Source organism: Brachycentrus maculatus, unplaced genomic scaffold (assembly GCF_059751285.1).
Source record: "Brachycentrus maculatus isolate JH-2025_06_01 unplaced genomic scaffold, ASM5975128v1 h1tg000234l, whole genome shotgun sequence".
NCBI classification, from domain to species: domain Eukaryota; kingdom Metazoa; phylum Arthropoda; class Insecta; order Trichoptera; family Brachycentridae; genus Brachycentrus; species Brachycentrus maculatus.
The window spans coordinates 106,232-350,024 of NW_028280985.1; the positions used below are offsets into that span (position 1 = coordinate 106,232).

Sequence of the window (243,793 nt, forward strand, 5' to 3'; positions counted from 1 at the left end):
TAAATGTATGTTCGTACTTAATTTTTCCAGTAATTTAATGTTTAATGTAAATTTCCACTACGCCGATCCCCCGACTTACGAATCCTTCAATATTCTCAATCGAATCGTATGACGAAAACTGTAAAAAAAAGTAATACTATCGAAATAAGCCTTATAAACGTGACGAGTGCTTGAAATTTCAATCTCGATTCTCGTCCAATTATCTTTGCCAAAGAGTTTCACTTCAATAATATTGTTAAATAACTATCTATACATTATATCTCCCATGTAAATCGCAAAATTGTATTATGTTTAAAGGTTTAAAAATGTATGATGAGATGCCTGAATGTGTGAAGAATGAAAAGGAGAGAATTTAAAAAATATATTTTGTATACTGTAAGAAGATGTAAATAATAGTTTGTATGAAATGTAATACAAGCTAACTAAAAAAATAAATAAAAAATAAAAATTAATAAAAGAGTTCCATGTTTTTTAAGTAACGAAATCGATGTATGTCTTCCTTATAAGTTTAAATTGAAATAAATATTATGGATTATTTTAGAGTCAAATACTCGAGAGCGGTTAGGTTAGGAGTCGGAATAATCGGCAAGTGTGAATGAAGAGATAGATGCATGAATGTGGAAGAGGCATTATTTACAAAAACAGGCAAATCTGACGTTCTATTCTCTCTGTCCATCCTTGCAGAGAAGCAGCAGAGAAGTCAGTATGTTACAATTTATTGATTCGCTGATCATTTTGTGGTGATATCTATCTATTTATAATTTACTGAAATTTTACCTGGTTAATACCAGTTTCATAAAACTTATCGTTACACGATTTTACCTATTTTCTTATCCATATTTTCTTCATCTGTGTTGAAATAAGAAAAATGTTATAATAGTTAGAATAAGGCTTTAATCGTAGGTTACCTAATTGTTTCATCTAATTTTTTTACACAATTTACATTACTTTTTATGCATGTACTCATTCTCTTTCGTAAGTCGGGGTGACGTCGCGCCGAGGTCGCTTCATCTCGAGAACGCACCGCTCAATATTTCGTATTTAGACCGAAACGTGACGCCCCGGAGGGGACACGTGCTTCGCTCTTTTTTTAAACAGTGTTCGTAACACGTTTTATTTGAATTTATTATTATTTTCTCCCGAGAGTAGGAACATTCGATACAATAACAATATTACATGAAATATGAAAGATACAAAAAAAATATATCTTCGTAGGTGGTCTATTAATAATATCGATAGTAATGGCTCAAGAGAACCGATTGGAAGTTCACTTTAAAATTTAAGGTTATTTTTTCAAAGCATTTGCGAAGGCGCCGTTTTCAAAATCTGCCCTTGTTGATAATGTTTATAAATCTATATAATATAAATATATTTATAAAATACATACCTATGTATATATATTATATAAATATATTTATCGATATATAAGCATTTTCGATAAAATTAAGGAAGGTGTGTTGAGATGGTTTGGACATGTGGAACGTATGAGTGAGGAAAGAACGGTTAAACAAATTTATGAGGCGAATGTATTTGGAAAAAGAAGCAGAGGAAGATCGAGGAAAACTTGGCACAATAAATATTTGGCAAAGCCTCTATGTCAAATACTTGAAAGCGGCCGGGTCAGGAGTCGTAATAATCGTCGGGTATGTATGAGGAGATGCATGAATGTAGAAGAGGCGAAGAATGTTTGCAAAGACAGAGTGGTGTGGCGTTCGATTCTCTCTGCCTACCCCTGCGGGGAAGCGGCGTGATGGTTAGTTAGTTATTTAGTTAGATTTATATCACTCGATTTAATTAGTATTTTTTCATATTTATTATTTCAATACCTTCTTATTCTTCTTTCTGGCTCCATCCCAAGTTATCGTCTTTGTAGACTAGAAACTGCTGAAGTGCTTAGATGGTCTACTGGAGTGTCCCTTAGAGACAAAATAAAGAGTTCACACATTCCTGGAAGCCTGGGTTTAATATACATCAATAGTAAGGTAGAGGAAAGGCAATTGAGATGGTATGGGCACATGGGACGAAGAGAACCTGATCATATTGTGAACCAGGCAATCGCCATGGATCTTCCTCGAAATATAGCTAGAGGAAGACCAAAGAATTCATGGATGCTACAGGAAGATAGCACAATTCGAAAGCATGGCCTAGGTGACGTTGTATATGATAGAAGGACCTACAGCCTGAGGACGAGGAGAGCTGACCCCAACAGTCTACAAAGATGATAGGTTAGGAGGGAAGCCAGGAAGAAGAAGTATGTTCATACAAAGGAATCAAATGTTGTATAAGAAAAACACAAGAAAAAACAATTACTTATACGCTATAAAGTTTTATTTTATTGTAGATATTATGGTTCGTTTTTTTTTCATTTATATAGTTTTTGGCAACTCCTTTGAAGGTTGCGCCTCCCGGTTTGGAAGCCGTGGCCAGAAATGATATATATATATATATATTTCTTACTATTTTATCGCTTTAACATAGGGGTAAGCAGAGAGAATAGAACGCCATACCAATTAGTTTTTGCAAAAAATCTTTGCCTCTTCCACGTTTATGCATTTCCTCATACATTCCCTACCTGCGAACCAAACTATCGTGGATGAATACCAAGTTGTTGGAGAATCTAATCCCATGTCGAGTAAGTAACTCAGAATTTGTGAACAAAGAGTTAGACGCACTCGAAATATTGTGTAGCTATATATTAGCTTATAAGCTATATCGCATTGATTAAGGCTCTCGGAAGACATACGGAATACATGGCTTAGCCAACTGAATCTCCTCTTCTTGACGACAGTTGTGACCAAGATTTGCTGCGTCTACGCCTTATTCAATTCAATTCAATTAAATTTCAATTCAATTTATTCAATCAATAATATATACATTACAAACTAACATTTAAGGCGCATACATTAAAAAAATAAATTAAAAAGTAAGTAAGAAGACTCTTGTTAGAGGTGTAGAAGAATCCCGCTTCGGAAAACTCCTTCGGACATATGGAACAGATCAATATCCAATGTGATATTGTTCAACATAGCGATAGCTCTTCCTACAGGCATAACCATCAGCAGGTTGATCCTGTGTATAGGAATGTGAAACAATCTATGCCGACGCTGTCTTAGGTAACTTATCTCTTCATTCCTCACAAAGTCAAACCACCGCATCGATTCTCTCTTCCTACCCCTGCGGAGAAGCGGCGTGATGGTTAGTTAGTTTAGTTAGCTATATCGCATGGCGGGTACCAGGGTAACATGAAACGAAGGCTTCTGCTCGTGAATGGCCCCCGGTGGGGCTAATTGAGCGGCGGGACCGTTCCCAAATGCGCGCAGAGCCATCGGCCGAACGTGACGCGTAGCATCGTCTGACGGCCACCGAAAAATGCCGAAAATCCCCCCCCCTCCGACTCTCGACACACCCGGAGCTAATTTTAATCCACGCTAATGGCAGACTACCATACGGCGATTCGGTCATGATGAGAAAATGGATCGAATGCAGATCTATGAAGTTCGTGCGAAATGTTTCTCATCTCTTTCACAATACTCTTTTTTTCAATGTTTTTTTTTTCGCCAACTTGGCATGACCAAGAATTAGAAATTTTTATGTACTAAGGTGGTGGAAGGTAATAGTAACACTCGCCAGTAATAACTCGCTAGTACTAATATGTATTACTGGGTAGCTATAAGTGAGTAAGTGGTTTTGACTTGGCATGATCACGTAGAAAGAGTTTCTGCTCAATAAAAAGCTTCTTACATTCCACCAAAAGATGTCTCCAGTAAAATTCTAGTGATTCAAACACTGTTTCGAAATTGCATTATTTATAGAAGTTCCAAGACTTTGAGTAGTGTGGTTGTCAATCATGGGTAGAATTGGTGATTGTTACACGTGTGTAAAGTGATCACTAAAACCAGCCTACTACGGTCGTAGGCCCTGTGGATGCCTAGGCTTCCATATTCTTTGCCATCTATGTTGAGATGTCATATAATAATCTCCTCCTCCCCTGACCCCTCCTCTCTTTCTTAAACTTGCCACCGAATTCTACCTTTTTATCATTAGAATCCTAGAATACTTTTTTGTCTAATTGTTAATTAATTGTTTTTTAGTTTTTTGATAAAATCTATTACATCAGACAATAATATGTATTAACTTTTAAAAACGTCTGAGACATTACTATCTGTCATTAGAATCCTAACTGTCGATCAAACCTCCTCCCTCTACCTCCTTCCCTAATCTCCCTTCTTCCTTTGCTCTCCTTATTATCGTCTTTTGTTAATTTATGTTTCTTTTTAAATGTCAATTTGTAATTTATGTTTTTTTTAATTGTTCAAGTACTATCTGCCCACTGATTGCAAACGGCTATATATGGTATCAAACGTTTTGATCAATATCACTAGTCCGTCTTTGGTCGGTTGGAAGATATTGCTTTTTAGCAATAAGCCCGCCAATGTACTTTTTATTTTCTGTACATGAAGTTTAAATAAATAAATAAATAATAATACTAAAGGGGTAATTTGAGAACTATGTTTATCAATCGTGGGTATAGAATGGTGAATGTTACACGTGTATAAAATGATCATTGAAATTAGCCTGCGACAGGTCTCAAGCGCTGTAAATAAATATTTCCATTCCTTTTCATCTATGTTGAGATGTAACAATGTAAGAATATAATTTTCGATACCAGGAGCACATATTGTCGAGGAGTGTTCGAAAATGTTACAGGCCACGATCGACAATTAGTATTGACGGGCATACCATACAACGTGATGCGAAATGGAATTTTACCAAACACACATCGGCGAGCGCCATAGGCTAAACGTGATACGATTTGGCAACCGAAATATGTCGGGAATTCTCCCACCGCTCCTTGGAAATTATAGAAAGGGCAATTGACTGCTGTTTTAATGGCAGACGTTGTTCCCATAACTCCTCATGTTCTCCTGGCACTTATCCGCACTCAATGGTGCAAAGGGCATTGCTAGAAATCGACGCAATGATCGTTTATAAAATGAGAAAAATATTTTTCCTTGAATATCTTACATATCGATGAAAATAGTCAAATATATTTTATTTATTTTTATTTTAACCTCATTTACGGAAAAAATTTGTGCACTGGTGGGCTTATTACTAAGAAGCAATATCTTTCAACCAACTAGACAAGTAATTTTCTTCAAAAAGTTTCATACCTTTTTTTAAAGATAAATATTTGTGTTTTTATTATTTACACAAATATTTCATTTTCATACTATTTCTATGAGCCTAAGCGGCTCATTATTAGAAATAGGTATCACATTGTGGTAGAGTGGGTTCGAACCGAGAAACTCTGACTTAAAAGTCCGCGAAACTAACCACAGGACCACAACCCGACTTATATAGCTGTTTGCAATCAGAGGGTAGATAGTGCTTGAACATGAAGTATTGAAATCATACAATACAATTTACTGGTGTATTAATGAACGAACTACTTTTTATTAAATATTTATGAAAATAACGAGTTGATGGTGATAAGGAAGTCAAAGGAAGAAGGGAGTTTGGGGAAGGAGGTAGAGGGAAAAACTAAGGGAGGAGGTTTGATGGACAGTTAGGATTCTAATGATAGAATGTAAAATCTATTTATTCTTATCAGTATTTTCAATTAATTATTATTTATTTCATCATACATAAAATTACAAATCACTGTGTTTTCCTGTACCGAGGGCACATTTTACAATGATAGTTTATTTATAATATATATTTGAAGCACTAACTTTGTGATTTTCCATTTTATAATTAAAATGTAACTTTGTTTTAAAATCACCATAAATATTTTATTATAACTTAATTATAATGTCTACCGGTTTCGAAGCTAACCGCTTCTTTATCAAGACTGATTAATACTAATCAGTCTTGATTAATACTAATCAGTTGATAAAGAAACGGTTAGCTCCGAATCCAGTTGACATTATAATTAAGTTATAATAAAATATTTATAATGATTTTAAAACAAAGTTACATTTTAATTATATATATTATATGTAAGTATTTGTAAATTTTGTTTTTGTCCGCCTCTGTAGTGTAATGGTCAGCATGCTCGGCTACCATTCTGTAGGTCCCGGGTTCGATTCCCAGGGGAGGGTCAAATAAATAAAAGTGATTTTTTCACTCTAATATTTATTCAATATTACCCTGGACTGGTACCTGAAGCGGAGGGCCGATCACCTTTCCATCATGTGTTAACGATCAAGAGAACACTGCGTTTATATGATGCAGTGCCCTATGCACCATTGGGGTGCGAATAAGGGTTTGAATGAAAATGAATGAAAATTTTTGTTGACATCTCAGGATAGATGAAGAAGAATATGGATATCTTTGCTTTACAGGGCTTTATACCTGTCATAGGCTGATTAAAGTGATCATTTTAACCCCCCTATGAAAGGTAGGCCCTGTGTATGCCAAGACTTCAATATTCTCCGTCATAAATGTTGAAATATTAATAAAAAGCTTGAAATTATATTATACTTTACGTAAATTTTATTTCATTATTATAAAAAGTATTTTAATGTTTTGTCGCCCAATTCATCACACGATCCCTGATTGGCCGAGGCACGCGAGATGAAATAGAGATTCCTCAAATGCCACCGTCAGGGGTGGTCAACTTTTATTATTATTTTCTTCAGAATCTCATTTAATATCATCATCAGCATCATCAAACCCTTACCTGCACCTCAATGGTGCATAGGGCACTGCATTATATAAACGCAGTGTTACCTTGATCGTTGACACACGAAGGAAAGGTGATCAGCCCTCCGCTTCAGGTACCAGTCCAGGGTAATATTGAATAAAAATTAGAGTGAATAAATCACATATATTTATTTGACCCCCCTTGGGAATCGAACCCGGGACCTCCAGAACACTACGGAGGCGGACAAAATTCATTACATATATACGTACCTACATATACATACACTTAATATACACATATTTAAACAAATGAAAAATTCCACCTGCAGCACCGTACACGTGATAGAAGTGAAATTTCTTAAAAAAATAAAAGCTAAGAAATATTTTTCATGAGAGAAAGAGGAGAGAGCATCTCAAAAGAAATGTAATAATCCAAAATATGCAAAAAATCCCTTACTTCAATATTTACACTGTCATTGATTGGTGCTTCAATTGGGAATTCTGATATTAATGATTTGTGATAACAATATCGTAGTCATTCAGGAGAAAGTGACCAAGTGCATTTTTTTACAAAAACGTGATTATTGACTATTTGATATCCTACTACCTTAATATTGCCCTGAAAATTGCATATAAATGAAACTAATAAAATATTGATACACTTATGTTTACATTTAACCTCTTAAAAACAGTGATTAAAAATAATCTTATGAAATAAAATGGTTATCAACCCCTGTATTAAATCGGTCCTATTTTATATTTTGGTTATACCTGTATACCTATATTTAGGAGAAAATTGAGCAGTCAAAAGCAAAAGTGGGATAAGTCTGAAGCAGTAGTCAACCTTCGTCACTCTAAGTATCAAAAAATTACCTATGTCATTAATATTCCCGCGATCTACGTTCAAATCTATCGATATGTAATCCGATGGTCAACTGGTCCGTGTTACGGTGTGTTAGACTTTTTTTTTTCTAACCCTTATCAAAGGGCACTTCATCGTATTGACGCAGTGTTATCTCGATCGTTTACACATGAAGGAAAGGTGATTAACCTTCCGCTCCAGGTACCAGTCCAGGGTAGTATTAAATAAACACTTGAGTGTAAATCACGAATATTTTTTTTCACCTCCCCATCTCAGGGAAATGGACCCGAGACCTCCAGCATAGTAGCTCAATACGCTAACCACTACACTGCGGAGACAGACAATTTTTTTATGGGAGTGCCACACTAAAAGAACTCCGCCGACAAGACACACTAGGTGGCTTGGTGGGTCTCAGCAAAAAAAATAATTAGTTAATATATTTTTCTAATAAATGTATTGAGTTTATGTAAAAAAATAAAACAGTAAAATTAAAAAATTTACTCCTATACAGGTATATCTGAATAGTGTGTAAAGTGACAACTTAAACCAGCCTATGACGGTCGTAAGCCCTGTAAATGCCCAGACTTCCATATTCTTCATCGTCTATGTTGAGATGTCAAAAAATAATATCTGAATAGGTTTTTATGACATAGCCCGCTGTTGATCGGGACAGTCCAATTACCCATACTGAAGGCAAAATTACTTGAAATGTGTCTCGAACCAAACAAAGCAATCATCGAGTCCAGACTGAGTCGAGCCAGTCCGCAGTTGACAAGTAACGAGAGGAAATTCTTGACTTGCGTGACCGGAATTGGGCGCAGAATCTGTCGTGGCGCCTAATGGGACGCGTGTTTCTATCAACCTGTGAAAATTTCTCGAGAGAAACCCCTCTTCAACTCTTTTGTTCATGGTCTAGTTGAAAATGGGTTTTTACATTTTTTCTTGACATCTCAACACAGATAAAATTTGAATAACGATAACATTTTGAGTGTGTCCAAACACTTGTTAACAAAATCTGGATTATCTCCAATTACAGGAGTTATTTTCATATTATTTTTTGACATACTAATAAAAGGGTTTCTGCTCAATAAAAAAGCTTCTTTTCATCTCACCAATAGATGTCTCTAATGGAGTTCTAGTGATTCAAGAACAATGTTTCAAAATTGGTTCATGTATATAGAACTTCCAAGAATTTGAGTAGTGTGGTTGTCAATAATGGGTAGAATCGGTGAACGTTACACGTGTGTAAAGTGAGCACTTAAACCAGCCTATGACGGTCGTCAGCCCCGTAAATGCCCAGACTTCCATATCCTTCTTCATCTTTGATGAGATGTCAAAAAATAATATAAATAATAGACTTTGTACAATTAAACAACTTTGTTTTCACCACTTTTTATTATAAGTACACTTTAACCTACCGGTTTCGACAAAAACCTTTTCATCATCTGGGTTTATTAAATTCTAAAACATTAAAATATTCACAATTAATTACTTTCTTTGTGGAAGTTTTTGGTAAGGGAATGTAATTAATTATGAGTTTTTTCATGTTTTTAATATTTTAGAATTTAATAAACCCTGATGATGACAAGGTTCTTGTCGAAACCGGCAGGTTAAAGTGTACCAATAATAAAAAGTGCTCAAAACAAAGTTGTTTAATTTTATAAAGTTTATAAAATGTGCCACAAAGTATCTGCGAAAAATATTGAAGAAATAAATAATAAATTTTAAAAATATCTAAATTGACGTTGACAAGTGCTTTAAACACTTAAATTAAGGCTTTACTCGCAAACACAGATTTCATTAAGCGTCCGGGTGCTCTTAGAGCCGCATATCATTTCACGCCGATATTTATTTAGAATACCGATAAGGTAATACATTTGGTTTTGTTTTATTTTGTTTTTTAGAGTACACATTGAAAATATTTTTTTATATTTTCGTTTCAAAACCATATACCTATTTATTTCGAATAAAAACTTATTTTTTCAATACGAAAACAATGTTTTAATGAAAATTTTAATTACCTTAAATATTACATGGGTCTAAAGAAAATAATGTTGCTATTAAACGTATGTAGTCTGTATAGTATAGTCTGTATACTAGGTGTTCGTTTTTTTTAAAATTTATTATAACGTCATAAAAATACATTTAAAAAATGCATTTGGAAAAGTAAGAGACATGTAAATGATTGATACGTGATATTATCTTCTTCTTTTAACTCTTGTCCATCCAGGTATTAGTTCAGGTTGATATAAAATACATATGGTATATTTTTATGATTTACTTGGTAAATACCAATATTTTTTAAAATCTACTGTTACACGTGTTTCGATGCATTCAAAATAACAATCCACCAAGAAATGTCACAACAAAACGTTGATCTTATTAAATTCATTTTTCAATTGGCTAGAATCGAACCCGCGACGCCAGTTTCGCAATCCAGTATCCACACAACTGCGCCACGGCGCCTATATTAATAATAAATGTGTTTAAATGCGAGATATCTTTATTAGGAGCGCATAAATAATGCACGTCTACATGTGTCACGTTTTGCATAATCATTTATTCCAACTACTTGTGTACATATTATAACAAATTAACATGCTCCACCTTTGTATGGTACAAGGCACATACAGTGAGTACAAACCGTAGTGAGGACAGGGTGATCGGAAAGATTAATGACCTATACGACTTCGTGGTTCGTATATATATATATTTATTTATTTATATATATATATATATATATATATATATATATATATATATATATATATATATATATATATATATATATATATATATATATATATATATATATATATATATATATATATATATATATATATCGGTCAGCACGCTCGGCTACCGTTCCGGAGGTCCCGGGTTCGATTCTCAAGAAGGTCAAAATAAATATTAGTGAATTTTCAGTCTAATATTTATTTAATATGACCCTGGACTGGTACCTGAAGCGGAAGGCTGATCACCTCTCGTATTTAACGATCAAGATAACACTGCTTCTATACGATGCAGTGCCCTATGCGCCATTGGGGTGCGGATAAGGGTTAGAAGAAAGAAGAATAGATATACATAGATATTGATATATAGATATACAGAGATATTGGAAAATATATGATATATTTCGTAAATTTGCTGAAACAAATTCCCAATTGACCCATGATTACCATGAAAACCACAATATTCATGTTTCGGTAGTTTATGATAGATATCGATGGGTTGGTTTCAAACGGTATAGGTAGGTACGCGGCTCGAATTTCCTTTCCCATTCTGATTCGATTTTGCGTAGTTTTGATGGATATTGGTAGATATCGGGCTAGTTTCAGAAGGTATAGGTAAGGAGCTCGAATTCACCTCCGAATCCCGATTAAATTTTTAGTAGATATTCGTTAATATCGAGCTGGTTTCAGACGGTTTAGGTACGTTGCTCGAATTACCTTCCCCATTCCGATTAGACTTTGCGTAATTTTGATAGATATTGTTAGATATCAGGATGGTTTCAGGAGGTATAGATACGTGGCTTGAATTAACTTCGTAGTTTTGGAAGATATTAGAAAATATCGGGTTGGTTTCAGACGGTACAGGTACTACCTACATGCCCAATTTTCTTCCTTATTCCAAATAGATAGATACGTCTTTGCTTAATTTTGATAGATATTGGTAGTATCGAACTGGTTTCTGACTGTATAGGTACGTGGCTAAAATTTCCTAACCCATTTCACCTAGATCTTGCCAAGTTTTGGCAAATATCGAGCTGGTTTCAGCTGGTATATGTAGGTACATGCCTCGAATTTTCTTCCGTATTCCAAATAGATGGATACGCCTTTGCTTAATTTTGATAGATATTGGTAGATATCGAGCTGGTTTCTGACTGTATAGGTACGTGGCTAAAATTTCCTAACCCATTTCGCCTAGATCTTGCCAAGTTTTGGCAGAAATCAAGCTGGTTTCAGCTGGTATTTGTAGGTACATGCCTCGAATTTTCTTCCGTATTCCTAATAGATAGATACGCTTTTTCGTAGTTTTGATAGATATTGGTAGATATCAGATTAATTTCTGAATATATAGATACGTGGCTCGAATTTTCTTCCCCATTCCGATTAGACCTTGCGTAGTTTTGGTAGATATTGATAGATATCGGTATGGTTTCGGTCGGGCTGGATAGGGCCACGAATTTTCCTCCCAATTCGGTCTCCAGTGGAAGTGGCCTGCCCAACTCTCCGTTGTTTATGGTCTCTCGTGGCCCGTGGCAACAGCTGCAGCATCAGATCTGAGGACCGCATTCTTCGCATTGCTAAGGCCACTACACACGCAGAGCTCTAACACAAAACATTTACAATAATTGATAGTAATTGACAATGATTTATTGTATCCAGCCAACATATTTTCAACATTTTGAGTGTATCCAAATACATAGTTGTTAACAATTCTGGGTTCTTTCCGCTTAGGACTAATTTTTACATTTTTTTACCCAGATACCCATATTATTCTTCAATCTATGTTTATAGTATGTTCACAGTAGATTTTCATTTAGCATATAGTTTTTTTTTACTATTTTATTTGTGTATTTTTAATACTAATAGGAGGATACGAATCTAGATAAAAAGTTAAACTCAGGAATGTTAAAACAATCGACAAAAAACGTAATATGTTTTTTTTACTTACTTTCTCGAATGATCCATTTTATTTCCAAACATATTACATACATAAGTCATATTTATAATAATCCGAATGAGTAATTTCTATTTCTCATTTTGGGACATGGAATTAAGGTTAAAAATGACTTATTATAAAACGTGATTATTGACTATTTGATATCTCACTAGCTTAATATTGCCCTGTAAAAATCCCAAAGCGATTTTAAACATGGAAGTATAATACATTGACTTGTTAAAAATGACTAACTGCATTGATGTTTATTTTCTTGCCAAGCAAAAGTGACTTAAATGGCCCTCCTGAACATTTTACGTTTTGTTAGTTGGTCCCTTTTCCTGTACGACTACGATATATATCTTTCCATAAAGTATCTTTTCAGATCATTCATTTTGGATCCCCGAACGTATATATTTTTTCAAATGTATTATTTACATTTATACTTTTTTCACTATTTTTTTTTTGCTTTGTTTCCTGGAATGGATTTGGTTCATACGAATGAGTGGCTGTTCATCAAAATCACGATTCAACTCAATTAAGCTCGGCTTGTGTAGAGGCCCAATATTCGATGTTCCGCAGCTCTCTATAACGACCACAGTACCTACGTATAATAATTATGATTTTGAACAAAGCAGGGATATTCAATATCTTAAAAGAATGTTAATTTAAAAAAATATATTAACTTGACTTTTTGAAAAGATTAAAAATTAAAAATACTCTCTCTCACACTCACACACACACAAACACACACACACACACACACAGATTTCATCTGCCTCTGGGATGTAATGGTCAGCGTGTTTAGCTACCGTGTTGGAGGTCCCGGGTTCGATTCGTAGGATAAAAAAAAGAGTGATTTACACTCTTATATTTATTTAATATAACTCTGGACTGGTCCCTAAAGCGCAGGAGAGATCACCATGCCTTCATGTAAGTAACGATCAAGATAACACTACGTCAATATGATGCAATGCCCAATGCACCGTTGGGTGCGGATAAGGTTTTGAAGAAGATATATATTTCATCATACACATAATTATAGTGATCACTCCTGCGCTTCAGAGACTAGTCTAGAGTAATGTCCAGTGAAATCATAAATATGTATTTTCACCTCCCTTCGGTAATCGTACCCGGGACCTCCAGTACGGTAGCTAAACGCGCAATAAAGAATTTTCTATCCATTGTTAATTAAAGATTTACTTAGTAAATACCACCATTTCTTCAAATCAACCGTAACACGTGTTTCGATGCATTCCGCATCATTTTCAAACGGTGTTTGATGGATTTTGTGGTAGTAGATTTTAAGAGATAGTGGTATTTACTAGGCAAAACTTAAATAAAAATGGATAGGTTTTACCGTAAAGTGACTTCCGAAGCAATTGATGAAGAATTTTCGATGTTGAGATGTTAAAATTCAAAAATGTATATATTTTTTTGATTCCTTGAGAATGCCTGCAAATTGGTCAACCAACAATGCTACGCTCTGCCTTATTCTAAATCGACATTAACCGACTGTACATAATATATCTACATTTTATACAAGACACCGGCTTCACGTTTCAAGTTGGCAGGCAAGTTTGAGACTCCTGCACCAAAAAACCCACAGTCACTGTTCAAAAGCAAAGAAAGAAGAATAGCTTAGTTTAACCCTTTATGCGAGGTGCCTCTCGCGTTTTTTCGAAGCTCGGCATTTGAAGATTGATCTCAAGATTAATGTTTTATTGGTATATAACTATACATAGATGTAATAGTGGACTATCGACAATATCGCGTGCCTCTCTAAGCCCAGTTAACTTCTGGTACATAGCCATATTAACACTCTCCTTATCATGCATCGTTCACTTTGTGTAACACCACTTTAAAAAACACTACTTCCGTGATTACCGGTTTTGACATTACACAAAGTGAACGCTGAATTATAAGGAGAGTGTTACATTACCATACCACAAAGTTAACAATGCTTTTTATATACGTTATACAAAGCGATATTTATCATTTTTGGTTTTCCCTTAGAAATAATCTTTGAATGCAGAAAAAGGTAGCACGCACTAAACAGTTTGATTTTTGTGGTACAAATCAATCCGACCAATCATAACGCTCGCGTGTGACTCATACGCTTTGAAGCGTTAAAGGCGTTTCAAATTCAACCGAGTTATAAAAATAAACGATCTCATTAAATTATAACTTTTAGTGTTTTACCAATAAATATGGTACATATATATCTATTATGTACGTATTTTATCGTGTGTCTAGATCAGAAATGTAATAAATTAACAAGAAAACTTGAAAAAATAACTCAATAAAACATTATACCTGGGATGTAAAGTTTTGATTTCTAACTGATTTTAGTTAATATTTCAATCAAAACGATAATTCTATCCTTACAGGGACATCTTTGGTCAAGTGTCGTCAGAAAATTTGTTAAAAAATATAAGAAAAATGCATTACAAAAAGTTTTCTTTACTGATATGTAGATATCACACTTAACATCTTTATATTATGAACCACCACGGACGGAGGCGTGGTTTATACCGCGACTGATGTGCGAATGTAAAATTTTCCTAGTCGCCAAGATTTGGCGGCCAGTATGCCGATGGGTTAAAGCGAGTTGATTGTGATTTGCGTTGTGGGTACGTTTATGAACTATTTCAGTTATTTTAAGTTTTACAAGTTCACTGGGTTTATCATCTCGCGTGCCGTCGACAAAATACCGACATCGGACAAGTCGGAGGAAAAAAGTGGTGGAACGATAAAAAAGGCAAAAACACGAACAAAACAAATCGGGTCCGAACGCCGTCATTACCCGTCTATCTTGTATCATTAATCCACGGAGCAGCGGCTGTGCAACAGCTCGGCTCTTCGCATCTCTTCTGCGCGAGCCGGTATCACACGCGCGAACGACAGTAACAGCATTTATATTTCTCGATAAACCTAGGATAACAAAAAGCAACAAATATTTTTTAAACAGTATTTTTACAACATTTTGAGTGTGTCCAAATACATGTTCACAAATCTGTATTATCTCTAATAAGGAGATATTTTTCACATTATTTTTTGACATCTCAACATAGATGAAGAAGAATGCGGAAATCTGGGGATGATTCTGTTACATAAAAAGCTTCCTTCATCTCACCATAGATGTTTCTAGTGAACTTGTAACATAATTCCATAATTTAAAAATGTGGAAATCTCCAATTAAAACAGTACCTACAAATACTTGATTTTTAATACTCGTATATGTGTATCTTCTTCTTCTTTCTTAATTTTCCATGTGCGCTCCCTAGGAGGAGCATATATGTATAACTTGATGTAATCGTTCTGTTGAAATCCCAAATACGATAAAATAAAAATAAATAAATAACCAATTCTGTTGCAGTATTTTTTTGTTATTCTTGAGCGGAAATCCTAGGCAAAAACACTTAATAAACGAAAAAAAAAGAAATTTGTATGAAATCTAATGGGATAAAGAATTTTGAATTTTAAAGCTTATTCCTACCTGTTAACTGTTGAATTTACTTTTTTTTTCTTTATCAACATAAATTGTATACATTGTATATAAATCACAATCAATTTTTTTTTTAATTGCATTTTTTTTTTTAAAACATTTTTATTTGTTTTTAACCATTTTGACCTTAGTCAATATATACACAAAAAACACAGAAAAAGCAAGAATTTTAACATTTAACAATTTTCATAAAATTGAATTGAAATATATTTGAACATTCTAGGCAAAAACTTTAAAAACAATAAAACATTAAGAAATTTTGATGTGATACGGAATTTTTAAATATAAAGCCTATTCTTATATATGAATGGATTTACTCTTTGAATTTAAAGTTACAATACTTTCATGTCATTCAAGAGTGAAAATTCTAGGCAAAAACACTCTCAAAACTAAAAAAAATATTTAGAAATAAACATTCAATCTGGTGTAATACTGAATTTAAAATTTTAAAACCTTTTGCCTTTTTTACTTCTGAGTAGATTTACTGTTTATGTTTAAGTTACAAAAGTTTCATGTAACACTTGAGTGAAATTCTGGACAAAAAAATTTTTTTAGATGGGAATTGCATTTATTACTAACCTTTATTATCATGTATACTGTTTAGAAAGTGTTATGCTATCGTCCGTTTTCGTAGTGTAATGGTCACCACGCTCAGCCACCGTGCTAGAGATCCCGGGTTCGATTCCCAGGGGGGATCAAATAAATATCAGTGATTTTTCACTCTAATAGTTACTTAATATTACCCTGGACTGGTACAAAAAGCACAGGGGTGATCACCTTGCCTTCATGGCTTAGCGATCAAGATAACACTGCGTCACTACGATGCAGTGCCGTATGCAGCATCGGGTGCGGATAATGGTTGAAAGAAAAAATAAAGCATTTACATTTATTATTTACCTTGCTTAATACGTACGAAGTTCGAAGAGTATTTACCATACCATAAAGTCAACAATGCTTTCAAAATACATTTTTTTAATTACCTAACGTCCAAGTGACTTTGAAATCTAGGTACGGCTTATGCAACACCGCTTATCATATCCCTACTCAGGCTTCAACTTTATAAATTTCATAGCCTATGCCTACTCGTGAGTGTAGTTTTTTTACTCTTTATGTTTAAAGTTACTATAATTTCATGTAATTCATGAGTGAAAATTCTAGGCAAAAACACTCACCTTTTTCAGTTCACCTGCAAGCTCGTGTGATACGGTCTCCCCCCTCTCCCGGCGGCTCCGCCCCTCCGTCCCGCGGCCAATGGGCGGCCGGCCCGGCCCCCGCCCGGCCCCCACCCCGCTCAGGACCCGCGCGGGATTCGAACCCTCGACTCCCTTAACGCGGAGCGATAGAAATCGATATCGGAGCATGTACTGTCACTTGTATGGGACCGTCTGGTTATTGAGGTATGATGGAGGACGATTTTTTGTATGAATTTGTCATTTTTTCGGAGATTTCTCAGTTACCGTGCGCGTTTGCGACTTATGCAACACTTTTTATGCGTTCATAGCTCGTAAATAGTAAAGAATATAGTTTTTGACTGTTTATAAATAGCCGTTTTCTTGAGAAATTATCTCAAGGGTAGGTACTTTTTTGACATTTCGTTTAAAACGATGTACAAAATATAACATGTCGAAAATGACCAACTGTCACGCTGCTCCTCCTCAGGGGTAGGCAGAGAGAATAGAACGCCACACCGATCTGTCTACGCAAACAATATTCGTTATTCCACATTCATGCATTTCTTCATACACACCCGCTGATTATCGACATATCGCTCACTCCTTTCAACAACGTTATATTTCAAAAAACTTGATTTTTCAGGAGATCGTTTTTAAAGTTTAAAAATATAATAAATGTATTAAAATAAATGTCAAGCCACTTATTGAACTTTTTACTGTGCAGCGGATCTTTGTAAAACCTGAATGTTTATTCTCCATTTGAAAAATGTTTAGTATATTTAAAAAAAAAACAATACCTTTTCTTCAAAATGCAAAAACAACACTTTCTGCCCTGTAGCGGGTAAATATTAAGTTCAAAATATTCCGCTTTTACTGGGATATAGTACATTTTCTGGGCATTCCGAAAACATGCACAACTGAAAATTGACGATCATTGATATATGACGTTGTTGAAAGGAGTAAGCGATACATCCTGATCACTCTTAAATATTTCCAACCATATTCGTCTTATTTTTTTACTATTCTTTCTTTACTCATTTAATTTACATGCCTAAACCATTTAAAAACACTTTTCATAATTTTATCGATAATGCTTATGTCAGCCTTGCATTCTTTCCTAATTTCGCCATTCGAATATCTATCATACATCGTTTTGCCGCACACTCGTCTGAGAGATCGCAATTCGACTGCATTCAGTCTTCTTTCATACTTCCTTTGCCACCTCCATGCTTCTCTTCCAAGCATTATGGATGAAATCAGGACTCCGTTGTGTACTGCCAATTTGGCTTTCGCTGTTAGGCTTTTATTTGCTATAACTGATTTCATTGCACCATTCACTCTGTTCCCAGCATTCATTATCTTTCCTATAAAAATATCAATCTTCGTCTTCTAAACCTTAACCGCACCCAATGGTGCATAGGGCACTGTATCATATAGACGCACTGTTATCTTGATCATTGACACACGAAGGAAAGGTGATCATCCCTCCGCTTCAGGTACCTACCTACCTACCAGTCCAGGGTAATATTGAATAAATATTAGAGTGAAAAAAACACTTACGTTTATTTGACCGCCCCTGAGAATCGAACCCGGGACCTCCATTACGGTAGCCCAGCGTGCTGACTATTACATCAGGTGGACAATCATACCTATATCAATCTTACCAGCCCTAGAAAACATACTTCCTAAAAATACGAAATCATCTAACTGTTTCGAAATTTCCACATTTACGTACGACTTTTTTACAATCAGATCTTCATTCATCTCTTTCAAAATCTATGACTTTGGATTTATTTTTTGTAAATTCCTGTATGCACTTTTAGTTCTACCATGCGTGAGAAACACGGCACCTTACAAGGGCCCAGAGCAGCCGTATACTGAGCTTTGTAAATAGGTGTCTGCGGAGAATTTTAGGCGTGCGGTGGTTTGTCTTTGTGAGGAATGAAGAGACAAGGCGTAGGACGCAGCAAATTTTGGTCACCACTGTTGTCAAGAAGAGGCGATTCAGTTGGCTTGGCCATGTACTCCGCATGCCTCCTGAGAGCCTTAATCAAGCTTGCCTCTTTTACAAGGCATCAGGTTCCCGCCCACTGCTGACAATTCGTCGGCAGTTCTCGGGACGCGGATCTGACTTAAGAGAGTGCAATGGAGCTGGCGGCCGACAGAAAAGCCTGGAGACAGTTTGTGGGTTCCATATGCTCCACATAGGTAGCAGATATGGTTTAATTCATATACTTGAGTAGAAGCTACAGGTTTGCTTGAATCCTTATACACAGTCATCAACAGTACGCAAACCTGTCTACATGACATTGCAGGGTTAGTCAACCAATGCGCTGAAATCGATGTGTAAAAAGTACATATTTTAACCATGCATTCATTTTTTAAATCATGGTTTCAGGCGTCTCCTAGTGTGTAAAATAATCCATTTAGGATCTCGCATACATCTTAATAAAAGGGTCTCTAAATAAATCGTTGACAAATTAAACAGAGGTGACTCGAAAGTACAAAATAAATATTGAGTAATCGTTAAAATATAAATAAAAGAATAGTAAAACAAATCTGTCATGTGAATATTGTTGGTAATAGAAACAGAGTGAAACCAAGGAAAACTTGGCATGATCAAGTGTTTACAATACTTTACTCACATTTTCGCGCATTGTTTGACAATCGCTTGCAACATCACTATATACGTAGAAAGAATCCGAATTGTAAAGGAGAAAACAATAGTTTTTTTTTTAATAACGTACATTTGTATTTGTATTTATGTGAAAAAAAGGAATCAAGGTTTTTTTTATAATTTACTCTATTATTTTTTCAAAAATAAAAAACTTACAGATTTTTTCACCTACAGGTGAAAATTGAAACTAATGAACAAAAAAATTAAGAGGTATATATAGAGATTGATAGAGTAATAAACGTAGGGGAGGGGGGGTTTACGGAATGGGATATTTTGTAAAAGGAAACATAGATAACAATGGTGACGTATTTTGAAACAGTATATTATAAATTAACGTTTTATCTGATTTAAAATTTTTATGTATTTCTAAAGTTTCTAAATTATTCATGACTTGACCTTTATTTGCAACAGAGTGTAATAATTTAAATGAACGTGACAATTTTATTTGTAATTTTATTTTTATTATAAACTAGTCGTGTATAGTAAAAATAAAACTCATTAAGTGGTTTAATTTAAAAAAAAAACAAGTCATTCCACAAAGTTAATGCCGATTCAATAAATAATATAATATACTTTTATGCATAATTCACACATCGTTGTTATTAAATTATATATTAATTAAATGAATGTTTAAATTCCTCCTAACTGGAGAACCCCAGATTTGTAAGAAAGAATTGGTTGACATACCCAAAATGTTCTAAACAAATTGTTTTATTTGTGAACCATGCTTAGTTTAATAAAGGTTTTATATTTCTGCCGCATTGAAACGCTTCGGGCAAAAATTTTATAGCGTCTTGACAATTTCAATAATTGTTATGTTGCCCAAAACTGGTTCGGTTCAATAACTACAATGTATTGTTTATTTTATTAATTTTTAATTTAAGTTTTATTTGGTAAAATATAACATTTCTTAGAATCTTTATAAAATAAAACAAGTTTGTTTTAACCACTTTTTATTGGTACAATTTATCCAACCGGTTTCGACGAGAACCTTGTCATCATCAGAGTTTATGTACTAAATTCTAAAACATTGAAATACTCATGGTTAATTACCCTTCCCTTACCAAAAACTTCCACGCACTCCGTACACCATATGAGAATATGATTTAAAAAATATGATTTATAAAATAGGATTTAAAAATATCCTTAATGATGTTTTTATTGTGCATTGCGTAGCAAATAAAAAGTGGTTAAAACAAAGTTCTTTTATTTTATAAAGTTTGTAAAATGTGCCACGAAGTATCTGCGAAAAACATTCAAGAAATTTCTTAGAATTTGTTGCGACACGTGTTTCGATGCATTCGCATCATTTTCAAACACCGTATGTGAAGCTATGTCTAATTCTTTAGATAAAGATATTTTACGGGTGATGCTTAAACTGCTATTCACTAAGTAAAACATAAATTAAAAATTGATAGTCACTTTTTAATAATATTTTGAGGAATACCTATATTTACTATGTAAAACATAAATTAAAAATTAAAAAATCGGAAGAAAAATCACATCCTAGACATCAATAAATGAAATTGTAATATTATTTTTTTAAAGAGAAATATTTGTGTTTTTATTATTCACACAAATATTTGAATTTCATACTATTTCTGTGAGCCTAAGCGGCTCATTATTAGAAATAGGTATCAAATTAGAGTAGAGTGGGTTCGAACTGAGAAACTCTGACTCAAGAGTCTGCGACACTAACCACGGGACCACAACCCGGCTAGTTTGATTCTAGTGATCAAGAAGAAAATGCAATCACGTTCAAAACGTCAGAAGTAGAATTGTCATTCTAGACGTCAGTAGAAAAAAACACATCCTAGACATCAGATGAAAAAAAAATATTAATTGATTCTGCAGTCTCTTTGTAGTTAAAAAATAAAAATAAATATTAGTATAAACCAAGTAAAACTTTAGGTAAAAATTAATAAATCACATTTTAACTAAAAGAAAAATCATATTCCAGACATTGGACGAAGAAATAATAAATAAAATAAAACATTAATTGATTCAGCAGTCTCTTTGCGGTAACAATATTTTAAGAAATAGTGGTACATATTTATCATGTAAAACTTAAATTGAAAATTGATAAATCGTTCTAGACATCAGTAGAAGAAAACACATTCAAAACAAACCAAGAAGAAATAAAAAAAACATAAATTGATTCTGCAGTCACTTTGTGGTAATATAACATTTTAAGAAATATTAGTAAAACTAAATTAAAACTAAATTACCAAGTAAAACTAAATTTAAAATGTATAAATCACATTCTTAATACAGAAGAAGAAAACAGATTCTAAACAAAATTTTCATTGATTATTCATTGAGAATTGAGAATTGATTATTCATTGAGAATTGATTTTTGTCCGCCTCCGTAGTGTAATGGTCAGCACGCTCGGCTACCGTTCCGGAGGTCCCGGGTTCGATTCCCAAGGGGGGTAAAATAAATATTAGTGATTTTTCACTGTAATATTTATTCAAAATTACCATGGACTGGTACCTGAAGCGTAGGGCTGATCACCTTTCCTTCATGTATAACACTGCGTTTATATGACACAGTGCCCTATGCACCATTTGGGTGCGGATAAGGGTTTTTATATATATATATATTCATTGAGATCTTCAGAAATAGTGGTATTTATCAAGTAAAAAAATTAATATGAATAATTCACATAAAAAAAACATTTATTGTTTCGGCAGTCGCTTTGTGATGATTAGATGTTAAAAAATTGTGATGTTTATCGAGTAAAACTAAAATAAATAAATAAAATGCAGAAATCACATTCTAGACATGCGTGAACAAATAAATGCATTCAAAAACCGCTTTCATTTTGCGATCGCCTATGCATCGGCTCGTCGCATCGCAAATGGGGCGAAATTTCGACCGCGGCCGGCTGCCCCTTTCGGCACCGGCAGGCCCCCCTTTCCGGCGGGGTAGGTCCCCGTCGAGGCACAACAATACCGGCCTAACCCCCACTCCGGGCCCCCCACTCCTCGCGCGAAAGAGGGAGATGTACCGGGTTCAGTTTGATTAATCTTTGCCCAAGGCTAGTTGTCCTGCGTGGTCGCTCGGGTATCGCGCTCATGTCCCGGGGCATTCCGCTGTGACATCCTCAGAAACGATCAAAACTGACAAAAAATGTACGCAAATTCAGGAATTTACAACGCATCATTATGATGATCATTCCTTCACGCTCGTTTTGCCCGAATTCCGCGCGTTGATGTCTCTTCTCGGATGTTTCAATCCGCTCGCCATAAATTTCTGTACGTACGCCCGAGGTGACGTATTCAACTTGCGAATGACATAATAATGACAATCCCGGGATACGTTATTACGACTGCCCCGCTGCAGCGACGTAAATATTCATGATAACAATTGTACCGTAAGATAAGGAGTGATTTTCTCGAGACTAAGTTTAAAAATAAAGTGCCTTTTGTCTGTGATTTATAATACTTATCAGTGACAATCTAGTTTAATTGATTTTGATTTAAGTATTTGTGTGTAGTTACGCGACTGTTTGGCATTGGATTGGCAAATCGTTCGCTAATGGACTGTTGAATTAGGAAATTTGTGATGTCCCAATGTCTCGCCGATTGTGAATATGATTTAATTATTCTGTAATCATTCAAGTTCGTTCCGCGTCCGTCAATTGTCACCCCGGGGGCTTTGCCTAGCGTCGAAAGTTGACTTTTACGATATCGTAATCATTTTTTGTGATTTTATAAAATTTCTGTGATAAAAAAAACAACGCGAAAGACTGATTTTTTAGTGAAATTAATTCATCCCCGACGGCGGTCTGTGATTGTAGTGAGAAAAAATATATTTCTGAAGAAAGTTCCGAAAAGCTGCCAAAATTGCTCCTCACATAAATATGGTACGATAATTCATATTCCACTATTACCTAGATATTATTTTTATTAAAATTATTTTAAATTATTTCATGTTTTAAAATATTATTTCTATTTTTTATAATATTTCCGTCTAAAAATCATCTCTTTACATTACCAAAACTAAATATGCTGTATATTTTGCATAATAAAAAATAATTGACTTTGTGGTATGGTAATATAACTACCTCCATATAATTGTGGTTAGCACATCTGACTTTCATACTAGGGGTCCTGGGTTCATTTCGCAGAAAGGGTCATAATAACTTAAATAATAAAAAATTAAGAAAAAAACAAAAACAAAATACTTTATTTTTAGTTTTCCTCCTTTAAATTTTACTATAATAAACCTCGATTTTTGGGATTGAACTGAACTGAATAGAACTTTTGAATTTATTGTGCATTAAACATTAAATTGAATTAAAACGAATTGTGTCAAAAATTATTAATTATTATTTTTTAAATACCGCGCTTGCCTATTTCTAACGTCGGAAACGCTTATTAGATACCTACCCAAAAGAAATATTCTATGTTTTCGCTAAAATTTCGTAATACTTTATAGTTGAACGTTTAATTATGAATCTATACAAACTACCAAATAAAATTCGTTTATTTTCTACTAAAATAAGGTAAAATAGAAGATAAAACAAATAACCTGTTAAATAAACGATAAAATGTAAAAATATATGACATTCAGATTAAAACTTTCTGAAACAATTTCTTTTAGTTTTTTTTTTTACAAAAAAGGGTGTAACAAGAGATTATCTATTTTTCAATTTAAAGCAAAGTGTGGGAAAATAAATATTCCATTTTTTAATTTATAATAAAGTATTTAAAAATACGTGTATATTTCAATTTATAATATAGTGTGTAAAGTGCGCTTGCTTTTTTCAAATTTATTGTAAGGTGTGAAAAATACATATTATATTATTCAAGTTATATTAATGTGTGAAAAATACGTCTTCCGTTTTTTCAAATTAAATTAAAGTGTGAAAAAATACGTTATAGATTTTTCAATTTATAAGAAGGTTAAAAAAGTACATTTTACTTTTCCGATTTAAAATAAAGGGTACACAAATACGTATTTCTCTTTTCAATTTATAGTAAAAAGTGAAAAAATACATTTTCCAATATATAATATGAATAAAAATTCGATTTTCGAGTTCAAATAAGTACAAAACACAAAACAAATAATGTTTATTGTTTCCAAGTATTAAGAGAAACTTTCTAAAGCTTTTAATTTTTCATGGATTCACCAGGCAACTACATACTTCGTTGCAATTCATTCCATTAAACTTGTATTTAGTAAATACGACTATTTTATCGTCGCACATGTTTCGATGCGTACAACACAATTATCTCAAGATTGACTAGTTAGTTTTATGTGTATTTTTAATTCATAATCAACAATTTGATGATAACGAAAGATCTTCATCTATTTTTCATTTTACTTCTGAAGAATAATGAAAAAGATCACTTACCTTACCTTTCTGATCTTTCAACGGCCCAAGAGCAGAATTCTCAAAATTAAATTTCACATGCGATATTCGATAACGATGTTGAAAGCATCGAAACACGGGTTGCAATAGATTTTAACAAGTACTAACTAGTATTTATTGGATAAATATGAAATATGATTTTTTTTATTTCACGCTAAAATTATATGGTGTTATAATAAGCTCTATGGAGTAGCTACTTGTATATATTTATGATAATTCTGATTTCAAGTTAACATATAATAAACATATATTAAATCCGGTAATATTAAGAATAGATTTTTCTTGAGGTTTTCTTTTAGCCAAAAGATTCCTTACGAAGCGTTAAAAATCCACTAAATCCTAGAATTTCTTGCATTTCTTAACAATTTAATACCTAGATATTTTAAAACTGAATTTAGAAATTATATGTGTATATATATATATATATATATATATATATATATATATATATATATATATATATATATATATATATATATATATACACATACATTTGTAAAATATTTTTATTTTACATACCTAGAGACAGTCCGTTACCTAAATAATAAATATTTTGTTAAATCAAAGTTTTAAAAATAACACCAATAAATTAAACATTTTGTTAGAATTACAACGAAAAATAACTGAGAAAATTAAACATCAATTAATCATCCTATTCTGAAATGCCTGTTATCCTTTAAAATATTAGTGGTTTTTTCTTTGTTTTCATAACCAATAAAGTAAAATAACGTAATTTAAAATTCTCACAGTGAAAAACAACAATAACAAAAAATACACAATGAAAATATTCCATAGTTCCCACAAATATTACCGTAAAAAATGATCATTTTTAAGATACGGATTTAAATCTTATTGTACAATATACCTGTTAATTTTTAGGATGTTTACTCAGAATCTCAGTTTACACAGCTCATCAAGTATTTTTTGCAGAGCGAATAATAAAAATACTTTTATATTAAGTGGATCCTAAACAAATTAGATCAAAAAGATGTATTTTTACCTGATTTTCAAAGATATTATCAAAATAATTATGAATTTAGATCTTTTTTACATTTTATTGTACATTGGCCTCGTATTTTTAATCCAAATCCTTAATTAGATAGATGAGATTCTCTTCTTAGAACTTTCATATTATTGACACTTTTTTCATCTGTGAGTTGTCGGCAGCATCTATGGTTGATTTGAATAGGGTTGTTTTTACTTATCGAAAATGCGATCTCTTAATTTATTTTAAAACATATTACGTACATAGGTCACAATTCGCTCACTCCTTTCAAGAACGTCATAAATCAAAAATCGTCAATTTTTAGTTGTGCATGTTTTCGGAATGCTCAGAAAATGTACTATATCCTAGCAAAAGAGGCATATTTTTCACTTAATATTTACCCGCTACAGGGCAGAAAATAATGTTTTTGCATTTTGAAGAAAATGTATTGTTTTAATTATTTTTTTTAATAAACTTAATATTTCTCAAATGGAGAAAACCTTCAGGTTTTACCTGAAAAGATCTGTTAAATAGTAAAAAGTTCAATAAGTGGCTTGATATTTATTTTTAATACATTGTGTTATATTTTTAAACTTTAAAAACGTTCTCCTAAAAAATCAAGTTTTTTGATTTATGACGTTCTTGAAAGGAGTGAGTGAATTGTAATATTTCCGACGAGTAATTTCCATTACTCATTTTAAGATTGAGAATAACAAGACTGTAACACAAATAAGAAGGTGGAGCAAAGATAAACTAACACAGTGCAAAATGTAAAATATAAAACAATAAATGGGTACAGTAAATAGGCATATAATAAAAGAAAAAAAAAGGAAATATAAGAAGTATTTTCAAAGGAAACAAATGAGAGAATATAACTAATCGCCAACACAAATATCTTTCTAAAAAAAAAAAATTTCTGTTCAATTATTTTGGATCCCTGACTGGGTTCTATTTTAGACGTATATATATATCGCTCACTCCTTTCAACAACGTCATATATAAAAAAATCTTAAATTTTCAGTTATGCATGTTTTTGGAATGCCCAGAAAATGTACTATATCCCAGCAAAAGCGGCATATTTTTAACTTAATATTAACCCGCTACATGGCAGAAAGTGTTATTTTTGCATTTTGAAGAAAAGGTGTTGTTTAATTATTTTTTAAATATACTAAATATTTTTCAAATGTAGAAAAAACATTCAGGTTTTACCTAAAAAGATCTTTTGCACAGTAAAAAGTTCAATAAGTGGCTTGATATTTATTTTTAATATATTTTATTGAATTCTTCAAGTTTTTTTTTTATATATGACGTTGTTGAAAGGAGTGAGCGATATGTCAGGCAAATGTTGGTTAATTTGGTAAAAGCATTATATTCTAAGGACCTTACTCCAGACTTGGTTGTGTTTATCGGCTCCACAAGTGTTTTGTTATGTGCTCGTGTATTAAAATGATGAGATTCTTGGTGAAAAATATGTCTTAAAAATTGGTTGTTACTGTGAGTCGTTTTTAAACATTATTTGAGGCATTGTATTTGTAATCCAATAGTTGGTACACTGTCAAAAAGTATTATCTTGGTGCTCAAATAATTTATTTCGAACAAATGGACTTTTACATTTTTATTTACTCATATAGATTTAGTGCAATGTAATGGCTTACCAGCAAAACGTTTCTTTTCTCAGAATTTACTTATATTATGACCTTCCACATGCCATGGTATGACTGACGACCGATGAGTAATGGGCCAGCAAACATTTGTCAGCTTTCTCTTTTGCATATTTTAAATTCTACAAATGATCAAGTAAATAACACATTTCCACCTTATACGAGTACCCATCAGTGGCGTGCACAATTTTTTTTTATTCAGGGTTGACAGTAGGGTTGGGTAAGGAGAAGGCATAGTAGGTACTGATCGTGTGGATTTCAAAAAAAAATAAACCCTTGTAAAGTCAAAACAAATATAAGTGATTTTTTCACTCTAATATTTATTTTATGTGACATTTCCTTCGTGTATCTAACGATCAATAAAATACTTCTTTTATACGATTAAGTGCCCTATGCACCAATGGGTGCGGATGAGGGTTAGAAGACGAAGAATAAGGTAGGGTATTTATTGATTCGGCATTAACTTTGTGGAATGACATTTGTTTTTTTTTTAATTAAACACTTGTTATTATTATTATTATACACGACTAGTTTCGAAAACCAACAGATGTTTTCATCTACAGGTGAAAATTAAAAATAATGAGAAAAAATATTTAGGGGTATATATAGAGATTGATAGGGTAATAAATATAGGGGGGGGGCTAAGGAACGGAATTTTTTGTAAAAGGAAACATAGATAATAAAGGTGACGTATTTTGAAACAGTGTAGTTACAATTAATTTTTTTTTAAATAATGATCAACATGTCATTCCACAAAGTTAATGCCGAATAAGTTAATAAAGTTAGTAAATAATATTTCTATTTGGACGCGAGTAATCCAGGGTAGGCACTGCTTTTCTGCCTGTGTAGAAAGCACGCCTCTGGTACCTGTCAATGCTTCTTAGGGAGCTAGCACTTTTGACCACTACGCTAATGAGGGCACTACACTAATGTACGCACTACACTAATGCAGTGCGTAAAACTGACCCTTGAACTATTAATATATATGTTCACAGTTGTACATCATAATATGTAAATGCTTTGTCCTTAGGTAGACATTATATTCTACCTACAAAATTGCCTGTATTCTGATGTCTATTTTATTAAAGACTTAACTGTTTAAATACTAACTATTTAAGAGAGGATAGAACGCCACACAAATCTATCTTTGCAAACAATCTTCACTTTTTCGCATCTCCTCATACCCCGTCGATGATTCCGACTCCTGACCTGACCACTTTCCAGTATTTGAAATACTCGATCATGCTAAGTTTTCTTTGTTCTTCCCTGGCTCCTATCTTTAACTGCATTTGCCTCATAAATTTATTTTAAAGTTCTTTCTTACTTATTCGTTCCACATGTCCAAACCATCTCATAACTCCTATGTTTATCTCAGACTTGCATTATTTCCTTATTTTGCCATTTGAATCTATCGTACATCGTCTTGCCGCACATTCGTCTAAGGGATCGCCTTTCGACTCGATTCAGTCTACTTTCATCCTTATTTTGCCAACTCTATGCTTCACTTCCGCACACTAGGGTTGGTACCGGACTCCATACTGAAACAGAGCTTGAATTCTGGCATTTTTTATAAATATTTTCAAGAATTTTAAACGTAACAATTACCTAACAGGTTTTTAAATTAAGGATGTTAAAAATTTTCGACAACTCCTCGCTTTCCTCCGCCCTTAAATTATTAACACAAAAAGACCGGATGTTGTAGTATGAATTCAAAGAATAACGGGAGTCGCTTGCAAATTCCAACAGCATAATGACAATCCAGGCTTACTCAGCTTACTGTTTTCAGAAGGGGCTGAGAAAGTGAAGAAACTTGTCGTAAAGGGTTTATTATTGGTTATATCTACATTTTGAATGTGTCACAAATCTGGATTATCCCCAACTATCTATAGGAATTATTTTTCATATTATTTTTCGACATCTCAACACAGATGATAAAGAATATGGAAGTCTGGGCATTTAAGTGATCACATAAACCAGCCAAGAAAAACACAGCTATCAACTAAAAACATTTACTAGACCTTTTTTTAATTAATGTTTTACTTTAAATTTCTGAAATTTCGTGTGGAGATTGTGATAAAAAATATACTGGCCAAACTGCGAGAAATTTAAAGATTAGAATTAAAGAACATCATAGCGGTCTTGTTAGTAATTATTTTTCGGAATTTGCAAATCACATAATAGATACTAATCACTCATTTCACTCTCATAAATTAACATTATTACACCTTGTTCCATATAAAGGCCAAATCATGAATTATCTTGAAAATTTAGAAATCCAAAAAAACCTAAATTCTAATAATAATTTATTAAATAATATACTGTTTCAAAATTCTTCACCTTTGCTTTCCATTTTTCCTTTGTTTTCAAACTCCGCCCCTTGACTAACCCCTTCCCCTTACCTTCCCCTCTCCTTATTTATAGAACAATTTTATATTTTATATTTTAGTTACTATACAGACCTGAATGATGGAAGTTTAACTTCTGAAACATGTAGTCTTTAATAAAACTCAAGTGGTAAAAAACAAGTGTTTTCTTTAATCATTGTAACATGTCTTACCACAAAGTTTATGCCGAAACAATAAATGAAATGTTTTACTTAGTAAATACTACTATTTCTTAAAATCTACTGTAACACGTGTTTCGATGCATTGCGCATCATTTTCCTACTACAGCACTAAGTAAAACATTTATTAAAAATGGATAGATTTTACCACAAAGTGACTGCCGAATCAATTAATGAAATTTACTATATCATTATACATATTTTCACTCTAATCAATTGGAAGGGCGTGGTTTATATTTTAAACACATTCTCAACAAAATCGTGAGTACCTACCTAAACACACACTGCGTAATACATTTTCACATCACTCACAATAAAAAACACAAATATCAAGTAATAATTATGACGGTCGTAAGCCCCGTAAATGCCCAGACTTCCATATTCTTCTTCATCTATGTTTTTTTTTTTATTTCAAAAAGATAAATATTTGTGTTTTTATTATTTACACAAATATTTCAATTTCATGCTATTTCTGTGAGCCTAAGCGCCTCATTTTCAGAAATAGGTATCAAATTAGAGTAGAGTGGGTTCGAACCGAGAAACTCTGACTTCCGAGTCCGCGACACTAACCACGGAACCACAACCCGATACTAATGATGAGATGTAAAAAAAAAATAATATGGAAAATAACTCCAATAATTGGACATAATCGAGATTTGTGATCAAGTATCTGGTCAAATTGTAGGTATGCTAAAAAATAAAATAAAAGGATATTTTCTGGCGTATCCTCATGTATCTTATTATAATATTGGATTTGGACCTCACATACAAATAAAACAGTGTGTCCTCAATAAAAAAGCTTTTTCATCTCACCAATAGATGTCTCTAGTGAAAATTCTTATGATTCAAGTGCAATATTTCTAAATTGGATCATATAGAACTATCAAGAATTTGAGTAGTGTGACTGTCAATCATGGGTAGAATTGGTGAATGTTACAGTGTGTAAAGTGATCACTTAAACGAGCCTATGTTGGTCGCCAGCCCGGTAAATGCCCAGACTTCCATATTCTTCTACATCTTTGATTAGATGTCAAAAAATAATATAAAGGTACATTTTGTTTTATAACGTCAGTCTACGCATTGATTGAATAGCCAACATATCAAGAATTATGCCAGCTTAAAAATGTCTTCTTTTAAAAGAAGTCGGTTTTTATTTCGATCTCCCATGTCTAACCTCCCATGCTCTAACTGAGAATGACGTTCGCGTTATTGCTGTGGGATATACCATATATTCGCATTTGGGTAAAGGGTTAGGATTTATCTGCAGCAATAATCGTAAACCTTTTAACTGCACACGGTAGAGACAGGCCTGGATGTATTAGCCAATCAGAGTGGGATGATTTACGGCCAGTGTGACGTATTCATGGCCTTTCGTCAAATATTTCCAATTCAAACTCAAGTATGAGGGTGTTTATTTTGATGGATAGTACTCTTATGATCAGGGCTGCATTGAGACTCTAAACACCGACAGCTAAAGAGGTCAAAGCCGTAAAAAGATTCGTAAATTTTGACAAATTCTCTTTCTTTTCTTCTTCTTTTCACGTTCGCTCCCTAGGTGGAGCATATGGCCAACACGAGACGTCTCCGAGTCACTCTGTCACGCGCCATCTCCTTGGCTTCCTCCCAGGTCAGTCCGGCATCTCGAAGTTCCGCTGAGTATAGTCGGTGAATGGTCGTAAGGAATCCTCGGGGTTGGAAGAAGAGACATGAATGGTTGATGCTCTCAGGTGGCATTCTAAGGACATGTCCCAACCATGTCCACCTTCTCCTCTTCGGGGCTTCCAGTATGAGGGGCTGTTGAGTTCTTCTCATGAAGTCATACCACTTTATACCCAGTATTCGCCTCAGGCACCTATTTTCAAAACTTGCTAGTTTCTTGCTTTGAGCTTTGGTGAGGTGCCACGACTCACATCCGTTAGGATGCAGGCGTTAAAGAGACGACACTATGTATTTGTCGAGATAAGCAATTTCACAAATTATCATTGACGAATTTAGATAAATAGATTGAACGCAGTCGAGATGCGCTCTGTCAGTAAAACTTATAAACAAAAAGCTTTTTAACAAAATGTTTATCACATGCGATTTTGGTCGACCCCAGGACCAACTGCACTATATACTATTTTATACACTATTACTATATCGGTATGATCGATAATCCTGAAATTATCCGGAGCATTGGTCTGTATGTTCCCGATAGTTACCTAAGACAGCGTCGACATAGATTTTTTCACATTCCTATACGCAGGACCAACCTGCCGATGGTTATGCCTGTAGGAAGAGCTACCGCTATTTTGAACAATATCTCATTGGATATTGATCTGTTCCTTGTGTCTGAAGGAATTTTCCAAAGAGGGATTCTTCTACACCCTTAGCAATAGTTTTTGCATATATTTTATTATATGTATTTTTAATGTATACGATTTAAATTTTTTATAGTTTGTAATGAATATATTAATTAAAATAAATAAATTAAAATTACTATACTTATATACTACAACAGAGCTATGGCTGTGACGGGTATTGTTTGCATGGTGTTATAGTGATTATTCTGATGATAAAACGATGTATGATACCATAGATGTTTGAGTGGCGATATAAGGAAATGAAAATAATGAAATTAATTGTAAATGCAAAAACCCTAATGCATGGAAGTGAAGAATGGAGTTGGCAAAAGAGGGATGAAAGTAGACTTAATCTTGTTGACATGCGATCTCTCAGTGCAGCAAAACAATGTATGATAGATATACCAATGGTGAAATGTGGAAAGAATGCAAGGCTGATAATGCCTTGCATTATTTTTTTTAATATAAGCATTATGGATAAAATTAAGAAAGGTGTGTTATTTGGGCATAATAGTAAAAAAAATTGAGGCGAATGTGATTGGTAACAGAAGCGGAGGAAGACCTAGGAAAACTTGGCGTGACCAAGTATTTCAAAAACTCGAAGGTGTTCAGGTCAGGAGTCAGAATAATCGGCGGGAATATATGGGGAAATGCATAAATGCGAAAGAGGTGAAAATTGTTGGCAAATACAAATTGGTGTGGCGTTCTACTGTCTCTGAATACCCCAGCGGGGAAGCAGCGTGATTGTTAGTTGGTTTGTTTTGCTAATTCGAAATGCGTAAAAAGGATTTCTATGAATGAAGTGTTTAACACCCATTTACGTATTGTATTGTATGTTAATGACCCAAGGCGCCATGACGGCTCTAATAGGTCCCCTGCTGGGACTCGACCTTGCATCCCGCTGTTCGGCGTAGGTCCTCTTAACAGCTCAACCACTCAACCTAGTCATTTGATCAAGATCAATTTATCTATATATCTATCTATCTTTCAAATTTAAATAATTAATACATTTTATTATCGTTCATTCAGTCCTATTCCTGATTGGGAAAATGAAAAAACTGTATATATATATATATATATATATATATATATATATATATATATATATATATATATATATATATATATATATATAATAATAATAATAATAATAATAAAAACCCTTATCCGCACCCCAATGGTGCATAGGGCACTGTATCGTATTGACGCAGTGTTATCTTGATTGTTACTTACATGCAAGCTAGGCGATTACTTCTCCTCTTCAGGGACAAGTCCAGGATAATATTATATAAATGTGGGTGTAAAATCAAAAACAAAAAAAAATTAGCCCTTCCCCCCCTGGGAATCGAACCCCGGACCTCCAGAACGATAGCTAAACACTCTAACCATTATTACACCACGAAAGCGGATGATTTTTTTAAAAATTATTCTTTTGAAAAAATGACAAACAACATCCTTGTTATCATTTTCTTCAATAACCCTAAAGTATTTTTTTTAAAGAGAAATATTTGTGTTTTTATTATTTACTTTTATTATTTAAAATTACCTCAATTTCATACTATTTCTGTGAGCCTAAGCGGCTCATTATTAAAAAAGGTATCAAATTATGGTAGATGGGTTCGAACCGAAAAATCTGACTCAAGAGTCCGCGACGCTAACCACGGGACCACAGCCTGACACAATATAGATAATAACGGAGATGGTACTCTCAAGACGGAGATGGTACTCTCTCATCGGCCGCTACAGACCCCCCTCGAGGCAGCGATGAGGCCGAAGGCGGCGGGGTCCCACTGACCCCGCGATATATTAGATTATGTTGTTGACCCTTCCGCTACCCTGCGGATTGCATCGCACCAACCACCAAACGGTGGTGCGGGACCAAAACATCTACTGTAAACAACGCTTAAACAATATGCCTTGAGGCAAGTCATCTATCTTTTTTTTTACGAAAAAAGGTAGAAGTCTGAGCATCATAGAGCTTAAGACCTTGTCTTTTTTGACAATATTTTGAGTGTGTCCAAATACTTGTTCACAAATCTGTGTTTCTTCAGACGCACAAAATGTAGTGTGAATAAAATAAGTATTATTTTTGACATCTCATCAAAGATGAAGAAGAATAAGGAAGTCTGGGCATTTACGGGGCTGACGACCGTCATAGGCTGGTTTTAGTGATCTCTTAAAAATCAAAATAATCTAAGTGATCGAAATGATATGAAAATAACTCCTATGATTGGAGATAATCCAGCTTGTGAACGAATATTTGGACTCACTCAAAATGTTGTTAATAAAATAAGTAGTCAATCTAAATAAAAGCTGTAAAAAAGTTAACATCAGGTTTTCAAGAGTCTCCCAGCATGTAAAATAATCCTGGTTCTGATATTGCGTACAAATAAAACAGTCTCTGCTAAATAAAATCACGGAACGTCATGAGATTGTTCATGTATGTATGACTTACAATAATTTGAGTAGTGTGGTTGTCCACATTCATAGATCTCCTCATACATACACGCCGATTAATCCAAATTTTATCCCGACCACCTTCAATTATTTCAAATAAAAAAAAAACAATTATCGCTCACTCCTTTCAAGAACGTCATAAACCAAAAAACTTGATTTTTCAGGAGAACGTTTTTAAAGTTTAAAAATATAATACGATTCATTAAAAATAAATATCAAATTGATATCAAATTGAAAAATAACTAGTTTATTTAAAAAAAAAGAAACAACACCTTTTCTTCAAAATGCAAAAACAACACTTTCTGCCCTGTAGCGGGTAAATATCAAGTTAAAAATATGTCTCTTTTGCTGAGATATAGTACATTTTCTGGGCATTCCGAAAACATGCACAACTGAAAAAAAACACAAATTTGACGTTTTTGAAAGGAGTAAGCGATATGTATTCTGTAAAATATATACCTATACTGCAGAGGAAACATGCACATTGTTTGAGAACGCATCGAATAATTCGCTGTAATTAGTAATCTGTAATAAAGATATTAAAACCATTTGATTGTAACGAGTATTCGCAGCTTGGTACTGCTCATTGCGCGTCCCTTACATAATTCAACAGTCTGCCGCTACAATTATTCTCGCGAAATCCAATAATACAAATCCCCATCTCGGAATCCAGTCCTATGCGCCAATTACGGTGGTATAATCATCGTGCCTTATGGTTTCCTGGAAAGTGGTCATTAAAAATGAGATAATTTTATGAGCTGGCATAAAGATATTGGCTATTTATATTATTATCTTGAGATTTAAGGCCTCTTTTCACGATACGGCTGAAAAACGCAATTTTCTATGAATCTGCGACAAAATTTGACGCAAATTGTTGTATTTTCCCTTCATGAAGCGGGTAAGAAATGCAATATTCTTCGAATCTGCGACCAAAATTTGACGCAAATTTTTACATTCTCTTTTCACGGAGTGAGAAATAAATGCATTATTCTTCAATGCGACAAAACTTGAATTTGTATTTCGTTTTACTTCTCAAAAGACTTGATATTATAAAATCATCTGAAATGTTTTTCTTTTTCATTGTTTACTAGCTGTGATTGGCCACACGTTGCTTTGAGTTAGTCTGGTTAAATGGAAAGGAAAGAAAAGAGAGCACATATCGCTCACTCCTTTCAAGAACGTCATAAATCAAAAAACTTGATTTTTCAGGAGAACGTTTTTAAAGTTTAAAAATATAATGCAATGTATTAAAAATAAGTATGAAGCCACTTACTGAACTTTTTACTATGCAACATATCTTTTTAGGTAAAACCTGTACGTTTTATCTCCATTTGAAAAATATTTAGTATATTTAAAAAAAATTAAACAAAACCTTTTCTTCAAAATGCAAAAACAACACTTTCTGCCCTGTAGTGGGTAAATATTAAGTTCAAAATATGCCGCTTTTGCTGCGATATAGTAAATTTACTGGACATTCCGAAAACATGTTCAACTGAAAATTGACGATTTTTTATTTATGATGTTCTTGAAAGGAACGAGCGGTATTTCTTATATGTATGTTAAATTTCACAATTCTGGTGACTATTTTCATAAATTGATCCGACAGTCACTTTGTGGTAAAATCTATCCATTTTAAATTAAGGTTTTACTTAGTAAATACCTATATTTCTTAAAATCTACTAACACGTGTTTCGTTGCATTCCGCATCATTTTCAAACACCGTAATGCATCGAAACAATTGTCACAATATTCATTCTTATGTGTTTTTTTAAAATAAAATACAACTTAGTAGACTCAAAAAATCTGTACTTGATTTAAAAATTAATACATATCGCTCACTCCTTTCAAGAACATCATAAATCCAAACACTTGATTTTACAGGATAACGTTTTTAAAGTTTAATAATATAACACAATGTATTAAAAATAAATATAAAGCCACTTATTGAACTTTTTACTAACTAACTAACTAACTAACCATCACGCCGCTTCCCCGCAGGGGTAGGCAGAGAGAATAGAGCGCCACACCACTCTGTCCTTGCAAACATTCTTCGCCTCTTCCACGTTCATGCATCTCCTCATACATACCCGCCGATTGTTACGACTCCTAACCTGACCACTTTCAAGTATTTGGCATACCTGATCGTGCCATGTTTTTCTCGGTCTTCCTCTGCTTCTTTTCCCACTAACATTCGCCTCATAAATTTGTTTTACCGTTCTTTCCTCACTCATTCGTTCTACATGTCCAAACCATCTCAACACACCTTTCTTAATTTTATCGATAATGCTTATCTCAGCTTTGCATTCCTTCCTTATTTCACTATTCGCACATCTATCATACATCGTTTTGTTACACATTCTTCTGAGAGATCGCATTTCGACTGCATTCAGTCTACTTTCATCCTTCTTTTGCCAACTCCATGTTTCACTTCCATACATTAGAGTTGGGACCAGGACTCCGTTGTGCACTGCCAGTTTAGCTTCCGCTGATAGGTTTTTATTTGCTATAACTGATTTCAGTGCACCATTAACTTTGTTCCCAGCATTCACTCTCCTTTCTATATCTTTATCAATCTTTCCATCCCTAGAAAACATACTACCCAAATACACGAAATCATCTACCTGTTCCAGAATCTCTCCATTTACCAATATTTCACATTCAGATCTGCATTCTTCTCTTTCAAAAACCATAATCTTGGATTTGCTAACATTCATCAATAAGTCACTTTCCTTGCACACATTATACACTTTTGTCACCAACGCCTGCAGGTCTTCTCTGCTATCGGCAAGAAGAACAGCATCGTCAGCATACAAAAGGCAACAGACAGTCAAATTATTCATTCTGGCTCCAACATTTAAATCTTTCAGTTCTTTCATGCAATTATCCATGTATAGGTTAAACAGCCACGGTGACATTACACATCCCTGCTTAACACCTTTAGAGATGCTAAGCCAGGATGAAAATGAACCACTTACCCTTATGCATGCAGTGCTATCCTCGTACAAGGATGCTATGCCTTGGATAAGTTTACTGCTTACCCCATACTCAGATAACACCTTCCATAGCTTCGTTCTATCAACTCGGTCATACGCTTTCTGCAAATCCACAAAAGCACAGAAAAGCTTTTGGTTTTTGGCCAAAAACTTTTCAGTAATGTTGCGCAAGGCAAAAATTTGATCCGTACATCCTCTCCCATTCATAAATCCACTCTGGACATCCCACACTTTGTCCTTTGTAATGGTTCTCACTCTTTCAATAAGGATTCGACCATACATCTTGCCAACAGCACTCAATAGACTGATTGCTCTATAGTTCCCACATTCCACCCTAGAACCTTTACCCTTGTAGAGAGGCATTATAACTGCCCTTCTCCAATCCACCGGAGTATAACTCTCCTCCAGACAACGGTTAAAGAGCCTATGCAACCATGTGAGAACTATTTCGCCACCATTCTTGACGTATTCTGCGGCAAAATTGTCGAAACCTAGAGCCTTTCCATTTTTCAAGGACTTAGTGGCATTCTTAATTTCTTCCATACTTATCTCTCTTGAAACATCATTCACACATATTTGGGGAAATGTACTTACGTCACTAACGTTATTAATCGTATGCGTTTCATACACCTCCTCGAAATACTCTTTCCATCTCTCTTTTATATCTTTTTCATTCGTCACCATTTTTCCGTCTTTCGCTGCAATCGATTTCGTACATCCATTCAAGCTTAGACTTCGGGAGTTTTTGACTTCTTTCCAGAAAATTTTTATATTTTCTTGGAAATTTTTTGTCATTTTTACTCCTTCATCCTTCCTCAACAAACGTTTTCGTTCACTCACCCCTTGCTTAACTTTCATTTTACAATCCTTGTATACTTTTTTAACCGATTCATACTCAGCGGAGCTTTTATTCCTCACTGCCAAACACTTTAACCACGCATTCTTCTTCTCTTTCACTAAATCTTTAACATCATCATCCCACCACGCATCGCCTTTTTTCCTTCCTTGTACCGCTGTACCACACACTACCTTTGCGGATTCACACACACTACCTTTCAGATGTTCCCACATTTCATTTATACTAAGTTCATTTACATCTTCCGCAATCAACCTGTTGCATACGTCTGTTTCAAACTTAACTCTTATGTCATCATTCTGTAGCTTTTCTACTTTGACTCTAGAAGGAGCCGCCACCTTGTTCGTTTTGGCCCTCCACCCTTGGAACAGAATCACTCTTGAAACCACCAAAAAGTGATCTGTTTCCATTTCGGCCCCCCTGAACACTCTTGTGTCTACTGTGGCGGATCTCAATCTAGAGTCAATGACGACATAATCGATAATAGACCTTTCATCACATCTCTCCCAAGTATATTGATGGATTCCCTTGTGTGCAAAAAAAGTATTTGACACAAAGAGATTCCATTCCAGACACACCTCTAGCAATCTCTTCCCATTATCGTTCACTCTCGCATCTCCATACAAACCGAGCGCTGATTCAAAACCGTCTCTCCTTGTACCAACCCAGCCATTCAAATCACCGGCCAGAATTACCTTTTCATTATTCATTTTTCCATTCATCACACTCATTACATTCAACCAAAACTCATCCTTCTCAGACTCGCTGTCGGAGTTGACGGGGGCATATCCTATTAACCTTTCCGGTCCGGAGGAAAAAAAAAATAATCCGTAGGTTCCGAAGGGGGTACTGGCAATACCCCAAGTAAAATGCTATAAATACAGTGTTTTTACAAATTCTACTTATGCCAAAATGTTTATCATACTATTGTTATTCTATTTTATCCATAATAATTTGATTTTTCTGCAATAAACATAATAATTTTCGAAAAAACATAGTTGGGAAGAAGTTCTCTGCGGTAATTGCATCCAATTCCAACCGAAGTTCAATCATCACTGGAGAGCTTCGGCCGGATGTTGGCCGGAACGATGCGTGCGGGGGGGGGTGAGGAGAGAGAGTGAAGCATACTACACAGCGTGCTTATAATTTGTCGTTATATTATGGGAAGAAAACAAAGAATGTTTACAAAATTCAGACATTAAAAAACAATATAAAAAATCACATAACGTTGAATGAACAGTTTGGACAGTAAAACTTTTTTACCTCGTGTTTATGTATCAAACATATAAATTCGTCACAAACAACACACTTTATTTTGTTTTTTTTGTCAGATTTGCGGGGGCAGAAATTACAGCGACCTCGTTGTGTAGGTGGATTGAAAGCTGAAGTACATGGTTTATCTAAGGGGAATTCTTCCCCCATTTCATCTGCAAATAAGCTAAATGCCTTTTGATGGAGCTTATCATTTGATTTTAATCTGCTTCGTTTTCTTGCGTTATCTGTCACGAGCTCCATGGCCAATTGTTGAATAAATTTTCTTCTCTTACTTCTGTCATTTTGTTTCCATTCTGGATTTTTTTAAGCCAAAGAAAATAAGAATTCAATGCCGCCATATCAAGGATTTCAAAAAAAATTCTAAGTGGCCATCTCCTTGTAGACCGGGCGCATGAATATTCTCTCGTCATTTTATCTCCCAAATCAACTCCACCTTTAGTTTTGTTGTAATGCAAAATTATTTCCGATTTTTTCTTATATTCAACGTCGACGCTTTTGTTATAAAACTCTGTCGTTAGAAGATTTACAGCAGTTTTAATTTTAGGAACATACGATACCAGGGTCATATTATTCGAAAACCCAAACAGTGAGGAAAATAACTCTCGTGAAGGAGATTTCTGAAATGCTACAGGTATTTCTCTTTTGTTGCTTCTCATTGTCCCCGTGAGAGAAAGTCCTTCCGCCATCAATGATTGTGCTAAGGCCACAGATGTGAAAAAATTGTCGACTGTTATTCCTCGTCCACTGCCAAAATACGGTGTGGCCATCTCCATCACAACTCTATGACCTTGATTCACCTCCCGTACATTGTTAATTTTGCCCGTGTAAATCTGTGCATTACAAATATATCCACTATCGGCTTCTGCCGCCACCCATATTTTTATTCCATACCTCCCTGGCTTACTTTTTATATACACCTTAAATGGGCAATTTCCCCTAAAGACAGCTAGGCGCTCATCTATTGATAAGTGGGATCCAGGTGAATAATTTATCGTGCAATTTTCCACAAACTGTTCAAAAAATAATTTTATTGCCTCATGTTTATGGCCAGACAGAGCCATCCTTTCATTTCTCGTAGCTTTGTTATCAAACCGAATTTTGCTATAAATAAACTGGAACCGGTCACGAGGCATTGCCGCTGCATAAAAGAACTGTTTAAATACTCTGTTGGTTTTCCAAAGCTCACTAACGTGTTGTTTTCTACCTCTATTTTTGCCAGATGCTGATAAAAATCCCATAAAAGCTTGTATTTCGCTTTCTGTTATTGCGTTTCCCGTAATACCTCGTTCTTCACAATATTTGTTGGTACAACGTATTATCTCAGTCATCATGGTAGGAGTAATAAAAGAAAAAAACATTTCTTTCATACTCTTTGCAGCTGCTAGTGGTCCAGCTATACCAGATGTTGATCTTATTATGTTGTGGGAATGGGTTTTTGAAGAAGGTGGAGGAATATCTGTCCATCTGTAGCCTGATTTGGAAGTGAACAAATTTTCTTCGTCATTTCTACTGTTGTCTTCTATATCTACGGACTCCACGCTGAAAGTTCTTCGATTATATAGTTATCTGTGTCGGAAACATCATCTTTATTTTCTAACCCTAAATCGCTTTCATCATCACTTAAAGATACATCAGTGTCCGTATCGTTCAGAAGTTGCTCAATCATATCATCTGTCAATTGTTTTCCACTCATTGTTAGGGTAAAGTTTATAAATATCAAAATTATGACAATTTAATTACAGTGTAAAAAGGCAGATTTTTATAAAATAAATGTAAAAATGCGATGCACCAAGAAATGTTAGTAGATAATTTGAATAATTTATAATTTTTCTTAGCAACGAGAAAAAACACTCTGTATTTGCCAAATAACGTTTGGGTATTGGGAACACAACACACACACGTGCAAACTTGGCGATGTACCACCGATAATTAAACTGTGGAGCGCTAGTAAAGAAATTGATACCCCCTTCGGAACGGGACAGTTAAAACAAGTAGCTTTGTTAACCCGACTTTGAATCTGACAAACATGAGTCTTGCGTTGACGAACACATACTCTTTCATACATTCTACCATCCTGGGTGATAGAAACGCGGCGACGCCCCGACAAGCTCTATCTGACTCCGGGAGTCCAGACCAGAGAATCAAAGTGCCGTCACGTTCCATCGATCCACTACCTTTTTTCCAGCTTTCAGTCACACATAACAAATCCAAACACTTACTTTCCATTACATCACACAGTTCATTCATTTTTTTATCCATACGTCCTCTTACATTCCACGTCGCAATCCTGCATTCATGCGCTATCCTCTTCTTTGCGCCTCCACGGGAAAAGCGGCCAGCTGGGTGGCGAACCTCAACGTGGCCATTTATGGGCATTTTCCCGCATTCCACAACTTACTAACTATTATATACTACATACTAATTGAGTCACAGCACACACACAAACACCACTGGGTAATACCCTGTCACTAAAACCGAAAACGAAACACTTCCAGGAAACACAGAGCACTGTAATGACGGGTAAAACCCGTACTAATCGTAACGCGGGTGAAACCCGGAGCGTATCGGCACGCGACTGTTCCCTTCGGTGGTCAGTGAGCGACCACCGAAGAACTTTTTACTGTGCAACAGATCTTTTTAGGTAAAATCTGAAGGTTTTTTCTCCATATGAAAAATATTTAGGATATTAAAAAAAAAAAACATTACTTTTTCTTCAAAATACAACAACATTCTCTGCCCTGTAGCGGGTAAATATTAAGTTGAAAATATGTCTCTTGCTGGGATAAAGTACATTTTCTGGGCATTACGAAAACATGCACAACTGAAAATTGTCGATTTTTGATTTATGACGTTTTTGAAAGGAGTGTGCGATATATTAAAATGTTACCTGGATTTATAGAAAATTAAGTTGGGAATTAACGAATACTGGGCCGCAAAGTGAAGTATAACACTACAGATATGTTCCAAAAACCCATCGTGAAAAGGTCCCTTTCCTAAGGTCGGTTATGTATAACATAAATTGACTAAATCACGCTATTTTCCGTTTCAAATCGATAACGACCGTCAAAATTCATATTTTCCAATGTTATTGGTTACTACTATATGCAAACACTTTGCCAACACAATGGGGTCAATGGTGTCCGTATGGATCAAACCTTCGGGCTCATTGGACCCCCGCTGTTTGGGGTCTATTGTGCCCGCCGCCTTGTGTGAGACCTTGCCGATAGCTACGGAACGAATATCCGAATTATTGAAAAAATAACACGTGTTAAAAAAAGCTAATTAACCCTAAATAACAGTTAAAGTTAACAACAAAAAAACTACCCAAAACGCCGCTTCCCAGCAGGGGTAGGCAGAGAGAATAGAAAGGCACACCAATCTGTCTTGCACATAATCTTCGCATCTTCCGTATTCACGCATCTTCTGGTACATACACGCCAATTATTCTCTTGTATTAGACTCCTGACCTAACTGACCTCTTTCACTGAAGAAAGCATAGGTAAACAAATTTATGAGGCGAATGTGGTTGGTAATAGTAGCAGAGGAAATTCGAGGAAAGCTTGGCCTGATCAAGTGTTTAAAATATTTACTTGAAAGTGGGCAGGAATGAGTTGGAATAATCGGCGGGTATGTATGAGGAGATGCATGAATGTGGAAGAGTCCAATATCATTTGGAAAGACAGATTGGTGTACAGTTGTATTCTCTCTGCTTACTTCTGCGGTGAAGTGGCCTGATCGTTGATTAGTTAGTTACTCGTTTTATAAGTCTAATACTGGTCAAATAGTGGGTATGTCAAGATCGGAATAATCGGCGGCTATTTGTAAGGAGATGCATGAATGTGGAAAAGGCGAAGATTGTTTGCTAAGATAGATTGGCGTCGCATTCTATTCCTCTGCCTACCCCTGCGATGACGCAACCTGATCGCTATTTAGTTAGTCTTTTTAATATGTATGTATGTATATACATATATATATATATATATATATATATATATATATATATATATATATATATATATATATATATATATATATATATATATATATATATATATATTATATATATATATATATCTTAGTCATACAGGAGAAAGTGACCAAGTGCATTGTTTTACAAAAACGTGATCATTGACTATTTGATATCGTACTAGCTTAATGTTGCCCTGAAAAAATCCCAAAGGATTTTAAACTTGGAAGTGTAATATATTGACTTGTTAAAAATGACTAACGTCATTGGTGTTTATTTTCTTGCCAAGCAAGAGTGACTTAAATGGCCCTCCTGAACATTTTACGTTTTGGTAGTTGGTCACTTTCTCCTGTACGACTACGATATATATATATATATATATATATATATATATATATATATATATATATATATATATATATATATATATATATATATATATATATATATATATATATATGTATATATATATATATATATGTATATATATATATATATATATATATATATATATATATATATATATATATATATATATATATATATATATATACACACATTTATGTTATCGTTTTATAGTGATCTCATAATAAGTTGAAAAACTGATACTTTGTTTATTTATTTGTTTGATTCTGTTAAAAAACATATATAATTATAACCAACTTAAGGATATTTTCGCCATTTAATTGTGTGTCCCTCCGCAACCTTTTCGGTCCCGTACGGGGTATAATTGGCCCAGCACTAAATGCATTATCCGGACCCATAATGACGGGGTCTCTAGGACGTATAATTACACGGTTTATTGCGCATGATGGGCCTGCGGTCGCGGCGGGCCGGACACTTTTATCAGGTCGAATTAAATCTTCCTAGAATCTGTCGCCGGACGATGAAAACGTTTTGGTTTATTGATAATATTATCATTTATGGGGTTTTTATAGTTTCGATGGGAATGATGGCGTTCAAAGTAGTGGATTTTCATCTTGAAAGAGATGATTTCCATTCCTCGTCATATATGTATTATATTTGTTTTTTATTATTTTTATTTTATATTTTAACACTAATGACATAAAACTCATTAATTGGTTATACAAGTGATTAATTATATATTTAGGAAAATATATAATAATTAACATGTCCTTCCACAAAGTTAATACCGAATCAATAAATAATATATTATAACAATACTATATTGTGTCGGGTTGTGATCCCGTGGGTAGTGTCGCTGACTCTTGAGTCAGATTTTCTCGGTTCGAAACCACTCTATCACAATTTAATACCTATTTCTAATAATGAGCCGCTTAGGCTCACAAAAACAGTATGAAATTGAAGTATTTTTGTAAATAATAAAAACACAAATAAATATATTTTTTTAAATAAAAAAATATTATTTGTATATTATAATACTTTTCTTGACAATTTTTCGTACATAAATCTGGGTTTAGTTACTTTTTTTTTAATACTACCCTTCCCTTACGATACCGACGGTGTCGTAAGGGAAGGGTAATTAATTATAACCTAACTATGAGTATTTCAATGTTTTAGATTTAGTGCATAAACCCTGAGGATGACAAGGTTCTTGTCGAAACTGGTTGGAAAAAGGGTACCAATAAAAACTGCTTACAACAAAGTTGTTTTATTTTATAAAGAGACTATAATAGATCGCAAGCCTTGTAAATACCCAGACCTCCATCTTCTTCTTCGTCCGTGTTGAGACGTTAATAAAAAATAATAAAAGCCCGTCAGCGTTGGGTCATTTCCCCAATGAGTCCTTAAGCAATTATGTGTTTTTGTTGATATTCCTAAGACGCCTTACGAACACTTGATGATAATGATTAATAGTACGACCTGTTGCCTTTTAGGCGTTTGTTTTTTTGTGGTGTTATATAATTGAAGTTGTCCATAAAACACTGTCGGAACAAAGGCGTGGGTGCTGCCAAATATTGACCCCGGAGAGATCACCACGCGATCGACAACATTTAACCCTTAGCACTCCTTAACTTCTTACGTTATTATTTTTTAAAATTATTTTATCAAGAACAAGCGTTCGGATTCGGATTGATTGTCTAGTATACATACATAAAGAGATGCATGAATGTGTATTTTGACTACATGGGACAATTTTTATATGTTTTATCTAAAAATCTAGTTTTTTATAAATAAAAAACTAGATTTTTTAGGAGAACGTTTTTAATGTTGAAAAGTATAATGCAATTTATTAAAAATAAATATCAAGCCACTTATTGAACTTTTTACTGTGCAACAGATCTTTTTAGGTAAAACCTGAAGGTTTTTTTCTCCATTTGAAAAATATTTAGTTTATTTAAAAAATAATTAAACAAAACCTTTTCTTCAAAATGCAAAAACAACACTTTCTGCCCTGTAGCGGGAAAATATTAAGTTAAATATATGACTCTTTTGCTGAGATATAGTACATTTTCTGGGCATTCCGAAAACATGCACAACTGAAAATTGACGATTTTTCAAAGGAGTGAGCGATATATTAATAATTATGTGTATTCTTGAGGATAATTCTCAAGCCATAACGGATACCCGAAAAACGTCAGTTTTAAATTTATAAACCACAAAACAAAAATACGGCGGATACAGTTAGGAGGTTATTTGCATTTTCGTTTAAATCTCTCCCCATTCATTCATAATATGGCTGTAATTAATTTAAACTAATCGAAATACGTACCGATTTTTTTTACATAATATATTTCATTCACGGATGCGTTTCGAGAGCTCGAAACGAGAGCCGATAATATGGCCTCACAGCGGGAGTTCGCTGCCAAATTGTGTTTGGTTTGCCGCCTTTTTTCATATTTCGCCTCCATTTTTGTTTTTATTCTATTGTTGTTAGTATAAAAGGTTTGAACAAGATATTTAAAAGGTTTTAAAAGGGTATTTTAAACTCAGCTTTCGATAGTTTTAAAAAATCGCGATTATAATCCGGAATTCGGACCTCACATATCGTAGTCATACAAGAGAAAGTGACCAAGTGCATTGTTTTACAAAAACGTGGTCTCTAGGACGTATAATTACACGGTTTATTGCGCATGATGGGCCTGCGGTCGCGGCGGGCCGGACACTTTTATCAGGTCGAATTAAATCTTCCTAGAATCTGTCGCCGGACGATGAAAACGTTTTGGTTTATTGATAATATTATCATTTATGGGGTTTTTATAGTTTCGATGGGAATGATGGCGTTCAAAGTAGTGGATTTTCATCTTGAAAGAGATGATTTCCATTCCTCGTCATATATGTATTATATTTGTTTTTTATTATTTTTATTTTATATTTTAACACTAATGACATAAAACTCATTAATTGGTTATACAAGTGATTAATTATATATTTAGGAAAATATATAATAATTAACATGTCCTTCCACAAAGTTAATACCGAATCAATAAATAATATATTATAACAATACTATATTGTGTCGGGTTGTGATCCCGTGGGTAGTGTCGCTGACTCTTGAGTCAGATTTTCTCGGTTCGAAACCACTCTATCACAATTTAATACCTATTTCTAATAATGAGCCGCTTAGGCTCACAAAAACAGTATGAAATTGAAGTATTTTTGTAAATAATAAAAACACAAATAAATATATTTTTTTAAATAAAAAAATATTATTTGTATATTATAATACTTTTCTTGACAATTTTTCGTACATAAATCTGGGTTTAGTTACTTTTTTTTTAATACTACCCTTCCCTTACGATACCGACGGTGTCGTAAGGGAAGGGTAATTAATTATAACCTAACTATGAGTATTTCAATGTTTTAGATTTAGTGCATAAACCCTGAGGATGACAAGGTTCTTGTCGAAACTGGTTGGAAAAAGGGTACCAATAAAAACTGCTTACAACAAAGTTGTTTTATTTTATAAAGAGACTATAATAGATCGCAAGCCTTGTAAATACCCAGACCTCCATCTTCTTCTTCGTCCGTGTTGAGACGTTAATAAAAAATAATAAAAGCCCGTCAGCGTTGGGTCATTTCCCCAATGAGTCCTTAAGCAATTATGTGTTTTTGTTGATATTCCTAAGACGCCTTACGAACACTTGATGATAATGATTAATAGTACGACCTGTTGCCTTTTAGGCGTTTGTTTTTTTGTGGTGTTATATAATTGAAGTTGTCCATAAAACACTGTCGGAACAAAGGCGTGGGTGCTGCCAAATATTGACCCCGGAGAGATCACCACGCGATCGACAACATTTAACCCTTAGCACTCCTTAACTTCTTACGTTATTATTTTTTAAAATTATTTTATCAAGAACAAGCGTTCGGATTCGGATTGATTGTCTAGTATACATACATAAAGAGATGCATGAATGTGTATTTTGACTACATGGGACAATTTTTATATGTTTTATCTAAAAATCTAGTTTTTTATAAATAAAAAACTAGATTTTTTAGGAGAACGTTTTTAATGTTGAAAAGTATAATGCAATTTATTAAAAATAAATATCAAGCCACTTATTGAACTTTTTACTGTGCAACAGATCTTTTTAGGTAAAACCTGAAGGTTTTTTTCTCCATTTGAAAAATATTTAGTTTATTTAAAAAATAATTAAACAAAACCTTTTCTTCAAAATGCAAAAACAACACTTTCTGCCCTGTAGCGGGAAAATATTAAGTTAAATATATGACTCTTTTGCTGAGATATAGTACATTTTCTGGGCATTCCGAAAACATGCACAACTGAAAATTGACGATTTTTCAAAGGAGTGAGCGATATATTAATAATTATGTGTATTCTTGAGGATAATTCTCAAGCCATAACGGATACCCGAAAAACGTCAGTTTTAAATTTATAAACCACAAAACAAAAATACGGCGGATACAGTTAGGAGGTTATTTGCATTTTCGTTTAAATCTCTCCCCATTCATTCATAATATGGCTGTAATTAATTTAAACTAATCGAAATACGTACCGATTTTTTTTACATAATATATTTCATTCACGGATGCGTTTCGAGAGCTCGAAACGAGAGCCGATAATATGGCCTCACAGCGGGAGTTCGCTGCCAAATTGTGTTTGGTTTGCCGCCTTTTTTCATATTTCGCCTCCATTTTTGTTTTTATTCTATTGTTGTTAGTATAAAAGGTTTGAACAAGATATTTAAAAGGTTTTAAAAGGGTATTTTAAACTCAGCTTTCGATAGTTTTAAAAAATCGCGATTATAATCCGGAATTCGGACCTCACATATCGTAGTCATACAAGAGAAAGTGACCAAGTGCATTGTTTTACAAAAACGTGATCATTGACTTTTTGATATCTTACTAGACTAATATTGCCCTGAAAAAATCCCAAAGGATTTTAAACTTGGAAGTATAATATATTGATTAGTTAAAAATGACAAACTGCATTGGTGTTTATTTTCTTGCCAAGCAAAAGTGACTTAAATGGCCCTCCTGAGCATTTTACGTTTTAGTAGTTGGTCACTTTCTCCTGTACGACTACGATATAAGAGTTTCTGCTTAGTAAAAAGCTTCTTTACATCTCACCAATAGATGTACATATCTAGTGAAGTTCTAGTGATTCAAGAACAAGGTTTCTAAATTGGTTCATATATATATATAGAACTTCCAAGAATTTGAATAGTGTGTAATTTGAGATGTCAAAAAATAATATTCTTACGTCATTAAATGCTTTGTTCATGATTTTCAAAATCAATGTATTTTAAAATTAAGCCATACGTATTTTGGTTCCACTGCCTCGCGGGTCGCAACAGCTGTCACGGCGCCGAAACCGCCCACGCGTTGAATAATTCATAATCTCGGCCGACCAGGGGAGCAGGAATGCATGAAGGGCCCGTCGCGCGATTCCTCCTGCCCTTGATAACTGCAATTTCCTTCGGCCCGCCACTCCGAATGACAAGATAATGGTCGGCGACCTGCCCACCCGGTGTATATGCGATCGCTTCTAATCTCCTGGTATTTGGAAATATTAAACATAGTGCGTGGCTACCTTTTGCGAACAAATTCGGCGAAATTTCACTTTTCATCTTCTTATTCTTCGTCTTCTAGCCCTTATCCGCACCCAATGGTGCATAGGGCACTGCATCGTATAAAAGCAGTCTTATATTGATCGTTAAATACACGAAGGAAATGTGATCAGCCTTGCACTTCAGGTACCAGTCCAGAGGCATATAAAATAAATATTTCGCTGAAAAATCACTAATACTTGTTTTGACCTTCTTGATATTCGAATCCGGGGCCTCGAGCATGGTAGCCTAGCGCTCTAACCACTACACTATGGTGGCAGACATTGGTGTATATAATCTTCCAAGTATAATATAATGCTATCAACAGAGAATACATTTTGAGTTGTCCAAATACTTGTTTACAAATCTGGATTTTCTTTACTTAGGAGTAATTATTACATTTTGACACGTTAACACAGTTGAAAAAGAATATAAGTGATCACTTTACTCACTGAACTAGCTTGTGACATGTTATAAGCCCTGTAAATACACAGAATTCCGTATTCTTCGTCATCTATTCCGATGGTGTAACTGCTGGCAGTCCACGTCACAAGAGACCGATAACGAAACAGACAGATCCGAGATCTATAAGAATCTTCTTCTTTTTCTAGATCCTAAGTATCTGTTTGTGCCTCCGCTTGTAGCTCTTGGGATGTTGACTCCCAGCTGTCTTTCCACCTTTTTGGTTGTCTGCCTCCTTCAGGGATTCCTTGAACGGCGATATGTGGAAGTCTGTCATCTGACATTCTGTTAACATGATCATTCCAGTATCGTCTTCGTTGTCGTCTCCACCTCACGATATCCTCCGTCTTACACATGCTCCGGATGTAATGTATAAAAATGATATAGTCAAATGGTGAAGACAGCGATGACGATTCTGGAATGCCGATGTCAACAGAATGAATAGAACCAGTCTGACGGTGTCGGTTACGACGAAACCCGGTTGCTGGTCAAATTAAATTCTTCTTCTTCTTCTTCTTCTTATTCTTCTTATTATAGGCCTTGCGGCCTGTTTTTAAGAGGGATTAGCCTCCTGCAACGTCGATTGCCAGCTATCGGCCCATCTCTTTGGTGGTCTGCCCGGGAGTCGTCTACCACGGGGTTGGCCTACAATGCGATGTGGGGGAGTCTGGATGGTTCCATTCTCCTCACATGCGCATACCATTGTCTTCTTCGTTGCCTTCCCCACCTAACGACATCTTCGATCTCGCATATTTCCCTGATCTTGGCATTTCTCAATCTATCTCGAAGACTCTTGCCTGTTATGCTTCTCAGAGTCTTCATTTCCGACACTCTAAGCGCGTGTTTTGTGTTTTTTGAAAAAAAAATTTAAAAAAAATTAAATTCACGTGGAAAAAATTAAATAGTTGTTATTTTATTAAATATGTCAATAGATTGCAGCTAAATTGACTGGCCCGAAGTGCTCTTCATGAGAACCCAGACGGATGAAAACTATCAGAAGACCTCCAAAGATAGCTGGTAGTCCACATCACAAGAGAGGGATAACGTAACAGACGGATCCAAGGATCTATAAGAAGGAAAAAGAAGAAGAAGGATCTCACAAAGATCATTTGATCATTTTTTTATTACGAAACATGTACGACAAAAAGGTTTTCATATAATTTTATTATTACACAGTTGGACCATAATTGTGGGTGCTCGGATCGATGTATTGTTTTACGACCCGTAATTGAGCGGCTACTGTAGTTTCGATTCAATGATTGCAGCAAATATAAGGTCCTTGCAAAGATCCTTTTCTTCATCTGTTATAATATCATAATGATATGCAAATTAGACCTTTGGGACAAATAATGATATAATTTTTCCGTCTCAATTTTTACTTTCTTCCAAATTGTACATATTTCATTGGCCTTTGGTCAAATTATGGGATCTACAAAATTCAGTACAATATAAAATAATAACGTAGGTATACGGCTGGCCAAACTTTAAACATAGTAAGGGACAATTTTTGGTTGTGCGTTTTTTTGCATTTTTGGACTAAGTAGATTCTACTTAGTCCAAAAATGCAAAAAAAAGTACTACAAAAAAATGTCCCTTACTGTGTTTTAAGTTTGGACAGCCGTATATCTGACATAGTAACCATCACGCTGCTTTTTCACAGGGGTAGGTAAAGAGAATAGAACGCCGCAACACTCAAACATTCTTCTTTGCAAACATTCTACGATGCTTTCTTATCCATGCCCGCTGATTTTTCAGACTCGTGACCTGACCACGCCCTAGTTATCAAAATAAAAGATCATACCAATTTTTCCTCGGTCTTTCTCTGGTCCTAATTCCAAGTACATTCGCCTCACTATTTATTTTCATTATTTTTTCTTCACTTCTTTGTTTCACATATCGCTCACTCCTTTCAAGAACTTCATAAATCAAAATACTTGATTTTTCAGGAGAACGTTTTTAAAGTTTAAAAATATAATAAAATGTATTAAAAATAAATATCAAGCCATTTATTAAACTTTTTACTATGCAACAGGTATTTTGAGGTAAAACCTGAAGGTTTTTTCTCCATTTGAAAAATATTTAGTTTATTAAAAAAATTATTAAACAATACATTTTCTTCAAAATGCAAAAACAACACTTTCTGCCCTGTAGCGGGTAAATATTAGGTTAAAAATATGCCGCTTTTGCTAGGATATAGTATATTTTTTGGAAATTCCGAAAACCGAATGCCTTGCATTCTTTCCTTATTTCACCCTTCGAACATCTATCATATATCATTTTGCCGCACTGAGAGATCGCATTTTGACTGCATTCGATTAGTGAATATTACACGTGTATATAGTGATCACTGAAACCATTATATACCGGTCGTAAGCCCTGTAAATACCCAGACATCCATATTCTCCTTTATCTTTCCTGGGATGTTAATATAAATAACTCCTTATTATGGACTATATATCAAGACTTCTACATATATTGTTATTCATATACATATTGTAGAGGTGTCACAATATAAAAAAATAACGTGTGGAGAAACTCAGATTCGTGAACAAGGATTTGGACACACTCAAAATGTTACAAAATTGATTTATATTTTGAAAATAATGATTATATATAAACATTGCTTTGAGTAAACATTTAATATTTGGCAACTTTCACCTATTTTATTGTATTTTTTAAATAAATCGTAAAATAATCTTGTTACCGATAACAAAAGGGAAATAATGGTCAGTACCTACGCTAATCAATTTGATGTAACACACGGAGATCACGTGTTACACGCAACAGAGGCGGCATAGGACCCAAAAAATAAGTGATGCATTGGAATTTTGAATATGCACGCAAGGTCTTCGAATATTTTTAAAATTACCGAAAAATTACAATCACGTACAAAAAATTGGTACCAAAATGATTAGTAATGAAAAACAATTAATAAAACAAACTCACAATAATAAAATTTAAAAAATATATATAACCGTAAGATATCTAAGGATATCTTTTAATATATCATTAAATATTGGAGCTTGAATGATTAATTTGACTGTCTGTTGCCTTTTGTATGTTGACGACGCTGTTCTTCTTGCCGATAGCAGAGAAGACCTGCAGGCGTTGGTGGCAAAAGTGTATAATGTGTGCAAGGAAAGCGATTTGCTGATAAATGTTAGCAAATCCGAAATTATGGTTTTTGAAAGAGATTAATGTAGATCTGGGTGTGAAATTTCGGTGAATGGGGAAATAATGGAACAGGTTATTTTAAGAAATTTTTAAATTGTTTATATTCTTAAATTTATCTCTCTTTTTTGTGTGTATATTAGGTTAAAACGGATAAAAACAATAAAAATGTATGTAAAAAGAACTCCACCGACAAAACACATAAGGTGGCTTGGTGGATGCTGGGAGGTGAATGCTGGGAACAGAGTGAATGGTGCATTGGATTCAGTTATAGCTAGTAAAACCCTATTATCGAAAGCTAAACTGGCAGTACAGTATAGTCCTGGTTGCAACTAATGTATGGAAGTGAAGCATGGAGTTGGCAAAAGAAGGATGCATGTAGGAGGATGAAGAGGAGGAGAAGGATGATGCATGACTGAATCCAGTCGAAATGCGATCTCTCAGTGCGGCAAAACGATGTATGATAGATGTTCAAATGGTGATGTAAAGAAAGAATGCAAGGCTGAGATAAGCATTATTAACAAAATTTAAGAAAGGTGTGTTGAGATGGTTAGGACATGTGAATCGAATGAATAAAGAAAGAACAGCAAAACAAGTTATCACTCTCCTTATCATTCATCGTTCACTTTGTTTAATACCACTTTAATTATATCACACAAAGTGAGCGACGAATGATAAAGAGAGTGTTATATATATTACCATATAACAAAGTTAACCATGCTTTTAATATATTTTTTTAAACCCTTATCCGCACCCCAATGGTGCATAGGGCACTGCGTCATATAAACGCAGTGTTATCTTGATCGTTTACACATGAAGGAAAGGTGATCAGCCCTCCGCTTCAGGTACCAGTCCAGGGTAATATTGAATAAATATGACAGTGAATTTTTTTTTTTTTAATTTTTAATTTAAGCTGTTAATATACGAGTACAAAACAAATTATCAATGACGATATTCTTTAGTAAACATATAGCAAGGATACACATAAGAAAACACACAAAAAAATACAAAAAATCATATTTATTTACTACAAGTCCACTATCAACCGGTGTCCCGCATTCCATTGTTACTGGAAAGCAAGGGTCTAATTTCCAATTAATATTGTGTTTTGGATTCCGGACCCACGGAGAGACGTGTTGCGCCAAACCTGCAATTTGTGGAGCAGAATTTAGGTGCCCCGGACGGATAAAGAAATAATAAAAGTATACACAAATGAATCAAATTGGAGTGCCCGATCCCACCAAGTTACGTACAAATTACCCTAACTAATTCCCGCAATGATACTTCTCGTCCAAAACACCGTACACAGTATTTAAAAAAACATGTTATCTATCTTTTTTTAATTTTTTATCATAAACATAATTACAATGTACAACAATGTATCGTTACAGGGTTTTCCAGTGCTGAGGGTACATTTAACAATTCACAACATTTTGAGTGTGTCCAAATACTTGTTCACAAAATCTGCATTAAAATTAATTAATGGGTAGAATTGGTAAATGTTACACGTGTGTAAAGTGATCACTTAAACTAGCCTATATCGGTCATCAGCCCCGTAAATACCCAGACTTCCATAATCTTCTTCATCTTTGATGAGATGTCAAAAAATAATATATTTAACAATACTTAAAATACAATGTAAAACAAATTTCTATTTATATAAAACCATATAAATAGAAAATTGTCAATGCATTGATGCGTTTTAATACCAAGAATTATTAAAATTTATTTTGACATATGTTTCGATGCATTCCGCAACATTTTCACAACACCATACACAGAATCCATCGAAACACATCGCTCACTCGTTTCAACAACGTCATATATCAAAAAACTTGCTTTTTCAGAATTGTTATTGAAATAATAAAATGTATTAAAAATAAATATCAAACCACTTATTGAACTTTTACTGTACAACAGATCTTTTTAGGTAAAACCTGAAGGTATTTTCTCCGTTTGAAAAATATTTAGTATATTTAAAAAAATAATTAATCTACACCTTTTCTTCAAAATGCAAAAAAAAACACTTTGTGCCCTGTAGCGGATAAATATTGAGTTAAAAATATGCCGTTTTTTCTGGAATATAGTACATTTTTATTCATAAATGTATGTCCGCCTCCGTAGTGTAATGGTCAGCATGCTCGCCTACCGTTCTGGAGGTCCCGGGTTCGATTCCCAGGGGGGTTTAATAAATATAAGTGATTTTTTCACTGTAATATTTATTCAATATTACCCTGGACTGGTACCTGAAGTGGAGGGCTGATCACCTTTCCTTCATGTGTAATCGATCGAGATAACACTGCGTATGTATGAAGCAGTGCCCTATGCACCATTGGGGTGCGGTAAGGGTTTTAAATAAAAAAATGGTTTTAGAATCTATCAAACATGAAAATACGAAACGTCATGTATATTTTTCTCACATGGCAAGGCATTTTTTTCTGTGTACGATATTTTGAAAGAGCTGTTTCATTTCTCACAGCATGCATATTCAGCGCCCGTTTAAAATATACTACATCCTGCATATTAAATTATTAACACTTTTAAACACCGGTTAGCTACCAGTCGCCAATGGGTCAATTTTAATCCATGAGTATTTCGTCTTTAATTGTACCCTCTAACGACTGCCCGCCTTAACCCGCTCGCGGAGGCTGTAATTATACTAACTGTAAGGAGAAACAATTAAATAAAGCTTCTATACAAATATTCATTGATTGCCTTGTTAGATTACCCATTAAAATTCATATCATAGCCGGATTTACTAATTAGTGAAAAAAAAATTACCACCTTAGTGGTGTAATAAAAATACTTCATAATAAGAGATGGGAAAAGTTCCCAACATAAACAATTTTTCTTCAAATAGTTGGGCCATGTTATGCGAAAATCATCCAACACACAATTTACATTTAAAAAAATTTTTTTTTAAAATATTTATGTGTTCATAATTTCCATATATACTTCAATTTCATACTATTTCTGTGAGCCTAAGCGGCTCATTATTATAAATAGGTATCAAATTGGGGTAGAGTGGGTTCGAACCCAGAAACCTTACTCAAGAGTCCACGACACGAACCACGGGACCACAACCCGACACAATATAGATTGTGATTACGTAAGCAAAAACATTGTTTTGTCTAAATGATTATAAAATTTGAAAAAAAAATAACAGTGAAAAAACGTGATGGAACGCCGTTCCACCGCGTTATATGGATAAACTCCTAAAGATACAAAGCATAGAGTGTTTGATAATGTCCTAATAAGACGAAACGAGTCACGTACCTATTAAGATTCTTTTATAATTAACTTTTAAAAGAATGGTACTTTATCAATAATTATAATATAATTTGCTGAAAGACACCCAAATAAAAATATCAACACAACATATAGTGTCGGGTTGTGGTCCCGTGGTTAGTGTCGCGGACTCTTAAATCAGAGTTTCTCGGTTCGAACCAACTCTACCACATTTCTATACCTATTTCTAATAATGAGTCGCTTAGGCTCACAGAAATAGTATGAAATTGAAATATTTGTGTAAATAATAAATACACAAATATTTCTCTTTTTTTAAGAATTTTTTTTTTTAGATTTTCTAATCCACAACCGATAAATCTATGCATATGTTGGAAATATCCATGTGTGTTGAGAGCTTTTGGCATTTTTCACGTTAAAATTATTTACAGCTACATATTTATAGCTACATAAAAATATTTCAGGAAGAATCCATGGGATTTGGGATTCGCTTTAAACTAAAAAAAATCGCTGAAACCATTCTATCATCAATTCTGTCATTTAATTTTTTTTACATATATATATATATATATATATATATATATATATATATATATATATATATATATATATATATATATATATATATATATATATATATATATATATATATATATATATATATATATATATATATATATATATATAGGGTCCGCCATCTAAAGTTTTTTTTTCAACTAGTGCTTATTTCGTGAATGGTAACACTTAGCTCATGTCTGATTTGACAGATAATTAGTTTTATCTTTCCGCTGAGCGAATATGGTTGTGTATACGCTTGAACAACGCTGGGAAATATTGCGACATTCGACTTACAGAAGATGCCGATTTTGCCAAAAAAATCATCTTTTCGGATGAAGCTCATTTTGATCTTGGCGGGTATGTAAACAAGCAAAATTGTCGTATTTGGGGCACAAAAAACCCGCACGCATACATTGAAAAGCCGGTACACCCAAAACGAGTCACTGTTTGGTGCGGATTTTGGTCCAGAGGCATAATTGGGCCATTTTTCTTTGAAAATGAGCAAGGAGTGGCCGTTAGTCAATGGCGATCGTTATCGGGCCATGTTGAACGGATTTTTGTTCACAAAAATTGAAGAGGAGGATATTGGCAACATTTGGTTTCAACAGGACGGCGCTACGTGCCACACAGCCGAAGCTACACTCGATGTTTTGCGCCCCATTTTCAAAAAAAAAATGTTATTTGGCGGACCCTATATATATATATATATATATATATATATATATATATATATATATATATATATATATATATATATATATATATATATATATATATATATATATATATATATATATATATATATATATATATATATATATGTAAAAGCTCTAAACTTCCTCATTGTACTAGGATTTTGACTGAAAGCTTTTTGCTAGTAATGGAACCATATATCAAAATAGATAAATATAATCACTCGTTTTTTTAAGCTTTTGTTTTAAAGAGTAGTTTAGTATTTCCGGGCGAAGAGAAATAGACTGGGTCTCTCATTTCTCACTGGCAAACTCATTAAACATTTAAATCTCTTGTTTACAAACCATCCATCTTCGAGAATACGCATCATATTGATGAGTTCCGTAACATTTTTTTAAATAAATAAAAAATATCGTATACGAAGTGAACCTTCGTTTAAAATGCCTGACGTACGTGGTTAAATAATTTAAATTAAAAAACGTTCATTATTATATTTTCTTTTAGTGACTACTTATTGTATTTTTAGACTGTTGGGATCAGGTCTCCTCGTCCTCAGGTTGTAGGTTCTTCTGTCGTGGACAACGTCATCTAGGCCATGTCTTCGAATCTTGTTTTCTCTCTGCAGCATCCAGGAGTTCTTTGGTCTTTCTCTAGATGTAATTCGAGGAAGATCCACGGCGATTGCCTGGTTCATAATATGATCATGTAATAATATATTACGAAAATAAAAAATAAAATAAAAAGTTTTAATGTGTATTTTAGTGAAATGCATTAAATATGTCAAAGAACAATTAGAAATTTAAAAAATAAACATATATTTTGTTATTATTCAATTAAAAAAAAAAATAACTAACTAACCATCACGCCGCTTCCCCGCAGGGGTAGGCAGAGATAATCGAACGCCACACCACTCTGTCTTTGCAAACATTCTTTGCCTCTTCTACATTCATGCATCTCCTCATACATACCCGACGATTATTACGACACCTGACCCGGCCGCTTTCAAGTATTTGACATACCTGATTGTGCCAAGTTTTCCTCGGTCGTCCTCTGCTTCTTTTTCCAACTACATTCGCTCCATAAATTTGTTTAACCGTTCTTTCTTCACTCATACGCTCCACATGTCCAAACCATCTCAACACACCTTTCTTAATTTTATCGATAATGCTTATCTCAGCCTTACATTCAATTTAATATATTTAAAAAAACGTTATGAAGAGATGCATGAACGTGGAAGAGGGGAAGAATGTTTGCAGGAAGAATGTAGTTAGTTTTAAAATCAAATAAATTTTTCTCCGAAATAAATATGAGAACATTCATAGTTTTGAAAAGGCAAGAGTTGTTGAAAGGTATGAATTTAAATAAATGTTTTTTTTTAAATCATATAAAAATTTTGCGCGGTGACACATCTGACTTCTCGCGCAGCCTAACTGAAAGGTATGTTTGTGCACACCCCCTTAATGACACACAGAAATACACCAACAATATCGTCGATAGCAGTTTCGCCTGTAAGGCTATATACCTCGTGAACCGATGGCCCAATACTGTAATTACAACCTGCAAGGACATCAATTTTCACATTCCTCCGAGACCAAAATCGGAATAATTCAGACCCGAGACTCGAAGCAGAGATCCTCGCGTTGATTGCATGCTTCTCTTGGGTTGTTCACAGCTCAAATTGTACATTAGAGCGGGTCGTTGATTTATGAAAAAAAAAAAAAAAATTAATATCAAACATTAATGGGTCTATAAGTTGCATTTTGAATTGCACATAACGAGAAAAATATTTTATCAAAATTAAACACTTGAAAATACAACTTTAATGAGTTTTATTATGTATTTTACCCCACTACCTTCCCTATATTAATTAACCTATATATACACCTAAATATATTTTTTGTTCGTTAGTTTTAATTCGCCGCCTCCGTAGTGTAATGGTCAGCGCGCTCGGCTGCCGTTCTATCCCGGGTTCGATTCCCAGAGGGGGGTCTAATAAATGTAAATGATTTTTTCACAATAATATTTATTAAATATTACCCTGGACTGGTACCTGAAGCGGAGGGCTGATCACCTTTCCTTTCGTTGTTGAATTCGCAAAAAAACGTCATCGGCCCACCCTATTGTGCCTACGCGGGCTGTAAAGTTGGTAGCACCGACCTATCCTCTTCCCGCCAGGACAATTACGCCGCTATGCCCGGAATTGGGGCGTACACGAACGCAAGTTATAATTTATTAATTTAAAAATAAATGGGCTACCTCTTTTTTTATGACGACCGTTGGTATTTGTGGAATCTACAGAATGTAGACGCTGGCCCGAACGAGAGCATGCATAGATTAATTTTTAATGTAGACGGATACAAAATCCTTGCATTCCTTGATCTATTTTACCACATCGATTATCATAACTACGAGTATTACTTTTGTTAATACCTTCGATTACTTTGGTAAGGATTTTTGGACTAATTACCTTCTTTGAGTATCTTCTTCTAACCCTTATTCGCGCCCAGTGGTGCATAGGGCACTGCGTCGTATTGTCGCAGCGTTATCTCGATCGTTGCTTAGATTAATTAATGTAGACGGATACAAAATCCTCGCATTCCTTGATCTATTTTACCATATCCATTATTATAACTACGAGTATTACTTTTGTTAATACCTTCGATTAGTTTGCTAAGGATTTTTGGACTAAGTATCTTCTTCTAACCCTTATCCGCACCCAATGGTGCATAGGGCACTGCATCGTATTGTCGCAGCGTTATCTCGTTCGTTGCTTAGATTAATTAATGTAGACGGATACAAAATCCTCGTATTCCTTGCTCTATTTTACCGTATCGATTATCATAACTACGAGTATTACTTTTGTTAATACCTTCGATTACTTTGGTAAGGATTTTCGGACTAAGTACCTTCTTTGAGTATCTTCTTCTAACCCTTAACCGCACCCAGTGGTGCATAGGGCACTGCGTCGTATTGTCGCAGCGTTATCTCGATCGTTGCTTAGATTAATTAATGTAGACGGATACAAAATCCTCGCATTCCTTGATCTATTTTACCATATCGACTATCATAACTACGAGTATTACTTTTGTTAATACCTTCGATTACTTTGGTAAGGATTTTCGGACTAAGTACCTTCTTTGAGTATCTTCTTCTAACCCTTATCCGTACCCAGTGGTGCATAGGGCACTGCATCGTATTGTCGCAGCGTTATCTCGATCGTTGCTTAGATTAATTAATGTAGACGGATACGAAATCCTCGCATTCCTTGATCTATTTTACCATATCCATTATTATAACTACGAGTATTACTTTTGTGAACACCTTCGATTACTTTGGTAAGGATTTTTGGACTAAGTATCTTCTTCTAACCCTTATCCGCACCCAGTGGTGCATAGGGCACTGCGTCGTATTGTCGCAGTGTCATCTCGATCGTTGCTTACATCAAGTCAATGTGATCACTCCTGCGCCCCAGGGACCATAATATTATCATTAATTGATTAGGCAGTCACTTTGTGGTAAAATCTATCAATTTTTTATCAATCTAACTATTTCTGAAAATCTACTGTGACACGTGTTTCGATGCATTCCGCATCATTTTCAAACACGGTGTTTGATGCGGAATGTAGCGAAACACGTGTCACTGTAGATTTTAAATAAAGAGATGCATGAATTAAGAAGAGGCGAAGAATGTCTGCAAAGACAGAGTGGTGTGGAGTTCCATTTTTTCTGCCTACCCCTGCGGTGAAGCGGCGCGATGGTTTGTTCTGTTGAGTTTAAAATTAACCCTTGTCATCCCATATATGTTCCAACCGGAAATATTGCATTACTTGGAAATATTTTGATGTAACTGGATGAAAAATTATATTCAGAATATGCTATCAGCCGAATTTTGATAATAAAATAATAATTAACGACCCATTAGGCATTCGACGTAGGCAACTAATCGCCATTATCGAGAAATTTACACCATAGATCATCGAGATCCATAGATCAAGTACCCGGACGGGCACAGATTCTACCTGTCCGAATCCTCGATTATTTATGCTCCTATTCCAATTTTGAACTCCGAATTTTGGAACGCTTATTTCAAATGTCGAACGTTTTTTGAATTTTAATTAAAAATCATAATTCGTTATTGTCTATGGCCACACAATGAATTATTTTTAAGAGTTATTAAAATTTGTGTTTTTTTTTATCGACCGTTTCTGAAGCGAGTGCTTCGTATTAAAATTTCATTATCTCCACATGGATGAGGAAGTTTTTTGGTGTCTGGGTATTTTAAAAAGGCTTACAACCTATTGTTGGCTGGTTTAAGTATGTAAAATCATTCGGATGAATCTTGCGTATATAAATAAAAAGGATTTTTATTAATTGAATTATAACTCAATTCCTATTCTTTTTTGGCGTAAAAAAGCTTCTTCATCTTACCAATAGATGGCTCTAGTGAAAATTCAAGTGATTCAAGTACAATGTTTAAAAATTGGATCATGCGTATAGAACTTATAAGAATTTAAGAATTGTGGATGTCAATCATGGATAGAATTGGTGAATGTTACACGTATATGACATTCACTAATTGTTTTTAAGATAAGTATTGCAGATATTTTACCAGGAATTGAGTCAACATTTTGAGTGTGTCCAAATACTTGTCCACAAATCTGGATTATCTTCAATTATAGGATTTATTTTTCATTTAATTTTTTGACCTCTCAACATAGATGAAAAATAATTTGAAAGTCTGTGAAATTACGGGGCTTACAACCGTCATAGGCTGGTTTAAGTTATCACTTTACACGCGTGTAACATTCACCAATTCTACCCATTGTTGACAACCACACTACTCAAATTCTTGAAAGTTCTATATATGAACCAATTTTTGAAACATTGTTCTTGAATCACTAGAACTTCACTAGAGACATCTATTGGTGAGATGGAAAGAAGCTTTTTATTATGAAAAGCTATTTTAAGTTTTAAAATTAACGTTCAAGTTCCAATTTTCGAAATTCTCACGTGGTTGATTGCGTTCAGATTCGAGATTCGAGCAAAAAAGGATCGCCAATTATTGTCCGTCCGTATTTTTATCACACATCACCCATCTGTCAAACTAGACTGCCAATCATACCTATTTCGACGGGAATCTCCACTGCCAACTATACCGTGCACCCAAGCTTGGACGGAATCGGTTTTTGTGATAGCCGAGGTAAACCTATGTCCTATGAAAAATAACTCAATAAGGTATTATGTATAATATTTTAATGGTAAATTAATAACCGATTTTACGAAATTCGTTTATTTTCACAATAATCGTTGTTTATTTCTTTAATATTTTTTTAAATCCCAAGACAATGTATGTTTTATAATACGAGTGAAATAACAATTATAACGAGTGAAATAACTTGTATGAGGAGATGATGAATGTGGATGAGGCAAAGAATGTTTGCAAATAAGGATGGTATGGCGTTCTATTCTCTCTGCCTATCCCTTCGGAGAAGCGGTGTGATGGTTAGTTAGTTAGTTATATTATATAGATTTTTCCACACATAATTTATTTGACCAGTGGCCGGATTTCGTCGTTACCGGCATCATTTGACTGGTATTGTTGTTGTTTTATTATATTAAATGGAGTTCCACCATGAAATGTCTGTAAAAAACTTCAGTCTAATAAAAAATGCAAGTACAATCTATGTTACTTTTAAAATTCAGTCCGAATGTGAGACAATAAATTAACCACATGTTTTAATATACTTTTGACATTTCTAATAAAGCTATGTTAAGGATATAGTTTTACAATTTATAAAACAATTTAACAAAATACTTTAATGAATTTGCTTTTTTTTAAATCACGTTTTCAATATCACGATTTAATAGTAAATAAAATATTGTATATTTCATATTTTTCTTTTTTAAATTGTTTGTTGTTTTTATTGTTAATTGTTTTGCATTTTATTATATTACGTAACTAACCATCACGCCGCTTCTCCGTACGCACGGGTAGGCAGAGAGAATTAAACACCATTTTGTATTCACAAACACTCTTCGCCTCATGCACATTCGTACATCTCCTCATACATACCCGCAGTGGAATAATCGGCGGGTATGTATGAGAAACTCTTAACCCGACTTTTTTGAAGTATTGAAATACTTGATCTTGGTCTTCCTCTGCTTCTATTACCAACCGCATTCGCCTCATAAATTTGTTTTACTGTTCTTGTTTACTCCATTCAAAACATTGCCAAACTATCTGAACACACCTATATATTTTATTATATTAAAATAAAGTATAATATTTTGCTGGAGGCAGGGTATTTCATTTTACATTAACATTTCATTTATTAGAAACAAGTGTTTAATTATGCAATAAAGTGCTGTATTTCCGTAATGACTTCATTATTGTAAAATAACTTAAAAGGTTACTGAAATATCAATGTTATTTCAACAAATTGTACAAAAAACGCAGACATAAATCGACACAGAATGCATTATCGTAAGTCTGTAACGAATTATTCTCGTTTTGAGAGATTCCTTGGTACCTACTTTCTATTTTGATACTCCAATAATACAAATAAGAAAAAATATAGTACATATTTAAGTTAAGTTAGTTCAACAATCACGGCATTTCCGGGGCCTACCAGATCCGACAGCGCAGAACACGGATCTAGGAGGCACTGGCACCTGTCAAAACTTGATAAAACCCCAAAATGCAACCTGTCAAGAAATTAAACCACCCCAATTTATGACGGATCAAAGATATGTGTGCTATGAATTATGGGTTATGATTACCTTGTAATTTTTAAACCATTTTATTATTTGAAAGGGCCAAAAAGCGGGCAACCCTTGGCAATACTTATATTGAAATTAGGGTAATCATCTCGAGTATTTATCTCGTATTTATTAAGAAATTTTGAAACCATAAATCACTGTAAAAAAAAATATATAAACTTTTGTGCCAACGCATATTGAAGGGTTTTTTTAACGAGAAATATTTGTGTTCTTATTAAATAATAAAAGAAAAATTAATAGTTTATTTTTAATTTTTATCTATACATATATCACCATTTCCGTGAAATTCTGCCTTAAAAACGCTTCGCGGTGATATTATATTATGCATTGTTTATTGTAGGGACAAAACAAAAATAAACGTTAATTCGAAGATCTAATTTTCTTTGGGTACGCCAGATTGCCTAGTCAAATTTGACGCATCTGGCATATCTCAGGTCCATAAGGGTAGCACAGTCATCGAACGCACTTTTCATGTATTTTGATCAAAATTCGATATGAATAATAGATATTAAGAGAGAAATCCTCAGATATCATACATAGGTGAGAAAGTGTTTTTATCACTTAAAATTTAAATACTTATGTATTTACTTAATTATTTAAATTTCATATTATTTTAATAGGCCTAAGCGGCCTGTTATTAAAAATTGTAATAAAGTTGTATGAGAGAAACAATCAGCTTCCTTAACCATGGGACCACAATCTCATATAAAAACTTGTACGAGATTGTGGTCCTAAATGTTTTCAATACATGCGGTCCCGTGGTTAGTGTCGCAGGACACTTGAGTCAGAGTTTCTCGGTTCGAACCCACTCTTCCACTATTTTATACCTATTCCTAATAATGCGCCGCTTAGGCTCACAGGAATAGTATGAAATTTATGTATTTTTGCTAATAATAAAAACATAAATATTTCTCTTTAAAAAAATATAATAATAATTCCATTGTAATAATAAGTGGTCCTGTATGTATTTGGTGGTATGTGGTATGTTAATTCAGTTGGTACTTAGCATAAACGGTATTACATTACACCATTAACGCGGTGTGGCGGTGTTGGTAGGCCTGTTCGGGTCCGCGTTCTAAATTTGAAAATAAATTGAATTTCGAAAAGGAACGGAGAGTAAATTGGGCTGTCAGAAGGAACGAGACGCTTTTGTTTTGTGCCTTCACTTGTATTTAAATTATATTTAAAAAAATTAAAACAGGTACATATATATACATAAATTAAATTTATCAATATTAAAAGTTTTTTTTTTAAATGGATATTCTTGTATTTGTATTATTAATTAATATGATTCTACAAATATGAAATTTCTTGAATGTTTTACACAGATACTTTATGACACATTTTATAAACCCTATAAAATAAAACAACTTGGTTTTAACCACTTTTTATTGGTACACTTTTTCCAACCGGTTTCGACAAGAACCTTGCCATCATCAGGGTTTATGTACTAATTCTTAAGCATTGAAATACTTATACTTAAGTTATAGTTAATTACCTTTGGAAAAAAATCCCCGGTTGGAAAAAGTGTGCCAATAAAAAGTAGTTAAAACAAAGTTCTTTTATTTTACAAAATATGAAATCACTTAAATGACCAACCTGATGCTTACAGTAATGTATGGAAGTGAAGAATGGAGTTGGTAAAAAATGGTGTTTAACACTGAATGCAGACGAATTTCGATCTCTCAGACTAGTTAGTTTTTTAGCTTTTTAAAAAGTTATTTTATCAACCCTCTTCTTATATTATTTTTTACATCTCATCAAAGATGAAGAAGAATATGGAAGTCTGGGCATTTACGGGACTGACGACCGTCATTGGCTTGTTTCAGTTATCACTTTACACACGTGTAACATTCACCAATTGTACCCATTATTGACAACCCCACTTCTCAAATACTTGAAAGTTCTATATACAATATATGAACCCATTTTGAAACATTGTTCATGAATCACTAGAACTTCTTTAGAGACATCTATTATCATTCATGATTCACTTTATGTAATACACTTTTGTTTTCTTGATTAAACAACACCACAAACTTGAACACCACAAAAATTAAGTGGTATTACACAAAGTGAACGATGAATGATAAGGAAAATGTTATAATACCATACTACAAAGTTAACAATGCTTTCAATATACACAATTAACCTAATTTATTTCCCTAAAACCGTGTTTTAAAAGACAATTTTCCTAAAACATGGATTTTCGTATGCAAGAACCGTGAATTTTTAATGAAATAACTAATTTTGTTTTTTTTTTTATTATAATGTTTTAGAATAATGTTTCAAAATTGGTTCATATATATACAATAGAATATCCAAGAATTTGAGTAGTGTGGTTGTCAATAACGGGTAGAATTGGTGAATGTTACACGTGTGTAAAGTGACGTTAACGTTGCCTAGGTGACGTTGTCCATGACAGAATGACCAACAGCCTGAGGACGAGGAGAGCTGACCCCAGCAGTCTACAAAGACGATAAGCCAGGAAGAAGATAAGAATCTATAAGACATTGATACTATAAACTAAGCAAGGAGACTGGACCAGTCTGTTTTCTTGCTTTCTATTGACATGGATATTCCAATATTGTCTTCGCCAGAAATGAACTCGTCTCCTCATTTTCCATCGAAACAAGATCAAAATGCAGAAATTCCCGAATCAGACGAGAAACGAGAAACCAATTAGACCGTTCCGCATCGAAATCGGCCGCTAGATTAAAAAATAATGACGGGAAAACAATGAATTATCATTTTCAAATTAAAACCCCGACGTCACTGTACGGCCGGCGCGTACTGCTGACCGTTTCTAATTTAAATTGTGATTTATACCAGTCGTTCGTCGGTCTTCGGTCGCCGGTCGCTAGATGGCGGCTAATGAGATTTTTTAATAATCATCTCATGGCGGAGAGTGCACGCTTACACGGCCAGGTGTCTGACGTGCGGCGGTAGGTACCCGGCGGTAGGTACCTACCGGATATAGCTCTGCAAAGTCGACGCTGCCAGCGAGACAACACCGAAATATCATAATATTAGATCGCACGTCTTATTCCCCCTTTTTTCAATGTAAAACAAAAAAAAATCCATGCCATTTGTACATATCTCTCACTCCTTTCAATAACGTCATATATCAAAAATTGTAAATTTTCATTTGTGCATGTTTTAAGAATGCCCAAAATATGTACTATATACCAGCAAAATCGGCATATTTATCTTAATATTTACCCGCTAATTATGGCAGAAAGTGTTTTTCTTGCATTTTGAAGAAAAAGTTTTTTATTTAATTTTTAAATATCTATACTAAATATTTTCAAATGGAGAAAAAACATTCAGGTTTTACCTAAAAAGATCTGTTGCACTGTAAAAAGTTCAATAAGTGGCTTGATATTTATTTTTTTATACATTTTATATAATCATTCTTTCCAACAAAGCGAACTCCATCGCAGCCCTACTGCCCTTTTGAACTACATATATGTTTTACAGTTCTTTGTTTACTTTATTTTGAATATTTAAAGCATTAACTTTGTCGATCATTGTAATATATTTTGGAGAAATAAAGCACTTTGTTTTTTGATCCACTCACATTTTTATTAAAACCAAATAGTTCGGCAATAACCTGTTGCCATGTTCAGGGTTTGTTTTATGATTATTCATATATCGCTCACTCCTTTCAAGAACGTCATAAATCAAAAATCGTCAATTTTCAGCTGTGCATGTTTTCGGAATGCCCAGAAAATGTACTTTATCCCAGCAAAAGAGGCATATTTTTAACTTTATATTTACCCGCTACAGGGCAGAAAATGTTGTTTTTACATTTTGAGGATAAGGTATTGTGTAATAATTTTTTAAAATAAACTAAATATTTTTCAAATGGAGAAAAAACCTTCAGGTTTTACCTAAAAAGATCCGTTGCATAGTAAATAGTTCAATAAGTGGCTTGATATTTATTTTTAATACATTGTGTTATATTTTTAAACTTTAAAAACGTTCTCCTGAAAAATTAAGTTTTTTTATTTATGCCGTTCTTGAAAGGAGTTAGCGATATGTCTTCAGGGTTTATATTATAAGTTACAGTCATAAAACAAACTCTGAAGAGGGCAACAGGTTGTTGCCGAAACAAGTTGGTTTTAATGAAAATGTGAGTGGATTTATTTATGATTTATTTCTTCAAAATATACTTTCCTTACTCATTCGTTCCGCATGTCCAAACCATTTCACCGTACCTTTCTTAATTGTATCTTTTTTTAATCAACCAATTAAAAAAGCGAATACTTCAGAGACAATTCATGAAATATGACAAACGAAATATCTATTCTCTCTGCCTATCCCTGTGTTGATGCGGCGTGATGGTTAGTTAGTCATCTAGTAAGTTAGCTATATTTTGGTTACGGGCAAGCTTGGGCGTGCAGGACTATAGCCAGAGAAATGGCCGTAAAATGAAATGATATCAATCACGGTAGTTGGAGCTCCGTTGAGTGACTTGATATTAATTTAATGGTGCACGTTACGGCGTCACTAACGCAGGAACAATGTTGTGTAAATTACTGTCACGACGCACGTAACAATTGAGAATGATGCGAGACGAAATTACGCCTGCGTTCATTAAAACGTACCCCCGGGCCGGCCACTATTTACCTTTCTAAGTTCGTTTTGTGCACACAAAAAATGCTATGATTTATTTAAAAATATGTACAAATGAATACCGAGTTTTGTTTTTTTTTAGACGGGAGTTGCATTTATTATTTACCTTTGCTTATTGCGTACAAGGTTTATAGATCATTAAGTGAATTTTGGTTTCTTCTAGCTTAAAAGCATGTTTTATTTTAATCTGCGTTGGGAACAGGAGGGATAATCTAGTGTGGATCAATCAGGAACTTGTCAGAATTTCCTCATTGTTGGGAGGAAACCACGTTGCACTCCTCAGGAGAAGCCGGACTGCTGACTGTCGTCAACAGGCCTTCCGTTCCACTAGAAGAGGGTTCGGCAATTTGTGTCCTGGCTTGGTTTATGGTACCAATGTCCTTCAGTACTTTTATCATGTATGATATCTCGTGAGAGTTCCTTATGAACTCACACGCAGGCTACCCGATAGTCCACGTTTCGCTTCTATACAACAGTATGCTCCAGAATAGAGTTTTAATTATTGAATATGATTAACAAATAAAATAATAAAATAAAAAATGGTTACATTGATAGAATACATCCTAAAAATGCTAATACGTTTCTCGCATTTCTCTTATCTCGTCAGAAGTAGGAAGGTGTGTCAGGTTGATGGATGATCGGGTAGCCGAGAGGAAGAATGCGTATATTTGTACATGTTTTGACTCTTCGGATACTCGTATGTGTCCAGAAATTTGCCCAAGGCGTCCAGTGCGCGGTCCGACGCGTGCCTAGGTCCTGTTAGATCACCACACTGAGTGCCCGCTCGAGACGAAGTATAATTAATCAAATTAATCTGTTTTTTCAGCCGTTTGTAGGTCTGTTGGCATGCGATGTGATGCATAGTCGACTGATGACGATGTACGGTCTTTGATTGTACTTATTATATTATCCACATACGAAGCTCTCGATATACGAATGAGTTTCGTAAGTATGTACATAGAGTTAATTCACTGCGTATTTACGGTGCCATGCTTGAAACAATCGATACATTAAGGGCGTTTGTCCACTACACGGGATTTCACCGTCCGGCAGTCCGGTTTTGAAAAATGAAAACGAATACGACAGTTTAGCGTGATCGAATTTACGCGCAACGTGTTCACGCACTGATAAAGAGCTCCGATCCGAAGAAAGATGGACAAAAGCACAAGCCAATCCAAGCCAATTACACGGAATTCCGGGTAGTGGACAAGCGCTTTAAGGACGCTTGTGCACCACACGGAATTTTACTATCCGTAATAATTTCAATTTAATTTTTACTCGGTAAATATCGCGATTTCTTAAAATCTATTGTAACAAGTATTTTCGTGCATTCCGCATGAGTATAAAGTGATAATTTATATGTAACTTTTATTATTGTATCATTCTACAAATGATTGATAACCACACTTCTCAAATTTCGGAAGTCATACATGTAGGATCAATCTCATGACGTTCCATGATTGAGTTCACAACACCTATCTATGATTGGATTTATAAAGCTTTTTTAAAGTATTTGGAAAAATATTTTTTTTGACATCTCATCAAAGATAAAGAAGAATATGGAGTCTGGGCATTTACGGGGCTGACGACCGTCATAGGCTGGTTTAAGTGATATAAATATAATATGAGAAGAACTCCTGTAATTGGAGATAATCCTGATTTTGTGAACAAGTATTTGGACACACTCAAAATGTTGTATTTGGAAAAAGCTTCAAAAAGCTTTTAGACAGAAAGTACTGAGACACACTCAAAATGTGAAATTATTTTCAATTTCAATCTGTTCAGACGAGCCATCACCGCTTACACTATCATCATCATCATCATCAAAAGTCATTAAACCTACATCGGATCCGATTCATCCACGTGTGGAAAGTACAACTACAAAATAAAATGAAATAAATCGTTACAATTATCCGAAATCCTCGCTCGTAAATTGTTATGGTCCGAAGACGCTGCCGCTACCGAGTTCCGAAACGTGATCTCGAACCCGGGACCCTCCCATCGCTCGGCACGCGCTCCACCACGATACCATCACGACCTGCTACTGTTGAGATATTAAACGCTCACCGTACCGACATTATTACGCATTCCAGAAGATCAGGGCTGCAGAAACAAGGAAGTTGATTCGCTTGTAAAATCGGTTTGTAAAAAATCCCAATAGGGTTATATCCATTACACCAGTTTTTATCCATGTAGGCGCTTTAGCCTGCGCGGGACTGTGGCCGTACATGGTCGTCCAAACAAAGGTTTGAACGGCCGGGCTTATAACTAAAGCCCGGCGACGTTTATTTCTAAAATGGCACTTGTACTGCCATCTGTGATTGTATTTACGTAAACACTAAAGCCAAAACTCGGATTATTTTTATTTTTTACCCACATTCTACTATAAATAAAGTTTGTGTGACGTTTTCCTAATGACTGTCAAAGAAAAATCATGAATTAAAACATGGATAATTTTTATATAAAACATGTTTACTGATCTTTTTTATTAAAACTTTGATTTGGAGCATGTTGTTGTATGGAAGCGAAACGTTGACTATCGGGCAGGCAGAATGGGGACGTCTGGAGGCGTTTGAAATGTGGTGCTACAGGCGCATGTTGGGAATTCATCGGTCCGAACATGTAGGGAATATGGCGGTACTAAGCAGAGCTGGAGAGTCTAGATGCTTACTTAATAAAGTAGCACAGCAGCGATCCAAATGGGTAGGGCATAACAAAAGACACCCAGACCTTCTTCTTACGACTGCGGAAAGCAATGCGAAGGCACAAACTACAGAGGATGACCCGCTTAACCTACGTGGACCAAATCATCTCCGACATGCGCTGTAGCAGGTTCGCCGAGTTGAAGAGACAAGCGGAGGATGGAACTGACCACGAAAGAAGCAAATCAGACAGATTGTGACCCGCGAAGAAGGAAAGACCTGTAGCCAGATAAGGGTCCAATAAGATAAGATAAAATGCACACCAATTCTTACCAAAATTCATTTTTAAATCGAGCCTGCGATATGTGCAATGTAATGCTTAATGAAATAGACATCAATAATGTTTCTTTTAATACGTTTAAGAGAAATATTGTTGATGTCTGTTTGACTAGTTGATAAAGAAAATTTCTTTTATTTGATTAAAACATGTAATGTTAGTTTATTATACAGTTATACTTTTATGTAGGTACATGACAGTTTGAATGGAATGCAATATCGGAATATTTTTTTTTAATTTCATTATATTATGTTATTTTTGTTAAATATTTTGTTGGTTTTCCAATTAAAATAATAATAAGAGGTCCTATAAGTACATCAATCATTGAAGCCTTGCAACTGGACAATCAACATTTTTTAAGGTGCTTGCTCTTGTTTTGAGCACATCCAAAATGCTTTGTAAAATCAATTATTCCATTACTTGATTCGGCAGTCACTTTGTGGCAAAATCTATCCATTTTTATCTATCATACGGTGTTTGAAAATATTGTGGAATGCATCGAAACACGTGTCTCAATAGATTTTAACAAATAGTGGTATTTAGATAGATTTTACCACAAATCAATTAAATTAATGTCAAATCAATTAAAGAAATAATGAATTTTTCACAAGATTCTGGGTGTGTTTTATTTAACCTTTCCGGGAGTACAAAAATTGAAGTCCGACTTTCTCTGGGGAGTGGGTTCTTTTTACATGAAAAAATTTTTTTTTCATTAAATCGGTATATTATGAAGATAAATAATAATAATTTTAAAAAAATCATATTCGAAATATTTTTCAATGATGACAGAATCACACACAAATATCCACAGATGTCATTGCTATACAAGTTACATCATACCAACTGACTTCGACGTTAATTAACGTCGATACTCCTTTAAGGAAAATTCGCACTGACGTTCATTTACGTCCAAATCCCGGACAGGTTAATCCATTCACAAATCTGGGAGTTATTTTTTTGCATTTTTACATCTCAACATAGATGGAAGAAGGCTTGGTATTTACAGGGCTTACGAACTGTGATATTTAAAAAAAAACTTAAAGTTCGATGCAGGTGGGTACTTTTGTAGATAGTTGGCAACCCTGTTTAAGCGCGTGGAAGGGAACATCGCAGCGAAGCCTCTACACGAGCTTAATTACAAATCCAAATTGGTTCCCTGCCCACTAATACGAGATAAGCCGTATATTTATACTAACTCGGACGCCGTAGTACGTCATTATGTGTATATTATACGAGATGTACAGGTACAGGCCGCTCCACCGGCGTTGGTACACTTCGGCTCTATATTTCCACCTCAATTTCAGTAAATGTCCATTTCATTTCTACAATTATCGATTTCATTACATTGAATTTCATCATTATTCACGGTGGATCATCATACGAATTGTATCGCCTGCTTTCAAAATCCGCCAGATCCATGTAAGTCGATTTTACAAAAAATGCAAGTTCTCCAGGTAACATTTATGTTTCAAAGATTTGTCTATCATTAGATAAAATATTATGAAATAGAGAATTTTCCAATTTTGTTGAATATTTTTTCAGTATTTAAAAAAAAAACACGAGACACAAACCGATAATGACGTCATCTTAATTTTTGACTTATCCCCGCTCTCTGATTGGCCGATGTGAGTCAGAGGGCAAGTTTCATTAATATAGCGGAGTTTTTAAGTATTTTTAGCAGGTTTTTCAAGTATTTAAATATTTTAAACACAATTGGCACAATTGGCATTCCAATGGAGTATTTATTTTAAAATAATATAAAATTGGATCTGGCGGATTTTGAAAGTAGATGACACAATTGTACTACTACTACTGCTACTACTACTACTACTACTACCATTACGCCGTTTCTCCGCGGGGGTAGGCAGGGAGTATGGAACGCCACACTCTTCTGTCCTGACATACACTTCTCGCCTTCTTCATATCCATACGTGCCCTCCGATTATGTAGACTTTTGACACCACCGGATTTTAGGTTCTGATTGATCTGATCGTGCCAAGTCTTTTTCGGCCGTCCTCATTCTGCTCACCTTCGCCATATGTATTTTCTTAGTCGTTCTCTCATCCATTCGCTCACATGCCCATACCACCGCGGTTGGGAACCGCTGATCTATTAAACTAATAGGACTTTTTTATTTAGTAGACTGAATGCAGTCGAAATGCAATCTCTCAGAAGAATGTACGACAAAACGATGTATGATAGATGTTCGAGTAGTGAAATAAGGAAAGAATGCAAAGCTGAGACAAGCATTATCGATAAAATTAAGAAGGGTGTGTTGAGATAGTTTGGACATGTGGAACGAATGAGTGAGGAAAACACGGTGAAATAAATTTATGAGGCGAATGTAATTGAAAAAAGGAGCAGAGTATGACCGAGAAAAACTTGGCACGATTAAGTATGCCAAATACTTGAAAGTGGTCAGGTTAGGAGTCGAAACAATCGGCGGGTATGTATGAGGAGATGCATGAACGTGGAAGAGGCGAAGGATGTTTGCAAGGACAGAGTGGTGTGGCGTTCTATTCTCTTTGCCTACCCCTGCGGGGAAGCGGCGTGATGGTTAGTTAGTTACTTAGTTACGTTTTTTTTTTACCGGATTTTTGTTCCCTCATATCCGAAGTTCGTCAAATAGCGGTCCGTTATATAGAGGTTTTACTGTATTTACAATATTTATTCATTCGAAATACGATTATTGTAAATTACGATGAAGGCACCAATAAACGGCAGTCAGTGGCCCAATAACTGTCAGCGCATTAAATTGTAATGGCCCAAAAAGCATCCAAGTATCTACCAGTAAAAAAAATACTATATATTTTTTAAAATTTTATTTACACTCGTGAAAGATGATTTGACCAGAACTACTCCCATAAATCGCATTTATTAGTATTTATTTTGAAACGAATATGTAAATATTGACGCCTTGATTCGTTAAGTGACTTGGTAAACTCCATCTGGGTTTACTGGGGAGGAAGACAAATAGAATTACAAGGCAGTCATTGAGGCCCAGTATTCTTTAAGTCATCATCACTATCCTACCTGCAAACAACAAGCCTCTAAAAGAAGAAGCTTTGCGGGTTATTCCTTTAGAATAATTCCAAAATGTTAATTATTTACTAAAAGTTAAATACACTATTTTTAAGTAGTATTTTTTTCATATTTAAAAATCTAAAATTAAATATCAATTTTGAAGAAATGTTCACTTTTTAACTAGTATTCGCTTATTTTATTGGTATTTAAAAATCCAATACAACGTACTGTTTTTGATAAAATTTTCACTTTTTTTAATCAATTTTATTTTATTTTATGCGCTGTGGTTACAGTCAAATGTTGGTACAATTGTATATAAACAATATTTCTCTAAACATAGGACCTGGTACAATGTAACCAGACCCCTTTGGTTCAAAGTTACCCGATCAATCAGTACCTCGTCTATTTTATTATTATTTTTTGTTAATGTATGTTGTGTTTATTATTTTATTATAATGTATATGTCACTCGATCACTAACTAGGTGTTTCGTTTTGCTCTAGGTAAGTTGTGACCAGGAATAGAGCTTTCAACACTATTAACCCCAGGATACTAGAAACCTAGAAACTCAACACCACTAGCGCCATCTCTACACAAGATGACGTTTCGTTGTGTTCCCGCCTTCCAGCCCATTTCAAACGACTGCAGCGCTCCATGGGTAAGTCAGATGAACTAAATTTATGAAGGTTTGCGTCTCGGCTCATCAGGGAAAGAAGATTTCGGTAGTGATAGTTATGTAATTCATATTTTCGACAAAAGATGGCAAGCACGTTAGGATTATTTGATATGTTTTTTTTCGTAGTGTTTTAAAATATAAATTAAACCTTTTATATTTGTAATAATTTTGAAATGATGTTTCGTAAATAATGTAAAGAAAAAATAAATAAATAAAATATATTCGCGGTCAATATATTTGAAATTCAGGCGTTGAAAATACTGATATCATAATTTATTTTTTTAAATAAAATTTGAAAAAATCTTCATATTATTATATTTTACATCAGTAACATAAATTTTTTCGTTATTTTTGTAGGTATTACAAAATCATGATCAAACTGATAATTTAGTTACTCAATTTTCGTGTATTATAAATATAAAACCAAAATATCTAATCAATCGTTTTTTCTCTTATCTTATATTATTATTGTACTTCATTATTTTTACTATACGAGTAGGTACTTATTTATATTTGAACATAAAACAACTAAAAAAATACAAATACTCTGTTGCAATTATTCGATTAGCCAATCAGCATGTTTTACGATTATTGTATAAATTGAATTATGAGATTGAAAATAACATAATATATGAAACAATGACATCCAAGAATTTATAGTTTTGCGCAAAAATTGAATTATTAGATTAAAAATGACGTCCATATTAAAATGATATTCACAATTTGCGAGCCGGACGTCTGTCATTTTTTGGATTTTCTTCCATCTGAATAAATCTCCGGTCGCGCTCGTGTCGGCGCCGGAGCCGGCCGAAGCGTGGCGGAGTCGGCCGAGGATTGCCGAAGCGCCTTCGTGAAAACCAGTTACATTCTAACGCGCCGGCGCGTCAGGCGCGCTGGAATGTGATTGGCGCAAATGTGGCGGCAAAGTGTTTGAATTAAGATCGGCAAAAAAGGAAGTCGTTATAGACCGAGAATGATTTTAATGGAGAAGTGATGCATTTTAAAAAAATATATATTTCTTTAGTTAGCTTATATTGCATTTAATACAATTTTTTTACACTAAATTTACGTAATTTATTAACATATCGCTCACTCCTTTCAACAACGTCATTTCATTGATTTTCATTGATTTTTCAGGAGATCGGTTTTAAAGATTAAAAATATAATGACATGTATTAAAAATAAATATCAAGCCATTTTGAATTTTTTACTGTGCAACAGATCTTTTTAGGTAAAATTTGAATGCTTTTTCTCAATTTGAAAAATATTTAGTATATTTAAAAAAATAATTAAACAATACCTTTTCTTCACAATGCAAAAACAACACTTTCTGCCCTGTAGCGGGTAAATATTGTTAAAAATATGCCGCTTTTGCTGGAATGTAATACATTTTCTGGGCATTCTGAAAACATGCTTAACTGAAAATTGACGATTTTTGATATATGACGTTGTTGAAAGGAGTGAGCGACATGTATTTACATCTTCTTACAGTAAAACATTAATTTTTAAATTCTTTCACACTCCTTTCATCCTCCGTACATTCAGGAAATGAAAACCAGATGACTCTTTATTATAATTTGATCTTTTCCGACCTCTATCGGCACATTCAAGGGTGTTAAAAGACACCGCATAGGATTGCCGCCGTGTTAGCTTGATTGCTTACTTTTATTAGATTAGGTTAGGTTAGATTGGGTTAGGTTGGTTGGACATGATACAAAATAAGGAGCTATAGGCGAACGACATATCTAAAACTAACTAGCGAACTTACAATCACGTCGCTGCCCGACAGGGGTAGGCAGAGAGAATAGAATGCATCGCACACCACTCTGTCTTTGAAAACATTCTTCGCCTCTTCCACATTCATGCATCTCTTCTTACATACCCGCCTATTATTCTTTCTTTTTACCGCTTTCAAGTATTTGATACACCTGATCATGCCAAGTTTTTCTCGGTCTTCTAAGTAATATTTGGGATAGTGCAATATGAGGATGAGGGAGGGAAAGTGGGTGGGAGCGGACAAAAGCACGCATAGCCAAGACACTCGGAGTTGCATACCTGTACTCGCACAAGCTTTTAACAATACAAGTAAAAATACCGCCCGCCCTTAAACCAGGAAACATCAGTATAACAGCTAAACGAATTACAAAAAAGTGCTGCAGCAAAAAAATACATATCAATATATCTCGCACGTTTCTTAATTAAAATAACCTATCACTCATCCGAGTCAAACGGTAGCTCTATTTTGATAATCAATTCAAAAATAGAATAGAAAACTCTCGCGTATTCAAATAAGTAGCCGCCATTGGCTCGAAACATTGTTACGTGTTCGGAATCTGAATTTAAAATGCCTTCCATTGGTCACTTTAGACAGTTGTAACGTGCCAGAACCAATCAAAATGCAAAACAAGTGAACGTGTTCGGAATTCGAATGCTTTTTTTTCCTTGTTTGAAAATAATAATTATTTCAATCTGGCAACAATAAAACGTTCTAAAAATATAGGTCATTTTTTACTACAGCATTAATTAATCGATGGCAGTATTAATGTCCACCTCCGTAGTGTAGTGGTCAGCGCGTTTTCTACTATGCTACAGGTCCCGGGTTCATTTCCCAGCGAGGTCAAAATAAATATGGGTTATTTTCACCCCCATAAAAATATTAAATAAATATTTAATATCACCTTTGACTTGTTAAAGAAGCGCAAAGCGATCACCTTCCCTTCATGAAATTAACGATCAAGATAACACTGCGTAGCTACGATGCAGTGCCTTATACACCATCGGATGTGGATAAGGGTGTAAATGAAGAATGTCTACATATAATATATTTTTTTATAAAATCGAATGTAAATAGTTTTGAAATATAAAAACCAAGACCACTTTTGAGTATTATATATATATATATATATATATATATATATATATATATATATATATATATATATATATATATATATATATATATATATATATATATACATATATATTTATATATATATATATATATATATATATATATATATATATATATATACATATACATATATATATATATATATATATATATATATATATATATATATATATATATATATATATATATATATATATATATATCTATATATATATATATATATATATATATATATATATATATATATATATATATATATATATTTCGAGCACACTTAAGGTCGTCTATTACTAACAGCTGCTGTAAAAACACTGTGTGACATAGTCCCCGTAATTAAGGAAGAGGCCACCAACAACCTTAACACAAATTTTATACCCATTCCTTTTAATCAGTTCAAACCAAATTTAAATGAACCGATCGAAAATGTAAAAACTGTAGATGGAACCCGAAACCTCATGATTTGAAGTCTCGAGCCCTACCACAAAGCGCCCAAGCTGCGACCCGTACGTTGTTTGATAATGAGATTTGAGATTTTTTTGTTATCCAGATTTTATTGGGCATTTATAACAATATAATCGGTATGTGTAGATACAATACCAAACACGGCCGGGTATTCCGTCTATAATGGTAGACGAATAATGGCCGTAAACGAAATAGAATATATAAAAAAGTAATTTTATCATTGCCCTGTAATCAGAGAGAAATATTCCTAATAGTAAACCAAATTACTCTCCCGTAACCCTCGCCCCTTGACTATGCGATTCGGAAACAGGGCTGCCAACAAAATGATATTAAATTGAATGCTATACACGATATATAAAGTGTGCCCAAATTTTTGTTCATACATTTCGGATTTTTTTCCATTTGACAGTTATTATTTTTTTTAAATATTGGTATCACAACATCCGCCTCCATGGTGTAATGGTCAGCGTGTTTAGCTACCGCGCTGGAGGTCCTAGGTTCGATTCCCAGGGGGGGTGAGAATAAATATTAGCGAATTTACTCTCTAATATTTATTTGATATTACTCTGGACTGGTCCCTGAAGCGCAGGAGTGATCACCTTGCCTTCATATAATTAACAATCAAGATAATATTGCGTCAATATGATGCAGTGCCCTATGCAACATTGGGCGCGGATAAGGGTTGGAAAGATATCTCAACATACACGAATGTCTGGACATTTACATCTTTATAATTAACTACTATTACTACTACTACCATCACGCCGTTTCCCCGAAGGGGTAGGCAGAGAGGATGGAAAGCCACACTCATCTGTCCTGACATACACTCCTCGCCTCCTTCACATCCATACATCTAGTCATACATGCCCTCCGATTACGCAGACTTTTGACACCGCCAGATTTTAGGTTCTGATTGATCTGATCGTGCCAAGTCTTTTTCGGTCGTCCACGTTCTGTTTTCCCTCTCACATTCGCCACATATATTTTCTTAGTCATTCTCTCGCTATCCATTCGCTCCACATGTCCATACCACCGCATTAAGGCCTACTAAAATAGAAATATGCATTAATTTGTTTGTATGATTTCAAAATTTAAGTAAATTCGTTTTTGTTACATATTTAAAAATATCAAAATAAAATATTTGTATTTGTATTATATTATATTATATGAGTTTTTTTAAATCACATAATAATCGTCAATATCGTGGCTTATGTATCACAACTAAATATTGGTAAAATAATTAAAAAATCGCTCTCTAAATCTATATATCACTGGGATTGATATGATAATTGCCTAATAATTATGAAAATTCATTCGCCCCGTATTTTTTTTACTGTTTTTTCTTCACTTATTCGATTCACATGGCCATCAAATCATCTCAACATACCATTCTGAATTTCATCGATGCTTTATCTCAGCCTTGCATTATTTATTTATACCACCTTCTGAATATTTACAATACAGCGTTTTCCCGCACTGAGAGATCTCATTCAGTCTACTTTCAATATTCTTTTGCCAATTCCATGCCTATTCCATACATTAGCCAGTTAAGCTTTCAATGTATTTATTTATTTATTTTATTTATTCAGAAATATAACAGAACATTGACATAAATACATTTACAATAATGAATAACAAATAAAACAGGTAATTGTAATATTCCAATTTAAAAAATTCACAGTTATTAAAAAAAAATATGTCAAATAAGTTAAAAGTAAACAGTAATAATAAAATACAGCAAAGGTTAAGAAGATTAATAGGCAGACTTAATTAAGAGCTAAAGTAAAAATAATAACAAAAGAAAACATAAACAGTTGACATAATAATTGACAATACACTTAATTTTGACAGCCCTGGCCAGTTTCCGTGATATGGTCATAATATTGTATACAGTTACCAGTCGGCGAAGGTATTATTCGATTCCAAATCGATTTGGAATCCTCTTTAGATCAATCAGAATCCAAGCGCCTGGGAGACGAACCGTACCCAATATTATTTATTTATTTTTTTAAATATACAAAAAATAGACGCAAATGTGTGATTACGTCAAACGGTTGTCTAAAAATTATCGTACAAGTCTGTGAGAATAACGAGATATATTTTTTTTAATGATATCGAAGATATATCTTTTTTTCGGTGGAAAATATTGATGCATTTGCTGATCTGAGAATATTGACCGCTGCAAAAATAACACTTTGAACCTCGATTCTTCTTCTGTGTACGTTGTATCAGATTCCCATGACGTCGACTTGAGAGTAATTGTCCTTATCTTAGGCAGCTCTAAACAGCCCCTCGACGGTCCTGATCCCCATCCAATCTCGTATATTCTGGAGCCAGGAGATCTGTCTTCTGCCCACACACACTTAAAAAATAATAAAATAATTGAGTGTTTGATAATGTCTTAATAAGACGAAACGGGTCACATATTATTATATATATGTAAACAAAGGTAGAATTCAATCCAATAACGGTGTTTAATTTTAGATACATTACCCAACAATTCAAAATGGAATTCCACCAACTTAAATAAAATAATCAAGATTTACATCTGTGTTAATGCCATTAAAAGGTGTGTTGAGATGGTTTGGACATGTAGAACGAATGAGTGAGGAAAGAACGCTAAAACAAATTTATGAGGCGAATGTAATTGGAAAGAGGAGCAGAGGAAGACCGAGAAAAAATTGGCACGATCAGGTATGCCAAATACTTGAAAGCGGTCAGGTTAGGAGCCGAAACAATCGGCGGGTATGTATGAGGAGATGCATGAACGTGGAAGAGGCGAAGAACGTTTGCAAGGACAGAGTGGTGTGGCGTTCTATTCTCTCTGCCTACCCCTGCGGGAAAGCGGCGTGATGGTTAGTTAGTTAATTACGATCGATAATCCTGAAATTATCCGGAGCATTGGTCTGTATGTTCCCGATAGTTACCTAAGACAGCGTCGGCATAGATTGTTTCACATTCCTATACACAGGACCAACCTGCCGATGGTTATGCCTGTAGGAAGAGCTACCGCTATGTTGAACAATATCACATTGAATATTGATCTGTTCCATGTATCCGAAGGAGTTTTCCGAAGCGGGATTCTTCTACACCTTTAAGTCTTCTTGCTTACTTTTACATTTAATATATACGCCTTGAATATTGTTTGTTATGTATATATTATTTTTTGTTGAATAAATTGAAATTGAAAATTGAAAAATTAGTTTTTTATTGCCATTACTGGCAAATTCAATTTGTGACACAGAGTTGATTTTCTGAATCGACGCTCTTTATTGCCGACAATTTATAAACAACGATTTGGACACACTCAAAATAATGTGAATAAATATTATTGCTCTACATCCAAACGGGAAATTACAAGATGGAATTAAAAATAAAATAAAATAATTAAGATTTACATCTGTGTTATTGCCATTACTGCCGAATTCAATTTGCGACATGGAGTCGCTCTTCAGCGACGGCGCCGTTTATCGATCGTAAAAATAATCATTTTTATCAGTGATGACAATAATTATTTCTATCAAACTGGTATGATGCTGAATGCTGGATGCGCGAGCGTAGTGCGTTTTTTACGTCGCCTCTCGATCAAGAAATAAGACCCGAATGTTCTACATCCGGTCGTTAATTGGTCTGGTACCAAGTTCCGCATTGATCCAAATACCTCTCGGCTGGCGGAAATCTTTCTCTTTAAATATATGATAACTTTTAAGAAACGTCTGAGACATTACTATAAACATCATTAGAATCCTAACTGTCCATCTAACCTCAATCCTTAGATTTTTTTCTACCTTCTTCCCTAAACTCCCTTCTTTCTATGCCATCAGTTTGATTAACTAGAAAAGTCTACCAAATAATTGTCAGACCCGCACTCCTTTAAGGCTCCAAATGCTGGACGATGTAAAACACCTACTCTAGGCAACTAGAAACTTCTGAAATGCAAATGCTTAGATGGTCAGCTGGAGTGTCCCTTAGAGACAAATAAAGAGTTCACGTATTCGTGGAAGCCTGGGCGTAACAGGCATCAATAGTACTTAAGGTAGAGGAAAGGCAATTGAGATATTATGAGCATATAGGACGCAGAGAACCTCATCATATTGTGAACAAGGCAATCACCATGAGTCTTCTTCGGAAGACATCTAGAGGAAGACCAAAGAATTCATGGATGCTTTAGAAAGATAACATGATTCAATGGCATGACCTAGGTGACGTTGTCCATGATAGAAGGACCTACAGCTTGAGGACGAGGAGAGCTGACCCCGACAGTCTACAAAGACAAGTTGGGATGGAGTCAGGAAGAAGAGGATTCAATTACATCATTCAGAATTCCCAGATCACAATATTATCGAGGATCGAAATCTGAAACAATTGGTGTTAAGTTTTCGGAACTGTAAATTTCGACAATCGAACAATAAATAATTTATTAGCGTGCCATAACAATAAATCGAGTTTCTAATCTTGAATACATGGCAACACTTTGCAGTAGGTACCTACCGCACGAAACAGCGGGACATGTAGATACGGAGCTTAAGATATTAATAGAAAGTATTGCTTCAAAATTATTAAGGTCGGTCCGCATCTCGATGCATGAATCACATTTTACTATCCAAAATTAAATTTATATCACTTATAAATAATTTGACTTTTACTTGGTAAATACCACTCTTTCTTAGTTTTTGAAAATGATGCGAAATGCATGGAAACACGTGTCACAATGGATTTTAAGTAATAGTGGTATTTAAAACTTCAATTAAAAATGGATAGGTATTACCATAAACCGGCTGCTGAATCAATTAATGTAATTAATATCATCAATATTGTTTAAAAGCATTTTAAAAATCATGCAGGTATTGACATACTTAATCGTAGGTCCTTCTATCATGAACACCAACCTATAACCTGAGGACGAGGAGGGCTGACCCTAACATTCACAAAGACACAGTTGGGATGGAACCAGAAGGAAGAGACTTGCCAAATCGTAAAAAAGATTTTATCCGTCTCCACAGTCTTATAGTTAAAGCATTTGGCTACCGTGCTAGAGGTCCCGGGTTCGATTCAAAGTTCAAAAGAGTCTACTTAGTAATTCAATAAATCATTAGTTAAGATTTGAGTCTACTATGTCTAACGCAGCCATCAAGTTGGCCCAGGACCGGGAAGAATGGAGAGGACTTGTGCACCAAGTGCCTGACATTCCAGAAGACCACGACGCTCAGCATTGAGCAAGAAGATGAAGAAGAAGATGTCTAGTGAGTAAGTGTTTTAATATGAAAATCAAAACACTTATTTGAGACTACTTGTAGTGTACAGTAGTTGATAACGCCGTAACAAGATGAAACAACTGTCACAATTTTTAAAAATGTTTTTAAAAATGAAATATGCAACTTAGTGGACTCATCAAATCAGAAATCAGTGATTTGATTTTCATATTTAAAATATAATATGGAGTTCTAAAAATTCAATACCAAATCAGTAAATGCATTAAATGTTCTTCAAACCCTTATCCGCATCCCAATGGTGCATAGGGCACTGCATGATATAAACGCAGTGTTATCTTGATCGTTAAAACATGAATAAAGGTGATCAGCCCTTCGCTTCAGGGACCAGTCCATGGTAATATTATTAGAGTGAAAAAAAATCACTTACATTTATTTGACCCCCTTCTGGGAATCAAACTCGGGGCCTACAGAATGGTAGCTTGCTGACGTTTACACTATGGAGGCGAACGTTAAATGTTACCTGATTAAAAAAAAAGTTTTTATTTATGGTATATTGGGCCTTAACTGAAATATCTCAAAAAGACCTGTTGTGACCCGGTCTTTAGTTCCTCACCGCGATGTATATACCATGCCGAATTTCATTGTTTTAGCATATCTTCGAAATTAATTCAACTATATCTTCAATCTGTCTGATTGATTACTTTACGATCGCCGCTGTAGTGTTGAAATCCGGTGTATAGGAGCGGGACCAACGCACGGCAGAATACCGACTATTTCTAGTGTTGTAATTCATCACCGACTAACGATGGGACGAGGTACTTGTGGCCAGCTCTACATAACCGTGTTTTCAATTCCCATTCCTTCAATCGGTCGCTAAATCATCGAGACTTTTTACCACCGGACACGCCTACACGCAAATAATCAAATGTTTTATTTTGCCAATAAATCTAACACGGTTTTCTATCGAAAAGTTTTTTTTTTAATCCTTTAAATCTGCGTTCAAAGAGCAGAGAAATGAGCCGGATGAGTCATTACGCTTTCTTACCGCTAGGTGAATAATTTTAGTTGCATTTCGACATCTCAATATAGATGAAGAAGAATATGGAACTTTGAATACTTTATTTATTTATTTTATGTATGTAGTTACAAGATTTTAAAAAAATATTTAAGTCTTTTGCTAGATATTTCTACTTTTGACATTCTTAAAATTAGTTTAGCTATTTTCGCCTATAAAGAGTCTAAGCTCTTGTGCTTAGAGATAGAATTACACTCATTGTTTATTTTTTATGCTTGTGAGTGACATGATTTATTTTTTTGTTATTTTTTAAAGTATTATTTGTGTTTATTTTTTTCGATTAACATGTGTAAAAGGTATTTAATTTATTTTTAGAATTTTAATATCGTTTTTCATTATATTTTGCAACTATTTTGAGATTTCAATATATAATAATAATAAAAAAATTGAATTTAATTCATAGATAATCTGATTTGAATTTTACACAAGGAAACCTATATCCTTTTAACGATTTTTTTTCTGATATGATATACTTTTTTGCATTTTTTTTACAAAGTATCTGAAATGTATCTACCGTGTACATAGGAAATTCAGTGTATAACATTAAACCAGAACGCTTCAAATTTTCAGTACTCTGTATCAAAGATTCACGCCCGTATGAGAAAAACATCAACGCCCGGTAAAGCAGCAAACCTTTAGTGCAAAATTTATCCCATATTATTTATGGAATTGCTCTTTACTTTATAAAATTCCATATCCTTTTATGATTGATATATTTCGTAACACGATTTATAATTATACCGATTTTTTTCAATCACAGCGTCTCGCAAAAGCGAAATAGCTATCGTAAAAAATACTAGTAATATAAAAATATGTACGGGTAACATAGAGTTTTGTCTAGCCTTCCACCAGTTTGATAATGTCGGTAACGATAAAATCCGGTCACTGGTAATATAAAATATACGTAGAAAAAACTATAAAGTTGTTATTTCAATTATGTAAAATGCATTTCCTCCTAGTAATGCCAGTACAAAATTATATTACAACTGATAATAAAATGTAATAATATATTGTTTTGCCACATATTCGTTCGAGAGATGGCGTTTGGACTGCATTCTGTCTACTTTCATGCTTTTTTTTGTCAAATCTATGCTTAGCTTCCCTACATTAGGGTTGCAACCAGGACTCCATTGTGCACTGCCAGTTAAGCTTTATCTGAAAGATTTTTATTTACTTTAACTGATTTCACTGCATTTTTCACTCTGTTCCCAGCATTTACTATCCTTTTTACATATGTTTATCATTATTAACCATTCCATCCCTAGAAAAAAATATTATTCCTAAATATACGAAATAATTTACATACCCGTTTCATAATATCCCCATTTATTGTACATCTAGTTTTACAGATCTATTTTCATCTCTTTTAAAAACCACGACTTTGTACAAGCCAACATTCATAAGCGAATCACTTTCTTTGCACACATTATACACCTTTGTCACCAACGTCTGCAGGTCTTCTCTACTATCGGCAAGAAGCACAGCGTCGTCAGCATAAAAAAAATATTTATAAATGCCATTAATAATATGTCCGCCTCCGTGGTGTAATGGTCAGCACGCTCGGTTACCCTTCTGGAGGTCCCGGGTTCGATTCTCAGGGGGGTCAAATAAATACAAGTGATTTTTTCACTCTAATATTTATTCCATATTACCCTGGACTAGTACCTGAAGCGGAGGGCTAATCACCTTTCCTTCATGTGTTATCGATCAAGATAACACTACGTTTGTATGATGCCGTGTCATATGCACCATTGGGATGCGGATAGGGTTTTGAATAAAAATAAAATGAAATTAATCATAATATTATAGTAGTTATAACATATATGGACATATTATATTTATAGCAATTCAGAATAACTGTTAACAGCCCATCGAGGCACCAACACAAACGAAAATGTATACATTCACCAACACACCTATAAAGATATTCAACACGTGTGTGACCAGAGAACTGGTTATTAAAAGGTTTGACCAAGACCATTTTCTACTCCAGCACGAAGCAACCTCGTCGAAAAGTGAAAAGGAAATCAATAGAGGCAATCGAGAAACTTAGGACGAATCATTCCCTTTTGTACAGTCGCCGGGTCGCCAATGCCGAGAGGGGAAGAGAATCGGAGATGAAATTTATTTGGCACCATTTCTTCGTCATAATTTAAATTGCGATTTTTTGTGCAATTTAATTATTCAAGTATTCCATTTTGTAAATCTCCTCGAGTATGGTAGGTTTATGTTTGAAAAGATGTATTGTATCTCTGGCTAAATTATTTTACTGTCAAATCATTCAATCGAATATTGGTTTTTTTAAGCAAATGTGTGTGCTAAATTCTTCAAATCATTCATTAAAAATAAATCTGTATTAAAGATATATATGTGTACATATCGCTCACTCCTTTCAACAACGTCATATTGCGCACTCCTTTCAAGAACGTCATAAATCAAAAAACAAGATTTTTCAGGAGAACTTTTTGAAAGTTTTAAAATATAATACAATGTATAAAAAATAAATATCAAGCCACTTATTGAACTTTACTGTACAACAGATCTTTTTAGGTAAAACCTGAAGGTTTTTTCTCCATTTGAAAAATATTTAGTTTATTTTAAAAAAATCATTAAACAATACCTTTTCTTAAAAGTGCAGGAACAAAACTTTCTGCCCTGTAGCGGGTAAATATCAAGTTTAAAATATGCTTCTTTTGCTGGGTTATAGTACATTTTCTGGACATTCCAAAAACACGCGCAACTAATAATTGTCGATTTTTGATTTCTGACGTTCTTAAAGGAGTGAGCGATATATCAAAAATTGACAATTTTCAGTTGTGCATATTTTTGGAAAGCCCAAAAAATGTACTATATCCCAGCAAAAGCATATTTTTAACTTAATATTTAACCGCTTCTTTATCAAGTTTGATGAATACTTCATTGTGTCCCTAAGGGACACTCCAGTTGACTATCTAAACATTTGCATTCCAGCAGTTTCTGTTGCCTAGAGTAGTAATACATGTCATTCTGAGCCATAAACGAAATGCGGGTCTGGCAATTGTTTTAAAACTTTTTCTCTGTATCTTGGCTGGCATTATGCTATTAGGAATTAATGTTTAATATAAAATGTAAAATAACTTACGATGACTGCTAATTCTGCATTTATTTTTAATTAATTATACATTTGTATCTGCAGTCCAGTTCAGACATGAACTAAACTGTATTACCGCATACAAATTTGTGTAAAGGTTCTTCATACATATTTCTTTCTTTAGATATACAAATAGTTACTTCCTTTCTTATTTTGGTTAGTTCCAATTACACCTCACAGTTTTGAGTGTTGTTTCGCAGAATGTTATTCAAATCCAACAAATGAATAATGGATTTGGAGATTACGATAATGTATTGTTTGAGTTCTCGTGCAAGAACAGGTACTAACTTCTCAGTGAGTAGCGAGTTGGTAGGTGTATCAGAGATAGTAAACCAGTGGTAGAGAAATACAACACAAAAATAAAGAAGAATTAAGAAATAATAGGATTTATGTTTTAAATGTCAAATCAAACACTGATTTTTTGAGTCCACTAAGTTATATTTTATTTAATAATTTATATTTGAAGCAATAACTTTGTGATTTTCGATTTTATAATTAAAATGTAACTTTGTTTTAAAATCACTATAATTTAACTAAAAGTTAACTATAATTTATGGTGATTTTAAAACAAACTTACATTTTAAATATAATATTGTATATTATCGTTTAAAAAAACACATGAAAATCTATTTTCTGAAAATTGTTTCGTCTACATAGTTATGGTATTTTCAAATAAATGTCTTTCCTTGCATAATCACTCAATTTTGTAAATGGAACTTGTTTTTTATTACTCATTATTTTAAATGTATTTATGTAACTGTTCTGTAAAATTTCTAAATAAATAAAATAGAATATATTCTAGTTGTCAGTGTATGTGTACCCCTGAAAACACAGCAAGGTGTACGCACCTGAGATCGAGACGAGCGGTGTATGTGTGTATACCTCTCGAGTCTGCAAATGTCAAACAATATGAAGAACAGCATCCGCGTTTGTTAGTGGTACAAAAATATCAATGCTCCATCTGTGTTAAGGACACGTACCTACCTATCCGTTATTTATTTTGTTTATCAAGTATGCAGTGCCGAATCGTCAAACAGGCCCATGGTCATAGTGATAGATAATTCTCTCCTTGTCGTCCATTGTTTACTTTGTGTAACACTTATTCGTGACTACCGGTTTCGAAAATTCATTCCATCGTCAGGTCATTCATTCGTCTTCTTTCTCTCTTTAAAAATTTTAATTTTACACTAATGCCAAATTCATAATAATTTTATTTTAATGAAGTAAGTATTCTCAATTTTTTTGGTAGTATTTTCAGTTTGCAAATCCATTTTAATTTTATGTTTATTTATATACCTGAACATTTTATTTTGTCTACTTTTGTTGATTATCGAAACTACAAAGCTCAAAAAACAACTTCCGTATGGAATTGATGCCCTGGAGCCTCTAAATTACTAAATCCGACACTGTGTGCGTATGAATAATTCAATAATTCATCTCTATTATTTATAAAGGGTCCGCCAAATAACTTTTTTTTTTTAAAACAGGGCGCAAAACATCGAGTGTAACTTCGGCTGTGTGGCACGTAGCGCCGTCCTGTTGAAACCAAATGTTGCCAATATCCTCCTCTTCAATTTTTGTGAACAAAAATCCGTTCAACATGGCCCGATAACGATCGCCATTGACTGTAACGGCCACTCCTTGCTCATTTTCAAAGAAAAATGGCCCAATTATGCCTCTGGACCAAAATCCGCACCAAACAGTGACTCGTTTTGGGTGTACCGGCTTTTCAATGTATGCGTGCGGGTTTTCTGTGCCCCAAATACGACAATTTTGCTTGTTTACATACCCGCCAAGATCAAAATGAGCTTCATCCGAAAAGATGATTTTTTTGGCAAAATCGGCATCTTCTGTAAGTCGATCGCAGGCCCACTCAGCGAAGCGAAAACGCATTGGATGGTCAGTTGGCTTCAACTCCTGAACCAATTGGACTTTGTATGGCGTCATACCAAGGTCTTTATGCAAAATTCGTCTCAATGATGTCTCCGAAATGTTCAATTGTTGAGAACGACGGTGAATTGATGTTGATGGCGCTTCACGCACACTTTCTGCCACAACATCGATATTCTCGGGTGTACGCACTGTTTTTGGCTTTTCACGCTTTGGTTTATCGATGAGGATGCCAGTTTCTTTCACTTTTTTCACAAGATAACGAACATACGAAGCTGACGGTGCTTCTCTTCTTCCAAAAACCGTACGCAATTTTCGCACACATTCTGCAACATTACCATGATTTTCAAAGTAATGTCGCAATATTTCCCAGCGTTGTTCAAGCGTATACACAACCATATTCGCTTAGCGGAAGGATAAAACTAATTATCTGTCAAATCAGACATGAGCTAAGTGTTACCATTCACGAAATAAGCACTAGTTGAAAAAAAAAACTTTAGATGGCGGACCCTGTATTTACGTCATCGTTCATCTCTATACTAATTGTATTGTAAGTCAGTAAGTCGTTTTGGAAAAATACAATGGACACAATGCTATTTTTATTTCCTTGTATAACCTATTTTTGTTGACTTTCCCGTTAAACTATTTTTTTATGATTTTCCTGATGTTTCTACCTGCTTCGATATTTCTGATTTTTTTTTCTTTTTTTTAAATCATACCTTATATTTAACCCTTAAATGCATACCTTTCATCTTAAGGACACAAATAAAATAAAAATTAAACAAACTGTATTTTAATGAATTACGTTGTTTTTTCCTGAAAGTGTTAGAAATATTAATTATATCGCTCAAAGTAATAGTTTTAAGTTTCATCTGTAGATAAAGACATCTATTAGTTTTCGAAACTAGTCGTGTGTAATGAAATAAAACTCATGGTAGTGAGTGGTAAAACAAATAAGTGAACAAACAAATACAAGTATTTAGTTTTTTTTTAATATCTTTAATTACATAATTACATAAAACAACGAGGTGAGAGAATGATTTGGATATGTTTGGTTAAGTAATTTTGACCCCTCTGGTAATTGAAACCGGAACCTCATTGATAGTGTCCAAGCGTACTAATTGCTACAATACAGAAGTGGAAAATCGCTAGGTACGGTATTAATTCAGCATATTATTTTTTGCTGCTTGGATTAAGTCTCCTAGAAATTCATCATAGCAGCTGACGATACAGCAAGGCATAATTCAACACTTGGTATATCTCTCCATGGTCTCTATCCCGTCGAGATGCTGTGATTTGACCGCATGTTGGCCCCTTTGCGCGGCTAAGAGAGAGGGAAGCCTCGGTCCAGACGCCTCATCTCTCTCTAGCGGCCGCGGGCCTCGACAGACAACAGCCCAAGGCGACAGTTAGTAGGAGTCGAACCGCCAACACAACGGCTACACACCGCTAAACATGTGATAGCCGCGAGACACTCTAAAATAATAATAATAATTAAAAAAAAACAACTAAAACAACAAAATCGTGTCCAAAAGCGCCGCCATCTTCGATTGCCGAGAATCTATGACTTTTTGAATTCGCGCGTGTTCGGAAATTTCGCGCGTTCTCTTTACGAATTTGAAAGACGTCGTGTCGCCTACGTATGCAGTTACCCGAGTGTAATGATAAAAGTTTACTTGACGTTGGCAACATTGCCTGTCATTTGACAGGTGAAAAAGCGGGAAAATGAAGGTTTTTCTCAAACGTCAAAAACATAATTAATTACCTAAAAATAAGTGTGTGTGTGTGTGTGTGTGTGTAAATGTTTCGTACAATCATCTAGTCAAAATGAATGCCTTAAGTCGCAAACATTCTTATGATAACTTATTTAATTTAATTACAAAGTATTTTGTTAAATAAATAATAAATTGTCGCTTAGTATATGAACATTTTTACGCGAAAAGTTTCAGGTTGTGTAATCGAAACGTAATAATCTAAAGTTTTAATCAATTTCATGAGATGATCATTAAAACTCTATTACTATCATTAACTTTATGACGTAACCGTAAAAACTTGCAATAAAAATCTTTGCGCTCACTATAAATAATGTAAAGAAAGTAATTTATATATAAATAAAGATAAAAATTTAAAATTATGTGATTTGTTTTCTAAAATGTTTTTTTTATACCTTTTTCGTGTCAATAGTTGTTTTGTTCGGGCTTAATGTGAGATATTAAAAAAGTTTTGTGGATTTATTGACCCATGTTTCAAACCAATTATGAACTGTTACAAATCAAAATGCAGGAATTAAAAAAGTAATTTACAGCAAGATGATTCGTCGAAATGTGGTTTTAGATTATGACCTATTTATTGTCCAAAGATAATTACCATCGTTATCACGAGCCAAGTGATTGATCATAAAATGTAAATGGTAGCAATCAACATTACCATAATCAAGATGAATGAGTTACCGAGTTCACCAGACTCGCTGGCCTCTGACCACCTGGTCGTGGCTGATATGCTAAACCACAATTCCTCTACTCCACTGGCTAAAAGAAGAAAGTTGCTCCATCAGAACGGACTGGACATACATGCCGACCTACTCAAAACGACTCAAGCGCATCTAGACATTCTCAAAACCCAAGCGCAGATAGAACTCTTGAAGAGCGAACAGAATGAAATGAACCTCGATGACTCTTTAGACTTGAGACAGACCTTGATGCAAAAGAACCTCGAGTTGTTGAAGACACAACAAGTCCTCGGGAACTTGGATACCCTCGATTTGAGGCAAAGCAGTTTCAATCTCTTGAGAAGCAACTTGGAAATGCTCAAAAACAGCCAACGAAATTCGCTAGATCTACGTCAAAACTCCGAAAACAACCTAGACATAAGATCGCACGTTATTTCAAATACCAACCGTCACTCGAAAGAAGACCCAGACGAAATGGAACTAAGAGCTGATCTAAGAGATGAAATCAATATCAACCACGACGATATTGAAATGAGAGAAGGTGACATGGAAATTCGGCAAGATATGGAGTTACGACGGGACGAAATGGAAGACTTACACGAAGATACAAATATGACGGACTATGGAACCAAACATTCGGATATCGACAACTCAACAACTGATCTTGATATGTCGCAAACATCAGAGGCTGCCGATAAAGATATCATCACAAATGGATCCCAGGACGGTTCTCAAGATGATGGAGTGGAATTCGTCATCTTAGAAGACAGGTCGCAGACTACTGAGGACGATGATGAAGTAAGTCACATAGAACATTTTTATTTTGTGGTGAACTGGGAATCAACTGAGAATGATTAAAGTTGTGATGTACATATGCAAAACGTTTTTGTGGAAGTTTGTATTATACATGTCAATTGTATTTCATACCTGTGCAATAGTTATTGCTTGACAATAATCGTCCATAGTAAAACACCTTTATAGACATTTTTAATTAAAGTTTTACTTGATACATAATTTATTTTTTTTGTGACAAGTGTTTCGATGCATTCCGCATCATTTATAAACAATAGATCCAAAGAAATAATGGAATGTACCAAGTAAAATAAGATTGTTAATTGATAGATATTACCATAATGTGGCTGCTGAACCCATTGATGGAACCTTTTAATCGTTTATTTTCGAAAATTTTGCACAGTGTCTAGCTAGATTGGGTTGGGATACCTACTATCGGTCAGTGCAAAACATAAAAAGGAAATTTTGACATCTCAACATAGATGAAGAAGAATGTGGAAGTCTGGGTACATATTTACAGGGCGTATGACCTATCACAAGCTGGTCAAATGAATACTTTACACGCGTTCAACATTCGCCAATTGTACCCATGATTGACAACCAAACTACTCTTTTTTTTTAGAACTTCTATATTTGTCAATCTCGTGACACAGTACATATCAGTTCACAACAGCCATCCATGTTGGATTGAGGAAAGCTTTTTCTTAAGCGGCGACTCTTTTATTTGCATGCAATGTCGTATCCTGGATGAAGATAATGAACAAGTATTCGGACACACTCAAAATGCTGTGAATCAAAAAGAAATTTCCATACTAACCGACGATAGTGGATGATGTATGATTCGATCATTAGATCACCAGCGATTGTCCGATACCACCCATACGGGTCACCGAGATGCGAACGCACGACATCACACACACACACGGCGCGTCGCATTACAATACACACGCAACGGCGCAGGTTGCATTCCTGCCCAACGATAATTTGGTGAGCGTAGCGGTTCTTTTAGGCGGAAGTTTTCAAGAGTTGCAGCGAGTCCAAACGAGATTAACTGTCGCTAGTTTTTGCCCGATTCCTTTTCGGGGAGACCTGTTCCGTCTCCGGCAGGGTTGCCAATCTGTGGGGGATTCCCCAAACTGCGGGGAATCTCAACTCGATTGGGGAATTTGTAAGGATTGGTACTATGTGGGGAAAATATGGGGATTTTAACATAAACTAACTACCTAACTAACCATCACGCCGCTTCCCCGCAGGCAGAGAGAATCGAACGCCACACCACTCTGTCTTTGCAAACATTCTTCGCCTCTTCTACATTCATGCATCTCCTCCTGACGATCATTACGACTCCTGACCCGGCCGCTTTCAAGTATTTGACATACCCGATTGTGCCAAGTTTTCCTCGGTCTCCCTCTGCTTCTTTTTCCAAGTACATTCGCTTCATATTTTTTTTAACCGTGCTTTCCTCACTAATACGTTCCACATGTCCAAACCATCTCAACACACCTTTCTTAATTTTATCGATAATGCTTATCTCAGCCTTGCATTCTTTTCTTATTTCATCATTTGAATATATATCATTTACACATTTTAACATTTTACCATATATTAATATAGTAATGTTTTAACAGTATATTTTTTGTGTGTTCTCGTTTTAGTATTATTTATTATGTGCTTTTTTGAACTTTGTTTATGATACAAAATAATAAGTGAAATTTTGTCATTAATTATTATTTTTGTGTACCATGTAACAAAATATAAGCAGATTTTTATGCTGAACTTTCTTTTTTATTGCATTACGCCTTAAATTTATTTTTAATAACTATGCATTTTATGTAAAATAAGGGCATTAATATATTTTTTTTAAATTAAAAAGTAGTCAATTTTTTTAGAGAACATGTTTTTTTCCTTGGGATAATTGTGGGGGAATTAGTGGGGAATTGGGACTTTGTTTTTCCCCAATTTGGGGAATAGGACATAGATTTTTGGGGAATGGATCATTTGCAGACGGGAGGAATATATAATTTAACATACTCAACCTATAAAGGATTGTATTAGACTCGTTTTGTGTTTATAACAGCCGATATAATCAATATTTACATTCATCATTTTTTTTGGAAAATTTGTCTTTGTAAAAACGTTGTTTTCGGAAGTTGGTAAAGAATGACGTCACAGAAACGATGGACTTATTTTAATATTGGTGACATTGCTAAATTATTGGCGGTTCTATTTGTTGATTATATATGGTCCACCCTCCCACTCCCCCGTTCATATTATAAAACAAATAGTAGTGTAGTGGTAAAGAAACAATCTACACTACTACTATTATAGCTATATAAAGCAAAGACATTTTGGGATACGCCGCATAACACACCCGATGACGTAAAATTTGATGACGTATAGCGGTGTCCGTAATTCGTTTTATTCAAATATCTAAAGTTTAAACCTTAATATCTCCCTTAGTTCTCTATAGATTTCAATAAGAATGTTACCGATAGTCTTGTGATTTTACATTTTAATTTATTAGCCTATAATGACACATCATGTGAACGATCCATTATGTGGAACTCCAAAATGAAATACTAAACAATTTCAACAAAACTTTAATATTAAGGAATTAAATACATACTTCAATAAACTCTCTACAGAATTTTTTTTAAATTTGAAGATATCAAAATTCTGAAATTCTGAGAAAAAAAATTTTTTTGACACATCAAAGATAAAGAAGAATATCTGAGAAAGAAAATAATGTCTGGGCATTTACGGGGCTGACGTCCGTCATAGAGTTGTTTAAGTGATCACTTTACATACGTGTAACATTCACCAATTCTACCCATTACTGACAACCGCACTACTCAAATTCTTGGAAGTTCTGTATATATAAACCAATTTAGAAACCTTGTTCTTGAATCACTAGAACTTCTCTAGAAACATCTATTGGTGAGAATGTATTCTGACGAAAAATAACTCCTATAATTGGAGATAATCCAGATTTGTGAACAAGTATTTGGACACAATCAAAATATTATAAAAAAATAATGCCCATTACATTAATCTTTAAAAAAATATATATAACGAAAATAATTGATTTTCATGTAAATTTATAAGCCAATAATAACGCGTCATGAAATTGATCGATTCTGAAAATTGCCATTGGCAACGCTGGTCTCTGCCCTGAAAGAATGGACGAATACCGAGACCTGGCCGTCCGCAATTCAGCGCAAGAGAGAACTGTAATGGTGAAATACGCTCCCCATTTCTGTATTTTTTTTGCGCCACCGCATTGTTTAAGGTTAAAGGCATCCACCGTGAATTGTGCGAATGACTCCGAAAATCGTTCCCGGAATCAGAATTCAAGAAATTAAATAATAAAGTAATTTACGAGTTTATTGACTTCTCGATAACAATATACGAAGAAAAACATTTTTTTACAACATTTTAAGTGTGTTCAAATACTTGTTCACAAAATCTGGATTATCTCCAAACACAAGAGTTATTTTCATATTATTTTTTGATATCTCATGTCTTTAAATGTCTCTAGTGAAGTTCTAGTGATTCATGAATAATGTTTCAAAATTGGTTTAAAGAATTTGAGTATTGTGGTTGTCAATAATGGGTAGAATAAGTGAATGTTACACGTGTGTAAAGTGATCACTCAAACCAGCCTATGACGGTCGTCAGCCCCGTAAATACCCAGACTTCCATATTCTTCTTCATCTTTGATGAGATGTCAAAAAAAATATGAAAATAACTCCTGTAATTGGAGATAATTCAGATTTTGTGAACAAGTATTTGGACACACTCAATATGTTGTAAAGAATCTTGAATGTTACACGTGTGTAAAGTGGTTAAGTTACCAGCCTATGACAGTTCGTAAACCCTGTGAATACCCAGGCATCCATTGCCTTCTTCATCTATGTTGAGATGTCAAAAACGCTACAGGTAACCTACTCACACATGTATAACAGGATCGTGACTCATGAGTCCTAATAACTGTGTCCCGAATTCCCGTCTGCCGGCGGACAGGTGCATAAATACGCGTTATCCTTAAATCAGAAATCACTGCACAGATTTATTGAAACTGAGTGATGATCGATAATTGCACGAGAATCGAGATTGAAATTTCACGGACGCATCACGATTATGAGGCACATTTGTTACATGACGGAGAAGAAAGACATAACGTAAAGATTTACATTCTGACGTCACGGTAGTGTAGTAAAAGAATGCGACGAATACGCAATGATAAAAAGCGATAGATGTCACGAAAATATCGAATCACGGACATATACATAGACATATATCACTCCTTTTAAGAACGTCATAAATAAAAAAACTTGATTTTTCAGGAGAACGTTTTTAAAGTTTAAAAATATAATACACTGTATTAAAAATAAATATCAAGCCACTTATTTACCTTTTTACTGTGCAATAGATCTTTTTAGGTAAAACCTGAAGTTTTTTTCTCCATTTAAAAAAATTTAGTAAAATTAAAAAAAATATTAAACAATACTTTTTCTTCAAAATGAAAAAAACAACACTTTCTGCCCTGTAGCGGGTAAATATTAAGTTAAAAATATGCCTGTTTTGCTGGGATATAGTACATTTTTTGTGCACTCCAAAAACATGCACAACTGAAAATTGACGATTTTTGATATATGACGTTGTTGAAAGGAGTGAGCGATATGTCATATTTTAGTTATCACAAACCATAAGTGTCAGTATTACCAATTGAAGCACTAATCAATGACAAATAAAATGCAAATATTTTAAAAACAATATTATTTACGCAATTTCCGAATTTTTGTATTTGTTTTCTCAATCAATTAAAGAACGCCGCTTCTCCGCAGGGGTAGGCAGAAATAATACAACGCCACACCAATCTGTATTTTTCAAACAATCTTCGCCTCTTTCACATTGACGCATCTCCTCGTACATACCCCCCGATTATTCCGACTCCTGACCTGACCACGTCCAAGAATTTTAAATACCTGAACGTGCCAAGTTTTCCTCGGTCTTCTTTTGCATTTATTATTATTCTTCCGTTATTCAGACATTCATAATTACGGCAAATTCAAATTCTATCAAATAGATTTATTTACATGTTATGTATAATGTTATTATAATGACGTATGAGGCGTTGCACAATTAAGCGATTTTGACCATTACCGAAAGGCCAATAGGTTCGGATATTTCGTATCAAATATTAATTACTTGTTTGGGATTTGAATAATTTGTATGAAAATGCGTGGGCGATGGTTTAATCATGTTTTCATACAACAAAGAGTACAAGAGTTTTACTAAAGTGCTCATTAATCTTGCTTTTTATACAAATTCGTATTAATACCAAGTATAGTCCGTCCACGCTATTGGGGTGTATACAACAATAAATAAATATCTTCAAATGTAAAACTATAATAACATATGTCACTCACTCCTTTCAAGAACGTAATAAATAAAAAAATCGTCAATTTTCAGTTGTGCATGTTTTCGGAATGCCCAGAAAATGTACTGTATCCCAGCAAAAGAGGCATATTTTTAACTTAATTTTTTCCCGCCACAGTGCAGAAAGTGTTGCTTTTGCATTTTGAAGAAAAGGTATTGTTAAATTACTTTCTTAAAAATACTAAATATTTTCATATGGAGAAAAAACATTCAGGTTTTACCTAAACAGATCTGTTGAACTGTAAAAAGTTCAATAAGTGGCTTGATATTTATTTTTAATACATTGTTTTATATTTTTAAACCTGACAAATCAAGTTTTTCGATTTATGAGGTTCTTGAAGGAGTCAGCGATATATTAGAGAACAGTGAATTCAAGTAAACGCAGTGTTATCTTGATCGAACACATGAAGGAAATGTGTTCCCTCCAGCCCTCCGCTTCAGGTTCACCACCAGTCTAGTGTGATATTGAATATATATTAGAATGAGAAATCACTTATATTTATTTGAATCCCCCTGGGAATCTAGCCCGGTACCTCCAGTACTGTAACCGAGCGTGCTGACAACTACACTACGGAAGCGAACAATTTGTTTTTACCCTACATCACCATAATACGATAATATAATATTAAATGTAATTAAAACTTCATTAATTGATTCGGCAGTCTCTTTGTGGTAAAAATCTATACATTTTTAATTTAAGTTTTGCTAAGTAAATACCATAATTCGTTAAAATATACTGTTACACGTGTTTCGATGCATTCCGCATCATTTGCAAACACCTTAATACGGTATTTGAAAAAGATGAGGAATGCATTGAAACACGTGTCACAGTAGATTTTAAGAAATAGTAACTATCATTTTCATGGCTTATTCGTTCTGTCCGATGTAATAGAAAATGTCTTTTGTAATTCATGTTTTTTTTTTAAATGTCAATTCGTAATTTATGTTTTTTTTTAATGTTCAAATACTATCTACCCTCTGATTGCAAACACCTATATATGGTATCAAACGTTTTGATCAATATCACTATTCTGTATTTGGTTGGTGGGAAGATATTTCTTTTTAGCAATAAGCTAGCCAATGTACTTTTTTTCTGTACATGATGTTTAAATAAATAAATACGATTCAATGGTTCACGATTTTTTATTGTTTTACCTCCAACAGGTTCACAATATTGTAGTCAGACTGTACTTGTCGGTACTTTCCTACAAATGTAGGTACATTTGCTCAGTTGGGCAACAACAAAAATGTAATATGATTAATGGTGTTTTTTTGTTCACGGATGACCATTAGTGTAAAAAGTACCTACATTGTAGTACAAGCATTAAGACAATCGAAACATATGCAGATATGGCAGAAACATCTCTCAAATACGAGTGAACGTGCAGTTAAAAAAAGGTTTTTATGATAAAAAAAGTTGGTACTTAATTCGGTTTTTTATACGATCATTTAGAGCTAATAACGGTTATCCGTGCATTAATATGGTTGCGTATGTGAGCTTGTGCACTACACGGAAATTTACCGTCCGGCAGTCCGGTTTTGCAAAATAAAAGCGACTACGACAGTTTAGCGTGATCGAATTTACGCGCAACGTGTTCACGCACCGTTCAAGCACACCGATCCGAAAAAAAAAGACAAAAGCACAAGCCAATCCGAGCTAATCCGTTTTACATGCTGGATGGAACTTCCAAATCGGTAGTTAAACGTGCTTACCACTGCGCTGCGGAGATGGAGAAAATATTTATACAATTTTATACAAATGGTGCGTTGGGATGGTAATAAAAGTAGAGAAAGACCGATGAATAGTTGGGATAATCAAATATTTCAATCAGTTTCTACTTTGAATCATGAGTACACTTTTGAATATAAAACTTTTGAATAAAATTACAATAGAACGCCTGATTTGTTTTATATCCAATTTGAGTTATTAAACGTCCAATTTGATTCTATAAACGGCGAATTTTATTTAAAAGGCATCCAATTTGATTTGTGAGAAATCCAATTTGTAAGGCGACAAATTTGTTTTGTAAAACGTTCAATCTGATTTGCTTAACGTCCAATTTTATTTGCATTACGTCCAATTTGATTAATGATTCGTCCAGTTAATTTGTAAGACGTCCAATTTGATCTATAAAGAGTCACATTAGATTTTTACGATGTCCAATTTGATTTATGAAAGGTTCAATATGATTCAATCAACAGCCAATTATTTTTTGCTTCCAATTTGGTTTGTGAAGCATCCAATTTGATTTGTTCGACGTCCAATTTGATTTGATAAACGTCCAATTTGATTAAGTAAACGTCCAATTTGATTAAGTAAACGTTCAATTTTTTGAAACGTTTTTGAATTTGTTGATAATTTATACGATCGATTTGGGTTGAGAAACGTCCAATTTTTATCTTTAAACGTCCAATTTGGATTGAATAATATGAATATCAAAATTAAAGAAAACTAAAGTTGCGTCAGTGTGACGCAGTGAGCGCGAGTGACGCGCACCCGGCCGCTTACCGGATTAACCCGGAGGGCGCATGTCACGCCGCCAAGTCGAGCCCCACCGCTTTATTAGCGCACACGTCTGCGCGGACGGGATATTTATTGTGCTCCTAAACCAATAGCATATATCACCGAAACTGGCATATACCACCGGGAAACGTTTCAGATATATGGTCAATCATGAGCTGCAAAGGTGATGACGTCACTGTGACGTAACAAGGAGTGATTTCAGAACAAGAAGTATAAAAAAATAGTATCTTGGAAGGTGTGAAACAGGGATGTGTAATGTCACTGTTACTGTTATATCTGAACAATGGCACATGGACTGACCACCAGGAGACGTTCAGAATGGGTTCATTTTCCTCTTGCTTTAGCATCTCTAAAGGTTTTTGTTAAACAGGGATGTGCTATGTCACCGTTTAATCTATACGAAACGTTTCAAATATATGATCAATCATGAGCTGCAAAGGTGATAACGTCACTGTGATATGGCAATTAAAAATTCTATTGTCCTTAAATAGGTTTGCTAATTAGTTATACTGCTTGGTTTAGGATCTCTAAAGGTGTTAAACAGGATTGTGTGATGTCACCGTTTGGTGTTTAAACTAATACAATAACATATCGCTCACTCCTTTCAAGAACGTCATAAATCAAAAATTGGCAATTTTCAGTTCTGCATGTTTTTGGAATGCCCAAAAAATGTACTCGCTATAGGGCAGAAAGTGATGTTTTTGCATTATGAAGAAAAGGTAATCATTGATTATTTTTTCAAGCATACTATATATTTTTCAAATGGAGAAAAAACCTTCAGGTTTTACCTTAAATGATCTGTTGCGCAGTAAAAAGTTCAATAAGTGGCTTGATATTTATTTTTAACACATTGTATTATATTTTTAAACTTTAAAAACGTTCTCCTGAAAAATCAAGTTTTTTAATATTTAATATCTAATATTTACTCCCAAAAAATGAAGAATGGAAATTACTCATCGGGAATAATATATATATGGGACTTTTGTATGAGATATGTTAATATAAATAAGTAAATACAGCTGAAACTTGACGATCAGTACAGATAGGCTTCCCACGAGAAAGAGGAAGAAAACGACATAAATATCAATTCTACAATAGATATATTATCGTATATATGTCGTAATGTAAATAATATAGGTGCTTATTTCTCGTCTTTGACATCACTGTATTTTTAGAGCTTAAATCAGATACGATTGATTCTGTCTAAAACCCGTTTTAAAACTAGTTTTAGGCGTTTTCTTTCCGATTCATAAATAGGTATCAGTGAGAATTACAGAACAATTTTGGGATATTATAATAAATAAATTAATAGATTTAAAAAATATTTTAAATATACAGGAGAAAGTGACCAACTAACAGAAAGTAAAATTTTCAGGAGTGCCATTTAAGTCACTTTTGCTTGGCAACAAAATAAACATCAATGCAGTTAGTCATTTTTAACAAGTCAATATATTATACTTCCAAGTTTAAAATCCTTTGGGATTTTTTAAGGGCAATATTAAGCTAGTAAGATATCAAATAGTCAATGATCACGCTTTTGTAACAAATACACTTGGTCCCTTTCTCCTGTATGACTACGATATATCCGAATTTTTCATAGCAAAAACTGGATTTGACGCCAAAAGTAACATTATGAAGGTATTATACAAAAGTGAGTTCTTGACTGATCATCACGCCGCTTTTCCGCATGGGGTAGGCAAAGAGAATAGAACGCAACACCAATATGTCTTTACCTACGATCTTCGCTTCTTCCACATTCAAGCATCTCCTCATACATACTCGATGATTATTCCGACTCCTGACCTGACCACATTTAATTTAAAATACTTAATATTGCCAAGTTTAACTGTAGTAATGACCTCATCGTCCGCCTCCGTGGTGTAATGGTTAGCGTGTTCAGCTACCATGCTGGAGGTCCCGAGTTCGTTTCCCAGGGGGTAATAAATATATATAAGTGTTTTTACACTCTAATATTTATTTAATATTACCCTGGACTGGTCCCTGAAGCGCATGATTGATTACCTTGCCTTCATGTAAGTTACGATCAAGATAACACTGCGTCAATACGATGCAGTGCCCTATGCACCATTACGTGCGGATAAGGGTAAAAAAAATTACCCCTCGATATAATTAAAATTCACTAGAATATCCCTAGAAGTAAGCGACAAGTGCGACCGCACATGGCTTCGCGCCAGTACAAACTATCTTAAAAATTAAAACACCATAAAATTATGGTACATGTTTTTCATGACGTCAGTGCCATCTAACTGCTTTTTTTTGGCCTCGCAAAAGCTCTTCCACCTGGCCTCGCTTTGCCTTGGGGCGGCGCGCTGCTAGTGCGTCATACTTCGGCTAATGGACCACAAAACATCTGAATATTTTCATCGCCTTTGTCTTATACTGTCTATAATTAAAAAAATGTTTCATTTGAGTAAGAACAACGGAGCTTTCGCATAATTTTATCAAAAGCGTTTTAGTATTAAGGAAGGCGGAATATTTGATAGCCCGCGACAGTTTTCTTTACACCCAGGTAACGTTTAACGTAACTAATTTTTTGCTCTAAACGCCGTTTTATATAGATAAAGTGTTTCTTCGAAATTAATGTATGGTTTTGAAAACAAAAGGATTATTGAAAGGTAAAAGAATCCAATTATATAACCTTTAAAAAAATGTGAGCGGACACTCTCGTCTGGCTCCTCGCGCAGCCGGTCGCGTACTGAATTGTATATTTGCGAGTACACCACTAAAGTTCTCGGAAAGAAATAAATAATAACAGTGCGCTAGGGGGCAGGCGTGTCTTCACGCACTTTTTTTTTTAATCTTTGGAATTAAATTCCCTTCGAAAGTGCTTTCGTCAAAAATTTGATATAGAAAAGCATTGATGGTTCAATCGAATCTACGTTGTTCACGTCATTAAAGTAACAGTTAGCTGTCAAAATGTTGGGTCAAGTCAACTCATAATGCCAACCTCAACTCAAGTCAACTCATAATGCCAACCTGCCAATCCATCGGCTTGTACTCTCATTTTTTTACTCTACAATAATTACATACACACATTTCAATATTGCTAGAATTATGAAAGACTGTTGCGTGGTGTTCGATGATCAACCAGAATTTAAAATATTATAGGTGTCTCAAATTGATATAAAACATCTTTCGTTATTTTTATATATGCATAAAGGGTGATGTAGAACGAATGAGTGAGGAAAGAACGGTTAAACAAACTTATGAGGCGAATGTAATTGGGAAAAGGAGCAGAGGAAGACCGAGAAAAACATGGCACGATCAGGTATGCCAAATACTTGAAAGTGGTCAGGTTAGGAGTCGTAACAATCGGCGGGTATGTATGAGGAGATGCTTGAACGTGGAAGAGGCGAAGAATGTTTGCAAGGACAGAGTGGTGTGGCGTTCTATTCTCTCTGCCTACCCCTGCGGGAAAGCGGCGTGATGGTTAGTTAGTTAATTACGATCGATAATCCTGAAATTACCCGGAGCATTGGTCACTGGGAATCGCACCCGGCACCTCCAGAACGCTAGCTAAACACGCTGACCATTACACCATTACTGATTAGTTCAACATATAGACATGTAGCTCTATGTTAAATATACCTAAAATATTTTTTGGAGCGTCAAAATCCCATTCAATCGTCACAAAGCATTCCCCATAAAAAATACATCCGATAATCATTGGTTAAACCGTGTAATATGACGTCAAGGGTGTTTGTCCTCCCCTATTCATGTGATTTGCTAATTTACACTTGGTTTTTACATTACCAGGGGTGTTGGATTATATGGAACTGTGGGGTGTCAAATTGTAAAGACCAGCCCAATTAAAATCACATTACAGTTTAGTGTAAGGACTGTTTTTTACACTTCTAGGGGTTTCAATGCCGAATGTAGAATGCATTATAATTATTACGATTTAAAAAAGATATTAATATGTTTTTGAAATAATATATGTAATTTAAGTTAAAAAATATTTGATACAAAAAATTAATAAGGACAGATTTTTTTGTTATTTTGATATATTTAATTGAAGTGTGTTCAAGAAAAGAAAATTCATTGAAGACAACGACAAATAACCTTTTAAAATTAAAATGTTTGTTTTAAAATCACGATAAATATTTTATTTTAACTTAAACATAATGTCTACCGGTTTCGAAACTAACCGCTTCTTTATCAAGTCTGTATTTAATAGATAGTTTTTTTTGTATATTTTTGCTTTATTAGACAGAAATATAGACTCTTATCAGTCTTGATAAAGAAGCGGTTAGCTTCAAAACAGGTAGACATTATAATTAAGTTATATAATATATATATATATATATATATATATATATATATATATATATATATATATATATATATATATATATATATATATATATATATATATATATATATATATATATATATATATATATATATATATATATATATATATATATATATATATATATATATATATATATATATATATATAGTGATTTTAAAAAAAAATTTAATTATAAAAAGGAAAATCACAATGTTGTTGCTTCAAATATACATTAAAAAATGTCTTCTTTCGTTTATAAACGATAGATGTTTCATCTCAACTGAAGACACCTGTAATACCATAAATTGTATTTTTATATACTCAACGGAAAAATCATTTTATATATATTTCAATATTGAGTAAAGTTTCAAAGTAAAATACGAAATTTTCAAATGTTTGTATTTTACACAAATTTTTAGAAATATTTCAACAAATTTCAAATCAATATATATGTACCAAGAAAATACACAATCCTCAAAGATAGAACAACACATGTACAAAGTACTTTAATTTATTTACAACATTTTGAGTGTGTCCAAATACTTGTTCACAAAATCTGGATTATCTCCTAATATCTGCCTAATATAAGAGTTTCTGCTTATTAAAAAAGCTTCTTTACATCTCACTAATAGATGTCTCTAGTGAAGTTCTAGTGATTCAAGAACAAGGTTTCTAAATTGGTTCATATATATAGAACTTCCAAGAATTTGAGTAGTGTGGTTGTCAATAATGGGTAGAATTGGTGAATGTTACACGTGTGTAAAGTGATCACTTAAACCAGCCTATGACGGTCGTCAGCCCCGTAAACGCCCAGACTTCCATATTCTTCTTCATCTTTGATGAGATGTCAAAAAATAATACTTTAATTTAAATTTTAAAATAGTTTAATATAATGGAAAAACTATTATTATGAAATAAAATAATAACGCGTTTCAATAAATTTAAGCCAAAAATATATTTTTTTTAAACTAATCATTTAAATATATTATGATGGTGATAAGTAGTGTTTCTTCCTTACCATTTTTATATTGAATTTATCCCAAATACTTGAATATGGTCAGATCAAAAGTCGGAATATAAGGAGATTAATGAATAATTAAGATATGAAAATTGTTTGCAAATACAGAGTAGTGTGGTGTTCTGTTCTCTCTGCCTACTACTGCGTGGAAGCGGCGTAGCGTTGAGTTAGTTTAAAAGTATTAAAAAATTCAAATTATCCAAGAAAACTTTCTATGTATGTATGACTTGCGACAATATACTAGTACTACACCAGAGATTGTTTGCAAATATAGAGTGGTATGGCGTTCTGTTCTCCCTCTCAATCCCTATGGGGATGCGGCGTGATAGTGAGTTACTAAGAGTGTTAAATCTTTTTTTAAATTTCACAGAAAAAATTACTATCCATGACTTGTGACTTTATTCACCAGAGACAGAAATCTATGGATTTGTAATTCATAATTTCCGTTTGACTCGGCATCTCAGCTTGATATTTTTAGTTACATGGGGGTAGGTTTGTACCCATGCACCCCTATGGGGTCAAAATTGCCCCAGGCCAGACGCACGTCCTGAAAACCGCCCCCAGCTGCCTTGAACCAATAGGAAATCTTGATTTTTCAAATTAATCAAATTGACTTACGGACGCAACTTGATTTGCCGGCTGAAAATCAGGGTTAATTTTTTGAATGAGTGAAACGAAGGGTTAAAAATTAAATGTAATTTTATATTCATATTTTTTTTATATTCAAAAATTTTAAATCATGTTTTCAGACGGAGCTCAAGTATGTCGATTTAATCTAAGATTCATACCTCACATATAAATGGAAAGATTCTCTGCTTGATAAAAGCTTTCCTCATCTCACCATAGATGGCTGTTGTGAACTCAAATATTCATGTCACGAGTTTGATCAATATATCTAAGTTTCAAAAATTGAGTAATGTGAATGTTAATCATGGATAGAATTGGTGAATGTTACACGTGTGTAAAGTGATTACTTAAACCAGCCTATGACGGGCGTTAACCCTATAAAAGTCCAGACTTCCATATTCTTAATGTAATATTTATGATATTTAAATAATACATTTGTTTAAACGAAGAATCAATAAAAATAAACGGTTTAAATTAATAGAAAAACACTAAAACTATTAATTTTACGCAATCTAACGACAACTAATTTACACACATATCTGTACGTACGAGGTAAACAATCGTAAGTCCAAAACATAAAATGTTCAAGAAAAACAAAAAAAACCTAGAATATTTCTCTGTTGGTTTTTAGGAAGCACTCGTAATAATATTTAGTATTTACAATATTTTTAAACTTAAACGAAACTTTAGTAAAAACTTTTATTTTAAACAATGAAATACTTTTTTTTTTAAATTCTCTCCTGTACATTTATTAATTTGGACTGAAACCATCCATAACGTACAACATTCGCTTGTTTATTTGGCAGTATTTTTTTTTACAAAATTCTATCGCAAAAAAAACTTAAATAAAACATTAGGAATTACTTTAATTGTATACAGCGAAGTATTCGGAAAAATCCTGTTTTTTTCTTTGCGCATCTAATGATTTGGACTCACGATTGTTTACCTCGTACCTTTCAATATTTTTATCATGTAATATGTTTTTTAATTACCCGCTTACTTCCTAATATCGTGAGAATTAAAAATATATAAACCCATTTCAACATTTGATCGGCTAATTTATGCAAAATATGCGAGAAATTATCGTGAATATGTTTTTATTTTAACAGTTTTTATCATGTCATAAAAGATTCATTATGTTGATGTGAGAGGAAAAAAACCATTAAATTTATGTGAAAATAACAACAACAAAAATAATACTTATAAGAATCTGGTTGATTTCGGTGAATAAATAACATTTTTAATTCGAGTTTTACTCAGTAAATACCACTTTTTCTTTTAAAAAAATTGTGACACGTGTTTGATACATTCCGCATGGTGTTTACAGGGCATTTGTCATCGGCTGGAACTTAATCTAGAATTGTAGTCTTCATTTCTAAAATGATAATGCTAAAAGCAATTTTTTGTTAATAATTATTATTATTATGTTTGTAAATTTTATCCGCCTCCGTAGTGTAATGGTCAGCACGCTCGGCTACCGTTCTGGAGGACCCGGGTTCGATTCCCAGGGGGGGTAAGAATAAATACGAGTGATTTTTTCACTTTAATATTTATTCAATACTACCCTGGACTGGTACTCGAAGCGGAGGGCTGATCACCTTTCCTTCATGTGTAAACGATCAAGATAACACTGCGCTTATATGACGCAGTGCCCTATGCACCATTGGGGTGAGAATAAGGGTTTTATTATTATTATTATTTCTTGGTAAATACCACTTTTTCTTTAAAAAAAATTGTGACACGTGTTTGATACATTCCGCATGGTGTTTACAGGGCATTTGTCATCGGCTGGAACTTAATCTAGAATTGTAGTCTTCATTTCTAAAATGATAATGTTAAAAGCAATTTTTTTGTTAATAACTATTATTATTATGTTTGTAAATTTTGTCCGCCTCCGTAGTGTAATGGTCAGCACGCTCGGCTACCGTTCTGGAGGACCCGGGTTCGATTCCCAGGGGGGGTAAGAATAAATATGAATGATTTTTTCACTGTAATATTTATTCAATTTCCCTGGACTGGTACTCGAAGCGGAGGGCTGATCACCTTTCCTTCATGTGTAAACGATCAAGATAACACTGCGTTTATATGACGCAGTACCCTATGCACCATTGGGGTGCGGATAAGGGTTTTATTATAATTATTATTTACTTGGTAAATACCACTTTTTCTTTTTAAAAAATTGTGACACGTGTTTTGATTCATTCCGCGTGGTGTTCACAGGGCTTTTGTCATCGGCTGGAACCTTATCTAGAATTGTGGTCTTTATTTCTAAAATGATAATGCTAAACGCGATTTTTTTGTTAATAATTATTATTATTATGTTTGTTAATAAAAATAAGACTTGACGCTGGCAGAAACATCTTTTTATTGGGTGACTGCCAAATATATATTGTATTTACCAAGAAAACTTAACTTAATTTTAGTTTCGGCATTCTCTTTGTGGTAAGACATTATTAAATTATAAAATAAAACAATTGTATTTAAATATTAAATGTTAAAATCAATCACTGATTTTAGAGTCTACTAAATTGTATTTTATTGTTAAAAACACACAAAAGTAAAGTTTGTGAGTATTGGTTTGCCTTGTTATGGCACGCCTCCGTGGTGTAATGGTCAGCGTGTTTAGCTACCGTGCTGGAGGTCCCGGGTTCAATTCCCAGGGGGGTGAAAATAAACATTAGTGATTTTACACTGTAATATTTATTTAATATTACCCTGGATGGTTCCTGAAGCGCGAGAGTGATCACCTTGCCTTCATGTAAGTAATGATCAATAAAACACTGCGTCAATTCGATGCAGTGCCCTATGCACCATTGGGTTCGGAAAAGGGTTATAATAATAATGTTATGGCATTTGCAAACAAAAAATAATTACAATAATAAACATATCTTTGAAAATGCCATAACAAGTGCGAAACCACTGTCACAATTTTTATTTGTATATGTTTTTAACAATAAAATACAATTTATGTAGTTGACTCTTAAAATCAGTGTTTGATTTTAACATTCAATATGTAAATTAAAACGGAGTTCTACAAATTAAACTCTTAATCTATTAATAACATTTATTTTATTCTCATATGGTAAAAACAAGAACCTTGTCATCCTCAGGGTTTATGTACTAATTCTGAAACATTTAAATACTCATAGTTAGGCTATAGTTCATTATCCGTCCCTTACGATACCAAAACTTCTACGCCCTCTATATACCATATGAAAATGTGATTTTAAAAAAAACGGGAAAAAACTTCTAAATGTTACTTTGAATTAGAAAAGTTGGAAAAAGTGTACCAATAAAATGTGGTTAGCACTAAGTAGTTTTATTTTATAAAGTTTATTAAAAAAAATATATTTTCACGGAAAATGAACTACTGTAGGTAGGTACTCGGCAGAGATTACAGTCGTTAAAAGTGCAGCGAAAATATTGATTTATATTTCCGTGCGTTTCGAACATTTAAGTTTCGATTTTAGAAATCACTTGCCACATTAAGGGCCCCGTCTCATTGTGTCGGCGCTCGTAACTGCCATCTCTTCCTCCCCTTTACGAGCTACACATCCTGATTTCGTGAAAGGGATGGAGATTGGAACCACCCCTATGAACTGTGAATATGGATACGTACGTCATCCCTCGATAACGGTGCGACACAGTATAATATAACTCGAGAATTCGCGTCGTAACAATTTCGTACGAAGGAAGTTGATGCACTTTTTGTTACGAATTCCCTTTTTTACTTGATCTATCTTATTCTATCAATTTGGTTATTTTTTCCACAGTAAAAATTTAGTATGATCAAGTATTTCAAATACTCAAAGTATTCATGTCAAAAATGCAAAGCTGAAAAAAGCATTACCGATAAAATAAGAAATTGGTTCCAACTCTAATGTACGGAAGTGAAACATGGAGTTGGCAAAAGAAGGATGAAAGTAGACTGAATGCAGTCGAAATGCGATCTCTCAGAAGAATGTGCGACAAAACCATGTATGATAGATGTTCGAATAGTGAAATAAGGAAGGAATGCAAAACTGAGATAAGCACTATCGATAAAATTAAGAAAGGTGTGTTGAGATAATTTGGACGTGTGGAACGAATGAGTGGGAAAAAGAACGGTAAAACAAATTTATGAAGGGAATGTAGCTGAAAAAAGCAGCTGAGAAAAACCAAGAAAAACTTGACATGTTCATGTATGACAAATACTCGAAAGTGGTCAGGTCAGGAGTCGGAATAAGCGGCGTGTATGTATGAAAAAATGTATGAATGTGGAAGAGACGAAGATTGTGTGCATAGACAGATTTGTTTGACGTTCTATTCTCTATGTATGTATTTATTCTCTAGACCATTAATATCACTATTATCGATTGAAGCATGAATGACAGTGTAAATATTGAATCAACAAAATATTTTGTTTTTGCGAATTATATATACTGTCTCTCATTTTTTCCTGAACTTAATGTTTTGATATGTGTTTTATTGTCATTCATCGTTCTTTTTTATAATACCACTTAAAAACACAACTTTAGGCAGTCTATATTTGACCTGATGATTGAATAGTTAAACCAGAACCGGTAGTCATGAAGTAGTGTTTTTAAGTGGTATTACACAAAGCGAATGATGAATGATAAGGAGAGTGTTATATTACCATACGACAATGTTAACAATGCTTTTAAAATAAAAAATATATACAACATTTTTAATGTGTCCAATTACTTGTTCACAAATCTGGATTATCTGCAATTATAGGAGTTATTTATCATATTATTTTACCCACATACAAATGAAAGAGTTTCTGCTCAGTAAAAAGCTTCTATTCATCTCACCGATAGACGTCTCTAGTGAAATTTTAGTGATTCAACCACAATATTTTGAAATTGAATCATATATATAAAGAACTACCAATAATTCGAGTAGTGTGGTTATCAATCATGGGTAGAATTGGTGAATGTTACACGTACATAAAAAGTGACCACTCAGATCAGCCTATGATGATCGTAAGTCCCATAAAGGCCCAGACGTCCATATTCTTCTTCATCTTTGTTGAGATTACTAAAAAATGTATTTATTTACAATAATTAAAAATATTACGGTTATTTTCCTATGTTAATGTTCGCTGAATATACAAGTATTGTCAATTATACGGTAGGCACTTGGTACTTGCCATTCGATATGTTGTAATGTGACCATAGTTTGTAGACATATATTCCCAATACATGGTGCACACCCAGTGATACATGCACCGATCTGACAGGAATTTCGAAATTATTTGAAACAGTTCAACGAAAATATCGTTCATATATGTCGATTGTCTAATGTACACGGTGATTAAAAAAGAACTCTCTGATATTTGTATATTTAAATAATAAAAGGAATAGGATATTTTCTGGTGTTTCTCACGTATGTGATTATAATCCAGGATTCAGAGCTCACATACTAATATAAGTGTTTCTGCTCAATAAAAAAGCTTCTTCATCTCACCAATAGATGTCTTTTGTGAAAATTCTAATGATTCTTGTACGATGTTTCGAAATTGGATTATATATATATATATATATATATATATATATATATATATATATATATATATATATATATATATATATATATATATATATATATATATATATATATATATATATATAGTGTAATGGTCCGCCTCCGTAGTGTAATGGTCAGCACGCTCTGCTACAGTTCTGTAGGTCCCGGGTTCGATTCCCAAGGGGGGTAAAGTAATATAAGTGATTTTTTCACTGTTATATTTATTCAATATTACTCTGGACTGGTACCTGAAGCGGAGGGCTGATCACCTTTCCTTCATGCGTAAACAATCAATATTACACTGCGTTTATATGACGCAGTGCCCTATGCACCATTGGGGTGCGGAAAAGGGTTTTATTATATTATTATTTATTACATATTTATATAGAACTTCCAAGAATTTAAGTAGTGTGTTTGTCAATCATGGGTAGAATTGGTGAATGTTACACGTGTGTTAAGTGATCCTTTTAAACCAGCCTATGACGATCGTAAGCCCTATAAATGCCCAGATTTCTATATTCTTGTTCATTAATGTTAAGATGTAAAAAAAATGAAAAGGGGACTTGCCTCTGTTACTGATTATGCTTAATTTTGTTCGTTAAAGGAACAACTTTTCACATTTTTTTGGCTGTTTACGCGAATTACTCGTTATGAGAGGTTCCACTGTATTTGTCTTTGCGCACTTAAAACGGGAGTTTCCAACCACCATACACCGCGCATTGAAGTTACAGTCAGCAGTACATATAACAGGTCGTACGAGTATCCCATTTATCTCTAACGTTGAAGCACAGTGTGTTATTTGAACGCTCCTGGCTGCAACATATTCACCATATGTGGATTGTATTTATTCGATTTTGATATTTAACTCAGATAAACTTGTGAGTAGCGGACTGGGAATCGATACGTGAAATCAGGATTTCGCCTTTGCGTACTGAAGCATCTTCCGCATTAGACAGCGATTTAAGATATTTTACATTTTGGCTTACGACCTGTCATAAGGTAGTTTGAGTGATCACCATTCTACCCGTGAATGATAACCACATTAGTCAAATTACGAAAGTTATATTTATGCTTCAATTGAACCATTTACATTTTTTTGACATCTCAACATATACGAAGAAGAATATGAATATCAGGGTATTTACAGGGCTTATGACCTGTTATAAGATAGTTCAGTGATCACTTTATACATATGTAATTTTCGCTGTTCTACCCATGATTAACAAACACTAAACTAAAATTTTTAGAACTCATATATATACATTTCTTTTTATAAGAAGAAAAAAAATGCAAAAGAAGGATGAAAGTAGACTGAACAGTCGAAATGCGATCCCTCAGACGAACGTGCGGCAAAACGCTGTATGATAGATGTTCGAATGATGAAATATGGAAAGAATTATCGATAAAATTAAGAAAATTGTTTTGAGATCCTTCGAACATGTGTAATGATCGACTGTACACAGGAATAAATATTAAAACTTTTTTTTTCAATACAAAAAAGGTGTTTTAAGCAACAACAAAAAAAACCATTACGTTAATATACCTGGGTTTGAATAAAATCATGTCGCGAGCTATCGAATATCCCGCCTTAATGACTAATAAACTCGGTTAATTTATTATAATGCCACAACATGGTATACACGAAAATAAAATGGGCGCGCATCTCGAGTCTCACGTAACGATTTTCCAAACATGTCGTGACGTGTGCGGACACCGTTAGACATTCTGCCAACCCGAGGGGAGTGGTCACTTCCCGATTCGCTTCTGTGCCGAGCCTGTCTGCGACACAGTATCCACTGCACATGGCCGTTACTGTAGACCAGCGGTGAGGAACCTTTTCACTGCCCATTAAATCGATAAAAATAAATATTAACGGAACGGTATGAGTAATGCGAGTGAATAAAATCTACTTACAACATTTTGAATGTGTCTAAATACTTGTTCACAAATCTGGATTATCTCCAATTATAGCAGTCGTATTTCATTATATTTTTTGACATCTCATCAAAGATGAAGAAGAATGTGGAAGTCTGGGCATTCACGGGGCTTACAAACGTCGTAGGCTGGTTTAAGTGATCACTTTACACACACACATATATATATATATATATATATATATATATATATATATATATATATATATATATATATATATATATATATATATTGTATTGGTGAATGTTACATGTGTGTAAAATGATCACTTAAACTAGCCTTTGACGGTCGTCAGCCCTGTAATTACCGAGACTCTCATATTCTTCTTCATCTATGATGAGATGTCAAAAATTAATATGATAATTAACTCCTATAATTGGAGACAATCCAGATTTGTGAACAAGTATTTGGACACACTCAAAATGTTGTAATTTAAAAATGCGCTGCAAGAGGCCGCAAGTTGCCGACCTCTGCTGTAGATTTTACATATTTGTTCACATTTCACTCCATAGACGATGCCTGCGATGCAGGTGTTAGCCAGATTGACTGCGCGAATAAACGTATATCTACATACGCAGGTACTATACCTACCTTTAACACCCTAAGGACTTTATCTTAAATAAAGGAATACTATGTTTACCTTAATTCGTATTAAAATAAATATTGTTGTCATTAATTAAATAAAAAAAATTGTTTACCGACCAAAATAATATAATAATACAAATAAAAGGCAAAAAGGCAGAAGGCAGATCTCCTGGCTCCGGAATATACTACATTGGACGGGGATCGGGACCGTCGAGGCGCTGTTTAGAGTTGCCCAAGACAAGGACCATTGCTCTTAAGTGATAGTTGACATCAGAGGACTTTACATGATGTACAGAAGTAGAAGAATAATAACAAGAAACGTCTCAATTTTTTTATGATAAGTTATTTTTATTGATCAAAACTTAGTATGACCTTCGAATAATTTCAAACAGGTATGATGAATGATAAGGAAGGAGAGTGTTAATAATGAAATACAATTGTTTAGGTCCTCACCGAAAAGTTACATTTCCAATATTGCACAAAAAATCATTTAAATGCAAATCTGTTCTATTTACTGTATTCTATCGAAATCTTAATTAAAATTGCAAAAAAAACGACCAATCCTGTGTTAAACCAATATGAAATGATTAAATCGCACCAAAACGTAACAATTTTACAAGCTAGAATTCCTGATTACTTTAAAATCATTTGTATAATGGAAATGTAACGTTTTGATGCCACTCTTTGCGTTTATTTATGTCAACACGACTAGTTTTGAGAACTACAGATGTTTTCATCAACAGACGGAAATACAAACTGTTTTTTTTTTTCAATATATTCAAATGATAATATTATAAAGTATAAGTTATATAAAAATACACCCGTATTTAAATGCGACGTCGTGTTACGACATCTTATCAAAGATGAAGAAGAATATGGAAGTCTGGGCATTTGCGAGGCTGACGACCGTCATAGGCTAGTTTAAGTGGTCACTTTACACACGTGTAACATTCATCCATTATTGACAATCACACTACTCAAATTCTTGTAAGTTCTATATAAGTATATGAACCAATTTTGAAAAATTATTTTTGAATGACTAAAACTTCACTAGAGACATCTATTGGTGAGATGAAAACGCCCAGACTTCCATATTCTTCTTCACCTTTGACGAGATGTCAAAAAATCATATGAAAAATACTCCTTTATAATCCAGATAATCCAGATAATCCAGATAATCTAGATAATCCAGATTTGAGAAGAAGTATTTGGACACACTCAAAATGTTGTACATAGAGATTAGTGAAAAACTTGGCAGATTTGAGATTTCAAACAAACTAACGTTTATAATGGAAATGTAACGTTTTGGTGAAGACCTCCACAATTATTGTATGCAAACTGTGATGAATATTAATTTGAAATTTTCTCACCTGAAAGGGTTGACTGGATGGTAGCATGAGTGTCCATGTGTTGGGTGATAAAGTCGGTAATGGGTGCACTCGGTGACATGTGAGACCAATCCACCACTCACAGCCGGGCAGGGCCCATGGCTACAACATGCAACTTTCACCACTAAACAATAATGAAATACAATTATTGTATGCAAACCGTGATACATATTAATTTATCGTTAGCCCGATGTATCGTATTTATTATAAATTAATCGATGTAATAATTTCTAGTGTTGATTCCGGAATATCGCATACAATGTACGCTATTACTAGTAGATCACTCGAAGGTTTTGAAAAAACATGTATTTTTTGTACCCGCTGTGCGTTGCAGTGATCCAGTCTGGTTAAATAGAAAAGAATAAAGGAGAAATCACACATTTTGACAGCGCCCTCGAGGTAGCATTTTACGAAAATGGCGTTGAATAAATCATTTTAATTTCACAATATGAAATTTCGCGTGTGCAGCAATAAAAATATCAAAAATCTACGAAACAAAAATTTCAATAAAAAATATTGAATAGTCACAGTTTGAAGTGTCAAGAAGTATGCTGTCCGCCATGAAAAATGTTTCAGTATTGCGTGTGTTGAAATAACAAAATATCGGTTATAATATTTGGCGGATAACCAATGTATTATTGGAATGTATGACGAAAGATCATTAAAACATAATAGAGAATATTTTTCAAATTCGGACCCATATGTACAATATAATTCGACAGTGATTATGAAGCAATAGAAATATTAAAAATCATTGAAACAGTCATGCAATCAAAAGTATCGGAAAAGCCAAGCGTCAAGAAGCACGCTGTCCGCCGTGAGCCAACATATGTCGGAAAACCGAATTCGAAATTGGAGTTTTCCACCGCCATCCGGTCCAGAGTGGCGCGGGGTGATACGCTATCAGGCGGGTCATTGGTCCGCGGCGCCACGTGGGGGGAGGGGCGAGCTGCCGCCTCGCTGCCGCGCGCGCTTATTGTACTCGGTACTCAGTCTCGCTTCTGTCACCGCCGCCGCAGCACTCGCCCAGACGTCACTCAAACGTCAGACGGGCGGAAAGAGCGCCAAAAGAGCGCCAAAAGTTGTGATCGCGCCGAACGGTGATCGCGACGCGGATTCGAACGCGCTCCGGTCGACAAAATCAACTCAATGCTTGTAATATAAATAAATATATATTATAAATATAACATTTGTTTTTTACCAATTTAGTATTATATTTTAAGACTAGTTTCTGAAGCTATAGATGCTTCCATCTAAGGGTTTGAATATAAACTATAAAAATATTTTTTAAAATTATTCAAATCCGTAGATGGAAGCATCTGTAGCTTCCGAAACTTGTAACAATATAATACTCAAGTGGTAAAAACAACTGCTTTATTTTTAATTTAACCACGTCTTACTACAAAGTGAATGCCAAAACAAAAAATAACATAAATAAATATAAATTATTTAAACGCGTTGCTTAAAACAGTGACTAATATATAAGATATATTCCATTAAAAATACTTTCAATCTTCTAGTATATTGATTTTGAAAATCAATACAATCCAGATATAAATGAATGTGGGATATAAAAAATTATTGATGTATTATTAAAACGCGTTGCATAAAAAAAGTGATAAAATTAAAATACTATTTTTTTACTGTAGGTACTTATTTAAAAAAATCAAGAAATAAAGGAATGTGAGAAATTTATAGTAGGTAATATAAAAATTAAATAAAGATCACACCGTTTGTTGATTATTGATATTTTTCCATACAGATTTGTGTTAATATCAAAGTATTTTTTGCATAAATTAAATATATTGCCAACGAATTATGAAAGTGTTACAGATATTCCATGTAAAATATAAATTTAATGATTTACGTAGGCACCTATTTTAATGTTATTATGATTGAGTTATAATTGGAATACATATTGCCTTTTTTCCTTTTTTTCGATGCTTGATTGCAAGTTATAGGGGGTAGTTTTTGGCGATAAAAAAATCCGCCAAAGGGTGGAAATCATAATTGATCATTTCACGCGTATTTTTGTTAAATCTTTCTTCCCTTATCTTATGTTATTTATCCTTACCGAATGGTCCATGGGGTAGTTCATGCGATACAACATCTTAATATTAACGTAAGATTATATTATTTTAACTAAAATCCCGCAAAAACCTTGCGAAAATTGAGGGAACATTATTTATTGATTGAACAATATAAAAATACTCATGAATTAAATATCATTCCAATTTTATAGTAAATAATAAATATTTGAATTCTAAAAAAAATATGAGTGTGTTAATACTACTTATCAAGTACATTAGTGGTTTCAATTCGTTGATATTTTTTTCTACTTTTATTAATTTTCACAGTATGCTGACGATATTTGCGTATGTACTAAGAATACAAATATTTATTTTTAAAATTGAAATGCAATTAAATTTTACAAATGTTTTTTTTAAACAACGTGTAATAAATGAAGAATATTATAGTTTTTTTCTTCACTTTTATTTTATTTAACCAGTGACCAGGTTTCGTCGTAACCGACATCATCAGACTGATTAGACTCATCAGTCTTGCACTTTTTTTAAGTTTTTAAGTCCTGTATTGACATTTATCAATGGAGTTGTATTTTATAAAATAAAACAACAAATGCACTGTTTTTCCTCACTTTTATAAAACCGAAATATTTGAGAGAATAGAACGCCACACTAATCTGTGGAATGTCAGTGCCACTTATTCGTCACAATGAAAATAATAACACTCTCCTTATCATTCATCATTCACTTTGTGTAGTATCACTTTAAAAAAAAAAAACACTACTTCATGACTACCGGTTTTGGAATAACCACTCTACCATCAGGTCAACTGTAGACTTGATAGTCTTTAAAGTAAAATTTAAGACATGTATTGTACCATTTATCGAGCGTTATTTCATTTCACACGACTAGTTTCTAACTAAAATTACAGATGTTTTCATCGACAGCTGATTACAATTTTTTTTTTAAAAGGAATAACCCGCAAAGTCTCTATTAGAATATTTTTTGCAGGTAGGATAGTAAGGATAGGGAAGGCAAATGTGAAAAATATATCACAAATACCCAGACCAATTGAAAATAAATCTTTCTTGAATTCGTTTCCCGGTCAAGCGTCTACCAAACTACGCCACGGCGCCTGTTAAAATAGTCTTTGTATTATTTTTTGACATCTCATCAAAGATGAACAAGAATATGGAAGTCTGGGCATTTACGGGGCTTATGACCGTCATAGGCTGGTTTAAGTGATCACTTTACACACGTGTAACATTCACCAATTCTACCCATTATTGACAACCACACTACTCAAATTCTTGGAAGTTCTATATATATGAACCAATTTAGAAACCTTGTTCATGAATCACTAGAACTTCACTAGAGACATCTATTGGTGAGATGCAAAGAAAAAGCCCCGTAAATGCCCAGACTTCCATATTCTTCTTCATCTTTGATGAGATGTCAAAAAATAATATGAAAATAACCCCTGTAATTGGAGATAATCCAGATTTTGTGAACAAGTATTTGGACACACTCAAAATGTTGTAAATAGTCTTTGTAATCACAAGTCGATGAAAACATTTGTAGTTTTCAAAACTAGTCATGTGAAATTAAATAAAACTCACAAGTATTTAATTTTTAAAATAACGACTCTAAACGTATTGAGAAATATCAATAAATACTATTCACGTGTCCCGCCTTTTAAAGACACGACCGTTATAAATTGAACAACGGCAATTAAAAATAATTTCTTCGAATGATCGTTTCGTAATAGCGATAGCGCAGAATGACAATAAGCAATTTAGAGGGCCATTATTATTTCATCTCTCGCGGGGGCGGAGTCAAGCCGGCCGTAGTAAAACTATTATATTTTTTATCTATGGCTTTCCTAGAAGCTGACCATAGACTCCAGAGCTCTGCGGTTAACCGCACGAGAGAAGAAAAAACAAATAGCCTCAAACCGAATGGCACACCTGTAATTTTGACCCCAATTTATTTTCCTGGTAATTTTGTATCGTCCAGCGTCTAATTGTTTCAAATTTTCAAAACGTTTTACAGCCTAATTTGAAAATAATAAACTTGATACTATTTTTTGAAATGGCGTATTTATGTAATAAAATGTTAAATTATTTAGTTATTAGTGCGTCGGGTCATGAATTGAAGTTTGTAAAGTTGAGTTTTAATTTTTACGTAATGGATCATTATCAGACGGGAGGAATATGTAAATAATATGGTCACTCCATAAAGGATTGAATTAGACTCGTTTTGTGTTTATAACAGCCGATATAATCAATATTTTCATTCATCATTTTCATGTGTAAAATTAGCCTTTTTAAATACGTTGTTTTCGTAAGTTGGTAATGGATGACGTCACAGAAACGATGGACTTATTTTAATATTGGTAACATTGCTAAATTATTGACGGCTCTATTTGTTGATGTCTATGATCTACCCTTCCACCCGTAGGGGGTTGGGAGGGTAAGGGAGGGGGGGCTTTTCATCATATTTGTATAACACAAATTATAGTGTAGTGGTAAACAAACAATCAACACTTCTACTATTACAGCTCTATTAACCATAGACAATAAACACGTTTATTTTTTTTAATCTTATATTATTATTTTTTTATATTTTTTATTTGACCAGTGACCGGATTTTGTTATAACCATTTAAAACTGGTCTTTTTTACATTTGTTTTGTTACATTTAATAACTTAATTCCATTCTCACGTATTCATACATGTAAATACGATATTCAATCGAGATAACGTATTTCTTCCTGCGTACCCATGAAAATAATTGTACCCGTATGCTGCTACTGGTAATGATTGTATGATACAATTTAAATAAATAAATCATTTGTCCGGCTATGTATTTTTAAAAACATTACAAATGTACGTATTATACAGTCGTGAAATCCATACAATTATGCGCTGGGACCTGATCTCTTAAAACCACTATTCACAATCATTATTATGGTAAATATTCAGATTTCATCCGGCCATTTCCGCACAGGGTTAGGCAGAGACGATGGGATGCCACACACGTATATTATTTATTTAATTAAAAATAACAAATTGCAAAAATGTGCCACAAGTGAGCTTTCACGTACCGAAGGCACGTTTTACAAAATTTATTAGATCTAATTTATTGATTTGGCGTTTAATTTGTAGAACTCCATTTTAATTTATGTATTAATTTTAAATCAAACACAGATTTTTTGAGTCTACTAAGTTGTATTTTATTAACAAAAACACACAAAAATTGTATTGTGACAATTTTTTCGCCTTGTTAGGGCATTATCATACGAATGTTATCAAACAAACATTCGTTTGATAATGCCCTAACAAGGCGAAACAATTGTCACAGTATAATTTTATGTGTTTTTGTTAATAAAATATAACTTAGTAGACTCAAAAAATCTGTGTTTGATTTAAAATTGATACATAAATCTAATTTTTTACTGACATTTCTTTGTGGAACTGCATTTCGTAGAATAAAATAATAACCATGTAATTTTTCCACGTGAATTTTATTTGACCAGCAACCTGGTTTTGTCGTAACCGACATCATCAGACTGGTCTGTTGTATCTCGATTTTACTGTGAATTTCCATGAGCTTCAAAAGCTTTCAATATCCCTGTCACCGTGGCATTGTATTCTCTCTGCCTACCCCTGCGGACAAACAGCGTGGTGGTTTTTTACGCATTTTTATCGATTGTCGCGCGGTATGATCGATAATCCTGAAATTATCCGGAGCATTGGTCTGTATGTTACTGATAGTTACCTAAGACAACGTCGGCATAGATTGTTTCACATTCCTATACACAGGACCAACCTGCCGATGGTTATGCCTGTAGGAAGAGCTACCGCTGTTGTGAAAAATATGACGGCGGATATTGATCTGTTCCATGTGTCTGATGGGGTATTCCGAAGCGGGATTCTTCTACATCTTTAGCAAGAGTGTTCTTGTTTATTTTTTAATTAATGTTTTTAATGCATGCGTCTTAAATATTAGTTAGTTATTTATAAATAATGTATTATTATTAAATAAATTGAATTAAAATGGTTAGTTAGTTAATAAGTTATTAAATTATAAAATCTAAGGCCGCCACTGGATAAAATTCAATGTAATCTTCCCATTGAACTGGGTAAGCTAGGTAGCTCGTTATTATAAGCGATGTATGTAAAACTTCCCCGTACATATCGCGACGAAATTGCCCGTCTGAGGGCAAGACCCCGAACGCAAACCCGTTACTGTAATAACATAACTGGGAAGCGATCAAGTCCTGATGAGTCGCCACTTGTTAAATTGATTGCCCTGGCTACTGTGTCCACTCGGCTCCGAACATCCTCACACTATTTTATTTTTATTTATTTATTTATTTCATAGATACATACATACTTTTTTTTACTATATGTATTACGGCTCTTTGGGCATGGCCTGTGTTGAGCTGAAATACTTACATGTTAATACATTTTATTATTATTATTATTCGCTTTTTTATTATTAGATTATATACATTACATACAATAGATACAATAACAATTTACAGTATAAAGGTTTTACAATAATATAATTACACCTGGACTTTAATTAATTCACTTTCTACCTTGTCCCTTCCAACGAGAAGCAACCATCGACGGACACTGTTCTTAAAGGCATGATCACTACATACTTAAAAAGAAAGAGCGATGTTTATTCATCGTTCGAAAAACCCTATCCGGAAATTAAGGGCAAACAAATAGCTTTATTTAGTTTTTTTAAACATATTACATACATACATAACATTCCCGATGAGTGATTTCCATTTCTCATTTTGGGACGTGGGATTAAATTTAACAATAATAAAACTCAAATAAGAAACAACATTTTGAGTGTGTCCAAATACTTGTTCACAAATCTGGATTATTTCCCATTACAGGAATTATTTTCATATTACTTAAAATATTATTCATACCATGAAAATAACTCCTGTAATTGGAGATAATCCAGATTTTGTGAACAACTATTTGACACACTCAAAATGTTGTAAATAAATTATCTGATCAAATTATAAGCTTACATAATAAATATTAAAATGATATTTTCTGGCGTTTCTCATGCATGTGATTATAATCCAAGATTCGGACCTCACAAACTAATATAAAAGTTTTTGCTCAGTAAAAAGCTTAATTTCATCTCACCAATAGATGTCTCTAGTGCAGTTCTAGTGATCCAAGAACAAGGTTTCTTAATTTATTCATATATATATGTATATAGAAGTTCCAAGAATTTCAGTGGTGTGGTTGTCAATAATGGGTAGAATTGGTGAATGATACACGTATGTAAAGTGATCACTTAAACTAGCCTATGACGGTCGTCAGCCCCGTAAATGCCCAGACTTTCATATTCTTCTTCATCTTTGATGAGATGTCAAAAAATAATATTAAAATGAATCCTTAAGCAATGTAATTTCGTGTTACATATGGCAAAATTTAACCGATTTTTATTTTACAACTTATAATTTTAATAAACGTATTTTATATATGATTTAATCCTTGTCGTAATTTTCAATATGTTCGCATAGATACGTTATTTAAATCCGATACCGTGGGATATGAATATAATGGTAATTGCACGATTAAGTAGTATTTAGTAATTACGTTTCCAGCGAACTGAGCTTAGTATAAAATATCTGACATTTAAAATCAGGTTAGATAAAACCTCTCTACTCAATAGTCTATATGCAGCAGGTGTATGCATTTCATATTACGAGTATATTTGTTGCACCTATGCATTATATTAAACATATCACAACCTATATATGCCTAAAATTATGAAAGAACACACTTGTTTTTTTACCACTTGATTTTATTTAAGACAACTAGTTTCGGAAGCTAAGCTTCCATCTTCAGGTCTAAATGTAAACTAAAAATTAATAAATAATTGTTCTGTAAATAGGGAGTGGGGTTGGATATCTAAATTTTCTAAATAATTCATAATTTGGTATTTGTGTGGTACTAGGTGTAAAAATTTTATTTTTTCAATTATTGATTCGGCAGTCACTTTGTGGTAAAAATCTATCCATTTTTAATTAAAGTTTTACTTAATAAATACCACTATTTCTTAAAATCTTATAGTCACAGTAGATTTTAAGAAATAGTGGTATTTACTAAGTAATAATTTCAGTTTATGAGAGTGAAAAAAACTTAATGTTTATTTTTAAATTCTTTCAGACTCTTTTTATTCTTCACACATTCAGGCATCTCATCATACCCTTATACATTAAACAATTTTGCGACTCGGTTTTTTTTTTTCAAAAATGTCTTATTTTATCCTTATTTCTAGTACTATGTTCACGTAAATTTTTGTTTAAAACTATTTTATCCTTAAAATATTTGGGTAATTTATTGTTTAAAAAAAATATATATACATATATATTACTGAAAGACAGCGTTACCTAATTCGTTGATACGTCGTTTAGTTTTTTTTTGTTGAAATAATCATAATTGTTTCTAATTTAAACAAACAAAGTAACTTTCCATCAGAGGTAGGCGAAAAGGATAGGACGCAACAACCACTCTGTCTCTGCAAACATTATTTGCCTCTTCCATATTAATAATCCATTTTTTTCCTTTTTTTTTAAATGCCCCGTATATGCCCAGACTTCCATATTCTTCTTCATCTTTGATGAGATGTCAAAAAATAATACGAAAATAACTCGTGTTATTGGAGATAATCCAGATTTTGTGAACAAGTATTTGGACACACTCAAAATGTTGTAAAAAAGACAATAACTCTCAAGTGATAGTCGACGTCAGGGGGACATTCGTCTTTTCTCACCCGTTCGTTCCGCACGTCTAAACCTTACTTTTTTCTAAATTCAGAATGTTTTAAAAGATAATGAAAGACATCACTGCATGGAAAAAAGAAAATGGTCCCATGAAAAAAATAATCCCATTTACAAAATTTACATTTTTTTATGTTTTTCACTCTTTTTCGAAGTTTTAATGTAAGCTCGGTGTGTCTCAAATTGCCGGATCTTGAACAAATACATGTATAAAAGTAATTGCATATAATGCAGCTCGGTAATTACTGCACGTGTAGTGGTGCCAATTAATCAAATTGTCTACTATCAAAAGGGGCACATATGAAAACATGTCATTACGTGCATTCAGCTATTATATAACGTCATGCAGTGCATATATGTGAATATTAAACGCTCATTACATTTGCCCTATTTAAAAGTTAAGTAAATTGTGCAGAATAATTTTCTGCGCTGGAAATATTATTGGTTGCCATGTGATAAATTGAGTACCTTATTATTTGGTATTTTTCGGTAGTAAAAAAAATGGAAATATTGATGTTACATTATTTTTGACATCTCAATATAGACTAAGAAGAATATGGAAGTCTAGAAATTTGCATGGCTTACGACCGTCATGGCTGGTTTGTGTGATCAACATTCACCCCATAAAAAATCCCGACGAATTTATTCGAATTATGATTTCAGATTCCAGTTGTAATTTTTTTAAACTAACTTACCATCACGCTACTTATCCGCAAAGGCAGGCAGAGAAAAAAACAACGCCACACCAATCTGACTTCTGTCAAATGATCAATGATCAAACAATCTACGCCTCGTCCAAATTCATACATCTTATACATACCCACCGATCATTCCGACTTTTGACCTGACCACGTATTTGAAATACTTGACCATGCCAAGTTTCCCTCGGTATTTTTCTGCCTCCACTACCAACCGCATTCGCCTCGTAAATTTGTTTAACTGTTCTTTCCTCACTCGTTCGGTTAAAATTTTATTTATTATGAAATTCCTTTAGCTTCCTCTTTTGAATTTATATTTAAATTAAATGCACCACTCTCTCACATTAATTAGCGTGAACATTAAAAAATTAACCCGTGCTTAAATTATTCGAGGAAACGCAAACAAATTCTCGTAAAGTGCACATAAAAGTCGTTTTATTGGCCGCAAATTATATGTAAATTGATAATAACTGTCAGCCGAAGAGGACCCGTTAGATGCCGATAATTTTTAATGAATCTTCAGCTAAAAATATAAAATATCATTGAGCTTAAAAAGTGGTATAATATTACCAAAAATGCGTGGGTGTGGTATGTTGAATTGACACGGAAATGAAGATATTCTATTTTTCATTTGAGTTTTACCTAGTAAATACCACTATTTCTTAAAATCTACTGTGACACATGTTTTGATGCATTCCGCATCGTTTTCAAACACCGTATGTGAAGCTAATTCCGAATTTTAGAGTTGTGTCCTTGGGACGTTGAAGGTTGGAGAGGTGGTAGGTGCTGTTTCATATTTTTATTTCTTCAATTGATTTTTATTTTTATTTCTTATCAGTGGGAACGTAGACAAAAGGGGGGAGGCTTTAGTCATTGTCTTATTGTTAAGTATAGGTTTATTATTATTTATATTTTTATGATATAATTTCCCTTGTTTCAAAATGTTGCAGTTTATGGCTTTTTGTATTCATTAGTTAGTTAGTATTTCATTTAAGTTAAACTTAAATAAAAATGGTTAGATTTTACCACAAAGTGACTGCCGAATTGATTTATGAAAAGATATTCTACTTTTTTTTCTAGATTCTAGATTTTTGTCTGCCTCCGTAGTGTAATGGTCAGCACGCTCGGCTACCGTTCTGGAGGTCCCGGGTTCGATTCCCAAGGGGGGTAAAAATAAATATAAGTGTTTTTTTCACTGTAATATTTATTCAATATTATTACCCTGGACTGGTACCTGAAGTGGAGGGCTGATCACCTTTCCTTCATGTGTAAACGATCAAGATAACACTGTGTTTATATGACGCAGTGCCCTATGCATCATTGGGGTGCGGATAAGGGTTTTTTATTATTATATTATATTCTACTCTATTTTGAGCGTGGTATGTTGAACTGATACCGTAATGAAGAATTCTACCCTATTTTGAGCGTGGTATGTTGAACTGATACCGTAATGAATAATTCTACCCTATTTTAAGCGTGGTATGTTGAACTGATACGGAAATGAAGATATAATATTATTTTTTAAGCATGGTACATTGTACTGACACCGTAATGAATATATTATATTCTATTTTGAGTGCGTCCAAGTATTCATTCACATTTTCCGGAGAAAACCCAAATTTGGACACACTCAAAATGTTGCACCTTTTGCATTGTAGTTCTTCGACACCATCAATGTTTAGACTTCTTATTATCCGGGAAGTGAACGGGTTAAAACATCTTAATACAGCTGGAATTCGCCGTTTCCTGTGTTTTAAAATGTGAGATTCTCAAATTAAAAAACAAAGTAAAACACATAACTTACTTATATGTGACAAATGGTACATACGGCAAAGCTTCTTTGAAGTGTTATCCTTATCTCAAACTACTCTAAAATTGGATGACATGACCAAACCTTCTAGTTATGGACTGGGGCAATTCTAGCCGCAGGTTAATTTACCTGCTACTTAGAAAAAAAATATACCAGACGTATAAATATTTTTCTAAATAATATATCCACAGTTTAAGTTTTTTTTAAAAAACTTTAATTTTTGCTAGTAAAATCCAATGTTTCAAAATAATTACTTAAAACATAAGAATTCATGTCACTATTTTTGTAATGCGTTAATAGTGCGTTCTATGGCTATACAGCCCTAACGGACCTAAGCTACTTGTACAATATAAGTGCCAGATGCGCTAAATTTGATCAGGCAATCTGACGCTCTGTGCAAATGAATGTCAACTTTCGACTTAACTTATATTGTTATATTTTCCAATAATAAACAATTTATCATTGAATATCACAGCACAGATAGTAATTTACGAAATTGAGTTTTATAAGTTACTTTTATTATCTTTGAAGTTATTATCACGATAAATTATTGTCAAGCATTGAACCCGAGATCGAATTGCGCTTTTGAAAAAAAGTAATCACATAACTATTGCAATCAAGTATCGAAAAATTACTAAATTTCGAAAATTAACTGTAATTAGAATGAGTGTGTCTGTTTATAAATTGAATTTTATGTACTTTCATTAATATAGCTTGAAATCATTCGTTAAAATGTAAACAAACGACCTCTTCACGACATTTTTCGGTGTGTCAACAAAAATAAAACACTTTTATCAGATCATTTTTGAGTTTATGAATGTGAACACGGCTAGTTTGGAGAACTGCAGATGTTCTAATTAACCAATGTGAAAATACAACCAAAGTTTGTCGTTTGTATTTTCATCCGCTGTTGAGAACGTCTGTAGTTCTCGAAGCTAGCTGTTTACATTAATAATCTCAAAACTGGTCATATACGAGTGATGTATATTTATTTTCAAACAATCAAATATTCACATCAATAAGTAAATATCGCTCACTCCCTTCAACAACGTCACATATTTAAAAAAACTTGATTTTTAGGAGACCTTTTCTAAAGTTTAAAAATATAATAAAATTATGTGTAAAGTGATCACTTAAACCAGCCTATGACGGTCGTAAGCCCCGTAAATGCCCAGACTTCCATATTCTTCTTCATCTTTGGTGAGATGTCAAAAAATAATATAGGTATAATAAAATTATTAGAAATAACTATCAAGCCACTTATTGAACTTTTTACTGTGCAACAGATCTTTTTAGGTAAAACCTGAATGTTTTTTCTCAGTTTGAAAAATAATTAGTATATTTAAAAAAATAATTAAACAATACCTTTTCTTAAAAATGCAAAAACAACACTTTCTGCCGTGAAGCGGGTAAATATTATGTTAAAAATATGCCGCTTTTGCTGGCATATAGTATATTTTCTAGGCATTCCGAAAACATGCACAACTGAAAATTTTTGATAAATGACGTTCTTGGGAGGAGTGAGCGATATGACATATTGTAAATTTTATTAATTTTCTTCAAGGTACCAGTGTCCTCAGATATTGGTAATATAAATTATCTTAAATGCTATCGCGTTTTAACAGTGTGGTGAAATATTTTAGAACTATCAATATTCAATCTCAAATGCTGCCATTTTCGATATTCAGACAACAGATTCGAATAAACATAAATCAAGTGACAGTGTAAAGCAAACCATCCAGAAATCTATGAAATCTACATCTGCAAAAACCATAAATCACGCCAGATACCATCGAAACACCCGTGATAACATCTAGATAGTAAATATTAAAGTAAAGTATTAAATATATAATCCGGGACGTGTTGTGTCACTTTCGCTGCTGCCGGCGGCCCGTGTGACAGTTCTGTGCGTGTGACAACGGGAAATTCGACGCCATTTTGTGATTATTACGTCACAGAACACAAAGAACGGGAAAGTTCAAACGTGGCGCTGGCTTACGTGGATCTTTCCAGTGTGATTGAAGTTCAGGTGAATATATACTCAAGTACTTTTTTAATAAAATATAACGTATGGAAGTGAAGCACGGAGTTGGCTAAAAACGGATGAATGTGGACTGAATGCAGTCGAAATGCGATTTCTCAGTGCGGCAAAACCTTGTATAATAGATGTACCACTGGTGATATAAACAAAGAATGCAAGGCTGAGATAAGCATTATCGATAAAATTAAGAAAGGTGTGTTGAGATGGTTTGGGCATGTGAATCGAATGAGTGAAGAAAGGATAACTAAATAAATTTATGAGGTTAATGTGGTTGGTAATAGAAGCAGAGGAAGACAGAGAAAATCTTGAAGTAATCACGAGTACTTTGAATATATTTTTATAAATTCTGTCTTTTTTATAAAATACAACATGACGTCTTATTATGTACAATGTAATTTGTAAGACGTCCAAAATGTGTTGACAAACGTCCAATTTCGTTTGTAAAACGTCCAATTTGAGTTGATAAACCTGTATAAATAAATATCTATTTAGCCTAGTCTTGTATAAGCGCTAAGCTTATATTTATTTCAATATGTTCCGAGCAGTTCATCACTAAACTAGTTCATGAAACCAGTTTTTTTTAGCCAAGTCCGGAAGCTAGTTTTGTTAGAGATGGTAAAATGTATCGATTAGAACCCACCATTTATAAATAAATATACTGCAGCCTAGTGTACCCTAAATACCACAATTTATTTTATGTACAAGATATAATCTTTTCAAATCACAATCGCCATATGCATTTTAAAACACTTTTAAAGTTGCTGTAAAATAACAGCATATTTCTGACTTGTGACATTTTTTCTCTTGTATATGACCATTTTTTGCGTTTATTAAGACGTGATAATTGATAGCCCTCAACTTAATTTTCTTTAAACTCGGGTAACATTTAACATAATTATTATTTTCTTTGTTTAAATCACCATTTTTGTATGGAAAATATAAGCTTTTCTTCGAAATAAATTTGGTTTTTGAATTCGAAAAGAAAAGAATTATCGAAGGTTAAGGAGTTAACAAAAAAATTCAATATAATTTTTTTTTTAATCTCCGAGAAATACACGTGTGACTTCTGGCATGGCCGGTCGCGTACATAATTGTATATTCGAGAGTTCACCCTTAATGTAAACACGACTAGTTTTGAGAACCTAGGATGTTGACAATTGTATACTGTTGTGTTGCGAAAATGCCAAATAACAGTTTGTATTTTCACATGTGGATGAGAACATTTGTGTTTCTCGAAAAGTCGTGTTTATATTAATAAGCTCAAAAAACGGTATTTATAAGTCTTTTATTTTTTTCCTGAAACATGATCGTAAAGTTAACTTTACTTAAATCATATTATTTATTGATAAATGTATGAAATAGCATTTTATATATTTCGTCTAAATAAAAATACGATAATGTGTGAAAATACGCTGCAAAATTTTGCACAGCGAGTGTACTCGTATAGTTTACTCTCGTATAATTTGCCAACACTTGGCTTCATCAATATTTAGTCATATACTATACATATATTTTGAAACTTACATATTCCACAGCTTGATGTAAGATACATCATTTTTCCTAGAGGAAGTCAATAACGCAACATCGTACGCGTTTCATTACAAAGTAAATAGATTGATCTGATATGTTTCTATTTAATATATATAGAACATAGGTCGGTAAAGTATGGCTCGGGAGCCGCTTGCTTTGACCTTTCAAGTGCGACTCCGGCACAAATATCCGCGGGAAGGCTCTTCGACTCTACGTGTTCATGCAAAAAAAAAATTAAAGCATTAACATTATTAAAAGCAAGCTGAAAAATCGTCTCATTGGTGAGAACCTGGAAACGTGCAAAAAATTACGACATACAAACCTGACTTGATCAAACTTTCAAAGGAGATGCAACGATATTGTTTGCAATAAGTAGTTTCCTCATGGATACCTTAATTTCAAAATATATTTTATCAATGAATAAAATCCTTATTCAGAGTAAAATCAAGTTTTATCGAACGTATCAGTAATTTAATAAAGGTCCAGTTGTTATATGCGTACATTTTTTTAGAATATATATGACTTAAATTTTTTTTAGAATAGATATTGGGAAAAGGTTTTTTTAACCATTTTTCAAACTCCGTACCTTTCAATAACTCTTTTCTTGTCAAAACCATATATTTATTTCGAAGATAAACCTTTTTTGTCAATACAAAAACGGCGTTTTACGCAAGAAATTCAATCAAGTTTCTCTCTATTTTGTGTGTATATTAGGGTAAAATCGTTAAAAACAATAAAAAATTTATTGAAAAAGGACTCCACCGACAAGACACACAAGGTGGCTTGGGTCTCTGCAAAAAAGTGTTCTTAACATGTAAAAATTGTGATTTAAATAAATGTATACAAATAATAAAAATTATAATAAAACGTTATAATAATAATAATAATAATGTTACCTGGGTTTAAAGAAAATTTAGCTGCAGGCCATCGATCATCCCGCCTTAAATTATAACTAAGCTTTACTGGAATTGCACACAGAATAGGCTCTCAAGAAAATTTTAATTGTTGCAATGTGCAAATTTGACTCTTCGGCCAATAAGTTTGGCGACCACTGATCTAGTATATTGATCCACTTATCTGGTATCTTGATAACATATTATGCACGGTACTCGTTTAAACAGCTTCTCCATCTTCGAGATCATCTGGCTCGATCGTTATCAACTGACATTTTTGCTTATCTCGCTCTTCTTTGTACCTACATCGAATAAGACCACTTTCTTGTTCCGCTATATTGCTGAACCAATGTTATATTTATATATGTTTTGATATCTCAACATAGACGAAGAAGAATATGGAAGTCTGGGTAATTACAGCGCTTATAACCGTCATAAGCTGTTGATCATTTTAAACATAAAGAGTAAATCCACTCACAAGTAGGCATAGGCTATGAAATTTATAAAGTTGAAGCCTGAGTAGGGACATGATAAACGGTGTTGCATAAGCCGTAGCTAGATTTCAGAGTCACTTAGACGTTAGGTAATGTAAAAAAAGATCATTTTATAAACATTATAAAATTAAATAACAAGAACCTTGTCGTTTAAATAAATAGGTAAGGTTAAACTAACCTTACCTTTTTAATTAAATATTAAAAACATTAAAAGGTTAAAATTAACCTTACCTTTTTAATGTTTTTGAATTAAAATAAACCCTGATGATGACAAGGCTCTTGTTGAAACCGGTAGGTTAAATTGTATGAATAAAAAAGTGGGTAAATTTAGGTTATTTAATTTTATAATGTTTATAAAATGTGCCACAAAGTATCTGCGGAAAACATTCAAGAAATGTAGATCATCTATTTGACCCCCCTGGGAATCGAACTCGGGTTCTCTATAACGGAAGCCGAGTGTGTTGACCATTAGAATACGGAAGCGAACTTAATGCTTCGAATATAAGTAAAATAATGTGATTCACTGCGTTTTTCCGTACCAAACATTTGGGTAGTGTTGTTGTCAAGCATGCGTAGAATGGTGAATGCTGCACGTGTGTAAAGCGCTTTAATCACTTTACCACCCTATGACAGGTCATAAACCAGCCAAATACCCAGACTTCCGTATTCTTCTTCATCTATGTTGAGATATCATTTAGCAAATCGTTTCTGGAGAACTACGGTATGGCTCCAAACTAATGCGTTCAAATCAGCGACTGTTCGCAATGACCGACCCGAGATGCGACGAAAAAATCATCACACTACAACGCAAACGACAGAGCCATTAAAACTATCTGAAAATGTGTTCTTTAAATCACGACGCAGGAAAAAAACACCGGTGTAATAAGGTTTTTTGCCCACAGAAGAAATTGCGGTTTAGAAAAAAAACGTGTTTCGGCGGTAGGGGCCGTTTGGCGTACTGTCGGCATGGGTACATGCAGCCTCGTATCGCTCACTCCTTTCAACAACGTCATATATATAAAAAATATATAAAAAATAAAAATTTAGGAGATCGTTTTTAAAGTTTAAACATAAAATGAAATGTATTAAATATAAATATCAAGCCACTTATTTATTGAACTTTTTACTGTGCAACAGATCTTTTTAGGTAAAACCTGAATGTATTTTCTCCATTTGAAAAATATTTAGTATATTTAAAAAAAATAATTAAACAATACATTTTCTTCAAAATGCAAAAACAACACTTTCTGCCCTGTAGCGGGTAAATATTAAGTTAAAAATATGCCGCTTTTGCTGGGAAACTGGGCATTCCGAAAACATGCACAACTGAAAATCGACGATTTTTTTTATATGACGTTGTTGAAAAGAGTGAGCGGTATATCTATCGATTATTTTAAAATATTTGTATACAGTTGGATACAAATATTTTATATAATCATGTCTAAAATAGCATTTTAGCTTAATTATAATGATGTCTAAAACATCCAAATTAAAATACTGTTTAAAACATCATGTTCGCCAAATTATAATTATTTCTAGAAGCGCATTTTAAAGAAAAATAGTACAATGTAAAACAGCGTTTTAGATCAAGTATATTAATTTTAAATCAAACACAGATTTTCTGAGTCTACTTTGTATTTTATTAACAAAAACACATAAAAAATTATATTGTAACAATTGTTTCGCCTGGTTATGGCATTTTCAAACAAATGAAAAAGCTGTGTTTGATTTAAAATTAATACATAAATTAAAATGGAGTCCACAAATTAAACGCCAAATCAATAAATTAATTATAATAATATTGAAAACAGCAGTTTATCGAAAAATACCACAATACGATAATGTCTACGACAGCATTTTAGCTTATTTATAAAAATGTTTTGTTTTTCGAAAAACACCACAATATAATAATGTCTAAAACAGCACACTTTCGGAAGAAAGAAAAAATAATATTACTTTTTGTCTATTTCTCACTTTTTGTTTCTCCTGAAAATTTTTCATTTTGGATATACGATTTGTTTACCTTGCACCCATAAAAAAGATTCCTGAAAAAATAAAATATTATTTTGAACATACGAGGTCTTCAAAATGAACATACGAGGTTGCGTATGTGCAACGATGTTACTGTATTATTTTCTTGGTGTACGTATTTATATGTATCCATAGGTAGGTACCAGTTTAATTGTAAAGGAACAATGAGCGAGATTGAAAAGACCGTGTGTGTATGGGCCGCTTTGTTACGATGTGTTGCCATTAAAAAAAATGCGATAACGATATTACAGTTATTAATCTCTGGGTTGGTACCTCCGGTACACTGCCACCAATATTTTTTGATCGTGTCATCCCGTTTTCTCTCGATGTCACGTTGTGCATCCGAACGAGATGGGAATATGTTTCTGAATCAATTTGACAATAGGAAATAACTCATGCGCCTCGCTGGTTGGATGGCTTCTTATATATATTTTTTATATTTTTAATATTTATTTTTAACGCACATTCGGAAGAATTGTGTAAAAAAATAACTGTTTTATGCAATGCAATACCAAACGATTCCAACAGAACTTTAAATTTTTAAGAATCAAGTACTTCAATAACCTTCCTACAGATATAAAGAAAAGAAGGAATTCATACATTTGAATGCTAAAAAATAAATAATATCAATTATACACGTCAATGTAAGAAAAACACAAAAAAATAGAATAAAAAAATTATATTACATATTTTTGCTTAACCTTTATGAATGATAAGGAGATTGTTCAAAATAAATTATATTACCTAAACAAACATAAACAATAAATAAAAAGTGTAAGACCCTCTCCAAGCACAAGAGCTTAGTCTCTTTATTGGAGGGAACTGCGTTATTAATTTTTGTAAAAGTAGAAATAAACTTTTGTAACCATATTCAATTATTATAAAAAGAGAGACCTTTTTTATAAGAAAAAAATCTAAGCCCCCTTACCTCTCTTATATTTAGGTTTAACTATGGTTAAAATCACTATTACTCCTAAAAAATATATAAATTTTTCAAGTTTTTATAGAAAAAATAACTTGAGATAGGTGTCGGGTTGTGAGCCCGTGGTTAGTGTCGCGGTCTCTCAAGTCAGAGTTTCTCGTTTCGAACCCACTCAACCTACCACAATTTGATACCTATTTCTAATAATGAGCCGCTTAGGCTCACAGAAATAGCATTAAATTGAAATATTTGTGTAAATAATAAAATAGAAACACAAATACTTCTCTTTAAAAATAAAAATAAAAAGATGACTCTGTCCTTAAAATACTTATTTTTGTCATTAGTTTCTTAAACTCTACATAATTACGTAGTCGAAGTCTGTGAATCGAATCAAGATTTATTAATATATTCACATACGAGATTGCCGTATAATAATATCCTGTTGTTGAATATTATATCTCGAATATACTTGTATAATATTTAGCTCACTTACACGGCTTAGAATTACAAATATGTCATCCATTCAAACTAGTTTACAACTTCGACAAACATCCTAAGCGAAACGTATTCAATTGTTTGTATTCATGTCCACTTTTTTTCACTTTTTGGGTGTTTGTACTATGTTTTATGATTAATTAGAAACATAAAAAAAATTTAGATTATATATATATATATATATATATTATATTATTATTTGTAATTATAATCTGCATCAAAGTAAATTTTCTTCTTATAATTAAACAACTTTGTTTTAACCACTTTTTTTAAATTAAAATACTGATAATTAATTACGTTCCCTTACCAAAGTATCTGCGAAAAACATTTAAGAAATAAATTTTCTTCATTTGAAGTTTAGTTTGTAGAACTCATTTTAATTTATGAATGTTTTGTCCGCCTCCGTAGTGCTCAGCATGCTCAGCATGCTCTGTCAGCATGCTCGGCTACCGTTCTAGAGATCCCGGGTTTGATCCCCAGGGGGGGTCAAATAAATAAAAGTAATTTTTTCACTCTAATATTTAATCAATACTACCCTGGACTGGTACCCGAAGCGGAGGGCTGACCACCTTTCCTTCATGTATTAACGATCGAGATAACACTGCGTTTACATGATGCAGTGCCCTATGCACCATTGGGGTCCGGATAAGGGTTTGAAGAAGTTGATGGTAAAAATATTTTTTTAGTCCACCAATGTGTGTCACAAATGTGTTTTTAACAATAAAATATATTTTAGTAGATTTTAAAAAAAATCAGTGTCTTATTTTAACATTTAATATATAAAGCATTATGTTTTCATTCATCAAAATATTTCATTAATCGGATTGAAACCAGAATGGAAGAGAATTTTACAATACTTTCCCACTAATCTCAATTGATTAAACACTATAAGGATTAAGTCAAAACAATTAAGATTGCCCTTAGACAGTGTTGCCATGAAATTAAAATTATTATCAATAAATAAAATGGCGGCCGGTGTCAATAATGCCAACCGCTCGCATTCTTATTCGGAATTATAATCTGCGGGTTATTTAAACCTTGCAATCTTGCAACATGTTATTAATAATGCATTTAAAATTGAATGGCCAATCAAAAAATGTATTTATAAAGCTATTGGCTTCTTGTATTATGAGCAAGATCATTAAAAGCTACATATTAAAATGATAGATACCGTTATAAAATTTACAATAACATCATTTGAAGTTGTTTTTTTTTAAAAGACATTGTTATAATTCATCTAGCTATATATTTTATATCTCTTTGACTATCCTAAATTTATATATAAACGCAATATAATGCCTTTTTTTTTAACAAACAAATATTAGGATAAAAATATAAATTTAACTGTTTTTTGGTTAGTGACCAAATAAATTAAACTACCTATCTCATTTCCTTATAAAGCTATAATTGTATTTGTTCGCAAAAATAATAAATACTGTTAATATCAAATTACTAGCAATATTTCTCACTTTATAACTGTCTAGAATGTTTTATGTGTAATAAAATATTTTACCACCATATTTAAGAAGGCAATAATTCATAGGAAACTAATCCAAAATTAAAATAAATCCGAGAGGAAAATATTGAATAATAAATTAATGACACATTTCTCACGGTCGTGTGATTCCGGATAAAAAAAATGGCTTGAAAAAGGCTTTAGTGACAAAATATTTTCGATAATATATGTTGTTTTGATGCTTCTCTATGACTTGTTTAGACCTTTTTGCCCCGGTCTGTGATTTCGATATTCTATTTTTAAAAATTAGCGTTATGTCTCTCATATAACAGAATAACATCATTACGTTGGTACCTCTGGCCCCGCCCACGATGTTGCCACAGTCGGTAGAATATTTTTATTCGTAAACATCGTTTATGGCTGTTGCGTAAATCCATACATGTTCACATTTATGCATCCGGACAGGTACCTATGCTATCAATAAATTGGATATGCCCGATATTCATACGTTACTGGGTTTTAATGGCTGACAAACTAACATAGTGCGATTATGCAATATTGTTTTCTGAGAAACCAGATAATCATGCGCGTTGGTTAGGTTGTAAAATAAATTACTTTATTTACATAATACAAAAATGATTGTTGAACCTCTTGGGGTATGTATTTTAAAAAAATTGCTGCATTTTCGATATAAATTAATTTTGACATTAGATTTAACTTTTTTTTTCTAGATATTTGAAAATTTATGTTACGATCTTTCGTTGACTCATGTCTTTTTTTTATTTCTTTAAGACTTGTAAATTTGAGTTTTCCTCAGTTACATCTTAGTATGTAATTGCTAACTCCTTAAAGAAAGCAGGGAAAAAGTGTAAATTTCCTAACAAATATAAAGAATAAGATATTTTTCACTCCATTCCGTCAATTTGAGATAATCATAAGGTACATAAATATTATAAAACATCAATATTTATATGCACATAATGGTAATCGAAACATGTATCCATATATTACACTGTTATTCGATTTTCACTAGAATTTCTTTGTATTTCAAGAAAATGATCAGTCAAATATGTATATTGTATATTTTTCTTATTATTTGATCATTTATAATTTATTTCCCTGATTTTACTTTTAGTTTTAAATGCGTTGTATCGCGTTTATTATTTTTCAAACAAATATTACATTTACCTGTAACCATACTTAAAAAAAGTAGGTACCTAGTACTTCTTGAGTATGTATTTTATTCACCTATAATTTCTGCAAATTTTCTCCACCGGCAACACTTTCCTGCGCTTTCCCGCGCTTTGGGCTGTCAGTTTGAGCGATTCTGACCCATGGCGTCCGCTAATGACGCTATTACGGCACGAATACGTTACAAGACCGCGTGTTGTTCGTAATTGATGAATAATCTACAGTGTACAATGGCTAAAGACTGGATATTATCCTAGACTTACGAACATGGCCGGTGCCTAGTAAGCTTCGGTACTGTTATTTGGACATGAATACATCAATCAGCCATAGAATTACTAGCCCGCCATTTTTATTCTGGTCGAAATGTAATTTGAAGCATTCGGATATAATATCGCTTCTCGAATACATTAAGGCGATTAAAGTATACATTATTTATGTAAAATATATATGTTGATGTATAAAATTATACGAGTATCATCAATACTGAATGCTCTCATACGGGGTACTTAATTATCTAATAGATTTCGAGAAAAATGAAACACGTTTTTTTTGTATTAAATGAGTATTAATTATGTTCCGATGTTTGTTTTCTAATATACCTAATACAAAGTACTTTTGTATTACCTGTAACATTGAAAGTTCAAATCATTTGGTTTTTTTTTTTAAATATGTAAATGATTTCACTTTTTAATATGAAATAGTATAAATCCGAATACTTCTACCCTGTAACGTCAGAAGCCATCTTCAACTATGCCTTTTACTTAATATAAGTAAATTTATCATTGTATTAGGCACGCGACTTGCCAATAATTAATTCGCAAAGATAAAAATTTAAAATACTAAACTAGATTATCAACATTGGTGTACGAGTGCAAAGTAAAAACAGGCTGAATGATTGCTTATTGATAAGCCGAAGACATTCTGTAGATAGCGCAAATTTAGTCATTAGAAAAAACTTCTATCACGTTCCGTTTTTCAACGTATATAAAATTCTACAACATTTTGACTGTGTTTTAACATTCTATTCATGGTTTGCACAGCTGAAAGACTTTGCAAGACTTGCCAAATATCACATTTGATTAAAAAAAGTTTTATATTCTTTCAGGTGTATCAACTTGATGTGAAACATGTACCGTTCTTCCCTTTTATATATATATATATATATATATATATATATATATATATATATATATATATATATATATATATATATATATATATGTATATATATATATATATATATATATATATATATATATATTTATATATATATATACATATATTTATACATATATATATATATATATATATATATATATATATATATATATATATATATATATATATATATATATATATATAGGGTCCGCCATCTAAAGTTTTTTTTTTCAACTAGTGCTTATTTCGTGAATGGTAACACTTAGCTCATGTCTGATTTGACAGATAATTAGTTTTATCCTTCCGCTGAGCAAATATGGTTGTGTATACGCTTGAACAACGCTGGGAAATATTGCGACATTACTTTGAAAATCATGGTAATGTTGCAGAATGTGTGCGAAAATTGCGTACGGTTTTTGGAAGAAGAGAAGCACCGTCAGCTCCGTATGTTCGTTATCTTGTGAAAAAAGTGAAAGAAACTGGCATCCTCATCGATAAACCAAAGCGTGAAAAGCCAAAAACAGTGCGTACACCCGAGAATATCGATGTTGTGGCAGAAAGTGTGCGTGAAGCGCCATCAACATCAATTCACCGTCGTTCTCAACAATTGAACATTTCGGAGACATCATTGAGACGAATTTTGCATAAAGACCTTGGTATGACGCCATACAAAGTCCAATTGGTTCAGGAGTTGAAGCCAACTGACCATCCAATGCGTTTTCGCTTCGCTGAGTGGGCCTGCGATCGACTTACAGAAGATGCCGATTTTGCCAAAAAAATCATCTTTTCGGATGAAGCTCATTTTGATCTTGGCGGGTATGTAAACAAGCAAAATTGTCGTATTTGGGGCACAGAAAACCCGCACGCATACATTGAAAAGCCGGTACACCCAAAACGAGTCACTGTTTGGTGCGAATTTTGGTCCAGAGGCATAATTGGGCCATTTTTCTTTGAAAATGAGCAAGGAGTGGCCGTTACAGTCAATGGCGATCGTTATCGGGCCATGTTGAACGGATTTTTGTTCACAAAAATTGAAGAGGAGGATATTGGCAACATTTGGTTTCAACAGGACGGCGCTACGTGCCACACAGCCGAAGCTACACTCGATGTTTTGCGCCCTGTTTTTGATGATCGCATTATCAGCCGCAGAGCTGATGTCGTTTGGCCACCTCGGAGCTGCGATTTGACACCGTTGGACTATTATTTGTGGGGTGCCCTCAAAGATAAATGTTACGCCGACAAGCCAGAGACAATTGACGCTTTAAAGGACAATATTCGTGAAGCCATTGGTGAAATACAGCTGCACACAATCGATAATGTGCTTAAAAATTGGACCGATCGTGTAGGCTACTGCATGGCCAGCCGAGGCAGCCATTTGAATGAAATTATTTTCCATTATTAACCGGAAGGATTGTACTTATAAATAAAAAAAGAAATTTGAGAAAATATTCAGTAGTTTTTTTTTTATAGCATTTTCAAAAAAAAAAAGTTATTTGGCGGACCCTTTATATATATATATATATATATATATATATATATATATATATATATATATATGTGTGTGTGTGTGTGTGTGTGTGTGTTTTTAAAAGTAAATTCAACTTTACGTTTAATAGCGATTATTTTATTCAGGCTAAATAAAGCAAACAGGGATTTTTAAGTTAACGTTTTTTGCCATTATACCCACGATCTCATCCGTTGGGTGAATAATCCAGTGTCCGATATAATAATATTAATATTGGCAACATTTTGAGTGTGTCCAGATATCTACACACAGTGTGTTCACAAATTATCTACAATTAATTGGAGATAATCCAGATTTGTGAACAATTATTTGGACACACTCAAAATGTTTTAAATAAATTAAATGATCAAATTATAAGCTTAAATAAATAATGAAAATGAGGTTTTTTAGCCTTTCTCAAGTATGTGAATATAGTCCTGGATTCGGGCCTCACATACGAATGAAAGAGTTTCAGCTTAATAAAAGCACGGGAAGCTTTTAGAAGCTTTTTTTTATCCGCCCATAGATGTCTATACTGAAGTCTCGCACACTGTGTTTCGAGTTTGATCAATATATCTAGAAGTCTTGTGGTGGAGGGCATGTATGACTAGATGTATGGATATTAAGGAAGCTGGGAGTGTATGTCAGGACAGAAGAGAGTGGCGTTCAATCTCTGCATACCCCTGCAGAGAAATGGCGTGATGGTAATTGTAGCAGTAGAAATATAATTTATGAACTAAACGAAAAGAAAGATTGAAGGAGCGAGATAGATGACAGATACACTGCATTAGTTACTAATCTAGGCCGAAGAAAGCTTAAACTCGCCTCTTAAACCAGTTAGCAGGTATTGCATGTATGTAAATGCTCATACATTAGGTTTAGCTGGATATCCTGACAGCCGAACAGTTAATAACACTGTCATCATCTGTCTCAATTATGTTTTCTTATTCTTCTGCACTACTCGTGGTGCACTGGGCACTGCGTTTAGACGGCGTTATCTCATTTTGAATTAAAATTTCATTTAAGACGTCACAACATAGATGAAGAAGAATATGTAATTCTGGGCATTTACAGCGCTAACGACCGTCGTAGGATGTTTTAAATGATCACTTTACACACGTGTAAAGTGATCACAACCACACTGCTCAAATTATTGAAACTTCTAGATATGTATATTTTTATATTTATATATAATCTGAGCCCGCCATCCACCCGCAGCAGTTATAGAGTCCTGAGGGACTCTCTGTCAGCTGCACATAGAGGAAAATCTTCAAAATATTTCTGAAGAAATAAATAATGCTCTATTCAATTAATGAGGGTGGAGGAGGATGTACGGACAGAGGCCGACACTTCGTCCCCACCCCTCGGGATCCCCTCATTACCTCTTTTACTTTTAATAAAATAAAACAATAAGAAAACAAACAAAAAAAAATTAAAAACAATGTTTCCAAAAATAAAAAATAAAATACAATTTATTTAAAAAACGAAAATACAATTTAATATTGATCAAACCCGTAACACAGTATACGCGAGTTCACCAGAGACATTTGCGGTTGGATGAGGAAAGCTTTGTGAACAAGTATTTGGACGCACTCAAAATGTTGTGAAGAAATTCGGCTTTGTAAATGCCATTATTTCTTAAAATTTATCGTGACACGTGTTGCATAATTAACAAGATGACATTTATTAAAGTCTCCCCCCTATTTTCTATGTTCCCAATGATAAAAAAATAATAAATAAATAAAAATAAACAACAGCTCCTATATAGGCAGGAAAGCAGTGCTTACCCTGGATTACTCGCGTTCCATATACTATCCAATACTATTTACAACATTTTGAGTGTGTCCAAATACTTGTTCACAAAATCTGGATTATCTCCAATTACAGGAGTTATTTTCATATTATTTTTTGACATCTCATCAAAGATGAAGAAGAATATGGAAGTCTGGGCATTTACGGGGCTTACGACCGTCATAGGCTGGTTTAAGTGATCACTTTACACACGTGTAACATTCACCAATTCTACCCATTATTGACAACCACACTACTCAAATTCTTGGAAGTTCTATATATATGAACCAATTTAGAAACCTTGTTCATGAATCACTAGAACTTCACTAGAGACATCTATTGGTGAGATGTAAAGAAGCTTTTTATTAAGCAGAAACTCTTATATAATACATACTAATAAAAAGCTTCTTTACATCTCACCAATAGATGTCTCTAGTGAAGTTCTAGTGATTCATGAACAAGGTTTCTAAATTGGTTCATATATATAGAACTTCCATGAATTTGAGTAGTGTGGTTGTCAATAATGGGTAGAATTGGTGAATGTTACACGTGTGTAAAGTGATCACTTAAACCAGCCTATGACGGTCGTAAGCCCCGTAAATGCCCAGGCTTCCATATTCTTCTTCATCTTTGATGAGATGTCAAAAAATAATATCCAATACTATTGCTTATTTTTACGTTAGTGATAATAAAGTAATAAATCATATCATTTGCGCAATGGGTTTAAAAATGTATACGTATGTGGTTACAATTTTCAATGACTTTCTTTAAGTTACAATTAATAATAATTTATAGCCAATAACTTATAAATTATCTATCGCAGATTTATTAATGCCGAGTTACTAGTCTGCTAAAGAGAAAACTGATCTGTTATCAGCGTTTTTATCGGTACATACATTTTATAAGACATAGTTTTATGATGCATTATCCCCAAGTTGAAAGGCGTCGTGTTTATTGGAGATATTGTGGGGTGAATGAACTATTATCTGACATATCGATGTTCAACGTGGACTATCGAGGAGGCAGAACGGAGGTGGCTGGAGCCGTTTTAGATGTGGTACTACAGGCGGATGTTTGGGATTCATCGTTTGGAACCTTAAGGGAGCAACGAGGTATCAAGCAAGACTAGGCTTTCTAAATATTATATGTATTATGTACTCATCGGGAATATTATATGTATATATATATATATATATGATTTATGTATGTAATATGTTTTGAAATAAAAAATTATAGTTAAAAATAAAAGTAAATAAATAAAGCAGCTCAACAGTGAGCCAAACGCATTCGCCATAACCCTTACAGGTCCAATGTCGAATCTCATTGATTGACATCGATTTTTTGCTCGTAGGTCCCATGTCGGATGTTATTCGACTTTTTTTTCATCATTAGTATTATTTATTTAAATTCCACGCTTATATTTTTGTCACTCGTATCTATTACAACAGTATGTAAAGTAGAGGACAATTTTTTTTCCAATTGGGGTGTAACTTCTACCTAGATTTATTTTTTAATTTTGTAGGACTGGGTAGGGATAATTTAAGACACCCAGACCTGATTCTAACGACTGCGGAAGGCATGTTGACGACAGTCAACAGTCCAAATTCTCCTGAGGAGTTTTACTTGGTTTCCTCCCAGCAATGACCATATGCTGGAGATTGATTGGTAGGAATATGTAGAGAACATCGAGGTATTAAGCAGGGCTGGGGAGTCTAGATGCTTACTAAATAAAGTAATACAACAGCGAGCTAAATGTATGAACCATAATATAAAACAACGAAGGTTTGATAGTCCCAAGAATAAACAATAAATATGGGAGTCGAGCACTGCAATATATCGTTCCGAACATTTTTAATTTGTTGCCGACGGATGTTAGAGGTTAAAATAAAATATGGAACAAAGGCAAAATAAAGGAATGGGTAAATGATCAAGAGTTAATTTTATGAAAGTTGTAAAATATTTATATTCTTAATTTTTCTCTCTTTTTTACGTGCATATTAGGTTTAAATGGTTAAAAACAAAAAAAAATGTATTCAAAAAGAACTCCACCGACAAGACACACAAAGTAGCTTGGTGGGTCTCTGCCATTTTTTTTAAATGTTTAATATAATTATTTAAATAAATGTATACAATTTATGTTATTAAAAAAAAATAAATTGAATGTAAATTTACTACTACTACTACTACTACTACCATCACGCCGTTTCCCCGCAGGGGTAGGCAGAGAGGATGGAACGCCACACTCTTCTGTCCTGACACACTCCTCGCCTCCTTCACATCCATACATCTAGTCATACATGCCCTCCGATTACGCAGACTTTTGACACCGCCAGATTTTAGGTTCTGATTGATCTGATCGTGCTAAGTCTTTCTCGGTCGTCCACGTTCTGTTTTCCCTCTCACATTCGCCACATATATTTTCTTATGTAAATTTATATAATATATATTTGAATCTGGAAACGTTGGTTAAAGATCTCTTCCACTGTTCATTAGTATGGGGAAGTCCTGTATTCTCTGAAACATAACAAATTTATGAAATACAGTTTCACCAAGATATGTCAGCACAAAACTTAAATCTAATAATACAATACTTTAACACTCATCCAAACGTCTCAAGATTCTCATTTTACTGTTAATGTTTCAAAATGGATAAGACATTTGCAATTTGAATATGTAGTTTTTTTTATTAATCGTGTTATTCGATATGATCATATTACGATTGCATATTAATTATACAATTATTAGGAGCAATAAACGTTAAAGGTAATTGTAAAAGCCTCCGGGCAGGTTGCGCTGAAGTTGCGGACGGCAGGATATCATATGCACAATTTTATTCACGTTTGCACTGTACTTAAGAAGATGACTCATATGTGATACAAACTTGCACAAATATACGTTTACTTAAATACGTGATATAGAAATATGTAAAGTATAAGATATTTGCTACGTATTATCAGTTTATATCCAGCTATGGTCGTGATTTGAACTGAAGCATCATATAAATAGTTTAATATGGTACGATCAGATATGCCAAATAATTGAAAGTGGTCAGGTTAGGAGTCGTAATAATCGTCGGGTATGTATGAGGAAATGCATGAACGTGGATGAGGCGAAGAATGTTTGCAAAGACAGAGTGGTGTGGCGTTCCATTCTCTCTGCCTAACTTTGCGGGGAAGCGGCGTGATGGTTAGTTAGTTAGTTAATACGGTATAAAATAAAACACTAGTACAGACCGCTTTTGAGTTTTTTAATGTAAACTCGACTAGTTTCGAGAACTACAGATGTTCTCATCAATATGTAAAAGTACTCGGTAATTTTATTTTTATACTTAGTGTTTTTACCTGTTGATGAGTTCAAGAAACATTTGTAGGTCTAGAAACATATTTTAAAACAGAATTTCTTTATGTATTTAAATCATCACGTTGCCAAATAATTTTTTTTTATCATAAGGTTATCTAATTTTTAAAAATTATTAGTTTTCTGCGTTGAGTTTTCGATTCTTTGCTTTATTTATTTTATATTTAGTGATATCACTCACTCCTTTTAACAACATCATATATCAAAAATCGTCAATTTTCAGTTATGCATGTTTTCGGAATACCCGAAAATGTACTATATCCCAGCAAAAGCGGCGTATTTTTAACTTAATATTAACCCGCTACAGGGCAGAAAGTGTTGTTTTTGCATTTTAAAGAAAATTTATGGTTTAATTTTTTTTAATATACTAAATATTTTTAAAATGGAGAAAAAATATTCAGGTTTTACCTAAAAAGTTATTTTATACAGTAAAAAGTTCAATTGGTGGCTTGATGTTTATTTTTAATACATTCTATTATATTTTAAACTTTAAAATGATCTCCTGAAAAATTAAGTTTTTTGATTTATGACGTTGTTAAAAGGAGTGAGCGATATATGAACTAGTTTAATTGAATATTTTTTTTGACATTTTTTTAATCATTTAGTCTGACAAGTACATTTGTATAAATGCACTACGTCAATGGGTACTGTAGTCATAAATTGAAACTCAAAATATCCTGTATTTTGTTTTGCAATACTCTCGTATGTTTAAATACTCCCCTCTTAAGAAGCGTTAGAAATGCAGAGGAAAGTACGTAAACTGACGTCAATAATAATCGTTAACGTGGGAACTGCTCAGCTTAGCGATAATATCCTACAAAACCAGTCATATTCTGATATCCATTAAAAATTTGCATCGCCGATTGCTCCACTAGATCCAATTCCCAGATGTACCATAATTAATTACACTCGACCACGCCCCTCAGGAAATAGAGTGACAACTTATAACCAATATTAAAAAAAAAAAATTAAAAAATGTTGTATGTTCCCCGTTTTCGTGGGAAACATCAAAGTTATTTCTCTAATCAAGAATGTCTTTAAGTCTTTAATCTATTGAAATTGTTCACCGATTGTTTCGAAATTTTTACGCGACATTGCATTAAAAACGCTTGTATTTTTATACATATTATACATATCGTAGTCGTACAGGGGAACGTGACCAACCAACAAATCGTAAAATGTTCAGAAGGGCCATTTAAGTCACTTTTTCTTAGCAAGAAAATAAACATCAATGCAGTTATTTTTAACTAGTCAAAATATTATACTTCCAAGTTTAAAATCCTTTGGGATTTTTTCAAGGCAATATTAAGCTAGTAAGATATCAAATAGTCAATGATCACGTTTTTGTAAAAAATGCACTTGGTCCCTTGGTATGACGACGATATCTGTGATAGAAGTTTTAACTTGTGACAGGTGAAATATGCATTTTCGAAACAGTTTCATTTAGCGTTATGGCAGCGCCATCTGTTGAAAGTATCAGAAATATTCGTATTATTAAACACTGCTCACGGCTGACGGCGTGCTTATTGACGACTGCTGTCGCTAACCATTTTCAAAGTTTTCTATGGAATCGTTGTTTTGTTGATTTTTAATATTTTCATTGCTTCACAACCATCGTGAAATTAAATACGTTAGAAATGTGTGATTTCTATTTTTTTCTTTTTGATTTGACCAGAATGAGTCACAGTAAAGCGTGGCCGGATACAGCTAGTTAATAATAAAAATAATATGAAATATATGGATGTCGAATTCAATAAATATTATGTTTTGTCAATCGTGAGCGGAATGGTGAATATTTCACCAGATATAAAATGATCACTTAAACCAGCCAATGTAAATGCTCAGACATGGATGTTTCCTCCATGAGATATCTACAATTTCCTCCAACAAGACGTTGAATAGAGCAGTTGTTCAATCATTGCCAGATATCCAAGAAATGTTGTCCAATGATGTAACAAAGAATGCCAGAGTACCTTCCAGATAAGCCGTTGCTGCTTACATACAGTAGCGTGCGTGATTTAAAATAAACCCTGATGATGACAAGGTATTGTCGAAACCGGTAGGTCAAATTGTATTTATAAAAAAAGTCATTATTGACAACCACACTACTCAAATTCTTGGAAGTTCTGTATATATGAACCAATTTAGAAACCTTGTTCTTGAAAACTAGAACTTCACTAGAGACATCTATTGGTGAGATGTACTTCCAAGAATTTGAGTAGTGTGGTTGTCAATAATGGGTCGAATTGGTGAATGTTACACGTGTGTAAAGTGATCACTTATAAAAAAAGTGGTGAAAACAAAGTTAATCAATTTTATAAAGATAAAGGGATTAGTATTTAGTTCAATTAGTCAGCTAGATCCGATTTCGACCCGACGTTGGCCGGCACACAGACGCCCACAACCCCGACCAGCACAGCAGACACGGAATAGTGCTAAGACAATTTGTTTTTCATAGTGATTACCCTTATAAAAACACTGGACACCACTGCACACATATTATCGGTTGAAGACATTGACATGATAATTTAGTTGTCAGATCGCCACGACTAGAACATGTGTAGGTACAAGTGCTGAATTCATCCATTCAATAACACTGGACAAAAAATGTAGCTTTTTTTTTTGGTTTGGCGGTCTGTCAAATTGGTGCTTTAAGCTTCGAAGATTGGCGCTATCGTCTCCAACTGTCGCGTCAACCATAAATGTCAAAGCTCTTTCGAGAACAACGTGTATTTTACATTGACAGTGATTCGTGTTCAAATTAGGCTTAATTTGGATATTATCAGGTCCCAATACGCATATATTGGCGATAAATTAAACCCACGTATGTATCCTTTTACACTTGAATATGTTTTTTTTTGTGGTGTTTTTGGCTACAGATAAAATTATTCATTGATCCTGTTGCTTATACAGGATGGCGCAAAATGAATCATCCAATTTTGTTTTTGTGTAATGAAATAAAACTCAAATTCAAAGGGTATTTATCATACAAATAATATTATTGATTGATTCGGAACTTTGTGGAATGACATGATTATTTTATTAAAAATTAAACACTTGAATAATCCACTTAATTGAGTTTTATTTTATTTACGACTAGTTTCGAAAACGACAATTGTTTTTATCTTCTGGTACAAATTAAAACTGTACTGTACTGTTTTAATTTGTACCAGAAGATGAAAACAAATGTCGTTTTCGAAACGAGTGGTAAATAAAATGAAACTCCATTAAGCGGATTATTCAAGTGTTTAATTTTTAATAAAATAAATGGAAATAAGCTTTCGAGTAATTCGATTTCAGGAAAACGTGCTTTCAATCCAACACATCAAACAAAACCGACATCCAACAGTTATACAACTACATATTCTTCTTCTTCAAACCCTTATCCGCACCCAATGGTGCATAGAGCACTGCATCATATAAACGCAGTGTTATTTTTATCGTTAACACATGAAGGAAAGGTGATCAGCCCTCCGCTTCAGGTACCAGTCCAGGGTAGTATTGAATAAATATTTGAGTGAAAAAATCACTTTTATTTATTTGACCCCCCTGATCGGTCTTCGTCTGCTTCACTAACCACATTTGCCTCATAAATTTATCCTGTTTTTTTATTCACTTATTCGATTCACACGTCCAAACCAAATTTGAACTATTTTTTTCAAACGTTTTTTTTCTCTGATAATTTGTAGCACATTTTATAAAATGAATATAACTCATACTTTGATTTGCTTTTCTTTTTTGTACTATTATCCGAATATTTTTCTACATATACCCTGTCTTCCTAATAATTAGTATATATCTATCCCTAATCACCTTGAATATCAAGTCAACACCGTGTCGATCCGAGGCAGTGCCCTATGCACCATTATATGCATATAGGTTTTAGAAGAAAAATAATAATGATATTTATATATTATTTTGAGAAATAAAAAGACTTTGTTTTTTGATCCACTCACATGTTATATATAAAAAAAAAACAAAATCTTTTTATTTCTCAAAATAATATATCAATATGATCCACAAAGTTAATGCTTTCAATATTCAAAACAAAATATTTATTTTTCAAAATTTGACGTAGGTACCTACGTATGTTGAAATATATGCGTGACGTCAGCGCCATCCGTCCGAAAATAATGAATAAAACATTTTCAGACAAGCAACACAGCCTTAGCCAATTCAATTAAAAATTCTTTTTACAGGGACAAATTAGGAATGAAATTTCTCTAATCTTATTAGTTTTTATTTAAAACACTGTAATTTAGAAATAATTATTTAAAAATACTCAATAAATAATAATTATAAATGTAATGAAAAAAATATAAATGTAATGTGAGCGGGAAAACAGAACGAGGACGGCCGAAAAAGACTTGGCACGATCAGATCCATCAGAACCTAAAATCTGGTGGTGTCAAAAGTCTGCGTAATCGGAGGGCATGTATGAATAGATGTATGGATGTGAAGGAGGCGAGGAGTGTACGTCGGGACAGAAGAGTGTGGCGTTCTACCCTTTCTGCCTACCCCTGCGGGGAAACGGCGTAATGGTAGTAATAGTAGTAGTAGTATGAAAAAACAACCAGATTTATTAATTAATAAATTATACACGGAAAAAAATTTCTCGAAATATATTATAGTCTTTAAATAAATATTTCAAATATTTTAAAGTGGTCAGTGCAGGAGTAATCGGCTTATATGTATGAATGTGGAAGAGGCAAAGAATATGTGCAAAGACGGATTGATATAGCGTTCTGGGTTATTGTATTATATTTTGGGTTATTATATTATATTCTTTCTTTTCTTCTTTCAAACCCTTATCCGCACCCCAGTGGTGCATAGGACACTGCATCATATAAACTCAGCGTTATCTTGATCGTTAACACAAAGGGGCATATTTTTAACTTAATATTTACCCGCTACAGGGCAGAAAGTGTTATTTTTGCGTTTTGAAGAAAGGGTATTCTTTATTTATTTTTTTAATGTACTAAATATTTTTTAAATGCAAAAAAAAAACTTTCAGGTTTTACCTAAAAAGATCTGTTGCACAGTAGAAAGTTCAATGAGTGGCTTGATATTTGTTTTTAATAGATTTTATTATATTCTTAAACTTTAAAAACGATATCCTAAAAAATCCGGTTTTTTTTATATATGACGTTGTTGAAAGGAGTGAGCGATATATTTTTTTTTTTAAAAGTAGGTGTACAAAAATTTTACATTCCAAAATCCGATCCTGTGCCGGAATCAAATCATTCATGTAGTGTTTCGACGATGCCTACTGTGACCCACTGATTGAATCGAAATGACTTTGATTTCGAAGTAGATTATTTCTTATCAATCAATCCGATTACATCTGTCCGAGATCAATCGACAAAACTTTAAAATATTTATATCATCAATATTTTTCAATACTTGAAGCATCAACGTTATCTGACGTTATAGCGAAATGTTGGTTATGTTAGATAGACTTTTGACACGACCAGATTTTAGGTTCTTATTAATTTGGTCGTGACTTTAGTAGTAAGCGTATTAGCTTCTATGCTAGAGGTAACGGTTCGATTCCCAGTTGGGTCAAAATAAATATAAGTGATTATCATTCTCATAGTCATTTAATAGCACCCTGGGCTGGTACCTGAAGCGGAGGGCTGATCACCTTTCCTTCGTGTTTAATGATCAAGATAATATTGTGTTTATATGATGCAGTGTCCTATGCACCATCGGGTTGGTTCATGATGGACTGGTACAAGAAGTGCAGGATTTTCCTAATTGTTGCATTTATTATTCACCTTATTATGTACTATATTAAGGCTTATAGATCAATTAGTGGATTTTTGTTTCTTCAAGCTAAAAACGCTTTTTAATTTATTCTATGTTGAGAACAGGAGGGATAATCTAGTATGGGCCAATCAGGAACTTCTTAGCATTTGCTCATTGCTGGGTGGAAACCATGTAAAACTCCTCGGGAGAAGGCGGACTGTTGACTGTCGTCAACAGGCCTTCCGTTCCACTAGAAGAGGGTTCGGCATTTTGTGTCCTAGCTTGGTTTATGCTACCAATGTCCTTCACTTTTGCTTACTTTTCACCTTTTATTGAAATCTGTCTCACCGCATGCCCAGATCTGATAAAGTAGCATCTAGGCTTCCTGACAGATCTGCTCTTGCTAAGCATTTTTTTTAACTAAGTTGCGAAATTTATTGAAATGTGAAACAAAATATAATTGTTTCCTGATATTACTGTGAATTTACATTTAAAAGCTTTCAATATAAGTACCTGTCACTGCCAATCTAAATAAATACAAGATTGTAAGTCCATCACCAAATTTTCTAGAAGTACCCCAGTGTAGGCAGTGAAAGGGATTAGTGTTTAGTTCAATTAGTCCGCTAGATCCGATTCCGACTCTATGTTGGCCGGTACACAGACGCCCACAACCCCTACCAGCACAGCAGACAGACGCGGAACAGTCCAAAGACATTTACAGAGAATGGTCAGTCATCGCATTTCCACTCAACCATTATTCATCGACACTATTTCGGATCCCTTTCACAAGTACTATTCACCTGTTTGTGATATCGAGTTGGAGCTGATGGTCTGTTTTGTGTCCCCAGGAGCGGCTGACGGGGCACGGCGGCATCGCGGCGGTGAGCGCGTACCCCGCCGCGCACGCGCACGGCGCGCGCGGCGGGGGGGCGCAGCCCTCGCACCACCAGCCGCCCCCGGCGCCCGCCACCGACTTCCAGCCGCCTTACTTCCCGCCGCCCTTCCACCACGCCCCAGCGCAGAGCCCCCCGCAGGTAACCCGACACCTACAATCATCTCTACATTCCAAAGGTCTCTGCCTCATGCCTTGCTGGCAGCAGAGATGTGAGGAGTTCTCCCACAAAGAGTCAACCAACCACCCAGTCATCTCAGTATTCCACAGGTCTCTGTGACATGCCTTGATAGCAGCAGCAGAGATGTGTGTCTATCGAAGAGTTCTCCCACAAAATGTCAAGCAACCACCTGATCATGCCTTGATGACAGCAGGGATTTGTATATATATCTGGAAGTTTCCCCATAAAATGTCAACCAACCACCTGGTCATCTCTGTATTTCACAAGTCACCCCATCAGTGTCATGCCTTTATGACAGCAGATATTTATTTACAACATTTTGAGTTTGTCATAATTCTTGTTAACAAATCTAGGTTTCTACACTTATTTTTAGGAAGCTATTTTTTATAAATTTCTTTAATTTTTTACAATATTCAAGCGTCTCCCAGTGTGTAAAACAATCGTTTATGTTCTTGCAAATATCTAAATAAAAGCTCACCCAAATCAATCAAAGATTGCTTAGCTCAAACATAAAGCATCATGAGATTTATGATATACTCATATGTAGGAGTATGAAAAATTGTATGAGTCCAAAAAATTGAGAGGTGTGGTTGTCAATCATGGTTGGTCAAGTGGTGGATATTATACATTATAAGCCCTGTAAATACCAAGACTTCCATTTTCCTCTTCACCTTTATTTAGATGCCAAAATCTAAATGTGTTTTATACCAACAATTCACATTGGAGAAGAGTTCTTGAGAACTTGATAAGCTAACCTCATAATTGCCTTCCTCAGCAGAACCATGGCCCCCTGGAGTACCTGTCGGCGGACCCCTACGGGCAGGCGCTCGGCCCCCTGCACCACGCCGGCTCCCTGCAGCACCACTACTCGCAGCTGGCCTCGCTGCGCCCCTCGCAGGACCAGCTCCTGCACAGGGGGCATAGGGACGCCGAGCTCCAGAACCACGTGGTGAGTCCTCCGAATCTCTACAAGACAACATATAACTTAATAACATATAACTTAATAATATATAATTAAAAAACCGAACTGAGTTATAACAGCGTTAAAAAAACCATATTAATTTATTTTTTTTTTATTATTTTCTAGCTATATAATTTCTGAATAAATTAAAATAAAATAAAAATTATTTTAAGTACGTACTCGTAATACAAAGCATAACATAAGAATTTTAGAATTAGAAGCTAAAAAACGCAATTCTCAATTAAATTTTTGCACTGATAATAATGATCGAATCAAAAAACCGAACTGAGTTAGAACGTCATTGAAAAAACCGTTATTAATTTAGTTTTTTTTATTATTTTGTAGCTGTACAATTCCTGAATAAATTAAAATAAAATAAAAATTATTTTAAGTACCTACTCGTAATACAAAGCAAAACATAAGAATTTTAGAATTAGAAGCTGAAATACGCAATTCTCAGCTAAATTTTTACACTGATAATAATGATCGAATCAAAAAACCGCAATGAGTTATAACGTCATTAAAAAAACGACATTAATTTAGTTTTTCATTATTTTAAGTACATGCTCGTAATACAAAGCAAAACATAAGAATTTTTATTTAAATTTGACTTAGTAAATACCACTATTTCTTGAAATCCATTCTGACACGTGTTACAAACACCGTTTTGCATATACGCTGTTTGAAAATGATGCGGAATCCATCGAAACACGTGTCACAGTGGATTTTAAGAAATACTGATATTTACCAAGTAATACTTTGATTAAAAATTGAAAGATAGTACTACGAAGTGACCGCCGAATCAATTAATAAAATTATAAGTAATATAATAATTTTTTTTTTGTTGTTGCTCTACATATTTAAAAATATATATTAAAATTCCTTTGGATTCGTTATGAAATCATCTTCCGGGTACATTCCAGAAACTAGGGATCTGAATTTCGTAAAATGCGGACGGAAAGTATTCAAATATTAAATACTTGATAATTACAAGATCATATTATAGTATAATATACCTCAATATTCCCATCCAGACCATGGTAATATACCGCACCAGCCGCCACTGAACTTTCTTGATAAATAGTTCACATTGTTAGAGCTACTTACGAATTTTCCCTTATAATCGAATTTTGTACTCTATATGTGTATGTGTACGTATGGTTAAAAAGCAGTGGCGGGCTGATGCTTATTTCTTTATTTATTTACGAGATTTCTGCCTTTTACAAAAAATAACATAGAAATTAGAAATTAAGATAGATTGCATAGAAAATAATAATATATGATATAAAATTAAAATAACAAAAATGCAAAACGAAAAGACAAGTATAAGTAATAAAACAAATGCAAAACTTGGTGAAAAAAAGGGTTAAAAAATTGGTACAAATTAGGGAAGCTAATAATCGAAATAAAATTCATACCAAGAGATCGAAAAAGTGCTTTGTAAATTTTGACTTAATGATGTTTATCGATGAACTAAAAATATCAACCAATGACCCGTAATTATTGTCATATCTTAGAATTCTCGGAATAGAAGAGAACATGTCGCTCACTCCTTTGCATTGACTCCAATTTTTACGGATCATGGAGCATTTGGAGAATACCTCTTCCGTTTTCAAATTAGACAAAACTCTACTTGTGAACGTGATGAGACGTCATCCCATTTTTGAATAGGAAAGATTAAAATTATTATAGAAAGTAAAATGTGTAAAAGAAGGTATGCATGCAGTTGACAAATCGCTCACTCCTTTCAAGAACGTCATAAATCAAAATACTTGATTTTTCAGGAGAACGTTTTTATAGTTTAAAAATATAACACAATGTATTAAAAATAAATATCAAGCCACTTATTGAAGTTTTTACTATGCAACAGATCTTTTTAGGTAAAACCTGAAGGTTTTTTTTCCATTTGAAAAATATTTAGTATATTTAAAAAAATAATTAAACAATACCTTTTCTTCAAAATGCAAAAACAACACTTTCTGACCTGTAGCGGGTAAATATTAAGTTAAAAATATGCCTCTTTTTCTGGGATATAGTACATTTTTTGGGCATTCCGAAAATATGCACAACTGAAAATTGTCATTTTTTGATTTATGACGTTCTTGAAAGGAGTGAGCGAAATATTGATGAAGCAATAAAGATCTATCAGATTTCGCCATCTTTGTATAGTTTTCAAAACAAATTGATCAATTAAATGCAGTCTAGGTAATCAGGTCCAGGGTAATATGAAATAAATATTACAGTGAATAAACACTTATTTATTTGACCCTCTGGGAATTGAACCATAGACCTCCAGCACGGAATCCGCTAACCACTGCACTATGAAGGTGGATTGTAGTGTCTGTATCCATGCTGCTAGATTTATCGAGATTCGCCTAAATCTTACTCAACCCTCAAATAACATCCCCTTAAGTTCACCCCTATGAAATAATCTCAGATTCTACGCATTACATTACATACCCCTTCTCATCATAACATCTTAGACATTTCGTGTTTCGAATTCAGCGGTGAATTTTCAATTCATATTAGTTTTCAGCCTAATATGATTTTGAAAAATATCAAACCTTAACTTATTTGACAGTCGGAACTGAGAGATGAATATTTTTAATAATTCATATGAAATACCAATTAAAAAATAAATTGTTTCTTTTCAAAGATCGTACAATCTTTCAATGAGAGAAATATATTTTTTTAAGAAAATAGAAAGCACTATTTTTTAAAACTACATATGTTTGTAATGTATATGTTAATTATTTTTGAATAAACTGAAATTAAATTGAGATTTAAATTGAAATGTTCTCATCAATGAAAATATAAACGCAGTTTTTATATTGTATTTAAATTATATAATAATAAGACATGGGTTTGAATATAGATTAATCTTTATTTGATATCTCAACATAAATGAAAAAGAATATGGAGGTCTGGGTATTTACAAGGCTTACAATCTGTCATAGGCTAGTTAAGATATCGTTTTACACACGTTTAACATCCACCATTCTACCCATGATTGACAACCACACTACTCATAATTTTGGAACTCATATATATACGATCAATCTCATGACACAGTACATATGAGTTCACAACAGCCATCTTTGTTGGATTGAGAAAGCTTTTATTTAGCGGAGACCCTTCTGTTTGTGTGTATTAATTGATCATTTAATAACGACAGGTCATAAGTCCTGTAACTACTCAAATTTTCATATTCTTCTTGATCTATGTTGAAATTTCAACAACAAAAAAATTAAAAAGTGGAGATAACTCAGATTTGTGAAGTAATTGGACATACTCAAAATGTTGTGAATAAATTTGTCAGTTTCACTGACTATACTATAACTAACTTACTATTGATGAATGAAATGTCAATACAGTGTAGGTCGTATTTTCATAATGTTATACATATTTCATGTTTTGAAAATACGCCTTAAAAAAAGGGGCAATTATTGAAAATTCCATAACCGACTCGGAACTAACATATCCTCGATATAATTTCACAAAATCCATTAGGAGATGAGGCTAATCTCGCAAAAAAAAACTTACACAAGAACCGTTTCACCCCAAATGAAGCGATGAAATTCGCCCCCGCCTCCTCCATTCGCGGAATTCCCGATCTCCCCTCTCGCAAAGGCGGAGGAAGAACGGGAGGAATGGGAGGAATTCGGGGTCAAACATGCCCCGGGGCGAAATTCACTCGGTCCCCCTAACTTCGCCAGTTAAACTCGCGTTTATAGACAAACTGAACGTCACAGCGTTGGAAATGTTAGGATATTTCAACGGTTTACGGTTTAACTTGCCAGTTGTTAAATTTACTCGCGTTTTTAATCTTTCGAGAATGCTACAAGCAAGATCTTAAATTAACCTAATATATCCGTAATTATTAAATTACTTACCATCATATGGTGTTTGTTATATGTTATTATTCCATATAAGATGTTACAATGTATGGTTTGGTAGTAATTTTATTTATATTTTAAATATTTAAATCAAACACTGAGTACAGTGGAACCTCTCATAACGAGCATAATTCGTTCCAGAATTTTACTCGTTAAGCGAAAGATTTTTTTTTTGTTTTGACAGGCGCGGAAGTCCCTGCTTACAATTTAATGTCGTGAAAAAGGGACTTGACCTTTCTCTGTAGGTAACTCGTTACGCGAAATGTCACTCGTTAAGGGAGCAAGTTTTTCACATTTTTTGCTCGTTATTCGAATCGTTCCTTATGACAGTTTCCACTGTATACCAAGTTGTATTTTTTTTACTAAAAATACACAAAATTAAATTTTTTTTACAATTGTTACGGCATTATGAAAACTACTGCAAATATTATTTTTTATGTGTTTTTAACAATATAATACATTTAAGTAGACTCTTAAAATCAGTGGTTGATTTTTAAATTTGAAATATAAAATTGAAATGGAGTTCTACAAATTAAACGCCAAATCAATTAATAATTTTATTCATTTATTGAATTAATACTTTGCATAATTCCAAATTGTTGTATTATTATAATAGTACAAATCAAACAAAGATTTATGGTTCTACTGAATTTATTTATTACACAGATGAGTGTGGCGTTACATGCTCCCTACCTATCCCTGCAGTAAAACAGCGTGATGGTAGAAGTAGTAGTATAATCAGAACCTAAAATTAAACCATGTCAAAACTCTACGTAACCGGAGAACGCATGTATGACTATATATGGATGTGAAGAAAGCTACGAGTGTATCCCAGGAAAGACGAGTTTGGTGTTCCATCCCCTCTTCCTACCCCTGCTGTGAAATGCGTGGTGGTAGTATCAGTAGTAGTTTAAACTGTCAAAATATGTTTTTTTCCTTTTTTAATTCGTTTTTTAATTATTCAACATAATACAAATACAAATACAAAAAAAATATACATAAAATATAAATATAACAAAAGATCTTACAAAGACATGGCCTGTGTGTGTATACAACATAATTCATGTTATAGTAAAAGGCACTGGCAAGAATACAATAGATATTATAAGAAGTAGATAATAAAAAAATAATAAAACCCTTATCCGCACCCCAATGGTGCATAGGGCACTGAGTCATATAAACGCAGTGTTATCTTGATCGTTTACACATGAAGAAAAGGTGATCAGCCCTCCGCTTTAGGTACCAGTCCATGGTAATATTGAATTAATATTACAGTGAAAAAATCACTTATATTTATTTTACCCCCCTTGGGAATCGAGCCCGGGACCTCCAGAACGGTAGCCGAGCGTGCTGACCATTACACTACGGAGACGGACAAGAAGTAGAACTAGAATAAAAGTGTTAATTTAAAATACAAAACACTTGACTAACAGAAAACAAAATTATAAAAAAAACTACAAAATTAAATTAAATTTTTCATCAAAATTTAGATTTTCATCAAAATGTGTCTGTCATTTCTGGGTTATCCACAACCCTGATGAACCCAGATCAGGGTTGCGTTCCTGATCTGGGTTCATCAGGGTTGCTCTCCTCTCTGCCTGCCCAGGCAGTGAAATGACTTGGTGCTAGTATCACTACTAACCACCCTACCTTCGGGTTATTTTCAGGGATATTTGTTTATAAACAAGCAAGAAAATCACAACGCTTGTTTTCACTAAATATTGTCAGTGTATCCAGTACGCGTTAAATGTTTTTGGAACAGACATCTTTTCTCGTGCGCGTAGGTCATACGGGTTACCGCGGAATGGTGAAGAAAAACCGCGCGTATCACGTGCGTTCGTTTGCAGATAATACAATACTAGTATAATTCATTCAAACCCTTATCCGCACCCCAATGGTGCATAGGGCACTGCATCATATAAGCCCAGTGTTATCTTGATCGTTAACACGCGAAGGAAAGGTGATCAGCCCTCCGCTTCAGGTCCAGTCTAGGGTAATATGGAATAAATATTGGAGTTGAAAAAAATACATATATTTATTTGACCTCCCTGGGAATCGAATCCGGCACCTCCAGAACGGTATAGTAGTATAATAATAATAATAATAAACTAACTAACTAACCATCACGCCGCTCCCCGCAGGTGTGGGCAGAGAATCGAACGCCACATCACTCTGTCTTTGCGAAAATGGTTTGCATCTTCTACATTCATGCATCTCCTCATACATGCCCGACGATTATTACGACAAAATTATTAATCAAAATTATCAAAATGTCCCTCTGTCATTTCTGGTCTGTCCACAACGACCCTTGATATGTATCTACTCACACATTTTTTTTCCCAACAGCTTCACAACTCCGGCTTCTCGTATGGTGGTGATAGGGGTCGTGACTTCGGTGGTGGCGGCGGGGGCGGAGGCGCGGGGGGTGGCGGGGGGGGCAGGTCCCTCCACCACGAGCACCACGACCCCCTGTCCCTGCACCAGGCCCTCCAGGCCGCCGTGGACGACGGACAGGTACTGTCATCACTTCAAAACAAACTAAAAATTATTATTTTTTACATCTCATCAAAGATGAAGAAGAATATGGAAGTCTGGGCATTTACGGGGCTGACGACCGTCATAGGCTGGTTTAAGTGATTACTTTACACACGTGTAACATTCAGCAATTCTACCCATTGACGACCTACATTCAGCAATTCTACATTTATTTATGTATATTTTAATACGTGATGCGTTTCGTCTTCATAGGACATTATCAAACACTGACTAAAATTATTTACAAATTGTCCTTATTGTTAGTAAATAAGGACATTGTGTAAATAATTTTAGTCAGTGTTTGATAATGTCCTAAGAAGACGAAACGCGTCACGTATTAAAATATTTATATTAATATGGATATACTACCCATATATTATCAATATGGATATATTACCCATCAATTCAATAACCTTCCTACAAATATAAAAAAATGAAGATATTAATGCAAAAAAATAATTAAATGAATTTTATGCTCAAGTATGCTCTGTATGCTCAAGACATGCTGGAAACTTTTTATACTTACAACTGTATTTTATTTATATTTTGTGACTTGGAATTTAAACGTAATCTGATTCCGTTCTCCCCTTTAATCTAAAATATCTTCAAGACGCTAGAAATTTTATCATTTTTAAGAGTTCACAAATAAACTACCCTTCACTATACGAGTATATCCAATGGATGCGATAGGAATTCAATATTCCAGCTAAGATGGCCAGCGATACAATAAAGAATTATGCTTCTAATTTTATTAAATTCCTCCCAGTGTACCCAACGTCCCTTTTATTCCCTTTCTCGATATCGCGGAATGAAAAGTGAAAATCTATATTTTTATACAACATGCCCCGATTATCTCGATTCACGAGAAAGTTTATTAGTAGGTACCTCGTCGTTTTTCGATTCACATATTTATTTTTTTCTATGGAAATTTTGAATTTTGAATTCTTTTCAGCGAATGTTAAACTGTGGCAAGTTCCGTTTATTCATATTAAATAGTATTTCAAATTTCAGAATACCGGTTTGGACGACAACACGGGATTCATGTCGGATTTACCCCTACTTAAAAGTAAGTAATTTTTTTACCTTTGAATATAATGTATGTCGGGTTGTGGTGTCATGTAGTGTCATGGACTCTTAAGTCAAAGTTTTTCGGTTTAAACCCAATTTACCACAATTTGATACCTATTTCTAATAATGAGCCGCTTAGGCTCACAGAAATAGTATGAAATTGAAGTATTTTTGTAAATAATAAAAACACAATTATTCATCTTTTTTTTTTTAAATATATTTAAATAAAAAAGAATACTTTTTATTAGAATAAAGGAATGCATATATTTGTTACATTGTTTATGTCTATCAAAAATGTATTGATATCTTAAAATATATTTATTAAATAGCTTATTTATGGTTTATAAAAAATAACAAGTACTTATATACATACCTGTTTTCTACATATGCAATTGCTAATTTATTATATAAAATATAAGCAGTTCCACCGAGAAACATCAGTAAAAACTCTTAAATTATTTATGGTGGATGGAGTCTGTGTATTTACGGAGTTGTCGTCGGCTGATTTAAGTGATCAATTTTATATTTTGATATAAACGAATTTCTAGATTTTCATATTCCAATTTCAAACAACAACTTCTTCTGTTCTTCTTCTATCAAGATATCACTTGAATATTGATAGAAATAGCTTCCATGTGAATTTAAATCCAACATTTCTAATCAAATATTTGAACGCAATAAAAATTATGGTGAATATCTGTCTATTTTAGAATTTAAGCTTACCTAAACCTTTATACAACTTTTGTTCCTCCCATCAATTATCCATAAAGTCTATGAATGACGATAATAAGTAAAGAAGAGCTAATCATAGATAGATTATGGGTCTGAAATATACCTGAAATAGATCGCGTCATTCGGCCATGTCTCACTTCATTTCATGTGTAATAGGTTATCTAATATCCCGCCTTAAGGCCTAGTATTCGTTAAATAGCAACTTAATTTTCATAAAACCCGGGTAACATTTGACGTAATTAATTTTTCTTTTCTTAATACATCGTTTTTGTACTGAAAAAATAGTTTTTATTCAAAATAAATACATACATAGTTTTGAAAAGAAAAGAAAAGAGTTTGGAAATTAGGAGCTATTATAAAAATTCAATGAATATTCTAAAAAAATCAAAATGTAGTCTTTAAAAAAATGGGCCTGACCCGACGACCGGCTTTATGCGTTGCCGGAAGCTAGCTAAGTTTTATTATTGCGAGTTTGGCCTTAAAATAATATGAGTACGTAATATAATACATACCCGAAGCACTTGGTTACATATTAATGCATTTTTAATCAAAATTTCAATTATTAAACTTTCTAATTTTCTAAAGTTTAGCAATTTTTCTACAGTGAAAAAAAAAATTTGCAGCGTATTTTAATTATCGAGTACCATTATTTGCTTTGGTGTGTTTTTAAACTGAGATTAAAATATAAATCACTCTTTTCATAGACATTCTATTGATAGACCTGCATTTTAATTTAAAATCTAACCCTAGCAGATCTCTGACGTCATCAAATTCAAACTTTCGAAACAGATTGACAGTTCGTTCTAGAATAATATTCAATTTGATCTTATTATTTCTACAACAATAAAATACGCCATCTTTATGTTGGTTCATTGAACTAACTATTCAAATTATAAATATGTCCATTCTAGAACACCATTACGGTGCTGTTTGAATTTGAAATTGGAATATTATTAGTGTTGCCAGGTGTTCGCGCGATCACAAATTAGGTACTTAACCCGTTCGCGCCCAGTTAATTAGTTCTGAACGATTGAGACGTTGGAATTAATTTTAACTAGCGTTTCGAAATAAATTTAAAAGAAGTTGTTTATTTTTTATACAAACAATACCAATTTTTTGAACACATATGTTTGAAGTGAATCTTCTTAGTAGGCAATTCGATAATCGATAATTGGACGATAATTGAAAGATAAATTTCAAGGACGCGTCACGTTTATTATACTCAAAAAATTACAAATATGTATTAAAACATTATTTTGAAAATAAGATCAAGTGAAATTTTAAATATATATCGAATGACGAACGTATCTCATATTTTAGTCGTCACCAACCAATAATATCAGCATCAATGACAGTGACAGTGTAAATATCAAATAAATAAAGTATTTTGTGTGCAAATTTCGTATTGTATTTCTTTTGAGATGCTCTCTCTCTTTCTCTCTCTGTTTTTATTACTAAATCTGTCTTATTCTTTATTTTGTAAGAGGTTTCACTTCTATCACATATAGGGCGCTTGTCCACTACCCGGAATCACACGGAATTTTACCGACCGGTATTGGATTGGCTTGTGTTTTTATCCATATCTCTTCAGATCAGTGCGTGAACACGTTGCGCGTAAATTCGATCACGCTAAACTGTCGTAGTCGTTTTCATTTTTCAAAACCGGACTCCCGGACGGTGAAATCCCGTGTAGTTGTTGTTCTTCTTCTTCTTATTTTACTTCTTATGATTTTTCTTCTTCTTCTTTTTTGTGTTTTTAAGAGGGATTAGCCTCCTGCGATGTCGATTTCCAGCTGTCAATCTATCTCTTTGGTTACCTATACATAACTATATTTTTGTTTTCACATTTTGATTTTAATTTACCTGAGGTTAAGGTGACCAATCTTGGGTAACTGTTCATAAAAATTAGAATAAAATAAATATTTGATATTTCCATAGCAATAACGTGAAATAACTGTATAATGTTAGAAGAAATATCGCAACTAGTATACAAAATTGCATAAATAATAAAATAAACATAAAAAACCGGTTTATTATGCATTTTACTCGTACGTAAATTTTTTTTAATACGACCCCATTATGTCATAGAAAACTTAGATTAATTCCCGTTTAAAATACTTAAATTATTGCTTCAATCATTTATCATTAGTGAATATAAAATAATTACTGGAAACATGTCCATAATTTATTTCATAGAAATATTAAAATAGCCGTTTATAAATGAAAGAAATATCAGAAATACTGAGAAAAACTATGATCTATATTGTAAGATTTATAGATAAGTATATGTGTGTATTTAATGGTGATGTGAGAAAAAAATGCAAGGCTGAGATAATTGTTATCGATAAAATTAATCAATGTGTATTGAGATGGTTTGGGCATGTGAATCGAATGATTGAAGTCAAAAAAATTATTAGGCGAATACGGTTTGTAATAGAAGCAAAGGAAGACCGAGGAAATCTTGGCGTACCTACGCAAGTATTTCAAAAACTTGAATGTGGTCAGCTCAGGAGTCGATATAATTGGCGTGTATGTTTAAAAAGATGTTTCTAATTTTTAATTTCAAAAGAAAAATATTTGTGTTTTTTTTTATTATTTACAATAAAACGTCAACTTCATACTATTTCTGTGAGCCTAAGAAACTCATTATTAGAAAAAGGTATCCAACTGTGGTAGAGTGGATTGGAACCGAGAAATTGTGACTCAAGAGTCTGCGACACTAACCACGGGACCACAACCCGACAGTATGAATGTGAAATAGGTGAAGATTGTGTGCAAAGTCAGTTTGGTGTGGCGTTCTATTCTCTCTGGCTACCCCTTGCGGAGAAGCGCCATGATAGTAAGTTGGTTAGTTAGTTTTATGTGTATTTAAAAATATTTTTATATTTTATCTTTAAAAAAAGAGAAAATGTTTTTTACTCTAAGGTAGCCAATGTCCTCTTCCTGAAAATGCGTTTATTTAAATTTAATTCAATTCTCTGACAATTGTCCCCTAATATATAATCTGTAATCGGAAACCGCTATTTAGGGGCATTTTTCTATTGTCGCATGAACACATTGAGGTCTTTTTGTATACATAATATTTTTCAATTCTTTGCTCGGAAATTCGACACCACCATTTTTTCATTGAGAATTTGGTAGGTTTCTAATTGCGATTTAATAACACCTCTCGCAGCTTGGATGGCCATAAAAATGCGTCAGCTGTATCACGTTTGAAAAATACAAAAAATAAACATTTTTCTTTTTTAAAAAACGTTTATTTCTTCGCAACATTGTTGGGTATGTCCATATATCGTCCTCATACAGGAGAAAATGACCAAGTGCATTTTTCCAAAAACGTGATTATCGACTATTTGACATCTTACTAGCTTAATGTTGCCCTGAAAAATCCCAAGGCGACTTTAAACTTGGAAGTTTAATATATTGCCTTGTTAGAAATAACTAACTGCATTGATGTTTATTTTGTTGGCAAGCATAAGTGACTTAAATGGCCCTCCTGAATATTTTACGTTTTGTTAGTTGGTCACTTTCTCCTGTACGACTACGATATGTACTTATGTACAAATCTGGATTATCTCCAACTAGAAATTATTTTTCATATTATTTTTTTGGCATCTCAACAAAGATGTAGAAATCTGTATATTTACGAGGCTTGATATGATTTATGATATGATTTATTACTTTATTATCACCAACGTAAAAATAAGCAATAGTATTGGATATTATTTTTTGACATCTCATCAAAGATGAAGAAGAATATGGAAGTCTGGGCATTTACGGGGCTTACGACCGTCATAGGCTGGTTTAAGTGATCACTTTACACACGTGCAACATTCACCAATTCTACCCGTGATTGATAACCACACTACTCAAATTCTTGGAATTTTTATATGTTTTGTTCAAATTCGAAACATACTGCTTGAATTGATTAGAATTTCAAGACAGAGAAACATCTATAGTGAAATGAAAAAAAACTATTTTATGTATTTGTTTATTTTATTTGCAAATTCGAAAAACTGTACATTTATGGTTCTGAATAATGCGGATATAACAACAAAATTCACCGTTTTCTTTATTTTATTTTCAAAGGTGTCCCAACTTGATATGAAACACGTATCGTTACTCCCTTTTTCATGAAATAAGATGGGAGTCTGAGCATCCTAGGGCTCACGACCTGGCATTTGGCTGGCTTAAACGATCACTTTATACACTTGTGTAACGTTCACCATTCTGCCCATTATTGAACGTCCATATTGCATTAATTCTTGAAACCTTTATTTATGCATTTTTTTAAACTTTGATCAAGTTCATGATAATATTTCAAATATTTTATAATTCGTTACATCATTGAATTTGTATCATATTTAAAATCAGGTGAAGTTTAAAATTGATAGAATAAATATTATTAATCAATATTATTTTTTGTTAATATTTTGTTGGTCTTCCAATAAATAAATAAACAAACGATGGAATTTGTATCCAATACGTTACGATACGTTTAAGATTTATAATTTTTAATAAAACAACTCTTTTTTGACACATTTTTTGCATTTCATAATTTCTTAAATGAATTCGCTCCATTTTACGACGGTATATTTTCGTCTGGCAAAATTGCAAAAAGAGTTTTTGTAATTGTAGGAAGAGAAAATTTAAAATACCTTAGAAAAATTTTAACATTCCATTCCATAGAAAAAGTTATTCGCCCTTTCGGGTACCTTTGTTGGCAAGTACCTACTTTCCCAAAGGGTTTCATTTAATGATGTGTTTTCCATTCTCTCTTTTGAACTTTGAGCTTTTTCTGACGTTTAATAGAAAAATGTATTTTTGTTTAATAATTTAGAAAAAAATATACCTTTGTATGTTTTTATTTAATTTTGACTAAGGCATAATATTGTACTATTTTGATTGATTTTACAATAAACCCTTTACCAAGTTTTTTTTTAATATGTTTTAAAAACACTTTTACAAAACATTAATTTACTTTATATATATATATATATATATATATATATATATATATATATATATATATATATATATATATATATATATATATATATATATATATATATATATATATATATATATATATATATATATATATATATATATATATATATATATATATATATATATATATATATATATATATATATATATATATATATATATATATATATATATATATATATATATATATATATATATATATATATATATATATATATATATATATATATATATATATATATATATATATATATATATATATATTTATATATATTTATATATATATTTTCTTAATTATTGATATTCACAGTTACCGTACTAAAAAGTTTGAAATGTAATATGATGGTTTTCTAAGTGTAGTAGGTACCTCAAATAAATTAAATTACGATGATTTCAAAAATATCCTTATTTTGTCTTATTTTTGAATTATCTAAAAACTAAGTATCATGCCACTTCCCCGCAGGCGTAGGCAGACAGAATAAAACGCCACACCAATCTGTTTTTGCAAACAATATTCGACTCTTCCACATTCATACATTTCCTCAAACATACCCGCCGCGCCGTTTATTTCGATTCCTGACCTGACCACGCCCAAGTATTTTGAATAGTTGATCATGCCAAGTTTTCCTCAGTCTTCCTATCCTTCTACATTCTTCATTATTCATTATTCCAACTACATTCGCTTTATTATTTCACTGTTCTTTCCTCTCTCATTCGTTCCACAAGTCCGAACCATATCAATTTTATTGATAATGAAAAACTGAAAATTTTATTAGAATTAAAAAATGTTTAATAGAAAATGCTGAAATAATTAGTCTTTCTACTTTTTTTTTTAATGTCTCAAAAATAATTAAGGTAACACGTCGAAACTTGTCGTGTGTAATGAATAAATTACACACGACAAGTCATTAAGAGTTTCATTTTTTTTTAAATAATCGTAAATTTTCACTAAGATATATCAGTTATACTTTTTTTTCACAAATGTAACTAAAGGGTTTCAGTAAACGGTACTTTTTTTAATTAACCTAATTTATTTTACCAAACTCTATAAAACATCGATTTTTTTAAATTGTGTACCTGCGCAGATGTCCACCTCGCGTCAGACAAAAAAAATAAACCCAACCACTAGAATTATCGAGCACTGCAACGGATCAATATAATAATTCCACACCAACGTTATAGTGTGTATTGCATAATTGTTTTTACGACGCAGACAGACATAGGGGGACATAAATAATTCTATCCGCCAATTATAACAACATAAATAACACATGTCATTGGACATTTTCTCGTTTTCGCAGCGATAAATATAAAATTTATCCGCTAAATATTGCAATAACTTGATTTTTATTCTTATCTGCGCTCTCATTAGACTGGTTTTCGACCCGCCAATTTCTAATCGCACCATTATTCCGTTTTATTATCATTTCATATCACGTACGCACTTTAATTCATTGGGTGGAATTTATATATACTTTTTATTATATGTAAGTTTTGTACTGATATTTTTTGGTGGAACCGCATTTTATATAACAAAATAACAACTATTTAATTTTTTTCCGCGTATATTTTATTTGACCAGCAACCGGGTTTCGTCGTAATCGACATCATCAGACTGGTGTGAGGCTATAAAAAATTCTACCGGAGTTGAAACTCCTGCCTTGTTGTGTATGTAACATAGAATTTTGTATAGCCTCACACCAGTCTGATGATGTCGATTACGACGAAACCCGGTTGCTGGTGAAATAAAATCCACACCGAAAAAAATTAAATAGTTGTTATTTTATTATTATTTATACTTTATTACTATTACACTTTATGTAATAAAACTAAATCTTTGATTTTAACCACTTAAAATTTGAAAATTTTGACATCTTTTTTGGCATTTAAATGCCTTACGACCGGATGGATCGCATAGACAGGTGCCGTGGCGTAGTTGGGTAGACGCTCGACTGCGAAACTGGCGTCTTCATCTTTGTTGAGATGTCAAAATTTAAAAACTAAGCGTAGAAGTGCACATCTAAAGGCAATCGGTAGTTAGTCTGTGAAATATAGCGGCTTGCATGTGTGTTATGTGCAGTATGCAGTGTAATAAATATTACCATATCCATAGTAAGTAATGGTCGCTCAACATCATATGTATGCCGCGAGACATGTCGGCCGGGCATAATTAAATCCTAACTATAAAACTTGACTCATATTATATAATCCGCGATGTCGTCAACTGCACACTAAACTACTAAACTATAGCTTGTCCGACTTAATTGTGCCGGGGTAATTGATACGCGGATAGGAATCGAATTGTAGCCGTAGGTTGCAAAAGGACCATATCGCAACTGCACTATGGTACGCTAATCGAATACTTTAATATTCATACTTTAATAAAAAAAAATGTATTTTGAACGATTGAGACTTGAAGTAGTTCACTGCCAACAAATTTGTCAGCAATTTTAACATAGCCATTTTAAAGACATTTATATATATATATATATATATATATATATATATATATATATATATATATATATATATATATATATATATATATATATATATATATATATATTTATATTTATATATATATATATATATATATATATATATATATATATATATATATTTATATATTTATAAAGATATCGTAGGCAGGAGACCGTGACCAAGTGCATTTTTTACCAAATGGTGATTATTGACTATTTGATATCATACTAGCTTAATATTGCCCTGAAAAAAATCCCAAAGCGATTTTAAACTTGGAAGTGCAATATATTGACTTGTAAAAATGACTAACTGCATTGGTGTTTATTTTCTTGCCAAGCAAAAGTGACTTAAATGGCCCTTAAGTCACTTTTGTTAGTTGGTCACTTTCTCCTGTACGACTACGATATGTATATATACATGTGTGTGTGTATGTATACATATATACGTAACCCCGTTATTTGAGCGGATTTTAAAACATAAATTAAAAGCAACAATGTGTGTATAGACTTGAATTAGTTGTTTTTATGAAGAATGTGTATTAAATGTAATTACGCTTGTGGTTATTGCATATTTGTATAAAAATTACAAAACGACTTTATTTAAAGCACCAATTATATCGTTACCGTTAATGTAGAATTTATAATTTCCTCCATAAATCTCAAATCTCGTATTATAAAGCGCGGTATTGGTACATATGGAAGGTAACGTACACGACATACTGCAAGCCTTGCTGGTAGCCGTCATTCATTACGGCTGTCACCTTTCCAGTACAAAACTAACTCTGCGATATAACTAACTAACTAATTAAGCATCTCGTTGCTTTCCGCAGGGGTAGGTAGAGAGGATTGAACGGCGCACTAATCTATCTTTAAAAATAACCTGCATTCCGCTTCATTTTCAAACACCGTATGTGATGCTAATTCTAAATTTTAGAGTTGGGTCCTTGGGACGTTGAAGGTTGAAGAAGGGGTAGAAGCTGTTTCTTATTTTTTATTTAATAATTTTTTATTATTTTTATTTTTAGTAGGAACATAGAAAATAGGCGAGAGGCTTTAGTCATTGTCATATTGTTAATTTTGGGTTTATTATTATATTTATTTTTGTGAATTTCTATAATTTCAAAATCTTTTAGTTTATGGCTTTTCGTATGAATCGTTTTTTAGGATTACTTCGTTATTGTGATTAAATTTGTGATCATTATCTATTAAATGGTTATTAAAAAAATATTTTTTTGCAGGTATGAAGGGCAAGGACATGAGTGGCCTGGGCGGTGGTGGCTCCCCTAGTGACGTGTTCTGCTCCGTTCCTGGCAGACTCAGCCTGCTGTCCAGTACCAGCAAGTACAAGGTCACCGTGGCCGAGGTGCAGCGCCGCCTGTCGCCGCCCGAGTGCCTCAACGCGTCGCTGCTGGGCGGCGTGCTCAGGAGGTAAGGAAGCGTACAACCCTTGGTGTGTGTGGTGGCTGTGAGTGCGTGATGCCTTGTGGCAAACCCTTGGTGTGTGTGGTGGACGTGAGTGTGTGATGCCTTGAGGCAAACCCTTGGTGTGTGTGATGCCTTGTGGCAAACCCTTGGTGTGTGTGATGCCTTGTGGCAAACCCTTGGTATGTGTGATGGCCGTGAGCGCGTTATGCCTTGTGGCAAACCCTTGGTGTGTGTGATGGCCGTGAGTGCGTGATGACTTGTGGCAAACCCTTGGTGTGTGTAATGGACGTCAGTGTGTGATGCCTTGCGGCAAACCCCTGGTATGTGTGATGGCCCTGAGTGCGTGATGCCTTGTAGCAAATCCTTGGTATGTGTGATAGTCATGAGTGCGTGATGCCCTGTGCCATGTGAGGGCGTGTCTGTTTCGTGCCGGCAGACTCAGCCTGCTGTCCAGCACCAGTATCTTACAGAATGTTACAGTACTGGACGGCATACTCAGACGGTAAGCGCGTCCAACCCTTGGTTGGCAATAGCACTAAAAGCCAACAACAACAACAACAAAATTTCTTTGCAAGAGAAGGTCTGTCAGGAAGCCTAGATGCTTCTGTATCAGAACTGGGAATGCTATGGGACAGCTTTGGAAGAGAAGGTCTGACAAGAAGCCTAGATGCTTCTGTATCAGATCTGGGAATGCGGTGGGACAGCTTTCAAGCACTAAAAGTTCTTGGAATGTATTATGGCTATGACTCTTTATGATACTCTGTCGCATGTGAGGACGTATCATGTATGACAGCAGGTCGTATGAGATACCGTGTCATGTACGAGAGTCTTGTCATGTGAGATAACGTATCATGCATGATGTCGTGTCATGTAAGGTACTATGTCACACATGACAGTCATATCATTTATGACACCGTGTCTATAAGATACCGTGTCATTTATAAGAGTCTTGTCATTTGTGATATCGTGTCATATGAGATAACACATCACGTGTGATGTCGTGTCATATAAAATACAGTGTCATGTATGATGTCGTGTCATGAAATATTCCGTGTCACGTAAAAGAGTCATGTCATGTATGACACCGTGTTATGTAAGATACCGTGGTACATATGAGAGGCACGCCAAGTATGATACTTTATATCACGATATGACATTTTATATAAGATATTTTTATGTAGGATGCAGTGTCGTGTAAGATACTGTGTCACATATGAGAGTCATGTCATACATGACACCGTGACATTTGGGTTTTTTTTACAAGATTTTCGTCAAAGTCGATAACAGACCTTAATACTAATTTTACTTTTGAAAATTATGTTTCAAAAACCAAAACCCATTATGATAATTTACACTTCTATATGTTATATATGATCCGACACCCATACTACCGCTTCATCACGCGTTACACTCTCCTGTCGCCCGAGTAATGACTTGCTCCGAGGATGGGTCCCGTTAGTTCTCCGAAACATCCGACAGATGGCGTCTAATCACTATGCAAATTGTATTGCATACTTTGAATATTCGACGCTCGATCGAAAACACATTCAATTATCTTTTCGCGTTTTTTATCTCCACATATCGATCTTGACAACGTTATAATTTTTATTCAACACTTATTTCTTAGTAATATATCCTGTTACATTACATTTTTCCTTCTTATCGTCCACGCTTAACTCCTACCGGTCCAATGTCGAATCATTGGTCAAATCCTTCACAATTCTAGGTTTCTCCACTAAAGGCCTTACTCGCAATAATAGAATTCAGTTAGCTTCCGGCACCGCTGAGAGCCAGACGTAAGTTAAAAACCTATTTTAATTGATTTATATTAGTTTTTTTTGCCTTTTTATTATACTGGTATATACTGAGGTCCCGGGTTCGATTCGAGGGGGGGTTAAAAATATAAGTGATTTTTTCACTGTAATATTTATTCAATATTACCCTGGACTGGTACCTGAAGCGGAGGGCTGATCACCTTTCCTTCATATGTTAACGATCAAGATAACACTGCGTTTATACGATGCAGTGCCCTATGCACCAGTGGGGTGCGGATAACAGTTGGAATTGAATGGAATCGAACCTCCAGCATGGTAGCCAAACGCGCTGACCACTACGCTACAGACATTATAGAATAGTAAAGCATTATAATTCCAGAAGATTTCGACCGATCTGAAGTCAGCCGTATTTGAAGTAGCTTAACTGACATACAACGAAATGGCCTCTCTTCTACCGATGACCATAATACTGTAATTGAGCTTCGTTCGTGTGTGGAGGCTGTAATATCATGTGCGTACGTACTCGGACGTCAACGGGTTTGACGATAATTGGAGTGTGTGGACAGTGAAGTACTCCAAACGAACCAGTAGTATCTTATTAACCCTTTCACCCGCAGAATTATACTAGTACATAATAGGGTGTTCTTGCTATGAACGTATTGAGAATACTTTTAAGGCCAAGTATTTGCAGAGGAAGACCGAGAAAAACATGGCACGATCAAGTATGCCAAATACTTGAAAGTGGTCAGGTTATAGGAGTCGTAACAATCGGCGGGTATGTATGAGGAGATGCATGAACGTGGAAGAGGCGAAGAATGTTTGCAAAGACAGAGTGGTGTGGCGCTCTATTCTCCCTGCCTACCCCTGCGGGGAAGCGGTGTGATGGTTAGTTAGTTTTTTTATGGTATAATAGTCTTGTTTTTTATATTTTTTCAAGATTTATAATTAATACCCATTACATATATATTCATATATATGTAATGGGTATTAATTATAAGTTTATTGAAATATTTAATTCCCAAATATTATAAATTCAATCTAAGATTTTTTTTAAAAGAATTCTTTGTCCCAAATATAAAATTTTAAATGATAACAAACCAATTAGCTAACTACCTAACCTAACCTAACCTAACCTAACCACCACGCCGCTTCCCCGCAGAGGTAGACAGAGAGTATAGAATGCCAAACCAATCTGTCTTTGCAGACAATCTTCGCCTCTTCCACGATCATGCATCTCCTCATACATACCCGCCGATTATTCCGCCTCCTGACAATTTTCAAGTACATATTAGAAATACTTGACCATGCCAAGTTTTCCTCGGTCTTCCTATGTTTTTTTTTCCAACTGCGTTCGCCTCATAAATTTGTGTAACTTTTCTTTCTTCACTCATTCGAATCAAATGCCCTAACCATCTCAACACACCTTTCTTAATTGTATCGATAATGCTTATCTCAGCCATGCATGCTTTCCTTATTTCACCATTCTTAAAAATAGCTTCCCACCAGTCTGATGATGTCGGTAAGAAGAAACACTGTCACTGGTCAAATAAAATATATGGGTAAAAAACCATATATATATACTGTACTTTTTATTTTATTCTATAAAACGCAGTTCCACTAAGAAATGTCATTACAAAAGTTAAAGCGAGTGTTTGTTTGCCTGGAATTTTCACTCATGAATTACATTAAATTATAGTTACTTTAAACATAAAGAGTAAATTCACTCACGAGTACCTAAGCATAGGCTATGAAACTTATAAAGTTGAAGCCTGAGTAGGGACATGATAAGCGGTGATGCATAAGTTGTAGCTAGATTTCAGAGTCACTTGGACGTTAGGTAATTTAAAAAAAATAATAAAATAATAATAAAACCCTTATCCGCACCCCAATGGTGCATAGGGCACTGTGTCTTATAAACGCAGTGTTATCATGATCGTTTTACTTATGAAGGAAAGGTGATCAGCCCTCCGCTTCAGGTACCAGTCCATGGTAATATTGAATAAATATTAAAGTGAAAAAATCACTTTTATTTATTTTTACCCCCCTTGGGAATCGAACTCGGGACCTCCAGAACGGTAGCCGAGCGTGCTGACCATTACACTACGGAGGCGGACAAAAAAAATACAAAAGTTAAATCTAATAACATTTATTCGGCTAATTCTTTAACTTATTTGTACATTTCGAGATATTATGTGGTCGAAAAGTTATGATTTCCGGTTATTTTAACTTGGCGCGACCGAGTAAAGGTTAAAATAAGAAAGCCGGACCATTATTTCAAATTTCTTCTGTAATACATACAAAAAAAACTCATCTGAACGATGTTGTACGTATTAATTACTAAATCCATTATTTAACCTGTCAAAAGTGTGCCGGCCAAGTTCACCACACTTCTCTAATCAATAACAAATTGACCGAGGTAGGTAGGTACTTAACCCCTCGCCGCCCGATGTGTCAGATCTGATACACTTTTGAGACTATTTACAATTTTGAGACTATTATTCGATTACGATTATTATTATTATTATTATTATAAATACATAGGGGAAGACGGGTTATACGGAACACTTTCAACATTAAGATTTATGTAATTTTTATTTCTAAAGATAAAATACATTTTTCAATACACAAATAACAAGTAAAAGAAGAAAGAAGAAACCGGAATTACACCGAAATGTGCATCCTACCACTCTCTATCATACAAATCGAATAATAGGATAAAAACACTTTCGGCGAAAGATTTAAATCGGTCGTTGCAACGTACCCCTGTTGCATATAGCCCCGTCTTGTCCTATATTGCAATTATTGTTTCTTCTTCTTCTTTTTTCAACTGTCTCTCCACTGGCACTGTTGGATCTTGTCTTTCTCCCGCCACTCTTGTCCTTATTTTAAATATTTTTTAAATGGTTTTGCCAATGTTTCGCTGACAGAAAAATAACGATTCAACATTACTATATTATATTGATATCACAACATAGATGATGAAGAATATTCTGGATATTTTCAGGGCTTACAACCTGTCGTAGGCTAGTGATCACACGTGTAACACTTACCAATTCCAACCATGATTAACACTTCTCAAATTACGAAATTTGTATTTATCCTTTGATCAACACCTCTTTGCCAAGTTTTCTTCGGTCTTCCTCTGCTCCTATTCCTAACCGCATTCGCCTCATAATTTTAGCGTGTAATGGTTTTTACATGCGGAACGAATGAGTGACGAAAGAATAGTAAACATACTTAAAGTGTGTAATTTTTTTTTTTTTTTTAAAAACGACTCCTAATTGATTTGGAATTACAAAAATCTAATATGCGTTCATGTAATATTTATCACAACTCACCCCTGGCAGCTAAATATGGTATAATTTTTGCTACCGCCAGCCCTCCTCTACTGCCATTTTGAATTTCCGTGTATTTTTTTTTAATGTGTCATTTTTTTACCATACTTGGTTCGATGGCGATACTCAAAGATATTCAAAAAATAAAATTCGGGCCGCGGAGGGTTAGGTAGGTACTTGGGTGCCTGCCCAAAAATGCGTGAATAGCCATCCGGCAATTAAAAAGTAAAACATTTTATTTCGGCTTGCAACACCGCAGAGTCCATTAACGAAAGCGTATTCCGTTTTTAAATGCACGTCAAATACTAAGCCCAAGATGGCAGCCTGTATTTATCTATGGATAGATACGCCCAAATCTTAACACAATTCGATTAATGCTTTTATCATGGAAATAATATCGCGGCATTATCTGCCTATTTAGACTGCTGAAGAATATATTAAAATCATATTAGAAAGTATGTATTATTATAATATGTAATGTTCCTTTGATGAGTTACATTAAAATACATATGTAGGTATAAACGCACACACCCAGTGATGGGATACAGCCGGTTCGCCGAGCCGGTCCTTAACCCTCTGTTACATTACTTTCAATTGACTTTTAAGTATGTACTTACTAGATAATTGGAGCATTTTCAGTTGTTATGTGAATGTTCTGTTTATGAGCAGAATCAAAAACAAATAAATGTTAAATATAAATAATATATAAAACCCTTATCCGCACCCCAATGGTGCATAGGGCACTGCTTTATATAAACGCAGTGTTATCTTGATCGTTTACACATGAAGGAAAGGTGATCAGCCTCCCGCTTCAGGACCAGTCCAGGGTAATATTGAATAAATATTACAGTGAAAAAAATCACTTATATTTATTTGACCCCCCTGGGAATCGAACCCGAGACCTCCAGAACGGTAGCCGAGCGTGCTGACCATTACACTACGGAGGCGAACAAAATAAATAGTATTTACTATTTACAATTAATTAAACTATAATTAATAAATGTAAAAACTAGTTTTTTATATAAGGGGGGGGGGTAGGGGTAGAACCTTAAGGGCGAACCGGTTCTTGAAAATTTTTAATCCCATCACTGCGCACACCTAATCAGAAACATGTAATACATATTAAATATTGAAGATACAGAGAGAGAAATGGAAATGAAGCATGGAATTGTCAAAAGTAGGATGAAAGTAGACTGAATGCAGTCGAAATGCGATCTCTAAGTGCGGCAAAACGATGTATGACTTTCCTATAGATTGAAAAAGCTTTTATTTAGAGATCTTTTTATTTTCGTGAATACGAGATCTAAACCCCAGATTATATTCACATACTGAGAAACGCCTGAAAACATGATTTTAATTTTTTTATGAAGCTTGTAAAACAACATAGATGGCTATTGTGAACTCATATGTACTGTGTCCCAAGATTGATCAATATATGTAGGAGTTCAAAAAAATTGTGCGGTTGTCAATCATGGATAGAATTAGTGAATGTTGCAAGCGTTGCAAAGTGATCACTTTAAAAGAAGGTGTTTGCGGATTGTTCCTTTAGAAAAAACTTAACTGGCCTACAAAGGTTATAAGTCCTGTAAATTTCCAGACCTCCATATTCTTCTTCATCTTTGTTGAGATATCAAAATGTAAACATAACTATGTAAAATAATGTAATGTTACCTTATAACCAGAGGAGCAAGGTTTATTTGATAACTTTATTCCTTTAAAAAATAACAGTTGTATCATTGCATTGTTTAAAAAAACAGTACTGAAAAAAATATCAATTTCCGAAAGAAAATCTTGTACAAGACGAATTTATTTGTCTGTAAAATTTGGGCAGCGCATCCTGGATCGTATAAATAAGTTGTTTTGTTGTTTATAACGACGCTATGACAGTCTGAAGAAGTAAACCGAGTATCTTAATAAAAACGGACCTTTTCAGCTCAATAGTTTAGTTTTTAACATTTTAATTTTTGAGTTTTTAAAATGTAATAACACCTAAGTGGACAAAATCCATATTTGTAAACAAGTATTTGGACACATTCAAATAAATATGTAAAAAAAATGTTCTCCATGTAAATCAGAGAACAAATTTTTAAAAGACTGTATAAATTTGATCACACGAAAGCTCTTGGAGCCACGAGCTTTATGGCAATATTCCTATGGTATGCAAACTGCATGTTTTCCTGTTCAGGAATTCATTTCGGAAATTGAGTTATATGTACTACCCATGCTTTAAGGGGCATAGAAACGTTGTATTTTCCTTGTTAACAATAATATATTTATAAAATTAAATCCAAACAAATTTTTTTTCTAAAATAAATGTTTTTATTGTTTAACATGTTGGGTGTTTCGAAATCATTGTTCACAAATCTGGGATTCTTCGCTTAGGAGTTATTTATACATTTTTACATTTCAATATAGATGAAGAAGAATATGGATATCTACAGGTATTTACAGGGCTTACGACCTAACATATGCTGGTTTAAGTGATCGCTTTATACAAGTGAGACATTCACCATTCTACACATTAATAACAACCACACTACACAAATTTTTGAAACTCACTGATAATGTTATTTTACATTTTGACATCTCAACATAAATGAAGAAGAATATGGATATCTGGGTATTTACAGGTCTTACGACCTGTCATAGGCTGGTTTAAGTGATCGCTTTATACAAGTGTGACATTCACCATTCTACCCTCAATTGACAACGACTGTACTCTATTAAAATCTATTTTTATGTCATTTTTTATTTATTTAACCTTAAAAATATGTATTTCGTTAGTCAATACATCACACTAAAAGAGATATCAATAAAATACTACGTTGGGTCGCCCCTTAAATTTACCGCTACATTTTTAAAAGCGATGATATTTAAGTTCAATATAAAAATGCCATATCTCGTATATTTCCATGACGATCAAATTATTTTTTATAGTAGATACGAATCTCATAGCGAGGAATTTCAAGGTTTTAATATTCCTGTTTATCCTGCGAATTAAAGAGTTAACTAGCCTTTCAGTAGCATCAGAATTTATTTTCGTGAAAGTATGAAGATTTTCCCATCTGATAAAAATATTTTTACATGCTGACATCTCAACATAGATGAGGAACATGAAAGTCTGGATATTTACAGAGTTTATGACCCGTCATGGGCTGGTTAAGTGATCGCTTTACAAGGGTGTATTATTCACCATTCTACCCATGATTGACAACCGCACTGCTTTTTGGAATTCCTTTATGTATGATAAATCTCATGACGCTTTATACGAGTATGTCAGTTCACTGGAGCCATCTATGGTAGGTGAGAGAAAGCTTTTATTTAGCATAGACCCTTTTGTATAGATGTATGCACCTAACTGGATTATTTTACATTCTGGGAGACGCCTGAAAACATAATTTAAATTTTTTTTGCAGCTTATAATTTGACCAGATCATTTTATTATGTGGTCAATATTTAAAATTGATTTTATTAAAGTCCAAATAACGATAAAAAGATGTAAGCAAATTTCAAAATAAAACTGTGTTTAATAAATATAGTCCCATGTTTTTTTTCAATATTTGTTGAAGCTCTTACCTAACCCAATCTAACCAAACCTAACCGGATTGTCTTACATACTGGAAGACGCCTGTAAAAGTGATTTTCAATTTTTATACAGATTACAATTTGACCAGATTATTTTATAATGGGTCAGTAATAAAAAATATATTTTTTGAATGTCCATATAACGGTAAATGAAACAAAAAATAGGGTCCCATGTATTTTTGATATTTATTGATACCCAATAAAAAATTATTAAGTTCGGTATAAACATTATATTGATTTCATTTTGTTTTAGTAGCGTATTTACTTATTTTTTATGATAAACCATTTAAAACGACTCTGGATTAACGTCAACAATTTATCATCTCTTTCCATTGTATTGTATCTCATTGCCAGTGAAAAGTTACAATCTTGGAGCCCAATACAATGATTCATTTCAGTAATGATACACATGCAAAATATATCACCCACCGCCTTTCTATCGGTAAATTGTATCTTGACATATTCACCGTAATGGCATTTGAATTTACTAATCAGCCACGGACATTAATATCGAACACTGCAGCGGTAATAGCTTGCTGATTGGCAGACTTCGATCATGTTTGCACATGTCAGTCATACATCGCGGCCCGAGGCGGCCATCTTTAATCATACGTCAAAATTTCCCGCCATGTCGAACTTGCGAGATGGCCCGAACTGGTGATCTGAAATTAGGTACCTACTTACTCGTGTCTGGAGAACAAAGAAAATAATGGGTGCCTACCTACCTACCCATGCCTACATTGAGAATGAATATGTAATTATATGTTACAGTTCAAGTATGTACCTATTAACTATTTCACTATTAGAAATTCAAAGGCAAGAAAATGGAATCAGTTTATTTTTTTATATATTCTGACTCTGATCCGTACCTGATGGGCAAAGAGCACTGCACGATGCAGTGTTAACTTTAAAGTTAATCTCATAAAAGCAAGAGGATCAATCCTGCGCTTTGGGTAGTGATATAAAATATTTAATTTTGATTGTCTTGTGATGAGAAAATGCGAATAATTAAAAAAATAAGAAAACAAAGATAATATTCAAATATACTCAAATATAATTTTTTTCCATCACAATTCAATATTTAAATTTGATGATTTTTTTCAAAATAACCTAACGTCAGAGCGACTCTGAAACCTTGCTTCAGCTTATGCAACACCGCTTATGTAAAGTCTCATACATTCTCATAGATCTTGTCTCATAGATTCTCTCCAAATAGATTGATTTACCATGAATCTCAAGGTTTGTAAACCAACCCTTAAAACCTGCCAGTAGAACTTTTAGAAGTGTCATTTTCCGTACGTATGCTCACAGTTATTTTACCTCTATTTTTTAAATTATTTATACTGTCAAATAAATAATAAGAAAAGAAACAACTAGAGGTAAAATAACTATAACAGACTGTTCATTACTCTCCACAGATAAAATCCCTAAGAGTCTACTCTTGTAATTCGGTCATCTTAGTGAGTAGGTACTGCGATATAGTACAGCAACTGGCGGTGGAGAAAACGGAGCGCTTTCAAAACGGGTTCTAACTTAACTAAATTCAAATCAAACTTCCTGCTCGGCTTTAGATTATGCCCTTTACCACACATGTCCACCAGTCGCGTATAAGATACACTCACTCTCACACACACACACACACACACACATACACATATGCATAGCTGATCCACACATTACAGTATAATTTTTATATCGGTAATAAAAGCGAACATTTACTGTCCAAATTTAATTTGGCTATTCCATTGCAATACTATGCGTTGATGTTAATTAAATCAGATAAATCAATCTCTTCATCTGGTTCCTATCCGCATTCAAGTGGTGCATAGGGCACTGAGACAGATAGTTGAATAACGGGAGTATAAGCCACACCTGTATATCGCCCTTGAGGTAGTATTTTACGAAAATGGCGCTTTATAAATTATCTAAAATTATTATTTTTATTATTTATTATATGAAGGCAGGGTGACCAAATTTCCAAATTATTAGATAAGGGTGTGGAATATGTTTGATATGATGCAGATGATATATGTATATATATGTATATATATATGTACATATATGTATATATGTATATATTGTTAAAGCACATTCAGTTTCAATATCTTACAAATTATAGTGTTTGTGTATTGCAAATAATAAATTAATGAGGTTGATCCCTAAAAACAAAACAAAAGATACAATACAACACAATAGATAGGATTCAATATCTTATATCAATCAAGATTTGTCATACAGTTAATTTATTTGTCTGATTCGTCTTGTCATATTTTCTAAATAAGACACCGCTAAATATGATAGATCTTAATGCCCAATCGCCTCATCAATATTTGTCAACTGCATACCTTCTGTCGCACATTATGTTTCCAATTTAATACTTTCTTTTTCAAAAACTGGACGTACCCACACTAAAAGAGGGACATTTTTTTATTTTTATTATTTATATATATTTATTTAAATCACAATTAATACATATTTATAACTTTTTTTGCAGAGACCCACCAAGCCACCTAGTGTGTCTTGTCGGTGGAGCTCTTTTTTAATACATTTTTATTGTTTTTAACGATGTTAACCTAATATAGACACAAAAAAGAGAAAAAAATTAAGAATATAAACATTTTACGATTTTCATAAAATTAACTCTTGATCATTTGCCCATTCCTTTATTTTGCCTTTGTTCCATATTTTATTTTGACCTGCAATATCCGTCGACAACAAATTAAAAATGTTCGGAACGATATATTGCAGTGTTCGACTCCCATATTTACTGTTAATTCTTGAAGAACATATTGCATATTGCGACGACGTCTCATCACATTGACAAGAAGAGTTTTGTCTAATTTTAAAACGGAAGAGGTATTTTCGAAATGCTCCATGACCTATAACAATTTGTGTCAATTTTGCCAATCAAGATTTGTCACACAGTCCATTTATTTGTCATGTTCGTCTTGTCATATTTTCTAAATAAGGCACCGCTAAATCTGATAGATCTTTATGTCCTATTGCCTCATAAAAAATTGTCAACTGCATACCTTCTTTCGGACATTCTGTTTCCAATTGGTATCAATCACGGTGTTGGCAATTAGTAGGTACTTTTCTTCTCGCCATTACGTAATAGATATTTAAAAAAAGTTTGACTGTAAATTTGGGCAAGACAGACAAGAGGTCGTTCCGATATCCCGAGTACCTACCCGGCCACTTTTATTGAGACACTAAAATGTAGTCGTAAAAGTAAATAAAAATGTTTTTAATCAAACAACAAAGACTGTAAAGTGAATTTGGTTTTATTGCGTGCGTGAACGTACCCACAGAGCTCGCGCATACCGTTAGGGAATCAAAATACACAAAACAGTTTATATGATTGTATTTTCTTAATTTTATTTGCTAAGAAAATCAACAGTGCGATCTATAAATCTTCGAACGTGTTCAGAGCGCTATCAAGTATTTGGATAAAATTCATGAGCTCAATAGCCCAGTTAATCACATTGTAGTTTTTTTTACTGTTATTATAATATATGGTGAGACGTATTTATGTATATCCGCATACATTATGTTTGATTAAGACGGAGAATAATCTTGTGTATTTTGTTTCATTCGTTTCAACTTCCTCGACCTTTTTTTCACTTACAGTGGAACCTCTCATAACGATTAATTCGCATAGCGAGCAAAAAAAGTGTGAAGAAGTTGCTCTCCTAACGAGCGAGATTTCGCATGAGTTACAGAGAAGGGCAAGTCCCTTTTACACGACATTCAATTCGTTCACTCCTTTCAAGAACGTCATAAATCAAAAAACTTGATTTTTCAGTAGAACATTTTTAAAGTTTAAAAATATAATACAATGTATTAAAAATAAATATCAAGCCACTTATTGAACTTTTGACTATGCAACAGATCTTTTTAGGTTAAACCTGAAGGTTTTTTCTCCATTCGAAAAATATTAAGTATTTTTAAAAAAATAATAAAACAATACATTTTCTTCAAAATGCAAAAACAACACTTTCTGCCCTATAGCGGGTAAATATTAATTTATAAATATGCCTCTTTTGCTGGGATATAGTACATTTTATGGGCATTCCGAAAACATGCACAACTGAAAATTGACGATTTTTGATTTATGACGTTCTTGAAAGGAGTGAGCGAATTGTGACTTCCGTGCCAGTCAAAACAAAAAATGTTTCATAATTAAAATGTAACTTTGTTTCAAAATCCTATAAATATTTTAATCAGTCTTGATAAAGAAGCGGCTAACTTCGAAACCGGTAGACATTATAATTAAGTTATAATAAAATATTTATAGTGATTGTAAAATAAAGTTACATTTTAATCATAAAATGGAAAATCACAAAGTTAGTGCTTCAAATATAAATTATTAAAAAAATGTTTCGCGTAACGAGTTAGATTCTTGAACGAATTATGCTCGTTATAAGATGCTCCACTGTACTTACTTCAGCCTTCTTCTTGGGTCCAGTTTTGAACAAAGGCCCCCCTCTTGGACTTCCACAGTTCCCTGTTGGAGGCGACTCTCTTACAGTGTAATAATTTCAAATGTATTTGAAAATTTTAAAACATTTTTTTTGAAACCCTTATCCGCACCCCAATGGTGCATAGGGCACTGCATTATATAAACACAGTGTTATCTTGATCGTTAACACGCGAAGGAAAGGTGATCAGCCCTCCGCTTTTTTAGGTACCAGTCCAGGGTAATATTGAGTAAATATTAGAGTGAAAAAATCACTTATATTTATTTGACCCCCCACTGGGAATCGAACCCGGGACCTCCAGAATGGTAGCCGGCCGTGCTCACCATTACACTACGGAGGCGGACATTCATATTACATCATAATACATTTTACTCTCCTTATCATTCATCGTTCACTTTTATGTGGTATTACACAAAGTCAACGATGATTTATAAGAAGAGTATTGAATTACCATACTACAAAGATAACGTCTTCCTCTTCTTCTTTCTCTTTATTTAGGACTATGTCCTGTCATTCTCCGGTCCGCTTCTGGGAGGTGGAAGACCAGCTTTATACAAAGTTAACAATGCTTTTAATATACAAAATATACATTTGACTTATTTGGGTTTTTTTTGTTTCAGGGCGAAAAGCAAAAATGGCGGCCGACTTTTGAGAGAAAAATTAGAAAAGATAGGACTGAATCTACCCGCGGGAAGAAGGAAAGCTGCCAACGTCACGCTTCTTACGTCATTAGTTGAAGGTATAATAAATTTTATTTAAAATTGAAGTAATTTAAGTAAAATTATTCACAACATTTTGAGTGAGTCCAAATCTCCAATTATAGGAGTTACTTTTCATATTATTTTTTGACATCTCATCAAAGATGAAGAAGAGTATGGAAGTTTGGGCATTTACGGGGCTGACGACCGTTAAACATTCACCAATTCTACCCATTATTGACAACCACACTACTCAAATTCTTGAAAGTTCTATATATATTAACCAATTTATAAACCTTGTTCTTGAATCACTAGAACTTCACTAGATACATCTATTGGTGACATGTAAAGAAGCTTTTTACTAAGCAGAAATTCTTATATTAGTATGTAAGGTCCGAATCCTAGATTATAATCACATACATGAGAAACGCATCCTGGATTCGCACATTGAATAATCGTTTCCCTTCCCTTAGCCGAGGCGGTCCACTTGGCGCGCGACTTCGGCTACGTGTGCGAGACGGAGTTCCCGGCGCGCCAGGTGGCCGAGCACCTGAGCCGGCAGCACGCGGCCGCCGAGCCGCACGGGGCTCCGCGCCGCCGCGAGCTGCTGCTGGCCGCGCGCGCCGTCACCAAGGAGCTCATGGACCTGCTCAACCAGGACCGCAGCCCGCTGTGCAACACGCGGCCGCCGCACCTGCTCGAGCCCGCCGTGCAGCGCCACCTGACGCACTTCAGCCTCATCTCGCACGGCTTCGGCGGCCCGGCCATCGTGGCGGCGCTCACCGCCATACAGGTGAGCCTCAAACTCAAAATACCAGCTTACAATATCCTAAGTAACTCAATTCATTGTCAGCTAACAACGTCCCGAGTAACTCAAAATACCAGCTGACAACATCCTAAGTAACTCATCTTCAGCTAACAACGTGCCGAATAACTCAAAATACCAGCTGACAACATCCTAAGTAACTCGTCTTCAGCTAACAACGTCCCGAGTAGCTCAAAATACCGGCTTACAACATCCTAAGTAACTCGACTCATCTTCACCTAACAACGTCCCAAGTAACTAAAAATACCAGCTAACAACTTTCAAAATTTCAAGTCACTGAAAGTGTTATCTTTGCCAGCTGATAACATTTCAAGTACCTAACTAAAAATAGTATATTTTCCAGCTAACATTTCAAGTTTGCTAACTAACAACATTTAAAGTAACTAAAAATGCCATCTTTCCCAGCTTTTCCCAACATTTCGCAGGACATGTTTTTAAAGGAGGTGCTAGACTGAATTGAGAACCTGTGCTCTAATATATTATCAAATATCATGTTTGCCATCATTATACATAGATCTTAAGGTCAATTCTTAAAGAACGATATCTTTCCTTGCAGAATTTCCTGAACGAGTCGCTGAAACACATGGACAAACTGTACCAGGGTAGCGGCATGGTTTCCTCGTCCCTCGACAAGGGCAAGATGGATCAGGACATCAAGAAGTAACAAAAGGCCCGGGACACGTGCCACCATATCGGCAGACATCCCTCCGGCTGGCAGCACTAACCACTAACCACTCACATCAAACATATCATATAACGTAAAACATTCAAAACGGCTAGTGAAAGTTCTAAGTGGAGGTTGTATTCATTCGTATCTTATGTATAATTTAAAAAAAATAAGCAAGCTGCTCGTTTCATCGTGTCTTTGGAAACTTTAAAATACACTATGATGGCTTACATTATGTAGGATTTTAAATCCTGTCCGTATAAGTTCAGGAAGTTATTTATTTCAAGATTCTTACTGATCTCTAAATAGATTATATTGAAATGGGAATGTTAAAGCCAAAGTATTTACAGGGCTTATAATTAGCTGGTTTAAATTATCACTTTATTCGCTTTACACATTAAGGTCATAGACCAAAGAAATCAACGAAAATAACATTGGCCAAAAATAAAATCAGTAAAATAACAAATAGGCCATTTTTCAAAAGTAGGGTCTAACTTAAGACCTAATTTTTAAAGATCAATAATAACCAATGTGTTCAGGGTCCTTTTACGTTTTCTAGGATTTTCAAATAAATTAAAATACTTATTTTTAAACCCTAAATCATGTGGCCCATAGAAAACTATATTATAAAATACAAGACTTTGAAAAGAGCGTGTTTTATGGATATTTATTAACGGACAGCTTGATTTTTTTGAATTATATATATTTTACATGATACAACTGCTCAAAATAAGAAAAAAAAAATAAAAACTTTCATTGCGAAGCTCTCAGTATGAGAATATATAACGCAAAGTGCAATTATAACTCAATGTAATTAAAATTTTATTTATCTCCGATGTAGTATTGTAAATACCGTATTTTATAGTTTATAGTGTAGGATTTTGATATCTTTCGTTGTTTGTTAAATCAGCGATTTTTTGTGATTATATCTTGTGTATATTTTTGAATTAATTGATGTTTTTAAATTAAATAACGTTAATAATTTAAAGCATAAACTATGTGCTCAGTCATTTTAACAATGTATTAGTTATAGTATACAAACACTCGCTGAGATTTTAATCTATCTGTTACGAGGCGTTGTGAATTGTCTATGCTGGTGGTGTATAGTGTGGATACGCTATACATCACTACCATAGACTCTTTCACCTACACAAAATATTGAGACTTACCGAAGACTAATATAAGGTTAGGTGTAGTGATTGTCCTGACGAAGAGACCCATACGCCTCGAAACCAGTAGACTTATATCTCGACAAGTGGAAATATACTTACATAACAAACATTTTGTTTTATACTGAAAATTTTTTTTATAATTTTCATGGCGTTTTTCAATGTTTATTTTACAAAGCACAAAAATAATAGTATTGAAGTCATTATAAACAAATAAAATGACTTTCAGAGACTACATTTTGTAGAATGTTGTAGATCTCACCTTAAACAATATGTAACAGTCTAAGGTAAAAATCATAGAAATTGTCCAAATATAAAATAAATCTTGGCATATCACTTTAAGCTACCAATAATTGATATAAAAATCAAAAGACAATCTTTACTTTACACATTAAAATATGTAAAAAAAATATTTATTGTTTCGGCATTAACTTTGTGGTAAGACATGTTAACTTGTTTTTTACCACTTGAGTTTTATTAAAGACTACATGTTTCAAAAGTTAAACTTCCATCATTCAGGTCTTTATGTTATTATACAGACCTGAATGATGGAAGTTTAACTTCTGAAACATGTAGTCTTTAATAAAACTCAAGTGGTAAAAAACAAGTGTTTTCTTTAATCATTGTAAAAAATTTAAGGTGATATAAAGAATTTAACTTTCTAAATTTAAATGGCGGGAAAATTCTGCAACGGGGTGACGTCACAATATGATATCATAACTTTTTAAATAGGTTATTGCTTATCATGAAGGACTCGGTAGCTGAGATATTATGATTGGTTGACGCATGCCAGAAGATCAAAAGGAAACTCAACTTTAATATCCTTGCAAATATCAACATGAATTTATTGTGCATGTATACAATCCAATGCCAACATTCTAAATACAGCTGGTGGACAGTTAAATCGATTAATAAATAAGATATTCTTCTTGGGTGATAAAACCCTATTATCTTCTTCATTGTAATGATTTCTATGCATTTTATCATAGACTGTATGCATATTGTTTGAGATAAAATTTCTAGATAACATTAGACAAATGTGGACAAACCAGTTCATCTATGATGGCAACAAAGTCCAATCTCTGAGTATGGGATGTTTAGTTATTATTTGTATCCCTGAGTAATAATATGTCACAGAAATGTCGACAAACATAATACAGTGCCAGCTCGTTAATCCGTATGTAAATCGTGCAGTAGGTCGTTCGGATTATGAAATCGTTCAGATTACTAAATGTTTTGAGAAAAATGAGAGGAAAAGGCAATTTCAGTTTGTGAATGTGCCTTTTTATTTTACATTTTTAGGGTACTGAATGAATAATTTTAAAATTTAACATTTTTATTTTAGCTTGAAAAAATCAGATATTTTCTTTTGAACCAACAAACATAACTGATGTACAAGAGCTGAATCACGCATTCATCTCAAACCCATCAATTCCTCAGTATTCTGGACAACTGCTTCAGCCCAGTTGATAGCTATGTTGAAAGCTTTTACGGCTTGAGAAGATGGAATTTTTGTGCATCGTTCGGATTACAGCGTGTTCTAGATTACGGAACATTCGAATTAGCAAGCTGGCACTGTAAATAAAATTAATGATAATAGAGAGAGGATTTTTCCCTGCACTGGGAATAAATAAATCGAATAACCCGCCATATGCATTCACGAAAATATTTGTACATGAATAGAAGCTATAGCCCTTTTTATTTGCTGTTGCCAAATCTGTTTAATCCCTTTTCATTCATTTCTACACAATTTTATAGTATATTAATGTAATTTCACTTAATTACAAAACGTTTTTATCTTTTTCAATGATTACAGACTTTGACATTGATTATATTTATTAAGTGCCAAAAGACTCGAGTCGCAGTTATATCTAACTTGTGAACTCAATTTGTCTATATTTAAACATTATTTTTTGTATGTAACTTAAGTTGTTTGTTACTGTTATTCTAATATTTAACTACAATATGTGTACAAACTTGTAATATGATTTTAACTATAGTAAAAGTATTATTTAAGAACTTTTCGACGGCGCCTAATACTTGTACAATTAAGTCAAGAGATGTAGATATTTTTTTGCCAATACTTTGTGCCAACTTTTATACTCGTAACGTTAGAATGTATTATATTGTAACCTTCCTATTTATTTACTAGCATTTTATTTAAACTGTAAAATTATATATATAAGAACTCTTTAATTCTTATTTCTTACCTGATTTGTTAATAAGAAAAATGCTCAGTTATAAAGGTATAATATAATATCACCATTTCACAATAGCCTTAATAAAAAAAAAGATTTTTTAAATGTTTTTTGCAGATACTTTGTGGCATATTTAATAAACTTTATATAATAAAACAATGTTGTTTTTTACTACTTTTTTATTGGTACTTTTATTGCTATCTTTTCTCCAACCGGTTTCGAATAGAACCTTGTCATCATCAAGGTTAAACATGGACTAATTTTAAAACATTGAAATATTAGAATTAGTACATGTTTAACCCTGATGATGAGAAGGTTCTTGTCGAAACCGGTTGGAGAAGAAATTTACCTAGAAAAAAGTGGTTAAAAAGAAAGTTCCTTTATTTTATAAAGTTTCCAAAAAAATTGTTTGTTAAAAAATTATTAGTTACAGAGGCTGACACATTGTACCTTATACTGTCAATATATGGTACAAAGTGTCAACCTCCGGTGGCCGATGAGACGCAATTGAAATTCCTTGTGTCGGCCACCGGTGGCTGACATTAACAGTCAAATGCAGATTAAACAACATTTATAGAAAGAGTAGAAATCGGAAACAGTCTCATTAGGTTGTTTATTTATTTTTTTTTTAACTTTTTACAGACTTATTTTCGACACATGTAGAAAATTCATTTAACATTGTAAAAATGTACCATTATCATCATAATTATTTGATTTATTTTTTTCAATATGCGAAAAAACCCAATTGCGATCATTTATAAAATATCATAATAATATATTAAATGCTGTGCTAATCTTGCCATATGTTTTAATTTCTTCAATTTATTGTATAATTTTCACTAGATTTAAAATAGTATTGATACAAATGTATTTGTATATATTTTATTTCTTAATTCTAGTAAGTTAAGTACCGATGATTTGCCATATTTATTCATAATTATATCAGTTTATCTCACACAGTAAATTTTGTTTTCATCACTTTAAAATTTTCTTGATTTTGAATTTTTAAGCACAGAGACAATGTCTAAAATAGATGTATTTTCTTAAACAAGTACTGAGAAATGTGTTTTATTAGTAATGAAACAATCAGTCAAAAATACAGATGTTTTTTGTTTTATCCTTTTACTGAAATAATCAAAATAATTTTTATACTGGTCACACATTAATAAAGGTACCTGTATTATATATTTTATTACTTTGTGTTAATAAATGTGATAAAGTATTTTTAAATTTATCTCAATGAGTGAATGAGAAAGTGCCAATCCAATCAACGTTAATATTATTGTGTTATATTTTCTAAGAGGCTTAATCATTTTATTTTTAATATTATGTGTATAATTGTACCCACATTTAACAGAAAATTAATTATGAAATTATTTGAATGTGCATCTTTATGCATTTCTTAATTAAATGCTACGAAACCTGCCAAATCTTTGTATACAACCCAAAATAATTGATTTTTATAATTTTATCATATATACCAAATATAAGAACAGATTTCTCACATACACTGCCTTCTATAATGTCATGCTACTTTTAAAACATGCATGTCTAGTACTTCTTCATCGTCTGATCTTTATCTCCAAAGGGTATTGCAGCAAATGAATTTAATTGTTTAGGCGTTCAATCCAACTGTTCAGATATCAGTCCAGGGTAGTATAAAATAACTTTAAGATTTAAAAATCTCTTTTACTTGACCCCCTTCCCTGTGAAATGAATCCGGGATATCCAGCACGGTAGTAAAACACGCTAACCACTACACTATGAAAGCGGAAAACAATATCATTGAATTTTTACTATATTTTAGGTTTGTCTAAAATTTACAATTTGTTCACAATTTCACATAAAAGTATTTTTTTTTATCAATATTTTATTGATAACCCACCATAGACCTGTAAATTCCCATTTTAATACACATTTTCATCTATGCTGAAATATCAATAATATTAAATAATTATACATACAAATGTCAACCTTCTGTTCTGGATGTATCCAATGGTGCATAGAACAGTTAGTTGAATCGATGCAGTGTTAACATGATAATTAATCTCCTGCGCACTAAATACTAGTCCAGGGTCCCTCATGTTCAATCAATATTACAGTAAAAAAAATCATTTATAATTATTTTGGCCACCTCAACTTAACCTTGACTTATGAACTGGCTATACTTCGGAGACAGAGAAATGTGATTCCGAATATGGTCAACCATAACAATTGTTGACCGATGACATTGTCATCGGCTTGCATCATGCATTATACAGAAGGCACTGAATAAGTTATATTTTTCTATTTACAATTAAATAAACATTCTCTATAGTGGCCAACAATTTTTTTTAAAAGTAAATTGTAAACCATCTACATCTTTTATTCGTACTTTTTTGTCCGCGCCATTGATGGCCTGTTTATAAAATACTCAATAATTATATCTTTTAGTGTTTAAGATTTTTGTTTGATGGAGTTGCTCACGATAAGTATTATTTTACACTGTAATTTATATGATGTATAGTCTTATGAAAATTTCTTCCAATCATGAAATACACTTACAATATTGTAACGTTCTAGTATTATCTACCATTTAATTTAGATATATAGTGGTAAGAATATTTTGCAATAAGGATTATATAGTTTTTATTCAATTATTGGGGTAATTTTAATGTATGTAAATAAGATAATAATATCGCCATTCTATTGCCATATTTTTTTTATAAAAGATTAATTTCAATACATATCTATTATAGTGAATCGTATACTTTGATATGTGCATACAGATTATTTAATACGAAACATTATGTCTGTCAAAGTGTGTATTCTGTATTTGTTTTACATTCCACAAAATAAAAAGTTACATAAAATATTTGGAGTATTATTTTTTAGCTCTACTGGTTCTACTTATTTGTTAAAACCATCAATGTTATTTCATATTATAATAATTTAGGAAGTGGGATATTTCTATCCTTTTCTGGTGGTCGAGAGCAGCTATAATGATCCGCGAAAGGCCAACAGAGGAACACTAAGGACCAATTAACTTCAATGGTATATTGGACAATAAGGTTTAAAACCATTGTTTTAGTATACTAGAGGATTTATTACAAGGACAACTGTGGGAGCAATACATTTCATCTCAGTAGATATATGAAAATAATGAAAACAAAGTATTAAAAATGAGATCAGAAAAGGAATTAAGAAAAGAAAGGGAATTAGGGACAAAAAAATGTGGCATTTGACAAAGTCAGTTGCGATGCAAGTATACTTCAAGTTGGAAAGCATTGTAACTCAATAATAAATAATTAAAAAAGCCTTGTAAAATTGTTTGAAAATTAACAATTAAGAATGAATAGAATCTTTTTTTAATTTGGGAATTAAACGGAATACTAACATCAAGTTATACAGATATACAAGTATTACAAAGCAACTGTTACTGTTCCAATTATAAAATTCTACATTTGTATATATACACGGAAGGGGGAAAGAAGGAGAAAAAGGGGAAAGATATTATTATTATTGTTGCAAGGTTTTGCTACTTTGATTGCAATAAAAAAATATTTCTCTGTCTATTTCTAAGGAAATACACTGCATTGCAACAAATTTACTTGATTCTAAATTATAGTAAGGCACGGAGATTTATGTATTTTAGGCGCTTTTCTTGAGAAAAAATACTTTTATAAAAACGTATAATATTTTCAAATCTAATCCGAAAAATAGGCTATAAAGATAAAAAAAATAGAAATAATATAAAATAATAATACAAAAGAAGATCTAATCACCATTTGACGCTTTTTAGTTTTATCTACTTCTTGCCCCATTTATATTTTTCTAGGTACCTACTTACTTAATCTACCAATTTATAATTATTAAGTTGGCGCCTTTTATTTTTCCGTTGCTTACTTCAGGCTACAGATTCATTTTGTCGCTTGTCATTTGTCACAACTTTTTGTAATTCTTGCTGTCATTGTTGGATCCTGAAGATGGCTTTAATCGAGTATTGTGGCTTGGAAAGTAAACTAAACATTAGCCCCTTAGACCGGTATAACGAAATAAACAGTGATGTTTTCAACCAGACCAGAAATTTCACCGCTAACTGCGAACTAAGCGTACCGCCTTTTCCAAACGTAAGTCTTAGGTTATGTGCAATTACAAAACTGCCAATCATTATATGTATTTAAAAACTGCATCGAATTCTAATGAACATATCGCACTAAGATATTTTAACATTATTGTTTTTACAGCCTGCCGAAAATCTCAGTAGATTTAAAGACGATGGCACGGGAAAAGGAATCAAGATGCATTTTGACCACGGAACGACTACCTTAGGATTTCAATATCAGGTAACTTGTCATTATCTTGTTATTTGATATTTACAATATGAAAATACTTTTTGTTCGCAATTCATCGTCGATTTCAACAAGTTTTTGATTGAAAATTACCATTTTTAGGGTGGTGTAGTATTGGCAGTGGATTCTCGTGCCACAGGCGGGCAATTCATCGGTTCACAATCCATGAAGAAGATTGTAGAGATTAATGATTTCCTCTTGGGTAAGCTTTAAATGATACGTAAACAAATCTTAAGCCCAACAAGTCTTAAAATTATCTACTGTTTATTAAAATTATTTGCTACAGTCACAAATTAAATGACATATCATCAAGTGCATGTAGAATCTTAATTATCCAAACTAATTGTGGATGTCTGCCTCCGTAGTGTAATGGTCAGCACGCTCGGCTACCGTTCTGGAGGTCCCGGGTTCGATTCCCAAGGGGGGTAAAATAAATATAAGTGATTTTTTCACTGTAATATTTATTTAATATTACCCTAGACTGGTACCTGAAGCGGAGGTCTGATCACCTTTCCTTCATGTGTAAAACGATCAAGATAACACTGCGTTTATATGACGCAGTGCCCTATGCACCATTGGGGTGCGGATAAGGGTTTTATTATTATTATTAACTGTGGATGAAGGTAATCTGGATATAGAAAAATTTATGATTTTTAGTCTAAATTCACGATTTACAATATAAAATAATTTTGACTAAAAAATATCAATCAATTTCTGCTTCAAGCTATTCATTCATTCATTTCTTTTTGAAGCTGCTAAATCGCGAATACTGCAAATGTTGCCCAAGATAACTTATATTTTCCAGAATGTCATTGAGAACAATACAAAAAGCAACGACCAAAATGTTATGCGTTACACGTAACAACGGTAGATACAATGTGCATTTTGTAAATTAATATTTTTATGTTTATTTTACCTTGACCGATTTGTATAATCAAAAATCCGGATAACAGAGGTTCTACTGTATTTATTCAATATTACCCTGGACTGGTACCTGAATCGTAAGACTTGGTTTCTAATAATTAATATACAACTTAACTCATTGTTATTGGGCTATTTTTTTCATCAACCCCGACCCTAATTACACTCGGACAGTCTGCCGCCCGACCCTCAGTATATTTATCACATGTAATTGCAACACCCAATATCCATATGTACAATGTTTATTGGCGTCTCTCGTGCTCTACCAAAAGTAAGCAAATAAAACACAGGCGCTGTGGCGTAGTTGGGCAGATACTCGACTGCGAAACTGGCGTCGCGGGTTTGATTCCCGCCAAGTGCAAAATTAATTCAAGGAAGTTTTATTTTCAAATGGTCTGGGTGTTTGTGATGTATTTTTCACATTAACCTTACCTATCTTTACTATCCTATCTGCAGAAAAGCCTCTAATAGAGGCTTTGCGGGTTATTCCTTTAAAAATAAAAAATAAATCCTTATAATCGTCTCCCGCTCTCTACCATCAGTATGTAAAAGAAAAACATTTCCCGCAAACAATGTGTTCACTTTGCATCAATCTGATGCAGTCCCCTATGCACAATTAGGTGCAGATGAAGATAAGAAACATAATAATATATAGCTTGATACTGTTTAATTATCTGCCCTGTGGGTGACACGATTTGAGTACACCAAGGATTCAGACTTTGCAAAAGATTCTCTCCCGTGCTGAATTTACTCTTTGCACATCTCAAAGATAAATTAAATATATCGCTTTAATCAGGAACGTTGGCGGGTGGCGCCGCAGACTGCGTGTACTGGGACCGCGTGCTGGCCAAGCAGTGCCGGCTGTACGAGCTGCGCAACAGGGAGCGGATCAGTGTCGCCGCCGCCTCCAAGCTCATGGCCAACCTGGTGTACAGCTACAAGGGAATGGGGCTCAGTATGGGCATGATGCTAGCCGGGTGGGACAAGAGGGTAAGACCCCAATATTTGTTTTTTCATTGACTTTGCAATAATTTTGTAGAACTCCATATTTATACTTTTAATCAGTGGAACTTAACCTGGGTTCAATCGAACCCCAGGGGTTCGGTGAGTCAGTCTCACAGGTTTGGCGGAGATCAAAACACACACCTAACTTATTGTATGATATGAAAAATGAAACAACGTACGATATATTCGTCCCATAGATCTAGTATATTATTTGAAAGGAATATATCAATCTACAAAAAAAAAATACAAGAGCTCAAACGCTAAAACAATACACCTACTCCGCGTCGTACATTTTTTTTACTGGGATGGGACTCCAAATAAATCATAACTAATGTCCTAGATCTATTGTCTGAACTTACATTAGTTAGGAAGAAGCAGCGATAACACATGTGAAATTTCTAATCCTGCTGTTTCCATCAACACATGCGAGTACAGGGAACTAATTAAAACCCATTTGTGCCTGTATTCCCTAAACACGTTAAAACTTTCATTGTTTTATGAAAAGAGCATCATTACCCCCTGCGTCTTACCCTCATCCATTTAAAATTATAATCACAAACAATCAAAAGTCTGTTTTAAAATTAAAGGATATAATACAAATACATGTAGTATTTCTAATCAGTCATGCCATTAAGACTTTCATACTACCAGATGTAAGCCATATGTAAAATGACAAATGTAATAACAATTCAGTTTGAAAGAATATGTCGTTCCAATATATATTTTTTAATATGGTCTTTATTGGCAGGGGCCCAACCTGTACTACGTAGACTCGGAAGGCACCAGGACTCCCGGGAAGTGCTTCTCAGCGGGTTCCGGGTCTATCTACGCTCTCGGAGTGTTCGACTCGGGATTCAAGTGGGATATGAGTGACGAAGAAGCCTTTGGTAACACCATTTTGTATTTTATTTCCTGATCAAACTATTCTAAGCCCTGAATACCTAATATAAAGTATTTTTAAAAAATAAACTGATTTACTCTGCAGATATGTACCAAGTTATCACGAAAGGCTTTAAATTAACAAGCATTGTGGCACATCCCTCAAAATGTAAAAAAAATCTTGTAATGCTTCCAATTGTATATGATTTGGAAAAATATTCTGAAAATACGCCACAAAAACTCGAAAAAGTAAAAAAAAAAGTTAATTTACCTGAATAAATATTTTATCAATTCCTAATTGTGGTTTCAAGTTCAGAAAAATATTTATAACGGAATGTTACTATAGTATAAAATAAATCCTAGTCCAGATATTACTACAATATTATTATTGAATTTGAGAAACTAACTCGTCCCCTCTTCGCAAATGAAATTCATACATAATACATAGAGAGAGAAAAATTGTGAATTACGATAGTGTATGTAGGAATAAGTCCTGATAGTGGAAATGAAATCCGAAAAGTTTGTAAAAACATATAACGCCATAAAACGCTTAGGCGTAAGATCCAGAAAATATGCGAGGACTGTGCAATATGTACCATTATTTTTTTAAATAAAGTTTTGGATGTCCTTTGACTAGTGATAGCCCTTAAGAATATCTTGGGATACCAGCAAATGTCTTCCATCTACAAAACCATCAATTTGATGTGTGACAATTATCTTAAATGATTACTAGATATACCTCTGATGGTTTTACGGAGTTAAATTGCATAGTTTTCTAGTTCCCTTATAAATTTGACTTATTTACAAATATTAATTTTTCCATAGAACTTGGTCGCCGAGCAATCTACCATGCCACCCACCGTGATGCATACTCCGGAGGCATCGTCAGAGTGTACCACATGACGGTCAACGGATGGAAGCGCATCTCCGATGACGACTGCATGGACCTCCATTACAAGTATCAAGCTGATAAGGAAGGGAAGCCTGTTGAAGTTGCGATGACCTAATCAATATTTTTACTACGATTGAGCCATTAAAATTTTCTTATTTAGTAAACCCATACACCAATGTTTCACTAAGGATGTGGCTTTTTTAATTTGAAATATATCTTCTTTTTTTTACTAAACATTGTTTTATTTGTATTATATTAATTTTTATGATTCTAGAGGCAACATATATACAATAATACCCTGCTTTGCACAGGGTAATCCGTGACAGCAAATGGCGTGCTAAACGAAGTTCAGCGCTAAGCGGAGTCTATTTTCCACATATCGCTCACTCCTTTCAAGAACGTCATATATCAAAAATGGCCAATTTTCAGTTTTGTATGTTTTCGGAATGCCCAGAAAATATACTATATCCCAGCAAAAGCGGCATATTTTTAACTTAATATTTACCCGCTACAGGGCAGAAAGTGTTGTTTTTGCATTTTGAAGAAAAGGATCGTTTAATTATTTTTTTAAATATACCAAATATTTTCAAAATGGAGAAAAAACATCCAGGTTGTACCTAAAAAGATCTGTTGCACAGTAAAAAATTTAATAAGTGGCTTGGTATTTATTTTTAATACATTTTATTATATTTTTAAACTTTAAAAACAATCTCCTGAAACAAAAAGTTTTTTGATATATGACGTTGAAAGGAATGAGCGATATTTAAATGACAACAGTACAGCAAAATAACACACTTTCTTGCACACATGTCTGCCATTTTTATACACAGTATTCAATTATCGCAATTATATACAAAAAGTAATGCGTTTCAAACGACAAAACAGTATTGTAGTACATATATAAAGTTATTGGGAATGAACATACCCAAAATGGTATAAACTAATTGGGAGTCGACACGCCGTACTTGTGACCATAACAGTCGACACGCATAAATTTTATGGTGGAGACTGACCGGAGCCATTTTGTAACGTGTTACGTTACGACGCAAGCGTTTGTATAGTCAGTACAGCGAGCCGAGCGCTCCATTCATAGTCGGAGCACTTGCCGCGAGCGACGTTGCCACGAAATGCTCCGGTCAGTCCCCACCTTTAAGAAGTCCCCGAGTAAAAGATTGCATTTTTCCTTTCCTTGGTGAATACTGCGGAACAGCATAAATAGGGGTGGCATTAAGCAGGGTATTACTGTATTTATCTAACTTACTCAGGTTTCAAGTTTCATTCCCAACGGAGTCACTATTAACATATTGTTTCGGCGTGCAAATATTTGTGAGTTTCAAAAACCTTATGTCGCACGGCGGTATGCACATTTTTTTGCATCTCGGTTACCTTCAACTTCATATACAAAAAACATGTTGTAAATGCCTAATTTCTTGTCTTGCTTTGATGTGTATCTGATAGATGTCAATATAATACAAAAATATCCATTCTTTTCTTTCATTATTTCAATGCGATCTAATATTGACCGTGTCAAACTTCACCATAACCGATGTGTTAGTGTGAAGTATTTTTACATTGATAAAAGATGAGCTTTAAAAAATCTGTATTTGCTAACTATACACGTTATGTATATGTACTATCTTAATTTTCCTTGTTCAAAAGCATCCTCCTGTTCCCAATGTGAGATATCCTTTATCATTAAATTTTTAAAAGATCCATGCTTTCCAACTCCTGCAAATCAAATAAAAAACATAATGTAAAAAAAATGTTGATCTTAAGTTACCAGTCCGGGAGCATGGACGTAAATGAACGCCGGTACCAATTTTCCTAAAAGGAGTATGGGTGTTAATGAATGTCGAAGTCCGTCTGTCAGTTAGTATGATGTAACTTGTATATCAATGACATCTGTGGATATTTGAAAGTAATTTTGTCATAATTGAAAAGTATTTTGAATATGTGTTTTTTTGTTTTTTAAATTATTTTAATATAATTTCTAATTTAATAATATGTACATCAATTTAATGAAAATAAAAATCATGTAAAAAGAACCCACTCCCCAGAGAAAGTCGGACATCAATTTTTGTAATCCCGGAAAGGTCAAGAAAAGTCTTAAATGTAGAATAGAAATTGATGGAAAAAATATGAATATTTGGACAAAGTGGAAAATTGATTTTACTGACTAAATCACAAATCTTCATAGACCAGTCTGTAATGTCACAATAGCAATGAAAACAGTTATGTATTAATCAGTAAAACTATGTGAATGTAAAGTATCAACATGTATAGAAAAGAGATGACTGTTTTTAAGTTTACCTTCTTTGAATTTAGCGGAATTTAAATCCATTTCCTTAATTGCCTCTACTCTTAACCTTTCAAGTTCCGTTATATCTTGTGATTCGTATATATTCAGTTTGTCATACTGTAAAGCACTTGGAGGAAATTTAGTCAAGGATCCTGCAAAATTTATAGCTTGACCTAGTGCTGAAAAAAAAAATAAACTTATACATGTTGAAATATAATACTGGAAAAGTTTCTTCATATTTTCATAGATGCAAGATTACACAAATATCAATATGTATAATACAGTGAAACCCCTATTTTAAATTTTTTAAAGGACTGAAAAAAAAAACCTAAATGGTGAAAAAATGCAAAAGGGTATTGAAAAAACAACGTTGTATTTTTTATTTTTTTTAAATCATGTAAATTAGTTATTACGTTACTTATATTATAAGAATCATCTTATAATACATATAAGTTTAAAAATAAGAAAAACCTTAGTTAAAACTCTAGTCTGGAGCATACTGTTATATGGAAGTGAAACATGGAGTATCAGGCAGGCAGAACGGGGGCGGCTGAAGGCATTTATTGGAGATTCATTGGTCGGAACATTTGGGAACGAGGTATTAAGTAGGGCTGGGGAATCTAGATGCTTACTCAATCAAATAGCACAACACTGAGCCAGATGACCCAGTGTTGTGCTATTTTATTGATGGGCCATAATATGGGACCCCCAGGCCTGCTTCTTACGATTGCAGAAGGCATGTGCGAAGGCACAAACTACAGAGGATGACCCCGCTTAATCTACATGGGCCAAATTATTTCCGACATTGCGTTGTAGCGGGTACACCGAATTGAAGAGACAAGTGGAGACCAGCCATGAAAGAAGCAAACCAATCATCACAAAATTATCCATAAAGAAGTTAGTTGTTTTCTTGAGTAATTATTTTTTAATCCTGTATACACATTTAAAAATTCCGATTTAAATGCCACCAGTGCTTGAGAAATTTGTTTTAAGACACTCCATGTACTTTACTGAGATCAATCCATCCATCATCATTCACCATTAAACCCTTGGATAAAGAGTCAGTTGGCAATCTGCAATGCCTTTTCAGGAATGATCGAACCACCGATGGGAACATTGCTGGCCCACGCACTGACCAACCACTATTTAATCTCTTCAAGTTTATCGTACTGCACCAACTCACTGTCGTAACTCACATATTTTGAATATTTTTTAAATAATTTGCCGGCAAAAAACCCTAAAAGCGGGTATTACACATTCATTTCATTCAAACCCTTATCCGCACCCCAATGGTGCATAGGGCACTGCATCATTAAACGCAGTGTTATCTTGATCGTTAACACATGAAGGAAAGGTGATCAGCCCTCCACTTCAGGTACCAGTCGAAGGTAATATTGAATAAATGAATAATAATGATAGTGAAAAAATCACTTATATTTATTTGACCCCCCCTGGGAATCGAACCCGGGACCTCCAGTACGGTAACCGAGCGTGCTGACCAATACACATACTGAAATAAATCACGATTGAAATAATTAGAAGCAATTGGCGGGAAAACGTTAAATCTGGGTTTCACTGTATGTATCATCTTAATAACGCAGATGTGAATTCCAATTACGTAGTAATAATGCATCAGTTCTATGATATTCCATATAGTACATACCAGTTCCAGTGGAAACACTCCTGGCTGCCAATCCCCACTCGTGAGCTGTAGTCCCAGTGATAAGTCGCCCAGTTATTGTCAAGTCAAGGGCCCTCGAACCTCCAATCAACTGAGACAATCTTTTCGCACCACCCAAAACCGATGGCGCACCTAAGAATAAAAATATATTAAAATACAGGTATTCTAAACAAAGTTTTGATAAAAACCATTAGTCCAAAGAATATTGAAAACAAATACCGTAGAACGGGGCTACTTAAACTTTGATGTGTTACTTGAGCCCAGTGCAAAAAAAATATTTAGATCTGTATTTGGTCTACAATAATGAACGTATCGACATGATTCATTGTTTCCCTGACAGGTGATACTTATTGTCACGATACTTTGATCGATACCACAATCTAAATATTTTTTTTGTACTGGGCTCAAGTAACACATCAAAGTTCAAGTAGCCCCGTTCTACAGTAGATCAAGTTACAGTAGACTCTTGATTTATCGGGATGGGTGGTGAAAAAATCCTAGCTAATCTAAAAACAATTTCAAAGACTTATAAACTCATGCCTTTATCGAGATAGCAAGTGTTTTTGCCAAGAATTTTCACTCATGAATTACATGAAATTATAGTAACTTTGTGAGTGGATTTACTCTTTAACATAAAGAGTAAATCCACTCACGAATAGGCATAGGCTATGAAACTTAAAAGTTTGAGCCTGAGTAGGGTCATGATAAGGGGTGTTGCATAAGCCATAGCTAGATTTCAGAGTCACTTGGACGTTAGGCAATTCAAAAACAAAACAAACAGGGAGGATACTGACCAAAACGTCTACCCAAAACTCCTAAGGAAGCGGTATCTTCAATGACTCTGAGATCGCAAGCGAGAGCCAACTCAAACCCTTCCGCTACCGTGTAACCGCAAACCGCTGCAATTATTGGCTTTCTACACAGAGGCTGTCCCTCAAGCGGACCCTAAAAAACAAAGTTTAAGGTGGAGACTGACCGGAGCATTTCGTCGTTACGTAACATGTGTAATTTTAGCGCCCGGCACGTCAGTTAGCGTTTTAAAACGACGATTGGCTTAGATTGGCTTGTGCTTTTGTCCATATTTTTTCCGATCGGTGCTCTTGATCGGTGCGTGAACACGTTGCGCGTAAATTCGATCACGCTAAACTGTCGTAGTTGCTTTCATTTTTCAAAACCGGACTGCCGGACGGTCAAATCCCGTGTAGTGGACAAACGCCCTTAGGGTGTCAACATTTTATTATATTTTTGATAAACCTCAAACAAATTCATCATTGGATTAAACAAATAATAAATAACTTAAATTATCCTCACCACAACGTCTAGAAAAGGTGCATATCCTTTTTCTGCAATCTCTTCCATATCAAATCCCGAAGAAAAGTTTCCGCCTTCTCCATGTAGTACAGCAACTTTACAACTGCTATCTTCATCAAATTTTCTAAATTCTTCTAATAACTGATTTAAAGTTTCAACATTTAAACAATTTCGTTTAGATGGTCTATTTATACAAATTGTTCTGACACCATTGAAATCTTCTATTACAACATCTGCAAAATAGTAATTTAAGTTAAATTATAGTAAGCCGGTAGAAGCCAGTAGCTAATTAAATATCCGTTCAAGGCGGGAAATCGACATGCGCATATAATTTATCATTGATAAATACATATATTTTTTTAACATAACCTCTCAATAACTAACTTTTATTTAAATGCGTAGAACTCAAAGAAAAATTCCGTTTTACACTATTCTTGCATCTTAACATGTGCTTAAAAAATGCCTTCATTTTGATCGATTTTATTTACATATTTTCCCCCACAAAATTAATTCAAAACCGAAAGTCGGCGAAACGTCAAAACAGCGATCAGCAGTAAAACTTCAATTTTGCCAACTTCATGATATTAAGTCAAATGGACCTACCTGCTTACCTGTAGAAATATTTGACGTCCTTGTCCTTTATTTTGGAACTAAATGTCAAATGGATTTGTGGCAAGTTAGTCGAATAAATTCGGACGAATTTAGCTGTTATTGTAATAAACTCAAATGAACTTCATGATTACAATGAATAAAATAAACTCAACGTGTCGAATTTGTCTAACGGAGGGAAAAACCGGCACATCCGTTTTCGAACCGCATAATTCTGTGAAATACAGTGATTTGATCGAACAATACACAAGAATAGAAATAAAACAACACGATAACCTCCCAAGTATAATTTGTGACGACTGTAGAGAAGATCTCATGGTCGTTGTTGAATTTAACGATAGATGTCGACATTCAAATGATAAACTAAACGAAATTTTCAATTTAAATGTTAAAAGTGAAATTAGTAATGATGAGGTGAAGGCAGAAGAACTCCCTGTACATTTCCAAGCTGTCAATGTAAGCGATATAAAGGATGATACAATAAAAGAGGAAATTGAAGACTCTGGGACTTGCGCTGAATCTCCGGATCGTAATGAAGATTATGTAGAAGATGTCGAAGTGAAGAAAAAATGTGCGAGATCCAAAGAACCTAAGTTATTAAAACCTAATCCAAAGAGTTTCACTAAAGATTCAACAGTAAAAAAAGACATGTTTAAATGTGAGGAATGTAATTTATCAATTAGGAGTAGGGCGGCTTTATTGCTTCACAGTAGAACGCACACTGGAGAGAGACCTTACAAGTGCCCGGATTGCCAAAAGTGCTTTGCGCTTCGTGGAACATTAAAGGAACACATTAGCAGATTACATACGGATATCGAAAGACAGTATGTTTGCGATGTTTGCGGAAAGTGCAGCGTCAAAAAGGCGGATCTTGTTGTTCATATGCGAATACACAATACAGAAAAACCTTTCAAATGTCCGCACTGCCCTCGGAGGTTCGTACAAACGGGAGCCCTCACGTCCCACATCCGAGTGCACACCGGAGAGAAACCTTTCGCTTGTCACTTGTGCGGGAAGCGTTTCATAGCCCACACCACTCTAACAAGACACATGACCGTTCACACGGGCGAAAAGAAATACAAATGCCTCATATGCGGCAAACGATTGAAGTCGAGTGGCAGCCTCAAACAACACATAGTATTAATTCACACCCACAAAAACGCAGATCGTTCCGGATACTGCGAACAGTGCAAACGGACATTTATCAATATATCCCAACACATGAGGAAGCATAATGGAGAGAGACCATTCGAATGTGAAATATGCAACAAAAAATTTGCTATACAGCGGACTCTCAATGCGCACTTGATCAAACATCGCAATTCAAACAAATTTGTTTGTCCTCATGACTCGTGTACCGCCGCATTCTCACAGCAATTTAGCTTAGACTATCACATTTTAAAGATTCACAACAGGAAACACACCCACATTTGTGAGGTTTGCACAAAAGGCTTTTTCCGTTTATCCGACCTCGGAAGACATCTTAAAACTAACTGCGGTAAAAGATATAAGAAAGAGACCGTCCGCGTTGAATTAAAATCAGCATAATAACCGCTGGAATAACAGTCTTCATCACTTAGTATTACATAGTGGTGTATACGAGATGTTTGAGAATAACAAATTTGATTAAATATTTTTTTATCAAACCACTGCACTCACGTCATGGGGCACATAAGGGGTAGAAGTTTAGGAAATAAATCCTACCAGATAAAAAAAGGAATCTGAGTGCAAATAGCAATAAACTGAGATGCAAAACCTTTAAGTTACTCTGGTTCATTTGTGATTGAATGTGACCTGTAAATCTTGAGTCTTTTAAAATAATAATATATGCATATTAAAATTTAACACTTTGGGCCAAAAATAACAAATGTCCAACATTTTATAATTTCATTTTTAGATTCCGCAGAAAGAAAATGTCATTGAAATTTCTATGTCCCTCAAATCAGGTATGAAAAATATCCTGCGATATATAAAATTTTTACAAAAATATTTGGTTTTTACCGTCCTGTAAAAAATGGGTTTTGTGATATGTGTTTTTTTGTCCCAAAGTCTCCGATTATTTCCAACATGTTTCTTATTTATTTGCAATCCCTATTTTCATAATGCCAGTTGCCTTTACAATGATAAAACCCATGGTTTTATGAATCATATTCACCTAAAAACTGATGGAAAAATTTATATCTCGTAATGAAAATTGAAAGGGTAATGGAAATTAAAATACTGAATATATGACTACAGGACTATAATGCATTCAGGAAAATGAATTAGTCAGAGGCTGGTGACAATAGCTGAGGTTTAAAAGAAAAATGGCTGCATATAATTTTTAAGCTCCCAGGACGTTGGTAGAGTAAATGACGTTTACTTCATAAAATAAATAATTTTCACTCGATAGTTGCAGCCTTTTATTTCACTTGTAAAAAATCCGAAATTTCAGGTGCAACAACCTGATTGATTTTTCTCTTAAATTATATTACTACACTGCTAGATGTGGAACTATTTTTTGGGTTGGAGAATGTCTCCATTGTTGAATGTGCATTCTGTTTTTGAACAACTGACTGTTATCCTTTGATATTATTTTGAGAAATAAAAAGACCTGATCCTGATCTGAGAAATAAAAAGACTGTTATCCTTTTACCTCGTTCGTCTCCCAAATATTGCCTAGTACCAGCCATTCAACATTCTTTTAAAAAATGAAAATTCAAACAGAACTTGTGTCAATCAACGTTCAGATGATGGTAAGATGAATTAGAAGCTTTTACCATCGTGTACTGATATCGATTCAGATTGGGAAGTCAGTTTGTTAAATATTCCATTTTACCTGTTTATTTCATATGAATTTTTCCCACAAAATATTTGTAATACATATTTACTAGGTCAGAGGATTAGTGTAATGAAAATCATGATAAAATATTTTAATTCTGTATTTCATTTTTCTGATTTCATTATTATTCCTTTCTTGCATCTGTCGCAACAGTCAGCTCTAACATGCTTCAGGAGATCGCTTGAACGGAAAAATCCTCTCGAACAATTCTGACAGACATGAGTTGGACGCTTGCTGTGGACTTTCAGCATGTGATAATCTAACTTAAACCTTAATGGGAATGCAGCAGTACATGACTCATGAGGACAAGTGTATTTGTTAGAGTCGCGATGTCTACTTAAATGGCCCGACAGACTTCTCTGCAGTAAAAAGCTTTTTTCGCAGATATTACATTTGAAAGGTTTTTCTCCGGTATGAGTTCGCATGTGTTCAGACAGATTAGAAAATGATTTATTGCATTCGTTGCAATATCCGGAACGTTCCGAGTGCACCACTTTAATATGCATTTTAAGATTAGGCAGAAGTCTGAAAACCATTCCACATTTATCGCAAACATTCGGTTCTACCGGTACATGCATATTCTTCACATGTTGCAAGAGAATAGATTTAGTTTTTACTGGCGTGTTACAAATGTGGCAAACAAATTTCTTTTCTTTGGTGTGTACAGATTTATGTTTCTGTAGGAGGGAGCGAGACGCGAATGCCTTTCCGCATATTTCGCAAGAATATGGTTTTTCTCCCGTATGACTTCTAATATGCATGATGCGAGTATTAGATTGTGAAAAAGCCATAGGACAAAGTGGACATTTGAGAGGTTTTTCCTTGGTGTGTATTCGCATGTGCACTATAAGGTCACCTTTTGTAAAGCTGGCCTTTCCGCAGATGTCACAAACAAACTCTCTTCTTGCTGGTTTCTTCTCTGTGTGAAGTCTCTCGATATGTTTGTTGAGTGTTCCTTTAATAGCGAAGCATTTCTCACAAGAGGGACATTGGTAAGGCCTCTCTCCGGTATGCTTTCTGTTGTGAATCAATAAAGCCGATCTGCTAGAACTAGACAAACTACATACTTGACACTTAAACGTGTCTTTTTTGCTAGGTTTGGATTTCCCATCCCGTTTAATTGAATTCTTTCTTGAACTATTTCTTTCAATTTTTAAAGAATGAGTTCTTTTGTCTGAAACTATATCTATATTTTCAGCAGAATGAAGAGGTCCCACGCAAACCTCATCGTCGACGGTTTCTTGTTCTATCTTGCATTTGTTTATTGCAGCTAAGTTCATAGGAACATCGTCTTCGTTTAAGGTATCATCGACTTCGTATTTGAGGGGTACATTAAATTTAAAGACATCTTGTAATTTATTATTAGATAAACGACATTTTTGGTTAAACTGAATAACAACCATGAGCTCATCTGTACATTCATCACAAATAATACACGGCAGGTCATCGTGTTGTATTATTTCCAGTCCTGTATACTCCCTTATCAGGTCGCTATACTTTGTGGATCCTTGCAATTCAAAAACGGAGCTACCAGATTTATCTTCTACTAGGCATATTCGACACGTAGAATTTATTTTATCCATATTCATTTTCAATTTGAATATAACAAATATAATTCATACATTTCGCTTTCATGAATATTTTCACGATATATTCACCTTTGACGTTTCGACCTACGGTTGAAAAATCGAATGAAAATGATTAAAATACTCGATTAATAAAATACTCGATCACTTCGAGAGCACTCCCGAAAGATTCATTGAAAAATTTTATCTGAGACGATCGGCAAACCTTCTCGAGTGACGGATTCGATTAAAAATAAAAATAATTTTGGATTACATACACAACCCTGTTTTGTAAAATACTCAAGGCCGCTTTAATGATTATCTCGAACTTTCATTCGCTAGATTCTCTCGGACTTAACATTTCGTTTGATTTCATTAATCCGAGACACCCAAGATGGGTGAAAAGCCATTAAAACGAAGAAGAAGAAGGATGGTACAATTAAAGTTCCCGAGTAAAAAAAATTGGCCGAGAAATTATAATAAAAACGGGGGTGTTTATTATAAAATATATATAACCAGGCGCTTCTCTGGCGAATTTGTAGTGTCACAAATTTCCCTTGTTTTGAAAAAAATAACATCGCAATATTATCCTATTCAATAGCCGTAAAACCAAAAGATCTTCAGGAAATTTTTAATCATTTTCGTCGAATTTATAAGAAAATAAATTTCGGTTATTGAAATATTTCGATTAATATCACTACGAGTTAGATTTTTTCAGCTGCAGTTCCGAATAATGTTACCATTGTATAATACATAATTATTTATTTATTTCATAATGCAAATAATTACAAATTACAAAAATGTACCTTCACTGAATTTCCCGTGCCGAGGGCAAATTTTACAGCATGCATTTATAAAATTAAAATGAAAGAAAATTGTTTGTACATCAAATATAATAAGGGTGATTGATACGATCTATTTAAGATTTACAAACTATCTATTTTTAAACAGCTCATTTATATCTACTTTGAATTTTTAATGACTACGGATAATGAAAGCAGGTTGTGCAACTTTGTTGCATTTCAAGTTCATTCGACCAAAACAGGTATGTATTAGATTTTGTCTATATTGGAGATAAGCAATATTTTTTACCGGTAACTCAAATGGTCAGACAGACGAAACAGACGACCTGATTCTCCATAAAGCAGTGAAAAATCGCCGCAACAGCTCCGAGTCCGACGCAACGTTGATATTTGAATGATTTCAGCTCGGCCAAACGAACTCAAACGTCCAACTACGATCGGAAACTTGTCGGTCACCGGGAAGATATCGGATGGCTAATGCAACTATACGATACATATCTGTTCTTGTTCCGAGTCAGTACCAAAACAGACACGCAAAGCGTCTATAGTTGTTTTTTTTTTAAATTACAATGAAGATATTTTTATTTGTGTTATTTTTATTTTGATGTGTACCGCCGTGTTACTATTTTTTTATGTATTTATTTTTGGAATAATTTTGTTTTGTTAGTTGTTCTTTTTCATGGAATTTTACGATTTTTTTGTAGAAGTATTAAAATAATAAATATTGTACAAAAAACATGTTTTTGTATGTTGTACTTTTTTTAAAATAAAATAAAAACATAGTTTGTGCGTTTATTTTTTTGTAAATCATTAATAAAAAAAATAAAGGTGTAGAATTCCGATAATCGAAAACTGTAATAAAAATCACTCGTTTGCAATGGATTTAAGGAAAAATAAGTTGGTACTAGTTAACACATTTTATATGGCGAAATGTTTGGGTAATACTGGTAACACTGCTCGGAACGTCAGAATCAGTCAAATACTGTCAAGACATAATTTTGCATTTGCTATATGCAATTAAAAAATTAATATGAATAAAATAAACTCCACGTGCCGAATATGCCTCGCAGAAAATAAATCTGGTAGCTCTGTTTTTGAAATGCGAGATTCCACAAAGTATAGCGATCTGATTAGGGAGTATACAGGATTGGAAATAATACAACACAAAGACTTACCCAGTATTATTTGTGACGATTGTATAGATGAGCTCATGGTAGTTATTCAGTTCAACCAAAAATGTCGTTTATCAAACAGTAAATTACAGGATATCTTCAAATTTGATGTCACTCTTAAATATGAAGTCAATGATGACTTAAATGAAATCGAGGGCCTCCCTACCAATTTGGTGTCAATAAAAGAATGCAAGATAGAGCAAGAAAGTGATAATGAGGTTTGCATAAAACGCACGCATTCCGCCAAAGATATACATATAGTTAAAAACAAAAGAACTATTTCTTTAAAATCTGAAATAAATTATTCAAGAACGGATTCACCCAAAGAGGAGGAAAAATCTAAAGTAAACAAAAAAGAGTTATTTAGGTGTGAGATTTGCAGTCTGTCTATTCCAAGCAGATCGGCTTTGTTGATTCACAACAGAAAGCACACCGGAGAGCGTCCTTACCAGTGCGCCTCTTGCGAGAGATGCTTCGCAGTCAAAGGAACACTCAACAAACATATCGAGAGGCTTCACACAGAGAAGAAATCAACAAGCAGAGAGTTCATTTGTGACATCTGCGGAAAGGCGAGCTTTACAAAGAGTCATCTTATAGTGCACATGCGAATACACACCAAGGAAAAACCCCTCAAATGTCCACTCTGTCCCATGGCTTTCTCACAATCCAATACTCGCATCATGCACATCAGAAGCCATACAGGAGAAAAACCGTACTCCTGCGAAACGTGCGGAAAGGCGTTCGCATCCAGCTCCCTTCTGCAGAAACATAAATCCGTTCACACCATTGAGAAGAAATTTGTCTGTCACATTTGTAATACACCAGTAAAAACTAAAACCATTCTCGCGCAACACATAAAAAATATGCACATAGCGGTAGAACCGCACGTCTGCGATAAATGTGGAATGGCATTCAGAATACTGCCTAATCTTAAAACGCATATCAAAGTAAAGCACTCCGAACGTTCGGGGTATTGCGAGGAATGCAATAAGTCATATTCCAATCTCTCCGAACATATGCGATCGCACACGGGAGAAAAACCGTTTGAATGTCATATTTGCCAAAAAAGATTTTCATTGCAAAGATTCCTGACCGGACATTTGATTAGACACCGTGATTCGAATAAATACGCTTGCCCTCACGAGTCATGCACCGCCGCATTCGCTTTGAGGTTTAAATTAGATTATCACATGCTGAAAGTCCACAGCAAGCGTCCAACCCATGTCTGTCAGAAATGTTCGAGAGGATTTTTCCGTTCAAGCGATCTCGTGAAGCATGTTAGAGCTGACTGTTGCGAAAGATGCAAGAAAGGAATAATAGTGAAATTAGAAAAGTGAAATAAAAGAATTAAAATATTTTACTTGATTTTTATTGCACTTATCCCAATGAATAAGCTTTAAACTTTACAAGAAAACTTATTGATTCTAACCCTTATATGCATGGTGCATAGGGCGCTGTATCGTGTTAACGCAGCGTTATCTTGAACGTTACTTACATAAAGGCAAGTTGATCACTCCTGCGTTGCGGACCAGTCTAGGGTAATATTAAGTAAATATTAGAGTGTAAAATCACTAATATTTATTTTCACCCTCCAATGGGAATCGAACCCCGGACCTCCAGCACGGTAGCTAAACACGCTAACCATTACACATGGCGGCGGGTGGTATTAATTCAGCAGGTAAAAATAACAAAATTGTTTTGTCTGCCTCTAGTGTAGTGGTTAATATGTTAGATTTCTGGGGGTCACAATAAACATACAGGTTTTTTTCACCATATTTATTTAAAATAATATTACCCTGGGAAAATAATATTACCTAAAGCATAAGACAAATTACCTTGCCGTCATATAATTAAGGATCAACTCAACATTGCATCAATTTGATCCACTGCTCTATGCACCATTAAGGGATATTAGATAGCCTGCAACTTAACTTTCTTTAAACCCAGGTAACATTTAAAGTTATTGAATTTTTTGTTTAAAACACCGTTTTTTATTTAAAAAATCAGTTTTTCTTCAAAATACAATAAATATATGATTTTGAAACAAAAAGAGTTATTGAAAGGTAAGAAGGTAAAAAAAATGATTACAACATTTTTTCAATATATGATCTGAAAAAATCTAATGCCAATATTCACACTTGAAAAAAAATTGTGCGCGGAAACACATCCAGCTCTTCGCGCAGCCACTACCTTACTGAATTGTATGTTTGCGTATACGCTCTGAAGTTTAGATGAGGGAGAGAAGGTCACCAATTGTCTAGGGAATTGACGGACTTCAGATCAGAAAGATAAGAGGAATGTATTGGTGTGTTATCTGATTTATTAGGAATTACAATACTTGACTGATTAGATTCAGTTTTATTTTGTAAGTGAAGATTTACACGAGGAGATGTCTGTCATCAGATTAGCTATTATAATGGTGCCATCTCAAGTTACCACTTTTCAATCTTGATCTATGATATGATTTTTGAGCACCATTTGAAAGACTATTATTAGGGTTGATATTTTTATATTCTATGGATATTTATTTATCTGACTTTAGTATCCATCATCCACTGATATATACATTGTTGCATTTACTATGACGGATGGATGCTGCAATACAATACGAAATGTAAGAAAATAAAGCAAACGTGTTCTGAAACAATCTCCAATATAAATAATAAAGAGATGTGATTATTGAAACGAGTAGGGATTGAAGAAAGAACACAAAATGTTCACAAGAAGCACTTTAATATTAAATTATATTGTTTATAATATAAAATAGACATCAGTATCTAAATTATTCATATAATCAATATTGGAAGCACCAACATCATGATTTTCTATTTTATAACTTAAAATACAACTTTGTTATAAAACCACTAAATTACATATTACTGTTTTTTTTTTATATTGTAAAATAATTCAATTTAAGCCCTGTATTACATGTGTGTGATACTTATAAACCATTATCTTTATAAAATGTTTAATTTTTCCTGTAAAATGAAAAAAATAGTACTAACTACTAAATATATATTTTTTTAAATGAAGTAGATAGTATCTAGCATTAATTAGTCTTGAGAAAGAAGCTGTTTGCTTTGAAATCAGTCGACATAAGTTATAATATATGGTGATTTTATGACAAAGTTATTTAAATTATTCATTTACATCCCCCATAATAATAATAATAATAAATTTGGATAACTTATATAGCGCCATTTTTGTAAAAAATACCTCAAGGGCGCTGCATACCCATACAAATATTTCATTAAATAGTGGATTAGTTTTTTTTAAACCTGGGTCATTTTTATCCCCTTATACACAATTAATTCATAGGAATGATTTTAGTGACTGGAATTAATTTCTTTTGATAATTTTTTTTTTAAATTAAAAAAATTAAGGTTGTTTACCTCGTTCATCCAAAAAAATCCATTAAATTATTGATGTTAAAAAAAAATACCAAAAAAAAAATATGAATGCTAAGACAAATGAGAAGTATACTTACAAACCACAATATGTTTATAAAAAAATGTTTTTTAGCCAATGGCGGCAATCGGTAGAAGATTTAAAATATTAATGTCTATATTTAACATAATCTGCCAAAACTCGCTATGCCGATTGACAGTTTGCTTTAAAAAATCTCAAATCTCAAAAAAAGCTCAAATCGGTAGAAGAAAAAGAAGATTTAATCTTCTACTGATTACCGCCACTGGCTAAAAAACTCATTTTTTTACATAATGTAGTTTGCAAGTGGACTACTCAAATATGCCTACTACACTTTGGAGGTAAATAAATTGTAGGCATCATGAGTAATAAAACATGTAACAACTTTTTATTCAATCAATATTATTATTATACTGAAATCAATGATATATTAATATATGTACTTAGATCTGACACCAGTCGCTCGCACGTCTACATTTTTGGTGCTTATGGTCTCCAACTATACAGTCGCTCGCACGTCTACATTTTTGGTGCTTATGGTCTCCAACTATATTGACAGATTATTACAAGGAATGAATAAAATAGTACCCATTCTTATTTTTTTTATTTGAAGTGCTTTTGCATCAGTTATTATAATCAATACTTTTGGGTTTGTTTTTTTTCTTTATTAAACGTGTTTCAATATGTAGTTAACTTTCACTTGAGAGTGTTCATCTGACATGAAAGAATACTGCGTACTCCCAAATATATTTATGAAATTGAATTACGGTTGCGTGTACATGAATGACTTCTATATAAATTATAGAATAAAATATATATAAAATATATTCACACTTTGTGGTTGGCAGACTCGGGATTCAATAAATTAATACAGTAACATTTTTATCTCATATAAGATGGAATGAATTTGCCAATGACTTAAGGTTGGTCTAGCCAAATTAAATATGTATATCCAAATAAAACATTTGTTTCTTCTCAGGTATCTCATGATAAATAATGTGAATAATTTATCACATTGTCTCTTTTATTGTAATTATTCTTGTGAATTTATTATTCCGATTTTAAATCAATGCATGCAGTCTCTTTTTTATATCTTTTGCAGCTGTTTGCTCTTAGATGTTTAACAAGATCAGACGAACGGAAAAATCCTCTTGTACAGATCTCGCACACATGGGTGTGGCGCCGGTTGTGAACTTTTAAAATATGATAATTTAATCTAAATTGTTGGGAAAATGCGGCAGTACACGAATCGTGAGAACAAACAAATTTGTTTGAATTGCGATGCTTAATTAAATGCGCGGTAAGACTTCGCTGAATAGTGAATTTTTTATCGCAAATATCACATTTAAACGGCTTGTCCCCGTTGTGTGTTCTCATATGTTCCGATATATTGGGAAACGGCCGTTTGCAATGTTCGCAATGTCCAGAACGTTCAGAATGTTTGGCCTTCAGGTGGGACCGCAGATTAGTTAAGCAATTAAACGCTGCACCGCATTTATCACATATGTGGGGTTTTTCCGATGTGTGCATGAATACTAGGTGCTGTTTGAGGGCATAGCTTGACTTCAACAGTTTTTCGCATATGTGGCATCTGAACCTTCTTTCGTCCGTGTGAACGGACATGTGTCTACTTAGAGCGGAATGAGCTATAAACCGCTTCCCGCACGCGTGACAAGCGAATGGCTTCTCCCCAGTGTGGACTCTGATATGGGAAGAGAGGGTGCCTGTCTGGGCAAAGCTCTGAGGGCAATGCGGACATTTATAAGGTTTTTCTTTAGTGTGTATTCGCATGTGAACCACAAGGTCGGCCTTTTTGACGCTACACTTTCCGCAGACGTCGCAAACATACTTTCTCTCGTATGTTTCCTTTGTGTGTAATCTACTTATATGTTCCTTCATCGTCCCACGAAGAGCAAAGCACTTGTGACAAGTCGGGCACTGGAAGGGTCTCTCTCCGGTGTGTTTTCTATTATGAATTAATAAGGCTGATCTGCTTTGTACGGATAAATTACATTCCTCACATTTAAACACCTTTTTTTCTTTTGACAATTTGTATTTATCTTTTTGTTTTGTTGAATCCTTTCTAAGACGCTTTGAATTAGTTTTAAATAACTTTGGTTTTTTAAATCTTCCATACTTTTTCTTCACGATGACATCTTCCACATAATCTTCATCATAATCCAAAGATTCCATGCAAGTCTCGAAGTCTTCAATTTCTTCTTTTATTTGATCATTCTTTATATCAGTTCCGTTAATAATTAGAAAACGGATAGGAAGATCGTCTTTCTTTTCGTCGTCATTGGTTTCATTTTTGACGAGATTTAAATTGAGGATTTCCTGCAGTTTATTATTCGAGTATCGACATTTGTCGTTAAATTGAACGACTACCATTAGTTCAGCTGTACAGTCATCACAAATAATACTCGGCAGGTTTTCGTGTTGTATTATTTCTATTCTTGTGTATTCCTTTATCAAATCACTATATTTCATAGAATCCTGTGAATCGAAAACAGAAGCGCCAGATTTGTCTTCCGTTAGACAAACTCGACACGTTGAGTTTATTTTATCCATCGTAAATTATCCAGCTAATTACTTTTTGTACCTCACACATCCGCGAATCGGAATCAAAGATTAATTTACTTGCCCAACTTGACGCAATTTTGACGTTCTAGGACTTATCATTTATTTTAATAAATTGACAGATATGAAGGTTACCAGTATAAAAAATTAATCTCATACCGAGAAATAGGAAAGTAAGTACTTGAATTGATTTTATCGCCTAGTCCAGTACTTATGCAAAAACACTCGCAACAGCATGCTGTTGCGAGTGTTTTTGCATAGAATTTTCACTTTTGAATTACATGAAATTATAGTAACATACACAGTTAATCCGCTCACGAGTATTTTCATTTTTGAATTACATGAAATTATAGTAACATACACAGTTAATCCACTCACGAGTAGGCATAGGCTATTAAACTTGCCCTTGCCGTAGCTAGATTTTAGTCGATTGGACGTTAGGTAATTTAAAAAAAAACATGCTGTTATTGAGCAAATGCTGCCAAAAGCATGTGTTTACATACTTTGATTGAAATAAGCAGGCTCAAGTATCAATTCAATTTTCGTCGTTCAGTTTCAGGCATGCTACTTGCAGCGCGGGTGGAAAAGAGCTATTTTGAGCACGTCCGAAAAGTTTTTCTTGAGCATGCAAATATTAATCGGGTAGAGATAAAAAAACATTTAATTTCAAACGTAATATTGGAGCAATAAATGACACTAGAATTCGCGATTACTCCTTTATAAATAAAAATAATAAAGCAAGAAATAATGTATATCAATATTTGATAACCAGCATAAACACTGAGTGAATTTTGTTTTGAAACATTGTCTTGCAAGCAAAATAATAATTCATTCAGTTCTGTGCGAAGGACCACTTGGTTTTCCAGTTTTCACTTCAGTGATAGTAGACTCGGTGTAGTTAGCTTGCTAATAAATTATATGTGTATTAGAGTATTTAATTTAAGCATGCTTATTTCAATAAAATGTATACAGGCTAGAGAGCATACTGAATCAGTAGCATGTGTATCCTTACCTTAAGACTACACCTACCAAAAGCGGTGCCTGTAAATTTCAAAATGACAAAATTAATAGGATTTGCGCTAGTCAATCATAAAATCCTGTAATCGCCGTACACATTTCAATACCTATGCCAAGATGCTACCAGATGTTTTTGAACGTAGTCCCGATATAAAGAAATTACAATTTTTATCTTTGCTTCCTTCAAAAATGACAGATTATTTTGACATATCGATAAAAATAAGCCATAAAATCATATTGAGCCGTCCGTATTTTTTCAACGAAGTAATGAAGCAACAGTGATGGATATATCTGCCTGTTGTATATGCCTCTTTGGGAATAAATATGGTTGCTCGGTTTTTGAATCGCAAGACTCTACCAAATATAGTGATCTGATAAAAGAATACACAGGATTGGAATTAGTTGAACATAAACAACCAAAAATTATTTGCAACGAATGCAAAGCAGAGCTAATGGTAGTAATAAAATTTATTGATAAGTGTCGCCTGTTGAAAAATAAACAATTAAAATATGAGATTGATATTCATAAAGATGAAGATTTAAAGCGAGGGGCATTGGGAGCTCCAATAAATGCTATAGAATGCCAGATAAAAGAGGAAATTCCAGACTTATTCGAACATTATGAAGAAAAAATTAATTCTCCCGAATGTCCAAATTACGATTCCAGTTATGAAGAAATTGGGGATTCTAGGTCAAAACAACAAAAATATTTAAAAACCAAACACAATGATCCGCTAAATAAAACAATCAACACGAAAAATACAAGAATTAATATTGTAAAAAAAGTATACAAATGTGATGAATGTAATTTCTCCGCTCCGAGCAGATCGGCATTGTTGAGTCATAGTAGAAAACATACTGGCGAAAAGCCTTACCAATGTCCCACTTGTTACAACTCCTTTGCACTTTACGGGACCCTCAAGAGACACATGGCGAAACATTCAGATTACAAATTCGGTCAAGTCGACTTCATTTGCGATGTCTGCGGGAAATATTGCAATACCAAACCTAATCTTGTCATTCACATGAGAACACACACTAAAGAAAAACCATTCAAATGCCCTCACTGTCCTCTTTCTTTCTCACAATCCAGTACCCGCATCAATCACATCAGGATACACACCGGAGACAAACCGTTCACTTGCGATATATGCGGAAAACCCTTCACATGTCGATCCGGCATGGTCAAGCACAAAACGGTACACACAAATGAAAAGAACTTTAAATGCCACATATGCGGTAAATGTCTCAAATGCAAACGTGCTCTTAAATTGCACATATCAAACATGCACTTGTCTTTAAGGCCTCACATCTGCGAAAAATGTGGCGCAGCTTATAGTCTCCTCTCCAATCTGCAGTGGCACATGAAAGCGCAGCATTCGGGACGGGCGGGAGAGTGCGATCAATGCAAAAGAACATTCACTAACATAGCGCAACATATGAAAATCCACAGTCAAGAGAAGGCGTTTGAATGTGATCACTGTGACAAAAAATTTCCTACTAAACGAAGTTTAACCACACATTTGGTCACCCATCGGGATTCCAATAAATTTCAGTGTCCTCATGACTCGTGCACTGCCGCATTCCGCATGCAATTCAAATTAGATTATCATATTTTGAAAATGCACAACAAATGCCATACTCATGTTTGCAAAATTTGTTCTAGAGGATTTTTCCGCTCATCTGATCTCCTGAAACATGTCAGAGCTAATTGTTGCCACAGATATAAAAAAACACTTGCTATTATTGATTTGAAAAAATAATAATAAACTAAACCAAACATAATATTTTTTTCTTAATTAGAACATAGATAAAAAAAAAAGTTTTATATTGACATTTCTTGGTGGACTTTAGCATTGGCATTTTATATAGTAAAATAACAACTATATAGTTTTTTCCACAAACATTTTATTTGATTAGTGACCGAATTCGTCATTACCAAAATCAAATATACGTAACCCTCGGAAATTCAAAATTTACGATACTATTTAAACAGTAAACCTCGTATATGTAGTTTTTTCTCCATTTATTTTGTTTGACCATTGACTAGGTTTCGTCGTTCATGACATCATCAGACTTGTGATATCAGTAACAACAAAACCCGGTCACTGGTCATATAAAATATATGTAGAAAAAACTTTATAAGTAGTTGTTATTTTATTATACAGATAAAAAAGTCCTGTCGACAATGTAGGTCATTGGTGGATATGTTAAACAGTCATTTAAAAGCACTATACTACCATTTAAAAACAGCATAATGAATAATCACACCACTGATGAAAAGAAGTTGTGAGCGCCCGTGGCGTGAGCACCATACACAACCAAATATAAATGATTTGGGCAGTTGGGTCACCGCGGCCTCTATACAAAATGTATAATCAGAAAAATATACAAAGCAATAAAATACCCATCCCGAGCTTAATATATTATGATTCAATATTGAGAAACCAATAATATAATAGTTGTTACAAAGGCACAAGCCTTTTACAAAGCATAAAAAATAATAGTATCTGAAATTTCATCCGAAATATGAAATAATGTTTTTAAGAAACAAATCTCACATATGAAGAAGAATGTGAAAATCTGGGTATTTACAGGGCTTATGACCTGTCATAGGCTGGTATTTAAACTTTGATAAATAGGACAGTAGAGTAGTTTTTATGTGAATCAAAACATTATCCCTTACCAGTCCAATGCTGAATCTTATTCGACATACATTTTTTCCTCTTAGGTCCCATGTTGGATGTTATTCGACATCTTTTTCCTCATTAGTATTATTTATTTTAAATGCAAGCTTACATTTTTGTCTCACGTATCTATTACAACAGTATGTGGAGCAGGGGACAAATGTTTTTTTCCAATAAGAATGTAACTGTCTACCTAGATTTATATTTTTATTTTGGGGGGACCGGGAAGGGTTAGCAAAAAGTTAAAATCTTGCAGTTCCTAACTCCTTGCATTGCAGCACCTTTCACAGTGTGACAAACATCTGGTTAGATATAGATGTACAATTTTTTTTAAATGATTTATCCATTTATCAGTTCAGCCACCATTACAGAAGCCATCTTTAAGGTGCTATCGTTCAATTTCATGCCTCTCTTATGGTAGATAAAATGTTGGGGAGAGGAAACTATAAGAGGACTGACCCAAAAAACTATTTTGCTTGACCACATTTTTATGCCATACCCAAATCAAGCATGTGACCCAAAGCTCTATCAATCTCAAGACGATTAACCCCCTGTTATATCAGGAATGAGAAACAAGAGGCCAACTCTAACAAACTAAATTTTAAATAATTATTCCGTGAATAAAATTTTAAAAAGCTGTTAATTGTCATATTTTGTCATTTTTGTCCACTAATCAACACATCAAATGCCTATACTAAAATTTGTCAATTTTGAAATAAAAAATAATAAAACGGTAATTTACGTATTTTAATAACATTATACGAGTTTTAGTTAATATTTTTATTTAACGACAGGTTCCATAGTTAAAGCATTTTAAATATAGTCTTCAATTGAGGTCACTGGTGACCTCAATACCTTTTATAGTCTTTATCTTACTTCCCGTATCTCCTAACTGCATCCACATAATTATTGAATTTGTAAAAGGACTATCTACCCACTGGTGAAGATAACTTGAGAAGATTATGAGTTGACAAGGTACAAACCCTGATAACTCATACCACTTAATTTTTGAATCATTGGAAACCTGCCAATGAACCTTTCATAAATGACATGAACAAAATATTCATTAAAAAAAAATACTATGCACAAGGTTATATTTATACATAATTCTTATTAAAATAAAATCTTCTGTACTCTATTTTCTATATTTTTTATTACAACGATTAAATTTGACATGTTCATCAAGATCTGAAGATTGGAAGAATCCTCGTGAACAAATATTGCACGTGTGTGTGTATGGTTTATTGTGTACTTTTGATATATGTAAATCTAACAGATATTGTAAAGCGAATGCGGCAGTACAGGAGTCGTAAAGACAGGGAAATTTGTTAGAATTGCGGTGTCTGATCATGTGACAAGTCAAAGTTCTTTGAATGGCAAATCTCTTGTGGCAGATTTCACATCCGAACGGTTTTTCGCCATTATGTTGTCTCATGTGCTCGGCAATATTGGGATATGATCGTTTACACTGGTCACAGTTTCCTGAGCGTCCCGAGTGTTTGGCCTCGCTATGCTGCTTGAGGTTAGCCGAATTGCTGAAAGCCGCTCCGCACTGATCACAAATATATTGCTTCGGTATGGTGTGCATGAGTTTTATATGGTTTTTGAGTATATGTTTTGTTTTTACAAGTTTTCCACAAATGTGACATTTATAATTTCTGTCGTCCGCATGCGTGGCCAAATGTATTTTGAGATCGTCGCGAGATTTGATTGTTTTCCAACAAACGTGGCAAGATAAACGCTTCTCTCCGTTATGTCGCCTTATATGAGTGCAAAGCCCACTGCTGTGTGCAAACCTCTGAGGGCACTGAGAACATTGGTAAGGTTTCTCTTTAGTGTGTTTTCGCATGTGCACTACCAGATTAGATTTTTTTAGGCAACGCTTTCCGCAAACATCACAAACAAATTCTCTCTTTTGGAGTTTCTCATCAGTATGCAGCCGGGCAACATGCTCTTTTAGAGTACTTTGAAGAGCGAAACTTTTATCACAAGTGGAGCACTGGTAAGGCCTCTCTCCAGTGTGCTTTCTGTTGTGAATTATAAATCGGGATCTGGATTGGATGGTCAAGTTACATGGATCGCATCTGAATATTTCTTTTTCCTTTCTGGCTTTTCGTTTCACCGTCTGTTTTAAATCCATAAATTCTGGTGAATTACGCTTCCTTGCAAATTGTCTCTCTGGCACGGGTTCGTCATCTTCGTAATATTCATCATAGCTTTCACAATCATTTTGTGTTTGGCAATTATCAAATTCTTCCTTCACATGGTCGTTTTTTATCTGGGCACCCCTGATAAGTGAATCATCAAGAGGAATTTCCAATTCTTCCTTTAAAACATCGTCATTAATTTCTTTCTTAAATACTACATTTAAGTTAAAGATTTCTTGTAGTTTATAATTCGATAAGCGACATTTATCAGTAAACCTAACAACTACCATGAGGTCGTCCCTACAATCGTCACAAATAATACTAGGTAGGTTTTCATGCCGAATTAATTGCAATCCAGTGTACTCTTTGATAAGGTCGCTATAGTTTGCACAATTCAGTGATTCGAAAACACAGTTACCGGATTTATCTTCTCCGAGACATACTCGACATGTAGAATTTATTTTATCCGCATTCATTTTTATTTGCAAAAGTATATTATTTTTTTTCTTAATTAAAAATTGTCCCGCTTTGACTCAAAACTTAAAGATAAAAGAATTATTTAGATTTATTGACATTTGACATTTCTATTACAGGAGTGTGTTCAAGAACTAATTACAAGTGTCAAATCACCGATGTCGGTCTCTCTTCCGTCTCTATTATGTGCAAGATTAGTTCTAGAACACATCTCTACCAAACGTCAATCGAAAATCTATGCAAATCTACATGTATCTTTCTTTTTATCTTTGATCTATATGTCAACGTCAAAACAATGTCATCTGTCGATCTGCAATATAGTATTAGTTTTTTATACTACTGTTTATACTACTGCCTCAAATAAAAATGAATAAGGTAAAAATAAATTCCACATGTCGAGTTTGTCTCACAGAAGATAAATCTGGTAACCCTGTTTTCGAATCACTGAATTCTGCAAACTATAGCGACCTTATCAAAGAGTACACTGGATTGGATTTCATTCGACATGACAACCTACCGAGTATTATTTGTGATATTTGTAGGGATGAGCTAATGGTAGTTATAAGATTTACTAATAAATGTCGCCTATCGAATAATAAACTACAAGAAATGTTCAATTTGAATGAAACAATCAATTATTTAAAGGAAGGATTTAAAAATGAAACAATTAATGATTTAAAGGAAGAATTGGAAGTTCCTGCTGATAATTCAGTAATCAAGGGTGCCCAGATTAAAAATAATCATATAAAAGAAGAATTTGATAATTGTAAAGCGCAAAATGAATATGAAAGCAATGATGAATATCATGGAAATGAGGAGCCTGTATCTGAGAGGAAATGCGTAAGAAAGCGTGATTCACCCGAAATTAAAGACTTAAAACAAAGAATGAAACCAAAGGTCAAAAAGGAAAAGGAAGTTTTTAGATGTGAGGCATGCAATTTGACCATCCGATGTAGATCCGCTTTTTTAATGCACAACAGAAAGCATACTGGGGAAAAGCCTTACCAGTGCCCCACTTGTCAGAAGTGCTTCGCTCTTCAAGGTACCCTGAAGGAGCACATTGCCCGACTACATACAGACGAGAAACCTCCAAAAAGAGAGTTTGTTTGTGATGTTTGTGGCAAACGATGTTTTCAAAAATCTAATCTCATAGTGCATATGCGAACACATACTAAAGAGAAGCCATATCAATGTTCCCAGTGCCTTATGAGTTTCACACAAAGTGGATCCCTGTCGTCTCATATAAGGCTACATAATGGAGAGAAGCGAATATCCTGCCACATGTGTGGGAAACGCTTCAAGTCTCACAACGATCATAAAATTCACATGATTACACACGCAGATGACAAAAGACACGAATGCCACATTTGTGGAAGGCTTGTAAAATCAAAACATATTCTCAAAAACCATATAAGGATCATGCACACTATACCAAAGCAATATATTTGCGATCAGTGCGGAGCGGCTTTCAGCAATTCAGTCAACCTAAAACAGCATATTGAAGCCAAACACTCGGAGCGTTCAGGAAATTGTGACTCATGTAAACGATCATACTCTAATATTGCTGAGCACATGAGACAACACAATGGTGAAAAACCATTTGAATGCGAAATCTGCCACAAAAAATTTACAATTCAAAGATCTTTAACGTGTCACATGATCAGACACCGCAATTCCAACAAATATCAGTGTTCTAATGACTCCTGTACTGCCACATACCCTGTGCAATATCTGTTAGATTTACACATATCAAAAGTGCATAATAAGCCATACACTCATGTATGTGATCTTTGTTCTCGAGGATTTTTCCAATCTTCGGATCTATCCAAACACATGAAAGCTAATCGGTGCAATAAAAAATATAAAAAAAATAGAATTAAGAAGATTTCATTACAGTAAGAAAAATCTTATGATTTTGAAATGTTATGTATTATAAAAAGTTAAATATTTTACCTTGTAAATAAAATCTTTCAATTGCATTTTTTTTTGTAGTCGATCTCTCTTTATGCACCGCACATACCCCTTTTTCATCCTGCCTTGTATCAAAATTGTGTTTTGATTTATATATAAATAATATATATATATTTATATATATATATATATATATATATATATATATATATATATATATATATATATATATATATATATATATATATATATATATATATATATATATATATATATATATATATATATATATATATATATATATATATATATATATATATATATATATATATATATATATATATATATATATATATATATATATATATATATATATATATATATATATATATATATATATATATATATATATATATATATATATATATATATATATATATATATATATATATATATATATATATATATATATATATATATATATATATATATATATATAGATAAAGAATATTGAAACAAATTAATGAGTGTAATAGAAGAAGTGGAAGATCGAAAAACTTAATACATGTTCAAATCTTTCAGATAGTTGGGCGTTGTCAAATCAGGAGTTGGAATATAAGCGGGAATGTATGAGGGGATGCATGAATGTGGAAGTGGCAAAAATTGTTTGCGGAAGACAAATTGATATGGCGTTCAATAATGCAAATAACACATATTTTGGAATATTTTTCGCTCGAAAAAATAACGACCGGATGCTTGTTAATACTTTCCAAATCTTGATACCTCATTATTGAATATTTCAGCTTCATTTACCTCCCTTAAACTTATATTCATGTAAAACAACTCACTATAATACTTTCCTTACTAACAGGATTTATAATACTATAAATTTAATATAACAAAAGTGAAATAAAAAAATATTACTTGGCACTCTTTAGAACACTCTTAAAGGGTGAAAAGCTATAAAGAAGAAAATCGTATTCCCGTAGAATTTACGCATTCGAATTTCCGAAAGCGAAAAGCGCCTGTTTGCGTAAGATTGTACAATATTAATTAGTCTGTGGATGTATCGTAGTTAATCTGTGGAATAAATGTCAACTGTCAACTGCGTCGGCGATGTTTTGTAGCTGTCAGCACTGTCAGTAGCTGTTTTGTGATTTGGAGAAAAATATTAAATACTTTCTCAAATAAAAATGAATGCAGATAAAATAAATTCCACATGTCGAGTATGCCTCGCAGATGATAAATCTGGTAACTCTGTTTTTGAATCACTGAATTCTGCAAACTACAGCGACCTCATTAAAGAATACACTGGATTGGATTTAATTCGACATGACAACCTACCATGTATTATTTGTGATGGTTGTACATATGAACTTATGGTGGTTGTTAGATTTATTGATAAATGTAGACTGTCGAATAAAAAATTCCGAGAATTCTTAATTTTAAAAGAAGAAACAAGTGATGATACTATAAAGGAAAAAGACATTCCTCATAGTTTGTTGACTGAAGATGACCGAATAATAAATGATAAAATAAAAGTCGAATCTGACTACTGCCAGTCTTTCAATGAATCTGTAAACTATGATGAATATTATGGAGGGCATTTACCAGAGAGAATGTATGAAAAGTTACTCGAGTCCAATGAATTGAAAGATTTACAACAAAGAAAGAAACCAATGTTCAAAAGAGAAAAACAAATATACAGATGTGAAATATGCAATTTAAACATTTCATGTAGATCCAATTTTCTAATCCACAACAGGAAGCATACGGGAGAGAGGCCTTACCAGTGTCCTACCTGTCAGAAGTGCTTCACTCGTCAAAGTACCCTGAAGGAGCACATTGCCAGACTACATGCAGATGAGAAACTTAAAAGGAAATTTGTTTGTGATATTTGCGGAGAACGCTGCTTCCAGAAAAGCAACCTCATAGTGCACATGCGAAAACATACTAAAGAAAAACCATATCAATGTCCCCAGTGCCCTTTGAGCTTTGCACACAGCGGAACCCTCTATTCTCATATAAAACTTCATAATGGAGTAAAGCGAATATCTTGCCACATATGCAGAAAACACTTCAAGTCGCGCGATGATCTCAAAGTACACTTGGTCACGCATGCGGATGACAAAAGACACGAATGCAATATTTGTGGAAGGCTTGTGAAATCAAAACGTATTCTCCAAAATCACATAAGGATCATGCACACTATACCGAAACAGCATATTTGCGATAAATGCGGAGGGGCTTTTAGCAGTTCGGCTAACCTCAAGCAGCATATCGAAGCCAAGCACTCGGGACGGTCTGGAAACTGTGACCAGTGTAGACGAACATACTATAATATCGCCGAGCACATGAGACTACATAACGGTGAAAAACCATTTGAATGTGAAATCTGCCACAAGAGGTTTACAATCCAGAGAGCTTTAACTTGTCACATGATCAGACATCGCAATTCAAATAAGTTTCCATGTCCTCATGACTCCTGTACCGCTACGTACCCCCTGCAATATAGATTAGATGTTCATATATCAAAAGTACATAATAAACCGTTCACTCACATATGCAACGTTTGTTCTCGAGGATTCTTCCAATCTTCCGATCTTGATGAGCACTTGAAAGCTAATCGCTGTAATAAAAAATATAAAAAAAGTTTAACTATGAAGATTTCAGTATAGTAAGAAGAATCTAATGCTTTTATATAATTCTTCGTTTAATGTTTGTTCATATAAATAAAACTTTTCAAACTAAATTTTTATTTCTTGAATGTTTTTCGCAGATACTTTATGAACTTTATAAAATGAAACAACTTTGTTTTAACCACTTTTTTGTTATTAGTACACTTTTACCTACCGGTTTCAACAAGAACCTTGTCATCATCAGGGTTTATTAAATTCTAAAACATTAAAATACTCATAATTAATTACAAACATTCCCTTACCAAAAACTAAATTCTAAATGTTATTGTGCATTGCGAAGCAACTCCAAATAACAACTAATGGAATCACACACCGCGCACACATACGTAAAGTGGAGAACACAAAAAAACCCACTGCGGAATTTTTCTTTCTAGGAACAGAAATTGGAAAAATCAAAAATATTTTTTTCTTTTCTATATGTAGTTCCTTAAATTAGAGAATGTAGATGATGGAGCAAATGTTCCTTTGTACCCTACATTGATTATGTTACTTTTCTAATACTGCTTGATAAAATAATACAATTTGTAAATTTATACAACAAAGCAAATGCAATTCAAGATTTTTTTATAAATGTCTCACGGAATTGAAGCAATTTATGGGAAGGTAATTTGGAAATCTTTGAGCATTCCATTTTGAATATCCATTCCACTTGATTTACTATACTTAATGACTTTTATTTGTACAAACACTTTCCCAGATATTTCTTAAACTTTTAAGAAATATGTTAGTTAGGAATTGCTAGTTTTGATGCTTATTTTGAGTTTTCCATTAAAAATCAATGATTTTCATTCATTTATTTATGGATTTGGCGTGCAATTTGTAGAACTCCATTTTAATTTATGTATTTATTTTTAATCAAACAGATTTTTTGAGTCTACTAAGTTGTATTTTTTTAACAAAAACAGTAGGACCGTCAGTCCATCCGATCTTCACATTCATTTGAAAATGCCATAACTAGATGAAACAATTATCGCAATATTAATTTTTATGTGTTTTTGTTAATAAAATACAACATAGTAGACTCAAAAAATCTGTGTTTGATTTAAAATTAATACATAGATTTTCATTCATTTGACTTCCACTTTGAGTCCTCGCCAACTCAAAAGTTAAATATTCTTAATAAATCCTCCACCCGGTTTAAAAAAATCTTTCAATAGAGATTTTTACACATCCTTGTCGAGAGCCGTCTAAAAACGTTTCGTACAAACTATAAGTAAAACTATTATTGAATAATAATATAAGTTAAACTTATTACTGATTTTACACTCTAATATTTATTTGATATTACCCTGGACTGTTCCCTGAAGCGCAAGAGTGACCTTGTCTTCATGTAAGTAACGATCCAGATAACACTGCGTCAATATGATGTGGTGCCCTATGCACCATTGGGTGCAGATAGGGGTAAGAAGTAAAATAAGTAAAAAGCGGGAGCTGACAAAATTGTGCGCATACAAATTTGTAGCGGAGTGCAGAAAACTTATAATCTTGGGACGAATATATGTACCAGTTGAGTATTGCTTGTTGTTAGATTTCAGTTGGCTTGGCCATGTACTCCGCATGCCTCCTGAGAGCCTTAATCAAGCTTGCCTCTTTTACAAGGCATCAGGTTCGCGCCGCCCAGGACGACCACTGCTGACAATTCGTCGGCAGTTCTCGTCAGAACTTCGAGACGCAGATCTGACTTGGGAGGATGCAAGGGAGCTGGCAGCCGACAGAAAAGCCTGGAGACAGTTTGTGAATTCCATATGCTCCACCTAGAGAGCGGATATGGTTAATAATAATATTGTTAGATGTTGAAGAATCTGCTTAAGAATTCTACCTGCCGATTCTTAGAATTTATATTGAAGGGACTCGAGGATTGCAAAAAAAAACAAACATTTGCAGTGCAAATGAATTATATCTACTATAAGGGCAAATATTTGGTTGATAAATATTTATTACGGGGCTCGGGTATCGGTAATAATAACTCGTAATTAGGATGCAATCGGTTTATTCGACAGGTCGCTATAACAGTACAAGGACAAGTGTGTGCAGTCTCCCCTGCATCAATCTCATAAGGGTATATATAACGTAAACAATGCCCGCGTACACCCCCCCGCCCTGCCCTTAGCGGGTGCTTGGGGTCATTGTTCAAGTTGCTAGAATTATTGCGGATTTACATATTATTGATAATACAGTAAAACCTCAATATAATGGACTAATTGCGGAGAGAGGTATCCGTTGAAGCCAAAAGTCCGTTTTATAAAATAGATTATATTTTTAGTCATATTTAAAATAAATAAATTTTAGTCTAATTTAATAAATTTTTTCTAGTTTAATAAATTTTATATTATTTTTTGACATCTCATCAAAGATGAAGAAGAATATGGAAGTCTGGGCATTTACGGGGCTGACGACCGTCATAGGCTGGTTTAAGTTTCTGCTTAATAAAAAGCTTCTTTACATCTCACCAATAGATGTCTCTAGTGAAGTTCTAGTGATTCAAGAACAAGGTTTCTAAATTGGTTCATATATATAGAACTTCCAAGAATTTGAGTAATGTGGTTGTCAATAATGGGTAGAATTGGTGAATGTTACACGTGTGTAAAGTGATCACTGAAACCAGCCTATGACGGTTGTCAGCCCCGTAAATGCCCAGACTTCCATATTCTTCTTCATCTTTGATGAGATGTCAAAAAATAATATGAAAATAACTCCTGTAATTGGAGATAATCCAGATTTTGTGAACAAGTATTTGGACACACTCAAAATGTTGTAATAAATTTTAGTCGAGCGGAACGGCATTATGTCTCAAATTCTAGTGCTGGACATATGACGTGATTATCATGGCAGCTAAAAATTATTTGCATGCACACTTGAATAAGGAAGTTTTTTATTTTTTTTTACATTTGACCTGATTTTTGTCCATTATATCCGAAGTTCAGCAAATAGAGGTCCGTTATATCGAGGTTTTGTTGTATTTTGTTTTTTAATTTGTTAAGTAACTATGGGATACTGTTTCTCTCCAAATGCCTTGTTTATTCATTTTTTGTGGTTGTTTTTCAATTTTACCATTTTTTTAAAACCCTAAGCACTGCATCATAATAATGCAGTGTTTTATTGATCATTACCGTATGAAAGAAAGGTGATCAGCCCTTCGCTTCAGGTACCAGTCCAGGGTAATAATATTGATTAAATATTAGAGTGAAAAACCATTTTTATTTACTTATTACCCCCCTGGGAATCGAACCCGGGACCTCCAGTACAGTGGCCGAGCGTGCTAAGCATTACACTACGAAGGCAGACAAAAATAAAGAAAGTTATTTAATAAGATAACCTATGATTGGTGAAAATAACGTAAGTGTTTTATGAACTATTTTTTTCATTATATTTTTGATATTTTTTTTATTTTGTTATATGACTCCCTGAAATGCCTCAAAATATAAATGAAAGTGGTAATAAGTTTTTTGTATTATTCTGTGTTCCATACATACATAAATTGCGTAATGAGACACACTCATGTGCAAATTTCGCAAGGTACTTTACACAAAGTAAAATGTTTTGAGAGGTATCACACATTGAAAAATTATTTATCCTTTTTTTTATAACTTACTGAAAAATTATGATGATAATCTTTACAAAAATTAATTTCTAATGCTTAAGTTTTTTTATTTCATAATTTTCTGTATTTTACCTATATATTTTTTAGTGAGCTAAAAAAAAACAAAATGTTTATCACATAATACATGAATAATTCTTTCATTTCAATATAACCTTTACTTCAAAAGATATAGATATTTTACACGGAACCTGATTTTATGCGCAAAAATAATTTATTTTAAAATTTGGCGTGAAAACACCCCATAAGTGAGTTAACATAACCCTTTTAAACTTGCCGGACAAAGTGATGTAGAAAAAACGTTCAGAATTTTCTGAAACTCAACAATGTTTATAGTGACAATAAAATGAAAGATTAAAAAAAAGTAAATCCAGTTTCAAAACTTTTTATTTGTGTAAAAATATTTTAAGTTTTATGGAATAATATTCTACCGCAAGATAAATCTTCTATAATGAAATCTTCTTCGTAACTCTATTATTTTTATATTTCTTAATACAACGATTAGATTTCAAGTGTTCAGCAAGATCTGATGATTGAAAGAATCCCCGAGCACAAACATTACATATATGAGTATATTTATTGTGTATTTTTGATATATGTAAATCTAACAGATATTGCAGGGGGTACGCTGCAGTACAAGAGTCATGAAGACATTTAAATTTATCAGAATTGCGGTGTCTGGATAAGTGTGCGTTTAAAGCTCTTTGAATTGTAAAACTTCTGTGACATATCTCGCATTCAAATGGTTTTTCACCATTGTGTTGTCTCATGTGCTCGGCGATGTTATAGTACGATCGTTTACACTGATCGCAGTTTCCTGAACGTCCCGAGTGCTTGGCTTCACTGTGCTGCTTCAGATTAGCCGAGCTAGTAAAACCCGCTCCGCACTTATCACAAATATGCTGCTTCGGTAAAGTGTGCATTATCCTTATGTGGTTTTTGAGAATGTGTTTTGACTTTACAAGCGTTCCGCAAATAAGGCATTTATGGCTTTTTTCATTGGCGTGCGTAACCAAGTGTATTTTGAGATCTTCGCGAGACTTGAAACGTTTCCTGCAAACGTGGCAAGATATTCGCTTCACACCGTTGTGTAGCTTTATGTGAGAAGATAGTGATCCGCTTTGTGTGAAGCTCAGAGGGCACAGGACACATTGGAAAGGCTTCTCCTTAGTGTGTGTTCGCATGTGCTGTACAAGATTGGATTTTTTGAAAAAGTTTTTTCCGCAAACATCGCAAACAAAGTCTTTTTTTTGGAGTTTCTCTTCCGTGTGTAGTCGGGCAATGTGCTCCTTCAGGGTCCCTTGAAGAGCAAAGCACTTCTGACAAGTGGGGCACTGGTAGGGTCGCTCGCCAGTGTGCTTTCTGTTGTGGATTAAAAAACGTGATCTCGATGGAATGCTCAAATTGCACGGCTCGCACCTAAATACTTGTTTATCTTTTTTAACTTCAGTTTTCTTTTTCTGATTATCTTTAAGTTCGAACGGCTCACGATCTCTTGCATATTTACTCTCCAACAAAGGCTGCTCATCCTCATAATATATATTATAGCTTTCATGGTCATTTTGTACCCCACTGTTGATAAATTCTTCCTTTATATGGTCGTCTTTTACTTGGTCATCCCCCGCTAGAGAATCATTGAGAGGGAATTCCACTTCTTCCTTTAAAACTTCGTCATTTATTTCTTTTTTGAATACAACATTTAAATTGAAGAATTCTTGCAGTTTATTATTCGACAGGCGACATTTATCAATGAAACAAACTACTATCTTTAGCTCATCAATGCAGTCGTCACAAATAATACTAGGTAAGTTGTCATGTCGAATTAATTCCAATCCTGTGTATTCTTTGATGAGGTCGTTATAGTTGGCGGAATCCAGTGATTCAAATATGGAGTTTCCGGATTTATCTTCCGCAAGACATACTCGGCATGTGGAATTTATTTTATCCGTATTCATTTTTATTCAAACAAGTATATTTAAAAAATCAGAAGCAAAAATTTACTACAAAATATCGTCGACATGGGTTGATATAAAAAATTGACTTCGTTTTTGACAGTTCTTTTGACATAAATTCCAAAGATTATAAATACGATGCATAGATAATTTGACATTTTTATCAGAAGAGTGTGTTCGAAAAATATATATCATATGATCAACTTACAAAACATTCAAGTCCCAACAACAAAAAGTCACTAGTTTTGTAAATTTTTGCGTGGCCAAAATAAATTTTGTAAAAAAAAGTGACGCAGGCGTCCTCCAGGAATTCTCCAGTTACAATGTACCAATGTATGAACATGACCGGAAGAAATGATTTTTTCAACTAAGTATGCCTACTCTTTAAAAAAAATGAGAGTCAAGTTGTAGCAGGGCGGGCTCGAACTACAAAACTCGTGAACAGAAATACGCAACATTATTTTGGTCTGCAACCCAATTCCATTTACTTACTAGATAAACTAATGTATAGTAATAAACTGTGAGACAATCCAAATCCCTTGCTCCAGACAATGACAAAGCAGACAGCGATGATTACATGCTAGGTTGACCCTCATTGATCGGCATTTTTAGTAAAAACTGCTTACAGTTTTTAAAAATATGTTATGAATTAGTATTTATTATTTCTCTTTATTATTTTTGTAATACGGTAATTGGGAACAAAAATATGTAATCTTTATATGTAAGCCAATGCTCATCAGCAAATATCCGATGGTTAAAAAATATTGTGCAAAACATAAAAATAAATATCCACAATTTTACAAATCTTTAAGCTAAATCTTCAAATAATTTAACCACAAAATCTTTAATGATCACAATGAGTGATCATTATAACATTCATATTATTGATTAATGTTGGAAACTTATGAACTTGAAAACTAAATGAACAACTATTTATGAATACTATCTAGTACTTGTATTTCTACATTCCTATATTTCTCAAACTTCGCATAAAGCAAACAATAAAGAATACGAATTTAAGAGTTTAATTTACATGGAAAAAATATTGTATAATAGGAAACATATCAAAATAAGAAAGGCTTCATGATTTTATTTTCTATATTTTTTATTACAGCGATTAGCTTTCAAATGTTCGTCAAGATCTGAAGATTGGAAGAATCCTCGTGAACAAATGATACACACGTGACTGTATGGTTTATTATGTACTTTTGATACATGTAAATCTAATAGATATTGGAGATAGTATGCGGCGGTACAGGTATCATAAGGACACCGATATTTATTAGAATTGCGGTGTCTGGATAGGTGTGCATTTAAAATCCTTTGGACAGTATATCTCTTATGACAAATTTCGCATTCAAATGGCTTTTCACCATTGTGTAGTTTCATGTGTTCAGCAATATTATAATACGATCGTTTACACTGTTCACAATTTCCAGAACGTCCCGAGTGCTTGGCTTCGATATGTTGCTTAAGGTTAGCCGAACTGGAGAAAGCAGCACCACATTTATCACAAATGTGCTGCTTCGGTATAGTGTGCATGATCTTTATGTGGTTTTTGAGAATATATTTTGTTTTTACAAGTTTTCCACAAATGTGGCACTTGTGCCGTTTGTCATCTGCATGTGTGGCCAAGTGTATTTTGCGGTCTTCAAGGGACTTGAAGCGTTTTCCACATAGCTTACAAGATATTCGCTTCTCGCCGTTGTGTATCTTTATATGAGAATAGAGGGTTCCGCTTTGTGTAAAGCTCAGATGGCACTGGGAACATTGGTACGGTTTCTCTTTAGTATGTGTTCGCATGTGCTGTACAAGGTTGGATTTTTTAAAGAAATTTTTCCCGCATGCGTCACAAACAAACTCTTTTTTCTGGAGTTTCTCATCCGTGTGTAGTCTGGCAACGTGCTCCTTCAGGGTCCCTTGAAGAGCGAAACATTTCTGACAAGTGGGGCACCGATAAGGTCTCTCCCCAGTATGCTTCCTGTTGTGGATTAAAAAACCAGATCTCGATGGAACAGTCAAATTACATAGCTCACATCTAAATACTTGTTTTTCCTTTTTTAATTTTGATATCTTTCTTTGTTTTTTATCTTTAAATTCGGATAACTTCCGCCTTCTATATTTTCCATCCATTTTAGATTTCTCATCCACATAATATTCATCGTAGCTTTCATGTTCATTTTGTACACTACAGTTGTCAAATTCATCTTTAATTTGGTCGTTTTTTACATGGAGATCCCTAATAAAAGAATCGTCAAGAGGTATTTCTACTTCTTCTTTCAAAATGTCATCATTAATTTCTTTTTTAAATACAACATTTAAGTTAAAGATTTCTTGCAATTTATTATTCGATAGACGACATTTATCCGTAAATCTAACGACTACTATTAGCTCATCCCTACAATCTTTACAAATAATACTTGGCAGGTTATCATGTCGAATCAATTCCAATCCAGTGTATTCTTTGATAAGGTCGCTGTAATTTGCAGAATTCAGTGATTCGAAAACAGAGTTACCAGATTTATCTTCTATTAGGCATATACGACACGTACAGTTTATTTTATTCATATTCATTTTTATTTAATACGTTTAAAAATATTTTTTTTTAAAAACTAGAATATATTGTTAACTCCATTGACACATTGTTTTGTTTGGTTTTGACATTGACGTTTTGACGCATAGATCAAATATTATGTGTAGTGATTTTTTGACGTTTCCAAAAGCGGAATATGTTCGTAAATGATAAACCAAACGCTTGCGCTTTCTGACGCTATCATTAGTACCTACCTACAATCACGTTGTTGAGATTAGTAGGCTCTTTTGAAAACTTACTCTGGCACAACTTTAAATCTATTTTTAAAAAGCTTACAAAAATAGTTTGCAATTTGAATACATGCGTAAAAAATAAGGAAAGAAATGTAGAGGGGACTAATGATTTTGTAAAAAATATTAATCGGTTTATCACAATTTTGTTCCTATGAACGACAATTTAAAATTTCTGTAAAAAAAAATCTGTAAAAATAAATTTAAACATTATAGTAAAATAATACACATGCCTTTATTATGACCCTTCTGGTAATCTCAACATTGACAAAGAAGTATATTGAAGTGAGAATATGGAATTACGGGCATTTACAGGGCTTACGATCTGTCATTGGCTGGTTAAAGTGGCCACTTTTTTTGCACTGTGTGACATTTACCATTCTGTCCATAATTAACAATCACATTAAAATTTCAAAATGTTGTACACTGAAAACATCGTTTACATTTTGAAGTAAAATTTCGTCTGCAATATTCATTGTTAAAATTTGTATGTTAGGAGAAACCTTCATGAGATGTATGTAAGATTCTTTCCCAAAGTTTTTTACATACCCTAGTTAGTCTCCTAAGAAGCTTGAAAATAACATTTTTAATTTTATTATACTTATTCATAATATTTTTGTGTCAAAATTTATATTTTATATATTAAAAGCATGGTTAACTTTGCGGTAATATAATACTCTCCTTATCGTTCATCGTTGACTTTGTGTAATACCACTTAAAACTTATGTTCACAAATGCTGAATTTTCTGCATTAGAAGCTATTTAAACTATAAAAAAGTATATCAAGATGAGAATATGGATCTGTGCAACATTGGTCAGCAAAAATGATTTATGTAATTCGTTTTTCTAAACATTCTGCTTGGTGAGAATCAGGATTTTGGACCTTTTGCAAAGAACAAACATGCTTATTTCCAAACATCATTGGAGTACATTTTAAAATTATTTTCAATGCTAATTTTACTTATTTTCTTAGGGATAAAACTTGGATCTTGTTCTATTACTAATAACCAGCCAAGAGAGCAATCAAAATATAAATCACACCTACTAGTTTCCTGCCTTTAAAGAAAACCAAATCAATTATGTCACCTGGAGAGAAGACCTGTAATGCTGACCAAACGAGTTATCTTTTCACCATGACAATGTGAAATTCATGTGTACACAACAACAGTATATAATAGACAATGGAAATCCAAGAACACCACAGCAATTTCAAGTGCCTAAAACGCCAGCTCTCATTTTTCTGTCCTACTACTAACAAAAGCAGAGAATTTCGGAGACACCACCATGTCGAGCCGCAGAAAGGCTGTTGCTCAAGAGGGGGCACCCTCATAGAATATCTGGCTACCAATGTGTTGGAGTTGGCCGGCAACATCACCAGGGACAACAAGAAGATCATGATCACCACTAGCCATCTGCACTTGGTCATCCACAATAACGAGGAGCTTTGTTAAGCTGCTCCCCTCCCTTTCCACAGATTCATCCAATTTAAGTTTTTCTTTAATATTTTTTTTGGCTATCATACTACATATGATATTGTCAACCTTCACCTCTTCCTACATCATAAAGAAAATCTTCAAATAAACAAACTCAAATGATAGTGTCAATATAGTATGTTAAAGGCTTTTATAATTTTTCAAAAATAAAAAGTGAGAACAGCTTTGAATTATCATTGGGAGAAGTACATTAAATTTCAATAAGAATATATTCCTACCTCTATTCTACGACATTTATTTCTTGGGACTGTCCAGCCAACTCCCAAGTATGTTTTTCGTTTATTTTTATTTTATAACAAAAATCATTTAAAAATAACAATAAGAAAAGGTCTTAAAACCCCTTGATGTTTTAATAACGGTTTTTGTAAAATATACACTAATCTAAATCATAGTTAAATCCAATTAAAAAATATGTAATAAACATATTTTGTCTACATTAATGCGTGAATTAATCAATAAGAAAATGTAGTTGACGCTACATATCCAGAACACAGTGCAACAAATACACCTGTATGGCAGAATAAAAAAAGAAGAAACCTGGTGTAGGTACATCTAAAGATCAAGAGTAAATGAACATTCACTCCATCATCCGCATTTTCTAATTTATTTGTTAAATAGTATTTTTTATTGCCGTTTTAACGGTTTATATTTACATGGATATATATTTTTTAAAACAGGGAAAGTAAAATAAAGAAAACTTTATGATGTTATTTTCTATATTTTTTATTACAACGATTAGCTTTTAAGTGTTTAGCAAGATCTGAAGATTGGAAAAATCCTCGAGAACAAACATTACACAAGTGAGTGTATGGTTTATTGTGTACTTTTAATATATGTAAATCTAATCGATATTGTAGGGGGTATGCGGCTGTACAGGAGTCATGAGGACACTGGAATTTATTTGAATTGCGGTGTCTGATCATGTGTCCTGTTAAAGTTCTTTGAATTGTAAATCTTCTGTGACAGATTTCACATTCAAATGGTTTTTCTCCATTGTGTAGTCTCATGTGCTCGGCGATATTAGAGTATGATCGTTTGCACTCGTCGCAGGTTCCTGAACGTCCAGAATGTTTGGCTTCGATGTGCTGTTTTAGGTTAGCCGAATTTGTAAAAGCTGCTCCACATTTATCGCAAATATGCTGCTTCGGTATAGTGTGCATGATCCTTATGTGGTTTTTAAGAATTTGTTTTGATTTCACAAGTCGATCACAAATATGGCATTTATAGTTTCTCTCATTCGTGTGTGCGATCATGTGCCTTTTGAGATCATCACGCGATTTGAAGCGCTTCTGACATACGTGGCAAGATATTCGTTTCTCGCCATAATGCAGCTTTATATGAGACGATAAGGATCCACTTTGTGCAAAGCTCAGAGGACACTGGGGACATTGGTATGGCTTTTCTTTAGTATGTGTTCGCATATGCACTACGAGATCAGATTTTTTAAAGAAATTTTTCCCACATGCGTCACAAACATACTCTTTTCTCTGAAGATTCTCATCCGTATGTAGTCTAGCAATGTGCTCCTTTAGGGTCCCTTGAAGAGCGAAGCATTTCTGACAAGTGGAGCATTGATAAGGCTTCTCTCCTGTATGCTTCCTATTGTGCACTAAATAAGCAGATCTACAAGGGATTGTCAAATTGCATACCTCACATCTGAATACTTCTTTTTCCTTTTTGATTTTACTTTTTTTATTCTGTTTAAAATCCTTAAATTTGTGTTTGGTCAGTGCCAGCTTCCTTACATATTTTTCCTCTGCCACAATTTCATCATATCCACAATCATCATCATACTTGAAGGACTCAGAGTCATCATATTCCACCTTTATCTGGTAGCTTTTTATTTGACCATCTCTAGTGAATGAACAGTCAAGTGGAACCTCTTCTTTTATAACTTCATTGTTTGTTTCTTCCTTCAATTGAATATTTGAATTGAAGATTTCTTGAAGTTTATTATTAGATAGACGACATTTATCAGTAAATCTAACAACTACCATTAGCTCATCCGTGCAAAAATTACAAATAATATTCGGCAGGTTGTCATGTCGAAGCAATTCCAATCCAGTGTACTCTTTAATGAGATCACTATAGTTTGCAGAATTCAATGATTCAAAAACAGAGTTACCAGATTTATCTTCTCCAAGGCATATTCGACATGTGGAATTTATTTTATCGATATTCATGTTTAATTCATTGAGAATTTAATTATTTTGTTTATTAAATCAGCAACGACAGCAGACCCGCTATTGACATATTGACACATATTTTGTTGTTTTGACGTACACACTGAGATTTTCATAGATTATTTGACGTTTATAAAAAAGGGGTGTGTTCCAGAATAAATCTCTTTCCCTCAGCAAACATTTTTAATAAAATATATTTATCTGAATCAATTCGATAATACGTTTTTTGATTTTCGATAAATAAAATTTACATGATAATTCTCAGTAATATATTGGAGACTAAGATATGCGTATTTAAATACTTACGCTGAAATGTTGATCGAACAGCGCTAAAAGAAAAAACGTTCACCGGATTAAATTCTCGAACACGCTCCTAAAATAGAAACGTCAAAAGTTAAAATATGTGTCAACATAGAATGTTTTGTGATTGTTGATGAAAATTAAATGCTCAAATAAAAATGAATATGGATAAAATAAACTGTACGTGTCGGGTATGCCTAACAGAAGATAAATCTGGTAACTCTGTTTTCCAATCTCTAGATTCGGCAACCTACAGCGACCTCATCAAAGAGTATATTGGATTAGAATTAATTCAACATGAAAACCTACCGAGTATTATTTGTAACGATTGTACGGATGAGCTCATGGTAGTTATTAAATTTACCGATAAATGTCGTTTATCGAACGATAAGCTGCAAGAAATCATAAATTTAAATGTTTTACTTAAAGAAGAAACGAATAGTGATATTATAAAGGAAGAGGACATTCCTCTCTGTAGTCTGTTTATCAGAAATGGTCAGATGAAAAACGACCAAATAAAGGTCGAATTTGACAACTTGGAGTCATTCAACGAACCTGAAAGCTATGATGACTACACAGATGAAGAAGTTGTGCCGAAAAGGAAATACGCAAGACTCAAGAAGCGTAAATCTTCCAAGCATAAATTTAAAAGCTTAAAACAAAAAATCAACTACAAAGCCAAAAAGGAAAAAGAAGTATTTAGATGTGAGGTGTGCAATTTGACTATTCCTTGTAGATCCGCTTATTTAGTCCACAACAGGAAGCATACTGGAGAGAAGCCTTTCCAATGCCCCACTTGTCAGAAGTGCTTCGCTCTTCAGGGGACCCTGAAGGAGCATATTGCCCGACTACACACGGATGAGAAACTCCAGAAAAGAGAGTATGTTTGTGATGTTTGCGGAAAGAGTTGTTTTAAGAAAGCCGATCTCGTAGTGCACATGCGAATACATACTAAAGAGAAACCCTACCAGTGTCCCCAGTGCCCTCTGAGCTTCGCGCAAAGCGGAGCACTCTCTTCTCATATAAGGCTACATAACGGAGATAAGCGAGTAGCTTGTCACGTATGCGGGAAACGATTCATGTCTCACTCCGCTCTCAAAAGGCACATGATCGCGCACACGGACGAGAGAAACTATAAATGCCACATCTGCGAGAAACCTCTTAAATCGAGATACGTTCTCAAAAACCACATACGGATCATGCACACAATACCCAAGCAACATATTTGTGATAAATGCGGGACAGCTTTCAACAATATAGCTAATCTTAGGCATCACATCGAAGCCAAGCATTCGGAACGTTCGGGAAACTGCGACCAATGTAAACGACCATACTCTAATATCGCCGAGCACATGAGATTACACAATGGCGAAAAGCCATTTGAATGCGAAATCTGCCACAGGAGATTCACAATTCAAAGGAGTTTAACCGGACACTTGATCAGACACCGCAATTCTAATAAATTCCCGTGTCCTCACGACTCCTGTGCCGCCGCATACTCCCAGCAATTTAGATTAGATTTACACGTTTTGAAAATTCACAACAAGCACTACACCCACGTTTGTGATGTGTGTTCTCGAGGATTTTTCAGATCATCAGATCTCGCTAAACACTTGAAAGCTAATTGCTGTAAAAAATATAAAAAGTAAAATGTTTCAGTATTTCATTAGAGTACATTTTGTCCGCCTCTGTAGTGTAATGGTCAGCACACTAGGCTACCATGCTGGAGGTCCCAAATTCGATTCCCAAGAGGGTCAAAATAAATATTAGTGATTTTTCAGTCTAATATTTATTTAATATGACCCTGGACTGGTCGGAAGCGGAAGGCTGATCACCTTTCCTTCGTGTATTTAACGATCAAGATAACACTGCTTCTATACGATGCAGTGCCCTATGCACCATTGGGTGCGGATAAGGGTTAGAAGAAGACATTCTGTACATATGTAAAAAAATTATCAAATATCATCAGGCATCTATATCATCATCTCTGTTACTATAAAGTTGGCAATTCAAAGTTTTCCCTTTTTTAATGACGCTGATGATATTTAGTACTGAAACATCACTTTTTAAATATACTCAGACCTCTCTTTCATTTTATTCTTTGTCGGAACCTCATGGCTGAAGTACCGTGACCGTAACATTCTCAAAAACCATGACAAATTTTCAATACAGCACTCTTCCATTTGACAGAAGAATGCTCATATGGATACTGCCAAAATACATATCATTAGTAAAACATGTAAAGATTAATTTATTACTTCATTGTCAAAATTCAAATTGATAAAAGGAAAATCTTTTGAAGATATTTTTTTCTGGTTGGTTTACTGGTGAAAGGGTACTTTATTTTATAGGTTTGGGATTTTTATCCCTTTGGTTTGCAATAAATTGTACAAAATAAAATGTTTAATATATACTTAAAAATGAATCAAAATAAACATTCTGTATATAAGAACTAATCCTCGTTTTATATTAAATTCCTAACTCTATCCACTTTGTAAAATTACCTTTGTAGTACTATGACAGCAATGATTCATCTGGTAATTTACTTTAAGGACTACCCTAATCGTAAATATACTCACTGTGCAAAAATGGTGAATGCCATAAAATGGGATTGCCTTTGTTTGGTAATCACACTACGGGGAGGTAATGAATCTTCAGCTTTAGGTGCAAGTCCAGGGGGATATTAAATAAATATTTGAGTGCACTTATATTTACTAAGACCCCCCCCCTAGAAATCAAACCCGGGATCTTCAGCATGACCGCCAACGCACCAACCACTTTACTATTATTTAAAATACTATATGACCATTTAAAATACT

General features: G+C 33.7%; 13 protein-coding genes across 24 annotated transcripts; 7 read left to right on the plus strand and 6 right to left on the minus strand.

Annotated features, from left to right (window-relative positions):
• Window positions 1-22,577: 22,577 nt before the first annotated feature.
• On the plus strand, window positions 22,578-194,113 carry LOC148306624 (transcription factor AP-2-epsilon-like). 3 transcript variants are annotated; one of them, XM_088264591.1, is made up of 10 exons: window positions 22,578-23,395; window positions 76,061-76,210; window positions 154,330-154,515; window positions 155,330-155,503; window positions 161,758-161,925; window positions 162,943-163,012; window positions 172,475-172,664; window positions 186,458-186,576; window positions 187,009-187,328; window positions 187,918-194,113. In XM_088264591.1, the coding sequence occupies exons 2-10, from the start codon at window positions 76,151-76,153 to the stop codon at window positions 188,023-188,025; spliced, it is 1,395 nt and encodes a 464-aa protein (XP_088120717.1). In that variant the 5' UTR covers window positions 22,578-23,395; window positions 76,061-76,150; the 3' UTR covers window positions 188,026-194,113. The 3 variants fall into 3 exon arrangements, with proteins under 3 accessions (XP_088120717.1, XP_088120718.1, XP_088120716.1); XM_088264592.1 differs by lacking the exon at window positions 76,061-76,210; XM_088264590.1 differs by lacking the exons at window positions 22,578-23,395; window positions 76,061-76,210 and adding an exon at window positions 93,232-94,156.
• Window positions 194,114-195,315: 1,202 nt separating this feature from the next.
• LOC148306625 (proteasome subunit beta type-5-like) lies at window positions 195,316-199,657 on the plus strand. Its single transcript, XM_088264636.1, has 6 exons — window positions 195,316-195,504; window positions 195,622-195,720; window positions 195,829-195,928; window positions 197,444-197,637; window positions 198,401-198,539; window positions 199,357-199,657. The coding sequence occupies exons 1-6, from the start codon at window positions 195,361-195,363 to the stop codon at window positions 199,536-199,538; spliced, it is 858 nt and encodes a 285-aa protein (XP_088120762.1). The 5' UTR covers window positions 195,316-195,360; the 3' UTR covers window positions 199,539-199,657.
• LOC148306626 (uncharacterized) lies at window positions 199,644-210,138 on the minus strand. Of its 10 annotated transcripts, XM_088264633.1 has the most exons (7): window positions 209,767-209,946; window positions 205,326-205,419; window positions 204,715-204,947; window positions 204,198-204,348; window positions 203,386-203,535; window positions 201,734-201,901; window positions 200,613-201,151 (listed from the first exon to the last, which is right to left on the minus strand). In XM_088264633.1, the coding sequence occupies exons 3-7, from the start codon at window positions 204,760-204,762 to the stop codon at window positions 201,057-201,059; spliced, it is 612 nt and encodes a 203-aa protein (XP_088120759.1). In that variant the 5' UTR covers window positions 204,763-204,947; window positions 205,326-205,419; window positions 209,767-209,946; the 3' UTR covers window positions 200,613-201,056. The 10 variants fall into 10 exon arrangements, with proteins under 10 accessions (XP_088120758.1, XP_088120755.1, XP_088120759.1 ...); XM_088264632.1 differs by lacking the exon at window positions 209,767-209,946 and having other exon boundaries at window positions 199,644-201,151; window positions 205,326-206,580; XM_088264629.1 differs by lacking the exons at window positions 205,326-205,419; window positions 209,767-209,946 and adding an exon at window positions 206,479-206,580 and having other exon boundaries at window positions 200,076-201,151.
• On the minus strand, window positions 208,203-217,776 carry LOC148306627 (uncharacterized). The gene is made up of 2 exons (XM_088264611.1): window positions 216,762-217,776; window positions 208,203-208,597 (listed from the first exon to the last, which is right to left on the minus strand). The coding sequence occupies exons 1-2, from the start codon at window positions 217,679-217,681 to the stop codon at window positions 208,249-208,251; spliced, it is 1,269 nt and encodes a 422-aa protein (XP_088120737.1). The 5' UTR covers window positions 217,682-217,776; the 3' UTR covers window positions 208,203-208,248.
• LOC148306628 (zinc finger Y-chromosomal protein 1-like) lies at window positions 211,486-213,041 on the plus strand. The gene has a single exon (XM_088264619.1). The coding sequence runs from the start codon at window positions 211,543-211,545 to the stop codon at window positions 213,019-213,021; it is 1,479 nt and encodes a 492-aa protein (XP_088120745.1). The 5' UTR covers window positions 211,486-211,542; the 3' UTR covers window positions 213,022-213,041.
• A 1,137-nt stretch (window positions 217,777-218,913) lies between the features above and the next one.
• On the plus strand, window positions 218,914-220,492 carry LOC148306629 (uncharacterized). Its single transcript, XM_088264618.1, has one exon. The coding sequence runs from the start codon at window positions 218,989-218,991 to the stop codon at window positions 220,468-220,470; it is 1,482 nt and encodes a 493-aa protein (XP_088120744.1). The 5' UTR covers window positions 218,914-218,988; the 3' UTR covers window positions 220,471-220,492.
• Window positions 220,493-222,411: 1,919 nt separating this feature from the next.
• LOC148306630 (zinc finger protein 711-like) lies at window positions 222,412-224,104 on the minus strand. Its single transcript, XM_088264615.1, has one exon. The coding sequence runs from the start codon at window positions 224,015-224,017 to the stop codon at window positions 222,530-222,532; it is 1,488 nt and encodes a 495-aa protein (XP_088120741.1). The 5' UTR covers window positions 224,018-224,104; the 3' UTR covers window positions 222,412-222,529.
• Window positions 224,105-224,277: 173 nt separating this feature from the next.
• Window positions 224,278-225,994, plus strand: LOC148306631 (uncharacterized). Its single transcript, XM_088264610.1, has one exon. The coding sequence runs from the start codon at window positions 224,382-224,384 to the stop codon at window positions 225,912-225,914; it is 1,533 nt and encodes a 510-aa protein (XP_088120736.1). The 5' UTR covers window positions 224,278-224,381; the 3' UTR covers window positions 225,915-225,994.
• A 1,086-nt stretch (window positions 225,995-227,080) lies between these two features.
• On the plus strand, window positions 227,081-228,678 carry LOC148306632 (zinc finger protein 711-like). The gene has a single exon (XM_088264617.1). It carries the CDS (start codon window positions 227,120-227,122, stop codon window positions 228,602-228,604), a length of 1,485 nt encoding a protein of 494 aa, XP_088120743.1. The 5' UTR covers window positions 227,081-227,119; the 3' UTR covers window positions 228,605-228,678.
• A 3,882-nt stretch (window positions 228,679-232,560) lies between these two features.
• LOC148306633 (zinc finger Y-chromosomal protein 1-like) lies at window positions 232,561-234,316 on the minus strand. Its single transcript, XM_088264614.1, has one exon. It carries the CDS (start codon window positions 234,176-234,178, stop codon window positions 232,670-232,672), a length of 1,509 nt encoding a protein of 502 aa, XP_088120740.1. The 5' UTR covers window positions 234,179-234,316; the 3' UTR covers window positions 232,561-232,669.
• Window positions 234,317-235,194: 878 nt separating this feature from the next.
• On the minus strand, window positions 235,195-236,926 carry LOC148306634 (zinc finger protein 711-like). Its single transcript, XM_088264616.1, has one exon. The coding sequence runs from the start codon at window positions 236,747-236,749 to the stop codon at window positions 235,265-235,267; it is 1,485 nt and encodes a 494-aa protein (XP_088120742.1). The 5' UTR covers window positions 236,750-236,926; the 3' UTR covers window positions 235,195-235,264.
• A 2,257-nt stretch (window positions 236,927-239,183) lies between these two features.
• On the minus strand, window positions 239,184-240,776 carry LOC148306635 (zinc finger Y-chromosomal protein 1-like). Its single transcript, XM_088264620.1, has one exon. It carries the CDS (start codon window positions 240,672-240,674, stop codon window positions 239,199-239,201), a length of 1,476 nt encoding a protein of 491 aa, XP_088120746.1. The 5' UTR covers window positions 240,675-240,776; the 3' UTR covers window positions 239,184-239,198.
• Window positions 240,777-241,060: 284 nt separating this feature from the next.
• Window positions 241,061-243,430, plus strand: LOC148306636 (zinc finger Y-chromosomal protein-like). Its single transcript, XM_088264621.1, has one exon. It carries the CDS (start codon window positions 241,133-241,135, stop codon window positions 242,621-242,623), a length of 1,491 nt encoding a protein of 496 aa, XP_088120747.1. The 5' UTR covers window positions 241,061-241,132; the 3' UTR covers window positions 242,624-243,430.
• Window positions 243,431-243,793: the final 363 nt, after the last annotated feature.

Bases quoted from the DNA above. Each gene is read 5' to 3' on its own strand.
- LOC148306624 (XM_088264590.1), top strand. From the start codon at position 93,317: ATGGTAGCAATCAACATTACCATAATCAAGATGAATGAGTTACCGAGT. The intron at 172,665-186,457 runs GTAAGGAAGCGT...TTTTTGTTTCAG, and splicing joins CTGGGCGGCGTGCTCAGGAG to GGCGAAAAGCAAAAATGGCG. The intron at 187,329-187,917 runs GTGAGCCTCAAA...CTTTCCTTGCAG, and splicing joins CGGCGCTCACCGCCATACAG to AATTTCCTGAACGAGTCGCT.
- LOC148306625 (XM_088264636.1), top strand. From the start codon at position 195,361: ATGGCTTTAATCGAGTATTGTGGCTTGGAAAGTAAACTAAACATTAGC. The intron at 195,721-195,828 runs GTAACTTGTCAT...TACCATTTTTAG, and splicing joins CCTTAGGATTTCAATATCAG to GGTGGTGTAGTATTGGCAGT. The intron at 197,638-198,400 runs GTAAGACCCCAA...CTTTATTGGCAG, and splicing joins TAGCCGGGTGGGACAAGAGG to GGGCCCAACCTGTACTACGT.
- LOC148306626 (XM_088264625.1), bottom strand. From the start codon at position 205,183: ATGAAGGCATTTTTTAAGCACATGTTAAGATGCAAGAATAGTGTAAAA. The intron at 204,948-205,098 runs GTTAGTTATTGA...ACTATTTTGCAG, and splicing joins TTCTACGCATTTAAATAAAA to ATGTTGTAATAGAAGATTTC. The intron at 201,902-203,385 runs GTATGTACTATA...TTTTTTTTTCAG, and splicing joins GAGTGTTTCCACTGGAACTG to CACTAGGTCAAGCTATAAAT.
- LOC148306628 (XM_088264619.1), top strand. From the start codon at position 211,543: ATGAATAAAATAAACTCCACGTGCCGAATATGCCTCGCAGAAAATAAA.
- LOC148306627 (XM_088264611.1), bottom strand. From the start codon at position 217,681: ATGGATAAAATAAACTCAACGTGTCGAGTTTGTCTAACGGAAGACAAA. The intron at 208,598-216,761 runs TATAGCTCATTC...CAACGAATGCAA, and splicing joins CACGCGTGCGGGAAGCGGTT to TAAATCATTTTCTAATCTGT.
- LOC148306629 (XM_088264618.1), top strand. From the start codon at position 218,989: ATGGATATATCTGCCTGTTGTATATGCCTCTTTGGGAATAAATATGGT.
- LOC148306630 (XM_088264615.1), bottom strand. From the start codon at position 224,017: ATGAATGCGGATAAAATAAATTCTACATGTCGAGTATGTCTCGGAGAA.
- LOC148306631 (XM_088264610.1), top strand. From the start codon at position 224,382: ATGAATAAGGTAAAAATAAATTCCACATGTCGAGTTTGTCTCACAGAA.
- LOC148306632 (XM_088264617.1), top strand. From the start codon at position 227,120: ATGAATGCAGATAAAATAAATTCCACATGTCGAGTATGCCTCGCAGAT.
- LOC148306633 (XM_088264614.1), bottom strand. From the start codon at position 234,178: ATGAATACGGATAAAATAAATTCCACATGCCGAGTATGTCTTGCGGAA.
- LOC148306634 (XM_088264616.1), bottom strand. From the start codon at position 236,749: ATGAATATGAATAAAATAAACTGTACGTGTCGTATATGCCTAATAGAA.
- LOC148306635 (XM_088264620.1), bottom strand. From the start codon at position 240,674: ATGAATATCGATAAAATAAATTCCACATGTCGAATATGCCTTGGAGAA.
- LOC148306636 (XM_088264621.1), top strand. From the start codon at position 241,133: ATGAATATGGATAAAATAAACTGTACGTGTCGGGTATGCCTAACAGAA.